Source organism: Leptidea sinapis, chromosome 6 (genome assembly GCF_905404315.1).
Source record: "Leptidea sinapis chromosome 6, ilLepSina1.1, whole genome shotgun sequence".
NCBI lineage: Eukaryota > Metazoa > Arthropoda > Insecta > Lepidoptera > Pieridae > Leptidea > Leptidea sinapis.
Window position 1 is genome coordinate 5540323 of NC_066270.1, and position 215845 is coordinate 5756167.

Here is a 215845-nt window from a genome sequence, read left to right on the forward strand (position 1 = left end):
TATAAACATGTTATATACAACGTGAATCAAACAGGGTATACTATGCTTTGAACCCGACATTCCTTAGGTCATCTCTAATGGCTATGTGAAGTCAGAAATGAATTAGCGTTATATTTGAATACAATATTTAAAGTCCACAGTTTTCGCAAAAACTATGCATCCCGCAACCCTTATCAGCTGTTTTTCTGAACTCTCTTTGACCTAAAACAGATGAATAACGTAGATGTGACATAATATCAGATAATAGTAAAATGCCTACTGCTCATTGCACCTGTGAGGAAAATTATAATCTCATTTTGCCATGAAGACGAAGTTATTTTGTATGTGCATTTTCTTTAGCTGACATTGAAAATCATTCTAAATTTGTATTTACTTTAATTACCAATAAACATAGGTAATACTATTCCAATTATGAAATGTATAATCTCTGTAATGCATACTTTTAGGTTAAAAAGTTCGGCCTATTGGCATTTTTACTCTTTGAATTGTGTGAATGTGAATATCATGATTCAAATATTTACTGCTCTCTGATTGGAGAATGTTTATGTGTTTGTAAAATCAAAGGGATTGCCGATTGTAAAGGAACCTACACACCGGACCATTTTTAATTCAAGATATTTATGTTGTGTTCTCATTTTTGATAAGTTATTACCTAAGCACTTTAATGTAGGATTATTTGAATGATTGATGTCTCACGGTGACGAGCGCAGTTGTAGTTCCGCACGCGTTTTTGGGTTTTTCTTAACTCTTGATCGGCACTGCATTGTAATGGGCAGGGCGTATCAATTACCATTCGCTGAATGGCCAGCTCGTCTTGTCCCTTCTTAAAACACAAAAATGTTTTATCCAATAAAGATAATTCTAATAGGCTCCTATTCAGAAAATGTTCTTCACGGATAATTTTAGTCAAAAATAGATGTCTTTGACCATTCTCGTATTAATAATAGATAGGTAGGTATTTCATAGGATTGAGCTTAGCACCTATAACACAGAGTGTTTTAATTCAATAACTAAAATTTATAATTGCAACTGTCAGTTTTCTCCGGGCCCTTTGGGCAATAAATGTGACATAAAATCAATTTCTCAGTCTGTTGGGGCTCTCACTTCTCCTTGTATTGAAAATCATGCACAAATACTTTCTTCCCATAAGAAACATATAAAGATCTACAGCGATGATCTGGGAAGAAATATGGGGTTGATTTTTCATAAAATAAGTAATGGGCAGTCTGTAACAAATATTTGCATGCCAAGGGCAACTTATTATCAGATTATTAAACGAATTAGACTAGAGGGTCACCAGTTGATCAACGACCGACAATACGGCTTTCGCCATGGTCGGTCGGCAGGTGATCTTCTGGTATACCTAACACATAGATGGGCTGCGGCTATTGAAAGCAAGGGGGAAGGCCTGGCAGTTAGCCTGGATATAGCGAAGGCCTTTGGTCGTGTATGGCACAAGGCGCTCCTCTCTAAACTTCCATCATTTGGGCTTCCCGAGAGCTTGTGCAAGTGGACATCCAGCTTCCTCACTGGGCGCAGCATACAGGTCGCTGTCGACGGACATTGCTCGAACCCGAAGCCCGTGAATGCTGGAGTGCCCCAAGGCTGTGTGCTATCTCCTACGCTGTTTCTTCTGCATATCAATGATATGTTCGACACATCCAACATTCATTGCTATGCAGATGACAGCACTGGTGATGCCGTATACACGGGCCATGCACGACTCTCTCGGGAAATCGTCGACCAGTGCCGGGAGAAACTTGTGTCTTCTATCGAGTCCTCTCTTGAGAAGGTCGCGGAATGGGGTAAATTGAACCTTGTCCAATTTAACCCCCAGAACACTCAAGTTTGCGCGTTTACCACTAAAAAAACCCCATTTGTCGCATCACCGCTTTTCGACAACACTTCCCTAAAAACCTCGCCTAGTATCGGAATACTGGGTCTTGAAATCTCGAGCGATTGCCAATTCCGTGGCCATCTGGAGGGCAAAGCCAAATTGGCTTCAAAGAAACTGGGCGTCATTAATAGAGCACGGCAATACTTCAAGCCGGCCCACATTCCAGCGCTGTACAAAGCGCAGGTCCGGCCACACATGGAGTATTGCTGTCATCTCTGGTCTGGCGCACCCCAGTATCAGCTCGATCTATTTGACCGCGTGCAACGCAGAGCAGCTCGAATTGTCGGGGACCCAGTACTCTGTGAACGGCTAGATCACTTGGCGTTGACGTCGCTTCATTGTGTGTCTTCTACCGCATTTATCACGGGGAGTGTTCCGAAGAGCTGTTTTACCTAATTCCTGCCGCCGAATTCCACCTTCGCACGACACGCCACAAGTTAGGATATCATCCTCACCATCTAGATGTGTGGCGGTCCTCCACAGTGCGGTTTACAAGGAGCTTTCTGCCACGTACTACAAAGCTGTGGAATGAACTTCCTTGTGTGGTGTTTCCGGGACGATACGACATGGGTACCTTCAAAAAAAGCGCGTACACCTTCCTTAAAGGCCGGCAACGCTCCTGTGATTCCTCTGGTGTTGCAAGAGAGTGTGGGCGGCGGTGATGACTTAAAAACAGGTGACCCGTACGCTCGTTTGTCCTCCTATTCCATAAAAAAAAAAAAAAAAAAAATATTAGTGATACTCACTGCTCTAATACTTCTGCTATTGTAATGATTGGGAGAAGAGGTAATTTAGATAAAAAAAATTACAAAAACTGTACAGTGACTTAAATACCTTAAAAATAGAAAATCTTATATTATTTACATTTCCATACACGCCTGATTTGCCGCAGGAAAACAAAATTAGATATAATTTGAACAATATGTTAACCCTACTGTCTCATTCGAATTATTTGACATGTAATGATAATAAATTATCTAGTAAAATACAGATAATAGACATAAATAATATAATTAATCATAAAAAATGTAATATATTGACATCTGATAGGTTACACCTATCTAATTATGAAAGACAGATAGCTATCATATTATTTATTTTATAACACAGCCAACTATTTGGCAATCCCGTCTCCTGCTTCTTTTGAGCAGGTTAGTTGTACGTTGATAAGCACTGCTTCTATTGAGCAGTGTGATAACTTTAGGGACTCCGCTTCTATTGAGCGGAGTAATAATTTAATAACCACTGCTTTTATTGAGCAGAGTATTAATTTAATAACCACTGCTTTTATTGAGCAGAGTATTAATTTAATAACCACTGCTTTTATTGAGCAGAGTATTAATTTAATAACCACTGCTTTTATTGAGCAGAGTATTAATTTAATAACCACTGCTTTTATTGAGCAGAGTATTAATTTAATAACCACTGCATCTATTGAGCAGTGTACTAATTTAAGTAAAGATTTGGAATATTTTCCAAAAAATTAAACAATAGGGGACTCCTCTAGCAGTGTAAAAACAAGTAATGTATCATGTACTAGAATAAGTAATAATTGTAAAATTGCAAACCTGATGCACCAAAACATGCAAAGATTATTTGGTAAAGAACTTGAACTGGAGTTATTTATGGATCATAAAGATATACATATTTTATGTTTAACAGAGCACTGGCTCAGAAAATATGAGCTCATCTTTAACTTCAGTGGTCATCAGGTGGCAAGTGCGTTTTGCAGAGAAAAGGCTACACGTGGCGGTTCTCTTATACTTGTAAGTAAATTATTTAAATTCAAAGAACGTGAAGATATTGTAGGCCTCTCTGTTGAACGTACCATTGAAATAGCCTGTGCAGAGCTTGATCACGCCATTGTTGTCAGTATATACAGACCCCCAGATGCAGTATATGAATTATTTGAAAGTGTATTGGAGGAGGTTTTACTAAAATTATGTAATTCGAAGAAGTATATCATGATATGTGGTGATTTTAGTATTAATTTATTTGAAAAATCCACCACCAGTATTAGATTCAGATCTTTGTTCAAATCATATGATTTTACCAATATTTTCTTAGAGCCCACTAGAGTAACCAGCACCTCCAAAAGCTGTAATGATTTCAAATTATAATTATAATCAAATTTATTCTCAAATTATAAACCCATTTCTCTCTCCATATCTTGTAATAAACAAACTGAGTTCAGACCACTTTGGCCAGTTAGCCTCTTTTAATATTGAGCTCAATAAATGTAATAAAATTGAAAAGTTTACGTTTGTTCCTGTGAATAATAGGCGAATGGAGAAATATAGAGGTAATGTGTCAGTTAAACTCTCAAATTTGGATTCATTGAAATATAATATAAATCCTAATGAAATGTATGATATGCTATTTAAAATAATTAAAACAGAGTTTACTTCTATATTTACTTCAAAGACAGTCAAATCAGGTGGTCTCTTGTCATTTAATGATTGGGCAACAGCTGGCAATTGGCATTCACAGGAGCAGACAAAGGCTATATGAACTATATTGAGAGATCATTATATAATCATGATACATCTTTTATCGAGTATGATAAAAAATACTCTAAATTATTTAAAAGTGTTTGTTCTATTGCAAAGTCTATGCATATCAGACAGATAATTAAAAATGCACCGATTAAAATAAAGATGACTTGGAATGTGATTAACTGGGAATCTGGAAGAGTGAAAGACCGCAACATTGAATACAATTTATCAATAAACAATACTATAATTCAATCTCAGCAGGAAGTTGCTTCTGCTTTTGAGAAAATTTTTTCTGACATTCCAGTTTCTATCACAAGCACTCTTGTCTCCTCCACCAATGTTGCTGAGTCACTTCTTCTGGAAAATGTTAAAGAATGCCAACAAACTTTCAATTTTAGTTTTGTTAGCCCTGGAGAAATAATTAAAACTTTTAAGTCTCTCGACATGAAAAATACTGCTGATATATGGGGCATTTCTGTTAAAATAATAAGTTCAATAAGTGATGTCATAGCACCATATCTTGCAATAGTCTTTAATAATTGTATTAGTCGTGGCGTGTTTCCTGACCTTCTGAAACATAGTAAAATTACACCAATATTTAAGTCGGGTTGCTCTTCTGACCCGAATAACTATCGTCCTGTGTCGGTTTTGCCGACCCTTAGTAAAATTTTTGAAAAAATAATTATAAGCCAAATGCTTACTTACTTTAACTCTCATAATCTTCATTTGAAACAATTTGGCTTTACTTTGGGACATTCAACAAAGGATGCAGGTGTTGAGCTAATCAAGAATATTTTTGATGCCTGGGAGGAATCGCAGAATGCACTTGGCATCTTCTGTGATTTATCTAAGGCTTTTGATTGTGTTCAGCATTCAACGCTGGCCAGGAAGCTATACCAGTATGGCATAAAAGGAACTGCGCTCGATCTTCTGACTTGATATCTAAACAATAGAATTCAGAGGGTCGACGTGAATGGCAAGAGATCTCCTGGGACTCTTCTCAGTATGGGGGTACCACAAGGGTCTATTCTTGGACCGTTCCTCTTCCTTATCTATATAAATGATCTTCCTAATCTTATAGAGAAAAAACATAAGGTAGTATTGTTTGCGGACGACACTTCACTGATTTTCAAAGTGAAAAGAAACCAAGCTATGTATGACGAAGTGAACGATATTTTATCTGACATCGTGTACTGGTTTAGCGCTAATAACCTATTGTTAAATAGCAAGAAAACTAAATACATTAAATTTACCGTAAAAAATGTCAAAAATGTAAATGCAAATGTTTTGTTAAACAGAGAGGTGATAGAACCGGTGGAATCTGCTATATTTCTTGGCATAACTCTAGATTCCAAATTACAATGGGGCCCCCATATTGAAGGATTGGCGAACAGACTTAGTTCTGCAGCATACGCGGTCAAAAAGATTAGACAATTAACTGACATAGATACGGCGCGACTAGTATACTTTAGTTATTTCCATAGTATTATGTCCTATAGTATATATTGCTATGGGGCAACGCTGCCGATATTAATACAATATTTGTGCTGCAGAAGAGGGCTGTTCGCTCTATTTATAACCTAGGTCCTAAAGAATCATTGAAAGCAAAATTTAAAGAAATTAACATCTTGACTGTTGCTTCTCAATATATTCTTGATAATGTAATGTATGTTCATAGGCACATAAGTGAATTTGCCAGAAACTGTCATAACCATAATGTTAACACCAGGAACAGACATAAACTTATGATGCCTACTACTCGGCTTAGTCGAGTTAGTGAGTCTTTTGTGGGGCGATGTATATGCTTTTACAACAAGATCCCAGAAAATGTTCAAAACAAAAGTATAACGTTATTCAAAAGATTTGTTAAAAAACGTTTGTGTGGTAAAGGTTACTATAACATAAATGACTTTCTTAATGATACCACAGATTGGGAATGGAGTGACCGCCCTCAGGCTATTAAATAATAAGTTTAATTGTTCAATATTACTTTGTAAACATATTTATTCGATGAAAAAAAAAGCCCGCTGAGTTTGTTGCGCCCATTCTTTTCAGGTCTGAGGCATTCATTTTGGAATGGGTGGTAGTTTTTGACTTTCAATAAGTGATGTCACATCCTATTTTGAATAAAAATATTTGAATTTGAATTTGAATTCCCGGGCCGGGCATTTGCAAAGCATTGGGGTTTTAGTAAGAAATTTCTGAGTAGCAGACCAGAGCTTACAAATGTGGAGGCTTGCCCCTATTATGTGGGTAAATATGAACCTTGTTCAATTTAACTCCCAGAAGACTCAAGTTTGCGCGTATGCAACTAATAAAACCCCATTTATCGTATCACCGCTCTTTGACAACACTTCCTTTACATCCTCGCCTAATAACGGAATACTGGGTCTTGAAATCTTGAGTGATTGTCAATTTCGAGGACATCTGGAGAGCAAAGCAAAATAGGCTGTCATCTCTGGTCTGGCGCACCCCAGTATAAGCTCGATCCATTTGACCGCGCGCAACGCAGAGCAGCTCGAATTGTCGGGGACCCAGTGGTCTGTGAACGACTGGATCACTTGGCGTTGCGTAGAGACATCACCTCATTGTGTGTCTTCTACCGCATTTATCATGGTGTTCCGAAGAGCTGTTTCACCTGATTCCTGACGCCGAATTTGGTCCTCCACAGTGCGGTTTTCAAGGAGCTTTCTTATGAATGAACTTGCTTGTGCGGTGTTTCCGGGATGATACGACATGGGTACTTTCAATAAAAGCGCATACACCTTCCTTAAAGGCCGCCAAACGTCCTGTGATTCCTCTGGTGTTACAAGAGAATGTGAGCGGCGGTGATCACTTAACACCAGGTGACCCGTACGTTCGTTTGTCTTCCCTTTCCATAAAAAATAAAAGCCACGTGTTATTTCGGCGAGTGTGCATACTCCTTAATCATAATACCTAATTCAATGGACATTTTATTCAATATTTTTTATACTTTAGTTGTGTTCCGACATTCATGTTTGTTAGATCGTCGCGTTGGACTTTTGGATTGCAGTATTTTCGTATGATAATCATGGCAGATTATGGGAACAATGAATATTACGACATGATATTGTGTGTTGGTGCGGTGACAAATAACAATCTGGTCGCAGCTCGCGAATTGTACCACCGTCGGTACCGGAATAGGAGGCTTCCCTCATACGCCTGTTTCCGAAGATTGGTGCATGATTGAACTCTTCCTTTAGTGGTGTTGTGTGGTTTACAAACAACGGTTCCACCCATATTAAATGGCGGTCTCTTTAAAAGTTAGGGTTGTCTGAGAAAAGAAATTGAAAAATAATATTTTTATTTTGTAGGGGCTTTTTTTAATCTCATTTATTTTATTTATTCAAATTTAAACATCACAATACTATTGCATATGACTTATATAACGTAGTATTGAAGGGATGTTATACCCTTTTTGATTCACGTTATATATAAATGTAGAAATAAGATGAAATTATAATAATATTGACACACTTTTACACAAATTTTCTTGCCCCAAACTAGGCATAGCCTGTACTATGGGTACAAGACAACAATATATTTAATACAATATACCTACTTACTTAAAAATACATAAATACATATAAACATCCATGACTCGGAAACAAACATCTATATTCATCATATAAATAAAATATATATTATAATGAAAGTGTAAAAACTATTTTTCACATAATTTACAGTGTTGCGAGCCCAATTTTTTTTTTAAATTCTCGCTTATTTCGACTCACGCCACACTGGCCAGTCTCTAAAAATTCCGAAACATAGAGACATAAATTCCAGTGAAAAATATCAATCTAAAGTAACGATACTCTTGGTCTTCAAATCAGCTGTTTCAATTTTGACTTATTTGTCAGATAATTGACATGTTTTTGTCGCAATAACAATTCGGAAGTCGGATTTCTGGAATGTATTATTTATTTGGTTGACAAAATACAGACTGTATTTTGTTATTATTCCTAATAAAACTACAAAGGCTTATAAAAATTATTACAATGATTAATATTGACCGTGTCGCGTATCTAGAAGTTACGTTGCATTAGACGTACAAAATATAAACATTAATTCATAACCTCAATACCAAAACAAATAGAAATGGCTACAAAATTCGATGCCGCACTATATAGCTTCCGTAAAAAGTGTCCTTATGTGACCAAAGATCTTCTACGATGGTTCCCTGGCCATATGAACAAAGGCCTTAAGCAAATACAGCGTACACTGAAATCTGTGGATTGTGTAGTAGAGGTTCATGACGCAAGGATACCATTTTCTGGGCGAAATCCATTATTTACTAGTACAGTAACAGGAGCAAAGCCACATATATTAGTGCTTAACAAAAAGGATCTTACAGTTCAATCACAAATACCTAAAATAAAGGATCAGCTACTAAATGAAGATGGGATAAAGCATGTTGTATTTACAAACAGTAAAGATCAATTTTGTAGGGGCTTAAAATCACTGACACCTATAATGATTGAAGTTATTAAAGATTCAAACAGGTGGGATATAATATATTGTCTATGCACTTTATTTAATAAGTCAGTCCTGCAATTTATTTAATTTCCAATATGTTCCAATACAGAGAGTTGCTTCCAATATGTTCCAATACAGAGAGTTGCTTCCAATATGTTCCAATACAGAGAGTTGCTTCCAATATATTCCAATACAGAGAGTTGCTTCCAATAAGTTCTAATACAGAGAGTTGTAAAGAAATTTAATTAATATTGTATTTTCATAATAAAATATAATTTAATAGGTAGCTACTTAGAATTAAAGAAGAATCGGATCATTCTTCAAATATTTTAATTGTATTAAATATTAGGTTATGTAACTACCGGATAAAAATCTTGACCCAGAAATCACTCCCAGCGCATATAGCAGTTACCAATATGTTATATTTCAGAAGATTTAAAACAATTTTATTTACAACATAGAAATGCTTATAATTTAATGCCTATAACTTTCAACTTTATTTACAATACTTAAAATACAAACTGTCACTAAGTCTACTAAGAACACAGTCTGCATTTCCACATTATTTTTAGACAATTTTTTGCCATATACAGTCTTCACCTGTTAAAGCAGCTGACCCCGGAAGGAGCATGTTTTTCTGTCACAAGAAATTGGTTATAATGATGTCTCAGCAATTTTTATAAATTCAATTCTAAATAAATATTTTCAGCCATTTTTAACTAAGTCATTAGATACTAGTAATATGTGGCTGCAACAAACACACATCTGACACACTTTCTGTAATCTAATACAACTACTTACAGTAAAAAAAAATACCAGATTAAAACCTATATATATATATATACAGCCAATGGCATACAAAACATAACTAGACTCACAATTCCACTGAAAAATTGTCTAAAGTAAAGTCTGCCTACACATCTATGACATACTGAATGAAAACCATGCCAGTTGTGTTTTGCCCATGGTGTGAATGCAACACACCGCAATGACAAAGTGTTCAGTGAAAAACTGTCCAAATAACAGCATATCCAAACTTTAAAAGGAAGTAGTATCATATTTAAGATAAGTGCACCTTTAAATTAACAAAATTATTTAACTAGCTTGACGTCTTTAATCATTTTGCTAAATAATTACATTTCATCCTATAACAAAATATATTGGCAATGTGTGTGTAATGTGCTCATTGATTATGGTGCTAAAGAGAAGTATGTCTTCTTATGAGTGTATACAATAGACTTTAAAACATTACTTCCACGAAATAAAGTATTGATTTGAATGAATGTTTAATGCATATGTATAAACATTGCCACTGGGATATTTTTGAGGACCTTTTAATAGTCGATTAGTCTTGTTGTTTATAGTATGTTAAAAGCAATGCAAGCAGCAATAAAAACGTTTTTGTTTTTCGGATGATTCATGATTACTCTAGCAAAATTCATTGCTATTTAGTCGAGTATGGATAGAATATGTTATTCTCTATATTAATTTTTGTTTTTTGTGAGATGAAGTCCGTTAGAGTTCATTTAATTAGTGTAATTGGTTTGTGAGCTGTCTGATACTACAATAATGTGGGATCAAATGAATTAAACTGTCAATTGTTGAGTTTCTTGATGTATTTTGCTTAATATCATCATCATCATCAGCTGGAAGACGTCCACTGCTGGACAAAGGCCTCCCCCAAAGATTTCCATGACGATTGCTCCTGCGCTGCCCTAATCCATCTTGTGGGGGGACCTACCAACACCGCGTCTTCCGGTACGTGTTCACCATTCGAGGACTTTGCTCCCCCAACGGCCATCTGTCCGTCGAACTATGTGCCCTGCCCACTGCCACTTCAGTTTTGCAATCTTTTGGACTATGTCGGTTACTTTGGTTCTCCTACGGATCTCCTCATTTCTGATTCGAACTCGCAGGGAAACTCCGAGCATAGCCCGATCTTGACCAGATCGTCGATCCATTTTGTGGGGGGCCTACCAACACTGCGGCTTTCGGTAAGTGGTCGTCATTCGAGGACTTTACTGCCCCAACGGCCATCTGTCCGTCGAACTATGTGCCCTGCCCACTGCTACTTCAGTTTCGCAATCATTTGGGCTTTGTCGGTATCTTTGGTTCTCCTAAATTGGTGGATTTATCTAAAAAATAATTATTTAATTATTAAAAATTGTCTTTAAAGCACTAGAATTAAGATTATTTGACTTTCAGATACAATCGGAGTGAAGAACAAGACTTTAATGTAATGATTATTGGTGTTCCTAATGTGGGAAAGTCTTCTCTCATCAACATGCTTCGCAGCAGGAACACTCGGCAGGCGCATGCGCTGCAGGTGGGCGCTGTGGCCGGCGTCACACGAAGCATGCACACCAAGATGAGGATCAACTCAAACCCCACTATATTTATGTTTGACACACCTGGTAAGAATGATAAGCATAGGTACTTTATATGTATTTTACCAGTGGGAGGTTCCTTTGCACAGGATGCCGGCTAGATTATGGGTACCACAAGCACACATTTCTAACGTGAAGCAGAAATGTGCAAGCATTATAATTGTGTTTCGGTATGCCATAGCTAGTGAAATTACATAGCAAATGAGACTTAACATCTCAATATATCATCATCTCACATCTCTCAATGTGACGAACGCAATTGTAGTGCCTCTCAGAATTTTTGGGTTTTTCAATAATCCTGAGAGGGCAGCGGCACTGCATTGTAATGGGCAAGGCATATCAATTACCATCAGCTGAACGTTCGGCTCATCTCGTCCCTTAACTGTCATAAAAAATAATATGGAATGCAATGAACTTACAATTATAGATTTTTTTTATATATGAGGGGCAAACGGGCAGGAGGCTTATGTGATGGAAAGTGATGATGCAACCGCCCATGTACATCCACAACACCCAGCTGATGTCAAGAGATGCACTGCCGACCTTTAAGTTGGGATAATGTAATTGATTCTACAAAGTGACTGTGCAAGCGACAAAGTTGGAAACCTAATGGCACTACCCATGAACATCATTGATGTGATTGTTAGTATCTGGATGGCAAAGTCTAATTTTTTTGGATTATCAAGCACTCAATTAGCTCACATTTTAGCACTCTTATAAGGCGTGTAATCAATTATCGGCTGCAGTATTCTCGAAACAATACGGCTTTGAGATCTTCAAGTTTCGAGGATTAAGATAGGTAAAAGATTTTCAGAGTAATTTTTTTATGACATCTATTGGAGAAGGGATTGGGTTTAGTACATACTATAAAATTATGTTATAAAATTTTAAAACAAAATTATATGAACGATGCAGGACTCGAACCCACGACCGCTGGCGTTCCGTGCCAGTGCTCTGCCAACTGAGGCAACCGTTTGAGTGACGTATCGTCATAAAATCTTGTATGCTTTGTTCAACTCTGAGGTTATGGCTTAATCTACAGGATCTACGTTACAGTAGATAACCTGTTTAAATTTTATTTGTGTATTAATCCTAGAAGTGAGGGTTATCACTTTAAAAACATAACAAATTGTTTAAAATTACGTTAATTATTTTTTAATGTCGCTTGTAATTGTTAAAATAATAATCGGTTCTTAACACCAATAAAAAAACAGAACTTAAAGCAAGAAAGATTTTTTTACTAAGAAAAGCAAGATGTAACCTTAATGAAAAATGATTCCCAGTACATTTATTTACAAGGTTGTATTGGTGACTCTGATCTGTGGCATCATTACCTACGTAAAATACACAAACGTTTTTTTTAAATTCTTTTAAATTTCGTAACACATTTGTTTTGTACATTTTCTGGGATCGTATTATAAAAACATACATCGCCCAATAAAACTTACTAACTCTACTTAACCACCTCGTTCCTCGTGCTAACATTACGATTGTCGTTTCTACCAAATTCCTCAATGTGCTTATAAACATAAGATCACTATCAATAATATATTGAGATGCAACAGTGAAAATGTTATTTTTTTTTATTGTTCTAAGATTCTTAAGGTCCTATGTTTATAAATATAATCTGGACAAATTATTATAGTGAAATAACTGGGCTAATCACATGGGGTAACTGTGCGTAGCGGGTAAGTGTGCGCAACCCTTTTATTTATGAATGAAGAGGGGGAAGTTTGTGAAATGTGTAGGCAAATTTGTTGCTTGAAAATTAGCTTATGCAAGTAAATCCACTTTAGTTTACTGAATAAATAAAAAAAAAGAATCTGGTTACGTAAAGGTTAAATTTTCTGTCATGGCAAAGATTGTCACACTGTTGACTGTACTACGGATTTAATTTTTTGCAGTCAATAACGTATCTAAGCTTTTTATTTAGGATAACATTCGAAGTTATGTTACGTCTCAATAAAGTTATGTAAGTTTTATTAAAATCAGTCTTCTTAGGGCATTAAAAATCCACTTAGTTCCCTTAGTTGCGCAAATTTACCCCACACGAGTATACTCGCATACTTAACCGTAGTACGGGGAAAACGTGCAGATTTAGAATTATTCGGATTAAACCGCTTTCTCCGAAGTGTTAAGGTTTTATACTTTATTTAATTATTACCTGACTAAATACTCTATCAGCGACATATTCTTATTTTACTTTCATGGTTACCGTTTAATTTTGACACTAGTTTTAATGATAAAGTGCGCACACTTGCCCCACATGACAATACTGAGACAACATTTTATGGGTCATTGCGACGCTGGCGTTTTCTCATTTCATTATTCCGTACACATACCATATATGAAATCCTCATGTCGCGGTGTTTGTAGTTAAACTCGTCCGAAACGGCTTGACCGATTCTCATGAAATTTTGTGGCATATTGGGTAGGTCTGAGAATCCAACAACATCTATTTTTCATCCCCCTAAATGTTAAGGGTAGGTTACCCTATTTTTTTTTAATATTTAGATAAATTATTTATTTTTTATATTATGATACAACATTAAAAAGTACTTACAACCCTAAATTTTCGACCCTCTACGATCAACACCTATTTTTCTATCGCTATTTTAATATTATTCTATTACATCCACAAATACGCACTAGATTTGCAAGATGGCAATCGAATTTAATGATTATTGTATGATAAATGATGATGATAAAGTATGATAAATTTTATGTACATTTATATGTATCTATGTATGATAAATTATAATATTTGTTATACATTATAATATCATTTCGTAGGTCTGCGAATCGGTCGTCATCTATTTTTTATATCCCAATAATTTTAATTATTTATTTTATTACTTTATTTTAATACGTTTGCTGAGACAGCTAGTGTAAATAAAAGTTTTTTTTTTATTCATAGATACTATTTAATTTCAATTTAGTTGTTACTATTAGGTACTTTTTTTATAGCAAAATTCAAAGACACTTTTTTTATTTTATGAAAATTAGGGACAAGACGAGCAGGACGCTCAGGTGATGGTAATTAATACGCCTTACCCAGTACAATGCAGTGCCGCTCAGGATTATTGAAAAACCCAAAACTTCTGAGCGGAACTACAATTGCGCTCGTCACCTTGAGACATAAGATGTTAAGTCTCATTTGCCCAGTAATTGCACTAGCTTCGGCGCGCTTCAGACCAAAACACAGTAATGTTTACACATTACTGCTTCACGGCAGAAATAGGCGCCGTTTTGGTACCCATAATCTAGCCGGCTTCCTGTGCAAAGGAGCCTCACACAAGGATACGTTGCCGGCTTTTAGGTGAGAGTATGCTCAAGGTCCTACAGTTGATGTCTTTTGATTGCTTTGTAGCAAACACGTGAGGTGGACGCATGTGACTGAACCGACAGCTGAAGGACATCGCAATGTGTCACTTATCATGTCTAGAAAGACACAGATAAGGTGTGGCTGAACCCATGTTTACATTGATAAGCTCGTATTTAACGCTTTAAAACAAAACAAACGTTTAATTGATAAGAATTTAAGGTAAACGATCTTAGGTAGATTATAACTACTTAAAATTTAAAGGCCTTAAAAATAAACTTGGTATAAAGCTATAAACGGGAATAAACCAGATTTTTTTTTTATGGAATAGCAGGACAAACGAGCGTACCAGGTCACCTGGTGTTAAGTGATCACCGCCGCCCACATTCTCTTGCAACATCAGAGGAATCACAAGAGCGTTGCCGGCCTTTAAGGAAGGTGTACGCGCTTTTTTTGAAGGTACCCATGTTGTATCGTCCCGGAAACACCGCACAAGGAAGCTCATTCCACACCTTTGAAGTACGTGGAAGAAAGCTCCTTGAAAACCGCACTGTGGAGGACCGCCACTCATCCAGATGGTGGGAATGATATCCTAACTCGTGGCGCGTCGTGCGAAGGTGGAATTCGGCGGCAGGAATCAGGTTCAACAGCTCTTCGGAACACTCCCCATGATAAATGCGATAGAAGACACACAATGAAGCGACGTCTCTACGCAACGCCAAGTGATCCAGCCGTTCATAGAGACACTGGGTCCCCGAATATGCAAAATGTTTACAAATAGCTTTTGCTTGTGATAGGTTTAATTCTTATAGCTTTAGTTTGATGCAGAATGTCTGCCATTTGGTCCAAAAAAAATTTATGAAGATTTTTGTTTACGGGGATGATATAATTATATAATTGTGTACGGCTTTTTTAGGAGTTTTCATTTAGGTTGATTATATACTACATATTATAAAATATTAACCCGTGTCGCAATCAGTGGGTCTTAGGCTACCTGTGATTCAAAGCTAATAAATGTTCTTCACGATATTTCACTGTGTCTCAAGTATGTGAATTATAGTTTCGAACAACATTTTTTCGAAGTCGATTCCTTTTTTCCTTTCTAGTCTAAGATCCCGCTATACAACGACCTTCACCGAAATGCTTATTTAATGAGACGTATCTTTTATGTTATTAAATATGCCAATAAATATATCCTATATGGGTTGCCTAACAAATTTCAGTCCAGAGTATTTTTAATTAATAATTAAAAAATTTTTTTTTTTTAACATTGCACCGGTGTGATTATTAAATAAATTTGATACCAATCGAAAGTTTGAAGCCCATAGAATATGCAAACGTTAGGTTGCCTATTTTTTTCCGGTCACAACCACGGGTTGCCAGGTGTAAACAGGTAAATCTATACTAGCATTTTGCAACGGTCTGATTATTGAATCAAACTTAGATAAAATGAAAGATTATTTCATAAGGAACACGGTGGTATAGGGTTGCCTGCGAAAAATCAGTCCCGAATTACGGTTGTCGAATTTTAAATAATAAAATATCGCTGCGAGTGAATGTGTGTGAGAGAGAGGTCCCAGACCAGCCATCCCATGCGGTAGAAAAGGACGCAGCGTAGCAGCTGTTTAAAGTCCGCCCATTTAAAGAAGGAGAGTGCGCATGCTATTTGTTCTTGGAAATGAAAAGGATAGCGATAGACTCGTATATGCTGTGCATTATTTTGGACTAGATTGTCGCTATAGATACAAGTGAAAAAACGTGCTGCTATTTATTGTTGGAAAAAATGGCCAAAAAGTGTTTTTTGTGTGATTCGGATGACGGAATAATTGATTTTGATGATGAAACTTTTGAAAACTGTGCATTAAAGTTAGCTTTTCGTAAAAAAAAAAAATTTAAATACAATTTTGTTGAGCTACCCAGTGCGTCACTCCAATTTGTAGGTTATCATACCACGTGCTACAAAAAAGGACTGTTTTGAATAAAAAATATAACGAAGAATTTCTTAAATTTATCGCGGAATATACAGTAAGTACATAATAATTGAATCTTTAAAATTATCTAAGCTAATACATCTTCTATATTTTTGTCATGTTGAAGTAATTGCTAGTAAAACTCACTTATGGTTTTGTTTATTTTCGACACACATATTTTTTTTGTAATTTACTTAAAAAACGGTAGTTGAAAATTGAACAAGAAAATGTTCTGATTTCCTTTTTTTTTGGAATAATTAAATGAGAAATAATTAATTAATTAAATTAATTATTAATTATTTAATTAACGTGTAAAAAACGTTTAAAAATAGAAGACATTGTCGAAAAAACTGAAACGGAGAGTGATGACGAAGAAGATTCAGAAGTTGGAGATCACAGTTATATGTCCGATGACTCGGAACCTGAATAATTTTAAAAAAATTTGTATTTTAAATTTTTTTCAATAAACAGAAGTATTCTTTTAATTGTTGTTTTTTATTTTGGCACCCAATAATAAAGATAAAATTTGCCAGATAAGTAATATATATGTTTTACTCTAACTGTCTTTTTTACTAAAGATGTGTCACATAAACAATAAACATAGATAAATAATTAATTGATTAAAAAATAAAAAATTAAATAACTATTTCTGTATGTTAATAATTAACGACTCCAAAATAATGCACAGCATATACGAGTCTATCGCTATCCTTTTCATTTCCAAGAACAAATAGCATGCGCACTCTCCTTCTTTAAATGGGCGGACTTTAAACAGCTGCTACGCTGCGTCCTTTTCTACCGCATGGGATGGCTGGTCTGGGACCTCTCTCTCACACACATTCACTCGCAGCGATATTTTATTATTTAAAATTCGACAACCGTAATTCGGGACTGATTTTTCGCAGGCAACCCTATACCACCGTGTTCCTTATGAAATAATCTTTCATTTTATCTAAGTTTGATTCAATAATCAGACCGTTGCAAAATGCTAGTATAGATTTACCTGTTTACACCTGGCAACCCGTGGTTGTGACCGGAAAAAAATAGGCAACCTAACGTTTGCATATTCTATGGGCTTCAAACTTTCGATTGGTATCAAATTTATTTAGTAATCACACCAGTGCAATGTTAAAAAAAATTTTTTTTTTAAATTATTAATTAAAAATACTCTGGACTGAAATTTGTTAGGCAACCCATATAGGATATATTTATTGGCATATTTAATAACATAAAAAATACGTCTCATTAAATAAGCATCTCGGTGAAGGTCGTTGTATAGCGGGATCCTATACTATTCCCGTTTCTTGGGGTCTATAATGTTTAAGGCGCGCGGCACGTTTCGTTGGCCCATAGTTCCTTAAAAATAATTATTTTCAATACATATTATGACAATAAAAAGCAACGAAATCTTATAGTTTACCTGATGTTATCTAGAAAAATGCTAATGTAGTTTACAGAACCACCTATTGCAGACAGTAAATAATCTATATATATAAAAATGAATTGCTGTTCGTTAGTCTCGCTAAAACTCGAGAACGGCTGGACTGATTTGGCTAATTTTGGTCTTGAATTATTTGTGGAAGTCCAGAGAAGGTTTAAAAGGTGAATAAATAGGAAAATGCTGCTAAATTAAATAAATACAACAAATTTGTTTTTCCTTTGATGTGTCCATACATAATTTCTATGAGAGAATTAATTGACGCACGGTTTGACAGTTCTGCTGTGAAGCAATTTTATTACGACAGCAGGGTGCATATTTTACGAAGTAATTTTTGATGTTATGATATATTATTGACAAATTCATGTAAAAACATTATTTTATTTATTATATACAGAACAACGTCTGTCGGGTCAGCTAGTAAATAATAAAAAAACGATGACGTTTAAGAAAAGTATAAAATAAGTTAATAATTATTTACTCTCGGAGGATTCATGTGATGCGTTAGGATTGTTTTGTGATTTATCCAAGGCATTCGACTGCGTCCACCATGAAACCTTACTTAAAAAAATTTACAACTATGGGGTTACAGATGTTTCTCCAAATTTAATAAAATCGTACTTGTGTAATAGGATTCAAAGAGTAGACATTAATGTAAAAAGATCAACTGGCTCTATTGTAATACTGGATTTTGCCTGTAATTATGTGACATAAGTAGTAATTATTGATGCAATCAGTAAACTCAAATACATTTTTTTGTTATTAAGATGAGTACCCTGTCCAATGAATTGTCCAACACTGGTACTTTATACATTTCTCGAGATTTTGTTGTAAAATCATGTACCTACTTCACACAACAAGTTTTACTAACTCTGCCGTGTGAGTGAGAAAGAATGATACGCGACGCCATTTTAAGTTATTTTTCTCAATTGACTCGGCTTATATTTATCATACATATTCTGCCAAATCAAGATCTAATAAAAATTATATTTATACACCCACCATCAAGTTATTCTAAACCAAACAATATAAGGAAGACATTATTAGAAGTAAATGAAGCTTAAAATGTAGGTATCTAAACAAGAAAGTATAATTAGAAAGATAAAAAAAAAAAATGGATTTCATACATTCGTCCACAGTGCTGGTTTCCAAGAAAGATTCTACCATGTACCACCAAACTGCAATGAACTTCATAGTACAGATGTGCTGTGCACAGATTTTCCAGGTCTATACGACATGGGCACCTTCAAAAAAAGGGCATACAACTAAGTAAAATGCCCGCGACGCTCTTGTAGTGCAGTATCTCTGGTGTTGGTCTCTTACAATATAGTATGGGCGACAATGATCCTTTACCATCAAGTGACCCTTAGGCCCGGTATCCACCAAAGCGGAGACAAGAGGAAATAAGCCACGAAGCTGTTGGGTTATTTTCACCAAAGCGGAGAGATGTGGGAGATTGAAATCAGAAAAGTGATGTCTCAGATCAAATAACGCTTTCGGGTGTGCGAGGCGCCGGGAGAAGGCAGCGGGGGAGGGCCGCGCCGAGCGATGAAAGGATTCTATAGAAAAATGACACATCTCCTCTCCTCTCCGCTTGATCCATTTCCACCGAAGCTAAGCTGAGAAGAGATGTGGAATTCAAATACAAATATTTTTATTCAAAATAGGATTCAAAATCACTTATTGAACGTCAAAAACTACCAACCATTCAAAATAGACTGCCTCAGACCTGAGAAGAAAGGGCGCAACAAACTCAGCGGGCTTTTTATTTTCATATAAAAATATGGATTACAATATGATGTCGTACAATAAAGATTTATAATTAAAGAGCCTGAGGGTGTTCGCTTTATTCCCAGTCCGTGGTGTCATTAAGAAAAGAATTTATGCTATAGTAACCTTTCCCACACAAACGTTTTTTAACAATTATTTTAAATTTCGTAACACATTTGTTTTGTACATTTTCTGGAATCATATTGTAGAAGCATATACATCGCCCAACAAAAGACTTACTAACTCGACCCAACCGAGTAGTAGGCATAACAAGTTTATGTTTGTTCCTCGTGTTAACATTATGAATATCACAGTTTCTAGAAAATTCCTCAATGTGCTTATGTACATACAGAACATTATCAAAAATGTATTGAGAAGCAACAGTCAAAATGTTTATTTCTTTAAATTTTTCTCTTAATGATTCTTTAGGACCTAGGTTATAAATCGCGCGAATAGCCCTCTATTGCAGCACAAAGATGATATTAATATCGGCCGCACTACCCCATACGGCCCATGCCCGGAAATAACGAAAGCTGATTGATTATCAAAATACATCTAGTCTCCTCTCCGCTTTGGTAGATACCGGGCCTTACGCTTGTTTGTCTCGTACTCATCTCGTCTAATCTCATTAAAACCTATTTATATTTAAAAATACATATTTATGTTTAGCACCGATAACATGGTCGAATCGTATCATCAGGTATTCTGGAAGCAACCGTGAGGAACATAGAGATGGGTCTGAAGCTGGCCTTGTGTGCGTCACTGCAGGACCACCTTGTCGGAGAAGAGATCATAGCGGACTATCTGCTGTACTGGATGAATCTGCACGAGAACTTCAGCTACGTGGAGTATATGGGACTAGAGGAACCCTGCGATGACATCAACAAGGTATATATGTACATATTATATCTCATACTTGTGATGCTGATGCGGGGTTTTTTTTGAAAATAAGTGACATAACATTTTTAGTTATCATGCGTTGGTGTGCTATAAAATGGTTCGTCATGCTCACTGAATGGCATTATTTGCGGCGACGTCGTGTGCCGGGTCGTCTCCTTCCCTCAAATATGTGCAAGCGGAACGATGGCTGGTCCATGCTTCAACTTGTGAACGGGTGCTGCTTGTGGTGCCAGGTCGACCTGTTATGGTTAATGAATCATTGTATTTGTTGGATGCAATTACTAATTGTGACAGTAATCATCCTTACACAAACAATAAGTTCAAGCTCTAAAGGTTGATGCATCCAATATACGATAATTTATATTTATGCATTTAATTCTTTATTACTTTCATGAAATAATTTATTATATTTAAACACGACTCGTTGAAGTGTTTGTAAAGAAGTGTTGCTAACGCCACCATGTCAGTCCGTCTCCAGGATCAGTTCTCGAAACCTATCAGACTGCAGCGGGGAGTCAGACAAGGCGATGTTATATCGCCGAAGCTGTTCACCGCTGCATTGGAAGATGTCTTTAAGGTTCTGGGCTGGAACGGGCTGGGAATCAATTTCAACGGCAAATACATCACTCATCTTCGATTCGCAGACGATATCGTAATCATGGCAGAGACCATGGAAGACTTAAGCCATATGTTCGATGGCCTCAATACAGCTTCCCAAGGAGTAGGTCTCAAAATGAACATGGACAAGACGAAGATCATGTCTAATGCCCATGTCGCACCTACTCACGTAACAGTTGGCAACTGTACTCTCGAAATTGTTGACGAGTACGTCTACCTTGGACAAACAATCCAGTTGGGCAGGTCCAATTGCGGGAATGAGGTCACTCGTCGAATCCAACTCGGATGGGCAGCGTTCGGGAAGCTCCGTAAAATCTTTTCGTCGAAAAGACCACAGTGTCTTAAGACGAAGGTTTTTAACTAATGTGTGTTGCCAGTGATAACATACGGAACACAGACGTGGTCGCTAACTATGGGCCTTATGAGGAAGCTCACTGTTGCTCAGCGGGCAATGGAGAGGGCTATGCTCGGAGTTTCCCTGCGAGATCCAATCAGAAATTTGGAGATCCGTAGGAGAACCAAAGTCACACCGACATAGCCCAAATTATTGCGAAACTGAAGTGGCAATGGGCAGGGCACATAGCTCGGCGGACAGATGGCAATGGTTGGGGCAATAAGGTCCTCGAATGGCGACCACTTACCGGAAGGCGTAGTGTTGGTAGGCCCCCCCACAAGATGGACCGACGGTCTGGTCCGGATCGCCGGAGTAGGATGGATGAGGGCAGCGCAGGACCGATCGTCATGGCGATATTTGGGGGAGGCCTTTGTCCAGCAGTGGCCGTCTTCCGGCTGAAATGATGATGATGAAAATAATTCCATATGAACTACCTGGCTATAGCATAATATATAAACACACACACACACATGCAAAAAAGTCTCGAAAATAATTTACCTGTACGTACTTAGGGTACTTTATAAGTGCGTGGCATCCCTAAAAAAAAATCAGTTACGTCACACTCTCGATCCGGCGAAGAGTGCATTGATATCTTTTATTGTTGTCGACAAGGCAGATAAGTAATAATATACCATTCGATACTTATTAATTATCTGTAATGTGTTTATTACTGTAATTTATTGTTTACTTATTATTGGCGTGATGACTTATAATTTTCGCGAGACTAATAGAATTCGATAAGTACTTATCGGCGTAAAATAATCTTAACCTTATGACTCGCACATTAAGGTCGAGTACATCCCAGCTGTTTTGTAAACAATTTGTTTATTTGTTGGTTGTTACTACACTGTTCGAGAATATTCTAGAATAATCGTTAGGCGTACTTGATTGATTAGTAGCTGAGCGATGAAGGTGATGAACGTTCAGTGCAATAGCTTCTAGCCTGTCATTGGTGATCATTACTATTGTGTATTGAGCTTTTGTTTAGAAGTATTCTACTGACTGATGCGGCGTGTAATAAATGATTAATATATGAATTATACTGATGTTTTTTTTATAACAGCGAATAGTTTTTATGTATTTTATTTAGACTTATTTGTGTCAATTTATTATCATCTGCTACGGGGGTGAAAGTTGGATCATGTGTCAATTCGTTAACGGGTATTATTTTGTGGTGACTGTGACGGTAGTCCTAAAAAGTTGTTGCTTGTTGCTATCCGTGCCTCCTTAGAAAACGGAAACTTATATGATAATTTCTTTAACCGTGTGTCAAGTCTTTTATTGGAACGCGTGGAGGAGTCTAGTTCAATTTAACATCTGATACGTCTGCGGTCCATTGAAGTTGTTTCAAGGCTATGGTTAATATGATCTGCCTATTATAATGCTCAGGATTATCGATTGTACCCAAAAATTCTAAGCGGCTTCGCATTTGAAGATGATATGTAGTGTCATAGGCCAAGAAATTTCTCGGTACCGCGCCCTTTAAAACGAGCCACAACAGTTATTGTACACTACTGCTTCACGGCAAAGAGGATGTAAATACTACGTAATAAGAGGCGGAACTGCCTAAGTAGGTAATAAAAAATTTTGTAACAAAAAAACACCCGACTTCAAAAACACTATTTCAAAACAATAGATATAATATGCACTAAAAAGTATAAAAATAATTTCGTATTTTTATACAATCTAATTAATTAATCTAATTCTAGTTACGATTATTGTTATTTTTGGAATCGTCCTGTCCTTCCGCCGCCACCCGCTCTCGCCTCTCGCCTCCTCACGACTCAAGCACATCTCACCTATAACTATGTATGTAGTTACAAACCTATCTTGGATGACGCCGACTCCAAAAATTTCAATAATCGTAATCGTTATGTCAATATATCAATGTTTCATACACTCGAATGAATCGCTTTTTTCTTAGAGAGTTTCGCAGGGCTGCTTCACAAACAAAACACCGCCGACGGTGGTACCCACCTAGCCGTCATCTTGTTTAAAGAAACCTCCCACTTGTAATATTCGCGGTTCTAAATTGGTAATTCGAGATTGATACGTATTTTAATCCATTTTCTACTAATGGCATTTAAATGACCGGTCTATGGAACGTTTTGTTGATATATTTTTTTCTATCCATCTGTGGGAAGACCTATTGGTAATTTCATCATGTTATTTGAATGCGTAAGAAATATTTAAATGATTTAGGATTAATGACATAAGATATATAGGGTATCCAAAAACTACCTGTAAAGCTGAAAGGAGGTTAAATGGGGCATTATAACGAGTCCATTAACAATATTTAAAAACCATAGTAAAGCTGTATAACATAAAAAATAAAAAAATATTATTATTTTCACTGATGTGCTAACCCTTTCTTTCTACCTAATTCACGCAATGACATAACTTTTAAAAGACCTAACCTAATAAAACCACTAAAACGAACACTTACTTTTTCATAATAAATGTCAAATTTACAGAAACGGCTCAAAGTGTGCTCCGCCTTGCTCAATGCACAACCTCACTCGTCGGGATATGGCTTGTGTGGCATCCAACTTGACATTTTTTGACGCCAGTACTTGTGTATAATGACATCCTTGTATTGTGGTAGCAAACATTTATGAATGAAATAGTAAAATAGGTGCGTAGGCCTTTCCGTTTAATAATCTGGTTCCCTGACATGACAGCTTACTAGGGTTGACAACATTTTTGGCTTTGATAATTATATTTTTACGAGGTATTTTGTAACACGTTGTATGTTCTAAATAATCTTTCCTGATAAATGATAAACAACTAATGTAGTGATTTCTTGCAGGTTTTACTCGCTGGCTGTGTGAAGTACAACCTTATCCGACGGATCAGAGACTTCGACGCCAGAATGAAAGAAGTCCCGAACATCACAGAGGCTGCTAAGCATCTGGTGCGAGCGTTCCGGACCGGAGAGCTGGGGAAGTTCTTGCTGGATGTCGATCTGCTGAAGAAAGGCGGAGACAAGATGAAAGAGAAACTATCAGCGGAGTGTACGTAACCAACAGTGATTAAAAGCGTTGGTTCGTACATCGCCTGAAACTGTGTGGCCTTTGCAATGAAATAATAGGTTTTTTGTTATGTTTCTCTATACCGGGTGGCAAAACAATATGTATCCCTTCCTTTTGTATATGTCAATGTTTATAGATTTAAGAAAACATTTGAAAAATAAAACATTAGAAACAATGACAATTTTTTAATGCCTACTTAGAGGCTAATGAAATTGATTATTTTAAGTAAAATGGATCCCTTTTATAGCGTACCCCCATAATAAGTTCGTACCAAATGTAAACTCGTTAATAGTAATAATGTAAGAGATTTTTTAAATGATAGAGAATCTTCGATGTAAATGCAGTTTAGTTTCGTTTTTTTAATACTTTATTCTATGTAGAGGTATTTCGCGAGCATTACAAAATATAGGGACAAGGAAAGCCATAGCTGGTCCATGCGTCATGCTGGTTGATCCTTGCATAGAGAACCCTACATTTGATGTTAAATTGAAAGATATAGTTACTGTAAATACAAAAAATGTGTGAAATCTAATGCACCCGTTGTAATCTTGAGGTTTTTTTTATGATAAATATCTAGTTGTACAACGATGATGCCTTAAATATTGATTTAAAAGAGTGGCAATGAGTTTTTTGCCACTTCTTGCTCACTAAAGCACTTTTCAGAAGTGTAATTTTTTGAGCTTTTGATTAAATACCTTTTGATTTGATTCTGTTTAGACAAACTATTTTCCTGATTTGATGTTTAATGTAAATCAAATAAATTCAACAACTTTATTTTTCAGATAGATACAGGAAGTATTTTATTAAAATCTGTATGCCCTATAAGTAATTAAGCTTAGTGCTTCTTACTTCAGCTAAACAAATCCTTGTGAATACTTGCCTCCTTAACAATTTTATTCTATCTCATCTTTTTCCGTCATGTTTCTGGATTCCCTCCTCCGTCATGTTCCTATGCGAAGTCTTCCTTGAGAAAATATCGTTTGATCAGCCTGGAGAATCATTTATAAAGTTATGGTGCCAATAATAATAATAGGTAAATACTAAAGCTTTTTGTAGACAACAAATTTATATATTATGTCATGATTTTTTATATTATGACATTAATTGTTTTACTGTGAAATTTGATTCAAAGAATGTGTATTTCCTTTCCTTTGAGTACAATAACTAAGCAATGTAAATATTAGAGTAGGTACCTAAGTATACGACTCAGATTGTTATAGTTTTAGAAAGGTGAAAAATGTTTTTCAAAAATAAATACATTTTTATTGATTTATGTTGTTTTAATGAGTCTTAAGAAATTACAACTCTCAGTGAGTCATACATCTTTGTGCCGTTTGGTGTCAAGACACTTGGCGCGTGGGGCCCAGAGGCGCGGAGAATGTTCAAAATACTATCTACGCGCCTCAATAAGGCTACTGGAAACCCAAGCGCTGGCAGCTATTTCGGTCAACGGATCAGCCTTGCTATCCAACGCGGTAATGCTGCCAGTATTCTTGGTACGCTTCCACGTAATGATAGTTTTAATTTTATGTAATCGTAGAATTGTAAATATAGTTATAAGATTTGTTTTGTTTGAATATAAATATATCTTTACTTTAAAATATAAAAAAACAATAAGTAATTCGTTAATTAATTTCTGGCAAAACTTAGGATAAGGGATTATTCTGTGCGGCTGTGGCTTAGATGAGGGTAATGTGGACTATATTATTTATTTGTCCTTTAATGCATTCTTTCCTATACAATTTAATACATTCTGAAATTCCCCATCCTACATCCTTTAAGTATCTACTTTCTCTGGTTTTCGCTCCATTTCTGAATATATTAGGATAAATAAGATTAGGTTTAAAGTAACACTAACATAAATAATTTTATATAAATCTGTGTCTATTTTTTAAAATAATTTTCTAATTTTACTAACATTTTTATATTTGATCTAGAATTTAACATAAACTGATAAAACTGTTGTATAAAACACGGATCATTACCGTTGAAACTGGAATCATTTTCAACACCGTACTATTATTCATTACTTGGTAGCCAACCTCAACCTGACATTAACTCAATTATGGTGATCTTTCCACAAAAGCCACAATATAAAGAATAGGATAGAACGGTGGGTTCACGTTTCGATTACCAGACTATTATGGAGGGTGAAGTAAGAAAAATCATCTCATAAGGGAGAAAAGTTTAAAAAGTGTTCAAGTGTTCAGCTTATTCTGTGTATAACAGTTCAAAAAACTTCCACAATGGCGCTGGTATGGTATGAAGTATGGTGAATGTAGCAACTGTAAACGAATTAAATTATACCGAGTTAAAAAAAAATATTATTGCTAAAGTAATTAATTATTGTAAATTTGAACTAATTACGTTGTACAAAATAATATAGTAAATATAACCTTAAAGAATTATTATAGGGAAACGTACACCGAGAGTGATTAGTATTTTTTTATATTTGGCGCTTCTTTTAAGATTTACCCTGATGCTACTGTAGCGCCACGCTAATTTAATGCATTTTGACGGATACTCTTTCACTAACGCTTTTTCATATAGACAGATTATTCTTCTTACCTCTAACCTCCATACCATAGACCAAGTATAATAGGTAGACATCGGTTTGGCGTGGCCAACATGAGACAGATAATATCCTATATATATAGGTACATAATATAACACAAGTGTTCTTTCACTATCACTTTTACATCGTAAAACACAACATCGCACCATATTTCCTTCGATTCTACTTAAAATTGTCACTTATGTTGAATAAATAGTGGATATCTCACACGTTTCACAAGTTTTCTGTGCAGCGCTGTCAAGTTTGTTTAGCACACCGGGTGTCAATTCAATTTCAAAATATCTTTATTATCAAGTAAATTAAGTTATGTACAAAACCAGTGTAGGTAGATCCTGTAGACAGTATCGTGGTTTTAGGTATTGTTTTGTGGGTACTTAGGCCTAATAAAAACATATAAAACGTATAGAATAAGTTAATTACATGGTAAACGAACGTTGTTAAGTATAATAATTATTAATTCAGCAAGGTTTTTTAGTCTATGTAAGCCTTACACCCATATTCTAAGTCGTAAACTCATGATTTCCTCGACTCGACTCAACCTCACTGAGGGGTTTTCATATTCACAGTTGTAATTTTTGTCCTTACCTCAAACACCTTCCTCACTCGAGGTGAGTTTGAGTCGAGGAACCAACTGTCAAATGTAAGGTTGATCGCCATCTACCTTGAGGAAGTTTATAAGTAATTGTTAGCTACAAAAGACATTATTTCATTAATTTTTTATAATGTCTTTCGAAAGTTTTATTGAATATATGTACGATAGTCCTTACGACTACTTATCGCGACGATATTTACGAGATGCAGAAAATCCGATGGAAATTTATGATGAAAATGAATTTCGAATAAGATTCCGCTTCACCAAAAATATTGTGGCAAGCTTTTTGTTACCCCTGCTCTTCCAAAATACTGGAGACAGCAAGCGTGGATTGCCGATTCCACCAGTGATCCAAATGCTAGCAGCCTTACGATTTTACGCAACTGGAAACTTTCAAGTAAGTGTTCTTATAACTTGTCTACATTCATAAAATTGCAATACAAAGCTTTGTATGTATACATTTTTACTTTAATCGGTATTTTTACAGATTGTTTGCGGCGACTTGCACCAAATAAGTCAATCAGTCGTTTCAAAGATTGTGGCCAATGTATCGAAAGCTTTAGCTTTAAAAATAAGGCGCTTCATTAAATTTCCTGACGTCCCTGAGCAAGCTAATGTGAAGATTCAATTTCATCGTGTTGCTGGATTTCCTGGGGTTATTGGATGCATTGATTGTACCCATATTCCAATAAAAAATCCAAACCGACAAAACGGCGAAGTATTTCGCAATCGTAAAGGTTGGTTTTCAATTAATGTGCAAATAGTATGTGGCCCTCGGATGGAAATATATGATATCGTAGCACGCTGGCCTGGATCTGTCCATGACTCTAGAATATTTAATAATAGCAGGTGTTATATGAGATTTGAAGAAGGGGAAATTGCAGGTTTACTGATTGGTGATAGTGGTTATGCACAGTCACCATACATGTATACACTAGTCCATAATCCTCAATCACAACCTGAATTCAAATATAATAGGGCCCATATCAGTACTAGAAATATTATAGAAAGGTTTAATGGTGTATGGAAAAGAAAATTTGCATGTTTGAATAGAAAACTGCAAAATAATCTGGCAAATACATGTAATATTATAGTGGCATGTGCTGTGCTATATAATATTAGTATTGAGACCAATCAAGAAATGATTGAACCCTTAACCAATCTTGCTGTAGTTCCAGTACCTCACACTGGTGATACAGCACAAGGTAGTGTTATAAGGGCTGCATTTATAGCAAGACATTTTAGTTAACACCTACATCTTATTATGTTTTTATACATACATTTTTTTATATGTTACTTTATTTTTTTAAATGTTACTTTAAGGAAAATTTAAATATTAATCTTTACTATTATTGTTATATTAATAAGTTTGTTAAATACTGTTCACAACTAAATTTTTGGATGATTTATAAATGAATGAATACTAAGCAATAAAGTTTTTTATTACACAATAGAATTGAAATAAACATATACATACAACCTAATACTAAATTAATTTTCAAAATTTTTATTTTTAAATATTCTTAAACTTAATTCAGCCTCTTCTCTTTTGGCTCTATTGCAGAGGAGAAGTTCCTCTGCAGCTTCTCTCTCAGTTTTGGCTTTGAGAAAAATCTCCTCTGCTGCCTTCACCATCCACTCCTTCTCAGCTATTCTGCGAGAGCTTATGCAGCTCCTCTTCCCTTTTCTGAGATTTTCCATATGTTTGTTGACGGATATGAAATTCTTCTTGAATCACTCTGGTCCGTATATTTCTTGACTCTGAAATGTAAATCATATAATAAGACCTATATTGTAAAAGTAAAACAACAATTTCAGACATTTATTGATTTTTTTTTTAAATAATAACAATAGGCCTGTGGTCTCCGTCTCTCTAACCATACCATCAATAGAGAACAAGTTAAACTGTCGACCCAGTCACTACCACTAACAACTGATAATAAATGTAAAGAGTTGCAATAAGTTATCTAAGCCCATCAACCAGTATTTAATCAGCATGGCGAGTTGAGGCTCTATATCCCCTATCTTCAAATAATAAGAAAAGACACCAGTGATGAACAGTCAGACATTAATTAAGTGGTTGATTATGGCAACTATTTTGCCTATTATAATGTGTTCAGGTATAACATTTTTTTAATTTAATTGAATGTACATTCATTTTAAACTTTGACAAAATATTTTTATAACTACCTTGTGATGGAGCTGCACTATAATCAGTCTACCGGGACTCTGTCAAATGTGGAGGAGTGTTTATAATGTTTTCTGTAAAATTACGTATAACATTAATACTTAACAATAAACATAATATATAATAACATAATATTATTTTTTATAATTTTAAAAAGGTTGGTTATTTTACCTATTTCTGACACATGTTCAACTGCTGGTACTTGAGATGACATGTCTAACAACATCACATCATCAATTTGGATTACTGCCAAACAGAAAAACAGTCATAAAAAATCACAAATGGCAATAAACTTAAAGCAGTAAGTACCAGAAGTACTTTAATGTTATTTACCTGCATTACAAGGTATGTTATCACTGTCGATTACATCTGCCAACTCCACATCTGTCTGTTCAGCGAGAGCATCCTCCAGTACAGGTACTAGGTATGTAAGCATTAGAGGCACCACGACCGGTCCTCATCCTTTCCCTTTTCTCTAAGGCCAACATACTTTTACGCCTGATCCCAACATTTTTAAGTTGAGCTTCAGTACTCTAAAAGTAAAGTGATAAAGAAATAATTGCTCAAATGTTTCGTAAAGTTTGCCTTAAGTGAATATAATAGAATAAAATATATTTTCAACTACAGTAAGTACTTACTTTTGAATTCGTTTCTATGGCATTGTACTCCTCTGTTAGGCTAAGCCAGGGATTTTTTTAGCCACTGCGCTCCCCATAGTGGCTATCGAATTTAATTTGTATTTGATCACTAACTCCTGCAGACAAATATTTTCGGCTTCATTGAAAAGCTGTCTTCCAGTTGCAGTCATTTTAAATAATTGCTCAATAAGGACAACACACGATTGAATTCACTTGTATACTGCGAAGCGAACAAAATATTTTCTTCTCCAAGCCACCCACTTCACAAATATCACAGTATTTTTTGCGCAAAACATGGGTTTTGTTTTCAAGTGCATTTAAGGAATTCGAATTACGCTGCGTTAATATTTGTTTATTTATGTGTTTGCTTTCATTTGACACTTCACTAATCACTTGACACAAGAAGTTGAAAGCCACAGATAAAAAATCGTCAATAATAAGGTTAGCATTCCTCCAAACGATGACGTAATTCATGAGTTTTACCTCGACTCACACTCATTCGAGGAACCTCATGAATTCCTCAAACTGACAACTATGAATACCAAACTTGAGTTCCTTTCAAGTCATTCCTTGAGGCCTCCTCGACTGAGTTCGAGTCGAGGGACTTTCGAGGTAACGACTTAGAATATGGGTGTTAGACACAGCATTACATTTTATAACACTGACAATTTTTTGTAGTTGGAACTTCGTAATAAAAGCATTTGCATTTATTAGAGGATAGGAAAGTTACAGCACTTGGTATGATAACATATGAATGTGTTTCCAGCTAGCAACAAGAACTCGTCACGTATTATGTCGCGTGTAGTTCACAGCATACAACCCGCAGAACACTATTACTCTAACGAGATGCAACCGCTCGCTCCAGTGCGGTAACCGTGAATGAGTCACGAATGCAGTGCATAGAAACAAACGCGGCCTAATCGAATTCAAGGAAATGGTGATGCGGTAACCGATATCGATGCTACTTATCGATAAATGTAAGATTTTCACTGCGGGTTTTGCATAGATTTCTAATAAGTTTGTTTTTGCTTTTAGGATTGTTATATAAGTAAAATTTTGTTGCTAATTTATAAATGAAAGCATCGATTTTAGGAAGGCCTATGTTGTTATGCAGTTTATGTAAGTTTGTCCGAAATGGAGTACTGAATGCGAATTTTAGTGCTTTGTTTTGTATTATTTGTAATTTGTTTAAATTGGTTTGGCATGTACTGCTCCAAACCGGACAAGCATAAGTTATGCAGGGTCAGACCAAGGTTCAGTATATTCGCAGTTTGGTGTGGCTACTGAGTCGAGAACGCCTGTTTAAGATTGGACTGAGTGCGTTGAGTGCCTTCACTCCTTTGATGCAGAGCTTGGAAGTATTTTCAGACCAGTTGAGTTTTGTGTCGAGGATTGTGCCCAGATATTTTACTGTACAACTCCAAGGTATATTGAGATTATCTATTTTCAATGTTCTTTTAGGAGGATTTCGTTTTCTGGAAAAAATGATCCTCTGTTTTGGATGCATTTATTTTTAACTTCCATTTATTAAGGTAGTCAAGTAATAGATCAATCGATAACTGTAACCGACTAATAATGAGATCGGTGTCAGAAGATGAGGAAAATGATGCCGTGTCATCCGCAAAACAAGCAATATTAGTACGCGGTTTAATAGGTATATCATTTAAATAATTTAAAAATAGGATTGAGGCAAGGATTGATCCCTGAGGGACACCTGCAGGGATTGGTTTAGGGGAGGATGAATTTATTAATACAAACACTGAAGTTTCGACAAGTCAAGTAGGATTTGATAATTCGTGTTAATTGAGTACAGATTCCCATTGAAACCAGTTTATGCAGAAGGACTTGGTGCCAGACCGTGTCAAAAGCTTTTTCAATATCGAGTAGGAACATTCCTGTAGATTAAGACTGCTTTAGATTAAGATTGTAAGACACGGTTTCTGCAACTCGGACAAGCTGTTGCACTGTAGAATGGGCCTGACGGAATCCAAATTGTTCGTCGATCAGGAGGTTTTCTGAGGCTCTCGTTAAGCGCTTGTATATAATTTTTTCGAAAAGTTTCCCAATGCATGGGAGAAGACTAATGGGGCGATATGAATATGGGCCTGATAGATCTTTGCCGGCCTTAGGTATAGCTATTACTTTCGCTGTTTTCCACGGCGATGGAAAATAGCAAATAGTAAGGCATGCATTAAAAATTTTTACCAATAAAACGATACATTTTCGGGGGAGATTTTTGATTAGTAAATTTGAAATTTCGTCCGATCCTGGAGACTTTCGAATTTTTAAGGATGAAATAAATTTTTTCACTTCCTTCGGGCGAACTAGCATGAAGTTGCTATCGGAACTGGTATGGTTATTAGTCAGTAGCGATATAGATCGCTCGACTGCTTGTTTTTCAACGCTTTCCCAATCATGGGTCAGTAGCATGTTGTTTAAGAAAGCATTAGCTAAGACATTACACTGTTCTTGCGGGTTAGTGGTATGGGACAAAACATCCGCCTTGAGGGGAGGAATAGTGGATTGCTTGGGGTTTAAATTTTTTACAAGACGCCAAAGGTCGTTACCAGGGTTGTCAACTTTATTAAGTTTATTATTCCATACTTTGTCATTGTGTCGACTGATAGCGTCATTGATCCGTACTTTTAAGTGGTTAATTTTGCTGAGTAAGATTCTGCAAAGGTAATAATTTGGTTCTTTTGATACATTTCTACGTAAATAGTTTTTTTGATTAATCATCCTTTTAATACATCTAGGTAAATGACAACTGTTCCAAGGCTTAAGAGTTGAAATTGGCACACTAATGTCTCTTGCCTCTAGCATTGAACGTTGCGAGTCTATAATAGGAGAGTCAATATCGTTTATAGATACGTAGACTTTGGAAGAAAGTGTGATATTGTCGTTAAGAAAACTCCGATATTTCGTCCAATCGGCTTTTGCATAGTTAAATTTTTGCATAAAATCACGAGAGGGATTACTATCAAATTTGACAAGGACGGGGAAATGGTTAAAGGATAGAGCGAACTTGGTTTCAATGTCGCTAGGTGGAAAGTTTTTGCTTAAAAGTATATCTGGAATGGATGGTCTGTAATCTGCACAATAATGCACTTGAATTGGGACCTGGGGGGCGTGGAGAGTATATTCGTTACCAAGCATGTGAGTAGTTTTCTGCCGTGGTTATTGCTAGGACCAGGTGACCATAAAGGATGTTTGGAATTCAAGTCACCCATGGCAATTACCTTGGTACCAGATGACATAATATTATCTATATCTTTGGTGATAAGTGGAAGGTTTGGGGAAAGATAAATTGAAAATATTGTGATCGTCTCGTTGGAGATATTTAGAGAGATACCAATGGTTTCTAGGTTTTCCGTGTTTGGAGTCTGGATCAGGTTGTGAACTAGATCAGAACGAATCATTAACGCTACACCCTGGCCAAAACCATTGCGATGCTTGTCTTGTCGGTAAGAAATATAGCCTGGGATATTTAGTTTTAATCGATTTGTAAGTCTTGTGTCGCAAAGTGCTATGATATCGACCTTTAATATACTCACCGAAAGGTCTACGAGTTCTTGTTGCTTTCTGTGAATACCGTCGGCGTTCCAGTAGAGTATGCGTAGTTCATGGTGATTAAACATAATGACCGAGCTTAGTTATTATGAGTATCACTTTTTCCATGAATGTGTTGCACTTGACAAAATCTTTCTTTAGTGATTGAATAGTTGAAATTCGCGTCTGGTCTCAATACGGGATATATATTTTACTCTCTCACTACACTGGGCATAGTTTGCTGGGTGGTCTTGTTGGCAGTTGCAGCATCGAGCAGGTTCTTGTCTGTCTTTCTTGGTGCATTCCCAGGTGGGGTGATTCTGTGCACACTTGACACAGCGTGGTGTACGACTGCAGTTGCGAGCAGCATGCCCAAAGCCTTGGCATCTAAAGCACTGAGTTCCTGTCTTGTTACGGGGCTTGTAACGTTCGATCTGTACAGCGCAGTTGGACAGGTATTTAATTTTCTTGAATTTTGTCATGTCTGTGCCACTCGGTAGCTGGACTAAGATAGGCGTACATTCGGTGGAACGAAGAGTTCTTAATTCAGAATTGACGGCTCCTGCAAATCCTACAGACTCCAGTTCTTCAGGTAGATCACTTTGAACAAAATTAGGTAGTCCTTTGATAACCACTTTGGGTAACTTTACGTCTTTGCGGCTGTAAGTGTAAAATTCGACTTTTTCTTTTATCAGACCATCTTTAAGTATTTGGTGGTTTGCGGCGGAATAGCACTGTACTTTTATTATTTTGCGGCCACTGTTCTGTATATCTTTGCAGTGTTTCTCGATCGCTTGTTTAATTTTTTGGAGGGTCCAAACGCCGACTAGTTCTATCGTGATTGGAGGAATATTGTTGGTTTTCTTTTCACACCGGGTGTGCTAACCTTGAAAAAACCGGCACGCATGGCGAAACAAAAAATCTAATCACTCTATCTCATTTCTTTACATAAGACTCGCATAAGTTTTTCTTTTTCTCGTGTGAGTGAGACGGAAGTTATCAACTAGTCTAGTTACTATACTTGGTATATGGTAGCATAGGCTCCATACAGACTATCTTGACGTATCTAGCACAGATACGTAATATTTATGGGAACCAATGTACGTAAAGAGTTGCCAACTACGTCAGAGTGGCAGATAAACCCACTTTCCGTGCGATAAAATGTGCAATGACATTAAGTTATAAATATTCCAGCCTCTCGGAGATGCTTCTCGAGTCTCGTAATATGATGTCAGGATAACCGTGGGTATGGTATGTCGTGGGTTTATCAAACAATCGGGCGAATCTGGATTTGCCTCGGGCTTTTGATAAATGCGACAAAACATTGAGAAGTTAACGAACTAATCGAAATATTTAAATTATGCTGTATATCCAATACGGTTGCAAGTTACAGTGAATTCTATAACAGGTTTGTAGGCTTGAATCACAGCAACCAATCTTATATTACTTTTGTGCATCTGTTGTAACTGAACTCCTCCTAAACAGCTGGACCGATTTTGATGTTTTTTTGTGTGTTCCAGTGAATTTGAGAATTGTTTAGATTCTCAATTCCGTCCATATAATATAATTATCCTGCTCATGTGTATGTTACGGCTGGACCGATTTTTCAAATTTAAGACGTGTGTACAGGACAACGTCTGTCGGGTCCACTAGTAAATATCATAAAGACAGAGTATGGTTAGTTTATTCTAGGTTAGGTTAAAGCCGCAATCTTGTGTTGCTATTAACCATTTTATATTTATACTAGCTGGCCCAGCAAACGTTGTATTGCCATATGAAGTAATAAAAAAATTCAACAAACAAACAAATATCACAAATTTTCGAGATGCCGCTTATTGAATTGGAGGGAAATTTATTGTACATACATACTTATCTCTGGTGAGTGGTTTCATTTTTCGTTCAAGGAATGACAAAGGTACACCCATACAGCCAATGCGGGACAGTTGAAAATTACAAAATATACCTAGCAGCATCTTGGCAAATTATACTAAAAAGTTTTTTTTTTCTTAAGTTGACATTAATCTAATTATTTATATGAATATAAAAATATTATGTATGTAATACAGTATGTACTTTATATTACCTTATATTTCTATGAACCTACCGTACCTAGATTAATTTATAAATGACAGATAAAAGTAGAGGAGTAGAAAATAATGTTTACGTCAAGTTCCGATTATATCCACGTTTTAGTCAAGATTCGTATTCTCCTATTATTTCCCTAGAAAGATAACTGAAGCCGCCGAATAAAATAAAATAAAATAAAAAGCCTTTTTATTTGCTCCTATGAACTAAGTAACATTTGTGTGTTTTTTTAGTTGATTAGTAATTATAATGAAATAAAGTAATTTTTGTTAGTATTTATTAGTTACGGTAATATTTATTTGATTTCATTCATAGGAACCCCCGTGCGGGTGAAGGCCTCCTCCAGGTTGTGCCATTTATCCCTATCTTGTGCCAATCCGAGCCAGTGTTTGCCTGCGGTCTCGCGTATGTCATCTGACCAGCGTTTGAGCGGACGACCTAGTTTGCGCTTTCCACTTCCTGGTCCTTTCTACTCTGTGACCACATTCGTCCAACGCCCATCCTCAAGTCTCGCTACATGACCGGCCCACTTCCATTTTAGTCTTCTGATATGTTGTATAGCATCTCTAACTTTGGTAAGTTTCCGAATTTCTTCATTTCTGATCCTGTCTTTAAGTTTTATCCCTAGGAGACTTCTCTCCATCGCTCTTTGGCATGCCGACAGTCTATTTGCGTTAGCTTCTGTTAAAGACCAGGTCTGGCTACCATAGGTTAGTGTAGGTAGAATGATAGAGTCCATGAGTCTCCGTTTGTGAACAATAGGTAGCTTAGATTTAAGAAGATTTTTCAGGGACCAGTATCGTTTCCATGCCAGCGCCATTCGTCTATCTATTTCCTCCGAGTCAATCTCTCTGAACGAAACCAGATTGCAACGTACTCTATTACTTCGCCTTCGATGCTGAGAGTAGGTTTTGTATGGTTTGTAATGATTTTTGTTTTGTCAAAATGTATTTCGAGACCGACCTTCTCGCTGTGCTGATAGAAGAACCAGGTCGTCTGCGAATTTTAAATGGGTTAGCCTTTTATTTCTGATATTGATGCCTCCCCGTTTCCAGTTTATATCGTGAATTATAAGCTCAAGTACTGCAATGAATATTTTTGGCGACAGTGGGTCTCCTTGTCTGGTTCCTCTTTGAATTGCGAACAGTGGGCCCTTTCTCTCTACTTACTATAAATATTCATTATTATATTGATGTATGTGTCGTCGATTTCATGATACTTAAGTGCCTTAACTATAGCGTTATGGGAGATAGAGTCGAAAGCTTTTTTATAATCAATGAAGGCCAGGTATATAGGCATATTGAATTCTTTGTATTTCTCTACTACCTGGCATAGCACATGGATGTGATCGATGGTGGAGAATGTTGGTCTGAAGCTACCTGCTCTATTGGTTGTTTGACGTCAATTTGTGGACCGATCCTTTTCAGGAGACATTGCGAAAGTAGTTTGTAGAGATTCGACATTTAAGCTTATTGGTCTATAGTTTGATACACAAGAAGGGTCTCCTTTCTTGTAGAGTAGAATTATTTCCGATTCATTCCATTGAGCTGGAACCGTCTCCTCTCTTAGTATTTCATTAAATAATCTATTTATTAGTCCTAATATTTGTTCTTCTCCTAATTTTATCGCTTCGTTTGTAATAAAGTCGGGTCCGGGGCTTTTGTTATTTTTTAGATCTCTAATAGATACCTGTATTTCTTTTCCAGTAAAATATTGTGGTTTCCCGTTTTCAGTTTGACGTTTTTTATATCCTGTGATAATTATTCTTTCGTTTGTTTCTTGTTTTTGTCTGTATAGGTGTTTGTAGAAATCAGTGGCCATTTGTACTAGATCTTTTCTATCTTCTGTAGTTGCTTGTAATGTTTTCAATTTCGGTATTCATAATTTATTATTATGCAATTTTTTATGAATTCTTTTTATTCCGCTAGTTTGCTTTATACATTTCTCATATCGTTTTAACTTGTAATTGTCATAGTCATCCTGTATTGCTCTTTTATTATTCTATATAATTCTTTTAACTCTATTTTTTCTTCTATTGTTCTATCTGTTTTTTGTTGTAGAGTGTGCCTTCTCGATATGAGTGACTTGATGTTATCAGATAATGTAAAGGTTTCTTTCTGTTTTGATACTTGTGATTCAAGCCGCCGAAAGCTAACAATATTGTTCTACCTAAAACATTTCTACTTTTATTAAAACGATTATCTATGCTCTATTATATGATGTTTTAATTTGTCAACTCAACCAAACGTAAAAATTTTGCATAATACACATCTCCCAACAATTAACATTCGCTCTTATTACGAAAATAGGCATCATACTATTTCCCTAAATCGGAACGTAACTCCATTACAATCTTTTTTTGAATTTTAACCTATTGATATAAGAACGCTTTGATCCTATTCTCGTTTTCTTACGAGAATAGGGCTACAGAGAGGAGCGGGCGCATAAACTCAGCAGGATTTTTTTTTCATAAAAGTATCATTACGATTTAATATTTATTAATTAATAGCCTGAGGGCGATCTTTCCATCTCCAATCCTTAATATCATTAAGAAAGTCATTTATGGTACCACACAAATTTTTCTAACAATTCTTTTAAATTACGTAACACATTTGTATTCTACATTTTCGGGGATAATATTGTAAAAGCAAATACATCGTCCGACAAAAGACTTACTTACTTGACTTAACCGAGTCGAAGGCATAACAAGTTACGTTTGTTCCTAGTATCAACCTAGTTAACTTATGTGCCTATGTACATACATAACATTATCAATAAGATATTTGGATGCAACAGTTAAAATATTTATTTCTTTAAATTATGTATAAATATGTAGGTAGAATATTATAAAATATAAGATAACAGGTACATAATTATGTATTATTTATAATTATATGTAACGTGTTATATATTGTGTTATTTGTAAAATGTGTTATTTATAATTATATGTAACGTGTTATATATTGTGTTATTTGTAAAATGTGTTATTTATAATTATAAATAACACATTTTAACAGTCGATTGAGAGCCAATTTATAGTTTGCACGGCATCTGTAGACAGTTTCTAGTTAGGTAGGTACCAGTGGGAAGCTCCTTTGCACAGGATGCCGGCTAGATTATGGGTACCACAATGGCGCCTATTTCTGCCGTGAAGCAGTAATGTGTAAGCATTTCTGTGATTCGGTCTGAAGGGCGCCGTAACTAGTGAAATTACTGAGCAAATGAGACTTAACATCTTATGTCTCAAGGTGACGAGCGCAATTGTAGTGCCGCTCAGAATTTTTGAGTTTCTCAAGAATCGTGAGCGGCACTGCATTGTAATGGGCAGGGCGTATCAATTACCATCAGCTGAACGTCCTGCTCGTCTCGTCCCTTATTAAAAAAAGGTACCCTACAATATTTAAACCCGTAATTTAAGACCATACCGAAGTAATAATTATCATTAATGAATAATTTTTATGACGTCTTTCTTTTATTACAAAAGCCAATTAATTGTTAAGATAACTTTTATAGTAAATTTATTATGTTTATTGCTATTTATTGATACATGTATCGCAACATTAAAATAAATATCTTTTAAATGGACTAATTACTAAAATCGTGTGATATTGAGTTTATTTTAACAACAAGTACTATGCCTCATTATTATTCTCTTTAAGTCTAATAATAAAGAACATATATATTCTCTTCGTCTCACTGCAACCAAAGACTCAAGATTGGCTTTGTTAGGTTAGCTATGTTATATCACTCCCGGTTCTGCCTCTTACCTATCACAGGAAATCCTTGCTTACTACTCGGGCAAATCAACATGACACCGGCTCAAACGTCGTTTGTGCCAGGTGCCAATACGAGTATGCAGCGTGCAAAAAGTTTTTGTTCCATTTACTTTCTCGTACGAAAATGACAAATATTTTTTTAAATGTCTGTTGCATGTAATATACATAACATACATACATACATAAAATCACGCCTCTTTCCCGTAGGGGTAGGCAGAGACCACTTCTTTCCACTTGCTACGATCCTTACATACTTCTTTCGCTTCGTCCACTTTCATTATTCCTTTCATACATGCTCTCCGGTTTAGGGTACTCTTGACCTGGCTTTTTTCAAGACGTCCCTGATTTGATCTTGAAACGTCCGCCTAGGTCTACCCCTTCCAACACTTTCATTCACACTGGCCTTATACACTTTCTTCGTCAATCGTTCTTCATTCATTCTCTCGACATGTCCAAACCATCACAGCATACCTTTCTCAATTTTTGTCACAACATCTTCTTTCAGACCACAACGTTTTCTTATCTCACTATTTCTTATCCTGTTACTCAGTTTAACTCCTATCATACTTCTCAACGCTCTCATTTCAACTGCATTTATTCTGCTTTCATGCAATATACATGCCATGTTAATTCGTACAAGTTATAATAGCCTTAACACATGGTCGGATTTGGTACGGCCGGACCATCGGACGGTACGGTGGATGTAGGTGGACGCCTCGCACCAATTGGTCCGCAGTCGTACTCAGTACGGTCTGGACGATAATAATAATAATTTGGTGCGATGGACAGTGCGGCGTACCATCGAATATGGTGCGGTACCGGACCGCGTCCGATAGTTCGGCCGAACCAAATACGACCATGTGTTTAGGCTATAACGCCGGTTGATTTCAATGTACTTAGGGTATGTTCCGATATGCACTGCGACCACTGTTCAGTGTGACGTCAATTTAGTATACTGTGAAGCCGTTCCTTTATAGCCAGTTATACTGATTACTATTTAAAACTGAACACAATCCCGTATACTGCCGCAATTTTTGACGTAGCATTCAAATTTCAAATGAGTGTATTAAAGTTTTCTAGTTTAATAAGAAACTGTTGTTGGAGTACGGTCAAATTAAAAATATTTGGGAATAAACTGTAGGTATTGTTTATAAAACGATAGGCACTCGAGTGGTTTTTACTGATCACGTGATCAAAGTACTACGAGTAGCTTACCTCTAAAACGCCAGTGCTCACAGAAGAATATGGCGGCGATTTATGACGTCATATATTTCCCTAGGGTAGTGCGGCAGTATACTGATTACTGGCAGTCCATAACGGAACGAATTTTTCTACAGTGATAGCAGTGTGCAGTGCTCGCAGTGCATATCGGAACATACCCATATTCTCTTCGTATCACAGGAAATCCGTACTTACTACTCGAGCGACTCAACATGACACATCCTGGCTGAAACGTCGTTTATGCAATATGCAATGTGTAAAAAAAGTTTTTGTTTCAATTTTACTTTCTCGTACGAAAACGACAAATATTTTTTTAAATGTCTGTTGCATTTAATAAACATGTCATGTTAATTCGTACAAGTTATAATAGCCTTAACACATGGTCGGATTTGGTACGGACGGACCATCTCGCACCAATTGGTCCGCAGTCGTACTCAGTACGGTCTGGACGATATTAATAATAATTCGGTGCGATGGATAATGCGCCGTACCATCGAATATGGTGCGGTACCGGACCGCGTCCGATAGTTCAACGCCGGTTGATTTCAATGTACATGAAATCCCTAGTTTACGACGTATCGCCTGAGACATCCACGCAAGAACTCAAACCAAGAGTTATAGGCGCAGCAAATGCGATGCAGAATAAATGACTTTCGGTGGTTAAGTCACAACTCAGAAAAACAATGTGAGTTTGCGTACGCAATAGGCGAAGTTACTTCGATCAAGAACTTTAATTAGGCCAATGGACAAATTGTCTTAATTGTTACTTATTATTACGTCTGTTACTGTTTCTAAATATTATTTTAAATTTTTATTTTTGTTTTATTTACTGGAATTTAATTTTATAGAAATTTTAAAAAACGATCCTAAGTTCGAACTTCGAATATACATTTACGCCCTCTTCATTTGTGATATTTTTTTAAAGATTCTTTTAAATCATATAGATACCTATATAATCTACAAGCCAAGTATCATAACGTTTTTTAAGGCATTTTAGACAGTAAATAAGTAAGGTAATAAATAAGGCATTTTTAGTCACGACCGATGAAATTGTTGTTTAATTGACAAATAAATGATACTTTTTTTTAAATATTTGGTGTTGCATTTTTGACTTACTTTGAATAAAATTAAAAAACATGATAACTCAAAAACTTAGATCATTAGGTCTCGATAGAATGCACGCACACTAACACAAAGTGTCGTACAAATCGCGAGTGTAAGACGTTGCTTGTCACGCACACTAAAGTAATTTTGTCTGTCTTTATCAGTATTCTTCTTCTTTCTCAAAAACGGTTCACATCGCAGATAATCACTCCTATGACCTCCTTACGGGAATAAGTCTGACCTCTATAACAGGGTTATTGGTTCTTACCAATAACCAACCAATAACCCTGTTATAGAGGTCCCCGAGAGACCCTTTGTAACCATTGCAACGGTTATTATCATTTACACTGCACTTGTAAAAAAATAAGGACTCCGTGTCACCTTACATAACAGTGTACCACCAAAACAAGCCGATTAACGTGTAAATACATAGCCCCACGCACACACTTACACTACTACAGGCCGATAGGCGGCCATTATGAGAATTGTCATCGTCTGTGACAGATCAGTTTGCGTCTCAATAAAATATTTTAAAAATGCCGTCGTGCGTTGTGATAAAGTGTAAAAATGATACTATATAAGTATTTGTGGCCATATATGATTATTAAGGGAGAAAAAACTAGTATCCCCCGTAACCGCACACACACTAGCATAAAGGTGCTTCACTTGCTAATATCACGGCGCAGAGATCTTCTTTTTTTTACTCGTCTGTGTTACACTGTTGATATCATAAATAATATACTTACATGATTGATAGTATAACATATAATATGTGCATGACTTACATTTCGTTTCCTACAGGGCATACTCAAGTAGCTATAAATCAGTTGAATGCTAACCTACAACGTATTGCTGAGTAGTCGTAGTGCTTTATCCTTAAATGCAGATAAAACTATTAATACGATTCTTGGTACACCTTCTCTTATAAAATACTTTGAAAGAGCTAATCCATACATAGACATTACGGGATTATCGCTGGAAAGCGTGAATGAAGCTCGGAATCTCGACATTGTCTTCCATGCAAGCCTGAGGTGCATGCTTGAAAGCATGCTTTTATCTCATAAATTACTCTAACGTATTAGAAATCACATCACTCCTAAAATCCGGCAGAAACTATGCGACTGGTGTTTTCTAAATTAAACTACGGTGAAACGGTTTATGGCGACCGCATACTGGTTCGTACAAAAAAATATACTCAGCGCATTCAAAACGCGAGTGCTCGCTATTGCAGGGATAGTCATAATGAAAATTTGTATATTTTTTAATCTGCAGATATCTATGGTTTAATAATTGTTAAGCTCAAGCTAAAATGAAAAAATATAAAATGTTATTCTATCAATTAGGTGCCAATTTGACAGTTATTTTTCATAAAATGTTAAATGTGAAAAGCCCGTAAAATTAACATTATGGGAGTAAAAAAAATCGCAAAAATATTTTAAAACTTTAGCAGCATGTTGTAAAAAGAATCCACAAGATATTTTTGAGGAAGCAATATAGTAAGACTCCTCAAAATGAATCCGTTGATTTATTTGCAAACTATCGTGGACACAATACGCGACTATCGCTGGCTGATGGAGCTGGCAAACGCCTACTATCCTTTTCCAAATATGTCCAAGATACACACAGTTTGAAATGAACAGCGAAGAATATGAGACAATCAACCTTAACTCGCTCCTATTGTAAAATAAATGTAATAAAAAAGTTCAGAATTATTTGCTCGGTAAGTGCGCCGGATATATCGACTCAGAGTACGTCATCCGTAGAAGACCAAAGCTCGCTTATAACTTCAGTAGCCACAGACAACACCTTGAGTATGATACTCACTCCCTGGACTACAGAATCAGGGGAAATCAAGAGTTCATCTGAAGGAACTGACGCTGTTATTTCATGGTCTATCACTGACACAACGACAGAAATATTTACGGCGTCCACTTTGTCATTGGATCCAAAATCGTCATCATCTTATGGGCCGATATCAGTTGATTTGAACACCTTCAGTAGAAATACTGTAACAATATACCACAAATCGTCGTCGTGCTGCCCCGCGAGTAATGTTATGTCGCTAATTGTACGTTTGCCTCCTTCTAAGGGATCCACGTTCAGTTCATGGACTTTAGAATCATTCACTAGTGATGGTAGGTTTTGTCCACTTGATTCTATGATCTTGATGCCTTTACCACCAGCGAGCCCCAGCTCACAAACCAGTGACGGAGATGATTATCAGAGCTCAACAGAATCGGACAATTTTGACGCATCAACACTTACAATTAAAAGTGTAACTGAAAACACCAGCAAAACCTGCTTGTAAAAAATAATAAAAATTGTGATGTAAGAAACTAAAATGTTCGTAATTGAAAGTATAAGTACAAATTATGGTATATGGGCGCCATTTCTATAAGTCATCAACTTCCATTTTTTGTAATATCATCAACACAATTTAATTTTTTATATTTCTCATGTTCGTAGTTCACCTTCCTACTTAATGATTATAAGACTTAAATATATTCTAGAAACGATTCTAAAATCATTGTTTGTATTTACTGTAGTTGTCTTCCCCTCTTTTTGTATGCACAAACGAACAAATAGATCTACTAATTCGGTAAGAGTACAATACCTACCTACCCAACTAATGGTCTTATGTCGGCCTGTTTGCGAACACGTCACTCGTAATTTTGTAAATGATAAGTTAGTAATGGACTTTGCTGCTCATAACTACGTAAACAAACTGAGCAAATAATTCTTGTAATGAGCTAATATTTGTAATGCATTTAAGTATATAAAAACTATTTATTTTGAACTGCAAACACAAATTTATCTGCTCCCAAGTATAAATTATACCCGGTTTTTGAATATTCAACCACGGAAAACATTTCATGTTAGGTAAAGATTTATAATCTCACAATGAAATCATTAGCGAAATCGCTGTAAAAAAAAGTTATGAGATCGTAGAGCCAAGTTCTACATGTAAACCCTGATTTAATAAACTCACATAATATTGTTGAAAAGTATGGCTTGGCGTTTGTGGATCGAGGAACTATAACGTTATAGTTATTTATGCAACTGTTGTGTAATAAGGGGTTTTAAAACACGAATGTGCGTTTATCATATGATAATATTTTTTTTATGATAATAAGGGATGAGACGAGCAGGACGTTCAGCTGATGGTAATTGATACGCCCTGCCCATTACAATGTAGTGCCGCTCAGGATTCTTGAAAAACTCAAAAATTCAGAGCGGCACCACAATTGCCCTCGTCACCTTGAGACTAAGATGTTAAGTCTCATTTGCCCAGTAATTTCACTAGCTACGGCGCCCTTCAGACCGAAACACAGTAATGCTTACACATTACTGCTTCACGGCAGAAATAGGCGCCGTTGTGGTACCCATAATCTAGCAGGCATCCGGTGCAAAGGAGCCTCCCACTGGTATAGTAGGTACTCCCAATAGTATCACATGAGTGTTTTAATACCTAATTATCAACAGTTGCATACAAGACTTTATCTACAGCCATAATATGAATCCTCTAAAAAAAATTCTGAAACAGTTAGCTTTCTGCTAACATTAAAAAAGCCAGTCCTCGTAACCATTACATCATCAAAAAGAGTGTTGTAATGAAAAAGGATATAATGTTGTTCTGAATTTCATTACAGCACTCGTTTAGATGATGTCATGGTTATTAGGACCTCGGGTATCTTAATGTTGGAAATAAACTGTTTTAAAATATTTAATAGAGGATTTAAAGCATGGGTGTAGGGCTACAATCACAAAACGGGCAAGCTATATTTTGGTTGTAGAATCATCCATTGTATCAGATTTTGTGTAGGCAAAAACTAATCATAAGAGGCGTATCAAACATGAGCTATCTATTATTATTACTTACATAGGGAGGTATATCATACAGTCTCCTTTTTGGAATAATTAATCTTTTCGGGCAAATATCATATACCTACAAGGATTTTATTTTATTTCAGCGTACATGAGGCTCCACTGTTGTAAGTAGATACTCTTGGCATTATATAAGTATAATTTGTAACCAAAAGTTATGAACGATGCAGGACTCGAACCCGCGACCTCTCGTGTTCCGTTCGAGCGCTCTTACCAACTGAGGCAACCCTTGTAGCCTACGCGTGGGTCGTAAATTAAACATATTATTAGTATCACTTTAAAATAAGAAATTATTTTTTCGAAAGAAATCAATTATATTTAGTTCTCAATGCTAGGAAAATCGTGAATAATCGAGTGGATTAAGGCATTAAGTTATATGGATTGAATAATCACCTGATATTACAATATTAAAACTCTAAACGTAATGTGATACCTAAATAATAAATTATGGATATGCCCTAGGGATCAATTTACGTCTCACGTCTCTTTTTGTATCTAGTCGTAATTCATTTATTTCTTCATCGAAAATGAAGGACAAACGAACGTACTGGTCACCTGGTGTTAAGTAATTACCGCCACCCACATTCCCTTGCAACAGAGAAATCACAGGAGCGTGGCCGGCCTTTAAGAACGGTTTTCGCGCATTTTTTGAAGGTACCCATGTAGTATCGTCCCGGAAACACTGCACAAGGAAGTTCATTCTACAGTTTTGTAGTACGTGGAGGAAAGCTCCTTGAAAAGCGCTTAGTGGAGGACCGCCACACAAGCAGATGTTGAGGATGATATCCTAATTTATGGCGTGTCGTGCGAAGGTGGAATTCGACGGCAGGGATCAATCATTGTCCTGTCAAAATCAAGTGAGGTTGGTTCCTCATAAGATGGACCACCCGGACTACGTCTTCCAGTACGTGGAGGCCATTGAAGGACTTAGGAAGTACTGTCCCATCGGCCATCTGTCCGTCGAGCTATGTGCCCCGCCTACTGCCACTTCAGTTTCGCAATCCTTTCGGCTACGTCGGTGGCTTTGGTTCTCCTACGGATCTCCTCATTTCTGATTCGATCTCGCAGGGAAACTCCTAGCATAGCTCTCCATTGCCATCCGAGAGTACATGAGATCTTCATGGTCATAGCACGATTTGTATTTTCTGTAGATAAATCGTACCTTTCTGATATAAGTAGATAACTATTAATATTCGTAGGTACATCGTTAAGCTCTTAGCGTAATTAATCTTTAAAGATATTTTATTAAAATTAAACTTTTATTACATCGTCTTAAACTTTTTCGTCTGTGTGTTGCTTGTCGCGTGACGGTCGGGCGGCGCTTATAGTTCGCAGCAGCTGACCGTGTAGTGTATAGACTATTACTTATTTGTGCCAGTGCTCCACGTTATTTTGTTTGTTTTTGTCAGTGTTTAATGTAAATGTTGTTTGTCAGTGTTTAATGTAATCCTTTTCAATCAATATTTTTAACCAGGGCTAAGACACAGAGTTCAATAAAAATATTAGTTGGAGACTTCAGTCTACTTTTATTATTTCCCATTATCATTCCAATTTTTCAAGCATAAAATTAAGATTGATAAAGCGATTTTATACCCTTAATGGAATACTATTCTAAAAAAATTTAGTTAAATGTATGTAATGTGAAAAAGTTTCACATTTACCGTGGTTTAATAAAACCACACAATCCTCTTTTCATAATTATTTAGTTTACTCTAACCAGAAAACGCTAGAGACCTTTTAACGCAAACTTTTTTGACGTGTCGTAAGTATACCGACATATTCGATATTTTAGCCGCGTTGACAGTCATTTAAATAGGTTAATTATGTGCTAAATGTTAATAATTGGATTAGCATATTGGAATATACTTATAGGCAGGTAATTGAAACGAATTGTCCACTATCGAAATAAATTGTGAGTGATTTTGCTATTTTTTTATACATATGCATACTTCGGCCTTTATAACCCTAAGCGTTGCCTAAATCTATACCAATCGCCTACATTATCTGATTATTTATGGAACGGCCACACCTAGTCAAGCTAATAACAATTAACACCTATGTTTAAAACGAAACTAGTATAGTTAAAGCCGAATATAAACAAAAACCAAACGAGGCATCTTTTTTTTTATGGAATAGGAGGAAACGAGCGTACGGGTCACCTGTTATTAAGTGATCACCGCAGCCCACAATCTCTGGCAACACCAGATTCAATCACAGGAGCGTTGCCGGCCTTTAAGGAAGGTGTACGCGCTTTTTTTGAAGGTACCCATGTCGTATCGTCCCGGAAACACCGCACAAGGAAGTTCATTCCACAGCTTTGTAGTACGTGGAAGAAAGCTCTTTGTAAACCGGCACTGTGGAGGACCGCCACACATCCAGATGGTGGGGATGATATCCTTTGCCAAAGATACCAGCTTATTGGGTACCAGTTACCACAACGGCGCGTTTTCTGTCGTCAAGCACTAGTGAGCAAGCCCTATTTAAGTTTAAGGACGCCAAAGCTAGTGAATGATAGAGTTAAAATAATTGTCATCATCATAAATTTTGGGTTTTTCAAGAATCCGCATTGTAATGGGCAGGCCGTATCACTTAACATACAAACAAGAAATCGTTGCAAAGGTGTGTAACGATTATGAATCTATACCTCGTGTACTAACCAAGGACCTGCTGTACTTTCGGAGCTAGTGCCTACTACTGAGTATTTTGTCAATAACCTATCCTTACAGCTTACTCACACGTGATTCAACTGATAATTTTATATATTTTTATAGAATAAGCGGAAGACGAGCGGAGAATCAATTTTTTGATACTAAGTTGCCACCACCACACATTTTCTCTTGCAACACCGTAGGAATCAAAGGAGCGTTGCCGACTATGTCGTATCGTACCGCGTAAGGAAGGTCCCCTTACGCATCGTAAAAGGACCTAGTCGTTCACAAAGCACGGAATCTATGGTTGCGCTTTAAGCCTTTATTAAGTATAAAGCATTATTGCGAAGGCGATTACTGGACTTATTATCACAGAATAAAGACGAATAGTACAGAAGTTACACCTTTTTAAGAAATACTCCTTTAGCTAGCCGCTAATAAGAAATATTTTAAATGAAACTCGGCTCGTAGCTGGGATGGACTCGTAACACATTGATATTTTAATTTACGCATACTACGACCTAGTCGTATATGATTATTTATTATGCTGGCGCCATTGTCACGCTACTTACTAGTTAGTGGCTGTAAGCTTGACCATTAACCTGACTAAGACTATCTACCTAAAAACTCGAACGTTGACAGAAGAATAGTTACCTACTTACCCCCTTATTCATAATAGTCTTCTTACATAAAGCATTGCTAATTCTCACTCTGTCTTCTTCTGTTGAGCTAAGTCAGAATGAGAAAAAACACTCCGAAGCGGCTGTTTAAAGTTAGCGGACCATTATGAATACGGGGGTTAGTTTTTTGTTAGCCTTTAGCAAGCGTTTTATTTATCTTCTTTAGTTTAACATTCAGTTTATTTCCGTTTGTTTAGTTTATCTTAAGGTTTCTCTATGCTTCTACACATTGAAAGGACCTTTAGCACTGATCCAAAAGGACAATATATACCTATGACTGGAATAACTCCATAGTAGATAATATCTACCTTGAACTGTGCTCGAAAACCCCGGCGAATCCATTGGTATTTTTTCTTTCTTATAGCGGAGAGAGACACACCTGCTATTTTACCTCCACTTACAAATTGTGCTTCGCTTGGAGTCGAATCATGGACCCCCAAAATTATTCATGTGTTCCTACCGAACAAAGCTATGGTAGGTAATTGATTTATCAGTTAGACGGTCGTATCTTTGTAAAACTTTTTAATTTTATAAATGAATATTAAAAAGGGAAGAACAAAATACACACACAAAAAAAATAAAACACTAAATAGTGTAAAAAAAACACAGATATATCATAAAATAATAATATATTTCTCACACTAACATTAAAATGCAAAACGCAACCATCCAGTATTCGCAATTTAATACGATCCTTTAAATATTTTAAAAATGTTAACTATTAATTTATAATAACACAGTATCTCTTTGAAAAAACAAGCCATTGAAACACAGGGGCCATACTCGGACAGCTATTGTGCTAAAAAAAAACGTTTATTCACAAAACCACAAAAAGCAATTTCCGTTTTTGTCAAGACTCTAGAAGTCTAAAAACTATGAAAATTTTGTCCAAAATTACCACTTGAAAAATATCCGAGGTATTAACTACGCAGTAGTGTATATCAAAATATATCTACAATTAAATACCATTAGCTCGCTTGTTATTATTACGACACCCCACTATATTCACGACTTGTCGCGCGACCGAGCGACACGACAAACACTGTTTTTTGATACGAATTTGCAAACCAGACAGAAAGTGTATTGTGTACAAGAATGCAGACGTGTAATAACACAAATAACATTTAAATTAATTATGTTAAGGTTAAATAATCATATTACATTAGAACAAAATATTACACGCAGTTTCAAAGATTGACAAAACTTTAATTTAATGTAGTGTTTTTGACATAATTTATGTTGTATAGGTAGGTATGTATTACCAATCCTACTATTACCTATTAAAATTAGTTTTACAAACACCCAAGGCAACAACTAATAATTATGATTATAAGAACTTATTTAAATTTCACTCAATAGGGATTTTCACATAAATCAATAAACTTTTTTTTATATGTACATAATAGTTTAAGCTACTATAAAGAATAGCTAGTAAACTATAAAAGCAAATGTTTTAATAAAAACAACAAAAAAAAACTACATGTTTTAATTTTGATAAAACGCACGTGAACAGAACTTTAATCACACTGCACTGTGTACATCAAGACATGTTTTGTGATTTTTGAGTCGTTCACAGCAATCGAAACCGGTAGTTATATTTGTATAAATACTATTAAAATTTGTAAAAGAGTCATGAGTAAATATTATATTTCAAGGAAATTGATAAACGGCATAACATTATTACTTAGGGACATTGCAGAGGCCGATCACGGCTTTATAGTACTTGGGTTCTGTAAGGGAGTCGACGAGGAACTTTCCTAAATCGTGTTTGGAGATTGCCCTTCCTGGAGACTTTTCTGGGTTCACCTCGACGATGATATCGCGACTTGGGTCGTCTGTAGAAAAAAAAATTTATATAAGTTATATTTTATGACTAGCTGACCCGGCAAACGTTGTTTTGCCAAATAAATTATTAATAGAGTATCATTACTTTATATTTAATTGGCAAAACAACGGCAACTTATAATAAAAGATTTTTTTCTAAAATAAACGTAGTCAAGTTACTCCGTATTACATCAGCTATAAAAATATATATGTAAAGTATAATTCACGCGATAGTTTTATAAGTAATAAAATATTGCCTATATTATAGCCTGTACATCATTTAGTTCTATTGTCAATAGTTTTTGCAGCGCACGCAAAAATAGGTTTTCGATTTTACACCTTGAGTTACAAAATAGCAATTTTATTACGGATCCCTAATTTTGAAAAAAAAAACATATATATACAGCCTATAGCATAGGACTACCCAACACTGAAAGAATCATTCAAATCGGACCAGTAGTACCAGAGATTAGCGCTTTCAAACAAACAAACAAACAAACAAACAAACACTGCAGCTTTATAATATTAATATAGATAAAACTGCTGCGAAACGGCTGAACCGATTTGTATGAAATTTTTTGTGCATATAGGGTAGGGCTGAGAATTGGCCAACATCTATTTTTCATACTCTAAATGTAAAGGGTGAATCACACGTAAATATTTTTTTGACAATTTTTGTATTTTTATTTTATTATGATTTTGCATTGAAAAATACATACAACTTCAAATTTTCGCCATTCTACGATCTACAACCGTTTTCGTATCGCGATTTTTATATTATTCTGTTCCATCCACAGATCTGCAATAGGGTTGCAAGATGGCAATCGAATACAATGATTATTGTAGTACGATATATCTGGTAAGTCTGAGAATCGGTTGCATCTATTTTTTATGCCCCAAATTTTTTTTTTTTTAATTTCTTTACATGGCAACACAACGTTTGCTGGGTCGGTTAGTTATAATATAAATGATACAATTTACTAAACACACTTAATTGCGGTTTACTTGGGGAATACGGACCTAAGTAAATAGCACTTAAAGCCGATTTTAATAACCGATAACTTATCACTTTTGTAAGTAGATTTGTTACGATTGGGGGCATTGACACAGTCGTAACCATACTTAAAATATACAAAATACAAGCGTGAAGACGATCTGGCAGCCCGATAATGATAGAACAATAATTATATCTCTAATATGTAAAATTCTCGTGTCATGGTGTTAAACATTGAACTCCTCCGAAACGGCTTGACCGATTCTCATGAAATTTTGAGTGCATATTGGGTAGGTCTGAGAATCGGACAACATCTATTTTTCATCCCACACGATTTTTTTTTTAATTTTTTTTACATTTTTTTTTAAATTTGTTTGAGTCAGCATGAAAAATACATACAACTTCAAATTTTCACCCATCTACGATCAACAGTTACTTTTGTATCGCGATTTTAATATCGGCAATACAACGTTTGCTGGGTCAGCTAGTAACTTATAAAGTTTAACAGTGAATAAAGATTTTTTAATTGCATAAAGTAAATACAGAATAATCATATTTCATTCTACAATAATCCCACGTGTGAAGAAGGTCACGCTACAGTATGAATTCGATAACCGAAACACACCCTGTCACCGTTTAATGACAAAAACTTATCTCTATCCATAGTTATGTCTGATATAGTTATAGTCCAACGCTTTGCTTCAATAACCTATCGACAATAGGTTATTGAAATGTAAGTAAGCGTGAAAGGATAGCTTTGCCTACCTTTAGTAACTTAAACTAAGGATAGATAGGTTATTGAAAGCGGCCGTACATCGGTATAACAACGGCCTCGTATTTAGGCATCTGTGGACACTTAACCTACAATTAAAACGTGAATAAACATTCGGCTGGTGACGCAACGGGCCGCGGTCAGACAAACACCTCACAAACTTCGAATATTAATAGCTTTTGTATAAGCATGCCTCCTTTAATTCATTTGCTTTCGATTGATCGATATATTATATAATAGTAGTTTGTATTCGTCGTAAGTTGCCTTTAGGAGGAGCTGCTGAGGACCTCCTAAACGCAACACCTCCTGTGTTGCGTTTAGGAGGAATTCATCATCGAGGATGAGCGACCCTCGAATCCACTTGAACACACACAGAAAATTTTATTCAAATCGGTGCAGCCATTTAGGAGGAGTTCGCTGACAACACACGTACAGAAGAATTATATAAAGATACTAGCTGACCCAGCAAACGTTGTATTGCCGATATTAAAATCGCGATACAAAAGTAACTGTTGATCGTAGATGGGTGAAAATTTGAAGTTGTATGTATTTTTTTAATGCTGACTCATAATCAAACAAATTTAAAAAAAAATGTCAAAAAAAATTAAATAAAAAATTGGCGTGGACCACCCTTAACATTCAGGGGGATGAAAAATAGATGTTGCCCGATTCTCAGACCTACCCAATATGCACTCAAAATTTCATGAGAATCGGTCAAGCCGTTTCGAAGGAGTTTAACTACAAACACCGCGACATGAGAATTTTTATATAGATATAAGACGGGGTAAATGGATAAGAGGCTCACGGGATGGAGTTGGACATTCGCAACGACAGGTGTCAAGGGATGCAATGCCGATATTTAAGGGAGTATGAATTTTCTTGAAGGTCCCTAAGTCGTATCGTTTCTTGTGCGACCATTATTATCCCTTTAACCTTATCTATCCCACTTTAATCGTTCTATTGTCGTGAACCCTGCCGTCCAATTCCAACCAAACTTGAATAACCATTATATGGTTCGTCGATAGTATGCGATGAACTTCCTTGTTTGTTTCCAAGAGCACCAGAGACCAGTGGGAGGCTTTTTTGCACAAGGTGCCAGCTAGATGATGGGTACCACAACGGTGTCTATTTCTGCCATGAAGCAGTAATGTACATTACTGTGTTCCGGTCTGAAGGGCGCCGTAGCCAGTGAAATTACTGGGCAAATGAGACTGAACATCTTATGTATCAAGGTGACGAGCGCAGTTATGTTTACACATTACTGCTTCAAGGCAGAAACCGATGTGGCACCCATAACTTAGCCGGCATCCTGTGCAGAGGAGCCTCCTACTGGTTTAGCCCTTAGTTGCCTCTTTTGCCCTGTGCTTCCCCGGGGCATATAAAGAATAGGCAGGGCGTATCAATTACTATCAGCTGAACGTCCATATCGTCCCTTTTTTTCATGAAAAAAAAAAATACATTTGTTGGGTACATTTAAAATTAAGTGCCTTGTGATTTTTCTGGTTTGAGTATAGGCGACGGCGATCACTCACTATCAGATAACCCGTAACCTAAATTATCCTTGCTATTCCTTGAAAAAAGTTATTTATAGAAATGTTTTCACGTACACCGCAGCTTTATTAAATACAAAATTCGGCTTCAAGAGGTTCAAGATATTACGAATGACATCATATCGACATTGATAAGGTTATCGAGATATTGATAATATAAACTACAAACATATCACCTATCTAACTATACGAGATAAATATAAAAGTTTCACACAGGTTTTGTTTTGTTAAAAATATTTTACTATTTCGTGTTTTGTTCGAAAACAATAAAAATAGTTTTAGTCAATGTAGAAATTCATTTATTCACTAGAAAAAAACACTGATGAATGACATATTGACGACCCCTATAGCCCAGTGGTTGCTGACCTGCCTACTGAGTTAGAGGTCCCGGGTTCGAATCCCGGTAGGTGCAATCATTTATATAATCTCATAATATAATCATTATATACCCATAATCTAGCCGGCATAGTGCAAAAGAGCCTTCTAGAAGGTCTTAGGCTCTTGGAAACAAACAAGGAAGTTCATCGCATACTATGGACGTACCACTATATTCTTAAAGTTTGGATGGAATTGGACGGCAGGGATCAGGACAATGAACGGTAAAAGTAAAAGGGATAATAATGGTCGGACAACAAAATAGCTTTTGCCTTTTGAGGTACGGAACCCCAAGAACTGATATGAGATGATATTAAATTATTTAAATGGAAAAGGCAAAAATCTTTGCTCAAAATCATATAGTGCAAACGAGCTCTCATCATTACAAATAAAAACTACTTACTAGATCTTGTTCAAACCAATTACTTATCGGTGGCAGTTTGCATTCTCTTATTTAAGAAGTTACAGGGGGGGGGGACAGGGGGGGGGCATTTTACATTTGGAAGTGCCTCTCGCGCAAACTATTCAGTTTAGGAAAAAATGATATTAGAAACCTCAATATTATTTTTAAAGACCTACCCATAGATACCCCACACGTATGGGTTTGATGAAAAGTTGTTTTTGAGTTTCAGTTATAAATAGGTATGGGAACGACTAAAATTTTTTGTTTTTTTTTTTTTCTATTTTTGTGTGAAAATGTTAAAGCGGTTCACAGAATACATCTAACTTATCAAGTTTCAATAGTATAGTATATATTTAGTACTTATAGTTTTGGAAAAAAGTGGCTATGAAAAGAGCTATATGACACGGACAGACAGACATGACGAATCTATAAGGGTTATTTAAATTTTCCATCGATTATACATTCAATTAAAATGCATAATGTACATTAAAATAATTACTGATAATGACATCATTGCATGTCTTTAAACTGGAATACAAATAATTAAATATCAGTTATTATTCGAGCTAGTAGCTTCTATGGGGCAAGGTCTTGTTGGAATGTCGGGCTTCAAAGTTGATTATCACGGCCAAGTCATATTGAAAACATGGCCATCTTACATGCAACAATGGGTTCAATGCCGAATCCTAGTAACTAGAAATAGTAACAATTTCTCGGAAAATAAAAGAACTGTGCGTTCCAAATGCATGCTATGCAGACTTCTTATATATATATACTAGCTGACCCAGCAAACGTTGTATTGCCGATATTAAGATCGCGATACAAAAGTAACTGTTGATCGTAGATGGGTGAAAATTTGAAGTTGTATGTATTTTTTAATGCTGACTCATAACCAAACAAATTTAAAAAAAAAAACACACGATTTATGTTAAACCCCCCTAAATGTAAAGGGAGGAGGACCACCCTTAACATTTAGGGGGATTGAAAATAGATGTTGATGTATTTCATGAGAATCGGTTTCGGAGCAGTTCAATGTTTAACACCATGACACGAGAATTTTATATATTAGATATATAATGAAAATGGTCTTTGTTTGAGGCTCAATCACGCCTTAACGATCGTATCGACATGAAACTACCACCATCCGATGCGAAATTTATCCTAGATGGTTTGTGGTTACTTATACGAATTCCAATATTCCTTCATTAATTAATTTCCATTTAAAATTCGCCACAACGGCTAGTTGCTATATTAGAACACTACGGGATCACAGAATTAAATAAATTTATAAATTTGCAGTTTGCGGATGACTCCGCGAGAATTAAGTTGGTGGATAAATTGCTTTAGGGATAGGTCAATTTTTTTATTGATTATTTGTGTAAACGAGGAACCTGGTTGGTTGCAATCACTGAGGGAATTTGCTCTTGAAATAAAATATTAGATAATATTTGATAGCAGTAAGAACAATAAATATGGTATAAAAAAGGCATTTATTTTCTCAAAATTGATTTCTTTACAATTCTTTTTGATTTCATTTGTAATATACTAGATACTACTACCGCTTCGGAAACAACGCTCTAAGAGAGAAGAAATGGCGCAAGAAACTCTCCCAGCATTCTTTTTTGCGCTCTTTTTAATGAAATATACAATATTGTACTGTCATTGCTATTGCTATAAAATAATCATAATCTAGTCCCAGGCAGTCTGATCACTTAGATATTCAGCTGTGGAGGAGTAGGATTTACGACACAGCTTTTTTAATAAAACATTTATATTTATTGATAGATAATGCCTGAACAGTGGCTGGGACTTTATTATAAAAGTGTATACATTTACCCTTAACCTATTATGTATCTTATGAAGCCTACTAGAATAAGTTAGTAGCAATCCCTTATTTCTAGTGTTATAATAATGAAAATCACTATTAAGATCATATTAGTAGCTAGTATATTAGTAAATACTAGCTACTTTACTAGCACATTTCAACAGTATTGAACTGTTATACTTCACATGTTTATGAAAGAGATCAATTTAATACACAGCGTTTCCTTCACGTAATAAAACAGGATATGCTTGTGCACAGCGAGACAGGATGTGCTCAATTTAGACAAATTGTTACGAGCTACTGCGAATTTTAACTATATGAGATCTTTATAATCTGAATCTCGGAAACGGCTCCAACGATTTTAATGAAATTTAGTATACAGGTAGTTTCGGGAGCGAGAAATCGATCTAGCTTCTATTTTAAAAAATGTTTTCCGTGTTTTAATGAGGAACTGCTACAATAACAGGTGAACATTGGGTGATCCAGACAGCAGAAGACCCGGGTTCGAATCCAGATGTCCTAATAGGTTTTGTACATTCTTAAAAATCCGAGCAAGGCTCGGTCGTCCAGATTTTAATAGTAATACCAGAGGCCTTTTGTCATTGTTTTTTTGAAAAGAAACTTCTTTTGTGACTGTGTTAATTGCATTTTAAGAAACTGTTTTTCGATCTTCTAAAAAAATTGTCGCTTAATGACCTGTCTTTGCGAAACGAGGCACCACTTTTTTGCCACGCTTCGGCTTCCCTTCTCTTTACTTGGCAACTCATCGAAAGGAAACACCCACTGAGCAGAATGTCTTTTGGTTTCGGGATCATACCCATAAGTCCAACTTTTGTCACCCGTCCCTCACGCAGATCATTAGTGAGATTAGTGACCACGTTTACAATCATTAAACCAGTTGTAAATAGTGGCACGAGATGGTTTCATCATTAAAGGCCACTCATAGTCTATCATGACATTTTGTCGACTTAAATAAGATAGTAAGTTATGAAAAATAAGTGCACGAAAATATTCTCATGTTAAATCTTACGTCAAATCGTAAAACAAATGCATAAAATACATAGTTACTGTATAATATTGGCAGTGTTCCAGCTTCCAAATTTAAGCCTATTTTTTTAGTCCTTTTAAAGTTGCAGTAGGTATAGCAGTATAACTGTTTGTGCTGTGTTTGTCCAGGAATAGATTGTTTCTATTTCTGTAAATTTATCGGGTCATAATGTGTGTATTTTTTTATAATAAAGAGATGACAAGACAAGCAAGACATTCATCTAATGGTAAATGTATGTATGCCGTGCTCTGTACAATGCAGTGCACTCAGGATATAATTTGGACCATAACACAAATATTGCTTGTACAAGTAGTAGCTTAGTGGCAAAAAAGCTATTCTTTGTTTCTGGTGATGAGCACAGTGAGATATTACTTAGGTGGTACCACAGATTATGCTGGCGGATGTTTTGACCTGATATGATGTGTTAAAACTATTATTTACTAAATTCGGAAATTCTATTAACTTCTTAAGGTATGCTTACCAGAGATATGAGGTGAAAATACTCCAATCCAATTCAAACCGCAACCTTTTAGCTCCTCATACATCCGTCTGTGGTCTTTTGTCAGTGGTATGAACCTCTCCGGAACTTTGTCTTCATCGTAGAACAAAAAGGCAGAAATACATGCAGATACATTATTGACATTCTTTGCTCTCATAGCATCAACTATGTTCTTGGTACCCTCAGACATGTCTGAAGTTGGGTCGAGACAGCCTCTGGTGCCCAATGCGATGACTACTCCATCGGTTCCATCAACAGCATTTGTTACAGAGTCAAACTCGAGAACATCTCCCAAAACTACCTCAACCTTGGATCTTAGGTCTTCAGGAAGCTTGGAAGCATCACGTACAAATGCACGAACTTCATATCCTGGAGAAAATATTGAAAATGTTATAGTTTTACAGCTAAAACACAAAGTAATATGATGTTTTTAATAGAATTCACCTGTGCTGTTAAACACACTTTGAGTGTTGAATCTAGAAGTCTAAAGCTTGATAGATATTTCACAGCTACATCTTTCTAAGGCTAATAGTGAAAATGTTAAAATTTATGTTTTCTTTTTTGGTTTATCAAATACTTCTAAACAAACTATGGATTTTTGAATTTAGAATTTTTTGAAGTGAAAACTTCTTTAGACATGTTGGTCACTTTTTGATATTGAAAAATCTTATGGGTTCACGTCACCGACATGCTCATGACTGACGCACGTGATAAATAGTTATTAAAAAAAAGATATAGTTAGTCACTTTTTGGATGGGCGAAATCTTGTGAGGTCAAATCACCGAAATGCTTACAGCTGACATATTGTGTGTGTACTAACATTAATGCTGTGTATATCTTATAAATGAAATATTTTGCATTGTTGAAATAGCGTTTTTGTTTGATATATTATTGAAAATAAGTTTTAAAAATAAATTCAAATTAATGATATAATTGTTTTAAAACATTATGAAATTTTAATACTGTAAGTTCTAAGTTGTTCACTTCTATCGGCAGTCTCTTTAACTGCCAATTTTATTAATATCAATATTGATGATGAACAGCTTCTGTTTACCATGTGTAGACTTACTGAGAAGAATGGAACATTTACACTAGGCAAGTTTCAATGGCATTTTAAATACTAAATCATTCCAACTAATAGTTTGCAACAACCAAACTATATATTGTTACAGTTCACAGATAACCTATCATAGAGTTCGAGAGAGAGAGTAGATCATAGGTTCTCAATGTGGGTGATAACGCCCCCTCGTGGGCGTTTGAGACTTTCGGGGGGTCAGTAGAAGACCCAGAGAAAATTAGGGGGCATTGAGATGGCGCAGATGGGGTGTAGGTAGATTAAAAAATAAAGTCTAAAAAGGCAAAAAAATACACGAAAATACTCTAGAAAAAAACATATTCTCAAAGTGGGCGGTGAGCAAAATAAGGTTGAGATACTATGAGGTAGATGATCCAAACTGCCTAGACACACACAATGCTGATCATTTATTTGTGATAGGCAAGCATACTTCTATTAAAATTTATAGTCTTATCACATGACAACTAATGAGATATATGATAATTTGAGTTAATTATGCAGTCTCACCAGAATAAAGCATTAACAAGTATGATATTATACTATAGAAATTACTAGAAGTGTGCTTGAAGTCCAATATTAAACATTTTTGAGTTACATTTTTGAGTTATTGAAATAATTTACATTTTTAAAAGGGAAGGAGGGAAATCAAGAATATGGGAGACTTGGATAGTAATTATTCACTCCCAACTATGATCTCTTGCAATTTCAGAGCAATGACATCTACAAAATAAGAGAATAATTTTAAAAAAATCTGTAAAAAAAAAGGCAAAAAAAGTGATTTTTTTAAAAAGTATATTATTTTTAGAATGAACTAAAGTTTAGAAAACCTCTATTGCATGAGATTAATGCAAGATTGAAATCCTGGAATAATTAGTCAATTAATTCTAAAGAGGCTAGAGTTCATTATGAAGTGTGGACTGCAATTTCAGCCTAGGCGCGTACACTTTTCGTAAAGGACGGCAACACCTTTGTGATTCCTCTGGTGTTGCGGCGGTGATCACTTAACAACAGGTGACCCGTACACTTGTTTGTCCTCCTATTCCATAAAAAAAAATTAAGCCATGCCAACTCAGAAGTGAAGAAAAATCTTGATCAGAATGGGGGATTATTTTATTCCTTGACCCTGGGAAGTTCATTAAAATATGTTATTGTAATCAATACACTTTTGCTGTTAAACTAAATTCTAATTGAATTACATTAATATTCATCACATTACCATATATTGACATGACTTTACTATTTCATACATTGGTTAATTAACTATGTATGTATGTATTACGATATTATTAAACTTATATTACATAATAAATTTGGTAATATATTCTAACATTGAAAAATAATTAAAAACTTGCTAAATAAATTAAAAAAAATCAAAAGTATTCTTTTAAAATCAAAAACTACATGATCTCTATAAAATCAAAAAACTAAGTAGGTATACATTATACTGTATGTATTTACTACCTATTTACCTAATAAATTTTATTCATTGATATCATTGAGATATTAAAATTCCAATTGTTAAAATGTATTTATGTACATAAAACAAAATTGTTACTACTTAAATACATGAAATTATTTAAAATAAAATGCTTAAAAACATTATCATACCTTTCTTTAAAGCAGCTTCTACAGCGCAAAGGCCGGTCATGCCCGTGGATCCAAAAATCACGATCTTCATTCTGAATAAATATTATAATAAACAAGTTGTAAACACTACAGGCGGCTTACGACAAGAATGCTGTACTAAAACTTAAAAGCACGTGAGAACTTTTATAATACGACTTATCACAAATGATAAGACAATTATCTAATATTGAAGACAGTCCCACATATCACTGAGATTTATGTCCAGACATACGTCTATTTAATTGACTTTTATTTCAAATACTGAGCGGCAATGTGCGTCAGAGCTGATTGGATAAATTATGTTAATTAAGTAACTATGTAGTGAATAAAATTATTAACTATACGAGTGTAATGATGTATGTATTAGGTGTGTGTATATAATGCTTGAAATCTGTATTCTGTTTTGTTTCTAAATTTAACAATAAATTTTATTTTATTTTTGACAATTTACTGACTTTGACGGAAGCGCTGGAGCTTTTGGTCATAGATCACTATTAGAGCGTTTTCAGATTATCCGATCCGATATCGGCGTCGGACGACGATAGCCGATATCCGATAGCCGACACAATGTGCTATTTTCTCATATTTCCGACAAAATCGTTCCGATACGGCCATTTGCTCGATAGCTTAGTGCGGGCAGGTCATCATGGCAGACTACAATAGAAAACTTTATTTGCTGTATCTATTATATTTGAGACGCAAAAAAAGATCTGTCAACAGACAGTATTGGATACATCCCATCGTGGAAGCTAGATATTCAGAGGGAGCTTTTTAGCAAGCTACAAAACGCACCTACAAAGTTTTTTAATTACTTTCGTATGAGTGAATCCACATTCAATTTTTTGCTAATTCATCTCACATACAGTATCAAGAAACAAGACACACATTTTCGAATAGCTGTGGGGCCTAAAGAAATGCTGGCTGTGACATTAAGGTAAGTTTACTATTTTCATGTTTGTTTTTTAATCATTGGTTTCTATCATTATTGTTTGTTGGCTGGTGGTCAACACTGTACATGTATAGTAGGCAGCACATCAAGCTGGACATGATAATTGTAAAATAGCCCATAAGATAACGGGGCGCAGAGTGCTAGTGTGTCTAGCTTGATACACTGGCCACCATACACTATTGTTTAGTTATAATTAAAGAATGTTCGTTATAAAAAGTATTTTAATCAGAAACAGGTATTGTTATACAAAGTATTATAATCAAAATGGAAATGAAATATCATATGACAAGGTAAACTTAGAATTCGGAATATTTATCGAAAAATTGGTGAAGGTTATTAGTATATTATTCTGTAACCGATTCACAGGACTTGCTTTTACTCGATGGTTGTTGAATTCCAACTAGTTGTGGACTGGGTACATCAATATAGGAGTTGCTTGTAGGTGAAGGAGATGTCAGTTATATAGGTGAGGGAGAATTTATTGTATTGCTATGAATCGAATGGCCATGTTTTGGATATGATCTACTGTATCCAGGTGAGGGTTTACGAGAATATAATATGGTGATTGGACACGTTGATGAAGGACCCGGTTTTGTTTAATTTTTTGTATACTAGATAGAAGGTCCATTTGTAGCTGTATTTTCTCTGGTTTTGACATATCTTTAACATATGGTATAAAATACGTAAAGAAATTGTCCTCTGTCAACACTCTTTCAGAGTTGGTAGTTCTATTTTCTTTTATTTCTTTTAATATTGCGGCCTCAATACAGATTTTCCTTTTCATTTTCCTTTTATTTTTTGACGGCTCCATCTTTGGTTCATGTATAGCAACATTATCAGAATGTTCATTATCATTAGTAGCGATCACTTCATACTCCTGTTCTGTTTCTTCCACAATGTTGGCATCAGTTTCAGCTTTTTTTTGTAAATTTCAGTAAACATTTTAGGTTTTCACGAAACACATGGTTTTTTTGCAGCTTGCCCTGACTTTACATTATGAGATCTAATGAACGCGTCTCTTATATTATTTCATTTGTTTATAATAAGTTGTGCTAATACAAATGTACTTAGGTATCATTACATAGTTTAAATAGGCTGAGGCAAAGTTTATAATAATAATAATAATAATAACCACCGGCGGAATTGTCGTGAACCAACGCCGGCGGGACTCTATTTTTTATATTTATATTTGTAATATTGTTTTTTATAAATATGTTATATATATATAAATCTAGAAAATAAGATGAAATTGTAATAAAGAGAATAATAATAATAATATCATTTATTTCAGGCCATAGCCCACATAATGTTAGTAAAATCTTATTCTAGGGTTAGTATCACATTAAATACATTTATTTGAACACTTTAATTTTAACAGCCAATGTCTATTCATTATATTTTCAAAATTATTCAGTACATTTAAAACAATATTGGAATTTTTACTAATGCGGTCTCTAATAGAAAAAAATCTTTTTTCTAATTACTGCATAAAAATCATTAACCCTATGCAATGCAAACATTAAGGAAGCGCTACAATAACGCGGCAGGCCCATAAACATTCTAAATGCGTTGTTATATTGAACTCTTAAGATGCTCATGGCCTTACGCGTATAATTAACCCAAAGATTACTTGAATAAAAAGACTGACAATATGAGGTTAACAGAAGCTTTTTAACATTTTTACTACACTGCTTAAATCTTCTTGTAATCATATTAGATCTTACAGCTAAACTTCGCCTTTCTCTCTCTATGTCAACGTCGTCGCATATAGTACGTGTGACAAAATGACCTAAATTTTGTTTTACATAACTTCGTGAGCAAGCGTGATGGATATCGAATAGACGATATAATTTTAAGTGAGAGATCATCTCTAGACACTTTGTCCAGTCCCCAGACAAAATCCACTAATAAAACAGGACGTGGAGTCCGTGCAACCTTTGCTGATTATTTCATTTCAGATGTAGGTAAATTACCATGGCAACTGTGTAAGATCTAGGTCATAAAAATAAATATATATACAACTTGTACATTAATTATTAGCTATAGTAGGGCCATTAGCAACTGAACGTTGGGGCATTAAATATTTTATATATAAACAAAACATGTTCCAACCAAAGATATTAAACTATATACGAACAATAAATCTCTTTGGTCCCAACGCTCAGTTGCTAATGGTAGGACCATACGTACCTGTACATTAAACAAAGAGACATTATACCTATAATAGACAATCACATTATGATACAATTTTGGGGTTATAATTTTTTAAGGTAATTATATCGTATTTAAATGAGACAAAGATGACGACGCCATGATGACAACCAAACTAGTAAACAAGCTCAAAATGGCCGCCGCGCATCGTGCTCTACGCACACAACGACAATTTGGATACACGTATAGCACAAATACAAACATTATCGCCTGACGGCTCACGGGCGTCCGATGGTGCCGCCTGCATATCGGTGTCAGCTCCAATATCCGATATCGGAACGGACAATGTGAAAGGCAGGTACATATTTCATACATTTTACTTGCCCCGATATCGTATCGGCGTCCGATACCGATATCGGATCGGATAATGTGGAAACGCTCTTACTCTAACAAGCTTTTGGAGGAGCTGCACTAATTTGTCATGTATGTGTTTAGGTTGTCTATGCGCCACGAATTACGGGTATGTAGACCTCAGGTACACCTTCAGGATTTCTAGATCAGGAGCCACAATAAAACAAACAACGCACAATCAACAAACGAGTCTATTCTCCAAGTGTCATGGACGATTGACATTTCTATAATTACTTTTTAATTCGTGGCGCATAGACAACCTAAACACATACATGACACCCCCCTTCTTAACTAATACTTATGTATAATATTTATTTAAATACTGTTTCGCCGAGCTCTAAAGTTACCTCGGTAAGATCACATATGATCATCATCTGCTTAGTACGAGTGAACCATTTATTAAGCATTAACTAGTTTTAGTAACAAACAAAATAAACTCATAACTATATAATTATGTATTATATATAACAATCCACGATTAATTAATCAGATTAGAAACCGTAACGCACAGGCGGTTTCCTTATGCGCTTCGAGACAATGGGACCGGGGGCTAGTGTCACCGCGGGCGGGGTCGGGCTGCGGATGCGGGCGGACGGCTCGGCCGCGGTCGGCGCGGACGCGGCGCGTGGGGAGCGCGAGGGCGAGGCCGGAGCGCCAGCTGGCGTCACCTCCGGTCTGTCCTCTGATGGAACTTCATTTTTCACCTGTGGTACCGTTTTCCCTAGTCACTAGAAAATTTCGAGATCCTGTCACTTTAGAGATCATCCCGGGTACCCACTTATCCCTTCTGCTAAATTCCTGCATCCATACGAGGTCGCCTTCTATCATCTGTTTTGCCTGATTTCCTCTTGCTGATTCGATTTGTTTCCTTTGACTGTGCTGCAATTTTTTTTTCTACTAAACTGTGCGGTCTCAACAAATCCAACCTCGACCGAAGGGGGCGTTTTTGTAATAACATGGCGGGCGTTTCTCCCGTGGTGCTGTGTTAATTACGATAATTTAGAAGGAAAGTTTGCAACGTCCTCTACGTCTTTCTTTTCTCTGATCGCCTTTTTAATAGCTTTCTTACATAATTTGACTGCCCCTTCCGCGGCTCCATTCGATGCTGGATGGTATGGTGCTGTAAAGGTATGTAGCATTCCATTTAATTTCATGAAATAATCCATCTCTTAGCTTGCGAACGGCGGGCCGTTATCAGAGACGACTTCTTTTGGCAATCCAAACCTGGCAAAAGTCTCTCGCAATACCTTGATAACTGCGGATGCCGTTGTCCTAGCCATCAAAAAAGCTTCGATCCATTTCGTTGTGGAGTCAATCAGAACAAAAAAGGTTTTGCCTTTATAGGGGCCCAAAAAGTCTATATGGAGTCTAGACCAAGGCTCCGAACAGTATGGCCAGGGCTGAGATGTTACTCGTGGAGGCGCTGAGCCCTCCGCTGCACAAATCATACACAATTGACTGACTGACTGACTTCTATATCCCGGTCAATATGCGGCCACCAAACGAAGCTTCGCGCCACACTTATCATTTTGACTACCCCCTGATGGCTGCTGTATAGTTCTTTCAATATAGTTGATCTCAATGTTTGTGGAATAATCATACGATAGCCCCACATGGTGCAACCGCCTTCTACATACAGCTCCTGCCTACGCGCGAAAAACGGTTTCAATTCATCCTGTTGACAATATAATGACCAACCAGCCTTAATATTTGTTAAAACTGTATCCTTTCTTGTTGCTTTCCTTACCTCTTGACTGGTAATTGGTAAGAAATCCTGTACAAAATTTAAATATGTTACTTCTTCCTGCTGTTGTTACTGACTGGCCGGTCTGTGCGGTGGTAACCGCGACAGGGCATCCGCTCCATTCTTTGATGTATGTACATACTCGATATCATACTGATATCCACCTAATATGATGGCCCATCTTTGCATCCTGCTGGCCGCCATCACTGGAATTCCAGTCTTGTCACGGAATATTGTTACCAACGGCTTGTGATCGGTCCTCAGAACAAATTTGCGACCGTACAAGTATTGATGATTTTTTTTTACCCCATACACTATTGAAAGTGCCTCTTTTTCAATTTGCGAGTAAACCTTTTCAGCGCTATTTAGCACTCGAGAAGCGTATGCCACCGGCCGCTCCGTACCGTCAGGCCACATGTGGGAGATGACTGCCCCCACCCCCATTCTGCTCGCGTCTGTCGTCAAAATCAGTGGAAGCTCCGGTGTATAATGTGCCAATCCCTCGCCAGACGCTAATTATTCTTTCACTTGTTTAAAGGCTGCTTCAAACCGCTGAGACCATAGAAATTTGGCCTCTTTTCTTAACAACTCATAAAGAGGTGTAAGTAATGGACTAATATTTTTCACAAACTTTGCATAGTACATGGTCATTCCGAGGAATGAACGTAACTCAGTCACGTTGCTGGGCGTAGCCACATTTAAAATGTCTTTAATCTTCTTTGGGCATGTGTGCAATCCCTCCTTATCAACAACATATCCTAAGTATGTTATGGAGTCAGCTAGAAAAGAACACTTTTCTATTTTAATCTTCAGCCCGTACTTCTCTAGCCTCTCGAACACTCTATATAGATTATCAAGATGTTCCTTATCATCCCTTCCAGTGATCACCACATCGTCTAGAAACACACCAACTCGTGGTATATCCGCGAACATCTGTTCTAGGATCCTTTGGAAAATGCCCGAGCTTGATGAAAATCCATACATCTTTATATTTATACAAACCTTTGTGCGTATTGATCACCGTATACTTAGCAGAATCGTCTAGCTCCAGCTGGGCATATGCATGAGAAAGGTCAATTTTACTGAACTTTTGCCCTCCATGCAATTATGTAAACAAATCCTCAATCCTAGGCAAAGGAAAACGGTCCACATCTAGAAATTTGCTAAGACTTATCTTATAATCACCGCAAATGCGGATGGTTCCATCAGACTTGACCACTGGGACAATGGGCGTGGCCCAGTCCGATGTCTCCACAGGCGTGGACGCCGTCCCGCTCCAGCCACTCCGACTCGCGCTCCACGAGTTCGCGCTGCGCGTACGCCAGCGGGCGTGCAGATAAACGGGAAGCGCGTCCGGCAGGACCCGCAATGGTGACTGCCTAGCTACTTAGGCATTCCCGTTTATTACCCCTTATAAAAATATTAAAAATGAGCTGAGCGTGATATAATTATACGACTGCGTCGTGGCAATCTGTTATTTCAAACTCTGAAATCTTTCTAGTATTTCGATATTACTATTACTGGCAGTCCCCCACAGCTGTATACCGTATGTCAATATTAGTTTGAGTATTGTTTTGTAAATAAGCAATTTATTGTTGTCATTTAATTGTGAGTGAGGTCATTAAGATTGCATTAAGATTGCGTAGTTTTCCATCAAGCTGTTTTCTTTTAGTCCAAATGTGCTTTTGCCATGTCAGTCTCCTGTCTAAGTGCATTCCCAAATACTTTGCGCTATCTTCTTGTGGTATCATTTTATTTAATTTAACAGGAGGGTAAGTCTCTCTCCTGAGGGTGAATGTTACGTGTGCTGATTTAGTTTCATTTACTTTTATTCTCCATCTTTTAAACCACCGCTCTATATCGTGTAGGTGGGCTTGCAGATTATGTGAAGCAGTTTCTGGATTGGTATGGGTTGACAGCAACGCCGTATCATCAGCATACGTCGCAGTTGAAGTGTATTTATTTGTTGGTATATCTGCTGTGAAGAGGAGGTACAGGATTGGACCGAGAATGCTACCCTGAGGAACACCAGATTTTATTTCATGGAGGTCTGAGCAGTACTCATTAATCTTGACATGAAAACTTTGTTTAGGTTTGATTTAAGTATCTGATAAAAGCAGTGTGGAAGCATCTTTTTGAGTTTATACATAAGGCCAGCATGCCACACCTTGTCAAATGCCTCGCTGATATCAAGAAAAACTGTTGAGCAGTATAGCTTGTTTTAAGGACTTCTGCTTATAATATCGACTAAACGGTGGACTTGCTCGATGGTACCATGTCTTTCACGGAACCCGAATTGGTGGTTGGGTACTACTACCCAACACACTACTGTGTTTAGGTGTTCCTTCATTCGGTTGAGGAGAATCCGTTCGAAAAGTTTTCCGATTACTGGCAGCAAACTGATAGTAACTGTACTTCAGGCATAGAGCTCTGACACCGCGGGATGGTCGGCGGTGTTTTTCCGTTGTCGTCAAGAGTCGAGTTGGTTTCGAAAAGAGCACACAGGAGATCGGCTTTCTCTTTTGCCATATGGGCCAGGGTGTCATTCCTCATGTGCAACGGCGGCAGGGATGGCTGGTTGAAGTTACCAAGAGCAGCTTTCGACAACGACCAGAACTTGCGTGTTCCGGTCGGGTAACTGGAAAGCTGCTCGCCGATTTTGACGATGTGCTTCGATTTCGCACGGGCGATTTGCCGCTTAAAAAATCTGGAGGCACGGTTATATTTTCTCTTAAGAACTTTGCAGTTCGGATCCCTTATGCCCAGCGCCGCAACCCAAGTTCGATACGGCTGTTTTTTGCAGTCAGATGCTGCTTCAACTGACGCATCGAACCAGGGCTGTGATCTGCCACCGATCGGTACTACAGAGCTTGGTATAAAAATATCCATGCCCTGCAGTATCACATCGGCTACTGCAACGGCGCAGGCACTAGGATCATCCGAAGGGAAACAAACCTTGCCCCAAGGGTAGGATGCAAAAAAGGAACGCAACCTATCCCAATCTGCTGACTTGTAGTGCCAAACGCGGCGGGTCGCTGGTGGTCTGCGACGTTGGCGATGGATAGGCACTACACTCCTGACCAGGCAATGGTCGGACGTTCCGAGAGGGGCGTCCACAAAGACCTGGTAACCATCGGGATGTGTAGTCAGCAGAAGATCTAATAAGGACGGCATGTGGCTATCCACATCCGGGAGCCGCGTTGGCAACTCAACCAATTGGGACATACCATACGCCAATGCAAAATTATATACAGATCGCCCTGCGTAGTCTGTGGTACGTGATCCAAGCCATTCAGCATTGTGCCCGTTGAAATCAAACAAGACTACAATTTCAGCGGAGGGGATCTGTGCAAGCACGTCGTCAATTGCCGCTTGAACGCAGCCCATGAGATGATCGGTTTCTGCGTTACCACTATGGGACCTGTAGACACACGCATAGATGCGGACGCGGTCCTCTAAATCTACGCGGAGCCAGAGAGTAGACAGGTCCCTATCCTCAAAATTGCCGAGACGGCGACAGCAGATATCCTCCCTAACGTACACCCATACCCCGGCATGAGGCAAAAAATTGTGCTCAATTTTGGACCCGAGGTACGTTAAATATGACGTATCGCTAGGTTGAGATATCTGCGTCTCCGTAAGGAAACACAAGGCCGGCTGCGCCGTCTCAAGGTGATGGTGGACGGCGTTTAAATTGGAGTGAATACCCCTGATATTGCAAAAGTCCACGTTGAGCGTGGAGCGGGGTGCCGTGGTGTTACTGCCTCGTTTGTCCTCGGTTATGCGCGGTTCTGTGCCCCAGAATACGAAGGACAGCCCGAGCGAGAGTGCTCGGGGAGGGATTCTCCGGCTCTGGTAGAGCCGGTACCCTCCTGGGGTAATATCTTTTTACGGACACCTCTCATATTTTGTTGGGGGGAAGGGGGGGGGGAAGGGACGGCCTCCGGTCCTCGACACTAACCTATGCGAAACATAGCGGCACTAGGACGCTACTTCCCGCCGGTATTCTGTGCGAATGTGGTAATTAACCCGGACGAGTCTGGCCTGATTGTGCTGACGTCATAAGACGGCAGCGTGACTCTCCCACTTCTAAAAAGCCCTTAGTCACCTCTTACGACACCCATGGGCCTGGGACTTCCCTATTCTTTTTACGCCCCGGGGAAAGTACAGGCTTATGGTAACTAAAGTATGAAAAAAATACTTTGGTCTTAATATCCTCAATATATCTTTGGGATATTGTGTCGATTTCTGTTTTTGATATTGTTGTTGATACAGTGCGACTACTGCACATTTCCATTAAATTTGGTGTACAAAATCAACGGATCGGATGCTAAATTTACACTAGGATGCCGCAGTCGCTCGTCGTATCGCTTCGCTGCGGCGTATATTTAGGCGAAGCGAGGTAAACTAAGTCTGTGTACAAAAACAAAACAAAATTAATCAAACAAGATTTGATCAATCGGCTCAATTATTAAATAAATATAAATAGCGCATGCTAATTAAGAATAAATTGTACTTAATTCATGTTTGTATTTAATTATAATAATTGAATCAAGTCAAAATTCAAAATTCTGTCTCGACAAAAAGCAGGAAAGCTTTCTTTGAGATCAAAATTTTTTAAAATCGGTCCAGAAATGGCCGAGAAACAATTTAACACAGAAATCAATTGAAGTCACCCGGTGGAACCTTCGCTCAGCTTCGCTCAATTAAAATCCCCACTTAAACCATTTTGATAAAAAAAAACATTAAATACCTATACCTACGCAATACAAATAATTCAGTCCATGTCATTTCATTATTATCATTATTTTTATTTGTGGAGGCTCATAAATTGCACTTACTTATTAACATTTACATTTATCTCTGTATTGTGGCTGTCAGCCCCCGTAATATAAATAAATATGTCACAGGTATTCATACAATGAGCGGGTGCGGGTGCCGGGTCAGCACTTGTAAAATAATTTTAATATGTGCATTGTATATGAACCTCTAAACTGCATAGGTAGTTAGTCCTACTAGATTACAACCGCTATGAAAGACATTCCTACCACCACTAATATATATAATAATATGTTCTCCTGGTGTCTATGTAGTACTACGACGTGCACATGACGTCAGAATATATCAAGGTATACTCGCGTCATACATAAGACAATCTTTTCTTCAACTATGATCGCCTGGTACCAAAACACTTTCTATCTATCTCATTCTCTCGCCGGTTGGATCTTATACCTTTTGGTTTTAGCTGATTGTCTTACTACCGTTGGTAGCCTCAAACCTTCAAGTTCAACCTTCTCAACTGTTAACTGCCAAAAGTCATAATTAAATGTCAAAATCAACTTCAGTTGTTGTCATTTGTCACTATCACTGTCTTACTTGACTTATGTTTGTGTTCATTTCAAATATTTAGAATTTAGATAACCTCACTTTTTCATGCTGTTCCTCCAATCCTCCATTGACGTACAATTGTTTATTGTATTCATAATCATTTTATATTATTTGCGTAACTGTGTTTCTTATGAGGCGACAGACAATATAAAACATAAGTTCTACGATGGATACCGAAGAGTATTTTCCCCGTGGTGGAAAAAAACCGACTTCAACACATTTTAAACAAAGTGCTAATGTAAATACTAATGTATGGCTAAAATATTAATATTTAGTATCACAAATTTAATTTTTAAATATACTCTGTTTAGTTTTTAGGGACAATAGAGAAAACCGATAAAAAGAAAACAAAATTAAAAAAGAAATCTGATGAAGATGATGGCTATTTATCAGATGAAATCGTTCAGCCGGATGAAGATAAATCTTACAGAACTTGTGGTCTCTGCTTATCATATAAGGTAATAATGATATTGTTGTTTATTTCACCAACTTGCTGCTCTCTTTAGTCTTGTAATCAGTTATTTCAATACAACAATTTATAATTAGTTGTAGTGCTATAATTGTGAACATTTAAAAAGGTTCTGAAGGAATCAATTGTTACAAAATGAAGCTGTTTATGAAATAAATATTGAAACTTAGTTACATTATAAGTTACTGATAGTGTGGGCTAGTTAGTTCAAGTATTAGTGGTTTTATTAGTTAATGTATATAATATGTAGTATAATTGTGACTTCATAAATAAATATAATATCCTACATTTGATCATAATGATATATATCATAATTAAATTAATTGAATTTTTGTTAATATGTCAACAGATAATTAAGGAAGATTTCCTTGTACTTGGCAGAATTTCTGAAGTAAAGGAAACTAAGCTTTTAGTGTCACTACCAAGCAGGCTGATTGGAACAGTGATGGCGTGCCACATCAGTGAGTCTTACAATAAGCAGCTGGAGGCATATGTGAATGATCAGGTACATGAGCTGTTTTCCAGTAAAATTTCTATCAAAATTCATAGAATTTAGCAGGAGCTGACAGTCAGATAAAAATGATGATAAATTGGTAAAATAAATAAATGTAGTGTGATAAATTATTTAGCAGGAGAGATGTTCAGTCGTATCACTAACAATCAATGATCATCCCATGTACCTTATGTTTGATTTTTGAAAAGGATTGTTGTTGTAGTTGGTTATTACTTACAGTGTTCTGTCATGGATCAAATAAGTAATTTAAACATGTAAACTAACTTGGATTTGTAAAGTTAATAAGTCTATCATAAGGCAACTACAGGATTTCAGAAAATATATAAAATACACTTGTGTTGCAAAATCCAAAAGAATAAAAATAATATTTGTATGTAATACAATCTTATGTTATAACAAACCTTACTGTTCCTCTCAGATCATTCAGTATGAATATTGTGTTAATATGTATTTCAGATTGACAAAGTGAAAGAGCTGCCTACAATGTTTAAAAAAGGCCAATATGTATCATTGAAGATTCTAGAAGTATCCGACAGACAAATAATGCTGTCAATGATGCCACAACATGTGAATAGTATGAGAAGGCCGGCCGATCTACATAAAGGTTAAATTAAAACTATATATGCATGCAGATCTTTGATTATTCTTGTAAAATATTAACTGTACAATGGAAATTAATGCATTATAACAACTGTTTTATTTTACAACTATTTTACTAACTAGAGTCTAGACAATTACTGAATAATTGCCCACATAATCTTACATTGCATTAAAATGTCTAAAGCTAGTAGTTACTTTTATATTTTATTATATTACGGCTGTTAGTGGGGAGAGGTGATGTCACATCCTAAAGATTTTCTTGTGTTAAAATGTTCAATATATTGTGGTCTGCAAACACATACATAACTACATATATGCAAATAATATAGGTTTGCACTGAAAGAATATTGATTTAAAATTACGTTTACATAGCTATTTATATTAGAGAGGATGACCTTATACTATGTACCTACAGATGTAGGTAAACAAGACAATCCTAATGTCGCCAGAAGAGGTAATTGTCACACTATAGAAAGAAAGCCAACTTCAAGGTGAATATTTATTAAATTTACCAATTTTAGTCGCTTTATATACGAAAATAATCCAAACGGCGTGGTTCTGCAAAACTCACTTCTGACTCAATTAACTCCTTCTGTTCCTGTTAAAATAATGTTAACAAGTTGCTTTTTCTTACAGGTGCACTACTGCAAGCTGCTGTGTCTTCAGTGGAAGATCACGGCTTCATGATGGATGTGGGCATTCCAAATACAACAGCCTTCCTGCCGAAGGATGCTGTTGACTCGGAACTAGAATTGGGTAGTTATTAAATAAGCGAAATTGTTTGATATATTGGAAGCCCTTTGAAAGATTAGTAATCAACTGTCAATTGAAATGGGATAATTTTGTTAGTGATTCTAGATAGATATAGTACTCTTAATATGAAAGTCCTTCTATAATGGTCTTATTTTTTTTAAGGATATTTATTGAGTTTGTTATTCGGATACTTTAACAATTTAACTATATAGAAACAATGTATTAGTTTTTTAAAATAATTTCATCATATATAAGTTGATGCTTATGATTTTAATTTATTTTTTAATTGTTTCGGACAATTACACAAGACATGACAAGATGGAATCAGAAATGAGGAGATCCGTAGGAGAACCAGTCACCGACACAGCCCAAATTATTGCGATTGCGAATGATTGAAGTGTCAGAGATGGCCGTTGCGGCAGTTATATCCTCGAATTATCACCACGTACCGGAAGACGTAGGGATGGTAGGGCCACAAGATGGGCCGACGATCTGGTCAAGATTGCCGGAATAAGTTGGATGAGGGCAGCACAAGACCGATCATCATGATGATCTTTGGGGGAGGCCTTTGTCCAGCAGTGGACGTCTTCCGGATGAAATGATGATGATGATGATACAAAACAAAGTAACAACAAGTAAATTCGATGGTAGCTGCAAAAGTATAAACAGCAGCTTCTCCAGACACAGAAAGAAGTTAAACTTTGATTAATCTTTATATATAAAAATGAATTGCTGTTCGTTAGTCTCGCTAAAACTCGAGAACGGCTGGACCGATTTGGCTAATTTTGGTCTTGAATTATTTGTGGAAGTCCAGAGAAGGTTTGAAATTTATTTATTTATTTAACCAATAAAGCTATCCTTACAGGGTGACCTATTGCGATCGAAGCTTGACTTAAATTTAAGTCTTTAAATTTAATATAAACATAAATCTTAGAGCTACTACTAACAATCTATACCTACTATACTAGATTATGACTATACTAATTAATATTACTAGAACAAACAACAACTACTCTAATTTTAAACTCGTTCAGTGAGCAAGCAAACAAGTCAATCCTATGCGAAAGTTCATTTAAATTTCGTAAAGCGACTGTAAAAGGCGTGTCTCGCATAAGATTGGTTCTCGCTCGCGGAATTACGAGCAGCTGCTGTCGCCTTCGCCTTGTAGCGCGTCCATCCGGTACCCACAGACCTATTCGCTCCAGTAAGGCTGGATGACTCACCATACCACGCAAAATTTTCCATAAATATATAACCAGGAGTACGTCCCTCCTAGTTTCTAGTTTATTACACCCAACCATGCCAATAATAAAAAGTGTAGGATAAAGAAGTGGATATCCTGGGTATACTTTGTAGAGTTTTAGATATATAAACCTAACAAATATATTTTGTATTCGTTCCATATTAAATAAAAACAATTTTTTTTCCTCTGATGTTTCCATACATAATTTCTATGAGAGAATTTATTGACGCACCGTTTGACAGTTCTGCTGTGAAACAATTTCATTACGACAGCAGGGTGCATATCTTACGAAGTAATTGTTGATGTTATGATATATTAGTGACAAATTCATATAAAAACATTATTTTATTTATTATATTCAGAACAACGTCTGTCGGGTCAGCTAGTTGATAATAAAAATATAAAACAGTTCAGGATAGTTTTGCTAATGGATTTAATTTTGAAAATGTACCATTTATAATATTTTACTTTAATATGCGATTTCCCTTCTTTAGGTCCTCAACTCTATGTGATACTTCCCTTCATACTATCAGAAATCAATAGCTTTTCCCCTGAGTGAACCATGTTCTGTCATTTCTCTGTTCTTCACTTATAGGTGTCATGTTCTTAACACTTAGAACCAATGATGTTCTATTCATATAGACCAGTCTTTCTCAAAGTGGGCGAGGGGGGCGTTAAAGGGCCCAAAAAAAAATGGAGGGCATTGGCGTGGTTTAGACGTGCGATGCTTAATTTATACTGTCATTTAGATACTTTAAATATTTAAAATTTCCAATAAGGGTGTGTGCACTCATCCGTGATTTTACGGATACGAATTTAAAACGAATGAGTGCACAGACGCTCTAATTAGTTTATATTAATCTCTTTTTTTTTATCAAAGTACACACTATCATTACAGAAAATTCCAATGCGGTAGAGGTACATACAATATAACACTTTACTTTTTTATCTATACCCATGCTTTAAATCCTCTATTAAAGATTCTGAAACAGTTAGCTTATTGCCAACATTAAAACACCCAATGTTCTAATAACCATTACATCATCCAAACGAGTGTTGTAATGTTGTACTGAATTTCATAACAACACTCCTATGTTTTTTTCGATCCCTTCATGCGCAAAGAGTTTCAACAGACAGCCGCATTCTTATTGCTCGATGCGTGGTATCTGTATGAATTTCAAAATAATAACATTTTCGTTTACGCGCGTTCCACACCACCAGAACGTCGCGCGCCGTAAAAAAATGTAGGTTATTCGAATCCCCGCCATTTTTCTTCACTATTCTTATTGTTTTGTTTACAAAAAATGAGCGATGCATTTTAAACGCCGAATATTCGAGTGAATAATAATTGCATGCACTATACAAAATGTAAATTACTACTAAAATCAATAATTGTTTAATTAATACTTAGTTATTTGTATATAATCAGTAATGAATGATATTAGGTTACTACTAGGACTGGTGTTTTAATGTTAGCAGTAAGCTAACTGTTCAAGAATCTTTTAGATCATTCATATACTGGGTGTAGATAAAGTCTTGTATGCAACTGTTGATAATTAGGTATTAAAATACTCGTGTGATACTATTATCACACGAGGCGAAGCCGAGTCCAAATAAAAAAAAATCCACATTCGTGTTTTAATACCCCATATTACACAACAGTTGCATAAATAACTATTACACCTTTAAATGATTGCAACAAAACAGATCCGTCTGTGAGGCTATTTCATTAATTGTAGGAAGGGCACGCGTCACCGCTTTGCCCTGATGGTTTTATAAAAGTAGGTATACTAATAGTAATAGTAGTAATAAATTTTATAATTTAATTTAATAATTAAATGAAATTAGTAGTAAATTTTCTAAGGGAGCGGTAGAATAAATAAGTTTGATAATAATCTCTGGAGGCAAATCACGTCTAATAAAAACAAAGCCGAATTATGGCACATGCCATAAATTCCACCATAATAAGATTCCACAACTACATCTATACATTGCCTCGTTTTCTCCGGTTGTTTAAAATATTATTGGTCAATAACCAGCAATGTAAAACGTTTATTTAGTTCAGGTTTGACTCGGACAGTGACAGTTGACACATGACTAAGGAGAAAAGTGTGCTTACATTGTCTTTAATCACACTTTTGCTGTGTCGCTATCAGACTGCGAATTATAATAATAATAATAAGATACCTTTATTTAATAATAATAATATTGACAAACTTTTACACAAAATATCTTGCCCCAAACTAGGCATTGCCTGTACTATGGGTACAAGACAACGATATATTTAATACAATATACTTACTTAAACATACATAAATACATACATGACTTGGTAACAAATATCTATATTCATCATATAAATGTTTGCACCTACCGGGATTCGAACCCGGGACCTCTAGCTTAGTAGTTAGGGCCACTAACCATTCGGCTATATTTAATTCGTGTGTGTGTGTTAAAATTTAATTTATGTAGTAACTACTGTGGAATTAAATTAAATAAATGCTGCGAATTATATGACCTTATATGATAGATAGATAGTCCGTATGTACCTATATTACTTATAACCACTATCAGTGCTTAATAGTGCTAATAAAATATATCAACTTATTTTCGGTTTCACAGATATTGGGATGATTACGTGGTGCAGTGTGAAGTCAGTTGAAACATCTCCTGATAAGAGTGTGGTGAAGCTGACCAGCAACATGGCTGTGCTGCAGAAGTCATTCCAGAGAACCTCCAGTGATGTGATACCTTGCGGTACTGCGGTGGACTTCATTGTGGATAAGGTGATGATGAGTGTGTGGATATAGTTCATCAAAATGCTAGAGCAACAAGACAGCCGCATACTGGTTTTGAAACATTATCCTAAAACAAAACTTTTTCTTACCTTACTCACCATTTACACATGTGTATAAAATTATGTAACAAATTGCCTGAGGACTTGAAAATACTGCCAAATAAAATGTCCCAAAAAAAACAAAACTAAGTTTTTATATAAGCTGGATAGAGGGCACATTGTAATATTTAAGATATAAAATAATTTCAATTGATCATTTACATCAGCTTATGATATATTGCATCACAGGAAGAATCACATGATACCGGTCTGTTGTCAGTGGGTGCACATTCCTATTTTGTAGGTAATCATGTCTTATAGGTCGATAAGACATGGTTACCGTCAAAATACAAGACGAGACACTCTCTCTTTTTTATTAGTAACATAAAGTCTCAATGGACAAATAAAAGACCTAAACTCTTGTATAAAATAAACTTGAAACACACAAATCCTTTTTTATTAAAACAAATAAAAAGAAATGCTCGGTATTAATAAAAATTTATTATTATTTTCGATTAAATACACATGATGTTGGTTCCTGACATTATGGCTATTTATAAGGTTTCAATTTGATATTGACAGACACACCCAGTTATGATGCAGTCTGTTAATCAATTTCAAGCTTTCTGATAACCTATATTTTTTGTTTTTTGGTGCGGTAAAGTTCAGAAAATTAATTTTTTGACAAAACTTAAGATTTAAATAATAAATAAACATTCTACATAAACATAATCTGATAGATAGTTAGAAACTGTATTTAATCTACCAACTATAGTTACCTAAAATTATGTTTATTTTTTATCTCCTGAGAAAGTTATAAAGATATAAAATTCTAATTAGTTATTCATTTTAAACTATTATTTTAATTTGATTTCTGAACCACGGGGGACACATCAAATGTTAATCAAAATTGTTGTTGGAGTTTACTCCTTAAGAATCGATTTTCATATAAGGCGCCCGGTATGAGAAAAATATGGACAGTAAAATCTGCTCATCAAAATGCCATAGTAACGTTTTTGGTGCGCATCATTTCGCGCACCTTTAACTTTCTTGTATTTTGAAGCTTTATTATATTATTGAAATTGATTTATTAATATACTTTCATAAAGTTAAGTGAAAATTCTATAAATTATGGAAGAAAGTGGTGTAAACACTAGTGCCGGAAAATCTGATAAGCACGTGGGTACTAAGTATGTTACAATTCATACATTAATATGACTTGTATTGTATATATATATAAACATGTGTGCTTTGTATTTATTTAATATTGAATTATCAATATAGTTGATACATATTTATATGAGCTATACACATAATATTTAATTTAATATGGAGAGTATTTAGAGCGCATTTCACGCCAAATAGACAATTTTTAACCTAACCTAGTATTTTATTTTTTTAATATCTATATTTTTTTTAAATTAATACGCTTTTATTAGCTTCTGCTGTATGTATGTTTGTAACCGACTCCATTGGACTTTATTTTGTTTAGTACCTGTCCAAAGACAATCGTTCTTGAGCAGTAAACTCCAGTCATGCGTCGCAGCTGACACACACACTTTTTTTTTATTTAATTCCGAGTATTTTCATATTTATTTACCTTTTAAACCTTCTCTGGACTTCCACAAACAATTCAAAGCCAAAATTAGCCAAATCGGTTCGGCCGTTCTCTAGTTTTAGCAAGACTATCGAACAGCAATTCATTTATATATACAAACTAAATGGGTATACTATGCTTTGAACCATTCCTTAGGTCATCTCTAATGACTACGTGAAGTCAGAAATGAATTAGCATTATAATTTAATACAATATTTAAAGTGCTAAGTTTTCGCAAAAACTATGATTCCCTCAACCCTAATCAGCTGTTTTTTTGAACTCTCTTTGACCTTAAACAAAGATAAATTAGATGAAAAACGTAGATGTGACATAATATCAGATAATAGTAAAATGCCTACGATTCATTGCAGCTGTGAAGCAATTTGTGTTCTCATTTTGCCATGAAGACAAAGTTATTTTGTATGTGCATTTGCTTTAGCTGACATTGAAAATACTTCTAAATTTGTATTTACTGTAGTTATGTATTACCCAATAAAGATTTTTTTAATTCTAATCTTATTATGAAACTATGTTATGTTAGTATTTACTCTGATTTCCGCGAGTGTTACAAATTTAAATAAAACACATTTAAAAGATAAAAACTAGTGTAATTGTAACTGTGTTTTTACATTAGTGCTTTTTTAAATATGTTAGGTTGAAAAGATCGGCCTGTCTGCGTTAATACTCTTTGAATTGTGCTTTGAAACATGATATTTACTGCTCTGTGTACATATACTTCAATGTAGAATTATTTGAAGTTTTCTTCAAGTTACATTGAAAATAATTCCAAATTTGTAATTGTAGATTATGGGTACCACAACGGCACCTTTTTCTGCCGTGAAGCAAAAATGTGTAAGCATTATTATGGTTTGGTCTGAATGGCACTGTAGCTGTTTTTATTACTGGGCAAATGAGTCTTGACATTTTAATTCAAAAATCTTTTATCCAATATAGATAATTCTAATAGACTCCTATTAAGAAATTGTTCTTCACGGATTTTTTTTGACCATCCTCGTATTAATAATATGTACTCCATTCCCGGACCGGGTTTTCTACCGGCCTGGGTATGGAATGGGGCAGTTATTGAGTTTTTCGTAGGAAATTTCTCACTAGCAGCCCATAGTTCAGAAATGTAGATGCTCGCCCCACATTTAGGTGGGAATTAAACATAGTGAAACGTGGGTGGAAAAAATACACCTCTAACCCTTCAGGAATACAGACGTGAAACTGTGTAATGTTATGTTATTTCTTATTTTGTTTATTTGTTTCAATAACAGGAATTAAAAAATGAATGAATAATAACATAGACACAAGCCACATTTCACGTAGTGTGCATACTCCTTAATCATAGATTATTGTTTATGTTTAAGTCCATAGGTAGGTGACCTCATTCTGTTTATAAACAAAGGCCCCGCCTAAAACTGGCAGTCTCATTAAATTTAGGGTTGTCTAAGAAAAGAAATTGAAAAATAATATTTTTATTTAGTAGGGAAGTCTTTTTCTTTTTTTTTTATTTATTTATTAAAACTTAAACATCACCATACTATTGCATATGACCCAAATAACGTACCATTGAAGGGATGTTATACCCTTTCTGGTTCACGTTGTATATAGATTATATTTGTGCTGTATGATGCACTACTTTAATTTGGCAGCAGGAATCTAGTCAAACAGCTTTTAGAATACTGCTTTTGATAATACACAAAGAATTACATAATATAATATATTCCCAATAGTTTTGTTTATTTTCAGCCTCTGGATAACGGGATAGAGGGACGGATTTTCGGCGACAGAGTAGCGTACATACAGAGGCCACACATCGACACCAGCAAGGGAAAAAAACCTGCGTTAGGACAGAAGGTAAACTTTCAATTGTAACAAAATATCGTTATAGTACTCACTACTTACTAAATTAGTAAGGAGTTTAACTAGCGCGGTGATTTCTACTCAAACATCAAAAATAGCGGCATTTTTCTTTAGAACATAGAGAACATCGGACAACAGCAGAGGCCGAGCCGAAGTGTGTATTTATTTCATATTAATCTGTGACAATATATGAATGAGCTTCTTAAAATATATTGAAAATTGCTTCATGGGAGTCTTGAGTTGAATGATGATCAGTGAATTATGGTATCTTCTTTATCAATTTATAATATACTGGCTGACATGACAGGCGTTGTTCTGTAGATAATAAAAATAATACTGTTTATAGGAATTTGCCAATAATATTTCAAAAAATCAAGAAATATTTCGTATAAAATGCTCCCTGTTGTAATGATGAAATTGTTTCACAGCGGAACTGTCAAACCGTGCGTCACTAAATTCTCTCATAGAAAATATGTCCATACAAAACAAATATTGAAAATAAAAATAATTATAGGTCACAGATCAAAATAAAAACTATCCTATCTCTCAAGTTGGACAAAACTGCACTCCATGAAGTGTTCCCCATTAAAATCCGTTCATTAGTTTAGGAGTCCATCGCGGACAAACAACGTGTCACGTAATTTATTATATATATTAAGATTTGTATAACACTAGTTGTCATAACAGAAATTATGATTGTATCAAGGCTGGGTTTAATAGCTTATTTTTGAAGGTTTTAGGTTTGAAGAAGTTTTCCTTTGGATTGGATTCGTTCCTCTTATGAGATTACGCATCCAACCCTCAACCCAACGGATCCTATCGCTGAGCTAACCGTTATATAGATTTTTTATTCTTTTAAAAACCCAAAAATTCTGAGCAACACCACAATTGCGCTCGTCACCTTGAGACATAAGCGGCCTTACAAATAAACTTGCTATAAAGTTATAACTGATAAACAAAGAAAATGAAAAATGTTTACAATATCGTTGACAAAACTGTTAATACAATGATTATTCTGAAGTTTTCCTAATGACAAGCTGCCTTGCAAATACACGCGAGAAACGTCCGAACAAACCATTCGTAAGCAAAATGTCTATTTGTAAACATTTTACATATTATTGGTTTATGCTTGGTTATAACTTTATGGCAATTTTATTTGTGAGGCCGTAAATGTTTAGTCTCATTTGCCCAGTAATTTCACTAGCTACGGCGCCCTTCAGACCGAAACACAATAATATTTACAGTTGCTTCACGGCAGAAATAGGCGCCGTTGTGTTAACCCATAATCTAGCCGGCTTCCTGTGCAAAGGAGCTTCCTACTGGTAGATATGTGCATCCTTTAAAAATCTATTCAACTTTTCAGTTTTGAAAACCTTGTTGGTTGATTGTACTGCCAAAGATTGCCAAATATACCATAATAGCTGATGTAGCCTATCACGTTAATAAACGTGTTGTTCATAGATCCGTGTGCGAGTGTTGTACTGCATGCCGCCCGGGAACATTCCGTACGCGAGCATGCGTGATGTGTTCGACCCTGCGGTCACCAGCGCGCTCGAGCGGTCTTACAACGACGGAGACATCGTGGAAGACGCTCAGGTTTTTTAACTATCACTAACTTGGTAATACGACATCTTCTACCTGGTGTCAGAAAACTGTTATGCTATGTGTTCATGACTGGATTGACGAGCCGTATAGTGCAGTGGTTAGTGACCCTGCCTACTGAGCTGGAGGTCCCGGGTTCGAATCCCGGTAGGTGCAAACATTTATATTGACACGAGAGTGGGTCAGGGATTGGAAATAATAACTCCGCTTAAAGGAACGGGTCTTTATTTGCGTTCACTCTTAAAACTTGGAATTTGCCGGTTTGCCGCTGTTCCTCTTGTCGGCGGCGGTGCCTTCAGCAGCTTCTTTCCATTTTTCACTACTTTTTTTTCTCTTCCTTCTTTTCACTTTTGAGTCTGAACTGCCACACTTAGTACGGCTTATATACCCCCGGATCTATTCTATTTTCAAAATGATTCTCCCATTACATCTTTAAATTTTAATTGTACTAGAAATTTCTTTTAACGATTTTTATCCTGCTTACACATTTGCATCCTGTTTTCTCTATTCGATTGACTTTATTAGAAATTTCCATTAACATCCCAAAAAGGTGTATCGAACCTGGGTCTACAGCGTCTGAAGTAAACACTTTTCCGCTGAGCTACGAGTATTGCTGACGGATCTGTTGGAATTATCAATGCCGTGATGTTTGACAACTCTCGTCGTTACATGTACGTGGGTAACACTTTAAAACGGGCCAGTTAGAAACATTGCTAATGAAATTTTTTTTGAATTTCATATTTGGAACCCTTTGGTAACCTAATGTAGTATATTTCCTTCATTTGTCATTTGTTTTTCTGAATTGGCGGCAAATCTAAAACTCTTGTTACACGTGAAAATGAACCTAACGCGAGAAAATTTTCGGTCAATGATTTATTATGACTTTCGTTGTGGGCTTACTCAACAACAAAGCTATGATAGGCTGCGATTAGCATTTCTTAATGAAGCCCCATCTCGTGCCACTATTTACAATTGGTTTAACGAGTTTCAGCGTGGACGTAGCAATCTGAGTGATGATCCGCGTGAGGGACGTCCTTTAACAGCGACTACTGAAGATAACATCAGAGCTGAGAGACGCATGATAGAGCAAGATAAGAGAGTGACCTATCAGCAGATACGGGCAAGCCTAGGCATTGGTATGAGTCAAGTTCAAAAAATATTACACAAACATTTAGGCGTCAGGAAGTTTTGTACCAGATGGATTCCTCATACTTTAACCTACGACCAGAAACACCTTCGCATTGACTGGTGTCGCCAAATGTTAGATAAGTTCGACGGCGGTCGCTCAAATGGTGTATTTGACATCGTCACAGGTGATGAAAGCTGGATATATTGCTACAAACCCGAAAGACAATCGGCTAAGTTGGTGTCTCCTTTCAAGGATTGACCAACTATAGTAAAGAAAGGATGAAGTCAAAGAAAAAAGATGATTGCCTCATTCTTTGGTCGGAAAGGTCATTTCGCGACAGTTGTGCTAGAAGATGGAAGGGCAGTTACTGCAGACTGGTTTGCCTGTTGTCTTGGAAAAAATTCGACAGCAGCGCTCTCAAATCAGGATCCTCCTTCACCACGTCAATGCTTCAGCGCACTCCGCAAAACGGACTGTTGAATATTTGACTATGGCAGGTGTTGAGATAATCAGAAAACCGCCATACTGTCCTGACCTGGCGCCCTGCTACTTTTATATATTCCCAAGAACTAAAGATAAAATTCGAGGTATTCGCTTTACGAGCCCTGAAAATGAGGTGAAAGCGTATGAAAATGCCATAGAAGAGACCTCTGAGGAAGAATGGGCCCACTGCTAGTCTCAGTGGTTCCATCGAATGCGACGAAGTGTAGAGAGGAACGTAGATTACTTCGAAAAACAATAAAAGTATTGGCAACTTTCTACATTAAGCCGTTTTTCATTTTCTAAACATTTTCAGTGTTACCTAGGTATCTGTAAGTAAATATACAATATTAACTATATTGTTGTCTTGTACCCTTAGTTCAGGCTTTGCCTAGTAATACTCTTAGCATTTCGAGATACATTGCATACAAGAAGCAATAATAGTTAGTGGATGTAAATTGTTTCAGCACCGAAAACTTGCCCTGAACGCTGATGAATAATGCCTAGGCACTGGCTAGATCTGGTTTTACATTTTTTGCACAGTGTTTCCACTGTGTTTATTGCACAGTGCCTGGACGGCCGAGTCTTGCTCGGATTTTTAAGAAGATACAAAACTTAAATCAAAAAAACTAAAACTAGGATTCGAACTGGGGTCTTTCGCTTTCCGGATCACCCTATGTCCCATCTGAGCTATTATAGTCTTGTGGATAGTGGCTTTCTCGTCCCCGAAACAAATCTGAATCTCGGAAGCGGCGCCAACGATTTCAATGAAATTCAGTAAATTAATATAATAATTATAACATATTAATCATTAAAATCCTTTGAAGCCCTTTCCGAGATTCAGATTTTATATATATATTAATATACAAGAATTGCTCGTTTAAAGATATAAGATATGAAGAGGTGATATGCTTTGTACATTGTTTGACAGGTGATAAAGGTTCTAGGGAAGTCAGTATACTTCAGACTGGGTGGACGGAGCACGGCTGCCAAGGGCAAAAGGTCCAAGAAGACGGCCCCGGAGAGCGCAGGGGGCCCGACTTGCACGGGCGTGCTCAATGTCCGCCGGGTGCAGATGCACGACGATTTCACTGACGAGCAAATGCTGGCGAAATCTTATCCTATAGGTCTGTTGAATAATTATAAGTATTTATAAGACTAAGGTTACTTATATGGGTACGACAAGCAGTAATGTGTAAGTCTGAAGGGCGCCGTACCTATTGAAATTAGTGGGCAAGTGAGACTTAACATCTTATGTCTCAAGGAGACGAGCGCAATTTCAGTGCCGCTCAGAATTTTTGGGTTTCTTTGCTTATCTGCAGTATCTGCTTTTTGCTGCTTACCAAGCCTGCGTTGAGAACTAAAGTATAAGGACAAGATTTGATTGGATTTGAGCTTTAATTACTCTTAATTAAATATAATAATTATGAATTATACTATAAGCAAAATGGTCAAATTGTAAGCAAATTGTATAGAGAGGTATTTAGTGAGTATTGCTTAATATATTGTAGAATATTAATACATTATTCTTTTGTTATTTGGTTGAGTTCTCGTGACAGTTTTCATCATGCTCGCAGAATTACTTTATTTATTTACGGCCTGACGTGTGAGTATGTTTGTTGCTTAACTTTGCATATATTGTAATTGAAATGATTTGTAAAATGATGAAAATGTAAATCTTGATTAAAAAAAAGAGTGGCAATGAGTTTGTTGCTACTTCTTCTCACTATCTCAACCCTTTACGAAGTTGTGGTAAATTCAATAAGAATTTCTTTTTGACATTCATAAGTGTTATTTCCGTGACCTACATGAATAAAGTGAATTTGATTTGATTTAAGAAAGAATATATATTATAATATTATGTAATCACGAAATACCCCCAAGTTACAATAAAAGTTGACATTTTGCTGCTATTTGTATCTTCATATTAAAAAAAAGAAAGTGTGTGTATACTTATGTATACACGCAAGAAGTTATACTTCTTTGGCGTAACAAAACAAATCCTTAAAATTATTTATTCGTCGTGCTATTCCACGTTTGTAGAAAGAACAATTTTTTAAAAATCGTGAAATAAATTATTGAATATTAACGAATACGGCTGTATTGGGTTGAACCCGTTGCCTGTCCTTATAATGGATGAAGAAACCAAAAAATTTAATTAATATCGCAAACGTCAGAAAATTTCTGAAAACTTTTATTTTTAGATGTCGTTGTGCGCGCGCAATGTCATAGTCAAAGAAATTTATCTTCAATAACATTATTTTTGCAGTTATAAACCTATTTAAATAAAAATAATAATCATTAATATTTAAATCATTAAATATTCGTTTATTGTATTTTGGTTTGGTTTGGCCTTGTTACCAATGCTCTAAATGAATAAAATAAACAATCAATGTAATTTGTCAAATGTAATAATTGTTACTTGTCAATTGTTTACATATAAATAATAATAAACTTACGTTCCGGACGTTTTTTCCCGGGTACCCCTCCGCATCGTCCCATAAGGAACTTCGTTCCAAAAGTTCCAATATTAAAGGACCCTGTGTGTCACTGATTGTAGTGGCTGAGGCGGTATCACCATCAGATAAACTGCCAACTTGTCTCGTCACTTATTATAAAGTGATTTAATTTTGAATTTCTTGGCTGTTAATAATAAGCTTCCTTTGAATTGTAAATGTATTGACGGTAATTATATATTTCCGTGCTAACATTTATAAGCATGCTGTAACAAAATATATCCTTTTAATTCCAGGCAGCTCACATCGAGTTAGAATCCTAGGTTATCACCTCCTGGACAAGGTCTACTCTATCACGGACCAGTCCAACCTGCTTAACGAGAAGTACTTCTCCATGTCGCAGTTGACGATCGGCGAGGTGGTCACGGCAACTATCACAGAGGTGACGGATAAACACCTGAGGGCTACAGTGGGCAGGGTGCAAGGTGAGAGTGAGAGAGAGAGAGAAAAGAAAAATCCCACAATATTAAAAGGTGTTATTAACTGTATGAAAAATATGGATTTATCTGTTTATAATATTATTGAACGAATAGAAAACATGGAAGCAGTCTTGTCATTCTACCGTTGATTATTAGCGCCAAAACATCACACAATTAAGTCACGATGCAGTAAACGATCACTGCATAAAATAAAGAGTGTTAATGATTTATTTATTTATTTAGAAATACCAACATTTGTTTACATTGATGTGTTATATATTTATAATGGAGACTAAATATAATGTTCTTAATGTCACAAACAATTACAGGTACCTACCATATGCTTTAATAATTTTCACAAAGTAAATATTAGTTTAAGAGAAGAAAAGACTTATATGCTAAGAAGTAATAATGGTTAAATTATTATTATAAAAGACTAAGAAATATAATTATTATTGCTACATTTTATTCACTTAAGTTACATACAAATAATTTACTCACTATATGTGTTTACCACCTTGCATAGCATAGGAATAGGAGAGTTCGCTCCAAACACACATCTTCGAACCGGTGGAACTAGCGGGACAAATGATGTTGAATCTAGGTCGATATTAGAATTTGCTTTGTCAATTACTTTGTCATGCACTCAACATGATTTTTTCGCGGCATGACATGATGACGGTATCCAAGGGTAACTGGTTCGCGTGCTTGACATATTCTCAATGTTTGTCTGATATGTGGACGATGTATGCTGTATGTATGATAAAAGAAATGGATTATTAAACTATACATAGTAGCTAGATTTGTGTAGACTTTCAAAAACAGGCGTATACTTTTCTAAAAGGCCGGCAACGCTTCTGTGATTCCTCTGGTGCTTCAGGAGAAAATGGCCGGCGATGGTTTTAATTCAATAATAAATGAATTTTCACCATAATATTGATTAAAACACAAAAACGAATGCCCAAAAAACATACAAATAATATTGAAATGGTTAAAAATAAAAATGCAGATAAACTTATTGCTGCAACACTGAATATAATTTGATATTTGAATTATTTAAATGACTCAATTTATTACAAGCATATAATTTATATTCCGTGAAAAATAGTAAGTCAATTTAGTTTTTGATGAGTTGATAGTATATCAAGCAGTTTCTTTTTGCAATGTATGGGTGCATACAAACTCTTGAAAAACTGACGCTGTGTGTTAAACTCTAAGGAATTAAGTATATCATTGAACAAAATCGTATTGCCATCGAGCCAGATAAATACTCCTGATACAAATTGGTACAGCGCTTTTAGAAAGCATCCCGAATTTCTTATTGGATAAATAGAAATCATTCATTTTTGAATTTAAGTAATCACATTTGAGATGTCTTGTTAGGTATCATTAGTAATCAATATAATTGTAGAAATGTCTCTATTTGCAAAAGCTTTTATCCATAATATTTAAATGCCATCCCACGAAAAGGCAAATTAAAACCAAATCTGTTAGTTACCAAATGAATATTTTAGTTCTGTATTAAAAAGTTAGTAAAATTTGCTACTACCTACAGTATGCATAATGCCATCCCTCAAGTAAAATTCATTTTATTGTATTGTTAAGTAATTGGTGTACTTACACGTGAAAAGTGATTCAATTTCGATCCGATCGTAAACACTCGCCTAACCGAAGTGATCCTATTTATATATTTATTACTAGTTGCTCCGACAGACGTTGTCCGTTATATAATAAATAAAATAATGTTTTTTATTAATTTGTCAATACTATTTCATATCATCAAGAATTATTTCGTAAAATATGCACCCTGTTGTTGTAATGAAATTGTTTCACAGCAGAACTGCCAAACCGTGCGTCAATAAATTCTCTCATAGAAATTATGTGTGGACACATCAAAGGAAAAACAAATTTGTTGTTTTTATTTAATTCCGAACACTATCATATTTATTCGCCTTTTAAACCTTCCCTGGACTTCCACAAATAATTCAAGACCAAAATTAGCCAAATAGGTCCAGCCGTTCTCGAGTTCTAGTAAGACTAACGAACAGCAATTCATTTTTATATATATTATTAAGATTATGCTATATGCTATGCGCTATTTTACGCCTCCATGTTATATATGCGTTCGATAGTTTATATCAGTTGATATACGATCGGTCGGTTCGATTCCCAGACGAGGCAAGTAATTTTTAGAAAATGTTTGAATGCAGAAGTACTAACTTTTAAAAATAACATAGTCTTCTTTCAGTAAAATAGCCTATCTTCGATATTTAAGGTACTTTCCCTTCATGTCCTATGTGATGTCATGTCATAACTTTGGGACATCCTGTATATACAATAATATTTCTTTAAAGTTATTTTGAATCCTTCTACGGTGATCACCTTAGACCATTACATTATATTATGATATCAATATTTCCCACGGACTAACAGAGGCCGAAATGTATAAACAATTTTTGTTCGAAGTGAATGGATTTCTAATTAATGACCGAACGATTATTTATTGCCTCGTAATAATTATTTATTAACGTTATGCAGTTATCACACTTGACTGAATTTAGTCATCTAAATTCAGAAGCAAATTTACAAACACAGAAGCTTCTCATCACACTGTCCTGATGAATGTAGTTTGTAACTAGCTGTGTAGTTACTGAATCAGTCACCACTGCAAGCGCGACGAATTAGTACGTGTCGTATAAGTACCTGGCTCCAGTGTTGTCCAGGCACCAAAAAATTAGCCTTGACTAGCCCTGGCCGTTTCCTAAATTAAAATTTAAAAAAAAAGGAAGAACTTGGATGAAAGAATATTTATTACAGCGCGAAAGTTAGCAAACATGATTATTATGGGTGTTTTAGAACCAGCAGACTTTAGAAATTATTTACGAATGGATTCGAGATCGTTTGACATATTATTAAATCTTCTGACAAAGTTTATTAAGAAGCACGATACTATCCTACGAGACAGTATTGGTGCAAAAGAAAGATTGGTCGTAACACTAAGATTTTTTGCAACAGAAAATTCATATCAAGATTTAAAATTCAGTTATTTAATATCCCAACCCCTACTTTTTTTATGCGGGAACACAAAACAAAACATAAATACATCCTACACGCACGAAGACCCACGTGCTACTGAAATCAGTACTAATTAAATGCGATTACACCTTCCTAAATGCTTTTCTAATTAGGCTTCTAAATGATTTACTCAGTCAGAAACCACACTTGCTTCTGAATTTAGGATGCTTGCTGAATGCGATTATACTTTTCTAAATTCAGTAATGACTGAATTAAGACGACTAAATTGAGTGAAGTGTAATAAGCCTGTTCGTTCTAAAATTTCAATGCAGTTATTAACCATTAGATCTATTTCGTACTTGCAGCATTTGTACCGCAAGCTCATGTGTCTGACTCCGGTATATACATGGACCCGAAGAAAGCTACCGTGTCCAAGTTGACCAGAAAGAAGTACAAGGTACTATTTTTAATACTATTTATTTTTATATCTTGAAATGGAGACATTTTTGATGTAGACGGCAGTCTGTGGGTCATACGGCCAAGGGTTGAAATAACAGCGCGCATCAACCCGATTATGGCAAACTCTTAAGTATTCTGATCTCCTGGTCTTCTGAGCTGCAGAAGCATTTAAGAGGTTGAACGCGCTTTTATGTTCTGTAATTTTAAGGCTATATAAACGCATTATTCCTATATCACACTCACATTAAATCACAAAATAAATTCATTAGCTTGTATTAGTTTAATATTAGAATTAGCTATTATCTTAGGTTTGCGATAATTTTTTTCAAACCACCACAAAATTCCCCAATAATTTAGGTTATGTCAAGTTATAACACTTCAGAACCTTAACTCGATACTGACATTGGTCTAAATTTTTACGGAAACTAATAATTATAATACTGTCTAGGCAACTGAGAAGAGGAAGCGTTTTAATTGCGAATCCTTGAATACGAAGTACAGGGAATTACCGGGGTTTGAATACTAGGAGGGTTTTATATACGCTGCATCGGTTATTTTACACTGAGTCGAATAGAGGTGAGTCGAGATGGAAACAAGAAGTCAGATGGATTTAAATAGAGATCTTTAGTGAGCGATTTGATGACAATCATACCATAGGAGGATGGCTCAAATTAACCTCTGTATACTTGTAAAAACACTACACTTTTTCAAATTTAAATATTTTATTCAAAATAGGATAAGATATCACTTATTGAAAGTCAAAAACTACCACCCATTCGAAAAAGTATGCCTCAGACCTGAGAAGAACGGGCACAAGAAACTCAGCGGGATTCCTTTGTTTTCTTAAAAAATATGGTTACAATGTACAATAAAACTCATTGTAAATATAATGCGCGGGAGTTGGGAATGAATATAATGTGGCCAATGAATGTATAGCGGTCGCTCCATTCCCAATCTTAGTCTGTTTATATATATAACGAATTGATTGTTTCAGGTCGGGCAGGAGGTGACGGGTCGGATCCTGTCGCTGGACGAGGGGCGGCACAGCGTGGTGCTCACACTGAAGCCCTCCCTGGTGGTACCAGACCTCGAGGTTCTGGCCAGCTACGAGTCCGCGAGGGTCGGAGCGCAGTACACGGGCGTTATTGGGGTAATTATAAATTCCTGGTTTTACCTTGAGGGTGTCCCGCATATGTGGGTTACGCTTATGTTTGTTGCCATATATGCTAGTGATAAAGCCAAAGACCAATAAACTTTATTTAATTGGACTTAATCTAAGCTCTTTTAAGTAGTGACTATAAATATTTCTTTTGAGTTACGGAATTTAACATATGTTCCGAAAAAGTATAGCTCGTAAGAAGTCAATCAAATAGAGTCTTTTACAATGGCTGTAATATACATGACTATATAATTTGTTAGCATTCAATATATGAATCGTGTTTATATTGGATGCAACACCTTAGAAACCATTTTGTTATGTAAGTATATTGCTTAACATTGTCATGGCGTAAACTTCATATTTATTCATGACTGTCCAGTCCATTCGCTTGTGGTCTTAATTATCAATGTGCTGAGTTGATATATGTAAGCCCAGTGGTTAGTGACCCTGCCTACTGAGCTAGAAGTCCCGGGTTCGAAACCCGGTAGGTGCAAACATTTGTATGAGTCAAATTCAAATATTTTTATGCAAAATAGGATGTGAAATCACTTATTGAAAGTCAAAAAACTACCACCCATTCCAAAATGAATGCCTCAGGCCTGAGAAGAATGGGCGCAACAAACTCAGCGGGCTTTTTTTTCATCAAAAATATGTTTTACAATTAAAGTAACATTGTACAATTAAACTTATTATTTAATAGCCTGAGGGCGGTCGCTCCATTCCCAATCTGTGGTATCATTAAGAAAGCCATTTATGTTACAGTAACCTTTACCACACAAACGTTTTTTAACAATTCTTTTGAATAACGTAATACTTTTGCTTTGAACACGACTTTGATGAAAATGGATGTTTGTTACCGAGTCATGGATGTTTATATGTATTTATGTATGTTTAAGTAAGTATATTGGATTAAATATATCGTTGTCTGGTAAGCCTGTACTATACAGGCTTTGCCTAGTTTGGGGCAAGATAATTTGTGTAAAAGTGTGTCAATATTATTATTATTATAGGTGATACGTGACTACATCCTTGTGTCGTTCTTCAACAACGTGACGGCGTTCGTGCCGCGCAATTTCATCAGCAAGGAACCCCTCGAGAACCTGGCGCTCGCCTTCCACATCGGCCAAATTGTGAGTCTCACACTGTGTTTTATAAACATAATAAACCATGTTAATAGTTGCCCTCTATTATCTTTATTATTCTTCTGTACGTGTGTTGACAGTGAACTCCTCCTAAATGGCTGGACCGATTTTGATGATTTTCTTTAGAGTGTTCCAGTGAATTTGAGATTGGTTTAGATTCTCAATACAGTTGACAGTGGGAGGCTCCCTTGCACAGGAAGCCGGCTAGATTATGGGTACATACACACAACGGCGCCTATTTCTGCCGTGAAGCAGTAATGTTTAAGCATTACTGTGTTTCGGTCTGAAGGGCGCCGTAGCTAGTGATATTACTGGGCAAATGAGGCTTAACATCTTATGTCTCAAGGTGACGAGCGCAATTGTAGTGCCGCTCAGAATTATTGGGTTTTGAGATAATCCTGAGCGGCACTGCATTGTAATGGGCATGGCGTATCAATTACCATCAGCTGAACGTCCTGCTCGTCTCGTCCCTTATTATCATAAAAAAAACACATAATTCTCCTACGTTTGTAAGTGATATCCTCCTAACGTCTGGACCGATTTTACAAATTTATCACGTGTGTACAGGACAACGTCTGTCGGGTCCGCTAGTATATATATATAAAATGTTCTTATATTTAAAAATGTTTATTTGTGCCGCCCGTTTCTCGCAAACAGACAGACGCGGCGGCCGGGTCTATGTATGGTCGCTGGACTGGGGGCTCAGGAAGAGAAATGTTCATTCAGTTAATTTTCGAAAGCGTTTTTCTATTTAATTATTAAAATAGCTACTTCTTAATGTATTATTTTAATACATTTATACAAAATTCTTCAAGTTGTAATGGAAGGTGTCATATTTCATATATATATTGATAAAATATTGAACACTTATAACATGATAATTGTGAAATTTATCAACGCGGGGTGGACTATGAGTTTGTGGGGCTCTGGGTCCTGTCTGATCAATTGCTGTTATGTTATATTTACCTAAACGGTATAGTCTTATATATTTGGTATAAATGTAAAAGATGTGGATAATATATCCACATCTTTCGCCTAATAAGCTGCACAAATTACAATATTACCAATAAAAGTACTAAACAGTATTTACACATAAAATTTTTCACATTTTATTATTACATATTTTATCTATATATATAAAAGAGAATGTATGTTTGTATGTTCCCTAATAACTCCCTAAACTATTTGACCGATCTCAATGAAATCTTTTGTAATAGATTCGTTGAAGCTCAAGGAAGGTTTACATATATAGTTTGTCGTGTCACGATCCCACCCACGCATTTACCATATCTCTCGAACCATTTATTGACGAGCCACGTCTGTCGGGTCAGCTAGTTATTACATAAAACCTTGTGTATTTTTTATATTTGTAACAATTATAATTAATACTCACAAATTTCATAACATTTAGGTATCTTGCGTTATAATCAACGTGGATGTGGAAAGCAAAAAAATGGTCGGCAGTTTGACGACAGCACCGTTTATTCCAGTGAGTATATAACAGTTTAGTGATGCAAAATAACTCTGTTTTAAAACCACGGTAATTTATATAGTAAAATATTTAATTGTTTGTTTCACTTTTATATACATTGTGAGAGACATAAATTTCTGATTTAGTATAAGCTGTTAATATATGATAATAATTAAATGTTATTTTTAAATATTACATGTTTAGGACGGCAGAAAGAAGATAAATAAAAACAAAGAAAAAGTCGCTGAAAATAATGCTGATCTTGAGATGGAAAACAATGATAGTAAAGATATAGTTGAATCTAAGAAAAGTAAACGTAAACATGATAGTACTAGTGAAACGGAATTACCACAAGAAACTGACATCAAACCTAAAAAGAAGAAAAAAAGTAAACACAAAGATGAAGATAAGGGGGAAGATGAAACAGCAACTGTGAGGCAAGAGACAGAGGACAGTGACGCGATTGAAGCTGATTTTAAAGAACCTCAACTGTTGAGTGTAAGAGAATTGAGAATGGTAGACTTAACAAATTGTAACACAGAATATGAATTAAAAGATCGCGTTCGTTTCTTCCTAAAGCGGATAGAAAAGAGAATCAAAGAGTATGACGTTATAGATGAGAAAATAAAGGAAATAGAGAACAATGGACTCAACACACTAAATAAAAAGATACACACAGAACTTTACATAGAGAAACTACAGCTACAAGAGCGCATAACGAAAATAATGGACACATTGAAAACAGCGCAAGAAAAGTTAAAACAGGTGCTTGCCGAAAAAGGGGAAGTTGTTGAAAGAAAAGCGAAGAAGAATAAAAAAGAGGGGAAAAAAGCTGAACAGAAAGAAGCGGAGCAGGAAGATGAGAATTTAGAAAGAATGAAAGATATAAAAGTCATTGGTAATATGGAGCCAGCGATAGCGGTGCCGAGTGCTAAAGATTTCTGGGCGGCGGATGAAGATGTTGCTACCAAGAAAGAGGAATCAAGTAGCAGCGATGATGAGGTAAGATGTATTTTTGAGATCATGTTACGTTTAAACTCAATAATAGAATTTAAACCTTGATTTATTGCTGCATGCGTAGCCAATGTTATTAAAAAAAAGTGAGCTTAGATTTAAAATAATTTATCAGGACTTAGAACGACCTAAGAAGAAGCGCAAGAAACTATCAACCGCGGAAAAGGTTGCCAAGGCGAGAGAAGAGGAGGAGAGAGTTAGGGAGATGGAACGGAGAGCGATAGAGAGTGAGAAGGAACCGCGCTCAGTGGAACAGTTCCAGCGAGCCCTACTGGCCAGTCCCGACTGTAGTCAGCTGTGGATAGCGTACATGGCATTCCATCTGCAGGTATTTGCTATGTAAAATTCAAGTATTTTTTTATTAAAATTTGATTTTGTAAATTACTTATTGAACGTCTAAATGTTCCCATTCGAAAATATATTCATATTTTTATTAATTTCTCATGCCTCTTGGATGTTTCCAAGAATATCAGCTTTTATACTATGACGTAAGTAAAATGATAATATCATGAACATTAAGGGTGTCAAGGGGCTGCCACGATATTAAGTGTCTGCCAATGACTAACGTGATTTTTAATAATATTCTGAAGGTGATACCGAAAAATCACACTTTATTATTTGATGTATTTAGATCATCATTTTACACATCTTTAGTACCGTTTACCTGCCAAAGCCACTATAATCCAAACTCCATAGTGGTTCATCGTTCTTACCTGTGTTAGGAGCAAGCGCTGAAAAACTTTCAGCTTTTATGAAATAACGTAGGTCTGGGGTTCACGGGCTCTTGCTCTATTATATTTCCTAGAAAGAACTACATAATATTTAATTATATTTTACCTAGAGAACTTTTCTTTCCCATGCAGGTAACATAAGTTGTAGAGAAATCGAAAGAGTGCTTCTTTCGTTTAAAAATGTTGTGCGCATATTTAAAAGTGCACCTGTCATATAGAACTAGAATTAGCGTGGATGGGATTTCGTTTTATTTTTTGAATGTCTTGTTCTTGAGGACCCAACATATTAACTAAAAATTATAATAATAATAATTTTGACTCACTTTTACACAAATTATCTCGCCCCAAACTAAGCATAGCCTATACGGTACAAGACAATGATATATTTATTTACTGAAACATACATTAAATACATGTAAATAAAACAAGTGTCCATGTTCATCACATAAATGTTTGCACCTACCGGGATTCGAGCCCGGGACCTCTAGCTCAGTAGGCAGGGTCACTAACCACTGGGCTATATGGGTCGTCAAACTATTAACTGCAAGCACGGACTAATAAAAAAAGGAAGACTCCGCGCCGTGATAATAGCAAGAGAAGCACCTTTGTGCTAGTGTGTGTGCGGTTACGGGGTATACCAGTTACACAATTATTCTCCCTTAAATAATGATATATGGCCACAAATACTTTTATAGTATTGTTTTAACACATTTTCACAATGCACGACGGCATTTTAAAATATTTTATTGCGACGCAAACTGATCTGTCACAGACGATGGCAAATCTGATAATGGCGGCCGATCGGGTTGTGTAAGTGTATGCGTGGGGCTATGTATTAAAAACGTTTACCGGCTTGTTTTCGGGCCTCACTGTTATATAAGGTGACACGGAGTCCTTCTTTTTTTACTCGTCCGTGACAACAAGTTAATAACTTATGTTAAGATAAATCCAGCATCAACATACTGAGCTTGAAGCTTCCTGAGTATCCGTTTAGGAATGCAGCAGACAGCTAGGAGTTTCTTCCGACACGCGAGAAACTTCTTAAAATTTATATCTTAACCAAGCAAAATTATCTGTAAAAATTATTATGCAGGAATAATAATTGTGAAATGACAAAGTTTATGAAAGGAAAACATTTGACTCTTAATTTAAATCATTTTATATAAACAAAATAGCAGAATGTCTTTTTGGAAAATTGGTAATCACGTCTATTTGGTATTTATTAGTCGACAGAAATAGATCGCGCGCGGGGAGTGGCTCGTCGTGCTCTCTCCACCATCTCTTTCCGAGAGGAGAGTGAAAAACTGAACGTGTGGCTGGCGCTGCTAAACCTCGAGCATCGCTTCGGCACCAAGGTCTGTGTAATTAACAGTTATGTTGGAATTAAATAAATATTGTCTTCCAGTCATGGGCAGAAATGACGGACCTCCATTCTAGTATAATATAATACATATTATATAGGTGGTGTGTGTGGTGGTATGATATTATACAAATATTACAGACTTTTTAAATTTGTGATTTTCTTTTTTATAATTTTGTGATTATTTTTGAATACATAATATGTATATGACATGTATATTTTGTGTAGATGATAATACAATGTAACAATGAAATATTATGTGCTGTAATCTTAGAATGTTATCATTATATTATGAGGTGGAGCTAATGTAATTTGCATGCCCTTTTTGGCTAATGTACTGATTCGTATAGGATTTTTTGTTAACTTGTATACACACATTATGCAAATAAAGAATTATTATTTGTAAAATCGAAGACATCAACATTTTTTCGTCTCCGCTTCACGTGGAATTTCCCAGGCGTATGTATGTATGAGGTATATGTTTTTGTCAAAGTTCTGCAACCAGTAAATACACCATTGCCCTTGGGTATGTATTAATACCAGTCTTCGGTGATTCTTCGAGATATTAATCTCCATTACGCAATGTGAATATTTTAATTGATTTTCTATCATTTGATTCCACTGCCAGGAGACACAGCAGAAGACCCTCGAAGAGGCGCTCCAGATGAACGAGCGGTACCAAGTGCACGCCAAGCTGCTCGACATCCTGGTGGAGACGGGAAACCAGCAGGAGCTGGTGCAGCTTGTTGAGCTGATGATGCGGAAGTACCGAGGCCAGCTGGCGGCGTACCTCGCTTGCGGCGCGGCCTGCTACTCCGCCGGGCTTCTGGAGAAGGCGCGGCAGGTCATGCAGAAGGGAGTGGCGGCCCTCGACAAGAAAGAGCGTAAGTTGTGATTGAACTAGCGGTGTGTGTACTGGCTGCTGGGGGTTGTATAGTTTGAAGCAGTTATAGTCGCTCCCATCTGAGACTGCATATCACAATATATCTTATATCTTTAAACGAGCAATTCTTGTATATATCTATTCTGAATCTAGGACACGGCTTCAACAATTTTAATGAAATTTTGTATACAGGTATTTTCGGGGGAGAGAAATCGATCTAGCTGTTTCAATTTTAAAAAATGTAGTTTTATTCGTGTTTTAATGAGAAACAGATACAATGACATTAGAATACTCTACCGCCACTATATACAAGACTATAATGGCTCAGATGGGACATTGGGTGATCCGGAAATCAGAAGACCCCGGTTCGAATCCAGATCTCGTATTTGTTTTTTTTTTGTTCAAATTTTGTACATTCTTAAAATCCGAGCAACGCTCGGACGTCCACATATTTATTAGTTAATGCATCAAAAGTCAAATGGTAGATTATTTACCAAGGTAGCAAACAATTTTTTAAAGGCGTAAGTTTATTTTTGTTTCCTGAACGCAGCGATGGGTCCAAATTACTTCTCTGGAGGTTAAAGTCGTGTTGCTGCCTAGATAGACTTTATCATCCTCTTCGAGGAACTAATAGTGCCACTTATGAATAAATATTAACGCACACTGTGTTATTTATAAACGCGAATTAAAGTTATTCCAAGTTTAAAACTTTTTGCCTTTACCTTATCTTTCTCACTACAGAATTACATGACAGGGAGAAGTAATTAGAAACTTGGAGTAACTTTATACTTACAGACTGACAGATATTGTTTATATTTTATTAATATACAATTCGGATTAATATGACATAGACATTTTTTTTCTTTATTATTATAGGGGGCTTTTATTCTTATGTACATGTCAGCTCCATTATAATCTAAGTACATTAGAAAACAAAAGGAAAACAAAATTCTTAACTTAACAAACTAAAAAAAAAGTTAGTAAAAGGAAAAGCAAGCTATACCAACAGTGTTCAACAAATAAGACTTATGGTTTCAAACAGACTTCTGGCATCCTTAGATGCAGGACGGGCAAGCATATTTACAAACATGCCCGTATCAAACTGTTCAAACCCATAAGTTCTACAATTTTGTCTCTACTAGATTGAAATCGGACACATTCATTTAATAAGTGCTCAACATCCTCAATTGTTCCACATGAATCGCATAGAGGTGGCTCCGCAATTTTCATTAAAAATTTTAACTTATTCAAAGGTAATAATTAGTCCGCACTATGGAGCAATACCAACTGCCAGATGGTAGCGATGCAGATACCTTAGAATATGGCAGCGGCAATCACCTCAAACAGTGTTCTGTATCATGTAACAGTGTATCACTTTAAAAACATAACAAATTGTTTGGATTTACAAGAGGGAACATCTCAAGTCAATTTTCTAATATGCAAATATTAAGGTTTTGCAGGTTATCAACTGTAAAGTAGATCCTGTAGAGAAGCCACAACCTGAGAGTTCAACAAAGTATACAAGATTTTATGACGATACATCACTCGAACGGTTCGCTCATTTGGCAGAGCACTGGCACGGAACGCCAGAGGTCGTGGATTCGAGACCCGCATCGTTCATAAAAAAAAAATTCAAATTTTATTTGTGTAAAGTTAATACGAGCATGTAATGAGAGCCGAATTCGTGTAACAGATGTGTCGCTGCTGGTTCAGTTTGCCCGGCTGGAGAGGACCGCGGGCCAGCCGGAACGAAGCGAGGCATTGTTCGAGCAGGTTCTGGCGGCCTACCCGGCGCGAGTCGACGTGTGCTGCGTCTACGTCGACCTGATGATGCACGCGGCCGACCTCCAGCGGATACGGTACTGATCAGCCTATCCAAACTCTCTAAGAAAAGAGAGATTGTATGAAACGTACAGTGATTGATAGATTGCAGACAGATGACAGCAATAATATTGTAAAAAAGGCATAAAATTTATTTTCTCAAAATTGATTCCTTTAAAATTCTTTTTGATGTCATTTCTAATATACTAAATACTACTACCGCTTCGGAAATAAATGGCGCTTTGAGACAGAAGAAGCGGCGCAAGAAACTCTCCCAGCAATTTTTTTGCGCTATTTTTAATAAAATATACAATATTGTACTGTCATTGCTATTGCTGTTAAATATTGCTGAACAGTGGCTGGGACTTTATTATAGAAGTGTATACATTTACCCTTAAAGCTATTATGTATCTTATGAAGCCTACTAGAGTTAAAACAAAACAAACAACGGAGATAGCCGAAATCCACTAAGTTTTAAGCAACTGTTTGCTTTCAAACTTAGCCGGATTATACTTCGTCACCATATTGTAATTACTATTCCATACTAAACTAAATACCATTTTTTTCTTAGGCAGTCCCGCCTCTTATCACGTAGTATTTACATCCTCTTTGGTACTGATGCTTTATGTTTTTGAACTTATACTTCTTTTGGCGCGCTACGGAAAAAATATCAAAGTCAATTTTTATGATACGCGTGCACCCTGACGTTGGTTGGACCATTTGTATCATACTTCAGCTACCATAAATAAGCTTCTTGTAACTCATTAGTCTACTGAACCACAACTAATAGACGAGAGTTAAATAAATTTCAATATTTATGTATGTAATTGTAAAATAAAAAAAATCATTTCTTTCTAATTGATCAAAAATAATTTAATGATATTTAAATAAACTGATGCAGCATATTTTTTATATTGAATACAATAAGTATTTTAATTGTTTGTATTTAATATCTTCATTTTATTGTCATCAACCTCCCAAAGATAAGATTCCACAGCGGCGCCTCTTTCTGTCGCCAACAAGAAGTATTCAAGCACTTTTTATATCTCGATTTGAAAGGCCCCGGGCGTCTTAGTGAAATATATATAAATATGTCTCAAGGTGACGAATGAACTTGGCTTATTGATGATGTACGTTTATAATTAAATTATAACGCTTTTCGGATTTACAAGTAAAATAAAAAGCATTAATATCTATGAAACGAACAATATCACGATTTCGCTGGAGCCGTCCATCGTATGGACACAATTTGTTTCTTGCACAAAAGAAAAACGAGTCAATATGCTGAGAATATCTTGGGGCCATATTTAACGTGGACTTTTGCAGCACCAGGTGGCAATGCTTTTGTGAAATTTATTGCTAGAGAGTATGTGTGGTCGTGATCACCTACCATCAGATCACTCACGGACTCCTTTGCTCTCCAATCCTACCTATAAACAACCCAATATATATTTATTGAACTATGTATTAATTCAATTTCTCACATACAACTGCGGCGCATTAGGATGACAGTGAAAACTCATTCGGACAATTTCGTGTTTATTAATCGAGTTAATTAAATAAATTATCAATTAATTTGATTGATTTAATTTAATTATCAATTGATTTCATTTCAGGCAAGTTTTGGATAGGTTAACGTCACAGAAGTTGCCAGCTCGGAAAATGAAGATATTATTCAGGAAATGGATTGAGGTGGAGGAGAAGATCGGAGACCAGGAAATGGCAGAAAAGATACGACAGCGCGCACTCGATTATGTTGATAAAGCGAAGTTTTAAATTAATTAAGAACTGCTTTGATGTTTGATTTTATAAATAAAACAAAATAATCGTTAATAATTTTTATTTATTTACATAACATGTGCAGAAAAATTTACTCAAAAGCGATAGTGCATACTTATTATAAAATCTTTTTGTAATGGCAAGTGATTAAATACAGTCACTATAGTTTGTATGTATGTTCAGTTTATTTTACATTTTTAGAGGATACATACCAATAACAGCTTTATAATCAAGGGAAAACAATTATTTAGTTCCAAAAAACCTGCAATCCAGTTATCTGAAGGAGGTCTTTGGCTTAACTACGAGTACAAACTTAGGTCTTAGTTCCAACTATCAAATGTATATTATTTATAAAAAAAATAAGATTATATTTAAAAATAGAACATCAATCAAATCCATGAAGTCACTTGAAAGTAAATAATAGTAATATTTAACATAGCGCGAAATGACCGCGTGACGACATAACATTGAGCGCCGCTCAGATGCGCGACCGTTATCTATATAGGAGAGTGTGACAACGTCACAGCATCAGCAAGCTCGTGACGCATTGCCTACCTAAAAACTTACGGTGTCATTACAAAAGTAACATGGCTTAGACACGTGTTTAGTTAAACAGTGACTATAACAACGTCTGGGAACTAACAATAACGACGACTTAATGGAGTTTATCCTTTTCTATTGCAAAAGAGTGTTTAGTAGAGTAGTTTGTAGTTGAGCATACTGTATGCAATATTATAAGAATCGTAATTCAATGATTTTCATAAAATTGATGTTCCGATTTAACTTATTGATAATAACTATATTTTGGTGTAAAATACTTACTAAAATTTTTCCGCCACATCTCGAAATATTCAAAAACAATAAATGCAAATATAGACTAGAGATATCTTCGAAAATCTGATAAAAAAAACTACTGATGTACCAAAAGCGCACGAGAAGTTTGGGCACGACTAGTGGTGGCAGGGGTGTATCTAATGCTGCCAAATGCCAGTAATGGATAATGATCTCCCAAGCACTTGGAACATAATAATAATATTTTAATTTGAGGTGCTACCCTTATTAATTTTAAAATTAGCATACTTTACATGTTTTATCATATTGTAATAACCTTAAAGGCCTCATCGCATATCTTGACACACCTGTTGTTGCGGATGTCCATGGGCAGTTGCTTCACCTCCCCCCATCCCGTGAGCCTCTTGCCCGTTTGCCCCCTCTTATATAAAAAAATGAAAGTTCTCCAACTTTTATATTTTTCCCCAGATTTCGAAAAAAAGGCGAAGCCGAGGCCGAGGGTCTGTAGCGGCCAAAATCATGTCCTTTTTTTCGCTCACATAATAATCTGGCACGCACTAGGCAAAAATTTATGAACAGAGGATGTGTCGAATAATTGAACTATTTTAATTTTTTAAACATAAATGTTTTCTTAGAGGTTATTGTACTGTTTAACGTTTCTGTTGGTTGAGGCAACGGTGGCGGTGGTGGAATACTACTGATGTTACATTCAGGGGGCTTACAAAAACCCAAAGGTTTTTTTTCACATTTCAGCACCGGGACAGATATACCGTAGATTGATACAGGCGCACATGTTACGTACCCCAATTTGGCGTAAAATATTTCTTGGCCCTTTGTAGATAAGTGTACCATCTCCAAATTTAATAGGTTTTTGCAATAATCTTCGACTTGACCCATTAAAAATGTACCCAGCTTATTGCCCCGCATTGATTTTCTAATTACCACTGTTTCTATAAAGCAGCTGTTGGGAAATTGTGGTAGAGGTGTTAGTTTAGCATGGCCCAGCAATTGTAACCGATCGTTTATTAATATCAGACTCGTCGGTAATTTGTCGCAGGAGGCCTTCAGCGACATCATCCTTGCGGTTCTGCTACGTGGCCATTCTTCGTTTATCATTACACAGCATGCTTCCAGATATTCTGGATGATTGTGAAGGCGTAAGACTTTTAAATTCTTGTGTTCCATCATCAATATCACACCTGTTTATATAAATATATTATGTATTTCTTAAAAAAAATCGTAATTAAGACTGGTATTCATTGGCTATGTCTTTAACTTAGCCCTTAAAAAAAGCACAGTAATGTCAACTGTCAAAATAATATAATATATTCAATCCAAACTAAAGGACGAACATCCATTGTCATGCAATAAAAAAATCATCTTTTAAATAAAAATTTTTTTTTTTTTTTTAAATATAATCTCTCCTTAATTTACATGGATTGCAACTCGAGCCAAGTTCAACTCTTTAAAAAAATGTTCTTTGAATACACAGCATTCAATTTTCAACGCCTGATACTAGCTCACGGATTAGTACAAATCTTGAAATCTACAATACAACGGAAAGCATACCGCACGACAATCAAGACGTTTAAATTCTGCGATTAGTGTTCATCAAGTGTTCATACATGTTTATTACGACAAACTTATTGGAACTATGAATCCAAAATAATACATAATACGGGACTGATAAAACGCTTGAAATGAATTTATACACTGTGCTGAAACTTAATACATATGAGATAATATAAAGACTTGCCTTCGGCCTTAAAGAGCAAGAGCCCATAAACCCCAGACTAGTAATAATAATGTAAATTAGATAAATAAAACGAAACTTTCAGCTTTTATAAAATAAGTCAGGATGTTCACGTGTGTAATAAGACGTCTAATGAAAAAACATATGTGTCGAAGTCTGCATGGCTCAATCGCATCCAAAATAATAGATTTTAATGAACTTGGAAATTAACCCTGCGGTGAAACTAAATACATGATTAAAGAAAGACTTGGCTTCGGCCTTATCATTATAATGAGACATGAAAAAGTATACCTTTGACGATGGCTGCATGGCCTCTGCCTTTCCCATTAAAGATGAAAAAAATGGACCGTGTACATTGACGGAGTAAAATATATATTCTTTGACATTGACTTTGACAAATAAAGTAATAAATTGATACGTCATAACACTAAATATATAAATAGTAAATACTAAATAGTAAAATACTAAAATAGACTTTTAACTTAGGTACGTACCTAAGTTTGTGAATAAATATTTTAATGAACTTACCACACACCTCTATTTCATAAATTGATGCAACTCAGATATTGACTTATACTGATTACTGACGGTAATTATGCAGACTGCGATACGCACATTGCTCGCTGCTGAGTGCTGACTTCTGCTGTCTGCACAGAGCACTCTTCCAACTCAATAAGGCTACTATTCCTTAATTCTAACCTAACCTATAGGTTATAGATTTCAAGTATACGATTACTTTAGACTTTGAACATTATAATGACAGTCTAACAATGGATGATGATGATGTCCCGTCTCTGTCAGCGGAAACATTCGCTGCTCTTCAAGAATTTTACTCTGAACAACAAAAGCGACAAGAAATAATAAACAAGCTAGAGGCTGATCAAAAGTTGAATGAAAATATTATATTTGAAGAAAATTGGGTAAGATTAATAAAACTTACCAAGGTACATTATCTTCTTGTGTTAAATATTTTAATTGTTTATTTCAGCAACTGAGTCAGTTTTGGTATAATGAGAGTACAATACAATCTTTTGTCAGAGTCATTAATAAGGTTGTTCCAAATGGCGGGAAAGTAGCTCTTATTTCTTGTCCCACATTATTTGTACCTACAAAAAGGCATGTTGGTGATAGAATAACAGGTAAGAAATTAGATAAGGAAGCATTCTAATAGTAATCATAATAATAGCTACTAATATAGTTAAAAGTTTAGCTTAATTTGTGATAATAAATTGGCCGCATAAACATATACTTAAATAGTGGTTGTAAATATTGATTTATCCCGTCTCTTTATTCATATTTAAGATTTAATGAATATGCGTGACCTGGACCATTTCCAGTAAATTTACCAATATTTAAGTAAAGTTCCAAGGATTTTTGATATGGAAAGGGATGGAAGGGGCTAGAGATGTATGTAGAATTTTCAAATAGAGATCTACTCATATTCAAAAGGGGTTCTTCATGTATTTAAGTATATTGAAGAATGATTTAAATATTCTAATCTGATTATATTTCGTTTTGCTTCTGATGGTCTCATTACCAATGCTTTAAAAAATAAAATAATAAAAACAATCACATACATACATATATATCTGTTTTTGTAAATTTCATAGAAATTATATTCAAATTTGATCTCAAAATGTGTATAATCCTGGTATCAAAATGAAATTACAGGTTAATTACATTTTACCATACACTACCATTTTGGAAAAGATTTGGTTATCACTCAAAACTTCAAATTGTCTTCTATTGTTGAATACATAGATGTGATTGTATTGAATATGACTCCTTTTTATTTGCAGTATCCCTATTAGAGTATGACAGAAGATTTGAAGTTCATGCACCAAATTTTATATTTTATGATTTTAACAGCCCAGACAAGTTACCCCCCGGTTTAGAAAAAACATATGACTTAGTTGTTGCCGATCCCCCATTCTTGTCCGAAGAATGCATCACCAAGACATCAGAGACTATAAATTTATTGGCAAAGGATAAAGTAGTTGTTTGTACTGGAGCTGTAATGAAGGACCATGTCGAGAAGTTATTAGGTTTAAGTTTATGTGAATTTCAGCCACAGCATAGAAATAATCTAGCAAATGAATTCTCATGCTATTCCAATTTTGACTTTGACAACATGTTGAAATAAATTAAAGAACATTTAGTAAAATAGGACTGTACATCCATAAAGTGTATTATCATATCCGGTCTGGCGCACCCCAGTATCAGTTCGATCCATTTGATTGTGTATAACATAGAGCAGCACAAAATGTAGGGGACCTAGTGCTCTGTGAACGGCTGGATCACTTGGTGTTGCGTAGAGACATTGCTTCATTGTGTGTCTTCTAGCACATTTATCACAGGGAGTGTTCTGAAGAGCTGTTTCACCTGATTCCATTCACCAAATTCCACCTTCGCACGACACCCCACAAATAAGAAATAATCCTCACCATCTGGATGTATGTCCTCTGCAGTGGGTTTTCATGGAGCTTTCTTGGCTGGTGTTGCAAGATAATGTGGGTGGCGGTGATCACTTAACACCAGGTGACCTGTACACTTGTTTATCCTCCATAGAAAAAACAAAGTGTATTAGACTGTAAATTGTGAGGAGTTTTTAAGGATTAAAATGTGCAATTATAATTAATGTTTTCTTACATATTATTTTAATTTAAATTGCCATTAGATGGTGTTACAGCTCCTCATCTTAATATTTAACTGTCACAATATTGTGGCAATTTCATTTGATTTGTCGTTATTAATGAAAAGAGAAACATGATGTATATGGGACTATTTATATACACAATAAAAGACATATGAAGTTAAAACATTCCTTTTATTAAACAAAGCTACTCCCCACGGCTGGTCAGCAGGAACTACACCTACCAGCACCAAATAACATTTTGAACAATATAATGATATATCCTCAATTCTTTATTTAATACTATGTTATACTTATGAAGGCATTTTATAAAATCACACTAAGATATACTAAAATAGACACTAACTCATATAATATAATACATTCACTTTATAAATTACAATTTAATTTATCAATAAAATGTTTGTTATATCATTAGGCACACACAGTTTATTGCACTTATTTTTAAAACCATTTGTTGTATTTTTGTATAAAGCTTTGCATAAGATATAAAGATACATATTGTGTCTAATTAGTTGGATATTGAATGGGACAAAAGCCACTTATAATAATGAGATAACACATTTAATTCTTGGAAAAAATAGTTTTCTTTCTCTTAGAGCTTAAGACTAACATTAGTTGTGTATGAATATTTTGTGGTCACAAATGTATAAACAAGAGATTTGTGGAGTACAAAACATTTAACATTGCTTGACAATGTTAAATGTTCATTTTCTATAAAATATAAAACTTCATTTACTATTTAATATACAATAATTATGTATTGTTCTATGATCTTTAGCAGCAATATTATGTATTTGCCACTTGTTTATAAAGTAGTTATTACAAATAAAATGAAACCTGCAGACAAGATTTTATTATGATTTGAAGTTGTGTGAGATTTTTGATTTCTTTACAGTAATAAATTAATCATTTTGAGTATGGATCTAAAAAGCCCATATTCTAGAGAGTTTTAGAACTTTTACACTGGTCTGAATAACTATGAAAGTGAATAAGATCATGTTATAAGAGCACTAGTTGTCTCTCTCTTACATTCCTTAGTGGACAAAGACAACAATGGTTAAAGATTGATGTAAATGTTGAAGTTATATTTTTAAGAATATAATTATTGTTCATATAGCAGTTTAAAATTGATTGAATTGATATGTGTTGTTCATTTTGGAGATTACACTCAATACTGATGTGTTCCCAAAATGACTCGTTCAACTGACTGACCCGTTACAATCTGTATAAGACACACTCCTTGTCTACAAATCAGATCATATGATAAAAGACATTTGATAGCCACAAAAATTACAAAGGATAGTGTTTCTTTTACCATTTCAAATATAATTAGAATATTAATTAATTAATCTGGTTAGTACCTATGTCAAGTCTCAACAATCGAATCATAGTTAAAACTCTAACATAACAACTTTAAGGTAGACATAGACACATTTACGCTTGTGATGTAATGAGCCGGCTCAAAGGTCAGAGAATAGGCCCGCGTGGTTGGCTCGCTCGATTGTGAAATCTCGTTGATCAGAATGGAATGAACCGAAGAGGATCAATCACTGTCATCGGTCGGGACACATACAATCGCTTACTATCTTTTGATTCGATCATTTGAGGACTACACGTTTCTAGGAGTGCCTTCCATGAAACTAATATGATATACAATATTAATAGAAATAGGTACCCACAATACCGTCCCTTATATTAAAAAAGCTATAATTGTGAAGGGTGATTAATCACTATATTATTAAAAAATAAACTGTGTTTTTGTACTAAAATAATTATCCTATTCTCAATATTTACATAAAACTTATCATCTATATTTGTTTGTTGATCACATGAATTTGTAATAATTTATTATGCTGCTATATTTATTAATACTAAAAAAGGAATTTGTAACAATCAGGTTTGAGTATTGAAAACAAAAGGAAGTGGCATGAACTTCGAATAAAACTCCGCCATTATTGTATCGCGTATTGATGGTTTACAACTTAGATCAGTTATACGTCTAAATAGACTGTGATAGCTGTGAAAACTTCGAAAACAAATTGAGCAATGCACGTACACTAACGGCCGTCCCAATATACTATTACAGATAGAGATACATTACTAACTTCTACTGTCAATAATCTGAAACTGTCCCAATATACCCGATAAGTAAGTTTGGACGCGTGAATTGCAATTTCCATACAAACTTTTATCCATCGCTGGTAAGCTATACGTCCTCCCATGGATAGACAGCGTGAACGGATAAGGTAAATTACCGATTAGTCGATAAGTTCATTGAGACAGAAAAGTCAACGATAGTTACGATTTTTATCTCAAGTAGGCCACAACCGGAGATAGACCGAATATTGGAAACGGCCGTAAGAGCGCTTTCGCACTAAGTCCGATCCGTACCCGTCAAATTACGGTCCAAAGTAGTCGTATGGTAGTTTACGCACTAGATCCGGCTTCCGTCAAATAGTTTTAAGACTACATCGGGCCGTATTTTACGGGTACGTATCGGATTCGGATCGGACGTAGTGTGAAAGCGCTCTAACACAAAGCGACATACAAATCGCGAGTTTAAGGCGTAGCTTGTCACGCACACTAAAGTAATAAACCTAGCCTGTTTTCATCGGCTGTCTAGCAGTAAGAGGTTATATCTGGACGTATAAATTATCTAAGGTTTACAATAACTGAATACTTACTAATAAATGAAAATGGGGCAGAATTCGTTGGTAGTATAAATTGTATTTCTTGTTATGAAAGTATGTATTTTATCTCTTAGGTGAAATACAGGTCCACGAAGAAGCAAGGAGTGATAGACACCAAGTGTCATGCCACTTCCCGTCAAGATTACAAGTCGGTGTAAACGTAAGGCGCGCCAATAGAATGAGGATGTGACAGTAAGTTAGCGATGGGCGTTGAATGAACGGACCAGTTCAATCAACCAGTCGAAGGTTCCCGTATTTCAAATGGACTAGTTCAATTCATAGACTGACAGACGTAAACAAAGAGTTCGTTTGTCGTTTGTTTAAAATAGAATGTGAATTTTGAACTCATTTTCACCACTAGATACACAGACATATAGAAAGAAAAAATATAGAAATATGATTTTGTAATAATGCTTATATTTAATTTATTTTTTATTTTAATATTCTTAAAAAAGGTAACAGGTAGTTGCACATACATTAAAATAATTAAAAATAGTAATTCATTCGAGCTAATAATGGGCTTCCAAATGTACATATAAATAATAATTAATTATAAATTAAGCACACGGCAAGTATAAATTAAAAATTATTGAATAAAACTTCTCGCACTCCCATCGCTAGTTGCAAGCAAGGGAAATTAGCTAGTAAAATTCTCATTAATTTTACATTATTATACCAATTCAAATTTTAATATTACTAATTTATTCGGTATAAATTAATGTAGGTATTATTAAAAATTATTACGAATTATCAGTCTATTCTCAGCACGGCGGTCGCGATCAGTCCATAGAGTCGATATCGTTCCGTCTCGCATGTCTTGTCATCTACAATATCGTCGAAGGTGAACTACAGTCCACGATTTGAACTAGTCCACGAAAGTAAATGAACGGTCTAGTTTAGTTCACTCAAAATACGTCGACGACCCATCACTATATAATATGTCGTTTTAAAATTGCCAAAGAGTTGCTAAGCTTGGCTTGCCTGGGATATTAATATGGTTGGTTCAAGCCGCTATTGACTATTATAGTATTAAATTCGGTTAAAATCACCTAACTACAAGGCCGCATTAAGCCGTAATTCATATATTTTATTTGAAATATATATTTTTATTTATATAATCTACTATCTATCTTAAATGTTATACTACTCTTGAAGTCTTGAACACACAAAAATATATTTAGTGAATGCTAAATTGCGCTACAAATATTATGCGGAGCAAAACTAGTTTGCTTAGAATAACACTAATCTTGAGAAAATAGACCAATCATTGACGAATTTATTTAAAAACGACATTGATCCTGTGACCCGAATTAAAATAATTACATTAAGTATTGCCTTTTCTATAAATGTTCCAAACAGATATTTGTGATGGTTCCCACATTATATACGATTCTGCAATAATCGACTATTTACATATACTAGTACAATAAAAACTAATCAGATTCTATAGAATTTAACAATTAGTTACACACTTAATACTTAGTTTAAATTAAATTTGAACTGGGCCTTAGTTGGTACTTTCATTTCATTGAAACAGTAAATGTATAATTTTTTTAGTTGACCATATTGTCGACTGGTAGACATTCGTTATATATTTTAGTAAATTAAGCAAAATATTACCTACGAGAGAATACTTTAGATTGAACGAGGTATTAATATTATGCGGACTTTAAATTAGGTTTTAGAAAAATACAACATAAAACATATTTGGTAATTTGAATACGGATACAGGAATATAAATGTATACATACTTAAAAAAAATAGTGCAAATCACAACCGTTTAATTTAGCTATGTTAATGTAAAAACAAACCCTCTTAGATTTTACCAACAACGGAATGCACAATGAAGAAAGGTTAGATTAGAAAGTAAATAAAAAAATATACAGCAGTCGTAAAAATCAATGAAACATTAACATTTCTTTACATTACAACTGTCACGAAATAACACTTAAGTAATAATATAAAAACAAAACCACACAAAGCGTCAAGTTTTAAATACAGTAATCCTATAACGCAGAATACTTATTACGCGATTTCTCTCCTATATAACGCGGTGAATTCTCACATGCATATTTATGCACTATGCAATTTATCATGATTTGTACAATACATAATTAGCTTCACGCACCTTAAGCATGTTTGTTAATTGGGTTATTACAAAATTGAATTATTTTATTTCATTTGTTTATTAAAAACCTTAATAAAATAGTAAAACTAGGCAAAAAAATATGGAAATACTTATTACGAATTGGGATTTATTATTATTACAACGAGGTCGTAAAAACGCATTATATGTAATAGGACGCCATGACGCAGAATAACTACCGCGTTATATGGAGGATTACCTATACTTAGTTTAGAGCGTGAAGAACAATATTACTAGAAGTACCTACGCGTGTTAGTTACACTAAACAGTTGACACGCTACATTTGCACAACTACACACATCGTGAACAATAACTGTTGTTCGTGCTACACCTAATTTTCAGACATTGAGTTCTGGTTACAACATAAATTTGAATATTAATAACAATTATGAACAACATTATGTTGAGTCATGAGTGATACACGTTTCAGAGTGTGAGTGCTGATATCGACAGCCAATTAAGTTTTTTATACGGGCATCGGATATAAATAATTATTCGAACATACGAAGCTCCATAAAAAAATAGCAAAGTGAAGCCACAAATTTAAACAATAGATTTAAATACTACGTAATGACAGGCGGCACTGCCTAAGTAAAAATTGAAATTTAGTTTAGTATAAAACGTGCAGTGGTTTGAAATAGTAGTAATTACAGTATAGCGATTGGCGACGAAGTATAAGTCGGCTTAGTTTGAAAGTGAACAGTTGCTTACAACGTAATGGATTTCGGTTCCGTTTTTTAATTAATATTGCTTATCTACACCCATGCTTTAAAATCCTCAAATAAAAATTCTAAAACAGCTTATTGCGTTGGCAATAAAATTAAAACACCTAATGTCCTAATAACCATTACATCATCCAAACGAGTGTTGTAATGAAATTCAGTTTAACAATACATCAACCGTTTTCATAATAACACTTTTGGATGATATTATGGTTACTAGAACTGCCTTTTTTAATGTTAGCACTGTTTCAGAACCTTTTATAGAGGACTGTTGATAATTAAGTATTAAAAAACTCATGTGATACTGTATCATAACCGCACATTCGTGTTTTAACACTCCTTATTACACAACAGTTGCATAAATAACTAATATCAAGTACTAATAGTTACAAGGAAATATAAAATTATAGAAATACCGAGCATATCAAATTATTATGATATGATCGCAGTGATAAAGTTAGTTAGTACGAACAAATGTAGCATCTCACACTTAACATGAACAAATAGATACAATACAAACTAATTTACTCGATTTTCCAAACTTATCTAGAGCTCGTCGCAAAAATAGACTTTAGGTGGTTTACACAGCGCTTCCAAATATTATATGATCTATGGCGCACTCTTTGTCTACGACCTTCGGGTTCAATTAAGTAAATTCATACAAACATCATCAGGGGTTGAGTTTTTCGATTGTGAAAAAGTCACTATAACGTTTTTGTTACTTGGTGGGAGGGAGATAGCACGAATAGTAACGTCAGTTGTATTTGCGCTTAATATCTTTTTATATTGCGTTAAAAAGAGACAGCACTAAAAATAACTTATAGACAAAGTCCTCGCAACAACGAACGAAAAAAATTAATAGTAGAATATTCAAATAATTAATTTCAAAACATAACATCCATTAAATAAAAACAAATACAAAACAAATTTAAATTATAAATAAACAGAGTACAAAACTTTGAATACATTTATTAATAATCAGATCATACGACTAAATGAATAATTAATCTAAGTATTCGTTATTTTATTAATACTTAGATTAATTATTTAAAATATGTGTATAAACAAATTTCATTTATATCAGGACAATATTATGCTATCGGAATTAAAAATGGAATGATGAAAATAAATGTAGTAAGACCTCTCATCTCCTGTTACTGTGTTTATTTCACGACTTTTACAAATCTACAAAGTGACAGACCTACTACTTAGAGAGTCTTTTAAAAGTAGTATTCAAACTAGTATTTTAAAAGTAGTTTTTGGGTCTGAGATATCATTTAATTTTGGGCAAGGTATGTCTTGTCCAACATAGTTTGGGAATCAATATCCTCAGGGCGATTTTATCGCAACGGTACAATGAATTTCCTTTCATGGTCTTTTAGTGATCTCGTTGAGAGCGGTACTGGCATTGTTCACATACAAAGAACGACGGTGAACAAAAGTCCATTGAGGGTCTTCTTCTCTTTCATTCACCTAGCTGCATATACTCTTTCGTTCGCCATCGTTTGTTGGACGTGAACCCGGGCGTTGTTAGCCTGTGTCTAAGCCTTGTATCTATTGCGAGGATTGACCACATGTTTTGGTCATAAAATACAGTACAGTGGAGATTATCATAGGCTTCATTCGTGTTTCGTCCGCAGCGATGGTGCCTTATGAAACAGGCTACGACCGTTACAATATTCTTTAAACCCTCATCACTTATAGTTTTATACGTAAAAGTCGTCAATATACAAATCAGTAGTAAAGTTGTGCAAACAAAGATAACGTCACTGAAATGCTGGCTGTATGACCGCGACAAGTTCAGCGTGACAGCTGACAATGTCTAGAAACACTGACAGGTGACAAGTACAGCGTGGCAGCTGTCAATGTCACAAACATTGACAGCTGTCACGTAATGACGGATGCTGGTGTCGTGTTTTTTTAAAATCATTAACGTCTTTAAGTGAAAGTCTTTAACACGAGTGGGTATTGTCGAGTATGAATCCGGAGGTGGTAGTGTGAGTGCTACCTGTGCGGGCGCGCCGTGAGCCGCAGGTAGCCATACAGCAGCAGCAGCACCAGACAGCGCGCCAGCAGCAGCAGCGCGGCCAGACAGGCCCGCGCCAGCGCTGCAAGCTCGGAGCGAAGCACACCCGCGACGAGCTCGGCGCGCCATCATCCGGTGCCGCACTTGCCGCTCTCGAACACGCCCTGATCATGATGCAACATCTAACAACCCTTTTTTTTAATGAAAATAGAGGACGGGACGAGCAGGACGTTCAGCTGATGGTAATTGATTCGCCCTGCCCATTATACACTGAGGCCTCCGCCCTGCCCAGCGAAGACTCGGAGACGCCCGTGCCCGTGCGACGATATGTCGAGCACCGAAGATTATCACAATTTAATAATTACACTGGGCTATCTGCTTTAATCTAAAATCCTTATTTATGACAGTAGGTAAGGGACGAGATGAACAGGACGTTCAGCTTATGGTAAATGACATGCCCCGCCTATTACGAGGGCGGCACTGAATATTTCGGGAATCAAGGAAGTGACAAAACATTACTAATTAAAAATGTATTTATTGCTTTTCGAAGTATTCTCCGCGAAATTTGACACATTTTTACATACGATGGAACCAATCATTGAAGCAACCATTCCATTCGGAAGTTGGGGTCTCCAAAATGGCCGTTTTGTAGGCGTCCACAGCTTCTTCAGGTGATGAAAATCTCTGACCGTGCAATTTATTCTTTATTTTAGGAAAAGTATAGAAATCATTAGGGCTTAGGTCGGAGCTGTATGGCGGATGATCTAATAATTCTTTGTTTTCTTGCTCTAAAACTCTTTTGTTCTGTGCGCGGTGTGAGAACTCGCATTTTCGTGATGGAGGATGATGCGGCACTTCAAAAGTCATAATAAATCATCGCTCTAGAATGTTCTCGAGTCAATTCCATTTTCTCAACGACTAAACAAGTTTGAAAAGAGCTTGTGACAAGCCCGAGAATCCTTTTTTGAAATAAAGAAATGGTATTCGATTTTTAAAACCAAGAAGTTTTAAATTAAAAAGATTTTATTATGTCAGGAACAGTGGAATATTCAATTCCCGATACTTTTAGTGCAGCCCTCGTACAATGTAGTGGCGCTCAGGATTCTTTACACAAAAATTCTGAGCGACAATACAATTGCGCTCGTAACCTTGAGACATAAGATGTTAAGTCTCATTTGCCCTGTAATTTCACTAGGTACGGCGTCCTTCAGACCGAAACACAATAATGCTTACACATAACTGCTTCACGGCAGAAAGAAGGAAGATACCGTTGTGGATCCCATAATCTAGCCGGCATCCTATGCAAAGGAGCGAGCGAGCGAGTTGTGAGGTCAGAAACTTTAAAGAAAAAAGGTGAGATAACCGTTGTAAATTAAGTCAAGTTTCTAAATAATTTATGCTTTCAAGCACCAAAGACCTTTTAAGGTCTCTCATCCGTAAGATCAAAAAATCATCTCTGGCACATCATATAAAATCTAAGAAATCACTTGGCAAATTCACAAACCCAATTCTTATTGTGAGACCCATAGAGCGTACATAGACTTCGCTCTGAGACTTTACTTACGTAAAACTTGGCTGGGTTTAAGCTTAGTATAATCGTAGATTTTTTTTCGATTTTCTTTGACTTCGCTTTCATAACTATAAAAGCGAAATGAAAGATTATGACATATAATATTTGACAGCTTAAGTTATTATACTGATCTCATTGACCAGTATAAATACCACTGGACAGGTTGTTCCATATGTTTGACAGCAAATTTTTTGTGCCTTTTTGAAGTGCCACTTGCGAGCGTCCAGAGAACTAACTTTGACGTAAAATACAAAAAGGTTGCGAAAGAATGTACAATACTCTGAAGTATTTTTGCATTTTGAATTAATTTCGTTCGTTTGCCGTGTTATTTATGCTTAGAGAATCAACATAATAAAGCACATTTTTTTTTGTAAATAGTTTACTACCATCTATCGATGTTTGCTGAGGTTGTCATCACTAGTTTTAGTACCACAGACTCTCGCTACATGGCCAACAGCGCCAAAATGGTGAATATTAAACAGGCACAAAAGGACTTTGATAGCCGGTGGTATATAGTAGAGGTCAGTGGCTGATCTTAAGATAAGATAGCCCAATACAAAAGTCAAGTTCGCGTTTTATCACACTCAGCACCGTAACTAGAGTCCTGAGTAATATGCTCTATAGATCTCAGCCTTAATGTTGATATTACGATGTCATCTCTTAGAGGCTAGGGCTGTCAAACTACAAACACTATAATATTCTCAAATTAAGTTTTATTCTCTACTTAACTTGTTTCTGCTTTTATTGAATTAAAATGTATAATTTTTTAATGCATGAATAAAATATTAGTTTTTTTTTTTAAGTTAATTATTTCAGTCATCAAGGCGTTTTTGATGGGGAGCAGAAATTTAAAAGAAAGATTCACTAGAAAGACTAGATACCTCCAGTAGTTAACTCTTCCGACAACAGGGTCGACTTCTAGCTTAGAAGGTAGGATCGCTAACCACTCGGCTATACAGGTCGTAATATGCTTTGCTTTATTTATGTTTCTCCATTTTTTAATTTCGATTTTAAATAGGTGACAATAAAGCTCGGGCGTGATTCCCTACTGACTGGCCGCCGCACGTACTTACAATTTCAATACCTGCACGGGGAGTGAGACAGGCCTACCAAAACGCACCTTTCTGAAGAAGGGCGAGAAAGCTCTCAGGGAGTCCCTGGTGAGAGGCGAGGCGTGCAGCACGCAGCGACGGTCGCTGGAGCACACCGACAACAGTCGCCGCAAGAACGACTCCAGCTGCGGCCGCCGCGACCGCGCCAGCGACTCGGACGACCACAGCGCGCGCGCCGGGAACGGGATCGACGCCACCTGCCACCGATCACATTACAATAAATATTGTCACGTTCAACTTCTAATGGAGCCGCTTTTATGATGGTCCGTGACACAAAGCTTGACAGACACTCGCTATCTTGTAGCTTCATCACGCGATTTTTACATCATTTCATGTTTGAATGTGGCGTGGGAAACATTCAAACATAAAAAACTTTTATTTATTGTTTAATATTTAATTTAATTAATTAACTTAGGGAAACATTCCACCAATTCGACACGAATTTCGCCTCTAAACAAGGCATCCTGAGGAGATGTTGACTCGCCAAATTCTAACACGAGACAGACTGTGTCGTGCCAGAATAATATATACAATAATAGAATTTGTATAATAAAAGAATTGGATAATTATGCACTTCCACAATATAGCACCTAATTCAATATAAAAGTGTATACATTAGCCTTTTGTGTTGATAAGGTGTTGGAGCGACCCACCTTGTCTCCGTACAGCTTCCGGCAGGTGAGGTACAGGTCCCGGAAGCGCCGATAGCGCCGCAGCAGCTGCCAGGCGCACGCTCCCAGCCGGACACGCACCTCGTACTCGTGATGCGTGCCCGCGCCCGCTCCTCGCGTCACCCATCCCGGGATGCTGATTACCTCCGCTGCACACACACATTTATTTGTAACAGAGCACTATTTTTTTAAAGGACGAGACGAGCAGAAGGTTCAGCTGATGGTAATCAATACGCCGTGCTCATTACAATGCAGTGCCGATCAGAATTCTTGAAAAAACCCCAAAAAATCCCCAAATGTTTTCACATTATTGCTTCACGACAGAAATAAGCCCCGTTGTGTTGCACATAATTTAGCCGGTATCTTATGCAAGGGGAGGCTCTGGAATGCAAACTGGTTTAATTACATATTTATTTTCTTACGAATATGTATGATTTATTTCATTGTTATATCTATGAGACGTGAAAAAGTGTATTTATATTTATACCTATTACTTTCAATAAATTGTTTCGATTTGATTGTAAAATATAATAAAATTTTAAATATCTTACATTTGGGGGTTTTATTATACAATAAGCAATAGTGCGGAAAAGCATAACATTTCGCATGCTGCATTAATATGGAAATGTCTACTTCTTGAGCAAATAATGTTGTTCAATACACAATTCAATAAGGTCAGGTTTTGGAATGGTAGATTCCAGCTTTCAATTATTCTTTATTTAAAAATATTGGAATTATATAGTAATAATATGCCATCAATTTAATTTATATTTTTACCGCAAATACAGGGGAGACTTTTTTCGACCGTAATTACAAACTACAAACAGTCGAAACAAGTAAACCCGACTTCACAATAACACATTTCCTCCAGAGTCACTGACCACATGTCTAATGGGACAGTATCGTGAACTGGTTATTATCATAATACAATAAATATTTACAATTGGGTTCAAACATGACGTGTCAATATCAATGGTCGTGTTCACCAATTTAAAAAAAAGTAAGAAAATTATACATATTCAACTTACCAAAATCTATAGGATGATGTAACCCTTCCAAATTGTAATCCTGTAAAAGATAATGTAATAAAGTATTAAAAATACATTCAGATACTTCTCTTTTCATTCCCAGTTAAAAACCTTAAAAATTGTTAATAAAATGCTCGCATAATTTAAAACCTTATTTATTTACAGTGTTGTGGATGATCTACTCAATTATAATAAAGAGATAATTTATATTATAAACTATTGTGGTGCTTTTTTAAATTTAATTTACATTTATTTTTTAACTTACTCGTGTTAGTCACTTTATACAGATTTGTATTTAAAATAACTTGTAATTGATGATGCTGTAAGGCTGGATTTAGTGCTCGACCGACGGGCAGCGCTGACATCGGTCGAGCGTACCGCGTACTTGTACACACTGACCATGTTGCGTTTAGTGCATTTTAACTTCTCTAAAGCTTTGTATCCACTTGAGCATGCTCAGGCGAATGAGCGGCTCATTTGGCCGAGCCGCTCAAGTGGAGACGCCTGAGCACGCTCGGCCCGAGCAAATCCGAGCGCGCTCAGGGCGAGCCGGCATCTGTCGGTTTTTGTCCGTGCCCAAAGGCGCTCAGTATTCGCTCGGCGCTCAATATTCGCTCGGCGCTCAGTGTGGACGGTTGTTTTTGTGTTTGAGGTGAGCGCGTCGAATTCCCCGAGTTTTGATTACGTTTACTTTTTCTGTTGAAAAATGAATGGCTTGTGGGATAACGAGACTTGTTTAACATTAATTGATGCGTATGAATCAAAGAGGGTGTTATGGGACAGTACATACGAAGAATACTATAATCGCCTAAAAAAAGAAGATGCTTGGCGTGATATTTAGTTACCTTGGTGGTTTTCTCTTCTTCTTTATGGTACAGTGAATAATTATAAAGGCAGCAGCAGCTACACGGACACGTGAAGACATGACGGAGCCGAGCATATACTGAGCAGCCTGAGCACAGCTTTTCCAATGTCAAAGTCTCGTTCGACCAAAACATTCATTTTGTTCCTCTGAGCATGCTCAGGTGAATAAGCGGCTCATTCGCCCGAGCATGCTCAAGTGGATGCAAGGCTTAATATGTACGTATTACTTACGCAAACGATTATGGAATAAAAGACGGAGAAGATATAATGTTTACCCCATTATTAGAGCGTCAAATTGAAGGAGAAATTTATACGTTAATACGTATATAATAAAACATTAACGTATTCGAAATTGTCAGAAAACGAATTTATTTTTACGATCTTTGATTACTATGTTACGCACGGTCGCTCAGTCAGCGTCACACTGAATTTATTGCCATAACGCGTCAGCGGACCAACGTACGTCGGACCGACGTGCTCGATACTCGTCAGCACGATATAGCTAAAAGCGCGTAGCAATTCATCAGCGCTGAACTGAACACGATCATGTGTTTCCATTGTTATAGCTACGATTGACCGACGATAGCACTGACCGACGGTCGAGCATTAAATGCAGCCTAAAAGTGAACTATAAAGAGTGGTATGGAGTTTCTTGACACTATCTCATTAAAGCACAATCTTATCAGAAGTGGTGGTAAATGGTAAAATATAAACTTCTGACATGCATCAGTGTCATTTATACGACATACTTTTGACCGAAATTAATTAAGTGATATCGTTTTTATTTGTTCAACAGATCCTACCAAATATGAGTGCCAGTCACTGACTTCTACTACATACCACTGGACTGGCGGCTGTCAAAGTGTTTTTGTGCCTGTTTGATATTCGCTATTTTGCCGCTGTTGGCCATGTAGCGAGAGTCTGCGGTACTAAAACCGGTGATGACAACCTCAGCAAACATCGATAGATGGTGAGAAACTATTTACAAAATTGTATACTTTATTACATTGATCCTTGAAGTATATATAACACGGAAAACGAACGAAATTAATTCAAAAGCCAAAAAAAATATTTAATTTAGAAAGTATTGCTGCACGTTCCTTCGCAACAGTTTGTATTATACGTCGTATAAATTAGTTTTCTGGACGCTCCCGAGTGGCGCTTCAAATTTGCACAAAAAATTTACTGTCAAACATATGGAACAACCTGTCCAGCGGTATTCATACAGGTCAGTGGTGCCAGTACTTAAAATGGTTCTTGTTGGCAAGTGCGTGCCGGGAAATAGGAACTTTTTTGAGCCTGTTGTTCTCAGTTCTTTCCACACTTTTATTGAATGGGTGGTAGTTTTTGACTTTCAATGAGTGATATCATATCCTACTTTGAATAAAAATATTTGAATTAGAATAGTAAGTCAGTCAGTACCGGTATAGTGACGGGCGCGTCTCGTATCCGGTGCAGCTGACAGTCGTGCTCTTCGTCCCGGTGGCGGCCCCGCTCCCGGTGCGTGCCGGTGATGGCCCGTAGCGGGTCCGGCCACGGCGCTTCCGAACTGAGCTCGTCATTGGACGTCGATACGTTGTCCGACGCCTCCGTCGCTTCCGAATCCTTAAACCTGATTTATGCCAACAAAAAATAGTCATGAAAAATATTTAAAATAAAATATTTACATGTTAATTTCAATACATTCTAGTATGCGAAATGTGACAGAAGAAACTAATGTATTTATATAACGTGATGAAAGTTTAAGCACATCCTCAAGAACAAAAGGACAAACGAGTGTACGAGGATCATCTAAATGGAGAAATAAGAGATATTTTATATATTAGTACAAATTCCGTTTATCAGGAGAGTGATTAAATTTTTTCCGTTAAACCGTATAAAAATACACAGAAGTCTAGTTCAGAAGCTCACATGAGTAAAATTTCAATGAACTCTTGAGTTGAATTAAGAAACACTTTTAAAGGATTAAAACAGTAACTGTATTGTTAACAGAGTGGTGCTCTGATGGATCCCAGGGCATGCCGGAATCATAGGCAATGAAATGGCCGATGAGCTCGCAAGAGCTGGAGCTAAAGCAGTCCAATATGGTCCGGAACCTATTTGTGGACTGCTTTAGAGCGCCATCCGACACACCCTGAGAAACTAATGTAAATAAGAAGTACTTAAACGCTGGAACAACTCTACAGGTTTAAAGCACTGATAAGGGCATTCAACAGTAGATATGAGAATAAAGCCCTATCTTTGAACAGGAAAAATCTATGCATACTCACCAGGATGCTAACTGGGCACTGTCGCCTAAACAAGCACCTCAGTGTGGTGGGCATCAAAAATGATAAAACGTGCAGATTTTGCCTTGAGGCTGATGAAACGCCTCTACATCTACTCCGTGATTCCGGGCCACTAGTGCTCTATCTTTGGTGACTACACCTTGCTTCCAGATGGTGTTTGCGTCAAGAAGATACTGCGGTTCGTAAAGGCTGCAGGGTTTGACGACGAGCTATAGTAAGAGTGGCGAACACAATAGTTCAATTTTTAGACGCGGTGTTACTAGGAATCATTAGACTAGATAAATAGCCTCTTCAAAAATAATAATAACTGTGTTTTTTACATTAACATTAGTTTTTGCATAATAGTTACATCTTTATTTTTATTAAAGTTAACCCGACGTTTCTTGCCTTTCACAGTTACAATTACACGCGTTTTAATCCTCTAAAAGTGTTTTATTGAAATGTGTATCACTCGCGTTAATCAAAGAAAATACAATGAATCGAGAAAGTTGAAAGTAGTCAAAATTTTGTTGCCTCAATACTATCGAAAGTATGTCCAGAACCCTTCCCAATGGAGATCTGCGATAAAAGATGTGTGTGAGAGGAGGTGGTTACCTGTGCAGCAGCGGATCATGTATGTAGTGTCCGTTATCGGTGAGCTCCGTGTCCACATCCCCACTCAGCGGCAACTCACTCTCGCTCAGCGTCAGCGACGGAGTCTCCTGGATGGGCGTGACCGCGGACCCGCGGCGGCGATCCTGCTTGTCGAAGAACGAGTACTGCAGCGCCATCTCCAGCCGCACATACTTTTTCTGGAGCTCTTGGAGGACCTGGTATTCATACAAAATACACATTAGCTATGTATGTATGTAATTGCGGGCTGTTTTCCACAACTCGATGTCTAATGCGCACCTATTTGGCTTTAAAAACTTCTCCTGAGTAGGAGAAGTAGAAGTTGTAGTGATTTATACTAGACATACACACTAGGAAAATAAAAATCAAATTATATTTATTTTTACAAATAATCAAAAATCAATTTATAAATTGATTTTTACTTATTGAAGTCTGAATATAAAGTATAACTGACTTGTATTAGTGCTAGTTTTTATTAAGAAGTATAACTTAAATGTACATGATTGTAGAATGACTACAAATTTTCTGAAATTTATATGCAATAGCGGAAGGAAGTTTTATAAATGGGTTTAGTCCGTAATCAGTGCAACAATTAGTGTTGTGAATAAACACGGAACACAATTTTAAAAGATAAGAAATGTCAGGCATGTCAGTATGTTTGACAGATCGTTATTTTCTACTCTCTGCACTACAGCGTCTCACAGATGTGTTTTTTATTTGGAGCTTTCAATAAATAGTGAATAATAATAATGATGATAACTTTATTTCCCAAACATAACAATAAATAATAGTAGTCTAAATTATATTATTAATTATATAATATACATACAATACAGGGAGCAAAGACAGCTAAACTAGTACGAACTGTGTTTCAGCTATCAGTGACTTCTCGGTACCAGACATAATTACCCACATAGTCAAATCAAATTATTAAAATCAGATAAAATAAAATAAAAATACTGTCTAAATACAAAAGTGAAATTAAAATTAAATAAAAGTTAACTTCTATGTATGTGTATGTGTGTGTGTGTGTGTAATAGGGTGTAATAGTGTTTAGATATGTTATTATGATTTGTATATATTTATTTAGATGTTTTATTGTATTAAATTCTCGGATTTACAGTAGTAGTTATTGATATTTTCTTAATCCCTTCCTGGAGACCCTGAACCCTAACAACAAGCGTGTGTGTATGTCCGCACCTGGATCTGCGCGTTGAGATCCTCCTTGGAGCAGTCATTCTCCAGCGAGGACATGACCAACATCTTCTGCGTCGCGATCCGCGAGCACAGTCGCTGCATCGCCCGCAGTGCCTCCGCCTCGGTCACGGCTCGGCCCCGCCTCCCCTCACCTGGGCGATACCCAGCATCACTTACTATTTGCACTCGTAATAATAATATGAAGAATTAATGAAACTCGATTTCTTTTTTCGTTTTCAAACTTTAGATAACTTATACGTCTAGATAGTCTCTTGCTGATAGACAACCGATAAAAAAAGGGCAATGCACGCACACTAACACTTCGTGTGCGTGCGTATAGAGGTTAGTAATAAACTCATTTTTTTTCGACGTTTTCACAGCTGTCATAGTCTATCTAGACGTATAAATGATCTAAGCTTGAAACCAAAAAACTATCATAAGTGTCAGCTGTCAAAAGTCAAATTTCTTGTTTTTTTATTGAATTAGGCGATATTTTGCGGATATCCATGATCTTAATGTTATGCGTATCGTATACAGTTTAAGTGTTAATCCCGCTAAGATAGGTTAGACTTATAAGTCGTAACATTTAGATAAATTGCAATAATCACATAGCGCATATCAGACAGCCCATCCACTATGCCACGTAATGCACACATGCATGCTCAGGTCGGTGGTGATTACTAAGGAAGTGACCTGAAAACTCATTTGCGACAATTAAATGAGTTCTAAGGTTTTACATATTTCCTGCTACACTAAACTGTTGCCCTATTTTATTGATAAGATACATCCTGCCCACTGCAGCGCCGGTCTATTTTGAAAACCCAATATTATTGACAAAACTTAATTGCGCTACGTTCTGTATATATAGACAAATCACTTTGTATAAAAACAAAAGCAACTTCGACTGCTATATCTATACATTGCCGCATTTACTCCAGTTGTTTAAAATATTCTTGGTGAATAAGCAGCAATGTAATAGTTATTTATGCAACTGTTGTGTAATAAGGGGTATCTAAACACTCATGTGATACTATTACCACAAGAGTGTTTTAATACCTAATTATCAACAGTTGCATACAAGAATTTACCTACACTCATAACATAGATCCTCTATAAAATATTCTGAAACAGTTAGCTTACCGCTAACATTAAAAAAGCCAGTCCTAGTAATCATTACATCATCCAAACGAGTGTTGTAATGTTGTACTGAATTTCATTACAACACTCGTTTGCATGATGTAATGGTTATTAAGACATTGGGTGTTTTAATTTTGGCAATAAGCTAACTGTTTTAGAATCTTTAATAGAGGATTTAATACATAGGTGTTGATAAAACATTTATTCAGTTCTGATTTGATTTTGACAGTCACAGTTGACACGATACGACGCCTTTAAACACACTTTTTTGTTTTGCTATCAGACTGCGAATGATATGTCCTTATATGTGTATAGTACGTCATAGGCATAACGTTTTCAAAAGCTTTTAGATATTGCTACAAAACTCACCAATTTTCCTCCTGTGTCTAGACCGCTGATGTCTCTCGTCAGGTGAACGCTCGATGGAACTTGAAGACTGCCCCTCTATCACTCTGTTGGGCTGAAAATTAAAGAGGAGCTTGAAAGATCAACATCAGTCTTTACACTTGCGCTGCCGATAAAGGAAGGTAGTAACAACTTATTGAAGTTTTTCCTCTAAATGTTAATAGCATCAACGAGTATAAACCTTATATTTTACCGACACGCAGATTATACATGGAGTGCAAGCGATTTTAGTTAGCTCAGATGTTTTCAGATGTGAATTGCGATGCGGGCAAAAATCAAACATGAAAGAAGAGACGAAACGCTAGAAAATTCTTCTGCAAGAGATTATTTAACCTTTCTCAATTTAATTTACTCCTCCTTTGCACAGGAACCGGCAAATTGCTGGGCAAATAAGACTTAATAACTTATGTCTCCCGGTGACGAGCGCAATTGTAGTGCCGCTCAGAAGTTTTGGGTTTTTTCAAGAATCCTGAGCGACACTGTATTGTAATGGGCAGGGCATATCAATGACCATCAGCTTAACGTCCTCCTCGTCTCGTCCCTTACTGTCATAAATAAAAATAAACTTGGATTTTAGATTAAAACAGGTAGCCCCATGTATTTATTACCTTGTGATAATCTTCGGTGCTCGACATATCGTCGCTGTCATCCGCGGTAGGTCCCAGTTTGAACTGTGGCACGGGTAACTCCGAGTCCTCGCTGGGCAGCGCGGAGGCCTCGGTGGTGGAGGGCGTGGGCAGGGTGGACTCCGAGGCTGCCTTGGGGGAGGAAGAGGCCGTGTGGAACGTGTCAGGGGAGGTCAGCGACGGTGACGGTAGAGGATCTAGGCTTAAGCTGAGACTGGAAATACAGACATGGTGTTTGTGTTAAAATCGCATTAAAAAGTACAATTTAATTTTAAAAACCGGTTATATTATTAAACAAGAGTAGAATATCTTTTAATACTTTTCTACATTCCAATTGTTTATTTACTTAGATTACTTTCTAATATATTATTGATTAATGTAATTGGTTTTGTTGTACAGTTTTACTCAAATAAATAAATAAAATACATTTTAACAAAGTATAATGATTTGTTTGTGTGATTGACTGTGAAAGAGTGCTTTGGATAAATTTTCTTTAATATATAATACATAAAAAGAAGAATTCCAGGTTATTAGACTATCTGTTTTCTCGGTATAGCTATGTCGTTGTCCTTAGTAGACAATTTTCTTGACGTTTAACTAAAGAGAGAGCTTCTGAAGAGCTAAGACTTTTTTTCTGCTACCAAGTATTCAGAACACGAAATAACCTATCATGTTTCTTTGTGGTACAACAGGTGTCAACTATATTACATTTCTATTTCATCAGAAAGCAATAATCGTTTAGAAACTATTTTAATGAAATTAATTTACGACTCACTTTAAATGTTTTCATAATGGAATTAAAATTCAAAAATTTTATTCAAAATCACTGTTAAGACCGGGCGCAAGAAACTCAGTGGGCTGTTTTTATAAAAATATGGATTGTACGGTCAACAGCATGTCGACTGTACATCACGTTTCGCGTATCAGCGTTTACGTCGCCTCGCGTTATTTCCTAAGTAGTATTGTAACCAGTTCGCGACAAGCCGCCGATCGATTCGCGTGCTCATTACCATACCAACATTTTACCATTTTACCATATAGCATAAGTTAAGGTTTCAATATACCATTTGAGCCTAACTTGTGTTTTACTCTGTACGGAACCAAACCACCGTACATTGTGGTCCTTCGGCCTTTTGTTAACCAGTGACCAGAATTTTTTTAACCATTTCGAGGACACAAAAACATTGTGATCCATCGTTCTATTAACCAGTACCATTAGTTAACCATTTTAACCAAAATTCGTCGCGTGTGTAGTGAACCAAATTAGTGTTGACCAAAGTGCTTGTGTGTGGAGTGTAACCAGTTCACCAGATCGGCGATACTACCAGCGACTACCAACGGGGAGACTGCTGAGGACACACCAGGTCACCACGTACCAGTCTTCAAGTAAGATCTTTCCTTTTTATCACTCACCACTCTTTACCACTCTCTTTTGACCCGTAACCATGGAGGCTCTATTAACCACCCAAAACCAGATTATGTCCGCGATTAACACGCAGTGTGTTAATTTCAAGAAGGACGGGCCAGAACGAAAGACACCCGCCTATATTGAAAAACGTCTCAACGCTTTAGACTCGTACTGGAGTGAATTCCAGACCAACCATACTAGGCTTTGTGCTGAGTTTGAAGACCCTAACCATCGCTACTTCGCGGAAAACCATTACCAGCGGACGAAAGATTTTTACCAGGAAGTTAGGAATATGATTTCTAATTACGTAACCAGCGATCCCAGCAAACCATTACTGAGACCTGCTACACCATTATCGCAGGGCTCAGATAGGCGCGATATTTTCTCTCCCGCTCAGGAGGGTCCCTCTTTTAGCTTCCCTGCACCAAAGCTATCGAACCAGGGCAACTCCAGTAGGGTCGAAGAAATGCTGCGAAAGCAGAAGAGCAACTTCAAGGCGCTATCCCGTACCATAGAGGCTGTCGACCTTGAAAGCTGCTCCGACCGCTGGGAGTTCGAAGATATTTTACGAACTATCCAATCAAGATGGTCGGTCATCGATTCTCTTCACTGGGACATCGACAGCGAAGGGCTGCTCGACAACGAAGAGTATGAGACAGCATTCGCTGAGATGGAGAAGAAATACAACACCATGAAGAAGGCAGTGAACAGACAGATGTGGTCGTCATCTTACAGGGAACGTTCAACCCCACAAATGGACATTCCCACCTTCAGCGGAAACTACCAAGATTGGATATGTTTTAAAGATTTATTCTCCGAAACAATTCACCATAATAAATCTTTACCAAATGCGCAGAAAATGCAATTCTTGAAAAGTAAGCTCCGTGGCGAGGCTGAAAAATTAGTTCACCATTTACGCATCAATTCTGAAAACTACGAAGTATGCTGGGACATATTAAACCAACGTTACCATAATACTAGGTTAATATTTAATTCTCACATACAATTGTTACTAACCATGCCTACGATTCAACATCAATCTGCAGCGGTCATCAAAAGGTTACATGACACCACCAACGAGTGTCTTAACTCTATAAAAGCAATGGGCATCGACATTTCCAACTGGGACCCATTGATCGTCTATATTTTGTGCCAAAAGTTAGATACTGAAACCCATAATGATTACATTGTGTCGCTTAAGAATCCAAAAGAATTGCCTACTTTGTTAGATTTTTTGAAATTTTTAGAAATTAAATTTACTTCGTTAGAAAGCTCTCGTCGTAAGCAGGACTTCAACAAATCAAATTCATCCCAGGTACACCAAAACCAATACCAAAAACCATGGGCTGAAAAGCATACCAATAACCATTTACATAATTTTATGAACAGAAATTTTAAACCAAGACCAGCTGTAATAAACCACGTCAATACGAAACCAGTACATATTGCGCCACAACGGAAATGCATACTCTGTAAAACGTGTTGCCATGAATTGTTTAAATGCAAACAATTTCTAGAATCCGCACCGCTGAATCGACTTAAGGTCATTGAATCCAACAAATTATGTAAAAACTGTTTAATTAACCATTATGACAAGGAATGTTCTTCGGAAAAAACTTGCCGTTTTTGTAACCAGCAGCATAATACTCTTCTGCATAATGCTCTTGTCACTTTTGCACCATCTACTTCTAGAAATACCGAGATCGAAAATTCTCCTAGAAGATCCAATATATGCGTTACCAATGCCCCACAAGAAACCATGCCCAAATTATTAGCAACAGCTAAAGTTAATATTATGTCTATGGATGGCTGTCACCATACCATGCGAGCCCTCATAGACCCGTGCGCGGAGTCATCTCTCATTACAGAGAATGCCGCTCAACTTTTAGGCCTACCCAGGATTAAGCGCCACTGTGTGGTGGTCGGAGTAGGCGCAAAAGCCAACAATAGTAAGGGAGTCGCACAGCTTTCAGTGTCATCTCTTCATAATAATTTCACATTTAAAACGGAAGCCTATGTGATGAAGCATGTCGTCGGGAATTTACCACACGAAACATTAGAAAAACCAGCTTGGCCGTATTTACAAAAGTTACCACTCGCAGATCCAGAGTTTTATAAAAGTAGACCAATAGATTTAATTTTAAGCGTTGAAGTTTACGAATTAATTATTTTACCAGGTTTAATTCGTAATGGCACATCACTACCAATCGCGCAAAATACCAAGCTCGGTTGGATTCTTAGTGGTACCATAAAACCAAACCAAACATATTGCAACGTCGTCATGGTCGACTTGCAGGATATACAGCGGTTCTGGGAGATTGAAGATATCTCAGACAACTCTGTAAATATTACGGATGAAGATAACCATTGCCTTCATCATTATCAACAGCATACTACGCGCAAACCAGACGGACGTTATGTTGTACGGTTACCATTAAAACCAGAGATTACCGAAAAATTGGGTGAGTCTAAAACCAAAGCCGTAGCCCAATTTCGGCAATTAGAACGCAGATTTTGTAAAAATAAAATTATCGAACAGAACTACAAACAATTTATCCATGAATATATTAATTTAAACCATATGAAGAAATGTAATAGTAATCCGATACTTCAGTGCTATTTACCTCACCATTGTGTAATCAGAACGGATTCCACGACGACTGCCACGCGAGTTGTTTTTAATGCCTCAGCGAAAACTTCGACTGGACTTTCGTTGAATGACCTTATGTACTCTGGACCAAATTTACAAGAGGATTTGTTTACTCTCATATTAAAGTGGAGGCAGTACCAAATAGCCTTCACAGCCGATATAGAGAAGATGTTCAGATTTATAGATGTCCATGATGATGACCAGCCGCTCCAGAAGATCGTGTGGAGGGACTCTGAAAAGCAACCATTAGAAGAATACCAACTTACCACTGTCACATACGGCACCAAGGCCGCACCATTCCTAGCCATGATGACATTGAAACGTCTGGCTAAGGATGAAGGTCACCGTTACCCAGAAGCAGCAGAAGTTCTGGCTACCAGGCTCTACATGGATGACCTCCTCCATGGACATCATGACCTCCAGTCTGCAAGGAGGCTGATTTCCGACCTCATAAATCTCCTTAAGTTAGGTGGATTCAATCTAAGGAAGTGGTCGTCAAATCAACCAGATGTACTACCAGATAACCAGTTACCATGCGAAGACCAAGCATATGTTTTTAAATACCAGGAATCAACCAAGGCATTAGGACTTAAGTGGCATCCCGACGAAGATTATTTCACTTTTCAATTGAATTCCGAACCAGTCAGTAAACTCACCAAAAGAAGTTTACTCTCGAATATATCGAAGATATTTGATCCGCTTGGATGGCTTTCACCAGTTACCACCAAGTTGAAACTACTCTTCCAGGAAGTATGGCTCTTAAATCTTCTGTGGGACGACGAATTACCAGCTGACATCAACACAAAATGGAAAACCATAGAGGCTGACATCACGAAAATTAGCCATATTACCATACCAAGGTGGTTGCAGTCTTCTAAGAACGACACCATTGAATTACATGGGTTTTGTGATTCATCACAAAATGCCTACGCTTGTGTTGTATACTGCAGAGTCAACAATATTACCAGCAACCAGTCTTCTGTAGTATTAGTAGCTTCGAAGTCTCGTCTCGTACCTGTAAAGAAAAATGTATCGTTACCTAGATTAGAGTTATGTGCAGCGGTTCTACTTACCAAGGTCATGAAGATCACCTGTAAATGCCTATCAGATTACAACATCAAAATCTACGGTTGGTCTGATTCGACAGCTGTGTTAGGCTGGCTCAACGGCGACCCATGTAAATGGAAACCATTCGTCGCGAATAGGGTGAAGCAGGTCATTGACATTATACCATCGAGTAGCTGGCATTATGTGTCAACAAAGGACAACCCAGCTGACTGCGCAAGTAGAGGCATTACCACAGAACAGCTGATTAACCATTCCATGTGGTGGATAGGTCCCCACTGGCTAAGATCGTTTGAAGAGTCCAAATTAACCAATAAATTATATACAACCTGCGAAGAGCTTAAAAAACCATTATTAAATATAAATGTAAACACAATTAAATATCAAAACAAGGTTATAGATAGTATAATTAGCAGATACAGCGATTTTACGCGAGCTTCAAGAGTGCTTGCGTGGGTGTTACGTTTTACACCTAAGTCATTTAATACTAATAAAACAAACTACTTAACTATATTAGAAATAAGAAAAGCTAAAAACTTAATTATAAGGCATATACAACAAGTAGAATTTTTAGAAGATATACAATATATTAAAAACCATAACCAACCTAACCCTAAGAGTAAATTATTAAAATTGAAACCATTTATTGATAACCAGGGGCTCTTGAGGGTTGGGGGGCGATTGACCAACGCCAAAATAGAAGATAGTATGAAACATCCGTGTATTTTACCACATAACCATTTGCTTACTGACATGATTATTGACCACGCGCATAAGATGACCTTTCATGGGGGTCCCCGGTTAACCCTTGCTTGGCTGCGTCAAGAATATTGGATCCTGGGAGGAAACAATGCTGTAAAGAAGAGGCTACGGAGATGTGTGCTATGTAGAAGGCACGACCCCCTGAAACACGACCAGTTGATGGGAGACTTACCACCTGCAAGAATCAACAGGACCCGCCCCTTTTACCATTTGGGGGTTGATTTTACTGGTTTTGTTGACGTCAAGTCTGCGAAGGGTAGATCAGTGAGATGTACCAAAGGATATGTCGCCGTCTTCGTGTGTATGGCGACCAAGGCTGTACATTTGGAGTTGGTCTCTGATCTCACCGCCTCAGCATTTTTGGCAGCCCTCAGAAGACTTGCGGCCAGGAGAGGATCGCCCGGTCACATTTACAGTGACAACGGGACGAACTTTATAAAAGCAAATAGAGTTTTGCAAGAGGAGATTGTTAACTTGAAAACCATATTGAATGCCCAGTTTTATGCAGAAATAGCTGAAATGTCGATAGAATGGCACTTCAACGCACCATCTTGGCCAAGCGCAGGCGGTCTCTGGGAGGCTGCAGTGAAGAGCTTGAAATACCACCTGAAGCGAGTAATAGGAGAACAAAAACTCACCTACGAGGAGTTCTCTACTCTTCTAGCTCAGCTAGAAGGATGCCTTAACTCCAGACCTCTGTGCCCGCTGAGTGAAGACGTCGAAGACTTAGATTGTTTGACCCCTTCTCATTTTCTGTCCAGTGGACCAACATTGACCATTGTTGAGTCAGAACACGACTTACGAACCAGATGGCAGTTAGTGCAGAAGATTTACCAAGATGTGTGGAAGAGATGGAGAGCGGAGTACCTCACACAGTTGAACGCTAGGTCCAAGTGGCGACGTTCACAACCAAATTTAAATGTTGGCGGCATTGTAATTATACACGATGCTAACCTGCCACCGGGTAAATGGGCTCTCGGTCGAATCGTGCAGCTACATCCGGGGCAAGATGGGCTAGTTCGAGTAGTCTCTGTTAAAACCAAAAATGGCATTATGAAGCGACCAGTAGTCAAACTATCTCTTTTACCTATTAACCACTCCAACGACGAAGACAGTAACCAAATTCATGAAACCACTGACCATAACCAGCCGAAACACCAGTCGAACGACGATTTACCAAAACCAAAGCGACGAGCTAGAAGAGGAATTGTTAATTTATTTACCATGGCACTTATGTTGTTTACCTTTTTATTTTCACCAGCCACGTGTGCATACAACGCTATAAACTTCAACGACAGTCAAAGTTTATATTTAGATAAAATATCAACCATGCGACTAGTTCAGGACGAATGGAAACTAGTTGTATACTACGATTTAAAACCATATTGGCAAGGCAGTAAATTGTTATCCAAATATATTGATCATATGGAATATATTTGCAAGGAATCGTCAGTCAGAAACCATTGTGAATCTATTTTAATACAATTACAGCACAGTTATACAGAGTTATCGCATTACAATAACATTCTGTCGACGCAGCAGTTCCCACGCGGGCACGCGCGGCGCAGGCGCGGCCTTATCAACGCTGTGGGTAATGTTGCACACGCGCTGTTCGGTGTACTCGATGACCAATTCGCTAAGCAGTATATTCAGGACATCGATTTAATTAGGGAAAACCAAAACCATCTTGCTGCTCTATGGAAAAACCAGACTTCCGTAATAGAAGCAGAATATAATGTATTGAAGAGGATGCAAGGCTCAATTGACAAACAATATAAAATATTTACTCATTACCTTAACCAGTTAAAGAACGCTACCAATGATGTCAAGAGTCAATTGAAAGACGTGGAAAACAATAATGAATTTTTATTATGCGCTATGGCAGCTAACAGCTTGGAGTCGAATTTGAAGAATGTGCAGGATGTTCTTTTAGATACTGTTTCGGAGGTGTACTTTGGGAAGTTCAACATACATCTTTTGAAACCCGACCAGCTTCTAGAAGAATTAAATATTATTTCCGGAAGATTGTCCAACGATTTAAGTTTACCAATAGAGAACACGCATACAGAATTAACCAAAATGTACCATTTACTCAAGGTCAGAGCGAAAATGCTAAATGACTATTTTATTTTTGAAATTAGAATACCATTAGTGAGTAGAGACCATTACCAAGTATATAAAATTTATCCTGTACCAAGACGGAACGGCAAAACCATGGTCACCCTAGTTCCAGTTTCGGATTACATTGCGATCAACTTACGAAGAGACTCATTTATGACCATATCACACTTAGAATTAAATAATTGTCTTCATTTAGATACTGAGACACAACTTTGTCCTTTGGAAAAACCAATTTCTCATATGAGTCATGATGACGTCATGTGCTCCAAAGACCAGGAGACGAAGCAGTGCAGAACCAAAACTGCCAAATGTCTAGATTGGTGGTCTCAGCTAAGCGAGGTCAATACATACTTTTTCTTTTGCTGCGACTCGTATCCAGTACGTATCATCTGTGGAGAGCAAATGTTTTCCAATCATCTTAATAATAGCGGCATTATTAGGTTGGGTCCAGATTGTGTTCTGAAAGGACAAGACATTACCATTTATGCTCGGAGGCTTCAGAACAATACATTAACCATACAGACGGATATACCAGCTATAGACATTCACCCCATCAACCACATCTTTAACCAGAATAAGACGTTCGTGTCGCTGATTTCGGAGCCAGCATCAGTGATGGGTGGTTACGATCAGGAGCTAGATGATATAGGCGCAAAAATAAAACAAATGAATTCAGAGAGTGGTCTAAAGGGTGGTATATCTTATCACGACGTTCACCACTACGTCGCGATATACGTGGTGGCGGGTGTGCTGGTGGCCGGGGCCGCCGCGTACGCCGTGCGGCGGTGGTGCCCGCGCCGCAGCCGACGCCAGGACTCCAGCGCGCCGCCCGCGCCGGCAGCCGCTGGCGCAGGGCCAGCCGCGTCGCACCCGCCGCGCCCTGAGCCGCGGGGTCTGACGAACGCAGCGTTTGTGTATAGTGTTAGTGACCAGTGTGTAAGTGTAGTTAACCACGGGCAATCTAGTGCTAGTAAAAATAGTGATAAGTGTAGTGATGAAGTGAAAGACCAATCCACTTCTCCTGTAGTGCATAGGCATAATTTTAGTGATTACTGTGGCTAGAGACATTAAGGTTACCATTAGATAATGCAAATTTGTTTATCACCTTGTCTCACGTCACTCGCTAACCATAACCATTTCTTTTTTGTACCATCTTCACCACCACTCTTTCTTCTCTCGCGGTGGCAGCATGTACGGTCAACAGCATGTCGACTGTACATCACGTTTCGCGTATCAGCGTTTACGTCGCCTCGCGTTATTTCCTAAGTAATATTGTAACCAGTTCGCGACAAGCCGCCGATCGATTCGCGTGCTCATTACCATACCAACATTTTACCATTTTACCATATAGCATAAGTTAAGGTTTCAATATACCATTTGAGCCTAACTTGTGTTTTACTCTGTACGGAACCAAACCACCGTACATGGATAACAATGTAATATCGTACAATAAATAAAGAGCCTGAGGGTGTTCGCTTCATTCCCAGTCTGTGGTATCATTAAGAAAATTGTTTACGCTATAGTAACCTTTCCCACACCAACGTTTTTTAACAATTCTTTTAAATTTCGTAACACATTTTTTTTGTACTTCTACAATATGATACCAGAAAATGGGATCATATTGTAGAAGCAAATACATCGCTCAATAATAGATTTACTAACTCGACTTGGTTCGAGTAGTAGGCATAGCAAGTTTATGTTTGTTCCTCGTGTTAACATTATGATTGTCACATCTGATCTGCCTGATAAATCTGTCAACCTATGCCATGGTGACTTGGTGAAATTGTTTTCAAACAAAAAGCCTCTATTGCCTGTCTGCTCCATGAGAAATATAAACGAATATTTGTTCTATACTGTGTACCTGAGCCTCTTAGCACGGAAGTGTTCTCTCTCGTCGGCGGAGAGAGGTGCCAGCTGCTCCTCTTCGACATTTCGCAGCACCAGTTCAGACTTGCAGCGCTTTATGCCTGATATCGGAGACAATTCGTTGTCTCCATCTGTAATATGTAATTATTTGAGTATAGAGTGCTCTGTACACGTGCATTTCTTCATAACTCATTCTCCTTTGCCACGGAAGAAATAGGGTTGTACTTAGTATCCGGTAGCACGAATTTGGATGTAAAAAATATTGTAGTTGATAGAGCTGTAGTCCAAGATTATAATGATACCACTCTCATTACAAGGTAATGCACAGTTTTCAAGAAAATAACGAAAACAATTCTAACTTAAAACAGGTAAATAAGGTAAATAGACATCGCAGCGGGAGGCTAAAAACTGCCATGAAATGAATTTAGTTTCTTCGTAAAATATAAGACAGGCAAAGGTTTTAAGCCCATACAGCCATAAATTGTATGAAAAACAAAGAAATGAAATGTATAAAATAGTCTATGACAGATTAGACTGCTTCATCAATAATTATTTTTAGATAAAAGGAAAACGTTTATTAAACGATTCATTGTTCATGTTCATCAATCCCCAAAGCTCTATCAACTACATTTCATTAAAATTGGTTAGGTTAGGTTACGTTAGAACAGTTAAAACAACGCACGAGCCGAGCGTAGCGGGCCGTGGCAGCGGCCGGCGAGTGCCAGAAACGAATTCTAGGCGTTTCCCTTTCTTTCCTCTCCATAAAAATGTGACAATCCTTATCATATATCATAATTTGAGGTTAGGTTATAATATTTATGTTTTTTTCTTTGGAACAGTGCATTACCTTTTAATAATCGTGGACTAAAACTCTATCAATTACAATATTTTTTCCCTCATAATTCGTGCTACGGAATACTAAGTTTTAACTAAGAAATACTGTAATACATGTCAATTATAAATCAAATCATTTATTAACATTAAATTAATATTATTATTGCTATGTAGTTTTTAAATAATTAAAAACTTCAATGTTACAAGTAAAATAAATATATGTTCTAATTATTATTTTAGATAGGTAGGTTCGTACCCAGTTTATAATATAGTATTACATATTAGAATTGTATTTTTCCGTACTGTAAAAAAAACTCACAAATACGTTAATAAATGTTGCAATTGGTGACGAGCAAGTGTGCGAGCATGTTACTAAAAAATAAGGATTAAAGTTCTCTAAAAATTATTTCATCATAAATGCCTCCCGTTTGATCGGTCCTGCGCTGACTTCATCCAACCTACCCCGGCGCTCTTAACCTTCTAAAATCTAGTGGGGGCTTAGCAACAATAAGTCTTGCGGTATGTTATCTCCATTCAAGGACTCTACTACCCTGAAAGGAATATTCTAGCACATTTGCAAAAAAGTTTAAAGGAAAGGAGGTATTTGGAATATCTACATAACTTTGGGAGCTGTTTCTTTGCCCAACAAACTGCCTATTGTGTAGGAGGTGTATTGTACTGTATTTGGAGTGAATAAAGGCTATTTATTATGATCACCCCGCACGAGCGCGCCCGACAGTCCTCGCTCGGAGGCCGCCAGCGCCGCCAGCTCCCCCTGCAGCCGCTCCACCTTCTCCCGCTGCGCCGCCACCGTCGAGACACGCGTGCACAACTCCTCCTCCAATATCTCCAGAGTACGTACCCCGCACGAGCGCGCCCGACAGTCCTCGCTCGGAGGCCGCCAGCGCCGCCAGCTCCCCCTGCAGCCGCTCCACCTTCTCCCGCTGCGCCGCCACCGTCGAGACACGCGTGCACAACTCCTCCTCCAATATCTCCAGAGTACGTACCCCGCACGAGCGCGCCCGACAGTCCTCGCTCGGAGGCCGCCAGCGCCGCCAGCTCCCCCTGCAGCCGCTCCACCTTCTCCCGCTGCGCCGCCACCGTCGAGACACGCGTGCACAACTCCTCCTCCAATATCTCCAGAGTACGTACCCCGCACGAGCGCGCCCGACAGTCCTCGCTCGGAGGCCGCCAGCGCCGCCAGCTCCCCCTGCAGCCGCTCCACCTTCTCCCGCTGCGCCGCCACCGTCGAGACACGCGTGCACAACTCCTCCTCCAATATCTCCAGAGTACGTACCCCGCACGAGCGCGCCCGACAGTCCTCGCTCGGAGGCCGCCAGCGCCGCCAGCTCCCCCTGCAGCCGCTCCACCTTCTCCCGCTGCGCCGCCACCGTCGAGACACGCGTGCACAACTCCTCCTCCAATATCTCCAGAGTACGTACCCCGCACGAGCGCGCCCGACAGTCCTCGCTCGGAGGCCGCCAGCGCCGCCAGCTCCCCCTGCAGCCGCTCCACCTTCTCCCGCTGCGCCGCCACCGTCGAGACACGCGTGCACAACTCCTCCTCCAATATCTCCAGAGTACGTACCCCGCACGAGCGCGCCCGACAGTCCTCGCTCGGAGGCCGCCAGCGCCGCCAGCTCCCCCTGCAGCCGCTCCACCTTCTCCCGCTGCGCCGCCACCGTCGAGACACGCGTGCACAACTCCTCCTCCAATATCTCCAGAGTACGTACCCCGCACGAGCGCGCCCGACAGTCCTCGCTCGGAGGCCGCCAGCGCCGCCAGCTCCCCCTGCAGCCGCTCCACCTTCTCCCGCTGCGCCGCCACCGTCGAGACACGCGTGCACAACTCCTCCTCCAATATCTCCAGAGTACGTACCCCGCGCGAGCGCGCCCGACAGTCCTCGCTCGGAGGCCGCCAGCGCCGCCAGCTCCCCCTGCAGCCGCTCCACCTTCTCCCGCTGCGCCGCCACCGTCGAGACACGCGTGCACAACTCCTCCTCCAATATCTCCTGAGTACGTACCCCGCGCGAGCGCGCCCGACAGTCCTCGCTCGGAGGCCGCCAGCGCCGCCAGCTCCCCCTGCAGCCGCTCCACCTTCTCCCGCTGCGCCGCCACCGTCGAGACACGCGTGCACAACTCCTCCTCCAATATCTCCAGCTCTTTTTTCTGGCAAAATATTTTATTACAATCAAGTGTTATACGATAAAACGTCACGGTTCAATACTTAGCACCTAAATCCATCGAACTGCATTATATTACCAATATTACTTTCGGTAAGGCGGTACGCGCTTAACTATTAATCAAGCCGGTCCCAGTTGCAATTAACCATTACAGGGCCGGGCCAGTGTCCATTGTGACATATTGTATTCACCATTACAACTATTAATATAGTAATTTAACATTCGTCATAGTTTAGTTTAATATCTAAAATAAATAAATATATTAATCACCCTAAAAACCACTATATATCTAACCCCTAAGTGTTATGTGAAAAGGGGTGCCTTTTCACATAGCTTATAGCTGCCCAAGCGGTATCGGTTTGGAAATAATGAAAGCCGAATCTACACAGTGGTTGTTCGGGGCTCAAATTGATTGCAATTTGCGAAGTACCCGTACTATCTGTGTTTTTTGTTTTATTTCCTCCTGATGCTACAGCTCTGTGAATATTCTACTCACATGTCTGTCAAGGGTGTTCTTGATATTTCGCGCGGTATGAGGTTCGCATTGCTGCAGCAGATGCATCAGGCACTCGGTGGAGGTCTCCGAGTCCCCACTGTCCGGGCTGTCGGGGCTAACTTCCACGCTCTGCGAAACCAGCTAGTTACAAATAGTACACACAAAGAAATTTTTATAACAAAGTTGTACATACTATTAGCACTATGCACTGTTTTGAGATCAAACCTTATAATTATTAAAGACCGTCGTATTTAGTAACAAATTACTGAAATAATAGAATTCAAAACATTTTAATCAACCACCCTGTCTCAGGTTACAACTTGAATGCCTGTATTCGTGGTCAACTGACAAGTGACAACGTCATATTGGTGTTGTCAGTTGACTGTCTTTTTTTACATTTTAATAATTTATTACAATTTAATAATAAAATTGATTATTATATAAATCATGCTAATTTAATCAATACAGAAAACACACAGAGAAAAATATAAATGACAATAACAATACTATTATATACGAAAATACTTTTTGCGGTTTTCAAATTCTTGTGATTTCGCATAGATCATTATTCGATGCTTTATAAGATCGGCAAAGATCTTGTGATTCCTCGGTATATAGAAGCATATAGGCCGCGTTGATCATATACCAATATATAATCTTATAATATAATATATATATCAAATAACCCGAATGCATGTTCGTTTGTCTTCCTACCTACATAAAAAAACCTAACGAATACACTATGATCGGCACTGTTTACAATAATAAGAAAGGCAGAAAGGTGTGTGTGGCTAGTCTTGTATACCTAGTTACCTTCATACTGCGATATGTCTTACAGAATTATTTTGTGGAGTAGGCCGCAGATGTAGACAACATATTTTTGCTACAGAAACAGTCTATAAAAAGTTCGGCTCGGCAGATAGATGGCCGTTGGGGCAGTAAGGTCCTTTCGATGGCGACCACGTACCGGAAGACGTAGTTTTGGAAGTTCCCCCCAACAGATGGACCGACGATATGGTCAAGATCGCCGGAGTAGGTTGGATGAGGGCAGCACAGGACCGATCGTCGTGGAGATCTTTGGGGGAGGCCTTGTCCAGCAGTGGACGTCTTCCGGCTGAAATGGTGATGATGATGTTGAAAAGTTCAATGGGTTCATTGAGAGAAAAGTTTTATTTATATTATGACGGTAGATATATTTTCAGTACGAATGTATACCTACGAGAACCGCATGTAAAATTAAATATATAACCTATTAATAATCTAAAAGCATACAAACTACACCTAGTTATAACTAATGAGGCAGTATTAAATATAATTGGATATCAACTATCTACTAATATACTATTATATTTATTAGTCTGTGTGCCCTGTGACATAGGCCTCTTCCACCTGCATCCATAGTACTCTATCCTTTCTCTCCTACTCCATATCTTTCCACCCGTCTTTTCAATGTCATCTCACCATCTTTTATTTTGCCTCTATTTCTTTGTACGTTTCTTGGGTGCCCAACCTCTCGCACGCTCAAAAAATATTAACCAATTTAAAAACGTATATTGATGATTGACTCAAAATAAACATAATCTCACACTTCAATCTCTACTAGGCATTGTAAAAGTGTTACAACTTTTAAATGGTTTGCATTATATTTTATTATAAGTTCCCAAATTATATACAAATCATACATTATAATATAAAATATGATTTAAATATCATGTTAAATATTATATTTTGAGTCATAAAATAGTTGGAACTAATGTTTATAATGTCTATTGAATAAGTTTTTCAAACTAACGTAAAAATATGATCTATAGGTAATTCATACGCCACGCAGTACATTCCATGTAACTTATTCTAGATGTTTAAAAGGCACTCGAGCACATAATATACACACACAAATATTTATATATAAAAATAAAAAAATAAGCATATTTCAAATATTATTGTAGAGATTGTATGTAAGTAAATAAAAACTGCAATACATTAAAGAAAATTAAAAAAAAGCACAAAATAAAAGTTACAAAACCATTAGACAAATATTTATAATTTTAGGTCTCAACTGATGTGTATCATTTGCATATAAATAACATTGACATAATATGACCTGAGAGGAAAAACATAAAAAATTACGAAAGGCCATAATATATCGAGATGGAACTAGTGCAACCAGTGGGTTGCTAAATATAGTTATTTCTACTGTAAAGAAATTAAATATATTTGTCAAATGGGTGTCGAAGGTTAAGCCCGGCTGCACAAATACGTTTTACGATTCGATGTTCCGACTGTACTACTCACTCTCGACTCTGAAACACTAGATTTCTGCGATGTAGGGGATAACAGCGAACACTAAAGCTCTTACGAGCCGAGGAAGATTATGTATGAAATGCGTGGATCTAAAATAGAATCGAACAACGAATGTGTGCGGCTGACGTAAGCGTACAGACCTCGGGCAGGGCGTGTCCGGCGGCGAGCAGGTCGCGCACGCACGCGGCGACGCAGTGCCGCAGCTCGGACCGCTTGCGGTGCATTCGGGACTCCACCTCGCCGACCGCCTCCTCCTGCTGTCGCATCTACACGCGCCGAGCCAAATCATAACAAAACTACACGCGAGCTCGGAATCATAAATGATCAAACGTAAACAAGTCACATTTTTAATTGTTAGTTAGGACTAAGGATAATATGAAACGAAATTTATTTAAGTTTGTAGCTATTTGGACAAAATAAATAGGATACCTCTCTACGTTAATACCATTTCACGAATGACATATCGACTTTAAAGAATTTACACAAAGAAAATTTATTCCGTGCTGATTCAGTAGAGTTTAAAAATAATTCCAAGTAAACAAATATTTTTATTATAATAAACTTTATTGCCTATCAAGTGAATTATATCATTAATTTATGAACGTACCGTTATAATTCCGAGCTCCATGGTAAATAATAAATAAAACAGCGCATGCGCTAGCCGCGATCTAAAAACAATATGTGGGAACATAACAGCTAATCTATTGTTTATTACTAAAATGATTATTGTGTGTTACCAATGTTTCTCGACTGGCACACTACAACCGAACTCGATCGTTCACATATATTAAGTTGCTTATGTGAATAAGAATATAAATTATGAACACAGGCAGAACATAAAGTCCTTACAGCAAGCTTTTTCTTGTTTGTTTGCGAAATATTAACTTATCACCTGATTTATGGATCGTTGCTTAGTTATATTAATAAAATCTTGACTTTGATTTTCATTTGATCACTGTCATTCAAAACAGCTCCTTGTGAATGTTTAAAAAAAATTAAATATATAATAATTCTTTGAAAAGTTAGTGCTAAACGCGATGTACACAGTATTTATAAATTTTTCAACTAGTTTTTTTGTTCGATTTGATCGATTAGCAAAGTATATTATTATGTGTTCGAGAAACGTGAGTAGGCGAAGCGAAAGTGCAATGACACAAGCGATTGCAGCAAACAACTACCAATGACACGAGTTCATGTACCTATAAATATTGGCCTATTTTAATATAATGGAGTAATGGCATAATATTCAACTGTTCAATATCAAGATCGTCTGCGCTTATACTCGTCCAGGTAATCTATGCCAGTTGCCAACACAATTTAGACTTTATAATAAGCAATAAAAGCTCTAGATTTGAATAAAATAGCCTATATTCCTAAAAGGATCGTCTGTGAAAGCGAGCACGCGTCATCGGCAGTACTGCTCTAATTTCAGATGTCATTAACAATGGCAGTTGTAGGAGAAATGATTCTGAACTAGTTATGATAAACGATTTTTTTTAAATAAAGAACGTATTTTCACTCTTATGGGTTTTGTGATTTTATGCTTGTATTACAATTCCGGTGCCAATATACTCCAATAATAGAGAATATTATGCTTTAAAGGTATAACTTAATACATTGTTCAGTGTATTCCATATGGTCGTTTGAACAAATTTATTATTAAATACACTCCAATAGTAAGGCCTCATCCTCTCCAAAGTTACTCTGATTAACATATACATACATTTTCATATATTATTTCAGAGAAGCGCCGAGTTACCTTCACTCGACCCTGATAATTCGGAAATCATAATAGACGCAAAAGAAGTACATTACAAAACGCAACATAGCATTATTGACAGAGGCTTAAAATATACAACTTCAGCTCTAATATTCACTTATACGCCACGCGATATGTCGATTACTCCTTGTTCATACAAATAGAATGACCACAGATTTACCTTTTTTTCATGTTCTTTTTTTTTACATCTCTATTTTTATGAAAATAAGGGACGAGACGAGCAGGACGTTCAGCCGATGGTAATTGATACGCCCTGTCCATTACAATGCAGTTCCGTTCAAGATTCTTGAAATATCCAATAATTCTGAGCACTACAGTTGCACTCGTCACCTTGAGACATAAGATGTTTGGCCAGTAATTTCACTAGTTAAGGCGCCCTTCTGACCAAAACCTAGTAATGTGAACACATTAATGCTTCACGGCAGAAATAGGCGCCGTTGTGGTATCCATAATCTAACCAGCAGCCTGTGCAAAGGAGCCTCTCACTGGTCTTTCAGTCACCTCTCAAAACATAATCTTTCTCTTTCGGTTCATCTCTTTTTCACGCCTTCGTCCGTCATAATTAAATCACACTCACACATGACGACCTGTATAGCCGAGTGGTTAGCGATCCTATCTACTACGGTAGAGGTCCCGGGTTCGAATCCCGGTAGGTACAATCATATGATGAATATGGATGTTTGTTTCCGAGTCATGGATGTTTATATGTATTTATGTATGTTTAAGTAAGTATATAATATTAAATATGTCAACTCTTGTCTTGCAACCCATACCACAGGTTATACGCCCTATTTGGGTCATGATAATTGTGTAAAAGTGTGTCAATAATATTATTATTATTATTATCATATGCCGTCACTGACCGCGGCCAGTCCGTCCCGCAGTGCGGCGGCGTGTGCGGTCAGGCGGCGCCCCACTTCCCGCTGTCGGCTGCGCAGTGCGCGGCGCCGGACGGTCCAGCCCCGCTCCAGCGAGCGCCAGTCGCCCGACAGCCGGCGGCACGCCGCGGCGTACTCGCGCTCCATCGCCGACCGCTCCTGCGCACCCCACAAAATGTAAAGCTCTGTTCACACTGACGCTTCTCACGCGCGGGACGGAAGTTGCTCGCGCCGATTGTGTCAGCTAACTTGTATGGACGTGTTCATATTGACGCGAGTAGTCGCTAAAGTTGAAGCGAAACAAGAGCGGGACGCCCGGTGAGCTTGTTTTGTCTCTCAATGCTGTTCAATATGGAACTGTTTCTTGTGATACTTCTTCTGCTACTGCTAACAACAGTTAAATTTCATCTTCGAAATCAAGAGACATGATGTTTCTCTACTGTAGAACCAAAAATAACACCCGGGAAGTCGCGTCAGTTTGAGAAGCAAAGCGAGCGAGCGAATTGCTCTAAAACTCGTCCCGCGTCCCACGCGTTATTCGCCTCAGCTTGAACAGAGCTTAATACTATCTGTAACTACAATCTTTTGTAAACCACACTTACGTTTGCGCGTTAACTACTAAAAACCTAACATATCACATTGTTCGACAACGCTATCGTCCGAGGTTGTTTGACGACTCCTATGCTACTTTTCAGGTTGTTCAGGCACAAACGAGGGCTATGGAAAGATCTATGTTGGGGATATCTCTATGCGATGACGTCCGAAACACCGAAATCCGCAAGAGAACAGGACTAACTGACATTTCAAATACCATAGCCTCTAGGAAGTGGAAGTGGTCGGCCCATAGTTTTCGTAGGTCCGATGGAAGATGGGGCAAAAAGTTGTTGGGAGTGAAAACCACGAAAGGGGTTCAGGAATGTTGGAAGACAACCAGCAACATGACGACGATGAGGACGATTTGTGTGCGAGCGGCTGGGAAGAACTGGATGCAGAAGACTCAGGACCGCACAAAATGGTCTAAAATGGAAGAGACCTTTACTCATTATTGAGTACATCAAGGTTGAAGAAGGTGCTCCTTTTTATTCCTCACTTAGTATCACAATAATATGTCTCGAAATCTCGAGCGATTACCAAATCTGCATTCATCTACAAGAGAAAACCATATTACGTACAGTATTTCTTCTCAACTCCATTCTAGCGAGCCCTAGTATCAGCTCGACCTGATGAATGAAATTCATAATATGGCTTTGTTTCATCTTTAAAAAAAGCGAGTGTTGTACACTCACCTAAGGCTAGGGTTACTATGGATATGATTTACACTGACAACGACGAACGCGTCAGAATATGCACGACGTCGTCAGAACCACTCGAGCGTTCAAACGAGTTTGATTTTTTCGCACGACCTGCGTCTGTGAATTTCGAGTAAATTGGTTTCCACCATGGATAACGATAAATTGATCAGTCTCGTGTACGAGAACAGATGTTTGAGCGATATGAGAGACAAAAATTATCACAACATAGAGATATTTCTCGGCAAAAGTGGGAGAAATTTGTCCAGAACTCAACACTAGCAGTAAGTACAATTTTTTATTTTGATGTTGGGTTTACATTTTTTTTTTATGGAATAGGAGGACAAACGAGCGTACGGGTCACCTGTTGTTAAGTGATCACCGCCGCCCACAATCTCTTGCAACACCAGAGGAATCGCAGGAGCGTTGCCGGCCGTTAAGGAAGGTGTACGCGCTTTTTTTGAAGGTACCCATGTCGTATCGTCCCTGAAACACCGCACAAGGAAGCTCATTCCACAGCTTTGTAGTACGTGGAAGAAAGCTCCTTGAAAACCACACTGTGGAGGACCGCCACACATCCAGATGGTGAGGATGATATCCTAACTTGTGGCGAGTCGTGCGAAGGTGGAATTCGGCGGCAGGAATCAGGTTAAACAGCTCTTCGGAACACTCCCCGTGATAAATGCGGTAGAAGACACACAATGAAGCGACGTCTCTACGCAACGCCAAGTGATCCAGCCGTTCACAGAGCACTGGGTCCCCGACAATTCGAGCTGCTCTGCGTTGCACGCGGTCAAATGGATCGAGCTGATACTGGGGTGCGCCAGACCAGAGATAACAGCAATACTCCATGTGTGGCCGGACCTGCGCTTTGTAGAGCGCTAGTATGTGGGCCGGCTTGAAGTATTGCCGTGCTCTATTAATGACGCCCAGTTTCTTTGAAGCCAATTAGGCTTTCCCTTCCAGATGACCACGAAATTGGCAATCGCTCGAGATTTCGAGACCCAGTATTCCTATACTAGGCGAGGCTTTGAGGGAAGTGTTGTCGAAGAGCGGTGATACGACAAATGGGGTTTTTTTAGTGGTAAACGCGCAAACTTGAGTCTTCTGGGGGTTAAATTGGACAAGGTTCAATTTCGACCGCGACCTTTTCAAGAGAGGACTCGATAGAAGACACAAGTTTCTCCCGGCACTGGTCGACGATTTCCCGAGAGAGACCTGCATGGCCCGTGTATATGGCATCACCAGTGCTGTCGTCTGCATAGCAATGAATGTTGGAGGTGTCCAACATATCATTGATATGCAGAAGAAACAGCGTGGGAGACAGCACACAGCCTTGGGGCACTCCAGAATTCACAGGCTTCGGGTTCGAGCAATATCCGTCGGCAACGACCAGTATGCTACGCCCAGAGAGGAAGCTGGAGGTCCACTTGCACAAGCTCTCGGGAAGCCCAAATGATGGAAGTTTGGAGAGGAGCGCCTTGTGCCATACACGATCAAAGGCCTTCGCTATAACTGCCAGGCCTTCCCCTTTGCTTTCAATAGCCGCAGCCCAACTATGTGTCAGGTATACCAGAAGATCACCTGCCGACCGACCATGGCGAAACCCGTATTGTCGGTCGTTGATCAACTGGTGACCCTCTAGGTATACCAAGAGCTGACGGCTAATTATGCTCTCCATGATTTTAGAGAGCAGGGAGGTAATAGCAATTGGCCTGTAGTTTGCCGGATCCGAACTGTCTCCTTTTTTTTGGATCGGATGGACAAGGGCAGACTTCCATGAGTCAGGGACTACGCCTTTAGAATAAAAGTGCCGGAATAAACGCGTTAGCGCCGGCGTCAACTCAGGGGCACACGTCCTAAGCACGATTGGAGAAATGCCATCCGGCCCGCTCGACTTCCTGACGTCCAACGAAAACAGAGCTCGCCTAACAGTTTTCTGTCTGAACTGTACTTCAGGCATAGAGCTCTGACACCGCGGGATGGTCGGCGGTGTTTTTCCGTTGTCGCCAAGAGTCGAGTTGGAGGCGAAAAGAGTGCACAAGAGATCGGCTTTCTCTTTTGCCGTATGGGCCAGGGTGTTATTCCTCATGTGCAACGGCGGCATGGACGGCTGGCTGAAGTTACCAAGAGCAGCTTTCGACAACGACCAGAACTTGCGTGTTCCGGTCGGGTAACTGGAAAGCTGCTCGCCGATTTTGACGACGTGTTTTAACTTTGCACGAGCGATTTGCCGCTTAAAAAATCTGGAGGCACGGTTGTATTTCCTCTTAAGAACTGTGCAGTTTGGATCCTTTGTGCTCAGCGCCGCAACCCAAGTTCGATACGCCTGTTTTTTGCAGTCAGATGCTGCTTTAACTGACGCATCGAACCAGGGCTGTGATCTGCCACCGATGGGTACTACAGAGGTATTGGTATAAAAATATCCATACCCTGTAGGATCACATCGGCTACTGCAACGGCGCAGGCACTAGGATCATCCGAAGGGAAACAAACCCTGCCCCAAGGGTAGGATGCAAAAAAGGAACGCATCCTATCCCAATCTGCTGATTTGTAGTGCCAAACGCGGCGGGTCGCTGGTGGTCTGCGACGTTGGCGTCGGAGAGGCACTACACTCCTGACCAGGCAATGGTCGGACGTTCCGAGAGGGGCGTCGACAAAGACCTGGTAACCATCGGGATGTGTAGTCAGCAGAAGATCCAATAAGGACGGCATGTGGCTATCCACATCCGGGAGCCGCGTTGGCGACTCAACCAATTGGGACAGACCATACGCCAATGCAAAATTATGCACAGATCGCCCTGCGTAGTCTGTGGTACGTGATCCAAGCCATTCGGCATTGTGCCCGTTGAAATCACCCAAGACTACGATTTCAGCGGAGGGGATCTGTGCAAGTACGTCGTCAATTGCCGCTTGAACGCATCCCATGAGATGATCGGTTTCTGCGTTACCACTATGGGACCTGTAGACACACGCATAGATGCGGACGCGGTCCTCTAAATCTACGCGGAGCCAGATAGTGGACAGGTCCCTACCCTCAAAATTGCCGAGACGGCGACAGCAGATATCCTTCCTAACGTACACACATACCCCGGCATGAGGCAAAAAATTGTACTCAATTTTGTACCCGGGGTACGTTAAATATGACGTATCGCTAGGTCGAGATATGCGTCTCAGTAAGGAAACACAAGGCCGGCTGCGCCGTCTCAAGGTGGTGGTGGACGGCGTTTAAATTGGAGTGAATTCCCCTGATATTGCAAAAGTCCACGTTGAGAGTGGAGCGGGGTGCCGTGGTGATACTGCCTCGTTTGTCCTTGGTCATGCGCGGTTCTGTGCCCTCCCCAGAATACGAAGGGCAGCCCGAGCTAGAGTGCCCGGGGAGGGATTCTCCAACTCTGGTAGAGCCGGTACCCTCCTGGGGTAAAATCTTTTTTATTTCCGCTGTCATATTCGGGTGGATGGGAATGGCCACCGGTCCTCGACACTAACCTATGCGAAACATAGCGGCACTAGGCCTCTACTTCACGCCGGTATTCTATGCGAGTGTGGTAATTAACCCGGACGAGTCTGGCCCGATTGTGCTGACGTCAAAAGACGGCAGCGTGACTCCCCCACTTCTAAAAAGCCCTTAGTCGCCTCTTACGACACCCATGGGCCTGGGGCTCCCCTATTCTTTTTACGCCCCGGGAAAAGTACAGGGCAGGACAGTTTATTACAGTAGGTTGTATTGAAACTGAATTTCACCTGCTAGACTAACAAAATAATTTTTCAAAGTTTCTCTAGTCTCATTCGCGCTTCTTCCGTAGTGATTATATCTCCGTGAAACTGGCACATTGTGTAGGGACTCAAAGTCCACCTCGGGAATATCAACGGAATTAAGACCTTCTTTATCGATGTCAAATCAAATTCATCAATATCGTCCATCTTCGCTGGACGGCAGAAACGAACTGACTATCAGAATAACAGAAAACGCGCACAGTGTTGCAGCCTTGTTCTGACGAGGATTTCGGACGTAGTCGTCAGAACAAATTTTAGTCAGAACTCGCATCCATAGTAACCCTAGCCTAAGATGTTGGCAGCGATCTCTTAATTTTTTTTGTTTATTAAAATAAGGGACGAGACGAGCACGACGTTCAGCTTATTGATACGCCCTACCCATTACAATGCAGTGCCGCTCAGGATTCTTGAAAAACCCAAAAATTCTGGGCGGCACTACAAATGCGCTCGTCACCTTGAGACGTAAGATATGATGTCAAGTCTCATTTGCCCAGTAATTTCACTAGCTACGGCGCCCTTCAGACCAAAACACGATAATGTTTACACATTACTGCTTCACGGCAGAAATAGGCGCCGTTGTGGTACCCATAATCTAGCCGGCTTCCTGTGCAAAGGAGCACAAATGATTATTCTGGTGCTGCAAGAGAGCATGGACGATTGTGATCCTTATCACCGTCTCGTGATCCATGAGCTCGCTTGTACTTCTATTCCGAAAAAAATATCACCTCATCCAGCTGCTTCTGAGCCTTGAGCAGCTCCTCACGTTCGGCGTGCCACCGGCGCTGCTTCTCTTGCTGCTGCAGCAGGAACTCCTGCCTCTCCCGCTCCAGTTCAGCCCGCTGTGCCGATATCCGTTCGCAGCGGATCTCGCTGTCCAGATCACTAAGCATAACACATAGTTTAATTATTAGACGTAACGAAACGATCAAGATGTTCCTCTAAAAGCGGGATTGCTGCACCAAATTTTTTAACAAAACATGTTTAAAAAAACATGTTAGCAAAACAGTCCGTCCGCTTATGTTTTTGTTTCATTTCGAAAATGAGATCCGAATTCAAAAGTGCATCCAGCTTTTTGTATTTATTTTTATGACCTACCAATGTAACATCCCAAAGAACCGGTCAAACAAAGTATTTTCTTTATTCCGCTCCATCTCAAACAAACCAAATAGAATTATTATCAGCTTCTAATGATAGGTACGTCTTCATTCAGTGACCGCTAACAAATTATGCGTTAATTTCCCTCCCCGCAGGCGAACGCGGGTGATGTTATCCATTTCTCGCGGTAGCATAATGTTTTATTTAACAAAACTGTTAAGCCACGCCCCTAACTGTTTATAAAACATGTTTTAGTGTTAACAAACAAGAAAACATGGCGCAAAGGACGCGGCTTAATAACTTAACAATTAGTAATACATCTTGCCTAATACAATATAGTGCGGCGCAGTAGTGGAGAAAGTACAAAATTCAAAACAGAATCGTAACTGCTCTCGCCATCTTGTAACGAGTCTCTTCAATCGAAACACCAATAGTGCCAACATACTAATGTTTGATATACGCCATTTTGGCACTGTTGGCCATGTAGCGAGAGTCTGCGGTACTAAAACTAGTGATGACAACCTCAGCAAACATCGATAGATGGTAGGAAACTATTTACAAAAAAAAAATATGTGCTTTATTATGTTGATTCTATAAGTATAAATAACACGGCAAATGAACGAAATTAATACAAAATGCAAAAATACTTCAGAGTATTGTACGTTCCTCCGCAGCCATTTGCATTATACGTCAAAATTAGTTCTCTGGACGCTCGCGAGTGGCGCTACAAATAGGTACAAAAAATTTGCTATCAAACATATGTCTAGTGGTATTTATACAAGTCAGTGGTTTGAGGGCAGAAAAGGCAAAGTTGTGACCGCTATACGACCACAGATACTTACGATATAGTGTTGTTGAGGTTTTCCGTGCTGGCCGCGAGGTCTGTGGTGGACCACGACAGCAGCGAGAGACGCGACAGGTTGATGTTGGAGGTGCTGCCCTCTGCACGAAGCTTGGCCGCCTCCGCCGGGTCGTTGTAGCGGAACATGTTCGTGCGGCCCAGCAGAAGTATACAACCTGACAAACATTTTTGAAATTTATATATTCTAATTATTTAATGGAAATCACTGCAAGATAAAATCTTCTTCAAAGTAATGACACCGATTATGGACTTTTTTTGCAGACATCATCGCTTTTATATGAGCTTCTTATTCTTATACGTAGCCCATTACATGGCAGATTTTTGTAATGGTGGATTACTATATAGCTCAATTCGAAAATATGTGAATAAGAGAAGACCCATGTGCTTGATTATTAAAAAAAAGCGTAATATTTGCTTTTTTAAATTTGTTCCTGTAGTGGCATAATTTGATTGATTTAACAAAAATAAATTAAAACCTGTACTTATTATTATTATTTTTTTGACTTGATGGTGTATCCTCTTAGATTTCGGCAATGACGAGGAACCTGTAGTTACTAAATAAATTTTGATGCACATAGGAGTGTATTATGGATGAATAATTAAAAATTATATACTGTATCCAAGAAAACTGATCGGATCTCTCACCCTGGCTAAGCTTAGCGGGCTTGTCCAGAAGAACTGTATTGAGCCAGCACTGTGCACCAGACGCCGGCCGTATGGTGGCCACGCCCTCGTGCAGTGACACGGTGCAGTGCAGAGGGAGTACACCAGCGCCGCTCAGTACTATGTCCGGCGTCGGGGAGTACTCCTCGCTGCCTATCACCGTCTCTCCTTCCTAATAGAATAGAATAGAAATACTTTATTAGTAAACACATAACGCATAAATCTTAAAGTAATGAATTACAATGAAATGTAACAAAATTTATTAAAATATAAACAAAAAAAATAATGATCTGTGCGGCGCGTGATTCCCTGCTAACAGGAGCTGACAGTCATTGAAGACACCAACACAACACTGGTTTTCAGCAGCCCCACGTAACATTTTGAGTAAACAGCTGTTGTAGTCTGTGGGGATCAAATGGAGGTTCCAAGATATATAACATACTGCTAATATTAACTTTGAAATATGTGACACGCCCATAGAGATTCATATCAATATCAAAGAGATCAGATAACACAGGGAATCAAGCGCAACACTCTAATTTCCTTGTTTATTAAGTCCTGATTATATTAACTTGCCTTCAAATGATACAGGGTGACCCCAGTGGACAGAAGATTGTCATCAATGCCGACTAGATGCGGCATGTCTGAGTCCAGCACGACACCGAGACCGCTCTTCCGAAGACCGAGCGCTTTCTGCTCTTGTAGTATTTGCTGGGTTTCCCGCCACTTTTCTGTCCATTTTTCTGTTAAAACTTTCTCTTGCGCCTCCTTGCGCTGGAGGGTAGCAAGCACTCCAGCCTCTGTCTCAACAGGAACCTAAAACATATGTAGGAAATTTAAGAATGTTCTTTTAAACCACACACTATCCAGCCTACCCTAAGCCACTTATTTAAAAAAAAAACAAAAAAATATGGATATTTAATTATTTTTTTTTTAAATAAGTAAAGCAAGCCGCTTAAGCTGATCTCTTTTTTTATTCTTTGCAAACCCGAAAGCGACTTTATAAATTCACTTCATATTCAAAAACGCTTTCGAATACAATCTCGGAAAAGGAATATTTTCTAAATTAGATATAAAGTACCTGGACTACCGAGCCTTGTTCGGATTTTTAAAAAGGTACAAAACTTGAACAAAAACAAAAAAAACGAATAGGACATCGGATTCGAACCGGGGTCACCTGATTCCGGATCACCCAAAGTCCCATCTGAGCTATTACAGTCTTGTATATAGTGGCGATATTTACCTTTGCATTCTAATGTTTCTCATTAAAACACGGATAAAACACATTTTTTAAAATTGAAAGCTAGCTAGATAATTTCTCGCCCCCGAACTAAATTTACCCGTATACTTATTTTCATTAAAATCCTTGGAGCCGTTTCCGAGATTCAGATTATATATTTAAAGATTAAAATATATTTATATACAAGAATTGCTCGTTTAAATATTTATATTTATTAATCAACTCACAATATTCTGTGTGATTTGCCCACGAAGTTTCTCGATCTCCTCGCGCAGCTCTCTGATGAGCTTGACGTTGGGGTCCTCGTTGATTGTGGGCTTGTTGATGATGTTCTTAGCGCGGTTCGCGTACCGCAGCGTCGACAGTGTCTCGCCGTAATTACAATCCGCTGGCGATATCTTTACAAAGTATGTAATAGTTATTTATGCAACTGTTGTGTAATAAGGGGTATTAAAACACGAATGTGGGTAATAATAGTATCACATGAGTGTTTTAATACCTAATTATCAACAATTGCATACAAGACTTTATCTACACCCAAAATATCAATCCTCTAAATATTCTGAAACAGCTTACTGCCAACATTAAAACAGCTAGTCCTAGTAGTAAACTAATATCAAGGTGCAAGCATTTATATGATGAATATGGATGTTTGTTTACGAGTCATGGATGTTTAAATGTATTTATGTATGTTTATATGAATTTATGTATGTTTAAGTAAGTATATTGTATTAAATATATCGTTGTCTTGTAACCCATAACACAGGCATATTAACTTGGGGCAAGATAATTTGTGTAAAAAGTGTGTAAATATTATTATTGTTATTATTATTATTATAATATCATCCATTACTGATTATATACAAATAAACTAAGTATTATTGCAGCGCTTAAAATATCTGGCGGTGTGCTGTCATAACTTGAATAGCTAATTTTCGTAAACAAACAATAAAAATACTATCGAAGGAAAATGGCGGGGATTCGAATAACCTACTTTTGGCTGTCTGTTGAAACTCTTTGCGCCTAAAGGGATTGAAAAAAAAAACAAAGGAGTGTTGTTATGAAATTCAGTACAACATTACATCACTCATTTGGATGATGTAATGGTTATTAGGACATTGGGTGTTTTAATGTTGCCAATAAGCTAACGTCTTTAGAATCTTTAATAGAGGATTTAAAGCATGGGTGTAGATAAAAAATATTATCAAATTATAGACCGGTGATTATAGAGATACTACACAGAAAATAAACAGCATATTTTTAAGGTAGTCCTTTAAATATAATTACCGTGTTCAACACACACGCAATATTTTAAGCAAAAGCAATAAATCTTTGTGGTTCAGGAGTTATTTAACTATATATATTTGTTATAGCAATTTTTTTTTAAATAAAACAGCACAAGAGTGGTGGTTTTGATCCCTATTCTTCCTTCTGACTATCTGACTATTGTTAAAGTACATAATTATAACATGTTACTTACCGCAGCAATCATTATAGTTTTAGAGTTTCCACCCAACGAGTCTTTCAACAACCAAGTCAGGACGGAGTCTCGGTACGGTATGAAAACATTCTTTTTAGTCTTTGGCGATCGAACTGTAGAGATAAAATTTCATACATACGATTAGTTATCGATAATATAAAACGAAACACTACATTAGAATGACAGAAAATTATAGACAAATAATAAACAAAGAAAGACTCAATACAATACAGACTAATATTGAACCTTGGGGAACACCTGTATGAAAATAATAAAACCTTCCATAAGTGAGTCATCACTAATAGTTAATAAATATTAGATCAATGTAAACGACAATAATATGAATGAAACCATTATGTTCTACTAAAATAGAGGTATCATTGTTGTCCAAATTCATACACACTGTATCAAAAGCAGAGTACGAATCGCTCACCTTCCACAGGCTGACTGGATTCTGCCAAGGCTGATATAACTGAGCCAAGAGTAACCAGTGACTTGTTAATGTGAGCTCCTTCCACCAGCCTCTGTCCCGTAGCTCCTGTTGCATCTGCACGTTCACTGGGTACATTAAATATAAAAATACATTATGTTATGTTTTTAAAGTGATAACCTCACTTCTAGTATTAATACACAAATAAAATTTGAAAAACAAAATTTTATGAACGATGCGGGACTCGAACCCACCATCTCCGGCGTTCCGTGCCGGTGCTCTAACCAACTGAGCCAACAGTTCGAGTAGCCACGTAAGCCAAGTAATAATCAAGATAAGTACAGTCAAAAAGAAATATAACTGATACAAAGTAATCACAAGAAAGCCGCCGATCACAAGAGAATCACAAGATAATTCGATCATTTGGGAGGTAAACTAACCTTAAGGCTTAAATGCCCTATGCTTTTTGTTGTAATAAATAAAAATTTTGGACCTGTTAATTTAGATTTTAAAGAGTGGCTATAAGTTTCTTACCTTATTTGATTAAAGCTCATCTCTTCCAAACCACCACGGTAAATGATGAATTGTGTAACTTTGACATTCGTAAGTATAATTATCTTGGTCATAGATCTCCGCACCTATTTCATATTGTACTAACCTTCCAGCGAGATCCACGAGATGCACCTTGGAGACTGTCTCGCTCGGCATGTTGTTGTGGCGCAGATAGCTGGCCTGCACGAAGGTGATCGTGAAGATGGCGTGCGAGCGAGACGACACGTCGTTCATCTGCGTCGAGGCCGTCGTGCGCTGCAGGTTCCCGCGGTGCATGCACTCCTGTTAGTGAAGGGCAACGTAGTTAGGTTCGGTAAAAATTTAAGACCAGTTTAGGCTTCTGGGTTAAGACCCAGAAGCTAAGGCTATAACGACTATAACGCTTCGCTGCGGCGTATATTTGGGCGAAGCGAGGTAAAATAAGTCTGTGTACAAAAACAAAACAAAATTAACCAAACAAGATTTGATCAATCGACTCAATTTTTCAATAAATAGCGCGTGCTAATTTATAATAATTTGTAAATCATGTTTGTTTTTAATTAAAATAATTGAATCAAGTCGAAATTCAAAATAATGTCTCGACAATAACCTAGAAAATTACGAAAGCTTTCTTAAATTTTTTCAATATTTTTTTAAATTGGTCCAGAAATGGCCGAGAAACAATTTTGACACAGAAATCAATTGGAGTCACCCGGTGGAAAAAGCGCTAAATTTGTTAAATCGTGCGACAAAATACTGTTAGCTGTCAGTAATACGGGGTTTCGCAAACACCAATATAATACTGCAAATACTTAATTACAGGTCGGTTGCAGTCAGTGATATACTCCTGAGTATGATATATCAATAACATTAATACTGATCAGCAAATAACACACGAGTATCTCATGCTATAGGTATAGTCCCGACTGCTCATTTTGTCGCTCAGTTACTGAATGAATCCAAGAATAAGCGCGGCCCTTTTGTATACCGGTATGGATTATTGTAGAATGATCACAAAAAAATTACATCAAATGCAGTTTGCAGTAAGAGCTTTATATGGTTATATTGCCTGGGCGATTTATAGGCTTTTTGACCTTGTTTGGGCTAAAATAAGTTGTGCCCTCGGAAACTGCAAATTCTGCGGACCTTTTTTTTGATTATATTGAATCCTTAGTCCATTCTTGCTACAGCATTACAACATCTCTCATAGACCAATAGGAAGTTGAAAAGACTATTGGAATACTTTAATAAAACTAAGTTCCTTTTTAGATTGGATGTCCGCCTTGCTCTTTTAAGTGTTCATAATGTTGTGTGACAACGTTTTCTTTCATCGTTTTCGCGTCAGAATCTACATCTGGGAGATTCGATGAGTACTTTCGTATGCTTGTTTAGTCTACAGTGACCCTAACCAGTGATTATACTTCTATATGGTATCCGTTTAGTTTATAGGATTCTCCAAACAGGATGACAACTAATATAAGTTACTTCTCCAGTTGCGTAGTCCCTCGCCAAATACAGACAAATATTATAACAGGCACATGACGGTCACCTTTAAGTCTCAGGGTGACGGAAGTGGGATATCATTGGGGTCCTATTGCAGCATGCTACGCCATAAGTCATTTTACTGAAGGATGCTACTGTGATGCTTATGCCTTTTGGTGTCAAGTGAGCTGAGTTCCATTTTTTACTCCCAACAAAAAAACGATCTTATAGCGTTCAAACCAAGGATGGCGGTAATTAATCGCCATAAGGACATTTTCGCCTTGTTATAAAGTTCACACACTTAATAAAATACCTCTTTACCTGTATATCATCATAATCAGAGACCAAATGTTTGGATAAATCTTGGACATAGGGTCCCAGCTTGGGATGTTCTCTGACCCTCAGAGAGTGGCCCGCATCGGTGGACAGCAGGTCCTTGACCCTCTCGTTGTAGATCTCCAGGTAGCTGACCTCAGTGCGGTACGAGGCACCCGACTCCTTGCCGGCCATCACCCGGGAGAAAAGCTGCCTGCAGATCCGTGGTATGAGACCCTGAGATTCCTGGAGGTAAGAAAACCAAATTTAAATTAACCATAAATAAAAGAGTAGGATCTGCAAAAACAAGCTCTTCTCGGTGTTAAAACTTTCTAGAGGCGAAGACGATTCATTTAAACTATCAGAGCCGATTGATTACGAGATACACAAAAAAAGGTTGCAACGATTGTTTGTTTAATAAAATACATAACATATAGACAGAATTAGCACAAACACAGTATAATATTTATCTACCTACATAAATTAAATTGACTTAAATAATGTATTCAAAGTTTATGACCTTACTGACCGCCAATTAGAGGAAACAGACTGGAGATAATTATCTCCGATAACTTTTATAATGTCAGATGACAAAATTATGCAACGATTACAGAGGAAAAAACTTCGACTCTGGACCAATGATACTTAAAAGTATAGATTGGAGTTAATAAAAAATAATTTAATATTGATTATATACCTATTATTGCTACATTGACGATATCAATTATTTGTACACATATTAATAATAAACATACAGACATAACAAAACAAACCGAAATGTATTTACAATAAGGGTTCCATTTTTACATTTTACTAACGACGGATCATAAAAAGTTCTAAGTTCATATATTATAAAATGTATATTTGTTGAGGGTTTATTACAATCGGATAATGGGAGACGAAGAAAACGATCCATTGATTTTCTGCACTTAGCAAGAAATATAACGAAAGGGACAGTGCTGCTGCAAAAACTCCTACGTAAGTCAAATAGCACTATCTACGTCCGCTACCTACCCTAAAACTTGTTTTTTTTTTACTGTAATAATTCAGCAACTTACATACGCTCTTGTTTGATTAAAATTATTATATTAATCAATCAACGCCTTTTTTAAATCATTTCCTAAAATATAAAACCTCCATCATTCTGCAACAGACAGCATCAATATTTCGTCATTTCTGTATGTTAATCTATGTCCGCACTGCCACTCGTCAGTAGAGTCGTGCTTGGCTTGGATCGTCTTACGTTCGGCTCGCGATGTCATGGCGTTAAATTTATTATTTCGGGGATTGCTAGATTTTAGCGCTCTAAAAAACAAACGGACAGACAGAAACTATTTCAATAAATCGCTTTATTGTTACCAAGAAGCGCTCTACGCATAATAGTATTACCAAGATCAAAAGATCCTTCGGTACAATTTCGTGTCCTATTATAATTAATACGATGTTTAATGCCACGTTGTGACCTAAAAGGTGCTATAAATGTTATGTGTGTGTTTGTGTGTCTTCACACGGGATCTATATCCGTTGTTTATTTCATGAGCCAGAAAATAGTTGATAGTTAGTCGCTTTAATGCCGGCGGAGAAACAAGTGCCTTATACTGTTTGAGAAAACATGATTATCATGTAGGTAGAATGTCAAATAATTACCTATGCATTAATGCAGAGATTAACATCAATTGCTTTTCGTAACGCAAACGACGTGGTTTCTGCCAATTTACTAGACGTCGAATTAATTAATGATATGCGTCTATATCAATAATAATTGATTTTCCTTATTTAATGTTCGATGATGAGAATGGGTCTAGTTGAGTGGAATACTATTTGGCAAGCAATCTTGGGGCCAATGAAGACGTTTGAGTCGTAATGCGAAATGATGATGAGAGATCTTATGATCATCACGAGTTTCAAAATGACGACGAAAAATTTTCAGTAGCATGTTGCACGTAATTTTTTTTTATAAAAGAGAAACATCCTTTTTTAAACTATACGTGCATACATTTGCTTCACCATGAGGGTTGAGCAACTAATCGGATCCCGATCGCAAAGCCCGTCACACAGTGTTTAAACATCAGTACACGACCATATAACCCATTAGATTCCTAATATATAGGATATTCGGAACGCAAACAATTCTCACAACTAACAGAGGTCAGCGGGCACAGGGTACAAGGTGCTCATTGGTCAGGTAGTGATCACAACGCATCGTGATTGGTCAGATAATAATCACAACATATTGTAGGCCATCGCTACTGGCTACTGTGGATTTATATACGATCTATCTCATCACTTATGTGGCGTGCATACTCATTTGTCTTCGTATACTAACAAAATAGATTCCAAGACGCGCCCTCGACGAGATTAAAAAAGGGTGACGACAAAAGACCTCACAAAATTAAGTGAAGAATGAAAGGATTTTATTCCATTGCTCGATTTGTTAATCAAGCGCTAAGACTTTGTAAGTAATATCGGCAATGTATCAAATAAATTAAGCAATATCTTCACTTATGCTATCCAAAATGTACGAGCAACATCATACATAAGCAAACACTCGCATCATTTACCGAAGATAGGTTTACCCAGACGAAAATAAAAGACATTCATTATATGACATTAAATCTGCATTGCTGTTTTATCGTCAATTATATTAAACTGGAATCCGTCTACGCGTCATTCAGGTTTCTAGATCGATACATATTTAATTTATCTCAGTGTCCTTAAAAATTAAAACTGACGTCGTGACGATCTTTAGATGAATTAAGTTCAAATTTATGTTTGTGTCCATATTCCTATTATAAGGACCTCCGAACAGTAGGTCCTATTTTATTTCTATTTTACGAGAAATAAAATATCCTTACGCATAAATCCAAATGCATTTTAATACTTTATTACAAATATGTTGTATATATAGGTGTTCCGCTAAGGATCAATTAGGCCAGCTGCTTGTTTTGTCAATAATTCTAATAAAAGATTAATTTAATATACAATTATTTCATAAATAGCACCCAATTTTCAAAATGTAGATAGTTCTCTCTGAATTCCAATTTCTTAAGATACCAATATAGTCAAGGATCCAGAGTCTGTTTTTGGAGTTGATCAGTGGCAGGCGAATTTTTCATGGCTACCTTGTTTTCAAAACGTAAAACGTTCAAATGTATATTGTGTATCATATCTGACAATTTAAAGCAAACTATTGTGTGCAAATACATAGCACATACCTACATATTCTGATATAGGTACTAAATATTTTTCGAATAATCCATATAATTATATTGCGATTTAACATAAACCAGTTAATCGTAAATTTATGACAATCATCAAATCGAGATATTCATCCCCTATTCGCTACCACAATCAAAAATTGTTAGAGAAAAAGTTGGTCGACTCATCAAAATAAAGCTACTCATGAAAAACTAGCTTGACACTTATCAACTACAAAAAAAGACCCTGGATCTTGGACTAATACCATTAAGGGCGTTTTGCGCCATGTAATTGGAAACCGTACTGTTTATTTTCCTCTACATCCCGATTATTTGATGGCATAGAAGGAGAAACGCTATAATGAAGTGCATATTATATAAAGTCTGGTATGCTTGATGGCGTTCCCGGCATTTTCATGCAACACCAAGGGAATCACTGCCAGTTGCTGAGGGCAGTAAGCATGGAGTTACCATACTGAAGCCAAAGATGTGATATCATATCTTTGGCTTCAGTATTGGATTCTTAAAAGTTATAATATATATACATATATATTTTTATTATTTATAATCGCTTATAAAATCCTCACAGAATACCTTTATTTATTTAAGGTGTGTGTGGATGATGCAGCTACTGTACTCAATAACTTTTGTATTAATTTACATTTAATTTTTTATCTTAATCGTGTAAGGCATTGACTATTTGACGTTTGAGTATATTTCATAATTTTCATGATGAAAATCGATGGAAATGTAAATATTGACATAAAAGAGTGGCAATGAGTTTCTTGCTACTTCTTCGCATTAGCTCAACCCTTTGCGAAGTAGCGGTAGACTCAATAAGAAAAATATTTTTTTGACATTCATAAGTGTCATTTCCGTGAACTTCGTGAATAAAGTGATTTTGATTTGATTTTACTTGTTATAGACAAAATATAGTAGGTATTTACAACCTGTCTTGAGAGTTCGCGATTGCCCGTATGTCATATCTCGTAAACTATACGATTAGAAACACAGCCAGCGGCACGACAACAGGGCATTCATGGTCGGTTCATGAAACGGCGATAACAAACATAGTGTTCACTATTTATATTGACACGCTGACGTCATTTCAATGTTAGCAGAATGCTGGCCAAAAACGAGACAAGAGTAAAGTTATTATTTTCAAAGTCATCTTATTATTTTTACCACCATAATTTACTAAGAGGAACTATAATTGGCTATTTTACTATACAATCATTCTCGACTCTTTTATCTTTGGTTTTTCATCCTAGATGAAACAAATCTTCAAATAATATCAATATCAACTTTATCTGTGTCTCTCGGTATTGCTCTTTTGATATTTTTGTTTTTTTTAGTACTAAGTAGGCTGCAAAATTATTGATAAACAAAATGAAAACAGTCTGACACAGAAAATATCCATCCCAATCAGTTTCCTAACTTTCGTTACAATTCGAATAGTGTGAAAATAGCGCCTGACTTATTCTCGCACATCAGCCCTGATTTGGTCCCCAAAAAGTACGAGTAGATCGTAGTCATCATCATCACCATTTCAACCGAAAGACATACACTGCTGGATAAAGGCTTCTCCCAAAGATCGCCATGACGATCATTCCCGCGCTACCCTCATCCAACGTATTCCGGAGATCTCTCACATGAAGGGCTTCCTAACACAACGTCTTCCGGTAAGACCGTAGTATGCGTTGCTAATTTATCAATGTGTAATGAACAGCTGCGAAAAAAAGCGGCCAAGTGCGTGTCGGACTCGCCCATGAAGGGTTCCGTAGCAGCAAGTAACATAATATAAAAGTTCTTGTAGTTCGTTGTAACTTTGATCGAAGTTTTAATAATAGTGTATTTTTTTAAATTAAGTTATTGATACTACGATTTATGACGTATTAAAAAATAACTACTTACTAGATCTCGTTCAAACCAATTTTCGGAGTTTCAGTTCTAAGTATGGGGAACCCCCAAAATTTATTGTCTTTTTTTTCTATTTTTGTGTGAAAATCTTGCGGTTACAGAATACTTCTACTTACCAAGTTTCAACAGTATAGTTATTATAATTTCGGCAAAAAGTGGCTGTGACATACGCACGGACAGACAGACATGACGAATCTATAAGGGTTCCGTTTTTATCATTTGGCTACGGAACCCTAAAAAAGATGTAACTAAGTGATACTTCTGTTACTATTACCCTTTATTCTGTTGCAGTAGCGCTAATTTAATTAATATACTTTGTGGGTTGAATCACAGACTAGTAAAAAAAGAAAGACTCCGCGCTGTGATATTAGCAAGTGAAGCACCTTTATGCTAGAGTGTGTGCGTTTACGGGGTATACCAGTTACACATTTTTTTCTCCCTTAGATAATCATATATCCACAAATACTTTTATATTATTGTTTTTACACTTTTTCACAGCGCACAACGGCATTTTTAATATATTTCATTGCGACGAAAACTGATCTGTCACAGACGATGGCAAATATCGTAATGGCGGCCGATCGGCTTATATTAGTGTAAGTGTATGTCTGGGGCTCTATGTATTTACACGTTTACCGGCTTGTTTTGGTGCCTCACTGTTATGTAAGGTGACACGGAGTCCTTATTTTTTTACTCGTCCGTGGGTTGAATTAGATGTTTTTATAAGGATATTTATATAATTTTAAACCTTACAATAAATACAAAGAAAACATAATAGCTATACATAATTATGTTTAACAAACATTTCTATAATTTTTCGCCTCTATCAAGTTCTTGTATTTACCAAAATACAATGAAGACTTTTCAATTTGTACCAATAAGAATTAATCATCAAAAGTTAGCCTATTTCAAGATGACTAACGGAAATTCCCAACATTCAGTCTATCTCCGGTTGTGGCCTACTTGAGATAAAAAATCATAACTATCGTTGACTTTTCTGCCCCAATAAACTTATCGACGGTAACTTATCTTATCCGTACACGATGTCTGTCAATGGGAAGACGCGTAGCTTACCAGCAATAGAAGTTTGTATGGAAATTGCAACAGTGAACTGGCGATAAGAATGACTTATCGGGTATATTGGGACATCTTCAGATTATTGACAGCAAATGACTGACAGTAGAAGTTAGTATTTTATCTCTATCTATAGATAGTATATTCGGAACGGCCGTTAGCGCCCATTTCGACTAGCTACTCGTTAACCCCCCGTCATATAACGTGACATAACGTTACTTTCCGCTACTAATACCACAAATACCAAAAATCAACATTTAATGAACTGACCGGGGAGCCCATCATGGTGAATGTCTTCCCGCTACCAGTCTGCCCGTATGCGAACACGCACGCATTGTAACCCTCGAACGCGCTGTCCAGCACCTCCAAGCCCAGATCCGAGAATACCTGTAGATAATAAATAAATTTTGTGATAAATTACAAAAATTAAACAAACAATACCAGTGGGAGGCTCTTTCGCACAGGATGCCGGCTAGATTATGGGTACCACAACGGCGCCTATTTCTGCCGTGAAGCAGTAATGTGTAAACATTATCGTGTTTTGGTCTGAAGGGCGCCGTAGCTAGTGAAATTACTGAGCAAATGAGACTAAACATCTTATGTCTCAAGGTGACGAGCGCAATTGTAGCGCCGCTCAGAATTTTTGGGTGTCTCAAGAATCCTGAGCGGCACTGCATTGTAATGGGCAGAGCGTTATTACCATTAGCTGAACGTCCAGCTCGTCTCGTCCCTTATTTTCATAAAAAACTTTATTCTGATGAATATATTTGCATAAATAAAAATTCGGTTCAGAATCTCATATGAGAATATGCGATGCTTCGTGATTTATTAACAGCTGTTCACACCTGCGATATTTGTGCGTGGAAAAGAATAAGCAGATGATATTGCCCCGTCGGAATTCACTAATTAATCATTTCTACTACTCGAAAAATAGTTGTATAACAAAACATACACACAGACGTGGAATCATTATCAAAGTGGAAACATCGGGAATCGAACAAGAAACCCGATAAGCAGAATCAACAATTGTAGTGACTCACGTGATATGACCTTGAGTCTGTAGAGTTCATAGTCTAAGAGTCAACTCAACAAGGTGTTTATAGTTATTGAGCTTACTAGAGCATTAGCATATTTCACACGGTCTTAGGCATTGTTATAAATGCGACTTCACCGGTGCTAGTTCGTTCTACGCTAGTATTTCTAAATATGTCTTAGATTGAATGTATGCTTTTGGTATCGGATATACCTCTTGTCGACAGTTTTTTGTAACGAACAATAATTAATATTTTTGCAGAACGGCTTACATCTGTTTAAGCGGCTCATAACAGTGACAATATAACGGCACCGGATGCCGGCTAGATTAAGGGTACCACAACGGCGCCTATTTCTGCCGTGAAGCAGTAGTGTGTAAGCATTACTGTGTTTCGATCTGAAGGGCGCCATAGCTAGTGAAATAACTGGTCAAATGAGACTTGACAACTTATGTCTCAAGTTGACGAGTGAGAGTAATCCTGAGCGGCACTGCATTGTGTATGGGCAGGTGGTATCAATTACCAACAGCTGAACGTGTCGTCTCTTATTTTCATTTGAAAAAAAAAGAAATAAGACGTAGTAAATACAAACACTGCACATACAGACACGCGTTCACAACCTACGATCGTAATGCAACGTTAATGTTCGATTGACGCAACTCGCCCGTTCCGGAACTCGGAGGACTGCAACTTTTTAAACATCAAAACTGATAGTTAGAAAACACTCTGACGTTTATCGGAAAATTGACATAATATGTGAATAAGTTTCGGAGTTTCGAGATCGAATCAGAAATGAGGAGATCCGTAGGAGAACCAAAGTCACCGAATCAGCCCAAATGATTGGGAAACTGAAGTGGCAGTGGGCAGGGCACAAAGTCCGACGCACAGATGGCCGGTGGGGCAGAAAAGTCCTCAAATAGCGACCACGTACCGGAAGACGCAGTTTTGGTACAAGATTGACCGACGATGTGATCAAGATCGCCGGAATACGTTGGACGAGGGCAGCGCAGCACCGGTCGCCATGGAGATCTTTGTCCAGCAGTCGACGTCTTCCGGCTGATGATGATGATGTGAATAATAATATGGTAGATGCGTTCCTAGTGCATTCGCGCTTTTTAAACATTTCACTTTGACGTTATAACTAATATTAGGTACATATTATACATGTCAATATGAATACAACCGTGGTCGTGCCGAACATAGGAGCAAGTTGATAAAGAACGAAACAGCTACACACTGAAGTTCTGAACGCACCCCGTTAGTTTAATTGCTTGTGACAATAAAACTCTGTATCTTATGGATTATGGGCCTTAGTGTTGCGATTTCAATAATGCTATTTGCGCCGAGGGGCTTCTGAATTAACGTCTACGTTTCGAGCCTAAGCCGATTATTGCATGACAAGCGCATCTTAATAGATACCTTCTCCCTGTCATGTACATATATGTTGTAAATCTTAATATATATATTTCTTTTGTGCGTCTGTTGTAACTGAAATCCTCCTAAACGGCTGGACCGATTAAATGAAACTTTCTGTGTGTTTTCAAGTGGTGGTGGATTCGAGAATGGTTTAGATTCACAATTGAAATACCTCCTTAACGGCGGGACCTATTTTGATGATTTATTTGCGTGTTCCAGTGAATTTGAGATTCATTTAGATTCTTAATTCCGTCCATATAATATAATCCTCCTGCTCATGTGTATGTTAGCAAACTCCTCTTAGCGATAGGACCGATTTTTCAAATTTAAGACGTGTGTATAGGACAACGTCTGTCGGGTCTACTAGTATGTCATATAAATAACTAATGCCATCAAAAATAAAACTTGTAAACTCAGTTCTTCTACGGTAAAAAGTTGTGAGATCCATGTTATACCAAGTCGGTCAATTTATTTAGTCCCTACTTAAGGGTCCTTCTGTCTTAAGTTATTACATAATTAGCTAACCTAACAACATCTTATAGTCGCCATATTAACAATATAAATATTTTATGTTTTAAATAAATATATTAACTTGCTTTAAATCTTCTAATATTATCCACAACGAAGTTATAGGGGGGCTTCGAGAAAACGAAACGAATATGAGTTAAGTTCGTTATTCCATGTCATAACTATTACACCAATCATAATGAAATGAACACTCGTTGCCAAGGATGCCGAGAAGTATATCATGTACAAGCATTTTATCCCGAAATTATGATACATTCCTGAGGAAACGTGACTATTTTAATATTGGGGTGGGGCAACCTGTTAGAACACCAGCCACCTATGGACATCCGCAATACCAGAAGCCAAAAGATGCGTTGTCGGCCTTGGAGAAGGGAGTGTGGTCTGACCATGAATGTCCCTAAATCTAATCAGCAGGCCGACGAATCCACAAAATGGTTGAGACACAAAGAGGCAAAAACTTTCTTGCTAAAGACGCTTACACAACTTAACAACACATTTACGAACTTTTCTTCTTATGTGCTGTGCGACCATTCTCCAAACACATGTCAATACAACGTACTTATCTATAGATTCTTATAGTAACGAAATATAAAAAAAAATGCCGTATCTTTTGTTTGAGCTTATCTTCGAAATATTAACAGATATAGAACAGATAGATAGATTTCCGTAACTAAACCCCTACTGCGCACCTATTTTGGATGAAAACGGCCCTAGGGTGATTTTTTTCAATGCGAGTCTGTCTTCTTCACACACATTTAGCAGGTGTGGGTAGGTTAGCTGACGAAATTTCCCTCCACCGTAAGAGCATATTTAAGTGGAACGAAAGAAATAGCTAGACGAAAGACAGAGATGGGAGACCTTAATCTTCAATGAGTTCGCCATCGTTTTTTTATGTGAACATGGCCTTCCGTAAAGCTGTAAACAAGGCTGTTATTCTCCTGGCATTAATAGCTAAAAAAACCGAATCCAATATTTTTTTACATTTTAGCCGCACTAGGTCATTCGGCTTCACCAGTATGGTCGCGTAATCCTTTATGTAGAACAACAATTGTTCAAACACAAAGCGATCATACATTGACACGACCTTTCCGAGCCAAGGTCATGTGTTTTTCATTGCTGTAATTTAATGATAATGGACAACCTGCTATATACATGTCTCCTAAGTATTAACAGGAGTTTGTTGAGGATTATTAAAGTAGGTACGAAATTTTGACGAGCAGGTTTAGGCTCGGAAGGTGTCTCCGTATTGACATGACAACTGGGACGAAAGATCTATTAGGTACAAGCGTGTTTCAGCGGGCGGAGAAATTGTTTAATTCTCTATACAGATCATTCGGGGAATAGTATGATTCCACTACTCGGGAGTTTTGAGGCCGACTTTGACGCGTGCCTATAAATTGCTGCTTCGTAGGTTACTTGGTGTGCAATGTACTGTAGGACGCAATTTCGGATCTTTATAAAAAATTTAAAGAAACCATACACTTTAAGATAGGTAACCTAAAATACCGATCAGGTGCGCGCCTTATTCGCAAAGGAACGACCTAGATACCTATATTTATTTGGGAACTGTGATTAAAAATATTATCATTTGGTTGTAAAATAATTTATTTTTAGTTAATGCACACACTTTTAAAATAGTTTTCGGTAAACAATTAAATAAATAGTAATAAAATAAAAAACCGGTTTACTATGAATTCTATAATTGTACATTTTATGTTTATTTAATCTTTTGGTAAAGGCCTTCTATTATTCTTTAACCTCTCCCTGCCTTTTATTTCGAACTACATTTCGCTTCCCTGATGGACTAATGGACAAACATACAAGACTTTTTCTGCCGTCAAGCTACTGTTTATATTATCGTTTCGGTTTGTAATGCCGCGGCAACAAAATTTCAAACTGACCTCATGAGACTTCATATCTGTGTAAATATTTCTAGTTCAGAATTGAAAGTTATTCAATAATCTTTAGCGGTAATGGATATTTATGGTCAGGGCGTGTTACTATCAGGTAGTCTTGAACGTCCCGTCACTTTTTCCCATAAAAGTAAAATATAAAAAAGATGTAAAGGACCTAAACAAATAAATATTAGTAATAATTTCTCCGCACGATAAGGTTATCATCCCCACCATCTGGATGTGAGGCGTTCCTCCACATGCGATTTTCAATGAACTTTCTTAGCACGCACACCTTCCTTAGAAGGGCCGGCAACGCTCCTGTGATTCCTCTGGTATTGCAAGAGAATATGGGCGGCGATGATGACTCAGCATCAGCTGACCCGTAAGCTCGTTTGTCCTCCTCTCCCATAAAAAAATATTATTTTTTAATTTAAATGCGCAAAGGCGACGAATGTTTGGAAATACTTTTTGTGGTCGGAAATACCGATGACAAAAGATCGCACGGTCGTTCACCAACAAGATGAACCGACCAAATTAATGATTCGTCATCCAAATTCTTCACGGTTGTAAGAAATGCGCTGCTGGATAGAAACCAAAGGCAGATCATCCGCTCCAGATGCAGCCCTATTGAGGGACTGAATCCAAAGAAAGCGATAATTTTTTAATCGGACTTCCCACATATATACTCACATTATTTACCTTTTTAGATTACTTAAAGTATCAATACATAATATAAACGTATTTGATGTATTGCTTGCTAACAAACTAAGGCAAGGTCGCGATCAATTTATGTTGTTTTTATGCCTCGAACTCAGTAAGGAATCCGTTTATAGCCTACACCCATATAAACACCATCTTAATTGTTTATATGCTTTAAAATACCATTCTCCTAAACAAGTTTTTAATATGTTTAGATAAAAAGAAAGATCAGCAGCGATAGATAAAGGAAAATGCCTGTTGGATGGGGGAAAAGTTTCTCAGCATTTTATAAGAAAACTAATGTAATTTTTCTGCAAAGTTTTTGCATTTAATCACAGTATATATTGTTATGTACCATTTTGTTCAATGAATTTTTGCCATCTTGTATCTTGCTGTAAGAACTTTGGAATTTGTGATAAAAAAAAAATCAACACAAGTTGTTTTCGCAATTATCTCTTGTAGTTAACTTGACACTGCCTAAAGGAATCTAAAGAGAACGTAACAGGTGGAAATCTTAAAGTGCAAGTTCAGGTCTATACGAAAAAATTAAAAAAATAAACAAAATTCTCCTAATTTTTACTGATTGGATAAAGATGTGTGTGGTTTAGCGTTAAAGTGATGAAAGGTCTCTATCTCCTCCCTTTTGATCAATTCCGACTCTTTCCACTTCTTGCATTGATTTCATCAGTTTTAGCAATACATATCTAAATCTTCTGGATCTTCCCGCAGGTAAAATCTCATTATGAACAATGCCCTTCCAAACCTATCATACACATAGCATCATTTAACCCGGCATTTAATTTCAGCTTTAACCGGGTTTTGCCACAGTTTGTGAAGCATGACCGACCTTGTCCCATAACCTTTTTCGAACGTTCTATTGTCGTTATCCATTTTTCATCAAAAGTTATCAATCCCTTCAAAATCTGTTCGGTTTCATTACGCAAGTCTCAGTAAAGACTCGCAAAAGAGTTTCATTAGGTTTCCTTCAGTGAGCTATTTTAACCGTTATTTTTTTATTATTTATTACATAAATTTTTAAACCGCTTCTCGTATTCTAACGGCCGAAACCCAATATTCAGTATCTCTTACTTGAGATAAAAATCGTAACTATCGTTGACTTTTCCGTCCCAATAAACTTATCGACGACGGTAAATCCCCTTATCCGTACACGCTGTCTGTCAACGGGACGACGTATAGCTTACCAGCTATAGAAGTTTGTATGGAAATTGCAATTCACGCGTCCCAATATAAGGCGATAAGAATGACTTATCGGGTATATTGGGACAGATTATAGACAGCTAATTACTGACAGGAGAAGGTAGTAATTTATCTCTATCTGTAGATAGTATATTAGGAACGGCCGTAAGCAAATCATAATAATACTTGTCTTAAAAGCCAGTTACGCTCTTCTGTTAGTTTCGATGTCACCGAGTCAATTGAACACTATTCTATCCTTCTAGAAACTAGTATAAAAGGCACTGCGATTACGTTCACATTACAACCTTACGCGTCATAGATGACGTGAGCCTGTTACAAAAGGGCAGTGGGTATAATCAGGGCAGCGCTATCAAAGTTGTTTTAATACTTGTGTATTTCCTGTACTGACCTATGGTTGTCACACACGCAAAGACAGATTAAAAAACTAGAGACTTGCCAGAGAGTATGTTGAATATAAAACGTAAATATCGGGGTATAGACAAATGGAGCAAATACATCACAGACTGGTACCCCTGTAACCTAAAAAGGAAACGGGGGGGACAATACAGGAGATGGTCAGACGAACTTAGGACGATAGCAGGCAAAACATGGTCTAGGATAGCTAAAGATAGAAAAGAGTGGAAGAGGTTGGAAGAGGCCTTTGTCAATACACGACCGACGGTAGTGATAGATAATTAGTTAAGAATAGTATCTAAGTATATTATATGTAAATTCTACTATCTGAATAAAGGCTTATTATTATATCAAAGATGTTTCGTAAAAAGGCAAACGCCGTTAACTGGCAAGAATTAAATAATTAACCGTTGAATTTATTCATAACGGTTTTGTGCAACTATCGAGCATGAACTTTGAAATGACAATAAATCTTTCTTGGATAATCGGAATCAATGACGTTCTATACATATATACGATGCACCTCATACAAAATCAAATCTGAAATATGGCACACGCCACAAATGGCACTATAGTAACCTTTGACAGCTATGTCTATACATTTCTGCGATTACTCAGTTGTTTAAAATATTATCGGTCAATAGGCAGCAATGTAAACACTATTTCAGTTTCAGCTGCGTATCTTGAATTTAGAACCCGATTGTCCCATTCTGACAAGCGGGTCTTGTCTGGGGACTTGTCAGTAATATTGTACCATATTTAATGAAATAATATTCGTTTTATAAAATTACTTCCGCATTTCACATTCGCACATCAATCTTATATAAATAAAATAACCTTACCGATGATAACTCACACCATCTTTTTTTGAGTCGTTAATGTATTATTTAAGCACTTCTTATAGCACACTTAGGTTTGTTGATTGATGACACACAGATGACACAAGCCTAAGGAGAAAAGTGTGCTTACATTGTCTTTAAGCACACTTTCGCCGTTATCAGAATGATATATCCATATGTTTAGAACGTCATTGATCGGAATCGGTAATCTCACCCAACGCTTCGATCACCTGCGTACTCGGTGACGTAATACGCCACAGTCAGATCTCGATAATAGTAATCTATATACCGTCTATTGAAGTATCGTAGAATCATAGCTCCGACCATACAAGACAGGTTATGAACACACTTGCTACAGTAATTATAAGTTAGCGCAATGATGTTCGGACATTTGTTGCTCAATGACGGAAAGGCAACTAGAATATTCGCCGTACAAACACAATATAATTTAATCTTAATCTACTCTTCAACAGGGCAAAAACACTGGCGTTTATTATAAAAAAAAAACATTTCCATGCATTGGAACAGGGACGGAACCTTCAACCTATCACTTCTGCATGACGTCACTATTACGAACGTCTGAACTTTACTTCACTCAATATATTACTCACTATCTAGATATGCATTTTTGTGTGTTTGAGATGAATTAACTCAAAATCAACTAGAGTTTTTAAAAATTATCTCACCAGTAGAATGAGGTAATGTAGTATATTATCATGCGTAGTAGTAACATGGGCTGAATTGCAAAATTGTGCTACATTTTTTACCTAATTTAATTGTGCTATATTTTGTCTTGCACTAGGTATCGAATAGAGTCTAAACTCTAAACAAAGTGAAATTAATAGTTTATATAAATTAATTATATTTCTAGCGACACAGCTAATTGCATAGGACTTTATAAAAGACCAATCTTTGCGAGACCTATTATTATAGGTCGTCAAAATTATAATGATGATGGATATGACCTTTTTGGTTATTTAATACTAGCTGACCTGGCAAACGTTGTTTTGCCATATAAATTATATATGTAAACCTTGCTTGAGCTTCAACGAATCTATTACAAAAGATTTCATTGAGATCGGTCGAATAGTTTAGGAGTTATTAGGGAACATACAAACATACATTCTCTTTTATATATATAGATAGATAAAAAAAGCGGGAGTCGGACTCGCCCATGAAGGGCTCCCTAGCAGCAAGTAACAGAATATAAAAGTTCTTGTAGTTCGTTGTAACTTTGATCGATGCTTTAAAAATAGTGTATTTGCAAACCAAGGTGGAATTTTGCATGGTAATGTACATCACATTCTTTTTTAGTTTTATCATTCTCTTATTTTACAAGTTACAGGGGTGGGGCATACATTTTATCCCTTTGGAAGTGTCTCTCGCGCTGTTTCGCGTTCTGTTTTTTTGTGATTTGGCTACTGAACCCTATTAAAGTCAATATAGGGTACAGCTTATTGTTATATTATAATAAATTTAATATATATAATACATATCGATTCGGATGTTATTCAAAAAGTAATTAATCATTAAATCTGAGTGTTTTGTTGTTATTTCCTCATGATGGGAATGTGGAACAAATAAACAATGACAACGAAACACCGTTCACAGTGAACATTAGCACTCTTACTGCCGTTTTCAATAACGTATTAATTAGTTACGGATATATTGCTGTCACCGTTTAATGACAAGATCTTATCTATCCATAAGTATGTCCAATTTAGGGCCGTTTTCAATAACGTATCTCTAGTTATGGATACATTGCTGTCACCATTTAATGACAAGATCTTATCTATCCATAAGTATGTCGAATTTACGGCCGTTTTCAATAACGTATCTCTAGTTATGGATACATTGCTGTCACCATTTAATGACAAGATCTTGTCTATCCATAGTTATGTGCAATATAGTTAGAGTCCAATGCTTTATGTCGATAGGTTACTGAAATGTAAGTAAGCGTGAAAGGATAGATTTGTCTACCTCTAGAACGTTAAACTAAGGATAGATAGATTATTGAAAACGGCCGTAAGTAATTCACATGCTCGGAATAAAGTACATATTAGAGATGTGCCGCTTATGACTTTGGCCGACTAGCCGATTAGTTGGTTGTAAAGATGCCGACTAGAAGACCGTTACATTTCGAAATGTATAGACTGATTATAAAATAAAAATATTAATAAACAAACAAGATTTTTATTGATTGTAATTCGCCCTACATAAATTTTATTGACAAATATCTACATACAAGGTAAGAAGCCGGATACACGGCCTTTTTAGCCGAATAAACGCCGACTACGTTAGTTGCCGGATAATCGGCTTTACCGACTATTCGTCGATATTCGTCGCGGGAATATGTAGCGGTTTATTACCAACGTACTAAATTTCAATCACGGCGACTAATTTCATCACGGTTACTATCAATTAATAATAAAATAACAATACCCAACAAATAATACATTGTACACAATAAAAAGATATTGCGCGAGTTAAAATCTAAAAAATAGTGGATTATGTGGAGCGGCACAACAATTCACTCCTCACCTTGAGAGTTGAGACATAAGATTTTAAATCTCATTTGCCCAGTAATTTCACTAGCTACGGCGCCTTTCAGACCGAAACACAGTTATGTTTACACATTACTGCTTTAAGGCAGAAATCGTTGTGGTACCCATTACTTAGCCGGCATCCTGTGCAAAGGAGCCTCCTACTGGTTTAGCCCTTAGTCGCCTCTTACGTCACCTTTTGCCCTGTGCTTCACCGGGGCAAATAAGGAATAGGGAGGCCCCAGACCATAGGCACTGCATTATAATGGGCAGGGCGTAACAATTACTATCAGCTGAACGCCTTGCTCGTCTCGTCCCTTATTGACATAAAAAACACACATTTTACTGCGGAATTATTCGTGCGGTTCTTTGTTCGCAGGTGTGTTCTTCATAGAATGTTCATGTGACACAGAAATTTCTGTGGAAAATATAATATACTCTCTCTATACCTCAGTGCTCACTATGAACTTTCGCGATTATGTTCGTCGCGTTATTATATAGATAATAAATAAAATATTAGTAGACAAAAATATATTTTCCATCATTCAATTATTATATAATACTAGCTGACCCAGCAAATGTTGTATTGCCGATATTAAAATCGCGATACAAAAGTAACTGTTGACCGTAGATGGGTGAAAATTTGAAGTTGCTTGTATTTTTTAATGCTGACTCATAATCAAACAATTAAAAAAAAAATTAAAAAAAAATCGTGTGGACCATCCTTAACATTTAGTGGGATGAAAAATAGATGTTGTCCGATTCTCAGACCTACCCAATATGCACACAAAATTTCATGAGAATCGGTCGTCAAGCCGTTTCGGAGGAGTTCAATGTTTAACACCATGACAGGAGAATTTTATATATTAGATAGATGTATATTTTGTTACAGATTTATACGGGGATAGTCGATAGTCGCATGATTTAAATTTTACAGGTATACAAATATTGATATTGAGTCGTGTTATTGAATGTGTTGAAGAAAAATTAGAGCCTCACTGTCCCACCAGAACACGGGTGGATTTTTCTAAGTGCTTAACATTAAAATAACTACAGAATACTAACCAGAGAGAGTCTCGATGTAGTCAAAGAGTAAACAAAATTAAGAGTTAATATTTTTTACTAAATACAAGACGATCAACAATAATTTCACAGATAGAAAGCATGAGTAGTTATTACTTTTATTTTATTATATTACTAGCTGACCCGACAGACGTTGTTCTGTATATAATAAATAAAATAATGTTTTTTTTATGAATTTGTCAAAAATATATCATAAAATCAAGAATTGCTTCGAAAAAATGCCCCCTAATTGTTGTAATAAAAATTTTTCACAGCATAACTGTCAAACCGTTGCGTCAATAAATTCGACGGGGTACGCATCAAAGGAAAAACAAATTTGTTGTTTTCATTTAATTCCGAGCATTTTCCTATTTATTCAAATCGGTCCAGCCGTTCTCGAGTTTTAGCGAGACTAACGAACAGCAATTCATTTTTATATATATAGATAAGATTTGTACTTAATAAAACAATTAACAAAAATATGAAGTAAACCAAAAAGCTATACTATTAAAAAGATAGAGTTGTACACTAACCTGTTCTTGTGATGCATAGTGATTATCTTCAGAGTCGTAGGACCAGTAGGAGTGGTCGAATGTGAAGTCTTTGTACTTTTCTCTGCTTCCTTCATTCTGTTCTTTACTACTCTGTAAGATGAATTTATATTACAGCAGTTGACTATTACGATCGGAAAATAACACTTTTTAACTGTATCTTTTATTTGTCCAAGAGGAATATAATTTTATTTGAAAGTAAAAATAAAGAATTTAATGTTACCATGTTATGATTTAGTTTAAATGTATAAAGAGGGGGGGAAATACAAGTGGCCCACCAAGGAAAGTAAAAAGCCAGCTACCTTGAGATGGAGGTCAAGAGATGCATTGCTGACCTTTGATTTGGTAGAATGCTCAAAGCTTGAAGGTCTCTAAGTTGTATCGATTCGGGAATAGTGCAGCCTGTAGATGATTCCATAAAGTCGCTGTGCGAAGCAAGAATTCCTCAGTACTTTGGAAAACTCTTGTGGAATAGCATTCGTATTTGGACGTAATTCCAGAAATACATTCCAAACCACAAAAAAAACTGAAACTGGTCAAGTGACTTTTATTAACTGACTGACAAAAATTAGCAGCCCTACTGTCACTCTTTAAATGACACCATGACTTAGTAGCATAACTCACATGTATGGAATACACTAATATTTATTAAACTTTAAACACGAATTCCTTAAAATGTGATGTTTGTGGCTTGGAACGTTTTTCAGGAACTACATCCATTTGTCCGTTGGTGATGATTGAAATTCAGCTGATGTTATTACCCTGAACAACTCTTACCAACACTCCCAAATTTAGTACAGTTCCTTCAACTTGATATGACATTACCTTCTCCTCTTGAGAGTAACATACAATCAGGTGATTCACAGTCTAATTTATATTTATTTATCTAACAAAGCGAAAGTGAATTATGAATCGGATGATGCAGTGTATTTCGGAAATGGTTTTATATAATTTATGGTGATCACTTATCCGGAACCTATATTTTTTTGACATAGAAATACCTATATAATTCAGTCACTAGCATTTCACTACATATGACAATTCATGCAATAAGCGGCCGTAGTGTACCTAAAAATACTATATGGCAAAACAAGGTTTGCTGTGTTGACATTTGTGGATAGTGATATCTATGCTGAAACAAAAGCAATCGAAATTGCAATTGCATTCGAATATTATAATTTATATTTTTCTAAATTACTTGGAATGTTGCATTGTTTATTTTTTTAACAAAACCACTATTTAATAATTAAAACATTAACTCACTTTTACAGTATGAAGTCGAGTCTTCTTGCCATCCATTTGTACTATTAACTTTGCATTCATATCTTTCTCCCTGTAAATTGAATCACATGAAACAAACATTGTAATTTAATAATTTTTAGAGTTTCAAACTAAATAGAGTCAAACAATTATTGTCTATTGTTTAGAAGAGTCTTTGGGAGGGCCATGCTTCGAGAATAATTTATAATTATATTATATATATTAATACATATGGGATGTTTGGCTACCATTCATTGTCTAGGAAAACCTAAGATTTGTAGATTTCACAAGTTTATGTTTGATGGTAACTGAAATCATCTGGAACTGAGGACTTACAATAAATGTAACACAAAAACAATTACAAAATTAAAATAATTTATTAGTATTGAAAAAAATTAATAGCATTTTAATGTTTGAAATATTCATGTTTCTCATTCTGCTAACGTTTTGCACAGCAACACAAAACTAATATTCAAAATTACTAGCCAATATGACCTATCATAACGAACAATAATTAAAATGTTTTTATTTTTTCGATTTCTCAATTTTATTTTACTGTGAATACAATTCATTATTTTAATGTACATACAGATATTTTATGATACACAGAAACACAAAAGTTGGTGTGAATGTGCAATAAGTGATTGCATTTTTTTTTTCTTATAATCCTTATATATTCTTTTTTATTATTGTTTGTATTACTTATATTACTGGCAAATTAAATCAAATCTTTAAGATATTTTATGAAATATCTTAAAGATTTGACCTATGGGTCACAATACATTCTTGAGCAGTATAAAAGCCTTAATTAAAGCACTGTTAAAGTCTCACAGATATCAACAGCTTGTTAAAATTTTTAAATTACATTTCATACATACATATTTATTCATATTTTCTTGTATATAGGTATTATATTAATAGTTCAGCTGCAGGGCAAATATAATGACCTGATATATAATAGACAAACTCTGTGTTTGGCTGGGAGGTTTTATAGACTATAAATTTATTATTTTATCATGTTTTACTCCAATAATTTGAATTTCATATAATTCCAAATTTTAATAGTAAATGAAAATAATTTTATGTGGGTGGTTACTTATTGAACAAGATAATCTCTCACTCAGCAAATTGTGGCTGGATGTTAATGATAGGTTTAATAATAATTTAAACAGTACTAAGTGGTGGCATAATCAATTGATAGATGATACATCTTTAAAATGTATGATTAGGGATATAAAAAAATAACAAGTATAATGTTTTTTTATAAGAATTTTTGACACTGCTTATGGTAAATGGTCAAGGGGCCCTTTGTTACTTTCCCTAAATATGTGTGAGGAAAGTGATTGCTGATATATTGTCATCACTTAAAATATAATTTACTTACACAAATGATTAAAGTTTTGAAAAATCTGGCACAACATTGAGTCTTGTGCCAGATTTTGGCGAGACAACATGTCCTGAGGATTCCTCGTGTAGAGGCGAAACACGTGTCGAATTGTTGGCGGAATTAACACTAAAGAAAACTTAAATCATTTGTATAATTATGGATTTCCACAAAGTAACGCCTAATTCAATAAATTTTCTATAATTTACTTGATTAAATAATTTAAATGGAAATCTCAACTAAAAAAATTTAATGCACATATTACTATGGAGTTATATGCTACTGTTTTTGTTTCTTCGCAATACATTATAAATATGATTTATAGATAACCAATTAGCACAAAGTTTAACCCCAGCCTTTAAACTTCATGAAAAGATTTATTATAATTTTTATTCATAATTTGTTATAAAATAATCACATAATTGCAAACTGCTCTTCATAGTTTATATTAAAACTAGTATTTGGTGGCACAATCACAATTAATTAATTAATTATTATTCACTAATTATTAGCTATAATGATTGTAAAAGAAAAAACAGAAGTTTGTCTTATCATTCACGCATTTTTCAAAAAGCTAAGTAAGACTTAACATTCAAATTCAATTTACAGTAAATTCAATATGTTTATAGGAATGTGTTAGTAAATATATGTATAAACAAAGTCCTAAAAAACAAAACATTCTATAGTATTAATAACATCATGCAATAGCATAGTAAAATGCTCTTTCAACAGTCTACTTATTTGACCATTCTTAATTAAAGAGGTCAACTTTTTACATATTTTAGAAAACTTTCGTTAACTGTCGAAAAACAGTTTTCGCTCTAAATATAAACGAACCGTGAAAGCCTTTGTGACATCATTGCCTTTTTGTGCTTTCGAAATATTAGAATGTATCTTATGAGCTAATTATTGTCCTGATCAGCGGTTGTGCGATTCCTACTAGATTGGTGTATAGTAATATTATTTTCCTTATCTTGGTGTCAAATGTTTTAACGAAAAAATTATATTTCGATGACTAATAGTTACCTTTGATTGAATGGGCGAACCCTTACAGCAACCTTTACGGAAGCCATTCTGACACATTACTGTGTTTGTACTAAAATTGTTAAGAACTTCACAAGCTCTTTAGGCCATCATAGGATTTAAATACAAAATAAATTTTCGTTCAGCACAAAACTAAAAACACAAACAATGGGAAACAATATTTATTGCAGACTGAGAGGTTTGACATTTGACTTTGACATTGATCTTTTGGAGCTGTTTTGTTTTCATTCCGCTCTCTAAGTGTTTTTGGAGTTGATCCAACATAATTACGGCAGGTTTCTAAAAACTCTATAGGGAAATTTTATGGAGATCTACAACCTGTAATTCCTCAAAAACCTTGTTTCTCCAAATTTAAAATTCCCAAAAATAATAATTGATATAGTCTGGCTAATGAAAGCTTAACCTAGCAAAAGGCGGCAAATTCAAAAAAAACTTTATATGGTATTACCAACTAAAGTAGGATTAAATTAGTATGTAGGTAATAGTTTTGGTTTTTTATTTTTATACTTCATTTATTACATAACTCAGTAAAATGTATTATTTAAAATTGTTATTTCAACGTACAAAGGCATCATATTACCAGAACCTAGAGTATTTAATCAAAAGAACTACACAGCTGAGGTGATCATAAAAATAAAAGCCTTAGTGGAATTAATGCTTGTACTCCAGTTTTTGAGCTAAACTAAGAATTAGGGACAATTCTCTTTGTGAATGTGGTCTAGATGAGGTAAATGTGGATCATTTAATCTTCAATTGCTTGTAAGGCAACAATTCTTTGTACAATTATTGTATACCTCCTGAAGTTCTCCGCCCAACTTCCTGCTGTCTGGTCTCCCTAGTTTTCACTCCTTTTGTAAATATTTTGTGTAAGAATATTAAAATAAATAAGATAAGGTTGTAAATATCACTAAGTACTTATATTCAACAATGTAACTATATTTAACAATGTAATTATATTTGTGGATGTCCTATACCTATGTCTAACAGCATGTATATTTGTTTCAGGTAAAAATTAGGAAAATAAAACTTGTTTCAATCTTTAGCACCGATCACAACCAATAAATTTAGAAAACAAATACTCTAAGCTTGGTGGTCTACCTTAACGTGACACACTTCTTGTTTACCTTCCACAGAAGCCATAGTAGGAAGAATGTTTTTGACTCGCGCATACCGTGCATTCTTTAAGTTTTCTTTAGTTCATTAATTAAGACTAGGTTTATAATAATATGATCTAGTTACCTTAGCAGTTCTAAACATGATAAATTTCAAAGCAAAATCAAGGGTTAGGCCGGGTCACTGACCACTGAGCTATATGGGTCATCAAAATAAATAAATCAATTAATATAAGAAAATGAATGGAGTGCAATGGCAGCATGGCTGTATTGGCTTGAACCTTTGCCGTCTTAATAATGGAAGAAGAAATAAAAAATCCACTGGCACTTGGCAGTTGGCAGCCTGCAGCACTGATTTAAATTTTCTAACGGTTTTGTTTGTCCAATCCAAGTTCAACTGTGTTTTGGCAAGATTCCCTGTCTTGAGCGTGCCGTACTCGGATTATATTATTATACATATAGGTCGTTTTGTAAGTAAAGTATAAAAAGTTTAAAAATAGACTTACACAGTGAGTTGCGTGTTTCGACATTTTTGTTCCTAAGACACATAGCGGGCTTCTATATTATCTTTTGAGAATTGAAACTCAAAGTGAAATTAGTGAAATCATACACTGTTAAGATTGTTCTCATTTTTTGTGGCGTTGTGATCTATATTAACTGTATCGCGTTTTAACGAAAGAGTAAGCTAAGTGCATTTGCGTTCTCATATATACTAACAAATATACCTATATACTAACGAAATATCGTGCATTGAATATTATAGTTTTATTGTGAGCATGGGGGAAGTAGAGCCTATGGATGTAGATAGTTTAGAAGACTATTTTGACAATAAGGAAAATACATTTCACCTCAACAATAACCCTAGAGCATTGGCTGTAGAAAAATTTGATGACCTGGATGCCTCTGAATTTAACATGAAATTGAGATACTCTGTCACCCCAGCATCATCGCCAATGTCCAAAAGTTATACAGCAAATAGTATAGATAACAAAAATAATGAAGATCAATTCAATGATGTAAATATAAGTCAAAATCTTACTCACTCATTGAATTCCACATTAACTCAAGACATTACAAGGTCTCATAAGTCTCTTCTACCACTACAGGCTATTTCAAATGAAGAAATTGTAGATATAAACCGAAGCACATCTGTAAGACAAATATTAGATACAACTCAGAACAAAAATGAAACAATTATTTTAAAAACCTCTGAAGATATTGAAGAGAATACTTCTTTGCCGAGTACCTCATCATCATTTGCTCATACTCCAGAGGCTACAACACCTCTAAGGGAAGCACCAAAGCAAGAGAGTACTTCACCTATTATGAGGGGATTGAAAAGTGTCCTCAGCATGTTTAAGACATCTCAAAACACTTCAACAACCCCAACTGAGAGTGATAATCAACAAACAGAGGTTGAGCCAATCAACATAAATACCTGTACACATAATATTTTAGCTTCTACACCAATAAGCAATAAAATAAACACATCAAAACAAAAAAGTCAATTGAAAGAAAGTGTTTGTTTTAAAGATGACTTTGAAAGAGAATTAGAGTGGAAAGAAAACAGTGAAAGTGAAATATTTTTTAAAGAAGAAAGGATACCTGTTCACAAATTATTTCCGATATTAACTACTTCTCCAGAAAAAGTTTCAAACATTTGTGCCAACAATAATATTAATATAACCGTTGAACATATGGACATATCATTAAATGAATCAGTAAAGGATTGTACTGTAACAGATCAGGTAAAAATTTTAATTAATGATGATAATAAGTTGGTTGAATCAGACAGTGAATTTGTTGATTGTGAAACAACTAACAATAAAAGTGACTACCTAGATGTTTCTACAAATAAATCTCATGATTCTATTGTTAAAAGTGATTGTATACAAAATAATATAAAGATACTAAAAGAAAAAGGATCAAAAAACACAGATGATACTGATATCAATAAAGAAGAAACTGCAATTTTTGCACATTATTCAACTCTGGATGGTAATAAAGTTATTAAATCTGAAGATAGTAAGAAAGAAGTGATTGTAAATAATGTATTTTGCTGTGAAAGACCAGAACAAAGTAATAAGATTATACTCAAAGATGAGGAAGACAAAGATACTGATATAAATAAAGAAGAAACTGAAATTTTTGCACATTATTCAACTCTGGATGGTAATAAAGTTACAAAATCTGAAGATAGTAAAAAAGAAGTGATTGTAAATAATGTATTTTGCTGTGAAAGATCAGAACAAAGTAATACGATGATACTAAAAGATGAGGAAGCTAAAGACAAAGATACTGATATAAATGAAGAAGAAACTGCAACTGCAATTTTTGCACAATATTCAACTCTGGAGGGTAATAAAGTTATTAAATCTGAAGATAGTAAGAAAGAAGTGATTGTAAATAATGTATTTTGCTGTGAAAGATCAGAACAAAGTAATAAGATTATACTAAAAGATGAGGAAGCTAAAGACAAAGATACTGATATAAATGAAGAAGAAACTGCAACTGCAATTTTTGCACAATATTCAACTCTGGAGGGTAATAAAGTTATTAAATCTGAAGATAGTAAGAAAGAAGTGATTGTAAATAATGTATTTTGCTGTGAAAGATCAGAACAAAGTAATAAGATTATACTAAAAGATGAGGAAGCTAAAGACAAAGATACTGATATAAATGAAGAAGAAACTGCAACTGCAATTTTTGCACAATATTCAACTCTGGAGGGTAATAAAGTTATTAAATCTGAAGATAGTAAGAAAGAAGTGATTGTAAATAATGTATTTTGCTGTGAAAGATCAGAACAAAGTAATAAGATTATACTAAAAGATGAGGAAGCTAAAGACAAAGATACTGATATAAATGAAGAAGAAACTGCAACTGCAATTTTTGCACAATATTCAACTCTGGATGGTAATAAAGTTATTGAAGAAAGTAAGAAAAAAGATATTGCAAATAATGCAATTTGCTGTGATAGATCAGAACAAAGTAATAAGATGATACTTAAAGGTGAGGAAGAAAAAGATACTGCAATAAATATAGAAGAAACTGCAGCTCCACTGAAATGTTGTAAAAAATTATCAATATTTAATGAAATTTCCCTCGGTAAAGAACAGTGTTCCGATCTCTTAACCACTATGAATAATGAAGATCTTTTAATGCAAGACACCAAAATCACCACTATCAATAATTCTGAAATTGGTATTGATGGTGCAGGAAATCAGGATATTTTTGATTTTAAGTGCATAGATATAGAAAATAATAAAGGAATATCTGATGTGCATACACTTGATTCCGTTATGGATTGTAATACTATCAATTTGATGAAGACGGAAAAGACTAGCAACCCAGATGTGTCTAAATCTTCTTTGATTCAAGCTGCAGAAAATAATGAATCTAATCTTACTTTCAATGTCTTAATAAATCCAACTTCTACACATAAAATTGTACAGTTTAATGCAACTACAAATAGCACAGTTATAACCAATCTGGAAAAAAAATGTGACACTCACACAAGTGATGAACACTATAATACAGTAAATGAAGATAAAAATAATGAAAAGAATGTGAAGGAAACAACACTCGCAAACTCTGACACTCATGTTAGTGCAGTAAATAGTACCTCAATTAGTATTGAAAAGTGTTCTGTTGTAAATGAGGATTCCAAAGATATTATTATGCAAGATACCACTATTATTAATAACCAGATGCTACACAAAACTAGTTACATTAATCTTAATAATGGAAATAGTGAGAATGTGTATATAAGTAAAACAAAAATGCAAAATGACATACTACATAAGGAAGTCATTGAAATTGTGAACAATAAAACAGAGCCTGTAGATGATACTTGTGATTCAAGTACAGATTTTAATACTATTAATGTAACAAAATATGATGATACTGTTAGAGAAGATATTGATGAACATCCTCAACTACTTATAAATAGTAGTATATCTATTCAAAAGGAACAATGCCCTAATGTTGGAAAAGCAAATGTTTATGATCAGCAAATTGATATGGAATGTATGATTAAAAGCTGTAAATTAAAAGAATCATGTGACATAGGTATTAACGAAATTAACAAAATAAACATACTCTCTGAAAAAATGGATGACAACAATTCAGAAATAAATAAGAAAGGAACTATAGATTGCGATATTAATGGTAATTCCAACAAAGATAGCATTTCAGGTGGAAATGAAGATGCCAAATCAAAATTGAATCAAACATCATCTTTCGATGGCATTGTCATAGACAAAGTACAGTGTTCCGATCTTGTGGCCAATGATAATGAATATGTTCAAGATATGTCTATGCACAGTATAAAAATAGTCAATGATAGCCTTCAATTACATGAAACTAGTAACATTAAATGTAAGAATGAGAATAAGAACATCAGTGAAGAAACTCCTTGTAAACAAATAAATATAATACAGGAACACCTTTCAAAAGAAAATCAAAAGGTTAGATTGATGAATAATTTTGAGGAGAATGGTGAGAATAATGATATTAAAGACAAAATTGAAAAATCCAAGACAGAAATTGAGATACCTACTTGTGTTTCCAGTTCATATGATAATAGTTGTAATGTGTTCATAATTGACAAAAGCAAGACTGAAGAAATTGTGAACGCTACTTCTTTACTTGAAGCTACTGTAGATAAAGAAACCGCAAATCAGCAGGCAATTACAGTACGTCATATTTCTTCTGATCAAAACCAACATAATCAAGATAATGTTGCTACTAATATTCAAGAGTTCCAAATAGGCATGAATAGCCCTGGTTTAGATGATATTAGTGGCTCATGTTATAATAATAAAGATATTATGACAGTAAATCAAGAAAAAAAAGCCAAAATTACTAAAAATACTGATATAGAAACTACAATAATAGATTCTAAATCTAATTCTAATAGCATTAGAAACGAGGCTGTAGACACTGAAGCTTTACCACATTTAGAAATTAGTAAAGAAGAAGATTGTATAAAGCAACATGAGGGTGATCACAATGATGAGATTTGTAATAATATTTATTATGCAACTGATGAGATGAATTGTTCTGCTAAAGCAGAGAAAATATCAGAATGTTACTATGATACAGAAAATAAAGGAAATGATTCTTATGTTCTGGGTAACCTGGAAAAAGTAGAAAGTAAAGATGACATATATCTTAATATTTCATCTAAAAAACTAAATGAATGTGTGAATAATGTTACATTTAACTCTGAATCCATTGCTAGTGGAAATTCAGATTCCATGCATGACACTAAATGCTTAGAATTGGAACAAAATATTAAAGAATACTGTAAAAATACCTTTAACTTACCTGAACTTAACAATACCATTACCTTAAATCCCTTTGAGACAAAGTCAAAAATATGTGAATCTCCTCCATCAAATTACAATATGTTTGTACCAATACAAGAAAATACCTTTGATGTAGATCTGAATAGGACAACAGAAATAAAATATGATGAGGGAAACAAAGATACTTTAACTGAAAACACAATAATATTGAATGAATCTCTTTTGAAGTTAAATAATGAGAGTAACTCTGATAACCTGGAAGTCCATACTGAAGATGAAGATACAATTGAAGGACCCTTTTTAGATGAATTTGAGACAGCTATTATTACTAAAACTGGAGATCATAATATTAAAAATGAAGACATGATAGATTTTGATGAATTACCAGCTCAAGAAAATAATGATAATGAAATTTTTATAGATGCAGAAACATTTGAATTCTTATTAAATCAAAATAAAAGTAATGTGGTTGTTGATAGTGGAAAGGAAAGTTTGTTCCTAAAGTTTGACCCTTTGTTTGCAAAAAGAGAATCCATTGTATCACTTAATAAACTTCAGAATACCTCTAAGAAAGCCACACAAGTTGCACATGAGGTAATATCTCAAGAGAAAACATTATCATCTTCATGTAGTGCCAACCTTCATGTTGAACCAATTGATATCATTGAAGATGCAAATTTCAATAATTCTTGCAAGCCTACTATGATAGTAAACCCTGCAATAAAATCAGCAGTTTCAAAAATACCAACAACACCTATTAGATCAAATAGACTATCACTTACATGTACTTCGCCAGCAATGGCTGTTGTTGACCAACTGCTTTCACTCAGTGGTGTTGCAGATATAAGTGATCAAGACCTCACAATGCACGAAAGGAACCCAGAACAAAGCCAAATAGCTAACACACTGACTAGCTTAAGAGAAATGTTACAAAATAAAGAAGTAGAGGTTGGTAATTTGCGGACAGAAAGTAGAGAACTTCAGGATAGATTACAAGAATTAAAATCACAAGTGAATAATCGGAAGCATGAATGTGAAGCCAAATTTAGAAACCTTATAAAAACAAAAGAAAAGTTGGAAGAAACAACAGAGCTAAACAAAGAAAAGGCAAAAATTGTGGAAGAATATGAGAAGACATTTGCAAGTTTAGTCTCAGAGCTGGAGCAGAATAGGAAATGTATTGCTGAAGAGAGAGGTAAATTAATAAAGGAACGTGATGAACAAAGGGGACACCTATCAAATATAGATTATTCATATAATGATTTGGTTACTAAATTTGATAGAAGCAAGCAAATAATCTTACATATGAAAAACAATGAAGAAACATATTTAAAAAGTGTAGAGGAATTTGATGAGAATATTTTAAAAATGCAAAATAATTATGATTTATTGAAACAACACGCAGCATCAAAACTCAATCAAGCTAATTTGGAGCTTGAAAAGATGAACAAAGTGCATGAAGCTGAAGTGGCAAAGTTAAATGCAATGGTTAAGATGGAGGAACTTCGAATTAGGACATTGGAAAAAACCCTTGCCCAGAAAACCACAGAAAGTGAAAAATTGACTGCTATTTGTGATGAACTTATTAACCGTCGTATGAATTAATAAGTTACTCAAATTAAAATTCTTTGAAAAGAATATTTATTCACAACTTAACAATTCTTGTAATATATTTAACAATATTGAATATGATTACATGAATTAAAAAACTATCACTATGAGGAAGTGTAATGTAAAAATGATATTGTGCTACCAATCCATTTCCGAATTGGTTGGCTATCTCTATTGAAACACAAAGGTAATACTCAAATGTCTCTACACCAAACAACACAAAGATGTAAGACTCACTGAGACTTTATATAAGAGTCCTATATTATGTTAGTAATATTTGTGCCTTCACTTGTCTGGTTTTATAGTTTACATATAGCATAGTTCTGTTGTATAATATGTGCCAAATCTTATTTTTTACTATTTGATAGTATACTATTAACTAATTTTTGATATTTAAATAAATGTTATATATAAGAAACAATAAATTAAATTCAATATTATTTTGTATAACTTAAATCCAGCATAAGTATATCTATTATAACAAAGGAATATATCAGAAGAAATTTTAATTAAATTGATATAAAATAAATAATATTATTGAAGATATCCAATGTTCATATCACAATTTGTGAAAACTGTCTAATATAAATTTTTAGTGACCAAAAACCATAAACATACAGAAACCAAATATAAGTTATCAATAAGGTTTGACAATTTTAGATATTGTATCAAAATATAGAACGGTTAGGCAAGGTATATGTATGAGCTAAGACAAAATTTATCAACATAATTTAGAATGTATGTTTTTGTATTTCCTTGTGTCATCATTGCCACAATTTTTAACTTATAACTATTATTATAATAATGGCAATACACAATAGATGAATAATAAAAATAGTATTACCAAGAAATTTAGTTGAATATGTGAGCTAAGCTAATATAATATATTTTTGTATAAAATAGATATATATTTTTATAGTCTCTATAAATAATTAGTTACTAAGGTAGGTTTTAATTAGTAATGTAATTTATTTTAATCTTTACTGTTTGTTTTAATGGTTGTGAAGTTGTCAAGTTTGCATGTACTCTGTATATAATATGTAATAATACATTCATTGTGTAAAGTTCTTATTTTTGGATAAAATTCCCCTTAGAGAATTTATGTCTAGATAGACTATGACAGCCGTGAACACGTCGAAAGAAATAGTGGCGCACTGTTAGCCTCCATTTTCAGTAAGGCACGGACACTTAAAGTTACTGACGTATAATAATGGAAGACATAGCTGCTGTCATGCATACTAAAGTCATAACCTGCCCTTTTGTCATGTATTACCTAATAGCAAAAGGCTCTAAACTACTGTTTCTTTTTTGAGAATCATCACAGTTATCTCTAATAAAAATTAAATATTTCTGGAGTGTGCCAGTGAATAGAACTCATTCAACAGAGAAAGCAAAAGACACAGTACAGAAGTAGGTGGTCCTTCGTTGTTACATAGGACCACCTACTGTGTCCAGTTGCTGCGTGATTTTATGTAAATACTTTAGTTTCTCTTTTTATATTTTAGAAAGTAACCGATACATAAAGTGGTAGATCCTGTCCATTCCAATGCAGTGCCGCTCAAGATTCTTTAAAATTTCAATATTTGGTGTAATTTTTGTTATTGAAATGCGTAGTAATAAATAAAATGCTAACTGTCTCAATAAATAATGAACTATTGTAGTACAGAAAATATTATTAGGGATGGTGTATAATGCGTATCTATTAAAGCCATTGAACTTTTAACTGCTTGTTTTATTTTTAACAACATTAGGGGTGTAGTCTATTTTTAAAAGTGTTTGTGTCTTCTGATGTTTAGCTATATGCAATCATGTCACGCATTACATTAGTGCTTAGTAGTTATGAAAGAGGAGAACAAACGAGCGTACGGTCATCTGAAGTTACGTGATCACCGCCGGCCACATTCTCTTGCTGCACCAGAGGAATCACATGACGTTGCTGGTCTTTTAAAAGAGAGAGAGTCGTATCGTCCTGGAAACACCGCACAAGAATGCTCATTTCACAGCTCTGATGTACCTACGTGGAAGTAGTTTTTATGAAAAAGGAGGGCAAACAAGCGAACGGGTCACCAGGTGTTAACTGTTCACCGCTGCCCACATTTTCCTGCTACATCAGAGGAATCGCAGGAGCGTTTAATGAAGGTGTACGCGTTGTTTTTAAAGGTCCCATGTCGCATTGACCCGGACACACCACTCTTAGGGATCTCATTCCACAGCTTGGTTGTATGTGGAAGAAAGTTCTTGTAAATCGCACTGTGGAGGAACGCCTCACACGTTTTTTTAATGAAAATAAGAGACGAGCAGGACGTTAAGCTGATGGTAATTGATACGCCCTACCCATTACACTGCAGTGCCGCTCAGGATTCTTGAAAAACCCTAAAAATTCTGAACGGCACTACAACTGCGCTCGTCACCTTGAGACATAAGACGTTAAGTCTCATTTGTCCAGTAATTTCACTAGCTAAGGCGCCCTTCGGACTGAAACACAGTAATGCTTAGACATTACTGCTTCACGGCAGAAATAGACGCCGTTGTGGCACCCATAATCTATCCGGCATCCTGTGCAGAGGAGCCTCCCACTGGTAAAGATGGAGGGGATGATATCCTAATTTGTGGCGTCTCGTGCGAAGGTGAATATCTGCATGGCCCATGTATACAACATCACCACTGCTGTCGTCTGCATAGCAATATATTGTCGCGTAGCAACGCTACGACGTATATATATTTTTTTTTATGGAATAGGAGGACAAACGAGCGTACGGGTCACCTGTTGTTAAGTGGTCACCGCCGCCCACAATCTCTTGCAACACCAGAGGAATCACAGGAGCGTTGCCGGCCTTTAAGGAAGGTGTACGCGCTTTTTTTAAAGGTACCCATGTCGTATCGTCCCGGAAACACCGCACAAGGAAGCTCATTCCACAGCTTTGCATATGACGAGAGTTGTCAAACGTCATATCGTGCAGCAACGTACATGACGAGAGTTGTCAAACTTCAAGACATTGATAATTTTAACAGCTCCGTCAGCAATACTCATAGCTTTAGCGGAAAAGTGTTTACTTTAGACGCTGTAGACCCGGGTTCGATACACCTACCAGTGTATGGAGATTTTTTCGGTTTTGTAAAGTTAGTGGAAATTTCTAGTTAGTTCAGGATCAAATCGAACAGAAAAAAAGGATGGAAAATGTGTAAGCAGGATTAAAATAGTTAAAAGAATTTTTAAGTACAATTTAAAGATGGAATGGGAGAATCATTTTGAAAATAGAACGGATCCCGGGGTATATAAGCCGTACTAAGCGTGGCCTACGGCAGTTCTAGTTCTGTCTCGAAAGTGTAAAGAAGAAGAAGAAGAAAAGAAGAAGTAGTGAAAAGTGGAAGTGTTCTAAGAAGAAGAAGACAGAAGAGAAGTAGTGTTCGGTGCAGTGTGACGCGTTGAAGATACCGCCGCCCACAAGAGGAACTGCGGCAGACCGGCGAAGTGCAAGTTCAGAAAAAGTGGACGCAAATAAAGGCTCGTTCCTATAAGCGGAGTATTATTTCCAATCCCTGACCCACTCTCGTGTCAATTGGTGTCAGAAGTGGGATGGAAAGATGCCATTAGTGCCCAGGAACGAGAAAGGAGTGACCAGAGAAAGGAGGGAGCAGCTGCAGCGGCAGAGGACGAGTCGCAAGAAGCATCCGGCTCTGGACTCAGTGCGACCGTGTCAGCACCGCAGGCTCCTGCCGTAGATATCAGCGCGCTCATGCAGCAGATGGCCGCCATGATGCAAGAACAAGCGCGCCGACAGGAGGAGCAAGCGCGCCGACAGGAGGAGCAAGCGCGCCGACAGGAAGAGCAAGCACTACGACAGGAGGAGCAGCTGCGAGGTCTGTATGAAGGCCTCTCCAAGGAAATTTTATCCGTGGTGCAGAAAAACTCCGCCCGGATTGACGCTGTAGAAAAGGAGATCGCCCGGATTGACACTGTGGAAAGGAAGATGCGGGAGATGGAAGCAACCATTCATCAGCTAAATAGGAAGGTCGTGTGTCAAAACTCAGGAGTCGCCTGCGGGATCACATCGACCAGAAGTTTGAAAGTACCCCCCTACGACGGCAAGTCTTCCTGGGCCGCCTTCAAGCTACAATTAGAGACGGTCAGAAGAGCAAGCAGTTGGAGTGACCAAGAAGCACACTCTGCCCTCACACTAGCGCTCCGTGACGAAGCACTTTCCGTATTGGAAGCACTCGGCGCTGGGAAGGAGGAAGTAACCTACACGGACCTTCTTGACGCGTTGGAGGCACGTTATGGCGATAAACACCTTGAGCATGTGTATCGGGCGCAACTTAAGGACCGCAGTCAAAGGGCCAACGAAACTCTGCAGCAGTGGTCCGTGGAAGCTGAGAAGCTAGTGCGTAAAGCATATCAGTCGTCGCCAGCTGCAATAGAAGAAATGTTGCGCCAATCGATGAACGATGGAATACGGGACGCCAAAGTAAGAGCAGCCGTACGATTGAGTCATCATACTAGCTTGAAGGAAGCGGTGGCACGTGCGTTGGAAGTGGAAGCGGTTCGCCACGATTCTCGGGTGAGACTCCGCAAAATTGTACCAGCAGATTCCAGCCGAAGGCAAGCATATAACCCAGTATGGTGTGGGGAGCGAGGACACATTAGGAGCACTTGCCCCAGGCGTGAGAGCATAACGCAAGGTAGGAAGGATGCGGCGGTCTCAACATCACCGCTGGAGCAGCAGAAAAACTAGAAAAGGCCAGGGCAGTGGGGTGGGCGCTGGCCGGTAGAAGCAAAGCCCCAAGGATCTTCGTTAAGCAGACATGTGACGGAAACACTTTAGTTATAGAAGGAATGATAAATGGAAAATCTTGCCGTTTCACTTTGGATACGGGATCCTCACGTACAGTTGTTAGCCAAAGAAGACTAGAGAGCATCGGAAGACGACATATGCGAGAAAATGTAAACTTAACACTCACAACAGCTGCCGGCCAGTGGATACCAGTCAAGGGAGAGAAGATCGTGGCCATTAAAATCGGGGATACGTTGTACTGGCAAAAAGTGGTAATCGCGGATATCACAGATGACTGCATCATTGGGTTGGATTTTCTTCGAAATCATCAGTGTGCTATTGACATGAAACATGGTGTATTGAAGCATAGAGGTGAAGAAATTCCAATAAAAGGGGGAACTTTTGGGAAATTGTTGTGCTTAAGAGACACTACTTTAAATCCGAGATCGCAGACCCTTATTCCGGTAGTCCTGCCAAGGGATGACAGAGGAAGACCTTGTAAATGCGCTATAATAGAAAGAGAGACATCGGACACGACATGGATCCCAGCCAGGACTGTTGTGGGAAACTCCCAAATTGCAATGGTTCCCGTGTTTAATCCTCATGAGGACAAGCAAATGGAACAGTGATCGGAGCTTGTCAGGAGATAGCTTGGTTAAGAAAGTGTGAAGAAGGAAGGAAGACCGTTGCTGCAAGCCAGGATGTGAACATACAGAAACTTCTGGATGGCTGTAAAGACAATCTTACCAAGCTACAGTTAATAAAAGCGAGAAATTTCCTGCTACGCTACGCCGGGATGTTCTCGAAGAACGACGGGGACATCGGAAGAACTGGTTTGGTGAAACACAAGATCGACACAGGAGACACTGTTCCGATACGACAAAGACCAAGACGTATTCCGTTTGCACGCGAACAAGAAGTGGAAGACATGATTCGGGATATGAAAGAAAATGGTGTGATAGAACCGTCATCGAGTCCATGGTGTTCTCCAGTGGTTCTGGTGAAGAAGAAGGATGGATCAAATTCAAATTCAAATATTTTTATTCAAATAGGATTTAAAATCACTTATTAAACGTCAAAATCTACCACCCATTCAAAAGAGACTGCCTCAGACCTGAGAAGAATGGGCGCAAGAAACTCAGCGGGCTTTTTTTTTTTAATAAAAAATATGGATTACAATGTAATATCGTACAATAAACATTTATTATTAAAGAGCCTGAGGGTGTTCGCTTTATTCCCAGTCCGCGGTGTCATTAAGAAAATCGTTTATGCTATAATAACCTTTCCCACACAAACGTTTTTTAACAATTCTTTTAAATTTCGTAACACATTTGTTTTGTACATTTTCTGGGATCATATTGTAGAAGCATATACATCGCCCAACAAAAGACTTACTAACTCGACCCAACTGAGTAGTAGGCATAACAAGTTTATGTTTGTTCCTCGTGTTAACATTATGAATGTCACAGTTTCTAGAAAATTCCTCAATGTGCTTATGAACATACAAAACATTATCGAAAATGTATTGAGAAGCAACAGTCAAAATGTTTATTTCTTTAAATTTTTCCCTTAATGATTCTTTAGGACCTAGGTTATAAATCGCGCGAAGAGCCCTCTTCTGCAGCACAAAGATAGTATTAATATCGGCCGCACTGCCCCATAACAATATACCATAGGACATAATACTATGAAAATAACTAAAGCATACTAATCTCGCCGTATCTATGTCAGTTAACCGTCTAATTTTCTTAACAGCATATGCTGCAGAACTAAGCCTATTCGCCAATCCTTCAATATGGGGGCCCCACTGCAATTTGGAATCAAGAGTAATGCCAAGAAATATAGCAGATTCCACTGGTTTTACCACCTCTTCATTTAATAAAATATTCGCTTCTACATTTTTGACATTTGGCGCGGTGAATTTAATATATTTGGTTTTATAATTATTTTACAATAAGTTATTGGCGCTAAACCTGTACACGATGTCAGATAGAGCATTGTTTACTTCGTCATACAAAAATTGGCTTCGTTTCACATTGAATATAAGTGAAGTGTCATCCGCAAACAATACCACCCCGTTTTTTTTTTGATCAACTAGATTTTGTGTGGACTATCGGCGTTTGAACGATGTAACTAAGAAAGACAGTTATCCGTTGCCAAGAATCGATGACACTTTAGATTCACTTTGTGGCATGACGTGGTTCTCTACTCTGGATTTGAAAAGTGGCTACTGGCAAGTCGATCTGGACCCTAAAGACAAGGAGAAGACGGCTTTTTCAACCGGAAAAGGGTTATGGCAGTTCAAAACAATGCCCTTCGGATTATGCAACGCCCCAGCTACTTTCGAAAGGTTGATGGAGCATGTGCTGGCAGGTATGTTGGGAGAAACCTGCCTTGTCTACTTGGATGACAAAATCATTATGGGACGAAGTTTTGAAGATCATCTTAAGAAGCTCGAAAAAGTCTTCGCAAAACTGCAGGGTGCCAACTTGAAGTTGAGTCCAAAGAAATGTTCCTTCTTTCAACGTCAGGTGAATTACTTGGGGCACGTTATCTCGGAGCAAGGTGTTGCGACGGATCCTGCCAAGATAAGTGCTGTCAAGCACTGGCCGACGCCGACAGAAAAGACACATGTGAGAGCATTTCTAGGACTATGCTCTTATTATCGACGCTTTGTGAAAGGGTTTTCCGATGTTGCTAAGCCCTTACATCGACTGACGGAGGAGGAAAAAGCCATGGAAATGCAGATGCGTTATCTAGAAGACCTTGTCCGATGGAATGCAAACATTGCATTCGTCAGGAGGAGAAAGAGAATTTTATGATCCGGCTGATCAGAACAGATTCGATCGACGAGAACTGGAGCAACGATGCAATGAGGAGAGCTCAGGAAAATGATAAGGATCTTCAACCACTTTTACATTGGCTAGCAAGTGGATCACTTAAACCAAAATGGTCTGAAGTGGCTAGACACAGTACGGCTACCAAGAGTCTCTGGGCACAATGGAACAGTTTGGTGATGCATGACGGGTTGCTCTGCCGGAAATGGGAAACCCCGCAAGGAAAGGATTGCCATCTGCAACTGGTCGTTCCCAGGGAGAAGGTGAACGCGATCCTGAGAGCTTATCACGATGGTTCTTCAGGTGGACATTTGGGAATAAGAAGAACTCTCACAAAAATTAAAGAACGATTTTACTGGTTGTATTGCCGTGATGATGTGGAAGACTGGTGCCGAAAAGGCAAGAGTTGTGCAGCTGTCAAAGGACCTCAGACCCGGAGCAGAGGAGCTATGAAGTTGTACAATGTTGGGGCTCCGTGGGAAAGAGTAGCTCTGGATATGGCCGGACCGTTCCCAGTCACCAAATCTGGAAACCATTACATAATGGTGGTGATGGATTATTTCATGAAGTGGCCGGAAGAATTTGCTCTACCGAATCAAGAAGCAGTCACCGTTGCGACGAAGCTGGTGATTGAAGTTTTCTGCAGATTTGGTGTGCCTTTGGAGATGCACAGTGATCAAGGGCGGAACTTCGAGTCACAAGTATTTCAAGAAGTTTGCAAGATCTTGGGAATCCATAAGACCAGAACTACGCCATATCATGTCGGACGGGATGGTGGAGAGGTTTAACCAAACATTGGAGCGGCATCTGGCAAAAGTAGTGGACAGTCATCAGGATAACTGGGATGAGCACATTCCACTGTTTCTCACGTCGTATAGAGCCGCAATACACGAGATGACTACGGTGACTCCTGCGTACGCCAATTTTGGAAGAGAATTGAGATTGCCAGCTGATTTACTCTCAGGTTGTCCATAGGATACTCGGAAAAGTATAACAGAATATGTGGATGAGTTACGGAATAAGATGATTGACATCTACGAGGAAATTAGAAGAACTGGGCTTAAGGCAAGTGAACGGATGAAGACGCGCTACGATCGAAGAGCTAATGTTCCTAGTTTTGAAGAAGGAACCCTGATTTGGTTACACAATCCCATAAGGCGAAAGGGGAAGTCTCCGAAGCTTCAACCAAGTTGGGAGGGACCATACAAAGTAATCACAAGGATAAATGATGTGACTCTCAGAATCCAGCGTACCCCTCGCAGTCCCCCGAAAATCGTACATGTCGATCGGGTGGCTAAGTACTACGGAAGCAACGATGATCGGGACGATCATGTCTTGGGAGGGGGCAGTGTCGCGTAGCAACGCTACGACATATGACGAGAGTTGTCAAACGTCATATCGTGCAGCAACGTACATGACGAGAGTTGTCAAACTTCAAGACATTGATAATTTTAACAGCTCCGTCAGCAATACTCATAGCTTTAGCGGAAAAGTGTTTACTTTAGACGCTGTAGACCCGGGTTCGATACACCTACCAGTGTATGGAGTTTTTTTCGGTTTTGTAAAGTTAGTGGAAATTTCTAGTTAGTTCAGGATCAAATCGAACAGAAAAAAAGGATGGAAAATGTGTAAGCAGGATAAAAATAGTTAAAAGAATTTTTAAGTACAATTTAAATTTAAAGATGGAATGGGAGAATCATTTTGAAAATAGAACGGATCCCGGGGTATATAAGCCTTACTAAGCGTGGCCTACGGCAGTTCTAGTTCTGACTCGAAAGTGTAAAGAAGAAGAAGAAGAAAAGAAGAAGTAGTGAAAAGTGGAAGTGTTCTAAGAAGAAGAAGACAGAAGAGAAGTAGTGTTCGGTGCAGTGTGACGCGTTGAAGGTACCGCCGCCCACAAGAGGAACAGCGGCAGACCGGCGAAGTGCAAGTTCAGAAAAAGTGAACGCAAATAAAGACTCGTTCCTATAAGCGGAGTATTATTTCCAATCCCTGACCCACTCTCGTTTCAATATGTTGGAGGTGTCCAACATAATATGTTGTGGATATTATCCACAATGAAGCGACGTCTCTACGCAATGCGAAGTGATAAAGCCGTTCACAGAGCTCTGGGTCCCCGACAATTCGAGCTGCTTTGCAAGAGTAAAATATTAAGTTTTATTTTGTTAAGGGGTTGGCACTGACTGAAACCTATCAAATGGTAGCACATACAAATACTGAATAGTATTTTATGAATATAAAAGGTTTGCATGAGAGGTGTATTAAATTAAATCTTTATTAAGTTATTTTATATTTTCTTAGTTTTTGAAAAAGGTTTTTTAAACGATTTTTTTGTACATGCGCTTTAGTCGATATTTTTGTAAATTCGTATAGCCGTATATCGTCTAGATATGCTAAAGCTATGTTTGTACGTTTTGTTTTTTTTCAATCAACTAACGACATAAGAAAATATGACTCTTCAAACATCGTAGAAAATGCCATTTTTATACCGCCCTGTTCAGTCGAATACCTACGTAACAATTTTGAAAAGTTTTTAAGAAAAAAGGAAAACGTACCGACACAGACTCATTCTTCCCGAAAATATTGTACCAAAAATTTTTTGTTAGTTTTTTTTTTATGGAATAGGAGGACAAACGAGCGTACGGGTCACCTGGTGTTAAGCGATCACCGCCGCCCACATTCTGATATCACATCTCATTCCATAGCTTTGTAGTTCCGTGAAAACCGCACCGTGGAGTACCGCCACACATCCAGATGGTGGGGATGATAGGATAGTCTTCGGAACACTCCCCGTGATAAATGCGGTAGAAGACACACAATGAAGCGACGTCTCTACGCAACACCAACTGATCCAGCCGTTCACAGAGCACTGGGTCCCCGACAATATAGTTTCAATATTCTAGAGGAAAACAGGGACATACGAAACCTCTATTTAGTCAAAATTTTCTAGGTAAAATCGGTTTGATCTGCATTTGTCCCTATCGCACTCTTCGGGGGAGGGCTGGTGGTGAGAGGCGTTGGTTGGCCAGTCCGGAGTATAACTTGTAAGTTATGCACATAAAATATAGTGCATCGCCCAAATTTGCTTGTCGATTAAGTAAAATTTATTTATTGATAATTTTGTTGAATGTGAGATGTATAGTATGTAGTGTGGGACTGATGATTGATTATATTAATTTTTATAGAATAAATCAATGCAAGGTACCTACGGATAGAAAAGCATGTATAAATTATACACGCAACCACAAGTATAAGGGCGCGTTTCCACTGACACGGAGCTGGGTGAAACTGAACTTGAAATATGTAGATCAATCACAGCTACTTCCATCAGCGTCATGGAGTAGAGTTTTTGAGTAGGTAGACTGTGATTATTCAACTCATGAACCGATAATGTATATATTTATTTTGATATATAGGTAAGTACTGTAAACATACTTAAATAATAAAAGGGGCCCTTATTATTACACACAAAATATAATATAGTTTTTTTTCAAATAATTAAGTAATTTATTAAATCGTTATCTGCCCCGTACAAATACATTTTTATTTTTTTTATTTATTTATTAAGGACAATCAACGGGTTACAATTAATCATTATTAAACTAAACAAAATGAGGTACTTACATATTAATTGTTAAATTGTAGATCCACTTAGAGATTGCCACAACTTGCAAAAGAGATACTAGTTAGAAGCAAAATTTTCAAAATCTAGTACAATAAACAGATAATACACAATTAGAGCTAACTTAAAAATAAAATCAAAGAAACTAAGAATAAAATTTTCAGAAACCCAAATACGAATAAAATGAAATAATACGAAATACTCAAAAGATACTAAACCATTTCGTCACTACATTGTAAATGAAAGTGGTCCGTTATCTTTTTTTTAAATTTAGGAAAACTATCACCTACTATATCAATGTCGAGAACTTTATTTATGCTATTATATAAAGTTAACATCCTATTGATAGATGCTGAGAGCCCTAGGTTTGTTTTTGAGACGCCAGCTTTGAAAGGCATATAGTTTATAACACGACTATACGGTCGTGGAATTCTTACAGATATTTTATAAAGTAAGTCAGACGCATCTAAGCCTTCATTGAGAAGTCTATGTAAAAAACATAGGTCTAATAGTTTTCTACGGTCTGACAGAGTCAATAAGTTATAGTGTCGGAGTCTGGAATAGTAGCTAGAATTTATATTACATAACTTATCGCTAAAACTTACATAGTGCAGAAAGCGCTTTTAGATTATTTCAATTCTCATAGAATGTGTATTATAGTGAGGATTCCAGGCAACTAAAGCATACTCAAGAATACTCCTGGTAAGAGAATAAACAACAATAATTTAGTGTTCGAATTCCGAAAGCCTTTGGAGCTACGCTTAATGAACCCAGTGATCTTCAATGCTTTCTTACATATGTTATCAATATGAGCAATAAAGCTTAGTTTATGATCCATAACGATACCTAAATCTTTAATATAATTTACATTTTGAACATCATGGCCATTTATACTATATACGAATTGAATCGGAAGAACTTTTCTATGAAACGAAATACGATAGCATTTATTATGACTCATTACCATTTTATTAGCAATAGTGACTTAAACAATTTAGATCATCCTGCAACAAGTAGGAGTCCTTTACAGAGTTGATCGCACTAAACGCTTTCAGGTCATCGGCGTAAAGCAAAATTTCTGAGTTGACAAAGCAGTTTACAATGTCATTGATAAATAAGTTAAAAAGCACCGGACCAAGAATGGATCCCTGGGGCACTCCAGAGTGCGCCGTGTAAGAAATAGAAGATTCGAAACCGCCCAAAACTACTGCCAAACCAGTTAACAATATTTCCGACGAAACCGTAATACTTTAGCTTGTCAATTTGAATGTTATGGTCGACTAGGTCGAACGCTTTGGAGAAATCCGTATACAGCCCATCTACTTGTATATTTCTATCAACTTGAGATGATAAATTTTCAACATAAGTCACTAGATTCGACGAAGTGGATATTTTTTTATAGAAGCCATGCTGCCTCATGGTTAAAATAGACTTCATATGCCAGTTAATATGAGGGCAAACAAGTGACTCGAATATTTTAGCCAGTATAGGCAGCTTAGAAATTGGTTGATATTTTGTGACATCCCTTCTATCAACATCTTTAAAAACAGGTACGATAAGAGTAATTTTCCATATCGTAGGGAAAACCCCCTCAAATAGCGATCTATTAAATATGATAGTAAGGGGAAACGCTAGACTCTTAGCACAGTTTTTAATAAAAATTGGTGGAACTTGATCTGCTCCAGCATCTTTATTTATGTCAATATTTAAGATCTTTTTTTTAACATCTTCGACAGAGAAAGTTAAATTATACAACAGCAACGTTATTAAAATTATGCATGCTGTCTGATATCTGGTCAGAAAAGGATGAAACATCTGAAATAGACATGTTATATACACTGGAGAAATGATTCTCAAATTGATCGCATTTACTAACACCATCCGTAAAAGTTTGATTATTGGAAACCATAGATGCAGGAAATTCACACTTATTATTACGTCGTTGCTTGAGGTAGGTCCAGAAATATTTAGTGTTTGACTTTATACTAGCTTCTACTCTGTCGGTATTACTTTTATAGCAAAAATTTATAAGTATTTCACACCTAAATCTCAGCAACTTGAACTCGATTTCAACAAGCGAATTACCAAATTTTTTGAATCGAATTCTGTATATCTCTTTTTCCTTGACTCGTTTGATTAGCTTTCTAGTGTACCAATGTGGATATTGATTACTTTTGATAGGTTTTAATGGTATACGTGTTTTAATAATATCCTTAAATACAGAATAGAAACATGACACCATGCCATTAACGCCTAAACTGTTAGAGAGTACTTCAGTCCAAGTAATCTTTTCAAGGTCACTATTGACCTGATCGTAATCGGCTGAAAAGAAATCTGGCCTCTTGCACCTCTTTGAGGTGACCAACTCCTCGACACCCAAGTCTACGGAGATTTCTAATGGGGGATGGTATTTGTCCAACTTACTTAAACAAACCGAACAATTGATAACTTGCGTATTACCGACATTGCTAAGAACTAGGTCTAAGGTCTAGGTTAAAGGAGTTACGAACATCGTTGTGTTGCAACAAGTTGTTCTCGGACATGAAATCTATGAGACATGTACCTATAGGAGAGTTATAGTTCTCAGGCAATAAATTGCCCTGGGACGGTTGCCAGTTTGGCGCAGGTATATTAAAGTCGCCAAAATTAAAGTATGCTCTTGTTCTAGCATTGCAGCAGATGCTAGATCAGTGAATCTCTCTAGTACATCAAATCTGATTGGAGACGGCAAATACACGGTACATACTGATAGGGTTTGAGTTACAGATCCAGATTTATATACTATATTAATCTAAAGACATTCAGAAGTACCTTCCCACTCAAACATTCTCTAACATTTATATTTTTTCCGCACAGCAATCATATATCATATATCATATCAATCAATCATCATCAACCTCCGTCATGTTTATAGTTGGACTCAGTCGTTTCTAGATCCCGGCGGAATAGATAATACCTTTCGTCAATAATTTAATTATCGTATATATTAGAATTTAACCAGGTCTCTGTAAAAGCTATTAATTACATCATAATCTGAGTTTAAGATTGAAAAATGAACATCATCATATTTTGTCTTTATACCTCGTACATTTTGGTAATAAATTCGTAACGATGTCATTTTAAAAGTTAAATACCAGTAAACAAGCAATAAAAAAATATATATGATATCACCGAATATGACTAAACCATACTAATTTACGAAAAATGTCTGAGTTTTTTAAAACAACATCACTTGATATATTTTTCCTCATGAAGATATTTCCATTCCGCGACCATACAATGCCACTTTTTTTCCTTTTTAAACTTTCTGGCCTGAGCATGCAAAGCTTTTGCCTCAGGGATTAGATGTTCCACGCCTGCGAGTCCAAGGTGCGATGTATTGAGTCTATCATCCTTAGTTTTATTTTTGTTAAACTTAGTGTTATTTTTGTTTCAAAATGTGACCTTCTTTGATTGGGTTCCCCGCTGTTTTGCCGATCTGCTCAACCATATTTAACAAGTTTTCACTCCTATGTTCAGGTACGCAGTGTATCTCCAGATTACACGCTCTAGACTCTCTTTCGAAAAGGTACAGCCTGCCTTTAAGATTCCTCACGTCAGTACGCAGTTCTTCGTTTACGTTTTTCAGGAGATGCACGTCGTTCTTAGCTTCATCCAATTCAAGTTTTATCTCGTCGTATTTTGATGAGAAAAAGTCGAGTGAATTCTGCATGACCATAAATTTATCATCAATTAGATTAAGCAAAGCACACTTCTGCTCCTCTTGGGACTTAGACAGACTATTCAGGATATCAGTTTTAAACGATTGGAAGTCCTGTGAGTATTTAATGGGCATACTATGTGAAGCACCGACAACCTCTTGAAATACGACTATCAATCAATTCGGGTAGTAGTATTCGTAAAAATTTTACGCAATAATACGCTTGCGCTTCTCTAAAGCCTACAATTCATCATCACTCTGATCAATTATAGTGTCTTGAAGCTCTTCAGCATCTTCATTCCTATTCCAGGAGACATTTCAGTTACCCGACCGGAACACGCAAGTTCTGGTCGTTGTCGAAAGTCTGCTCTTGGTAACTTCATCCAGCCGTCCATGCCGCCGTTGCACATGAGGAATGACACCCTGGCCCATACGGCAAAAGAGAAAGCCGATCTCCTGTGCGCTCTTTTCGCCTCCAACTTGACTCTTGACGACATCCCGTGGTGTCAGAGCTATATGCCTGAAGTACAGTTCAGACAGAAAACTGATAGGCGAGCTCTGTTTTTGTTGGACCTCAGGAAGTCGAGCGGGCCGGATGGCATTTCTCCAATCGTGCTTAGAGTTTATTCCGGCATTCTTTTTCCAAAGGCGTAGTCCCTGACTCATGGAAGTCAGCCCTTGTCCATCCGATCCAAAAAAAGGAGACAAGTTCGGATTCGGAAAACTACAGGCCTATTGCTATTACCTCCCTGCTCTCCAAAATCATGGAGAGCATAATTAGCCGCAAGCTTTTAGTATACCTAGAGGGTCACCAGTTGATCAACGACCGACAATACGGCTTTCGCCATGGTCGGTCGGCAGGTGATCTTCTGGCGGCTATTGAAAGCAAGGGAGAAGGCCTGGCAGTTATCCTGGATATAGCGAAGGCCTTTGATCGTGTATGGTACAAGGCGCTCCTCTCAAAACTTCCATCATTTGGGCTTCCCGAGAGCTTATGCAAGTGGACCTCCAGCTTCCTCACTGGGCGTAGCATACAAGTCGTTGTCGACGGTTTTTGCTTGAATCCCAAGCCCGTGAACGCTGGAGTGCCCCAAGGCTATGTGCTATTATATGATGGTCACCTCCAACATACATTGCTATGCAGATGACATCACTGGTGATGTCGTATACACGGGCCATGCAAGTATCTCTCGGGAAAAAGTCCGCCAGTGCCGGGAGAAACTTGTGTCTTCTATCGAGTCCTCTCTCGAGAAGGTCGCGGAATGGGGTAAATTGAACCTTGGCCAATTCAACCCCCAGAAGACTCAAGTTTGCGCGTTTACCACTAATAAATCCCCATTTGCCGTATCACCGCTCTTCGAGAACACTTCCCTTAAAGCCTCGCCTAGTATCGGAATACTGGGTCTCGAAATCTCTAGCGATTGCCAATTCCGTGGCCATCTGGAGGACAAAGCCAAATTGGCTTCAAAGAAACTGGGTGTCAGTAATAAAGCACGGCAATACTTCAAGTTGGCCCACATACTAGCGCTCTACAAAGCGCAGGTCCAGCCACACATGGAGTATTACTGTCTCTGGTCTAGGGCACCCCAGTATCAGCTCGATCCATTTGACCGCGTGCAACGCAGAGCAGCTCGAATTGTCGGGGACCCAGTGCTCTGTGAACGGCTAGATCACTTGGCGTTGCGTAGAGACGTCGCTTCATTGTGTGTCTTCTACCGCATTTATCACGGGGAGTGTTCTGAAGAGCTGTTTAACCTGATTCCACCTTCGCACGACACGCCACAAGTTAGGATATCATCTCCACCATCTGGATGTGTGGCGGTCCTCCACAGTACGGTTTTCAAGGAGCTTTCTTCCACGTACTACAAAGCTGTGGAATGAGCTTCCTTGTGCGGTTTTTCCGGGACGATACGACATGGGTACCTTCAAAAAAAGCGCGTACACCTTCCTTAAAGGCTGGAAACGCTCTTGTGATTCCTCTGGTGTTGCAAGAGAATGTGGGCGGCGGTGATCACTTAACACCAGGTGACCCGTACGCTCGTTTGTCCTCCTATTCCATAAAAAAAAGACTACTTTACGACTAACTTTTTACTTTGCAGTCCAACAATGCAGCACAGGGCGCTGAGCTACATACAATTTTGTATGAAAGTTTTGCCCAAGAACCATCTGCAACTACTAGCAGTACAGCAATCTATATCCACTTCTCTGTTTAAAATTGCAAGCATTTTTTCTTCTACACCTTCTGCGATCAAAGAAGTGCCACTCAGGTAGTGGACTTCTTTGATGGCATATTGGGCATATTTAGCGTACTTTAAATTTCATTTAACAGCTGTGAATATCCATTTCCTGAACAGAAACCTACCCCAGATTCCTTCCACAAACGTTTTATTTATACTTTGTTACAAATTTAGTTTATTATTATTATTTCATTATACACTATTTCAATATTTATATATATTTTACATTCGTGATTGAATGTAAAATGATCATCACGACAAAGTCGTTCCCGCTGTCTTTATGTATGTATAAATCTTTAAAACTACGTAACGGATATTGATGCGGTTTTTAATAGATAGAAGATATAGTGTTGGTAGACCCCCACAAGGTCCGGAACAGGTTGGATGAGGGCATCGCTGGACCGATCGTCATGGCAATCTTTGGGGAAGTAATTTGTCAACATTTATTTGTAACAGTAGTGGACGTCTTCCAGCTGAATGATAATGATGATGATGATGATAGTAGAGAAACACTGATCATTTTAGAGTTATCTAAAGTGATGTCGTAAATGAACACATTGTTGTTCGACGAAAAAGTGCGCGATGGTAGGTATATGTCTATCTCTTAGTGATAACCCACAATAACCATACAGTTGGGTTTTAATGATAAATGAAATTAACCTTGCGCCGTGTTTTCAAAACTACCTAGTCTTGCCAAAAATAATGAAAATTTATTGAATTAGGCGTTACTTTGCGGAATACCATAATTATACAAATGATTTAAGTTTTCTTTAAGTAGTGTCAATTCCGCCAATATTTGTTTTTATAACAATTCGACACGTGTTTCGCCTCTACACGAGGCATCCTCAGAACGTGTTGTCTCGCCAAAATTTGATTTTGGACGTGTCGAATTGTTATAAAAACAAATATTGTTGGAATTAACACTAAAGAAAACTTAAATCATTTGTATAAAAATACTGAAACAAAAAAACATAAAAATTTCTATTGCAAATAACATATATTACTTTTAGAGTGTGTTTAATACATAAATATAAAACAATTTAAAATAATAATAAAATGCTTATTACTTAAATTAAAATACGAAGTGGTCTCCATTGGAAAAAAAATCAAATTTCAGTGTTTGCTAATAAAATATGTACAAAATTACTTATTATAGCAATTTACAATAATTAGCCTTATATAATATGTAGGTCTCAGAAAACTTATTTCTACAACCCTATCTGCGTGTTGAGGGATAAAACTTTATTATACTTAAAACTAATACATATGGTTTGTGGAGGAAAATCCAGGAAACTGGGAAAAGCTGGCTATTTGCTATCACTTAACCTAAGTTAAGACTAATGACTAGAACTTAAAAACTCACTTAAAACTAAGTTAAATATATAGATATGTATAATATATAAATATAAGAGGGGGGAACGCGGATAAGGAAAGTAGGAAAAGGATATAGGAGGCCAGTTTTCACCGATATTTAGTACTTAAAACTAAACCAATTCACAATATTGGTTTTACATTGATTTGGGCCTAGCGAGAACTCTGTGTGTGTGTACGCTAGTGTTCTGTGAGCTCTAAGTCCTAACCAGTTGTGTTGTGGTGATGCATGTTTATAACGTTTTATGCTGAGGCTCTGTGAGTTACTTACGACTGCAGGTTGACCGGAGGGCGGGTTTTATTCCTACCTTCAGTCGTCGTTGCCCTCTGTAGATGTTCTAATTTACCGCCGCCATCATAAGTAATCTGATGACCTTCAGTTGTACATATCGTTTCATCCAGATCATTAACATTTGCTATAGAGCAATTCAACAACGATGTTAACAGTATAGCAGAATGGTCAGAATGAAATGCGTTCGTTCTTAACCCTGAGAAAACGAAAAACATGCTACTGGGGACGTCTTCTAAATTAGAAAAGTCTTAATTAGTCTTCATATTAAAATTGGAAGTTAAATTATAGAACGAGGTTGTGTGGCTCGGAATCTAGGGATCATTTTTGACAGGAATTTGAGATTCGAAAAATATGTGAATTAAACTATAACTAACTGCTACTATCGTATACAAAACGCGTGAACACGCTACTGCTGGGACATATAAGTGGCGGCACGTAACTCATTCGACGAAGCCTGGAGGGACGCAGCTATGCGCATGAGTACCTACTGCCGCGCACGCTTTACAAATATTACTTTAATTGATTTAATAGTAAAATAATACTAACGATATTATTTTAATGTAATGAGAAATAGTTAGTGTAGCACAAATCGAAATGTGGAGGATAGCTGCGTATGTTTAGGTAACGAACGCAAATATTATACTTTGAAAAATATTATATTATGTTAAAGTGTTATGTACTTCTGTTCAAAGTAAATTCCGTGCCAGAGTCGTCAAAAATTCTCAATAATAGAATATGTGTGGGTGTAATGAATGTGTGAGGGTGTGTGTATTTAACAGACCAACTCAAACTTAACAATAAACGACAAAAAAAATAACAGCAAATAACAATACAATTCAGAACGTGAATGTACACTGGAATCGGAGTATCGGTACGAGGGACGGAATACGACTGGCGAGCCAATCGGCGCTACGCAAGCTCTCCCTTCATCCCTCTAGCCTCCTTCAGATACCTTACTTTGACTATAGAGTAATATATAAAATAAAAAAATAAAATAATATATAAAGAGTATAATAATATGTAGGGAAAAGAGAGCCCTCTCTACACATTATGAGCTTTCTATTTGAATACTAGCGCCATTTGGAGATTGGCCCCGAAAATAACTATTGTATATCGAAATTATTAAATTCATTTTAATGTTGTGACGCAATTAAATAACTAACTCTAGTTTTTAATGTAGGTATTGCAATTTTTTACCATGTTGAAATTGCGCGTAGAGTTAGTTATTTAATTTTGCTACAACATAGAACATAAAGCATAGTAGTTTCTGTCAATTTCGTCATTTTTCGATGGAATTAATGAAAAATTATCCCAGATTTTATACAGCTAGTTGATATATATTAGATTTATCTGCTCATTAAAAAGCCGGCTTAAAACTTAAGAATTTTTTATATAAAAATAAAAATGTAACTTTTACGCAAAAATCTAATGTAAAACCGTTACAATTACACGCGTTTTAATCCCTTAAAAGTGTTTTATTTAAAAATAAAAAGTTTAATATCGAATGTCACTTCCTCCTCGTCCTCTTGCTAAAATGACAGCTTCTATTCGTCCGGGCATGGTATCGATGCTATTATTAATTGTTTCTTGTGGAATACGCTCCCACTGCACAATTACATTCTTTAGCTCCCTGAAGTTTTGCGGATGTTATCTTCGTTTTGGAACTTCTCAAATGTACTCTGATGGGAGAAGAACTGTTAATGCAAGTTGTACGTAAGGAATTAGGACTTCTGAAATGTACCGGTGTGCATTCAAAGTGCCGTTTTCTATGAAGGCTAACTCCGTACGGTCTAATACATTAGGCTGGCTGCCCAAAACATAACTGAGCCTCCACCATAAGGGGTTATTTCCTCGTAGCAAACTTCTGCGAAATGTTCGCCCTTGCCTTCGCAATGCTCGCCGACGTCGGTCCTCACAATATGATATCAGGGCTTCATATAATATGGTAATTAACATAAAATTAAAGTCACTTCAAAAAATAAAATAAAAATAAATAGTCATTTTACGTTAGGGATCTGGTGTACCCTAAGCCAGTGTTTGTAAAACACATTGTCAAGGGATGCCTCAGCGACGACTTTAATCATTTTATTATTAGAATTACGGACGGTTTCCCAGAAACCCGATATTCTATTCCGTATAACAGCTTAGTAGTCCGGGACTCCAGTGTCGGCGAACATGCCCGAAGCGCTACAATACCTTGGCATTTTTAATAATGCGAATGGCATCATTATATTGAACCCTGAGGATATTAAAGGATCTTTTGGTGTAGCTGATCCATAATTGTGAAGTATAAAAACTCATACAGTACGCTTTAAACAACGTAACTTTAACATCCTCAGTGCACCGAGAAAATCGGCGAGCGAGCATGTTGCACCGTATTGCCAGTGACCTTCGCTCTCGTTCTATGTCAAGGTCATCGCTCAGGGACCCCGTCAACATGTGTCCGAGATACCTGAACTGTTGCACAATCCAAACTGGTGTCCCATCTAATAAAACTTTACACGAAAAATTTAAACTTTGTTGTCGCTGGATCCCTCATGACTGACAGCGGAGCTTAAGCGGGCTCGCATGGAATGGTGCTCAAAGATGCTAATGAAGTGAGATGCCAATGCTCTAAATAAATAAAACAACAACAAAAAATAAAATAAATCTATGGTTATGTGTCAACTGTCAAAATTATGCCTTGACATTATGTCCCTTTAGAGATGCGACTCGAGTAGAATTTTGGGACTCGAGTAATAGTACTCGATTTTTCGAGTCACTCTAGGAAACTACGTACATTCCTGTAATTCGGGTACGAATTTCTCACTCGAGGTGAGTTTCAATTAGTTTTCTTGTATTAATATTTTTAAATACCTTTATTAAATTATATTATATTTGGTAATATGAAATAAAATACAAGATGTTATAATTTACCTTATTTTTGACATTAGTCAACAAAGAAGATTAAAACGACATTTTACTAAGGGTCGTCCCCTTCCCTAAAATAAGTGGGGAGGCTACTTGTGGTGCCAGGATGATCCTCCTACCAGAAACTCTGCCTCAGATTCTTAAAAGTTATTATGTTTTTTTATTATCGCTTATAAAATGCTCGCAAAATATCTTTATTTATTTAGGGTGTGTGTTTGATTGGTGCATCGCTTTTCATAATATAAGTATTGTCCTTGAAATTATTTGTAAAACGATGAAAATGTAAATGTTGATTTTAAAGAGTGGCAATGAGTTTCTTGCCACTTCTTCTCATTTCCTGAACCCTTTACGAAGTAGCAGTAAATTCAATTAAAATAATATTTTTTTAACATTCACAAGTGTCATTTCCGTGACCTACATGAATATAGTGATTTTGATTCGAAATAACTTTGCTAAAGGACTTTAAAATTTCAAATAAGAAGATATCATTTTTTATTAATCAAATGAACTATATTCCAAATAAAGTTTAGCTTTTGATAACTTCTTAACTGTCGACGCAGACGTTAACTAGTGACCTATTGACAGTGATTGAAGACTTGGCACGTCGAGTTGACTCGGTATCGGTAACTCGAATAGGAGTTTAACAAATTCACTCGAGTAGTCGACTAAAAAAAGACTCGAGTCGCATCACTCATTTACTATAAACCTTCAGCATTTTCGAATTTTTATTACATTGCGATTGTTCAGTAATTATTTTGTCACAGAAAATAAGGTTAGAATTTTACTGTACTTTATTATAATTATATACGATAGCCATTAATTAAACCCAGTTATTATTGTATGTAATGTATTTTAATCTATATAGTCTATTTTTAGTAGATAACGATATTTGTGTGGAGTGGAAGCAGTATTACATAATTATTGTTATTTTAGCTAATCGCAATCAAGGATGTCGGATGCTCCAGGTCGCCCCATGAAATACCCCTACACCTTTACTGCCAAGGCTGCGCAGTTTCCTTTAAAATTCTACTTCCAAAATCAGTGGATCTGGCGTTATTGGCTTGGCGGTGGACTTATTCTTTCCATTCCAATCTTCTACAAAATTCACAAACTATGTAAGTTTCTATGTATATGTTGTAACTAAGCAACAGACACTATCTTTAATATTTTTTTTGCTACTTGGGTAGCAAATCTTTTCTACATAACTATTTTTGTTAGTTTTCTGTTTCTAACATAATTATATACAAGTGTACAGCTTACAAACTTATTTTATAGCATCATTCACTAACTCAACCTTAGTTAAATAATATGTGGTACAACTTACAAGCCCCAAAGTAAATAAAAATATAATTAGGCAATTGATATGTTATGAAAATCTCTTTCCAGCTAACTCACCTGAGAATGTTGCAATTTGGGCAGAAAAGAGGAAGAAGGAAGCTGAGGCACACCATTAATTATTATTGTGTTTAGATACTTGAAATCATATTATTGCAGTTTTATTTATAAGGATAAATACATGTCTTATTAGTTTCTAGAAGTTTTATTTTTCACCTTCACCAATATGGAATATATGAAGTTCAATAGATGAGCACATCTTGTAAGAGCCTGGCTAATGAATGAAATTATTAATAAGTTCAAAAACTTGTAATAAATGTGTCTCACCAAAACTATTTTCATACTAGATATGAAGCCCACTTATTGAATAGGTAACCATGCAGTAACATTGTTTATAATATATAGTAGAATATGTTACTTTTCATAGTTTTGATTATAATAAAGGAGAATAGCGAACTGTCTGTGATTGTATATTATTTAGATTGCCAGCATGTCTTTCAATGATGATTGTCGCTGGCATTGGTTGGTACTTCCAGAAACACAGGACCAATAAACAAGTTTTATAATTATTCCGCAACAATAACATTAGAAATATTTTTAGGTATTCAAATTAATTCCAACTCCCCTAAGGCATTGACACTTCACAAAGGTGCAATCTAGACTTCTCGAAAGTTAAAAACTTCTGAAAAAGTGAGTGAGGTGGGAAAATAACAAAAAAGCTGTTTTAGGTGCTTTATTGAACTACATAATATAAATAAAAAAACTTATAAATTAAATCAATAAATAATCACTGAAAATTATCATTACCAATAAAAGTACAACTTGAAATCAACACAAGAAGTAATGTTTAGCATCCCTTAATAATGCTTAGAACATCAGTACAAAAAATATAAACTTTATTAAACAAAACAAGTGGCAAATGGAATGAAAATTTTAACTTATTATACAATTACTTGTTGGCTTGCTTTTAATCATAAAAAGTTTTACATATTACTTATTAGAGTTTAGGTTAAATTATTTAAGACTATCATGCAAACCTAATAGATAACCAAAAATGCAGACCAGCTGATAAGCCTTGTATCTTTGACTGGACTTGAGTCAAATTAGCCCCTATCTACTGGCATTACTGCATGTTATTCACTATCAACATAGCACAACAAGCAATACAGTAAAAACACCTCTATAAATTAAGGCATTAATCAAATAGATTGACACAACTGAACATGAATTACAAATTATTCAAGACTTTATTTTCAGTGGCACATAAATACACTTGTCTTTGTTATAATTTTAATGTATTTCTGCATTATCACATATGATTTTTTATTTTATTTAGTTTCAAGTAGATATTATTAAATATAAACAGTATTTTTTTTACAATATCTGCCTTCATTGTAATTGACCAGTTACACGGACCTACATTTAATTTGTAATGCTAATATTTACATTCTTATATTATAAAAGTGCAACTATAATTTCAAACTTAACATTGGCCAATAGATTTAGATGGAACATTCAGTACCCATTTGTTTTATCAAACACATCTAAGTTGATCATTCATTAAATATTTCAACAAAATTACTTTAATGTATGGTTTTAAACATAATCTCTCGTTTATTTATCACCTTTAGTACCTGTACTATTATAAAAAATAAACCTAACAAACAGAAATAATTGTAGCTGACTTGAATTTTGCGACAAAGGGACAACTTTCTAGCCATGGAATATAGTAATAATTAACTCTCACATCAGAATTATACAATATTACCAATTTAATTGAAAAATTACTTATATTCATAAGCTTATTAAACTTGACACCTGCATGCAAAGAGAAGATGCGCCATTATTATCTATGCCAACAATGTTTTGAATAAAGAACAAAATATAACAAATTCTGGATTCAAACAAAAATAACTCAATTTTTTTTAAATCCTAATAATAATTAATAACTGACACCCAAAAAAGTATGCTTTTTATCATTCAATTATATTTTGAGCAAAACAAATTATCCACCATCTCAATCACCTAAGAATTCTCAGCTAAAGCTACTTGTTTGTATATCTGTATACAATTTTAGAAATGTTGCATATCACAGGGGTACAGAATTTAAAAAAAAAAATCTATAATTATTATGAATTACTCTAATTTGTGAGTTTAATTGATCATTAAAATATTTAACATGAATTATTTTGTAATTTTTTTATCCCAACTATTATAGTGAGAGTCAATCAAAATTAGGGAATCATCAGATTAAGTAAGTTGTGTTAATTTTATAAAATAATTCATGTTAAAATTTAATCATAATTACACATAGCAAAAAGTATTTTTTAATGTAATTGTGAAAATTCTTTGAATCATACATATTAAGAATGAGTGCTATGAATTGAATGTACTATGTCAAGTATCAACATAGTACATGTACTATATTATTACATCATTATAACTATAAGGCAATATTGTTACCTACACTGTCTATTTAGTACTTACACGCAACCTACTAAGTGCTATTTGTAAACTGTACTTTGGATCAGATATAAAAGCAAAATATTTGGTATAATAAACATTTTTGTCACAATTTCATCACCTGCTATAGGACATTCGAAATTATTTTTAACAGCCTGCATACTTATTATTGAATTTATATTTTATCAACCAACAGAATAATCCTATTTTTATACAAGAACTGAAAAAGTCTATTCTCCAAAATGTCAAATATAAATAATGTACAGTAATCAATTAACTGGTTGTAAATGACTCAAAAACATAGATTGTGGTTGATTTGTAAATATTTGTTTATCAAAGAAAATGTTGTTCCTCTCAAAGTGTTATTTTGTGAATCACCCGCACTGGTGTTTGTTCAAAGTGACCTTGCAATATTTAGTCTTAGCACTTTAATGTGTTCAGTGTTAATAATTTACAAAACAACAGCATTTCCATAAAGAAAACAAGGAAGATGGAAAGAACACAAGAGACAGGTTCAAAATAGAACACACCTTATAAACCAATTGTAAATGACAGCTAAAAGGAAGTGTACAGAAATTATTAAGACCAGTACCACATCTATGCTGAACAGAAAGGTCCAACTCAATAAAGATATATGTATATTTTTTTGTTAAATATTAGCAGTATTTAAATAAAGAATGAAAGAATCACATGCTTTATCAACCAACCAAAAATATAAAAAAACCAAAAAAATTATTATTATCCTGTAGCATCTTGATTTTCTTGTTAAATCCTGGTTACACTCATGTCATTGAGCCACTAATACACACAGTACAAGTTACTGGTCAGTTGAGTTTGGGTCGCTTGGTCTTGGGGACATCTTCACTCTCCTCCTGGCTGGCCCTCTTGAGTGGCGCGTCATCCTCATCCTCTGCGGGATTACTCTCTGGCAGCGGAGGCAATCCCAGCTCTTTACAGCGTTTCATCAGGTACTTCTCTAGTCGGTAGCCAGCTCTGCAAGAAAAATTGAGTTAATTTGAATTGCTTGTTATTAACACTACATTAGAAACGTAATAGTATACGTTATTCAAATAGAGTCCCAGCGACTATTCAGGGTTTAGTTTATATAAACTATATTGAGATAACGAAATGCCTCCTTCATAAAAATTATTAGAGATAAATATGAAATTGACAGGCGTAACTACTCAGCACTTGATGAAGGACTGCTGTCTAACCTGGTGACGGGGTGGGTGTCCTGGTTGTAGGTGTAGCAGTTATGGAAGA

General features: G+C 36.7%; 9 protein-coding genes and 1 long non-coding RNA gene across 12 annotated transcripts; 6 read left to right on the forward strand and 4 right to left on the reverse strand.

The window, feature by feature from the left end:
• The first annotated feature begins 8278 nt into the window (after positions 1 to 8278).
• Positions 8279 to 24895, forward strand: LOC126964801 (mitochondrial GTPase 1). Its single transcript, XM_050808072.1, has 4 exons — positions 8279 to 8915; positions 11095 to 11303; positions 20477 to 20664; positions 24498 to 24895. Exons 1-4 carry the CDS (start codon positions 8512 to 8514, stop codon positions 24708 to 24710), a joined length of 1014 nt encoding a protein of 337 aa, XP_050664029.1. The 5' UTR covers positions 8279 to 8511; the 3' UTR covers positions 24711 to 24895.
• A 2889-nt stretch (positions 24896 to 27784) lies between these two features.
• On the forward strand, positions 27785 to 29294 carry LOC126964800 (putative nuclease HARBI1). The gene is made up of 2 exons (XM_050808071.1): positions 27785 to 28284; positions 28375 to 29294. Exons 1-2 carry the CDS (start codon positions 28018 to 28020, stop codon positions 29134 to 29136), a joined length of 1029 nt encoding a protein of 342 aa, XP_050664028.1. The 5' UTR covers positions 27785 to 28017; the 3' UTR covers positions 29137 to 29294.
• A 17-nt stretch (positions 29295 to 29311) lies between these two features.
• LOC126964816 (uncharacterized) lies at positions 29312 to 31350 on the reverse strand. Its single transcript, XR_007729430.1, has 5 exons — positions 30714 to 31350; positions 30409 to 30608; positions 30247 to 30321; positions 30078 to 30149; positions 29312 to 29648 (listed from the first exon to the last, which is right to left on the reverse strand). It is a non-coding gene; the product is annotated as an uncharacterized LOC126964816 (long non-coding RNA).
• Positions 31351 to 50273: 18923 nt separating this feature from the next.
• On the reverse strand, positions 50274 to 62033 carry LOC126964809 (flavin reductase (NADPH)). Its single transcript, XM_050808082.1, has 3 exons — positions 61635 to 62033; positions 58934 to 59320; positions 50274 to 51496 (listed from the first exon to the last, which is right to left on the reverse strand). The coding sequence occupies exons 1-3, from the start codon at positions 61702 to 61704 to the stop codon at positions 51342 to 51344; spliced, it is 612 nt and encodes a 203-aa protein (XP_050664039.1). The 5' UTR covers positions 61705 to 62033; the 3' UTR covers positions 50274 to 51341.
• A 10289-nt stretch (positions 62034 to 72322) lies between these two features.
• On the forward strand, positions 72323 to 103210 carry LOC126964784 (protein RRP5 homolog). The gene is made up of 20 exons (XM_050808036.1): positions 72323 to 72533; positions 72607 to 72753; positions 73114 to 73269; positions 73735 to 73882; positions 74515 to 74634; positions 78497 to 78660; positions 82060 to 82167; positions 83635 to 83769; positions 86316 to 86511; positions 88137 to 88325; positions 91700 to 91791; positions 92788 to 92943; positions 93963 to 94082; positions 95506 to 95583; positions 95770 to 96567; positions 96695 to 96907; positions 98537 to 98665; positions 99299 to 99554; positions 101247 to 101412; positions 102991 to 103210. Exons 1-20 carry the CDS (start codon positions 72462 to 72464, stop codon positions 103148 to 103150), a joined length of 3603 nt encoding a protein of 1200 aa, XP_050663993.1. The 5' UTR covers positions 72323 to 72461; the 3' UTR covers positions 103151 to 103210.
• Positions 103200 to 106367, reverse strand: LOC126964810 (N-alpha-acetyltransferase 80). Of its 2 annotated transcripts, none has more exons than XM_050808084.1 (2): positions 106234 to 106367; positions 103200 to 105144 (listed from the first exon to the last, which is right to left on the reverse strand). In XM_050808084.1, the coding sequence occupies exon 2, from the start codon at positions 105131 to 105133 to the stop codon at positions 104546 to 104548; it is 588 nt and encodes a 195-aa protein (XP_050664041.1). In that variant the 5' UTR covers positions 105134 to 105144; positions 106234 to 106367; the 3' UTR covers positions 103200 to 104545. The 2 variants fall into 2 exon arrangements, with proteins under 2 accessions (XP_050664041.1, XP_050664040.1); XM_050808083.1 differs by having other exon boundaries at positions 106227 to 106364.
• An 86-nt stretch (positions 106368 to 106453) lies between these two features.
• On the forward strand, positions 106454 to 108517 carry LOC126964807 (EEF1A lysine methyltransferase 1). Its single transcript, XM_050808079.1, has 3 exons — positions 106454 to 106618; positions 106687 to 106837; positions 107498 to 108517. Exons 1-3 carry the CDS (start codon positions 106469 to 106471, stop codon positions 107839 to 107841), a joined length of 645 nt encoding a protein of 214 aa, XP_050664036.1. The 5' UTR covers positions 106454 to 106468; the 3' UTR covers positions 107842 to 108517.
• A 9950-nt stretch (positions 108518 to 118467) lies between these two features.
• On the reverse strand, positions 118468 to 181166 carry LOC126965184 (kinesin-like protein Klp98A). Its single transcript, XM_050808626.1, has 24 exons — positions 180991 to 181166; positions 178584 to 178653; positions 177303 to 177413; positions 165416 to 165532; positions 158961 to 159200; positions 157285 to 157460; positions 156630 to 156754; positions 156197 to 156309; positions 154944 to 155114; positions 154049 to 154292; positions 153459 to 153644; positions 152794 to 152968; positions 151582 to 151738; positions 145866 to 145949; positions 140032 to 140146; positions 137316 to 137451; positions 127431 to 127662; positions 126787 to 126877; positions 125284 to 125432; positions 124066 to 124280; positions 122606 to 122795; positions 120320 to 120359; positions 119274 to 119440; positions 118468 to 118817 (listed from the first exon to the last, which is right to left on the reverse strand). Exons 1-24 carry the CDS (start codon positions 181035 to 181037, stop codon positions 118578 to 118580), a joined length of 3591 nt encoding a protein of 1196 aa, XP_050664583.1. The 5' UTR covers positions 181038 to 181166; the 3' UTR covers positions 118468 to 118577.
• A 1318-nt stretch (positions 181167 to 182484) lies between these two features.
• LOC126964781 (uncharacterized) lies at positions 182485 to 190766 on the forward strand. The gene has a single exon (XM_050808024.1). It carries the CDS (start codon positions 182897 to 182899, stop codon positions 189035 to 189037), a length of 6141 nt encoding a protein of 2046 aa, XP_050663981.1. The 5' UTR covers positions 182485 to 182896; the 3' UTR covers positions 189038 to 190766.
• A 20681-nt stretch (positions 190767 to 211447) lies between these two features.
• Positions 211448 to 212314, forward strand: LOC126964813 (uncharacterized). Of its 2 annotated transcripts, none has more exons than XM_050808086.1 (3): positions 211448 to 211556; positions 211718 to 211899; positions 212171 to 212314. In XM_050808086.1, exons 2-3 carry the CDS (start codon positions 211734 to 211736, stop codon positions 212236 to 212238), a joined length of 234 nt encoding a protein of 77 aa, XP_050664043.1. In that variant the 5' UTR covers positions 211448 to 211556; positions 211718 to 211733; the 3' UTR covers positions 212239 to 212314. The 2 variants fall into 2 exon arrangements, with proteins under 2 accessions (XP_050664043.1, XP_050664044.1); XM_050808087.1 differs by lacking the exon at positions 211448 to 211556 and adding an exon at positions 211598 to 211622.
• The last annotated feature ends 3531 nt before the right edge of the window (positions 212315 to 215845 follow it).

Coding starts and splice junctions, on each gene's coding strand:
- LOC126964801 (XM_050808072.1), top strand. CDS start 8,512: ATGGCTACAAAATTCGATGCCGCACTATATAGCTTCCGTAAAAAGTGT. Junction 8,916..11,094: donor GTTATTAAAGATTCAAACAG/GTGGGATATAAT, acceptor TTTGACTTTCAG/ATACAATCGGAGTGAAGAAC. Junction 11,304..20,476: donor ATTTATGTTTGACACACCTG/GTAAGAATGATA, acceptor TCGTATCATCAG/GTATTCTGGAAGCAACCGTG.
- LOC126964800 (XM_050808071.1), top strand. CDS start 28,018: ATGTCTTTCGAAAGTTTTATTGAATATATGTACGATAGTCCTTACGAC. Junction 28,285..28,374: donor ACGCAACTGGAAACTTTCAA/GTAAGTGTTCTT, acceptor GTATTTTTACAG/ATTGTTTGCGGCGACTTGCA.
- LOC126964809 (XM_050808082.1), bottom strand. CDS start 61,704: ATGAAGATCGTGATTTTTGGATCCACGGGCATGACCGGCCTTTGCGCT. Junction 59,321..61,634: donor AGAAGCTGCTTTAAAGAAAG/GTATGATAATGT, acceptor TATTTTCTCCAG/GATATGAAGTTCGTGCATTT. Junction 51,497..58,933: donor ATTTTCACCTCATATCTCTG/GTAAGCATACCT, acceptor TTTTTTCTACAG/ACGACCCAAGTCGCGATATC.
- LOC126964784 (XM_050808036.1), top strand. CDS start 72,462: ATGGATACCGAAGAGTATTTTCCCCGTGGTGGAAAAAAACCGACTTCA. Junction 96,568..96,694: donor CAAGTAGCAGCGATGATGAG/GTAAGATGTATT, acceptor ATAATTTATCAG/GACTTAGAACGACCTAAGAA. Junction 98,666..99,298: donor AGCATCGCTTCGGCACCAAG/GTCTGTGTAATT, acceptor TTCCACTGCCAG/GAGACACAGCAGAAGACCCT.
- LOC126964810 (XM_050808084.1), bottom strand. CDS start 105,133: ATGATGGAACACAAGAATTTAAAAGTCTTACGCCTTCACAATCATCCA.
- LOC126964807 (XM_050808079.1), top strand. CDS start 106,469: ATGGATGATGATGATGTCCCGTCTCTGTCAGCGGAAACATTCGCTGCT. Junction 106,619..106,686: donor TTATATTTGAAGAAAATTGG/GTAAGATTAATA, acceptor TGTTTATTTCAG/CAACTGAGTCAGTTTTGGTA. Junction 106,838..107,497: donor TGTTGGTGATAGAATAACAG/GTAAGAAATTAG, acceptor TTTTATTTGCAG/TATCCCTATTAGAGTATGAC.
- LOC126965184 (XM_050808626.1), bottom strand. CDS start 181,037: ATGGCTTCCGTAAAGGTTGCTGTAAGGGTTCGCCCATTCAATCAAAG. Junction 156,755..157,284: donor CTCGTGGATCTCGCTGGAAG/GTTAGTACAATA, acceptor TAATGTACCCAG/TGAACGTGCAGATGCAACAG. Junction 145,950..151,581: donor CTCAGAAGCAGCTGGATGAG/GTGATATTTTTT, acceptor TGGGGTGCGCAG/GAGCGGTCGGCGATGGAGCG.
- LOC126964781 (XM_050808024.1), top strand. CDS start 182,897: ATGGGGGAAGTAGAGCCTATGGATGTAGATAGTTTAGAAGACTATTTT.
- LOC126964813 (XM_050808086.1), top strand. CDS start 211,734: ATGTCGGATGCTCCAGGTCGCCCCATGAAATACCCCTACACCTTTACT. Junction 211,900..212,170: donor CTACAAAATTCACAAACTAT/GTAAGTTTCTAT, acceptor ATCTCTTTCCAG/CTAACTCACCTGAGAATGTT.